We start from the raw sequence: 266,884 nt of genomic DNA, 5'->3' as shown, positions 1-266,884 counted from the left end.
AGTCCAATGGGTATATCCTCTTGCGTCCATAATGTAGAGGCCTATGGGATATTCATTGACGAGGTAAGGAAGGAGGATGGTAAATGTGATCTGCATAACATGCCAATTGACCTAATTTTGAATGCCTCCTTGTCTACATACCTACAGACACAAAAGTGAGCAGTTCAGTCATCTGCACCCAATACAGCCAGTCTTCAACATATTCTTATAGCCTACATATTCTTAACTCTTTGTTGATTGATATCCATTGAATTGTGCCCATTTTCTGTTTTAGAAAGATTTGCACAAATATGAAAAGATAGATGGTATCATCATAAAACATCAATTTCGATCATACAAGGAACAAACCTTACCTTAACTGAAAAATTTAATAATCTCCTCAATTTAAGTACCGCACCTGCTGCCAAATTCAAATGTTTCAGTTGGGCAGTTAGGTTCCTGCAAGAACCCCCACCAACTAAGGAGGTTCCTTGATGAACCACACCTCCTATGGGGTTCTTGGAAGAACCTTTTGGGGGCCATGTTCAGTGCCAAGAACCCTAAGGTTCTTCGAAGAACTTTGAGGATCTTAGTAGAACCCTTGTTGAACCCCACATTTTTAGAGTGTAGGACTTTCTGGGAGTGGTCTGAGTGGGGAGGGGTAAACTGAAAACTAGCTGGCAGAAAACTGGCAGAGAGGTTTGGAACTCTGTTTAAAAAAAATTACCGCCTGGTGATGTCACCAAGCAGGCCAAAACTCCATCCCACCACAACAGACTGAAAGTCTTTTCAAAAAGCTCTTTACACTTCAATATATATTTTTTTAACATTCACTTTGTTTCTGGAGGTTATAGCTTGCAAGTAAATAAGGACTTGCTAAAGTGCCAAAATTCAGCACATTGTCCCACTGTGCACCCTCTGTGAATTGTCGAAAGATTTTAACCTACTTAATCCCCAAATTTCTCAAATTAAAATAAAATCAAAATAAAATGCTATTTTATTTGTCACATGGTTAGTAAACTACAGATGTAGGCCAACAGTGAAATGCTTGCTTATGGGTCCTTAAGGTAAAAATGTTTTAATAATAATAATTTTGAAATGGTGACACAAGGAATAAATACACGGTAAATAACGAGTAAAAGTATCATGGCTATATAGAGGGAGTATCAGTACCGAGTCGCTGTGTTGATGGTATGAGGTAATTAGGTAGCTATGTATATAGAAAGTATTCACACCCCTTGCCTTTTTCCACATTTTGTTGTGTAACAAAGTGAAATTGATTAAATTGTAATTTTCTGTCAATGATCTCCACGAAATACTCTGTCAAAGTGGAAGAGAAATTCTAATTTGTAAAACATGAATGAAAAATTAAACACTAATACAGTGCATTCTGAAAGTACTCAGACCCCTTCCGTTTTTCCATATTTTGTTATGTTACAGCCTTATTCTAAAATGTATTAAAATAATGTTTTTCCTCATCAATCTATACACAATACCCCATAATGACAAAGTGAAAACAGGTTTTTAGAATTTTAATTAAAAATCAAATAAATACCTTATTTACGTAACTATTCATACCCTTTGCTATGAGACTCGAAATTGAGCTCAGATGCAACTCGTTTCCATTGATCATCATTGAAATGTTTCTACAACTTGATTGGAGTCCACCTGTGGTAGATTCAATTGATTGGACATGATTTGGAAAGGCACACACCTGTCAATATAAGGTCCCACAGTGGACAGTGCATGTCAGAGCAAAAACCAAGCCATGAGGTCGAAGGAATTGTCTGAGAGCTCCGAGACAAGATTGTGTCAAGGAACAGATCTGGGGAACGGTACTAAATAAATTCTGCAGCATTGATGGTCCCCAAGAACACAATGGCTTCCATCATTCTTAAGTTGAAGAAGTTGGGAACCAACAAGACTCTTCCTAGAGCTGGTGGCCGGCCAAACTGAGCAATCGGGGGAGAAGGGCCTTGGTCAGGGATGTGACCAAAAACCCAATGGTCACTCTGACAGAGCTCCAGAGTTCCTCTGTGGAGATAGGAGAACCTTCCAGAAGGACAACCATCTCTGCAGCACTCCACCAATCAGGCATTTATGGTAGAGTGGCCAGACGGAAGCCACTCCTTAGTAAATGGCACGACAGCCACCTTGGAGTTTGCCAAAAGGTACCTAAAGCACTCTCCTGAATGCCAAGCATCCCGTCTGGAGGAAACCTGGCACCATCCCTACAATAAAGCATGGTGGTGGCAGCATCATACAGTGGGGATGTTTTTCATCGGCAGGGACTGGGAGACTGGTCAGGATGGAGGGAAAGAGGAACAGAGAAAAGTACAGAGAGATCCTTGATGAAAACCTGCTCCAGAGTGCTATGTGTATGTTACACCTCGTTTACCTGCCCGCAAGAGAGCCATGCTTGAGAATGACCAGTGGGCCAGTCGCTGTGGGATTGGTTCTTCAAGCCCAGTGATCTGCCAAGCGAATCCCAATGTGAGACGTCTCACTCATATTATCATAGAACCAGGGTTACACAAGTAACTCTAAGTTATGTTATAGTGGAGAGACACTTGTAATACTCAGCCAAGTTAATGTAACCAATTTTTTTATTTTTTATTTTTTTTATTTTACCGTTATTTTACCAGGTAAGTTGACTGAGAACACGTTCTCATTTGCAGCAACGACCTGGGGAATAGTTACAGGGGAGAGGAGGGGGATGAATGAGCCAATTGTAAACTGGGGATTATTAGGTGACCGTGATGGTTGAGGGCCAGATTGGGAATTTAGGGTTAGCCGAGCGAGGATACTGGGCGATACTCAAGCCGCTTATAAATGGGATTACGTTTCGGGAAGTCCCGGTTCACCGGACACCCCCAGTCCCCTTCGGTAGCGGCCGACTCACCTGCCCATAGGTGCGCCATGTGGCCGTGGCTAACGGGGAAAAGGGATGGAGCCGGTCGGGTGCAACCCTTAGGCAAAAGGAATAGCGGGGAACCGGGCTAAGACCGAGGACACCCGCGCCGAGAGATGGGCGAGGCGGGGGGCGTGAGCCCCCATACCCTACCCACCCCACAGCAGACTTTGGTTTTCGGAGCACAGCCCCATGCCGGCGGCTGGCAACCCGTTAATGATCCTTCCGCAGGTTCACCAAGCAATGTGCTTGATGTTGCTCCATACAGCGAGAGGGATGAATTATAGTGTTTGAAATATGCAGAATCATTATAAAACAGGACAGGACCAAGCTTACCATTGGCTTTAATTAACCAAAGTTAAAATGTAGAGACAATTTGACAAAATAATGTAAACACATTAATCACAATTTATTTTACATAGTGTTCTTAAAATACTGTTCCCTTTGGTTATCACTGTCCGTTAGTAGTTAGCTTGTCCTACCTTGTGCTAAGGTTATTACGTCTGCCATATGCCCGCCTTGCTTTTAAGACGGAGGTTTGTGCAAAGCATTATCAAAGTTCACTGTCTCTTCTATATAATGTACAAAACGACTACAGTAGACAGCATTTATTTGGCCGGTTCTTGTTGTGATAGGACAGCTGCAATAACACTTCTACTAAGTCTCTGCTTTTCAACCCCATAACCATTAACACCTGTAATTAAAAAGCCATTTAATTCCTTCATATAAAAACACATAACACCGCAATACTGAGAGATTAAAATGCCACCTATCGGTAATGATTGTCTCTGTTGCTAAGCAGTTATGGGTTGATGGTTTTAAGACTCCAACCAAACAATCTGTCCATGCTAGTATGGACATTGGAACCTAGAGTTGAGCTCTTATGCACATTCTGGGTTACTTTAGTTGTTCCTGCTTCTTCCTAACCAGGTGACCAAATAGGAAAGAGGAAGGCATTTTTTATTTTATTTTTACATCACTGTCAAAGTCTCCATCTCAAATGATTCCATATTCCCTGTATAGTGTGCACTACTTTGGGCCACACAGGGTATAGGGTGTCATTTGAGTATTGTTCATCACATGTTAGTCGTTTTCATCATAAGTCACCATAATCATAACAGTAACACTGTCAACCAGCATAGTTCACATCACAGTGTGAGTGGTTGGTGTCAGTTCTTCTGTTTGGAGATTCTAAACGGACCTGGGTCGCAATTAGCACCAGAAGGTAGCTAAATAAAGCACACCCTTCTGTAAATACTTGAAAGAAAACAGGATCCAGGATCCTATTTGGATCCAGGTCTGGTACTCTGGTTCTAAGCTGGGTTCTCCGTCCGTCCCCGGTGTGTAGGCCTTGCTCTAGCCTTCTGCTGCAGCCGGTTCCTGGTGGGTTAAGTGAGGACCAGTGGCTCCTAGACTACCATGGCAGGGTATTTCCTCCCCAACATCTCCACCCTCTGCCCCACAGAACACAGCTCCACTGGCAGATAGGCAAATGCCAGGCTCCTCTGGGTGGTGTAGCTGTAGGCCCCTGATGTAGTGTTGCCAACCACCTAGGAAAGAGAAGAGAGCAATAAGCTATATGCTTTTCTATAGGATGGTTGCAGGTACTGTAGGAAAATGCTGGGTGGTGTAGAGTTTAGAAACAATTATTAAAGTGTCACTCCACAATGATACAATTATCGACAATACATATTACGCATAAAAAAACCACATTGTGGCACATCTATAATGCATACATCATCTACATTGTTGGTAACACTGTTGGTGTAAGTGTATGCCTCTTGTGTTGCCTCTTTATCACCGCGCGCACACACACAGCTCACCTTGCCGTTGAGATGGTCCCGTCGACAGCTTCCTCTTCAGACCTTTAGCTTTGATCTCCTGCAGTGCTGTCTTACCGATGAAGTCTGCAGGCTGCGGACAGGGAGAGAGATGTTTGTGTGTGTGTGTGTGTACTGTATTTAAACATAGCATTTATTAAAGAATACAGGTGTGTAGGAGACTTGGGATACTGGCTACATGGCCACAATTTCTTAACATCTAAACATAACCCACCTGGTTTGAATATGAACACCTCTACTTGAACACACAGACAGTGGCTGACTGGTGAGAGAGCAGTAGCTAGTAACAATGTCTACCTTGTTGAGATTGATGAAGTAGTCCAGACCAGCTTCCAGAGGGTTGGTGTCAAAGTTCATCTGATAAAAAAAAAAAGTCAATCTATACCGCATGAGAGTGCGTGTGTGTGTGTGTATCTCTGCGCCCCAGCCTCTGGACCCTTCTCCAGTCATACTGATGACATGGCGTAGGTACCAAAGTTGTCGATGCCCTCATCCTGTCCTGCTTCCATGATAGCCTGGTACACCGCTGCCATGTCCTTCTGAGGTAGATACAGCTCCCAGCCCAACTCACCTGAAACACACGCAGTCAGTTACACTGTACATGCTTCACATGTACTCTTAAACAGTTGTAAGCTTACACACACACACACACCTGTGTAGGAGAACCTGATAGCTCTGAGGTTGATGCCAGCCAGTTGAAGAGGTTTGCAGTGGAGTAACTTGAGGCCTGCATCGCTCATCAAAAATAAAATAGCAACATTTAATTTGACCTTTTATTTAACTAAGCAAGTCAGTTCAGAACAAATCCTTATTTACAATGACGGCCTACCCCGGCCAAAACAGGACGACTCTGGGCCAATTGTGCGCTGCCCTATGGGACTCCCAATCACGGCTGGATGTGATACAGCCTAGATTTGAACCAGGGACTGTAGTGACGCCTCTTGCACTGAGTTGCAGTGCCTTAGACAACTGCGCCACTCGGGAGCCGCTCACGTCCTCCTGAGTGACTTTCTGTAGAACGTCTCTCGTCTTTGGTCCAGCCACAGCCAACACCCCAATGTCCTCTGTCACGTTAGAGATGTCTACGTTATCCCTCCTTCTGTCTCCTATCCACCTGGGGTTAGAGAGGGATCCATAGGGTCATATGGTTATACTTACAACTTCAAGGAATAGAAACGCCTGCACAATGTCGATTCAATTAATCCACCAATCAAAGTCTTCATTAAGGACTTGATCAGTTGAATCCGGTGTTCTACTGCAGGGCTGGAGCAAAACCCTGGACCCACATGGCCCTTGGTGGAGAAGATTGGCCACCTCTGCCTGCCCTGCCGTAAGGCTGCAGTGCAGATTTCCTGACTGTCAGTGTTCTCCTGCTACCACTAGGGGGCGATATACAATACTAAGCTGTCTCGGGGTGTGTGAGAGAGCTGAATGAATAGGACATTAATTTGTTTTTAATGTGCTGTTCCCTATTGGAGCAGAGAGAGGGGGTGTTACCGTAACAGCTGCTGTGAGGAATTGGAGTACAGAGTTATACTACCAGTGTTTTCTATGTGGGTTAGAATAATGTTATATAATGGAATATTGAATAATGTTATATGGGATGGTTTGACTCTACACCTGGCCTGAGCTGCTTAGAGTATGAGGTTTTCAAATCTGTCTGTGTGTGTGTGTGTGTGTGTGTGTGTGTTACCTGAGGTCGTGCGGTTCTGATCCGGTCCTGTGATGAGGAGGAACTCTCCAGGTGCGAGCTGGGTAATGGTGACCTCAGTGTAGACTCTCCGAGTGGGGGTCGACATATGGCTGATGTTAATTAGGCCCACCTGACAGGGGAGAGAGAGGAACATAAATATACTTCCTAAGCCCAACAACCTCGAACAGGCCAGCATGTTCAAACTCAACACTGCCACCTGTTGGCAATAGCGAGATTCATGGGGACTGGGAGTCACGCAGTGAGTTGTCTATGAGACTGAATGAGTTTAGCCTGGTGTGTTGCAGTGGCACATTCAGTTTCTCTCACCTTGGGCATAGTGTTGGTGAGATACAGTAAGATGTGATATAAGAGCACAGTGAGTACTAATACAGTGAGTTGTATATAGTGTTTTCCTTACCTTGGGCATAGTGTTTTCCTTACCTTGGGCATAGTGTTTTCCTTACCTTGGACAAAGTGTTTTCCTTACCTTGGGCAAAGTGTTTTCCTTACCTTGGGCAAAGTGTTTTCCTTACCTTGGGCATAGTGTTTTCCTTACCTTGGGCAAAGTGTTTTCCTTACCTTGGGCAAAGTGTTTTCCTTACCTTGGGCAAAGTGTTTTCCTTACCTTGGGCAAAGTGTTTTCCTTACCTTGGGCAAAGTGTTTTCCTTACCTTGGGCAAAGTGTTTTCCTTACCTTGGGCAAAGTGTTTTCCTTACCTTGGGCAAAGTGTTTTCCTTACCTTGGGCAAAGTGTTTTCCTTACCTTGGGCAAAGTGTTTTCCTTACCTTGGGCAAAGTGTTTTCCTTACCTTGGGCAAAGTGTTTTCCTTACCTTGGGCATAGTGTTTTCCTTACCTTGGGCAAAGTGTTTTCCTTACCTTGGGCATAATGTTTTCCTTACCTTGGGCATAGTGTTTTCCTTACCTTGGGCAAAGTGTTTTCCTTACCTTGGGCAAAGTGTTTTCCTTACCTTGGGCAAAGTGTTTTCCTTACCTTGGGCAAAGTGTTTTCCTTACCTTGGGCAAAGTGTTTTCCTTACCTTGGGCAAAGTGTTTTCCTTACCTTGGGCAAAGTGTTTTCCTTACCTTGGGCAAAGTGTTTTCCTTACCTTGGGCAAAGTGTTTTCCTTACCTTGGGCATAGTGTTTTCCTTACCTTGGGCAAAGTGTTTTCCTTACCTTGGGCATAGTGTTTTCCTTACCTTGGGCAAAGTGTTTTCCTTACCTTGGGCAAAGTGTTTTCCTTACCTTGGGCAAAGTGTTTTCCTTACCTTGGGCAAAGTGTTTTCCTTACCTTGGGCAAAGTGTTTTCCTTACCTTGGGCATAGTGTTTTCCTTACCTTGGGCAAAGTGTTTTCCTTACCTTGGGCATAGTGTTTTCCTTACCTTGGGCAAAGTGTTTTCCTTACCTTGGGCAAAGTGTTTTCCTTACCTTGGGCAAAGTGTTTTCCTTACCTTGGGCAAAGTGTTTTCCTTACCTTGGGCATAGTGTTTTCCTTACCTTGGGCAAAGTGTTTTCCTTACCTTGGGCATAATGTTTTCCTTACCTTGGGCATAATGTTTTCCTTACCTTGGGCATAGTGTTTTCCTTACCTTGGGCAAAGTGTTTTCCTTACCTTGGGCAAAGTGTTTTCCTTACCTTGGGCATAGTGTTTTCCTTACCTTGGGCATAGTGTTTTCCTTACCTTGGGCATAGTGTTTTCCTTACCTTGGGCAAAGTGTTTTCCTTACCTTGGGCAAAGTGTTTTCCTTACCTTGGGCAAAGTGTTTTCCTTACCTTGGGCAAAGTGTTTTCCTTACCTTGGGCATAGTGTTTTCCTTACCTTGGGCAAAGTGTTTTCCTTACCTTGGGCATAATGTTTTCCTTACCTTGGGCATAATGTTTTCCTTACCTTGGGCATAGTGTTTTCCTTACCTTGGGCAAAGTGTTTTCCTTACCTTGGGCAAAGTGTTTTCCTTACCTTGGGCAAAGTGTTTTCCTTACCTTGGGCAAAGTGTTTTCCTTACCTTGGGCAAAGTGTTTTCCTTACCTTGGGCAAAGTGTTTTCCTTACCTTGGGCATAGTGTTTTCCTTACCTTGGGCAAAGTGTTTTCCTTACCTTGGGCAAAGTGTTTTCCTTACCTTGGGCAAAGTGTTTTCCTTACCTTGGGCAAAGTGTTTTCCTTACCTTGGGCATAGTGTTTTCCTTACCTTGGGCAAAGTGTTTTCCTTACCTTGGGCATACTGTTTTCCTTACCTTGGGCAAAGTGTTTTCCTTACCTTGGGCAAAGTGTTTTCCTTACCTTGGGCAAAGTGTTTTCCTTACCTTGGGCAAAGTGTTTTCCTTACCTTGGGCAAAGTCTTTTCCTTACCTTGGGCATAGTGTTTTCCTTACCTTGGGCAAAGTGTTTTCCTTACCTTGGGCATAGTGTTTTCCTTACCTTGGGCAAAGTGTTTTCCTTACCTTGGGCAAAGTGTTTTCCTTACCTTGGGCAAAGTGTTTTCCTTACCTTGGGCAAAGTGTTTTCCTTACCTTGGGCATAGTGTTTTCCTTACCTTGGGCAAAGTGTTTTCCTTACCTTGGGCATAATGTTTTCCTTACCTTGGGCATAATGTTTTCCTTACCTTGGGCATAGTGTTTTCCTTACCTTGGGCAAAGTGTTTTCCTTACCTTGGGCAAAGTGTCTTCCTTACCTTGGGCATAGTGTTTTCCTTACCTTGGGCATAGTGTTTTCCTTACCTTGGGCATAGTGTTTTCCTTACCTTGGGCATAATGTTTTCCTTACCTTGGGCATAGTGTTTTCCTTACCTTGGGCATAGTGTTTTCCTTACCTTGGGCAAAGTGTTTTCCTTACCTTGGGCAAAGTGTTTTCCTTACCTTGGGCAAAGTGTTTTCCTTACCTTGGGCAAAGTGTTTTCCTTACCTTGGGCATAGTGTTTTCCTTACCTTGGGCATAGTGTTTTCCTTACCTTGGGCAAAGTGTTTTCCTTACCTTGGGCATAGTGTTTTCCTTACCTTGGGCATAGTGTTTTCCTTACATTGGGCATAGTGTTTTCCTTACCTTGGGCATAGTGTTTTCCTTACCTTGGGCATAGTGTTTTCCTTACCTTGGGCATAGTGTTTTCCTTACCTTGGGCATAGTGTTAGCGAACAGTCTGTCCAGTTGTTTCTGGGAGTCCTTCCCTTTAACCATGAACTTGCCGAAGGGTGTAAGGTCCACGACCTCAACCTTCTCCATCACCAGGTTAGACTCCCTCCCCACTGGACCGAACCAGTTGGTACACCTGAAACTCGGCCTGGGGAGAACAGACAGACACTTGGGGGTTATTTACTTGGTTTATTTCAAATATAATGACTGAAAGTATTAACTGAGACAGCGCTTAGTTACTTCATATATTTAACAATTATATTTGAATAAGTAAGTTGACTGAAAGTGAAAACACATTCACAGTAATGACTTGAGAGGAGGTGCAGGGGAGAGGAGATGCTTACGGACTAGCGTTTCTTGATAAACTTAACGCTGTGTTATAATAAAACAGTCATACAAAGATGGCTCTAGAAAGGAGACTATTCACTGCAAGTACGTACATAATGTTACGTCACTGGGCCCTTATACGGTAGGTTTCATAGTTTTACATATGGAAAAACTGTATTTTAATATACCATGGGCATCATTTCAGAAAGAAATCCCACAGATGGTGCTAAATTCTCAGAGGCAATTAAAAGCTTAGTCAGCCACCGGTAGATGGCCAACTGAAAGCTAACCGTGAGTTGGATTGGAAAACTAGATCCTAACCCGGAGTTTGAACATGTCAATTGGAACCTAACACTGAGTTTGATCTCTCAATCACCTCCAGCTCTTAATTAAAACAAGAGTGGTTTCAGACCAACACATGATGATTACGTGGGACTGATATTATCAGACTATATAGAGTATTGAACAGTAAGTACAGAGCAGTTATTTCCCCAGGCATTACATGTGAATAAAAACAGGAAGATGTCCAGCCTTTCCCCACCCTCCATCCCAAAAAGAAAGAACACCAAGTCCTCAAACAGTCTAACATACACACAGGAACACACAGCTGCACTGGGACAAAACACACACATACAACTTTGCTACAATGTGTGTGCGTGTAGTGTCTTCACACTCAAGGATGCAGAGAGTTCCAGGCACAAAGGAGATAGTGATGTGCCAGACAGACAGCTTTGGAATGGAACATTCCTAAAGCCACACTATGCTTTCCATATGTGTACACGCCATAAAACACCTCACGGCCAACTTCCTTCACTACTGTCCACTGGCATGATGGTCCAGGAGTAGTAGTAGCAGTAGTAGTGTAACATGATGGTCCAGTAGTAGCAGTAGTAGTGTAACATGATGGTCCAGTAGTATTGTAACATGATGGTCCAGCAGCAGTAGTAGTAGTGTAACATGATGGTCCAGTAGTAGCAGTAGTAGTGTAACATGATGGTCCAGTAGTAGCAGTAGTAGTGTAACATGATGGTCCAGTAGTAGCAGTAGTAGTAGTGTACCATGATGGTCCAGTAGTAGTAGTAGTGTAACATGATGGTCCAGTAGTAGCAGTAGTAGTAGTGTACCATGATGGTCCAGTAGTAGTAGTAGTGTAACATGATGGTCCAGTAGTAGTGTAACATGATGGTCCAGCAGCAGTAGTAGTGTAACATGATGGTCCAGTAGTAGTGTAACATGATGGTCCAGTAGCAGTAGTAGTAGTGTAACATGATGGTCCAGTAGTAGTGTAACATGATGGTCCAGTAGTAGTGTAACATGATGGTCCTGTAGTAGTGTAACATGATGGTCCAGTAGTAGTAGTGTAACATGATGGTCCAGTAGTAGTGTAACATGATGGTCCAGTAGTAGTGTAACATGATGGTCCAGTAGTAGTGTAACATGATGGTCCTGTAGTAGTGTAACATGATGGTCCAGTAGTAGTAGTAGTGTAACATGATGGTCCAGTAGTAGTGTAACATGATGGTCCAGTAGTAGTGTAACATGATGGTCCAGTAGTAGTGTAACATGATGGTCCAGTAGTAGCAGTAGTAGTGTAACATGATGGTCCAGTAGTAGTGTAACATGATGTAGTAGTGTAACATGATGGTCCAGCAGTAGTAGTAGTAGTGTAACATGATGGTCCAGTAGTAGTAGTAGTGTAACATGATGGTCCAGTAGTAGTGTAACATGATGGTCCTGTAGTAGTGTAACATGATGGTTCAGCAGCAGTAGTAGTAGTGTAACATGATGGTCCAGTAGTAGTAGTAGTGTAACATGATGGTCCAGCAGCAGTAGTAGTAGTGTAACATGATGGTCCAGTAGTAGTGTAACATGATGGTCCTGTAGTAGTGTAACATGATGGTCCAGTAGTAGTGTAACATGATGGTCCTGTAGTAGTGTAACATGATGGTCCAGTAGTAGTGTAACATGATGGTCCAGCAGCAATAGTTGTAGTGTAACATGATGGTCCAGTAGTAGTGTAACATGATGGTCCAGTAGTATTGTAACATGATGGTCCAGCAGCAGTAGTAGTAGTGTAACATGATGGTCCAGTAGTAGCAGTAGTAGTGTAACATGATGGTCCAGTAGTAGCAGTAGTAGTGTAACATGATGGTCCAGTAGTAGCAGTAGTAGTAGTGTACCATGATGGTCCAGTAGTAGTAGTAGTGTAACATGATGGTCCAGTAGTAGCAGTAGTAGTAGTGTACCATGATGGTCCAGTAGTAGTAGTAGTGTAACATGATGGTCCAGTAGTAGTGTAACATGATGGTCCAGCAGCAGTAGTAGTGTAACATGATGGTCCAGCAGTAGTAGTAGTAGTGTAACATGATGGTCCAGTAGTAGTGTAACATGATGGTCCAGTAGCAGTAGTAGTAGTGTAACATGATGGTCCAGTAGTAGTGTAACATGATGGTCCAGTAGTAGTGTAACATGATGGTCCTGTAGTAGTGTAACATGATGGTCCAGTAGTAGTAGTGTAACATGATGGTCCAGTAGTAGTGTAACATGATGGTCCAGTAGTAGTGTAACATGATGGTCCAGTAGTAGTGTAACATGATGGTCCAGTAGTAGTGTAACATGATGGTCCTGTAGTAGTGTAACATGATGGTCCAGTAGTAGTAGTAGTAGTGTAACATGGTGGTCCAGTAGTAGTGTAACATGATGGTCCAGTAGTAGTGTAACATGATGGTCCAGTAGTAGTGTAACATGATGGTCCAGTAGTAGCAGTAGTAGTGTAACATGATGGTCCAGTAGTAGTGTAACATGATGTAGTAGTGTAACATGATGGTCCAGCAGTAGTAGTAGTAGTGTAACATGATGGTCCAGTAGTAGTAGTAGTAGTGTAACATGATGGTCCAGTAGTAGTGTAACATGATGGTCCTGTAGTAGTGTAACATGATGGTTCAGCAGCAGTAGTAGTAGTGTAACATGATGGTCCAGTAGTAGTAGTAGTGTAACATAATGGTCCAGCAGCAGTAGTAGTAGTGTAACATGATGGTCCAGTAGTAGTGTAACATGATGGTCCTGTAGTAGTGTAACATGATGGTCCAGTAGTAGTGTAACATGATGGTCCTGTAGTAGTGTAACATGATGGTCCAGTAGTAGTGTAACATGATGGTCCAGCAGCAATAGTTGTAGTGTAACATGATGGTCCAGTAGTAGTGTAACATGATGGTCCAGCAGCAGTAGTAGTGTAACATGATGGTCCAGCAGCAATAGTTGTAGTGTAACATGATGGTCCTGTAGTAGTGTAACATGATGGTCCAGCAGCAATAGTTGTAGTGTAACATGATGGTCCAGTAGTAGTGTAACATGATGGTCCAGTAGTAGTGTAGCATGATGGTCCAGTAGTAGTGTAACATGATGGTCCAGTAGTAGTGTAACATGATGGTCCAGTAGTAGTAGTAGTGTAACATGATGGTCCAGTAGTAGTGTAACATGATGGTCCAGTAGTAGTGTTACATGATGGTCCAGTAGTAGTGTAACATGATGGTCCAGTAGTAGTGTAACATGATGGTCCAGTAGTAGTGTAACATGATGGTCCAGCAGCAATAGTAGTAGTGTAACATGATGGTCCAGTAGTAGTGTAACATGATGGTCCAGCAGCAATAGTAGTAGTGTAACATGATGGTCCAGTAGTAGTGTAACATGATGGTCCAGTAGTAGTGTAACATGATGGTCCAGTTGTAGTGTAACATGATGGTCCAGTAGTAGTGTAACATGATGGTCCAGTAGTAGTGTAACATGATGGTCCAGTAGTAGTGTAACATGATGGTCCTGTAGTAGTGTAACATGATGGTCCAGTAGTAGTGTAACATGATGGTCCAGCAGCAATAGTAGTAGTGTAACATGATGGTCCAGTAGTAGTGTAACATGATGGTCCAGTAGTAGTGTAACATGATGGTCCAGCAGCAATAGTAGTAGTGTAACATGATGGTCCAGTAGTAGTGTAACATGATGGTCCAGTAGTAGCAGTAGTAGTGTAACATGATGGTCCAGTAGTAGTGTAACATGATGGTCCAGCAGCAATAGTAGTAGTGTAACATGATGGTCCAGTAGCAGTGTAACATGATGGTCCAGTAGTAGTGTAACATGATGGTCCAGCAGCAGTAGTAGTAGTGTAACATGATGTTCCAGTAGTAGTGTAACATGATGGTCCAGTAGTAGTGTAACATGATGGTCCAGTAGTAGTGTAACATGATGGTCCAGTAGTAGTGTAACATAATGGTCCAGTAGTAGTGTAACATGATGTAGTAGTGTAACATGATGGTCCAGCAGTAGTAGTAGTAGTGTAACATGATGGTCCAGTAGTAGTGTAACATGATGGTCCAGCAGCTGTAGTAGTGTAACATGATGGTCCAGTAGTAGCAGTAGTAGTGTAACATGATGGTCCAGTAGTAGTGTAACATGATGGTCCAGTAGCAGTAGTAGTGTAACATGATGGTCCAGTAGTAGTGTAACATGATGGTCCAGTAGTAGTAGTAGTGTAACATGATGGTCCAGTAGTAGTGTAACATGATGTAGTAGTGTAACATGATGGTCCAGCAGTAGTAGTAGTAGTAGTGTAACATGATGGTCCAGTAGTAGTGTAACATGATGGTCCATCAGTAGTAGTAGTAGTGTAACATGATGTAGCAGTAGTAGTGTAACATGATGGTCCAGCAGTAGTAGTAGTGTAACATGATGGTCCAGTAGTAGTGTAACATGATGGTCCAGTAGTAGTAGTAGTGTAACATGATGGTCCAGTAGTAGTGTAACATGATGTAGTAGTATAACATGATGGTCCAGCAGTAGTAGTAGTAGTAGTGTAACATGATGGTCCAGTAGTAGTGTAACATGATGGTCCAGTAGCAGTAGTAGTGTAACATGATGGTCCAGTAGTAGTGTAACATGATGGTCCAGTAGTAGTAGTAGTGTAACATGATGGTCCAGTAGTAGTGTAACATGATGTAGTAGTATAACATGATGGTCCAGCAGTAGTAGTAGTAGTAGTGTAACATGATGGTCCAGTAGTAGTGTAACATGATGGTCCAGCAGTAGTAGTAGTAGTGTAACATGATGGTCCAGTAGTAGTGTAACATGATGGTCCTGTAGTAGTGTAACATGATGGTCCAGTAGTAGTGTAACATGATGGTCCTGTAGTAGTGTAACATGATGGTCCAGTAGTAGTGTAACATGATGGTCCAGCAGCAATAGTTGTAGTGTAACATGATGGTCCAGTAGTAGTGTAACATGATGGTCCAGCAGCAGTAGTAGTGTAACATGATGGTCCAGCAGCAATAGTTGTAGTGTAACATGATGGTCCTGTAGTAGTGTAACATGATGGTCCAGCAGCAATAGTTGTAGTGTAACATGATGGTCCAGTAGTAGTGTAACATGATGGTCCAGTAGTAGTGTAACATGATGGTCCAGTAGTAGTGTAACATGATGGTCCAGTAGCAGTAGTAGTGTAACATGATGGTCCAGTAGTAGTAGTAGTGTAACATGATGGTCCAGTAGTAGTGTAACATGATGGTCCAGTAGTAGTGTAACATGATGGTCCAGTAGTAGTGTAACATGATGGTCCAGTAGTAGTGTAACATGATGGTCCAGTAGTAGTGTAACATGATGGTCCAGTAGTAGTGTAACATGATGGTCCAGTAGTAGCAGTAGTAGTGTAACATGATGGTCCAGTAGTAGTGTAACATGATGGTCCAGCAGCAATAGTAGTAGTGTAACATGATGGTCCAGTAGTAGTGTAACATGATGGTCCAGTAGTAGTGTAACATGATGGTCCAGTTGTAGTGTAACATGATGGTCCAGTAGTAGTGTAACATGATGGTCCAGTAGTAGTGTAACATGATGGTCCAGTAGTAGTGTAACATGATGGTCCTGTAGTAGTGTAACATGATGGTCCAGTAGTAGTGTAACATGATGGTCCAGCAGCAATAGTAGTAGTGTAACATGATGGTCCAGTAGTAGTGTAACATGATGGTCCAGTAGTAGCAGTAGTAGTGTAACATGATGGTCCAGTAGTAGTGTAACATGATGGTCCAGCAGCAATAGTTGTAGTGTAACATGATGGTCCAGTAGTAGTGTAACATGATGGTCCAGCAGCAGTAGTAGTGTAACATGATGGTCCAGCAGCAATAGTTGTAGTGTAACATGATGGTCCTGTAGTAGTGTAACATGATGGTCCAGCAGCAATAGTTGTAGTGTAACATGATGGTCCAGTAGTAGTGTAACATGATGGTCCAGTAGTAGTGTAACATGATGGTCCAGTAGCAGTAGTAGTGTAACATGATGGTCCAGTAGTAGTAGTAGTGTAACATGATGGTCCAGTAGTAGTGTAACATGATGGTCCAGTAGTAGTGTAACATGATGGTCCAGTAGTAGTGTAACATGATGGTCCAGTAGTAGTGTAACATGATGGTCCAGTAGTAGTGTAACATGATGGTCCAGTAGTAGTGTAACATGATGATCCAGTAGTAGTGTAACATGATGGTCCAGCAGCAATAGTAGTAGTGTAACATGATGGTCCAGTAGTAGTGTAACATGATGGTCCAGTAGTAGCAGTAGTAGTGTAACATGATGGTCCAGTAGTAGTGTAACATGATGGTCCAGCAGCAATAGTAGTAGTGTAACATGATGGTCCAGTAGTAGTGTAACATGATGGTCCAGTAGTAGTGTAACATGATGGTCCAGTTGTAGTGTAACATGATGGTCCAGTAGTAGTGTAACATGATGGTCCAGTAGTAGTGTAACATGATGGTCCAGTAGTAGTGTAACATGATGGTCCTGTAGTAGTGTAACATGATGGTCCAGTAGTAGTGTAACATGATGGTCCAGCAGCAATAGTAGTAGTGTAACATGATGGTCCAGTAGTAGTGTAACATGATGGTCCAGCAGCAATAGTAGTAGTGTAACATGATGGTCCAGTAGTAGTGTAACATGATGGTCCAGTAGTAGCAGTAGTAGTGTAACATGATGGTCCAGTAGTAGTGTAACATGATGGTCCAGCAGCAATAGTAGTAGTGTAACATGATGGTCCAGTAGTAGTGTAACATGATGGTCCAGTAGTAGTGTAACATGATGGTCCAGCAGCAGTAGTAGTAGTGTAACATGATGTTCCAGTAGTAGTGTAACATGATGGTCCAGTAGTAGTGTAACATGATGGTCCAGTAGTAGTGTAACATGATGGTCCAGTAGTAGTGTAACATGATGGTCCAGTAGTAGTGTAACATGATGTAGTAGTGTAACATGATGGTCCAGCAGTAGTAGTAGTAGTGTAACATGATGGTCCAGTAGTAGTGTAACATGATGGTCCAGCAGCTGTAGTAGTGTAACATGATGGTCCAGTAGTAGCAGTAGTAGTGTAACATGATGGTCCAGTAGTAGTGTAACATGATGGTCCAGTAGCAGTAGTAGTGTAACATGATGGTCCAGTAGTAGTGTAACATGATGGTCCAGTAGTAGTAGTAGTGTAACATGATGGTCCAGTAGTAGTGTAACATGATGTAGTAGTGTAACATGATGGTCCAGCAGTAGTAGTAGTAGTAGTGTAACATGATGGTCCAGTAGTAGTGTAACATGATGGTCCAGCAGTAGTAGTAGTAGTGTAACATGATGTAGTAGTGTAACATGATGGTCCAGCAGTAGTAGTAGTAGTGTAACATGATGGTCCAATAGTAGCGTAACATGATGGTCCAGTAGTAGCAGTAGTAGTAGTGTAACATGATGTAGTAGTGTAACATGATGGTCCAGTAGTAGTGTAACATGATGGTCCTGTAGTAGTGTAACATGATGGTCCAGCAGCAATAGTAGTAGTGTAACATGATGGTCCAGTAGTAGCAGTAGTAGTGTAACATGATGGTCCAGTAGTAGTGTAACATGATGGTCCAGTAGTAGTAGTAGTAGCGTAACATGATGGTCCAGTAGTAGTGTAACATGATGGTCCAGTAGTAGTGTAACATGATGGTCCAGTAGTAGTAGTAGTAGTGTAACATGATGGTCCAGCAGCAGTAGTAGTAGCGTAACATGATGGTCCAGTAGTAGTGTAACATGCTGGTCCAGCAGCAGTAGTAGTAGCGTAACATGATGGTCCAGTAGTAGTGTAACATGATGGTCCAGCAGCAGTAGTAGTAGTGTAACATGATGGTCCAGTAGTAGTGTAACATGGTGGTCCAGCAGCAGTAGTAGTAGTGTAACATGATGGTCCAGTAGTAGTAGTGTAACATGATGGTCCAGTAGTAGTGTAACATGATGGTCCAGTAGTAGTGTAACATGATGGTCCAGTAGTAGTGTAACATGATGGTCCAGTAGTAGTGTAACATGATGGTCCAGTAGTAGTGTAACATGATGGTCCAGCAGCAGTAGTAGCGTAACATGATTGTCCAGTAGTAGTGTAACATGATGGTCCAGTAGTAGCAGTAGTAGTGTAACATGATGGTCCAGTAGTAGCAGTAGTAGTAGTGTAACATGATGTAGTAATATAACATGATGGTCCAGTAGTAGTAGTAGTAGTGTAACATGATGGTCCAGTAGTAGTGTAACATGATGGTCTAGCAGCAGTAGTAGTGTAACATGATGGTCCAGTAGTAGTGTAACATGATGGTCTAGCAGCAGTAGTAGTGTAACATGATGGTCCAGTAGTAGCAGTAGTGTAACATGATGGTCCAGTAGCAGCAGTAGTGTAACATGATGGTCCAGTAGTAGTAGTAGTGTAACATGATGGTTCAGCAGTAGTAGTGTAACATGATGGTCCAGCAGTAGTAGTTGTGTAACATGATGGTTGAAATTAGGTAAACTAATTAGGCCACTAGAAGCGCTGCCTCTGGATGAGCGTTTTCCTGTTTGCTTATGGCCTTATACAGCTCGTTGAGTGCTGTCTGAGTGCCTGCATCGGTTTGTGGTGGTAAATAGACAGCTATGAAAAATATAGATAAACTCTCTTGGTAAATAGTGTGGTCTACAGCTTATCATGACATACTCTACCTCAGGCGAGGTTTATGATTTTGGGGTGGAGTGAAAGGAGTCCGCAACCTGCACTAATAAATTGGGAAACGATGCTGAACACTCAGTGGTAGTGTCATACTTGTATTGATTGACTGATTGACCGGGTATCTTACTTGTATCCTGCAATGTATCCAGGCTTATAGAACCAGTGTGGTCTTTCCCAGCCAGCATGGAAGCCCATGGAAGCCTTCCCCTTTAGTAGCTCATACACACCACTGATCCTGTGGGTCGGACGGCCCGCAAAACGCTCCTCTTTAGAGTAGCCCGCTGAGGGAGATAGAAATTAAAACATTCATTTTCAACATTCTTTAGTAAACATGCCTTTACTTCAACCAGTAAAGATATCCCATTCATTGAAAACCCACTCACCCATTGTACAAAATCCTTCTCTACTATAGGCCAGTCAGGGTAGTGAGTACTCACCTACGTTGTTGAATCCATAGGACTCTCTGGCCTTGGCACACATATAGGGTACCGTGGTCCATTTGCCGGAGCGGTTGGGGTCATCCCCTGTCACGATCCAATCACTGAGGAACCTCCCGATGCCACCGGCGTGGATCACCCCATACCTGGGACATCACACACAGTCCGACCATGTGGTAATGCCTTTGACCTTCAACCTCCCAGTCAGTCAAACGTAACAAGGCTTACCTAGTTTTTACAGCAGGGAAGATAGTAAGACCTTCAGCATGAAGAACTTTCACACTACACCATCCAGTCACATCGATTTACTTCAGCATCCACCCCTGACCCCAACCCATTGCTCAGAGCTCCCCCCAAATAAACACTGGCACACAATCCCACTCCTATGTTTACCCGAAGCCGATGGCGGTCCAGTGGTTGCGTGCGCCCTGGTGCTGTCCGACCATGGGCAGGAGGTCAGGGGTGGAGGTCATTGGTCCAGACACAATGTTGATGATGTCAGCATTCTTCAGCACAGCTACCATCTCCATGGCCATCTCAACATGGTCCATGATACGGTCCTGGTCTGACTCAAACAGCTCTTTACCAAAACATGTACCCCACACACACACACACACACACACACACACACACACACACACACACACACACACACACACACACACACACACACACACACACACACACACACACACACACACACACACACACACACACACACACACACACACACACACACACACACACACACACACACACACACACACACACACACACACAGAGGAGTACAACTGAGGTTAGGCATACAGAGAGGGAGAGTCTGTGGGACAGAGAGAAATCGAGAGCAAGATCAACAGACAGACAGACCTGGTGGTACTCCATTTGTAACCCAGGAGTCCTGCAGCACCATCTTCTCCTCTCTCTCGTAGGGTCCAAACAGCAGTCGGTCTCTCTCTCCTGTCTGAGGTAGTAGGAGCCCTCCAGGTCCCTGATCACTGGCAGCTCTGTCTTCAGGGCCTTCACCTAGGCAACACATCAAAATGTATTAAACATCTAATCAAACTTTAATAAACATCACAACACATGTTACTTTAAAATAGACACACATTCAACAATTGAATTAAATGAGTACCTCAGGCACTGTTGCTGGGACAGCACGCTGGTGATGGACAGGGATAGTGGGGTGCTCAATGCCAATCAGCTGGCCAACTTCCCGGGCCCAGATTCCTGTAGACCAATCAAAGAACAGTAATTATTTCATCGTCTGAAAAGGTGCACCTTCAGTGGGGTCAATAGAAACCAGAAACATTCAGGTTTTTTTCAGGGGAAAGGAAGAGAGCCTGTGAAGCGACTTCCGCTTTTGGATGTGCACCTTTCTGTTTACAGTCCCCACCCCAGTGAAACATATCAGATACCTAAAAATAGCACCCGTCTTTCTTCGAGATGAAGACACTACATACCAATTTTGTTGATGTCATTATTGCTAGATAAAGCTAGCTAGTATTTGGCTAGCAGCTAGCTACGGCACGTGTTTGCTTGCTCTCTGAAGTTGTTTCCATGCGGAATATAAACAAGGCAACATTCCATCTTAACTCCTCCTCCTTTTCCCCCCTCGTCATGACCAGAATGTGCGGTGTCCTGCTCAGGTGTTTATTTTACACCTTCTAGGTTAGGTTAGCATAGATGTTTTGAGGAGACCAGGAAGCAGACACCGGAGTAGGGAGAAAGACGCCAGTAGGGTGTAAACAGCCATCCCTGAACTGCCCCAGTCTCCACAACAAGGAAAGCAAAACAAGTTTAAGAACAGAGCCTCACACACCGACTCTCTCTGCCTTCTACTAACCCAGCCTTCACATCCTCAGATCAAAATAGTGCAAAGCCAGCTCGGTCCCACAGATTGTGCAATGATAATGACAGAAATGGAGCAGAAAATGGCCGTAAAATTGTAGAGTGGTAGAATCTCAGATGCAGAGTATGAAAGCCGGTAGATAGGTAGAGTAAAAACACGACTGTTATTACAGCACTATGGTGTACTCTGACACTTAGACATGGTTGTGTCTGAAATGATACCATATTCCCTAGATAGTGCACTACTTTTGGCAAAAACCATGGGGCTCTGGCCAAAAGTAGTGCCCTATATAGAGAAGAGGATACCATTTCAGATTGGCATGGTGTTAAGGGCCCGTCACATTAACACTAACACAATTATCTGTCTGTCTGTGGCTCTAACACTATGACTCCACATCTTAAGACAAAGATAGGAGACCCCCTGTTCTACCAGCTGATTCACTTTAGAGTGAACGTCGAGTCCCACTGCATAGAAGGTTATTCTTGTTTTAAACTTCATCAAAGGCTTCATCTACAAAGGATTTCATTTTCTAGGAGCTATTTCAGGTGGTCAGCTGAGATTCCAACCCTGGCTGTTGGTGATAATGTGATCTGATCTGATGTTTGGTATAACGTCAGACGACTGGGTTTTATAACAGCTCTTTCTAAGGCCTTCTTCTTTTGGGGTTTAATGGCAGCGTGCAAACCAACTTTTTTCGTTGCGTTGCCGCTTTTCTTGGGAGTATTTAACCGTCTCCCTGCTTGTTAGCTTCCCCACCAAAACACTGGCACAAACACGAATGTTCCTACTCCGGAACATTCTGAAAGAGAAGGAAACAGACCAGCCAGAGCCACTAGATCCACAGGGACATGGATACTTCCCTAAAACGGAACATTTACGCACTACAGTACCTGTGTAAGTCACAGAACTATTGCTTGACCGTGACAAGCGCAAACCCAGTCAACACATAGTACTACATAAAATGTATAGACTGTACATTTATTCATATACTATAACACAAAGATTTAAAAATAGACGCCTACACAATTTTACAAATGAAATAAAAGATTCAGTAAAATAATGTATGGCATAGCCTCTGTGTACAGTAGACTGACCACTAACCAGTATAGGAAGCCTGTTGCTATGAGCCTCTTGCCAGATCAATATTCTGATTTCCGGGGCAAAAGTCAGCTGCCCTACCCTCTACACACAGACAAACACACACACACCATTACCCCTGCTGACACTACAGCTGTTTGTCCCTACAGAGCACAGACTGGTAACGGCCTGCAGGAACCAGTTGCCGTGACAGCTGAAAAAAAATGTCACATAACCCCACTTGTTGACTTCTGCCGCTTTCTGCGGAGTTGCAACTGTTCCACACCAGACCCTGCGTCAAGTACATAAATACATGACATAAATAATTGACGTACAAGTAGGACAAAGAGTAACGGTAGAGTATGCAAGTCTGATATAATCACTCATTTTAGATACTGCTTTACAGTATATCTCTCAAATTGAACAGAGTTTTGCGGCATTATAACTTCAGCTTTGTTAAAAAATGTTTAGCTCAGAGGGATACATACTCTCTCTACCTTTTTTAAAGGTTGCCTTTCCCTACTTCTGTAGGCTATGGCCAGTTAAGGCCAGAGCAGAGCTGCTGGGGGAGTCCGAGTAGATAACACACATGTTTACCAGCACACTGTAGCAGGATACACACAAGGTCATTCACAAACACCTCCCAGGAATAACCTCCAATGAATTGACTCTGTGACCCATTTCCAATGGGGCTTTACATCTGGGCTTACCCATATCCACAGTACACCCTCCGCACCTTTAACTAACCAAATCAAATGTTTATTTGTCGCATGCACCGAATACAACACGTGTAGACCTTACAGTAAAATGCTCACTTTCAAGCCCTTAACCGACAATGCAGTTTAATGAAAAATAAGTTAAGTAAAAAAATTAAAGTAACAAATAATTAAAGAGCAGCAGTAAAATAACAGTAACTCACTCACTCCCTTTCCTCCTTATTTATGAGCACCAGTGATAGCGTGATAAGCTAAATCATTTCTAAAGGCCAGAGACTCCGATAAAGACTGTTTCTCTCTCTCTCTGTGAAACAGTACTGTCCAGTTTCTGTTCACAGTACATATAGCTCCCACTTAGGAATGAAAGGTAAACGGAATAACTGGTTTCACCCGTGGTTTGAGGAGGTCCTGTGTGAAGACCTTTCACTGGTTGTCTCAGTGGCCTGTTCTCCTTTTGGTTCCATTAGTAGGTCACGGCCCACATGGTGAAACCGATCCTTCAGGGGGAGACACATTCCTAGAACCGCAACCCCTGACCTTACTCTGGGGATTCTCATTGGTCAAGGTGCCAAACGGTGGTTTCAGGAAGAGGGAGTGTCATGTTTTGAAGGTGGGGGAGGAGAAGATAAAAAGACGGGATACAGGATTTTACTCCAGCCCTGGAAAAGCTGCTCCTGGGGACATTGATTTGTTCAATCCACTGTGTTCGAGCAGGGTTGGGGCATAAGCAACAGCCTGTACACCCAGTAGCTCTCCGTGAGCAGGCTTGGTCACCAGCGACCAAGAAGAAAGAGAGAAGAGATGGGCAGCAAAAGAGGAAACGTTTGGGATGACGAGGCCTGGCAAGTGGGGTTGGGAGAGAAGATGAGAGTAAATGAGAGGGAAGAAAAATTGAAGGGTTTAGAAAAAGGGGTAAGAGAGAGAGAGGGAGAGGAGGGCAAGCAGGGAGTTTGAAGTTGGAGGAAAGAAGAGTTGATAGAGAGGGAGGGAAGGAGCCGAGGAGAGCGTAAATGGAGGGATTAGGGTATGTGGGGGAGGTAAAGATGGGGAGGTAGAGGTGGTTGGGAGTCAAACAAGGGAATGGGGCGAGTGTGAGAGTGGAAGGAGAGAGAGATGGAATGGGGTGAGAGTAAAGAGAGGGAGCGTTGGAGAGAATGGAGTCTGTGAGGAATGCTGCAGCAGCACTTTAGGATCTGCTTCACATGGAGTTATTTCTGCAGACCACAGCTCCAGCAAATGTAAATCACATACCCTTCCCTAACCTGCATGTCAAGGGGTAAACCCCCAAATCCCACCACACTTAGGGCTCCCAAGTGGCGCAGCGGTCTAAGGCACAGCGGTCTCAGTGCTTGAGGCGTCACTACAGACACCCTGGTTCAAATCCAGGCTGTATCACAACCTGCTGTGATTGGGAGTCCCATAGGGCGGCGCACAATTGGCCCAGCGTCATCTGGGTTTGGCCGGTGTAGGCCGTCATTTGTAAATAAGAATTTGTTCTTAACTGACTTGCCTAGTGAAATAAAGGTTAAATAAACAAAATAACAACTTTACACAACTCACCCACCCACTACAGGAGAGATGAGGTTGGCCTGAGGGTTAAAGAGATATTTGTATTGTAATGAAAGATATGAACTCCCCAAGGTTATGTATAGAGAGGGAGGCTTTGCTGGAAACAACAGAAAACCAGACAGTGAGCGCTATGACGCTCCCATCATAATTATCATACCAGCATTATTCCCACATATCCAAACAATGCTCTCAGAATGTAAAAAACTCAACCGCAAACCAGTGGGCCCATTTCACAGTTTAACTCCTGGTGGAGTGATTTTAAAAGGGGTGTAGTAGCTACTGTTTACGAGCACAACCAAGGCTGTTCTGAGAGAAAGAGGCCCACAAAACCAAAACTGAACACCCAGATAGACTCTCAGACGGCAGGGTGTGTGTGTGTGTCTCTGCTAGTGCAAACAAACACAGCAACTTACACAGTCACCACACGAACCTCCACTCCTGGACCTGTATGTACTTTACTGGACCATATGGAGACGGTAGTCATTACTACATTGGTCAAACACTACAAATCTACAGTGTCTGGTGGGGTTTCAAGTTACTTTTTTAGCTCCACTATGGGATGTTTCCATTGTACCCCTGACAAAGTGGACTTAATTTCCACCCAGCAGCTATACGTGTAGCTAGCTATATGTTTCTCTCTCCATGTTGATTGTACGCCAAGTACAATGTATAGGACATAGACTGTAATGCTCTCACCTGCTGTGACTTACACGAGTTACATTTGTGAAGGACAGTGAGAGAGAGAAAGAGAAAGGGGAAGATGGAGAGAGATTTTGAGGTGAATTCTTGGACTTGGATAAACAGCAGTGGAAGGAAAAAAGGAGCCATATTTGCCAACTGAATCGTCCCAGAACTGGTATGATCCAGTTCAAACCACGTGACCCCATTTCCTCTGAACCCAGGTACCTAATAAGCCTGCCAGGCAGATTTAACTCCTCGGAATTCAGACACGAGAAAGAGAAACTAAGACCAAATAGGCTCAGTACTGGTCCAAACCAAACAAGAACTACAGCTGAACTCAACCTTAAAGCGTTTGGCTAATCAACTGCTTTTGTCTTCAGAACTGGGGGTACAAAGACCTCAACTGTGCTCCTTAGTCTGTTCTACTCTTTCCACTATAGGCTTTGATAGGCTTTGTTGGCATTGACCAAAACAGCTGAACTGAAAATAAGTTCATGACAAGAGACTGGTTTGATTGACTTGAGAGACATGGGGTTCTGCTATCCAATCCAAACTGTGGGATACGTCTCCAACAACCTGGGAGAGGCTACATGGGATGGGTATCAACTTGTTGCTGAACTGAAAATAAGTTCATGACAAGAGACTGGTTTGATTGACTTGAGAGACATGGGGTTCTGCTATCCAATCCAAACTGTGGGATACGTCTCCAACAACCTGGGAGAGGGATACATGGGATGGGTATCAACTTGTTCAGATATCAGCTTACTCAAACTTTAGAGACATTACGACTAGAAAAATGTTAATCACCTGAAGTGTGTTTGTTTGTTCAAACCTTTCGTCTGGTCATAGTTTCTCAATCACGTTTTCCAGTGAGAATTCAATGTGACCCCAGACCTGTGTATAACAGGACTGTGTTTTTGAATGGCCAAACTACTTGAGTACGATCCAAACATCACGACAACCTCTTCTATAGCCCTAAAAAAACACTATAACACAACTAATATATCTATAAGATACTAATATATCTACAAGATACATTGCTTAATGCAATGTATTGATATTCAATTGATGTAAAAATCAATAATCAATGCATGTTCTGTTGCTGAGTGGTAGGGTTCGTACAATGTTTGTTTGAACATACTGACTTGTGCGAGGAGCGATCAATCAACACTCTCTGCACAATAACCCAGTCCCTGGTTGCTCAACTTCCAACTACACCAACCCTCCTCTGGCTCTCTTTCAAAACACATTCTAGCATGAAGCTCACCCTCCCAGTCTGCCAAAGGCTCTTGTTTCTATTTTCCACGTTTGCAACAAGAGGTACATGTTGTGCGTATATGCTTGCAAGCTTGTCTTTGTGCATGTATTTGTGTCACTTTTAATCAGAGGACGGACTGGAATGGAATGAATGGAACCCATTCCAGCCATTACAATGAGCCTGTCCACCGATTTCTCCCTCCACCAGCCTCCATTGGCGTTTACATAGAGACAGATATTTTGCCTCTGACAGATATTGGACCTGTGGCGTTGACTATGGGGTTAGATCTGATGGTCCCGGGTGGGGTCTGGACGTCTCACTTTCAGTCGCTGGTGGGTGTGAGACCAGAGACCGGAGCTGGTTTGTAGATCTGGGCTCCGTACATACGGGGCCCCAGCAGCCAGTGCCATGGTCAGTGAGTAGGGGTCAATATGGCCATCTCCTGGGTTATACAGACCCATTAGCATCTGGGGGAGGTGGCGATAAAATGTTACTGTTACTCTCATGTCTATGTTCTGCACTGGTTCAAACCTGGTCTATAATCATGTTTCTATCCACAGTTTATATGAGAGTAAAGTCATACAGCAAAAAAAAATAAAAAAATCACGGCAGCTGTAATGGAAACAGGAAGTTTCAGTAGAATTTTATAAATGGAGACAGATAATTTGTTTGTTCGACATGGTGGGATCATTTTGTGTCGGTAAAATTCATTATGCGAGAAATGGTGGTGGAAACGCCTTGATGCGCAAATATTGATATAATAACCATCATATCGAAGTAAACTTGGAATCACACGATGATATGGTGTGTGGTCCTCTCACTACGACTCGGGAAACCATGCAGTTTATTCGGCTACAGATTAAATAAATTATGATGAACTTCACAGGGTGGTGAAATTGCACGGTGATCTTGATGCTCCTTTCCAATAAATATCAAAAGGTCTTATTCTGGGGACATTATGATTGATGCTTGACTGCCGTTTGACAAATAAAAATATTCTCGCTCTTATCGATAATAATGTCATCATGTAGACTAGACAACCTACCCGCACTGTATCTGCGAGCTGTTGGCTAGAGGGCAGGTGTAGGCACCTTTGGGCAGGTGTTGGCTAGAGGGCAGGTGTAGGCACCTTTGGCCAGGTGGGCAGGTGTTGGCTAGAGGGCAGGTGTAGGCACCTTTGGGCAGGTGGGCAGGTGTTGACTAGAGGGCAGGTGTTGGCTAGAGGGCAGGTGTAGGCACCTTTGGGCAGGTGGGCAGGTGTTGACTAGAGGGCAGGTGTTGGCTAGAGGGCAGGTGTAGGCACCTTTGGGCAGGTGGGCAGGTGTTGGCTAGAGGGCAGGTGTAAGCACCTTTGGGCAGGTGGGCAGGTGTTGGCTAGAGGGCAGGTGTAGGCACCTTTGGGCAGGTGTTGGCTAGAGGACAGGTGTAGGCACCTTTGGGCAGGTGTTGGCACACAAGACCAGAGTAGCACATTTGCTATTTGACGCAACAGTTTGTGACAAAACTATCAGTAGAGTTTAAAATATGATGGAAACACAATGAACTTGAGATTTTTATTCGGTACATGAAAACGAAAGCAAAAAATGTCAATTTTGTGTGCAGTACGTCATCATAAGGATTTTTATCCGCAACAAGTCCGTTTGGTGGAAACACACCACTGGTGTGCGCATATTTTCTTTATGTAGATTGTAGAATATTCAAAAGAGAATATTTCGCCAATTGGATGGAAACCTAGCTACAGACACCAGTGGAACAGAGTCAAACATGTTGTATCCATATGTTTGATGTGTTTGATACCATTCCAGACATTACAGTGAGCCCGTCCTCCTATAGCTCTTCCCACCAGCCTCCTCTGACATACACCCTTATAGGCTTTAAAGATTATACACTATGGAAGTTTAGTTGCCCTTTTGGCTCCGGAGCACCTCCAGAGGCCGGGCTGCCGGGCTGGTGGGAACCCACCGCCTAGAGACACACAGAGAAAAGGAAGGTGTGAACATACAGATACAGACTCACATTATCATCCATTGTGCCGTTCTGTGGTTAATGTGTAGTGTACGAGACTCTCATACAGATTGATGCTGTGGTAGTGGACCTTCTTCAGGTTGATACCAGGGTGGTAGTATGTGGTCAGACCAGCAAAGAACAGACCATAAACATGGATACTTAGAGGAGGAGGCATGGAAGTGTACATATGATCGCTGACTACACTTAATGGACTGTATGGACCCTGCAAGTTTGCAAAGCAATGTTTTGAAAGTGTATATTTTTTATATATACAGTTGAAGTCAGAGGTCATAAACCTTAGCCAAATACATTTAAACTCACAATTCCTGACATGTAATTCTTGTAAAAATTCCCTGTCTTAGGTCAGTTAGGATCACCACTTTATTATAAGAATGTGAAATGTCAGAATAATAGTAGAGAATGATTTATTTCAGCTTTTATTTATTTCATCACATTCCCAGTGGGTCAGAGTTTACATACACTCAATTAGTATTTGGTAGCATTGCCTTTAAATTGTTTAACTTGGGTCAAACGTTTTAGGTAGCCTTCCACAAGCTTCCCACAATAAATGGGGTAAATGTTGACCCATTCCTCCTGACAGAGCTGGTGTAATTGAGTCAGGTTTGTAGGCCTCCTTGCTCGCACACGCTTTTTCAGTTCTGCCCACAAATTTTCTATGGGATTGAGTTCAGGGCTTTGTAATGGCCACTCCAACACCTTGACTTTGTTGTCCTTAAACCATTTTGCCACAACTTTGGAAGTATGCTTGGGGTCATTGTCCATTTGGAAGACCAATTTGCAATCAAGCTTTAACTTCCTGACTGATGTCTTGAGATGTTGCTTCAATATATCCACATAATTTTCCACCCTCATGATGCCATCTATTTTGTGAAGTGCACCAGACCCTCCTGCAGCAAAGCACCCCCACAACATGATGCTGCCACCCCCGTGCTTCACGGTTGGGATGGTGTTCTTTGGCGTGCAAGCCTCCCCCTTTTTCCTCCAAACATAACGATGGTAATTATTGCCAAACAGTTCTATTTTTGTTTCATCAAACCAGAGGACATTTCTCCAAAAAGTACGATCTTTGTCCCCGTGTGCAGTTGTAAAACGTAGTCTGGCTTTTTTATGGCTGTTTTGGAGCAGTGGCTTCTTTCTTGCTGAGCGGCCTTTCAGGTTATGTCGATATAGGACTCGTTTTACTGTGGATATAGATACTTTTGTACCTGTTTCCTCTAGCATCTTCACAAGGTCCTTTGCTGTTGTTCTGGGATTCATTTGCACTTCTTGCACCAAAGTACATTCATCTCTAGGAGACAGATCGCGTCTCCTTCCTCAGCAGTATGACGGCTGCGTGGTCCCATGGTGTTTATACTTGTGTACAATTGTTTGTATAGATGAACGTGGTACCTTCAGGCGTTTGGAAATTGTTCCCAAGGATGAACCAGAATTGTGGAGGCCTACAATTTTTTCTGAGGTCTTGGCTGATTTCTTTTGATTTTCCCATGATGTCAAGCAAAGAGGCACTGAGTTTGAAGGTAGGCCTTGAAATACATCCACAGGTACACCTCCAATTGACTCAAATTATGTCAATTAGCCTATCAGAGGCTTCTAAAGCCATGACATCATTTTCTGGAATTTATCAAGCTGTTTAAAAGCACAGTCAACTTAGTGTATGTAAACTTCTGACCCACTGTAATTGTGATACAGTGAATTATAAGTGAAATAATCTGTCTGTAAACAATTGTTGGAAAAGTTACTTGTGTCATGCACGAAGTAGATGTCCTAACCGACTTGCCAAAACTATAGTTTGTTAACAAGAAATTTGTGGAGTGGTTGAAAAACGAGTTTTAATGACCGCAACCTAAGTGTATGCAAACTTCCGACTTCAACTGTATAAACACCACCGTTCAAAAGTTTGGGGTCACTTAGAAATGTCCTTGTTGTTGAAAGAAAAGGTAATTTTCTTTTGTCCATTAAAATATCATCAAATTGATCAGAAATACAGTGTAGACATTGTTAATGTTGTAAATGACAATTGTAGCTGGAAACGGCTGATTTTTAATGTAATATCTACATAGGCGTACAGAGGCCCATTATCAGCAACCATCACTCCTGTGTATCAGTGGCTCGTTGTGTTTATCTAATCCAAGTTTATCATTTTAAAAGGTTAATTGATCATTAGAAAACCCTTTTGAAATTATGTTAGCACAGCTGAAAACTGTTGTTCTAATTAAAGTAGCAATAGAACTGGCCTTCTTTAGACAAGTTGAGTATCTGGAGCATCAGCATTTGTGGGTTTGATTATAGGCTCAATTAGTGTCTAGTTTGAGAAACCGACACCTCACAAGTCCTCAACAGCAGCTTCATTAAATAGTACCCGCAAAACACCAGTCTCAACGTCAACAGTGAAGAGGCGACGCCGGGATGCTGGCCATATTTGATGACCAATTTATGCAGAAATCCAGGTAATTCCAAGGGTTCACATACTTTTTCTTGCCACTGTATATACAGTGGGGAGAACAAGTATTTGATACACTGACAATTTTGCAGGTTTTCCTACTTACAAAGCATGTAGAGGTCTGTAATTTTTATCATAGGTACACTTCAACTGTGAGAGAAGGAATCTAAAACAAAAATCCAGAAAATCACATTGTATGATTTTTAATTAATTAATTTGCATTTTATTGCATGACATAAGTATTTGATACATCAGAAAAGCAGAACTGAATATTTGGTACAGAAACCTTAGTTTGCAATTACAGAGATCATACGTTTCCTGTAGTTCTTGACCAGGTTTGCACACACTGCAGCAGGGATTTTGGCCCACTCCTCCATACAGACCTTCTCCAGATCCTTCAGGTTTCGGGGCTGTCGCTGGGCAATACGGACTTTCGGCTCCCTCCAAAGATTTTCTATTGGGTTCAGGTCTGGAGACTGGCTAGGCCACTCCAGGACCTTGAGATGCTTCTTACGGAGCCACTCCTTAGTTGCCCTGGCTGTGTGTTTCGGGTCGTTGTCATGCTGGAAGACCCAGCCACGACCCATCTTCAATGCTCTTACTGAGGGAAGGAGGTTGTTGGTCAAGATCTCGCGATACATGGCCCCATCCATCCTCCCTTCAATACGGTGCAGTCGTCCTGTCCCCTTTGCAGAAAAGCATCCCCAAAGAATGATGTTTCCACCTCCATGCTTCACGGTTGGGATGGTGTTCTTGGGGTTGTACTCATCCTTCTATTCCTCCAAACACGGCGAGTGGAGTTTAGAGCAAAAAGCTCTATTTTTGTCTCATCAGACCACATGACCTTCTCCCATTCCTCCTCTGGATCATCCAGATGGTCATTGGCAAACTTCAGACGGGCCTGGACATGCGCTGGCTTGAGCAGGGGGACCTTGCGTGCGCTGCAGGATTTTAATCCATGACGGCGTAGTGTGTTACTAATGGTTTTCTTTGAGACTGTGGTCCCAGCTCTCTTCAGGTCATTGACCAGGTCCTGCCGTGTAGTTCTGGGCTGATCCCTCACATTCCTCATGATCATTGATGCCCCACGAGGTGAGATCTTGCATGGAGCCCCAGACCGAGGGTGATTTACCGTCATCTTGAACTTCTTCCATTTTCTAATAATTGTGCCAACAGTTGTTGCCTTCTCACCAAGCTGCTTGGCTATTGTCCTGTAGCCCATCCCAGCCTTGTACAGGTCTACAATTTATCCCTGATGTCCTTACACAGCTCTCTGGTCTTGGCCATTGTGGAGAGGTTGGAGTCTGTTTGATTGAGTGTGTGGACAGGTGTCTTTTATACAGGTAACGAGTTCAAACAGGTGCAGTTAATACAGGTAATGAGTGGAGAACAGGAGGGCTTCTTAAAGAAAAACTAACAGGTCTGTGAGAGCCGGAATTCTTACTGGTTGGTAGGTGATCAAATACTTATGTCATGCAATAAAATGCAAATTAATTACTTAAAAATCATACAATGTGATTTTCTGGATTTTTGTTTTAGATTCCGTCTCTCACAGTAGAAGTGTACCTATGATAAAAATGACAGACCTCTACATGCTTTGTAAGTAGGAAAACCTGCAAAATCGGCAGTGTATCAAATACTTGTTCTCCCCACTGTATATATATTATATATTTTTTTTTTTTCTCCCAACAATACAGACAACGACATACAGACACACACAAACATCCACAACATCACCCCTGCCCAGACTCGCCTGCTCACACCCCCATCTCCAGCAGCCGCATCACTCTCTGCCACATGGCCTCAAACGTCATCATTTGTTTCTCTCCCTCCCCCACGCACTTTCAACAATGAGATATTAAAGGATTTGCCCTTTCCGTTGTGTTAATGATTTAGGATTGGTTGATTTCCAGTTTTTAAATATACGTTTTTTTCAACATGAGAAAGGTATCGTCCAACCTATCGGTTATCTCACTTATGTCTTGAGATATGAATCTTCTTTATGTTATAAAATAATCGTAATAATACACATTTCAACACCATTATCTCCATTGACTTTAACTACACTGCACAACCAAGTCGTTCAGTTCACATGTTCCTAACATAGATACCGTGCCTTCAGTAAATATTCACACCCCTGGACTTTTTCCACTTTTTGTTGTGTTACAGCCTGAATTGAAAATGGATTAAAGTGAGATTTGTCACTGGCCTAGACACAATACCCCATAATGTCAAAGTGGAATGTATTAAAAATGAAAAGCTGAAATGTCTAGTGTCAATAAGTATTCAACCCCTTTGTTATGGCAAGCCTAAATAAGTTCAGGAGTACAGATTTGGTTAACAAGTCATAATAAGTTGCATGGACTCACTCTGTGTACAATTATAGTGTTTTTAATGTGATTTTTTAAGGACTACCTCATCTCTGTATCTTACACATACAATTATCTGTAAGATCCCTCAGTCGTGCAGTGAAATTCAAACACAGATTCAACTTTAAAGACCAGGGAGGTTTCCCAATGCCTCACAAAGGGCACCTATTGGTAGATGGGTAAAAATAAAAAAGGCATACATTAAATATCCCTTTGAGCATGGTGAAGTTATTAATTACACTTTGGATGGTGTACCAATACACCCAGTGACTACAAAGACACAGGTGTCTTTCCTAATTCAGTTGCCGGAGAGGAAGGAACACGCTCAGTGATTTCACCATGAGGCTAATGGTGACTTTTTAAAACAAGTTATAGAGTTTAATGGCTGTGAAAGGAGAAAACTGAGGATGGATCAACAACATTGTAGTTACTCCACAATACTAACCTAATTGACAAGATGAAAAGAAGGAAGCCTGTACAGAATAAAAATATTCCAAAACATGCATCCTGTTTTCAACAAGGCACTAGAGTAATACTGCAAAAGATGTGGCAAAGCAATTGACTTTTTGTCCTGAATATAAAGTGTTATGTTTGGGGCAAATCCAATACAACATATTACTGAGTATAACTCTCCATATTTTCAAGAATAGTGGTGGCTGCATCATGTTATGGTCATGCTTGTAATCGTTAAGGACTGGGGAGTTTTTCAGGATTAAAAAAAAACGTCATGGAGCTAAGCACAGACAAAATTCTAGAGGAAAACCTGGTTCAGTCTGCTTTCCACCAGACACTGAGAGACTAATTCACATTTCAGCAGGACAATAACCTAAAACACAAGGCCAAAACTTCATTGGAGTTGCTTACCAAGAAGACAGTGAATGTTCCTGAGTGGCCGAGTTACAGTTTTGACTTCAATCTACTTGAAAATCTATGGTAAGTACTGAAAATGGTTGTCTAGCAATGATCAACAACCACTTTGAATAATTTAAAAAAAACATTATGGGCAAATTTTGCACAAACCAGGTGTGGAAAGGTGTGGAAAGCTGTGGAAAGCTCTTAGAAACTTACCCAGAAAGCCTTAAAGCTGTAATCACTGCCAAAGGTGCCTCTACAAAGTATTGACTCAGGAATGGGAATAGTTATGTAAATGAGATATTTCTGTATTTCATTGTCAACAAATTTAGTTAAAAATTAAAACGTGTGTAGACGGTTGATAAAAAAAAATCTGTAATCCATTTTGAATTCAGGCTGTAACACAACAAAATGTGGAATAAGTCAAGGTGTATGAATACTTTCTGAAGGCACTGGACATAGAAAGAGAAGTTAGATAAGACTACTAAGGAAGTTGGACCCCTGACATTTGAGCAGCATATTTACTATGGCATGTAGACTAACCTCTACAGCAGGGATCATCAGCTTGATTCAGCCACCGACTGATTTGTTTCTTGAGTCAGGGGTCCAGAACCTAATTACAAATCATTTGTAGACTGCAGATTGACAGCAAGAAGCCCAAACAGATACAATATTTGACTCAAATATAATTATTTCAAACCTTGCTTACATTTGTATACGATCACATAGTTTATCCCTATTATGGGTGGGAATACTGTGGAACAGATGTCCAAATTTACAATCACTTGGAGACGATTTGCTGGTGTTTTTAAGTCTTTTATGTCCACCAAATTCGCCAGTTGGAGAACCCTGCTATACAGGATGGAGTTGTTTTGAGGATTATAAAGAGGCAGAACTAGGCCATCAGATCCTCGGCAGAACCACCTAGGCCTGGTTCTTTTGACAGCAGCTGTCTTTGACAGCTACCATAACTCAGATCTTCTTACATGCCTCCATCTACTTCTTGGAAACCTCAACCGCTCCTTCTGCCGAGTGGACTATCTGATATGTCTGTAGTATCTTAGGTTCTTCCCGGTAGCTGTAAGTTGCTCTGGATAAGAGCGTCTGCTCAGTGTCTCAAATTAAAATGTAAATATCTTGAGTGTGGTCTCTCACTGCGGTCTCGCCATGTTGAATATCTCCGACCTACATTACCTTTCCCTCTAAGAGTGTGTGTAATAACACTCATGAACTTAATTCTAATGAGGAGAAATGTGAAAACTCCGTTGCCATGCTAACTGCTGTAGTAGTGGAAGAACGTCTCAGGTCGAAACGGGGCTGCAGTGGAAATGCGCCATGTGTTTTGAATCCTTTCCAAATGTTACGCAAAAGGTAAAGGTGTTGTTGCGGTTTTGCTGTGGCTGTTGTGCCATCTGCTAGGTGTCAGACCATCAATCAATATGTTTAACACCAGACTCGATCCATAAAACCCTCTGAAGCCATTTGTTGTTCCAAGGTCCGTTCTGTCTTTTCCCCATCATATGAGAAGATTAGGTTTTGAGACAGGCAAGTTGATCCTAGATCTGTTGTTGTTGACCTACAGCGTGCTAGGTGGATCCAGCGGTAAGTTCAGACTTCTCCAGCAGAACCACGTCCTTCTGTCCAGCCTTGGCCAGGTGATAGGTTATACTGACTCCCACACAGCCCCCTCCGATGATCACAGTCTCGGCCGTGTCCTTCCACATCTTCCCCAGGACCGTGTGACTGTCCCTGGGAGGAGGGAGATTTGAATCCATTTTAATCCATTTCAATACAGCTAAAGATGTGTGGAGTAGTTATGTGACTTCTAAGAAGTCGAAAATATTGTGAAGAGAATTAACCCTGTTGTGCGCAATTCTGACATGACATGACCCAGGAGGGAAATGCAACACTCCATTGGGAACAAACTGGTTGAATCAACGTTGTTTCAACAACATTTTTCTACGTATTGTGACGTGGAAAAGTGAAGCTTTGTTATATCAAGCTTTATTTATACAGCACATTTCACACATGGAAAGCAACACAATGTGTTTCACAGGAAAGTACAAAAAAAAAAAAAAAAAACGGAAATATTTACAACACAAAACATAAGAGGATAAAAACTAAAGATTGACAAAAACTGAACGACTAAAAAGCAGCCTAAGGAAAAAGCAAAGCTAAAAAGTTGTGTTTTAAGATCTTATAAATATGTCCACAGTTTTGGCCCCCCTCAGATTCTCTGTCAGTGTAACATAGACGCTGGGAGTCGAGGAGCAGGTGCAGCTGGTGAGTTTAATAATGCAATGAACATGGAACGGTACAAAAACAAGAGTAGCGTCTGGACATGAAACACATAACCAATATTGCCCGGGGAATGAAAGCAAGGGAGTGACAGATATAGGGGAGGTAATCAGTGAAGTGTTGGAGTCCAGGTGTGTCTCATGATGAGGCGGTGGTGCACGTAATGATAGTTGTCAGAGTCAGTGATTAGTAAACCAGCGACGTTGAGCACCGGAGAGGGGGAGTAGACGTGACAGGCAGGCTATTCCAGAGGCTGGGGGCATAGTAACTAAAAGCTGCCTCTCAGTTCTAGGCTTTGGGATAGTTAAAAGGCCATAGGACCTGAGGGAACTATTGAGTACATAACTTAAAGGATGTCAAGTCAAATCAAATCATTATTTAGTGGTCACATACACGTGTTTTAACAGATGTTTTTGCAGGTGTAGTGAAATGCTTGTGCTTCTAGCTCCGACAGTGCAGTAATATCTAACAGTTACACAACATATACCCAATACAGACAAATCTAGTAAAGGAATGGAATTAAGAAAATAAAAATATATGGAGGAGCAATGTCAGAGCGGCATAGAATAAGATACAGTAGAATAGTATAGGATACAGTACATACACATATGAGATGGGTATTACAAAAAATGTAAACATTATTCAAGTGACTAGTGTTCCATTTATTGTGGCCTTGGATTTCAAGTCTATGTATATACAGTCGTGGCCAAAAGTTTTGAGAATGACACAAATATACATTTTCACAAAGTCTGCTGCCTCAGTTTGTATGATGGCAATTTGAATATACTCCAGAATGTTATGAAGAGTGATCAAATGAATTGCAATTAATTGAAAAGTCCCTCTTTGCCATGCAAATGAACTGAATCACAAAAAAACATTTCCACTGCATTTTAGCTCTGCCACAAAAGGATCAAAATGACATCATGCCAGTGATTCTCTCGTTAACACAGGTGTGAGTGTTGACGAGGACAAGGCTGGAGATCACTCTGTCATGCTGACTGAGTTCGAATAACAGACTGGAAGCTTCAAAAGGAGGGTGGTGCTTGAAATCATTGTTCTTCCTCTGTCAATCATGGTTACCTGCAAGGAAACATGTGCCGTCATCGTTGCTTTGCACAAAAGGGCTTCACAGGCAAGGATATTGCTGCCAGTAAGATTGCACCTAAATCAACCATTTATCGGATCATCAAGAACTTCAAGGAGAGCGGTTCAATTGTTGTGAAGAAAGTCCAGCAAGCGCCAGGACCGTCTCCTAAAGTTGATTCAGCTGCGGGATCGGGGCACCACCAGTACAGAGCTTGCTCAGGAATGGCAGCAGGCATGTGCGAGTGCATCTGCACGCACAGTGAGGCGAAGACTTTTGGAGAATGGCCTGGTATCAAGAAGGGCAGCAAAGAAGCCACTTCTCTCCAGGAAAAACATCAGGGACAGACTGATATTCTGCAAAAGGTACAGGGATTGGACTGCTGAGGACTGGAGTAAAGTCATTTTCTCTGATGAATCCCCTTTCCGATTGTTTGGGGCATCTGGAAAAAATCTTGTCCGGAGAAGACAAGGTGAGTGCTACCATCAGTCCTGTGTCATGCCAACAGTAAAGCATCCTGAGACCATTCATGTGTGGGGTTGCTTCTCAGCCAAGGGAGTGGGCTCACAGAATTTTGCCTAAGAACACAGTCATGATTAAAGAATGGTACCAACACATCCTCAGAGAGCAACTTCTCCCAACCATCCAGGAACAGTTTGGTGACGAACAATGCCTTTTCCAGCATGATGGAGCACCTTGCCATAAGGAAAAAGTGATAACTAAGTGGCTCGGGGAACAAAACATCGATATTTTGGGTCCATGGCCAGGAAACTCCCCAGACCTTAATCCCATTGAGAACTTGTGGTCAATCCTCAAGAGGCGGGTGGACAAACAAAAACTCCAAGCATTGATTATGCAAGAATGGGCTGCCATCAGTCAGGATGTGGCCCAGAAGTTAATTGACAGCATGCCAGGGTGGATTGCAAATATTGACTCTTTGCATGAACTTCATGTAATTGTCGATAAAAGCATTTGACAATGCTTGTAATTATAATTTTGTATTCCATAGTAACATCTGACAAAAATATCTAAAGACACTGAGGCAGCAGACTTTGTGAATATTAATATTTGTGTCATTTTAAAAACGTATGGCCACGACTGTAGGCAGCAGCCTCTATGTGCTAGTGATGGCTATTTAACAGTCTGATGGCCTTGAGATAGAAGCTGTTTTCAGTCTCTCGTCCCAGCTTTGATGCACCTGTACTGACCTCACCTTCTGGATGATAGCAGGGTGAACAGGCAGTGTCTCGGGTGGTTGTTGTCCTTGATGATCTTTTTGGTCTTCCTGTGACATCGGGTGCAGTAGGTGTCCTGAAGGACAGGTAGTTTGCCCCCGGTGATGAGTTGGGCAGACTGCGCCACCCTCTGGGAAAGCCCTGCGATGGTGGGCGGTGCAGTTGCCGTACCAAGGGGTGATACAGCCCGACAGGATGCTCTCGATTGTGCATCTGTAAAAGTTTGAGGGTTTTAGGTGACAAGCCAAATTTCTTCAACCTCCTGAGGTTGAAGAGGTGCTGTTGCGCCTTCTTCACCAGACTGTCTGTGTGAGTGGACCATTTCAGTTTGTCAGTGATGTGTACGCCGAGGAACTTGAAGCTTTCTACCTTCTCCACTGTGGTCTGTTTGTGGATAGGGGAGTGCTCCCTCTGCTGTTTCCTGAAGTCCATGATCATCTTTGTTTTGTTGAAATTGAGTGAGAGGTTGTTTTCCTGGCACCACACTCCCAGAGCCCTCACCTCCTCCCTGTAGGCTGTCTCGTAATTGTTGGTAATCAAGCTTACTACTGTTGTGTCATCTGCAAACTTGATGATTGTTTTGGAGGTGTGCTTGGCCATGCAGTCATGGGTGAACAGGGAGTACAGGAGGGGACTGAGCATTCACCCTTGTGGGGCCCCAGTGTTGAGGATCAGCGGAGTGGAGGTGATGTTTCCTACCTTCCCCACCTGGGGGCGGCCTGTCAGGAAGTCCAGGACCCAGTTGCACAGGGCGGGGTTCAGTCCCAGGGCCTCGAGGTTAATGATGAGCTTGGAGGGTACTATGGTGTTGAATGCTGAGCTATAGTCAATTAACAGCATTCTTACATATGTATTGCTCTTGTCTAGATGGGATAGGGCAGTGTGATGGTGATTGCATTGTCTGTAGATCTATTGGGCGGGAAGCAAATTGAAGTGGGTCTAGGATGACAGGTAAGGTGGAGGTGATATTATCCTTTACTAGTCTCTCAAAGCTTTCTTGGGTATAGGAACAATGGTGGCCATCTTGAAGCATGTGGGGACAGCAGACTGGTGTAGGGAGAGATTGAATATGTCCGTAAACACACCAGCCATCTGGTCTGCGCATGCTCTGAGGACATGGCTAGGGATGCCGTCTGGGCCAGCAGCCTTGCGAGGGTTAAATGTAAAAAAGGGTTGCGTGGAAGAATTTAAAAAAAATGGATGCAAGGTGAGAGTTCTGACAATACAAATAAAAGATCACAAAACACATTCAGTTAACTTCCAAAATATGCATCAAACCTAACACACAAAAAAATTTAAATGTCTTACTCACATCGGCCACGGAGAAGGGGAATCCACAGTCCTTGGTAGCGGGCCGTGTCGGTGGCACTGTGTTATCCTCAAAACGGGCAAAGAAGGTGTTTAGCTTGTCTGGAAGCAAGACGTGGGTATCCGCGACATGGATGCTTTTCCTTTTGTATTCCGTGATTGTCTGTAGACCCTGCCACATTCGTCTCGTGTCTGAGCCGTTGAATTGTGACTCCACTTTGTCTCTATACTGTAATGATGGGGCGTTGAGTCAGAAGCAGGTGCAGGTTAAACATTTTAAGAAAACAACAAAACCAAGAACAGGACACTAACATATGGCAGAACGCCAATACACAAGAACAATACCAACTGGTGAGTGAACATGGGGAGAGTGACATTTAAAGGGGAGGAAATTATGAAGGTAATGGAGTCCAGGTGTGAATCATAATGTTAACATGTGCGCATAATGATGAGTGCCAGGTGTGCGTAATGATGAATCCCAGGACCGGTGGTTAGTACTCTGGCGACGTCGTATGCCGACCAGGGGGACGACCCCGAGGACGAGGAGCGGGTCGGTCCGGGCGGCGAAGGTGGAAATCACGGATGATGTTGGGGTCCAGAATGTCTTCCACCGGAACCCAACACTGCTCCTCTGGGCCATACCCCTCCCAGTCCACCAGATACTGGAGCTGACCCCCACGACGTCAGGAGTCCAATAGGGATCTAACAGCGTACGAAGGGCCCCCCTCGATGTCCAGGGAGGGTGGAGGTGTGTCGTGGGGGACAGCATCAGCTAGGGGACCAGGAACCACCGGCCTGAGAAGGGAGACATGGAAAGAGGGTGAGATACGGTAGTGAGGGGGTAATTGTGTTCTGTATGTCACCTCATTGACCCTCCGGAGAACCTTGAACGGCCCCACAAACCGGGGGCTCAGTTTCTTGCAGGGCAGGTGGAGTGGGAGGTTCCTGGTATAGAGCCAGACGCAATCCCCAGGATGGAACACTGGGGTCTCACTGCGGTGACGGTCTGCCTGTTCCTTCTGACGATGGACGCGCGCTGTAGTCTCATGTGTGCATTGTTCCACACCTCCTCCGTGCGCCGGAACCACTCATCTACCACAGGAGCCGCGGTCTGGCCTGGGGTCCACTGGGCCACGGCCGGCTGGAAACCCAAAACACACTCGAATGGACGAGTGAAGTAGAGAGTTCTGAGCATACTCTGCCCAAGGACGGAAACGTGTCCGCTCACCCTGCCGGTCCTGACAGTGACTCCTCAGGAACCTCCCCAGCTCCTCATTCATCCTCTCCACCTGCCAGTTAGACTGAGGCCAATACCCGGATGTGAGGTTAACCGTGACCCCGAGCTTCTTTAAGAAGGCCCTCCATACTCGGGATGTGAATTGGGGGCCACGGTCCGAGACGAGGTCCTCTGGAAGGCCTTAATGCCAGAAGACCTGCTGGAAGAGTGCCTCAGTGACCTGGAGCGCAGTGGGGAGACCAGGAAGACGGATTAAACGACATGACTTGGAAAATCTATCCACTACCACCAGAATGGTGGTGAAACCATCAGAAGGGGGAAGATCAGTAACAAAGTCAATGGGTAGATGGGACCGAGGTCGCTGAGGCACGGGATGCGGCTTGAGCTTCCCTGCTGGAGCATTCCGAGGGGACTTGGTTTGAGCACACACAGAACAGGAGTTGACATACCGCTCAACATCCTACACCAAGGTGGGCCACCAGTATTTCTCAGTGAGGGAATGGATGGTGCGAGAAATACCTGGATGTCCAGCGACGACAGCTGTGTGTGCCCAGGTCAGCAGCCAATCCCTGTGTGAACGTAGATGCACGCGGAAGGACACTTCCGGGGTGCGGGCTCCCTCTCTAGAGCCTGGCGAATGTCCACATCTACGTCCCAGACCACTGGACCCACGACCCACGGGAGGATGGGATTATGGATGCCCTCTGGACAGGACCCTCTCCCAAATTGTAGATATGGGACAGGGCATCGGCCTTGATGTTCTTAGAAACTGGGTGATAGGTCAGCGTGAAGTCGAACCTGGTGAAGAAGAGGTCCCACCTTGCTTGGTGCAGATTCAGTCTCCTCGCTGTCCATATGTACAAGGTTCCGATGGTCGGTGAGGATGACGAATGGTTCCTTGGCACCTTCCAGCCAGTGTCTCCACTCTTCTAATGCCAACTTCACCGCCAAGAGCTCCTGATCGCCGATGTCTTAATTACTCCCTGTGGTGGACAGTTTCTTGGAGAAAGCACAAGGATACACTTTGTGACAAAACTTCCCCCACACCTACCTCCGATGCGTCTACCTCAACCACAAATGTAGCGTGGGATCTGGGTGTTTCAGCAAGGGGGCGGTGGTGAAACACCCCTTGAGGAGACGAAAGGCCTCGTTGGCTGCTGGAGGCCAACACAACCTATGAGGCCCACCCTTGAGGAGGGAGATGAGAGGGGCAGCGACAGCGCTCGCAGTGACCAGACATCGTGCTGAGCGCCATCTTCCACTCATCCCCCTCCCGGATGCGAATGAGATTGTAGGCACTCCAAGGTCCAGTTTGGTGAAGAACCGGGCCCCATGGAGCTGCTCGATGGCTGATGGCACCAGCAGGAGAGGATACCGATACTTCGTGGTGATGTCATTGAGTCCACGTTAATCGATACAAGGACGTAATCCTCACTCCTTCTTGGCCACGAAGAAGAAACCAGCCGATGCAGGGGACGTGGACCTGTGGATGAAACCCTGTAGGAGTGCCTCTTGAATGTAGTCCTCCATGGCCTGGGTCTCAGCCACCAACAGATGGTAGATGCATCTGCGCAGAGGTGTAGCACTGAAAAAAAGGGGAATGACACAGTCCCAGGGGCGATGAGGAGGGAGACAGGTAGCGCGGGTCTTGGAGAATACCTCCCTTAGATACTGATATTCCTTTGGGATGTTGGGCTGGAGGGCAACCACAGGACTCTCAACCGATGTGGAACCACAGGGGACAGGGAAGCAGGTCTTCAAGCATTCAGGTGACCAGTCGGTGATTCTCATCCTCGACCATGAGATGGTAGGGTTATGGCGCTGAAGCCAAGGTAGGCAGAGGATGATCTTGTGAACTGGTGATGAAGAAGGGGATGTTTTCCTGGTGATTGGGCTCCACGGTGAGGGTGAGTGGTTGGGTGATGTGTGTGTGATGGTTCCGGATCCTAGAGACCGACAGTCGAGACCTTGAACCAGAAAAGGAGAGGAGAGCGGGTAGGTAGTAATATTGAGAGAGGAGGCAAGGGTCTGATCCATAAAGTTCCCCGCGCCACCGGAATCCACTAAAGCTGTAGACACAGGGCATGAGGGACGGTCAGCCAGAGTGATGGGTACTAAAAAGAGTCTAACAGGAAGAGCAGTAGATGGAATACTCACTCATGGTCCAGGGTATGTAACATCCCGTGACCGTCCCTCTGCTCTAGTGGATCCCGGATACTGAAGTAATGGACACCGCTGGCACTTGTGCCTTCCCTGGCCACAGTACATACAGAGTCCCGGCTGTATCCGTCTGAGTCGTTCCGCCGCGGTAAGGCGTGTGACCCCTACCTCCATGGGTTCCGGCTCTGATCCCGAACACTCGCCGAAGGAGGGAGAGAAGCGATGAAGATGCCGACGTTCCCAGGGGAGGTTATCCAGACAGATGGCCATCACAATGAGTGCGTCCAGGGTGATATTGTCATCTCGGCAGGCCAGTTCCATCTGGGCCTCCTTGCGCAGACCTCTTCTAAATAACGTGCTCAGCGCCGGCTCATTCCATCCACTGGAAGCTGCTACTGTCCGGAAGGTAAGCGCATACTCAGTAGGCGTCTGATTCCCCTGCTGGAGCTGAAGCAGATGCTCACCTCCCTCTCTGCCCTCCGCAGGATGATCGAAAATACATTTAAACAGAGCCATGAACCCCTCATAAGACTCAAGCTCCTCCTCTCCTCTCTCCCAGATGGCCGTAGCCCATTCCAATGCCCGCCCAGTCAGCAGAGAAATAACCGTGGTAACCGTAGACCTCTCGGTGGTGGGGGCTCCCATCTGATTTGCGAAATAGAGGGAGCACTGAAGGAGGAAGCCACGGCATTTGGATGGTGTCCCGTCATATTTCTCCAGGAAGGATAGACATCCATCGCTGACCTGAGTGGGTTGCTGGATGGGCTGGTGTGCTGACTCGTTGGGTAGACTGGCTCTAGAATATCCTCCGCTGTTGAGACGTTGTAGACTGCGGAGAACATCTTCCATGGCCGTCCCCAGTTGAGCCAGCTGATCATGGTGTTGACGAAGAAGGTCACCTTGTTCATCGATCATCTGGGAGATGTCCGGTTGTCCTGCTGCTTCCATATTTTGAGTTGGTATTCTGTAATGACGGGGCAGTGAGTCAGAAGCAGGTGCAGGTGAAACGGTTTAATAAAACAACAAAACCAAGAACACAACACTAACATAAGGCAGATCTCCACTGACCCTGATATTGTGTAATTTTGGAGCCACTTTTATTGTAAATAAGATTCCAATATGTTTCTGAACACTTCTACATTAATGTGGATGCTCTCATGTTTAAGGATAATCATGAATGAATCGAGAATAATAATGAGTGAGAAAGTTAAAGATGCACAAAGATCATGCCCCAAAAACATGCTAACCTCTTAACTCTCACCATTACAAAAAAAAGGGAGGTTAGCATTTTAGGGGATAATGATATGCATGCCTCTGACTTTCTCACTCATCATTATCCACGATTCATTCATTATTATTCGTAATCATAGTAGCATCCAAGAAATATTGCACGTAGTATTGATTTACAAAACCATTGGCAAATGTACAGAGACACTGAGTTTAGATGGATTAGATGGATAATCCATTTTAGAAGGATTACAATTAGTATGGTAACAACATTTGTATTGTAACAAAATGTGGAAAAAGGGAAGGGGTCTGAATACTTTCCGAATGCACTGTATACACATTTCTGCCGAGACACGATTTTAAGATCAGAGTGACACCAATGACTGTATATATGAATGGACAAAGCCATCGATCACGTGACACCATTCATTCCTATGTAATAGCTCAATAGCGCATTGAAGCCAAATGAAGTCGGTTAAGATGGCCTCTCATGGAGATAACATGCGCAGTTTGAGCTACTCCGGTAAGTGAAGTTGCAGGCTTGCTCAGTGCTCCCCCCTCTCAATGAGGAATTTGGTTCTTGTTTGTTGTTCATGTAGTGAAAGGGCTTTATGTCAGAAATAAGGTATTTCTGTCTTTTTATAGTTTTTTCCATTTTAGAATAAGGCTGTAAAAAAGTGATGAGGTCTGCATGCTTTTCGAATGCACTGTAGATGCAGAGAAAAATTGATTATTTAACAAGCAGGAGCAGGCGGATCTGTGTGACTGTGAGTGACATCAGTGCACACCACACCCCTCCTTCAGCTTATAAAGGCAAACGGATCACGGTATCAAACCCTCTCCAAATCTAGAGGAAGCCTGTGTTTGAGAAGGAGTGTCTTAAGTACAAGTGCAATCACCAATGATCATGGCACCAGCTGGAGCTAAGAGGGTAAGTCGAGACTTAATATGACCATCATTATGGCTGTAAAGGCATGCATGCCTATTGCGTAATGCACTTAGCCTTTTGCAGAACTATTGCAGACGTGCTAATGTATGTATTGCTTTGGTGTTAAGAGTTAAGAGTATGTTATTATAGGGATCAAAATGCTTATTTTAGTTCTAACTTCATCTGAACCCCTTGGTCTTGTTTGGCGCAATATATTCAAAAAAATCCATAGTGCATGCTTCATTGACTTTGGTTAACATAAGCTGACTTCTACTACAACTCTATTATATAACCTTAGATCAGCGTTTCCTAAACTCGGTCCTCGGGACCCCATGGGGTGCGATGTTCACCCATTGGTGTCCCCAGGACCCAGTTTGGGAAACAATGCAATTGTTTACCAGTTGCGTATTTCATTCAGGGAGCTTTTTACGCATTTATTGCGGGTGCATATTTCATACTTGTAGAATGGAGAGCTAATTATGCAATGTTTGTGCAGAACATTCTGGAGCGCCTGGATGCAGGCGAGATTGTTATTGGGGACGGAGGTTTCGTCTTCGCCCTGGAGAAGAGGGGCTATGTGAAGGCGGGTCCCTGGACTCCTGAGGCTGCCGCCGAGCACCCCGAGGCTGGTAAACGATATCTAATCTTTGACTCCCTGGACCCTGCACACCAGTCATAGGCTAGCCTACATAGCATTTAGCGAAGCCTCTCCAACTTGTCCATCAGACGCACATCTTTCAACCAGATGAAGTTGAGAGAGCGTGAAGTTGTAAATAAATACTTAGCAAAAAGCCATATGAGTGAGTGACACTTACTCTTCTCGTTTCCAGTGAGACAGCTGCACCGCGAATTCCTGCGGGCGGGGTCAAATGTCATGCAGACTTTCACCTTCTACGCCAGCGACGATAAACTGGAGAACAGGGGTAACGCTCAGCGCTTCACCGTGAGTATCCGTCTGCAGCTGTTGGGAAAACTCACCAAGAGGAATGAATGAGAATGCCAGACCCATTCTGCTGTTACAGTTTGGCCATGCATTTCTAAGCAAGATTGTTCAATGACTGAATGGGATAAAAGTTAATATAAATAATTATTCCATCTATCTGTAAATCAGGTTTCCTATACATCTCTCGAAGCCTGAATGAAGCCTGTTCTTCTGTTCAGCACTGATTTATTTCCCAACTTGGGGTAGAACCTACTTGGCAGGTTTCACAATGGTGATATAGAAGACATTGGGTGTGTTCCTCTGCCCAGGTGTTGCTGATGCTTGCCAGATCTTACAACACCTGGTTAGGTATTTTTTGTATCAGCTAATCACATCGTATGTTATAGCAATCTGTCAGTCAATCACGTGACACTGACACATTGGTTGACGCATGCAACGTCTGAGCAGGGGAACGCAACCATTGTAGGCTACCTCAAACTACATCAATAGGGTTGTACACTAATCAATATTTGATTTACACCAGGGCACACAAATCAACGAGGCCGCCTGTGACCTGGCCAGGGAGGTGGCCAATGAGGGCGACGCGATGGTGGCGGGCGGGGTCTCCCAGACCCCCTCTTACTTGAGCTGCAAGTGCGCGGACGAGGTCAAGGGCATCTTCAAGAGGCAGCTTGATGTCTTCGTCAAGAAGAACGTCGATTTCATGATTGCAGAGGTAGGAACAGCATGTTGTACGCTCATATAGTAGATCCACTTCTTGCCCACATGGCATACTGACACCATAAATCTGACCGATTCTATGTGCAAAGGATCTTCACTTGGACAATGCTGGTTTCTGTATTGCTTGGGTTGTCACTTTTTTTACACTGTGTTTGTGCAGTACTTTGAGCACGTGGAGGAGGCAGAGTGGGCTGTGCAGGTGCTGAAGACCTCGGGCAAGCCAGTATGTGCCTCTCTGTGTATCGGCCCTGACGGAGACCTCAACGGAGTCAGCCCTGGAGACTGTGCTGTCCGGCTGGTCAAAGCTGGTATGGGACTTCATTTAGCTATAGATAGAGATATATCTCTCTCTCAGCAAAAAAAGAAATGCCCCTTTTTCAGGACACTGTCTTTCAAAGATCATTCATAAAAATCCAAATAACTTCACAGATCTTCATTTTAAAGGGTTTAAACACTGTTTCCCATGCTTGTTCAAAGAACCATAAACAATTAATGAACATGCACCTGTGGAACGGTCGTTAAGACACTAACAGCTTACAGACGGCAGGCAATTAAGGTCACAGTTATGGCAACTTAGGACACTAAAGAGGCCTTTCTACTGAATCAGAAAAACACCAAAAGAAAGATGCCCAGGGTCCCTGCTCATCTGCGTGAACATGCCTTAGGCATGCTGCAAGGAGGCATGAGGACTGCAGATGTGGCCAGGGCAATAAATTGCAATTTTCGTTCTGTGAGACGCCTAAGACAGCGCAACAGGGCGGACAGCTGATCGTCCTTGCAGTGGCAGACCACGTGTAACAACACCTGCACAGGAACGGTACATCCGAACATCACACCTGTGGGACAGGTACAGGATGGCAACAACTGCCCGAGTTACACCAGGAACGCACAATCCCTCCATCAGTGCTCAGACTGTTCGCAATAGGCTGAGAGAGGCTGGACTGAGGGCTTGTAGGCCTGTTGTAAGGCAGGTCCTCACCATACATCACCGGCAACAACGTCGCCTATGGGCACAAACCCACCGTCGCTGGACCAGACAGGACTGGCATAAAGTGCTTTTCACTGACGAGTTGGGGTTTTGTCTCACCAGGGGTGATGGACGGATTCACGTTTATCGTCGAAGGAATGAGCGTTACACCGAGGCCTGTACTCTGGAGCGGGATCGATTTGGAGGTGGAGAGTCCGTCATGGTCTTGGGCGGCGTGTCACAGCATCATCGGACTGAGCTTGTTGTCATTGCAGGCAATCTCAACGCTGTGCGTTACAGGGAAGACATCCTCCTCCCTCATGTGGTACCCTTCCTGCAGGCTCATCCTGACATGACCCTCCAGCATGACAATGCCACCAGCCATACTGCTCGTTCTGTGCGTGATTTCCTGCAAGACAGGAATGTCAGTGTTCTGCCATGGTCAGCGATGAACCCGGATCTCAATCCCATTGAGCACGTCTGGGACCTGTTGGATCGGAGGGTGAGGGCCATTTCTCCCAGAAATGTCTGGCAACTTGCAGATGCTTTGTTGGAAGAGTGGGGTAACATCTCACAGCAAGAACTGGCAAAGCTGGTGCAGTCCATGAGGAGGAGATGCACTGCAGTACTTAATGCAGCTGGTGGCCACACCAGATACTGACTTGTGACATTTTTCTATTAGTCACATGTCTGTGGAACTTGTTAAGTTTGTCTCAGTTATTGAATCTTATGTTCATTCAAATATTTACACATGTTAAGTTTGCTGAACATAAACGCAGTTGACAGTGAGAGGACGTTTTTTTGTTGTTGCTGAGTTTATATGCACACTCTCTCTCTCTCTCTCTGCCAACAGGAGCCAGTATTGTGGGCATCAACTGTCACTTTGACCCCATGACCTGTGTGAAGACGGTGAAAATGATGAAGGAGGGGGTGGAGAGGGCGGGGCTGAAGGCCCACTACATGGTCCAGCCTCTGGCCTTCCACACCCCTGACTGCAACTGCCAGGGATTCATCGACCTGCCAGAGTTCCCCTTCGGTACGTACACAGATCTCCATCGCCATCTCTCTCCTGCCCACTAGGTCGTCTTTTTCTGTTTCTCTTTCCTCCTTCCTTTCTCCTAATTTCTCTTCTCTTTTCCAACTCCCTCTCTCTGACTGCATGTCTGTCTCTCCCCCAGGTCTGGAGCCCAGGATTCTGACCAGGTGGGACATGCACAAGTACGCTAGGGAAGCATTCAACGTTGGCATCCGTTTCATCGGCGGCTGCTGCGGCTTCGAGCCCTACCACATCAGGGCTGTGGCTGAGGAGCTGGCCACAGAGAGAGGCTGCCTGCCCGCTGCCTCAGAGAAGCACGGTAACTGGGGTGCTGGTCTGGAGATGCACACCAAGCCATGGGTCCGTGCCAGGTAAGGAGACCGTATACACCACACGGGTACAAATTAGTTAGATACCAGGAACCACAAAGGAGTGTCCTTATATGACTCCAGTCCAAAATTGCAAAAGTTCAGTTATTTAACTTAAATGGTTACTGTAAGACACATGAGGTTAGACATAGTACTGTACCATTTTATTACCAGCTTATTACTCCCATGTCCGGAGTATACATTTGACCTTTTACATTTTCAATCCCCCACCTCTCCCTTCCCCCTCTGTTCCTCTCTCCCCCAGGGCTCGCCGTGACTACTGGGAGAAGTTGATGCCAGCATCCGGCCGTCCCAAGTGTCCCTCCATGTCCACCCCTGACAGCTGGGGTGTCACCAAGGGCCATGCCGACCTGATGCAGCACAAAGAGGCCACCAGCCAGGAAGAGCTCAAACCCCTGTTTGAGAAGGCCAAGGCCAGCCACTGAGCACTCTTTCTGGGTTAGGAGAGGGAGGTGGAGCCCCCTGGAGGAAAACCGAAGGAGTGGCGTGCACTCTGAAGGAGTGTTGTGGTTTGATAAAGGCAGAGGGGAGAACTCCCACACATTCCCTTTTTAAAGAAGTTTACATAACAAAAATAATTAGATGGAAGTCTTATTATTCTGTTTTGATTTCTAGGACCATCTTGTGAACCAAAAGTTATTATGATTTCATTCAGATTTGCAGCATCTCTAGATGGTATAGCTCCATTGTATTCTCTTCTCTAATAATTCTAAAGTGATTATGGTAGAGATGCATCTAATTTCTAAATAACTGGATTTCAAACTTGATATGTGCCTTACTCAGACAGAATGTTACGGCAATCATCAAGCCATTGATACGTACTGTGAGTTAAACAAACAAACCAAAACGTTGCCCCCGGTGGTGCGTCCTCCAGAGTGTGCTGCTGATCTTGTGACTATTGAAACGCATAAGATTAGAAATAAAAGTGAAAGCGTGTTACCGAACCTACTGTGACCACAATGTTAAATAGCTGGTAAAGAATGTAGCATAGCCTAGTTCTGAATACATCTCGTGCCAAATAATGTCTATACCAAATGAAAGTTTTGACTTCATAACTGTAGTTTGATTCAATAAACTTCCACTTGACCTTGTATGTGATGACATTTCTTCATTGTGTGGGGTATCCTATCAACATGTTGGTGTTTTGAAACCTCAAGCTACCAAAATACTCTTACATACATAGAATACCAAGATAAAACTATTGAAAAAAGACAATCGCAGCAAAATCTGAATTGATTTATTTCCAAAACCATTATTGTAAATGTTTCTGAAATGACAAATAACCAAATAGCTTCAAAGTACAATCCAAATGAGTACGAAAAAGCTATTTCACTGTCATTCTACCCTTACAAAAAGTCCTGCAGGTTCTGCTGGATTCCTGCAAGAATTTACCTGACGCTGCAGGAATTACTTTGGCTGCATTTACACAGGCAGCCCAATTCTGATCTTTTGTCCACTAATTGGTATTTGGACCAATCACATCAGTCAGATCTTTTCACTTCAGATCTTTTTAGAGCTGATCTGATTAGTCAAAAGACCAATGAGTGAAAAAAAATCAGCGTCACATCTGCTCCTGTCACGCCCTCTACTTCTCATTCTGTGTCTCCCTAACCTGCCACCACTCCCCCAGTGCTCTCTCCCTGTGTGTGTGTGTGGAGACAGGTGTGCTAGAGGCGGCGCAGATCCCCACCAGCTGCAACCTGTTCCGTAATCAAGGCCTCTACAAATACTCAGCCCTGCCACTTCCACACTGTCAGTTTGTAGTCTCTGCTCAGTCAGTCTGCGTTATTAGCCGCTTGTTCCTGCATAGATCTAGTTATCCTGTTGTGCCTGTTTTTCCCTAGCCTGGCGCTGCTTTTCTCTCCACTACAGTTCCGGCTGATCTGACTCTGTTCCCTGTCTCCAGTGTCTGCTTCCCTGCCCTGGACCCACGCTCTACTACTTCCTTGAATTCCGCTCCAGACCTGCTTACCCTGCCCTTACTTACCCTGCCCTTACTTGCCTCAGCCTCAGTTCCTGGTTCCCTGCTACCTGGCCTGCATCACTACTCTGGACGGTTTTGACTCACTGGTTACCTCTAAAGCCAATTCATCCTTTGGCCACCTTTCCTTCCAGTTCTCTGCTGCCAATGACTTAAACGAATTGCAAAAATCACTGAAGCTGGAGACTCATATCTCCCTCCCTAATTTTAAGCATCAGCTGTCAGAGCATCTTACAGATCATTGCACCTGTACATAGCCCACCTGTAAATAGCCCATCCAACTACCTCATCCCCATATTATTATTTTTTTGCTCCTTTGCACCCCAGTATCTCTACTTGCACATTCATCTTCTGCACATCTATCACCCCAGTGTTAAATTGCTAAATTGTAATTACTTCACCACTACGGCCTATTTATTGCCCGACCTCCCTAATGTTACCTCATTTGCACACACTGTATATTCTATTGTGTTCTTGACTGTACGTTTTTTTATTCCATGTGTAACTCTGTGTTGTTGTTTGTGTTGCTTTGCTTTATCTTGGCCAGGTCTCAGTTGTAAATGACAACTTGTTCTCAACTGGCCTACCTGATTAAATAAAAATAAAATATATATAAACAAAGCAGTGAGGATCATTTAGTTGCTAATGGCATCCAGCAGTACCCCGGGTTGGCCGTCAATGAGAGGGGGCAGCACTGATCTAGCCTGCAACGTCACTTCCTAGGGTAGCTAAAAGGGCATTTATGTCCAGCGAGGAAGAGGCCAAGCGAAAGGTTTTACTCCGCCCAAAATCTGTCCACCAAAAGAAGTTTTTGTATGGAGGTCAATGAGTGTCTAATTTGGTTAACAAAAAATGTAATGGTTTATTTGCTTGGTGTGGCTTATTTGATCTAAGGTTTCGTAATGTTTAGGTTGTTACGGGTGTATTGATATACACCACCGTTCAAAAGTTTGGCGACACTTAGAAATGTCCTTGAAAGAAAAGCACATTTTCTGTCCATTAAAATAACATCAAATTGATCAGAAATACAGTGTAGACATTGTTAATGTTGTAAATGACTATTGTAGCTGGAAACGGCTGATTTTTTTATGGAATATTTGCATAGGCGTACAGAGGCCAATTATCAACAACCATCACTCCTGTGTTCCAATGGCACGTTGTGTTAGCTAATTCAAGTTTATCATTTGAAAAAGCTAATTGATCATGAGAAAACCCTTTTGCAATTATGTTAGCACAGCTGAAAACTGTTCTAATTAAAGAAGCAATAAAACTGGCCTTCTTTAGACTAGTTGAGTATCTGGAGCATCAGCATTTGTGTGTTCAATTACAGGCTCAAAATGTCCAGAAACAAAGTACTTTCTTCTGAAACTTGTCAGTCTATTCTTGTTCTGAGAAATGAAGGCTATTCCATGCAAAAAATTGCCAAAAAAACTGAAGAGCTGGTACAACGCTGTGTACTACTCCCTTCACAGAACAGCGCAAACTGGCCCTAACCAGAATAGAGTGGGAGGCCCCGGTGCACAATGGAGCAAGAAGACAAGTACATTAGGGTGTCTAGTGGAGCCGGGGTCTGGTGGCGATCTGCTTTTCGTCGATACCTGGAGGTAGTCTTGAGGAGGGCCGACCGGGCTCTCCTGCAGGTACGGCAGCGGCAGACAAACATCTGGGCAGAAGGTATGCTGACCTCTTCTTCCTGCTCAGGGAAGAGCAGGGGCTGATATCCCAGGGAACACTCAAAATGTGATAGGGCCGCGGCAGAGCAGGGAAGGGTGTTGCAAGCGTATTCGACCCACACAAGCTGCTGGCTCCAGGTGGTGGGGTTGGCAGAGATCAGGCAGCGCAGAGTATTCTCAAGGTCCTGTGGAGACATCAGGAACCATGGTAGACCACCAAAGCATTGTCGCACAAAAGCCAGGGTCCGACGGGAGCCCAGGTGGCAGGCAAGCCTGGAGGAGTGGGCCCACTTCAGGACCGTGAAGCGGACCACGTCAGGCACGAACATCCAGTTATCTGGACCCCCCCGGGGTTTGGCTGGAAACGCTGCGCCTCCTGATCCTGCTTCCCTATTCCCCATCGGAGTGCCGTCGCCAGGCATGAGGTGGGAAGGATGGTCTCAGGTTCCGGGGTGGTAATCGTGGGACTATAGCAGCGTGAGAGCGCATCCGGCTTGACATTCTTGGATCCCGGCCAGTAGGAGAGGGAGAAGTTAAACCGGGTGAACAGTAGGGCCCACCTAGCCTGCAAGTGAGGCGCAGAGATTTATTCCAGGTTATGGTGGTCGGTCCACAAAATTAATGGATGTTCCACCCCCTCCAGCCAGTGCCTCCACTCCTCCACCGTGAGAAGCTCATGATTCCCAACATCGTTGTTCCTCTCCGTGGCATTGAGGTGGTGGGAGAAGAATGGATGTAACTTGAGGCCCAGTGCAGACCGCTCGGGCAGGACACTCCGACATCCCACTCCGACATCTGAAGCATCGGCCTCCACTACAAACTGGCGGGACGGGTCAGGATGAACCAAGATGGGAGCTGTGCTGAAGCAGTGTTTGAGATCCTGGAACGCCCGGTCAGCAGCTGGGGACCACGTGAACGGAATCTTGGGAGAGGTGAGTTCAGACAGGGGGTAGCCAGGGTGCTGTAGCCCAGAAGAAAGCGACAATGAAAGTTGGCGAAACCAAGGAACCGCTGCAGCTGTACTCTGGACGTAGGCTGGGGCCAATCCACCACCGCTCTCACCTTCCCAGGATCCATCTGTATGCTCCCTGCAGCGATGATGTAACCCAGAAAGGGGATGGTGAAGAGATGGATTTCACACTTCTCTGCTCTTACAAAAAGCTGGTTATCCAGGAGGCATTGGAGAACCTGTCGGATGTGGAGCATGTTTTCTTGGGTGGAGCGGGAGAAGACAAGGATGTCATCGAGTTAGACGAACCGGTTCAACATGTCGCGGAGAACATCATTAACCAGATCCTGGTACACAGCAGGGGCGTTGGTAAGGCCAAAGGGCATGACTAGGTATTTGTAGTGGCCACTGGCCATGTTGAAGGCATTCTTCCCCGTTCCGTATCCGCACCAGATGGTAGGCGTTCCGTAGGTCCAACTTGGAGAACACGGTGGCCCCCTGGAACGGCTATAAGGCCAAGGAGATGAGAGGTAGCGGGTAGCGGTTCTTCACCGTGATGTTGTTGAGACCTCAGTAGTCGATGCATGGCGTGCGGGAGAGGGAGCCTTGCAGAAGCTGGAGTAACTTCTGGGCAACCTCTCTCCCGGACAATGGAGCATCGAAAACCTTCTTTACCTCTGCCATAAACTCCTCCAGACTGGAGCATACCAACTGTTGTTCCCATACTGCCGTAGCCCAGGCGAGAGCCCTCCCGGACAGAGGAGGACTGCAGCTTGATGATGAGGGAACACTGAGGGAACACTGAGCTAGAAACGCCCGACAGGTGCCCGACAGGTGCCCAATTCTCCATCGAAGCGGGGTGAGCAGGGTTCCCAGGAAACCGGGGTGACAGCGCTGCTAACAGCCGGATTACTGTGGGGCTGGGAGGTTACCGTCGTGGTAGGCTGCATAGTAGACAACCCACGGAATTGCTCCAGCAATGTATTCAATGCTTGGTCGTGGCATTCGGCCAAGGTCTGGAACCCTTCCATAAGATCACGAAGCAACTCCTCATGCCTTTCAATGGTGGCTCCTTGGGAGGAGAGGGCGTTGCGGAGCTGGTCCGAGTCTGCTGGGTCAGTCAGGGCCAGTGTCGAAGAAACAAAAGTTTATTTCTAATACATGGGCAGGCAAGCGACAGGCAGGGGTCAATAATGCAGTGGTCAATAATCCAGAGAGGGTGCAAAGGGTCCAGAATGGCAGGCAGTCTCAGGGTCAGGGCAGGCAGGGGTCAATAACCCAGTTAGGTGGGGCAAGGTCCAGAACGGCAGGCAGGTTCAGGGCAAGCAGAACGGTCAAAATCGGGTAGAACTAGAAAACAGGAGCAAGAAACAGGCAGGAGCAGGGGAACAAACGCTGGTAGGTTCCATGAACAAAACAAACTGGCAACAGAGAGAGAACATAGGTATAAATACACAGGGGATAATGGGAAAGACGGGTGACACCTGGAGGGGGTTGGAGACAAGCACAAGGACAGGAAAAACAGATCAGGGTGTGACAGATATAATGGATCATCTGTGGCGCTAATGAGTCTTCACATAGCAATGAATGGTGTCAAGTGATCAATGGCTTTGTCCATTCACATACAGCACATGTCAAACACATTCCATGGAGTGCAGAGTGTCTGCGGATTTTCGCTCCTGCCTTATACTTAATTTATGAATTAAGGTCAATAATTAGTAAGGAATGCCCCTCACCTGGTTGACTAGGTCTTAATTGAAAGGGAAAAACAAAAACCGGCCCTCTGTGGAATGAGTTTGACACCCCTTGGTTTACACAGGCAACTCAATTCTGATCTTTTTTTTTACTAATTTGTATTTTGACCAATCAGATCAGCTATGAAAAAGATCTGATGTCAAAAGATCTGATGTGATTGGTCAAAAGGTAAAGGAGTGTAAACGCATAGTGTGACTGCTTGGTTTAAACTTAAACAGTTTGGCTGCATACATTTTACAAGCAAAGTATGCCATCAAGTGGACAAAATGTAAATCACCTTGTAATACACTACTTTGTAATAAACTACAATCTGTAGGTGTCAGTGTTGTGCCATCTGATCTGGCCCACTTTCATCCCCAGTAGGCTACTGTTGTATCATCATAACTAATACTGACTGTATCAAACAAAGGCAAAAACAGCAAGTACAAAATAATTAATTCATGACTTACTAAATGTATTGTAGTATTTTCACCATTTATTAGGATCCCTAGGCCTCCTGGGGTCCAGACAGGAATAAAACAATTACATCAAAACAACAGCCTACATCATAAATTAAACAATACATCATTCAATACATTATTACATTATTATTCTAAAAAATGTACAATATAACATTTACAATAGTACAATATTACAATGTGTGTGTGTGCGTGTAGAAGTGTCTGTTTTAGAGTGTGTGTGCGTATGTGTGTCTCTTCCACAGTAGGTTGGCGGCACCTTAATTGGGGAGAACGGACTCGTGGTAATGGCTGGAGAGGAATTAGTGGAATCGTATCAAAATCCATTTGCTCCGTTCCGGCCATTATTATGAGCCGTTCTCCCCTCAGCAGCCTCCTGTGGTCTCTTCACAGTTCGCGTTGTGCCGTGAGATGTTGTTTTATCTGTTTCAACCTGATAACTTGATATACTTGAAGTGGAAGAGAGTTCCATGTAGTCATGGCTCTATATAGTACTGTGCAATTCCCAGAGTTGGTTCTGGACTTGGGGAATGTGAAGAGACCCATGGTGGCATGTCTCGTGGGGTATGTATGGGTGTCTGAGCCGTGTATTAGCTGTTTGAACAGACAGTTCGATGCTTTCAACAAGTCAATACCTCTCACCAAGACAAGTAGTGATGCAGTCAATCTCTCCTCTACTTTCAGCCAGGAGAGATTGACATGCATGTTATTATTAGCCCTCAGTGTAAATTTAATGGCCAGCCGTGCTGTTCTGTTCTGGCACTTGACCGTATACAGTTGTGGCCAAAAGTATTGGCACCCTTGCACTTTTTTAAAATAATGCACAATTTCTTCCAGAAAACTGTTGAAATTAAAACATATTTTGGTATCCACATGTACAGTTGAAGTCGGAAGTTTATATACACCTTAGCCAAATACATTTAAATTCAGTTTTTCACAATTCCTGACATTTAATCCTAGTAAAAATTCCCTCTCTTAGGTCAGTTAGGATCACCACTTTATTTTAAGAATGTGAATTGTCAGAATAATAGTAAAGAGAATAATTTATTTCAGCTTTTATTTCTTTCATTACATTCCTAGTTGGTCAGAAGTTTACATACACTCAATTAGTATTTGGTCACATTGCCTTTAAATTGTTTAACTTGGGTCAAACATTTCGGGTAGCGTTCCACAAGATTCCCACAATAAATTGAGTGAATTTTGGCCCATTCCTCCTCACAGAGCTGGTGTAACTGAGTCAGGTTTGTAGGCCTCCTAGAAAGCACACACTTTATCAGTTCTGCCCACAAATGTTCTATGGGATTGAGGTCAGGGCTTTGTGATGGCTACTCCAATACCTTGACTTTGTTGTCCTTAAGCCATTTTGCCACAACTTTGGAAGTATGCTTGGGGTCATTGTCCATTTGGAAGACCCATTTGCGACCAAGCATTAACTTCTCTAGGGTATGGGGCAGCATTCGGAATTTTGGATGAAATGCATGCTCAAATTAAACTGCCTGCTTCTCGGGCCCAGAAGATATGATATGCATATAACTGGTAGATTTGGATAGAAAACACTCTAAAGTTTCCAAAACTGTTAAAATAGTGTCTGTGAATATAACAGAACTGATTTGTCAGGCAAAAACCTGAGAAAAATCCATTCAGCAAGTAGTTTTTTGGGGGTTTTGTAGTTTTCTATTCAATGCCATTACAGTATCCATTTACTTAGGACTCAAATTGCAGTTTCTATGCCTTCCACTAGATGTCAACAGTCTTTAGAAATTGTTTCAGGCTTGTATTCTGAAAAATTAGGAAGTAATTTTCGCAAGGTCCTCCGTAATGCATCTTCGCAAGGTCCTTTGCTGTTGTTCTGGGATTGATTTGCACTTTTAGCACCAAAGTGCATTCATCTCTAGGAGACAGAACGAGTCTCCTTCCTGAGCGGTATGACAGCTGCGTGGTCCCATGGTGTTTATACTTGCATACTATTGTTTGTACAGATGAACATGGTACGTTCAGGCGTATGGAAATTGTTCCCAAGGATGAACCATACTTGTGGAGGTCTACAATTTTGTTTCTGAGGTCTTGGCTGATTTCTTTAGATTTTCCCATGATGTCAAGCAAAGAGGCACTGAGTTTGAAGGTAGGCCTTGAAATACATCCACAGGTACACCTCCAATTGACTCAAATGATGTCAATTGGCCTATCAGAACCTTCTAAAGCCATGACATAATTTTCTGGAATTTTCCAAGCTGTTTAAAGGCACAGTCAACTTAGTGTATGTAAACTTCTGACCCACTGGAATTGTGATACAGTGAATTATAAGTGAAATAATCCGTCTGTAAACAATTGTTGAAAAAATTACTTGTGTCATGCACAAAGTAGATGTCCTAACCGACTTGCCAAAACTATAGTTTGTTAACAAGGAATTTGTGGAGTGGTTGAAAAACGAATTTTAATGACTCCAACCTAAGTGTATGTAAACTTCCAACTTCAACTGTATGTCTTTGCTTTGCAGTTGAACAAAACAAAAACCTCTGAATAATTTACTAAATGTTAGCTTATTCCAAAAAGAAATCCTAAATTGGCCCAGACAATATTATTGGCACCTTCTAGAAGTAGTTAGAAATAATTAGATTTCAAGCAGGGGTTCACCTTTACTTTGGAATTGAATTCACCTGTGGTGAGTTGCAGGTGCCTGCAATATAAAAACCACTCATTCAACCAGTTTAAATAGAGAAAAGGACTAATTCTCCTGTTTTGTGTCACTGTGTGTACCACAATGAGCATGGAGAAATGAAAGAAAACCAGAGAATTATCTGAGGAGGTCAGACATAAGATTGTAGCCAAGCATGGACAATCTCAAGGCTACAAGTCCATCTCCAGAGACCTTGATGTTCCTGTTTCCACCGTACGTAATGTTATCAAGAAGTTTAAGGCCCATGCCACTGTAGCCAACCTCCCTGGATGTGGCCACAAGAGAACTTGATGGAAGATTTCAGCAAAGGATTGTTTCAATAGTGGAGAAAGCACCTTGATCATCTGCCACACAGATTGAAGCTGACCTTCAGACACAAGGTACGGCAGCTTCAACTCGCACCCACCGTCGCCAACTCAATGAAAGAGGGTTATATGGTAGGAGTCCCAGGAGAACCTCACTGCTTAGAGAGAGACATAATAAAGCCTGACTTGTCAAGGATCCCCCTGGTACTGCTGCTCATTCTGTTCACCAGCTCTGGAGTTCTACATCACCCATTACCACCAACCCTGGACTGTCTTGTCTCATTACGCACACCTGGTTTCCATTCCCCCTGATTAGTATATGTATATATGTGCCCTCTGTTCCCCATTGTCCTTCTTGGGCTACCTCATATCCACGGACGGAGTGGAAATGGAGGAGCAACGCGTCAGCGCAGTCAGGTCATGGCCCATCCCCAACTCCGTGAAAGCAGTCCAGCGAATCCTGGGGTTCGCCAACTATTTCCAGAGGTTCATCCGGGGCTTCAGTACAGTGGTCGCGCCTCTTACCTCCCTGCTGAGAGGAGGTCCCCAGCTGCTTCGTTGGATGGCGGAGGCAGAAAGGTCGTTGGAGACACTAAAGGCACGCTTCACCACTGCTCCCATGCTGGCACATTCCGACCCCTCACTCCCCTTCATCGTCGAGGTTTTACTGTCAGGACCTGCCGGGGGAGTAGGAGAATTTTCTACCTTGGGCTGAGTACGGGCAGAATTCCCTCTGCCACTCCTCCACCAACGTCATTCCTTTCCAGTGCGTGTAGGGGGTATCAGCCGGCCCTGGCACCTTGGCATTCGAGCCAGACCGAGGCCCCTGCCATGGACGAGTGATTTCGGGGCGCTAAGGAGACCTGGAACCCTGCTTACATTAATCTCCAGTGGGCCATGCGTCGGCACAAGGAACAGGCTGACCGCCACGGCAGTGAGGCGCCTGTTTTCTCTCCAGGCGACCGTGTCTGGCTTTCCACCCGGAACCTGCCCTTCCGCCTGCCCTGCCGGAAGCTGAGCCCACGGTTTGTGGGGCCGTTTAAAGTCCTGAGGAGTGTTAATGAGGTAACCGTTTGCAACTCCCTGCTGATTACCGCATTAAACCAACTTTTCTTGTGTCTCTCCTCAGGCCAGTGGTGCCTGGTCCCATCGCTAAGGTTGGACCCAGTGACGCCCTGCCTCCTCCTCTGGACATCGAAGGAGGTCCATCGTACTCGGTCCATAAAGTCCTGGATTCATGGCATCGGGCGGGGCGTCTCCAGTACTTCATCGACTGGGAGGGGTATGGCCCAGAGGAGCGGTGCTGAGTTCCTGCAGTGGACATCTTGGACACTTCGCTGACCATTTTCAGCGTTGGCACCCTGACCGACACGCACCGCATCCCTGTGATCGTCCCCGAGGGAGGTCTACGTCACCTGCCTTCTAGGCGTCACTGAACTGGATCATTACCACCAACTCCGGACTGTCTTGTCTCATTACGCACACCTGGTTCCCATTCCCCCTGATTAGTATGTGTATATAGGTGTCCTCTGTTCCACATTGTCCTTGTCGATTATTGTCCCATGTCCATTGGTCTTTTAAATACCTGTGCTCTGTTGTATCAGCTTTTGTGCTACGTGTTATTGTGCACTTGTTATTACGGGTCTCGTCCCGTGTATTAGTTAGAGGTTTACACTTCGCTCTTTTGTTTGGGTTACATCCCTGTGTTATATATATATATATGTGTTTGTTTTGGGCTTAGTCCCTGTCGTTTTCATGACATACTTTATTTTGGGTGGAGAAATAAAACCCCCTATTACGTATTCCTGCGCCTGTTTCCTATCATTATACAGCGTGACATGACTACAGTTTGTCAAAACACACCTGAACATGCCAAAATCCTTCTGAGAGAATGTCCTGTGGACAGATGAGACCAAATCAGAGCTTTTTAGTAAAGCACACACTCTCTATGTCTACAAAAAAACAAAATGAAGCCTTCAAAGAAAAGAACACCTTCCGTACAGTCAAACATGGACGAGGCACCAGTGATGTTTTGGAGTTGCTTTGCTGCCACTGGCACTGGGTTTCTTGAACGTGTACATGGCATCATGAAATCAGGAGAATACCAAGTCATTTTGGAGTGCTATGTCAGACCAAGTGTCAGAAAGCTGGTTCTCCGTCGAAGGTCTTCCAGCAGGACAATGACCTCAAACACACTTCAAAAAACACCCAGGAATGGTTCAAGACAAAACACTGGACTGTTCTGAAGTGGCCAGCAATGAGTCCAGATCTAAATCCCATTGAAAACTTGTGGAGGGATCTGAAAACAGCAGTTGGGAGAAGGCACCCTTCAAATCTGGGGGAACTGTAGCAGTTTGCACAAGAGGACTAGGCCAAACTGCCAGTACAGAAGCACTTGATTGCAGTTATTTTGACCAAAAGCTGTGCTACCAAATATTAAGTCTAGGGTGTCAGTAATTTTGTCAATGCCATTTCTGTTTATTTTCTGATTTAAATGGATATATTCAGTTCTGAATCAAAAACAAAGGTTCTGTAATATTAACAGTGAAATAAAGAATTATGGAGACCAAATACTTTGGTTAATCTCAACATTTTTAGGGGAAATTGTGAGTTATTTGAAAAAAGTGCAAGGGTGCCAATATTTTTGGCCATGACTGTAACTGGGCAGTAGTTCAGGTGTGATAAAACTAGGGCCTGTAAGACTTGTTTAGTTGATTGTGATGTCAAAACAGCAGAGCAGCGCTTTATCACAGACAGACCTCTCCCCATCTTAGTCACCATTGCATCAATATGTTTTGACCATTTCAGTTTACAATCGAAGGTTACACCAAGCAGTTTAGTCTCCTCAACTTGCTCAATTGCCACATTATTCATTACAAGATTTAGATTAAGTTTAGGGCTTAGCAACTGATTTGTCCCAAATACAATGCTTTTAGTTTTTTCTATATATTTAGGAGTAGCTTATTACTTTTCACCCATTCTAAAATGGACTGCAACTCTTTGTTAAGTGTTGCAGTGATTTCACTTTGTGGTAGCTGACGTGTATAATGTTGAGCCATCAGTGTACATAGATACACTGGTAATGTAGGCCTGATAATGTAGGCCCATAGGCTACATTGACTTATTATAGAGAGCAAGTGTTATCAAATCAAATGTTATTCGTCACCTGCACCGAAAAAAAAGTATATATATATATATATACTTTGTTATGACAACAAATGATTGCTTGACAGGGGATGCAACTGTTACTAATTGTGTTATTATTTATAACACATTAACAAAGGGTTCTATTAACAGAGGTTTGATTAAATGAAATAGGGATTTGTACGTTGACCTTTTTTCCTAATTCTGCGTCACCACGTCTACTGCGTGTCCCACGTGCAGATGTTTACGCTCCTCGTGCAGAACTACGTCATAGTAACTCGCAGTTGGAAGAAAAACGTTGGAAAGAGGGAAAGATGCGACATCAAAACAACAACAAATTGTCGAACCGAACAAAGGGACAGTTCCTGGACAATATCTCCCGGTTGTCTTTAGACTAACAACATATCAGACACAGTAAAAACAGTATTTCCGAAGGGGGGTTTTGTTCAGAAAACCCCCCCCCCGAATTTCACTGCACGCATCTCTCTGGCGTTTACTGCTTGTAAACAGATCCTCCTCTCTTGACGTCGATGGGAACCGTGGCTCTGCATTGATTGTCTGTAACGTTAGTCGCACAAAGGGAGCCAGCCAACGCATGTAGCAGACAGGTGAGCGAGGCAGGTGGAGCGATGACAAGCCTGGCAACTAACAATAATAATTCGACTTTTACGGCTTTCGTGGCTGTTTTGTTCATATGGATGTAACGTTAGTCGAGCAATTTAACGGGCATATCTTCTTCAACTTGACGTTTGATTTGATGAAATTCTGCGTAACGTTCAGAGGGTAGCTAATCAACTCTCCAGGCTTCTAAACAAAGCGAGCCACGGTTGTTTTTTTGTAATCTTCTCGATTAGCTAGTCTTTTTAGCCTCAACGACGAACTGTGATAAGGGGTACCGGTATTCGTTTGTGAGCTCTTTAGCTCCGTTTTTACTGGCTGGATGAGATGTCATTCATGATGGAGGATTCTGTGGAGTCGGACTGGGTGGCCGTTCGACCAAATGTTTTCGACGAAAAGGAAAGACACAAATTCGTTTTTATCGTCGCTTGGAACGAGATCGAGGGAAAGTTCGCCATAACCTGCCACAATAGAACAGTACAGAAACGGTCTGCGTTTCGGGATTCGCTCTTGGAAGACGTCGAATGCGACCTCGCATCCCCCGCCACTCTAGCGCCGGAGGCAGACAAACGCAAAACTCCACTAAAAAGTCCCACCAAAAGAAAAGATGACAACTCCGCATTGATTAAAGTTCGATCTAATGTCAAACCGAAAGGGAAAAGTCCGACAAAGAGCCCCATTCGAGAGAATACAGCCGTGGTGGGTGCCTCGTCAATGCCAGCCGAGAGTGTTATCAAAACACTTACGTTAGGGTCATGGGACATCGTGCCCTCTAAGATGACCGACATCGAGGTCTTGGAACCAGCGGATGTCTCTGGGTTGCCTCGCTCCTCGGACGATGGCGACGGAGAGGAGTCGGATAGCAGCCGAGAGGGCTTCAGCTGGGCAGGTCTGTTCGCCTTCCAGGACGTGCGGGCAGCCCACGTCCAGCTCTGCGCTGTCAACTCGGACCTGGAGCCCTGTCTGCCCCCTTTCCCCGAGGAGCAGTCAGGCATGTGGACGGTGCTATTTGGGGCCCCTGAGGTGTCTCAACGGGAGACGGACGCTCTGTGTTACCAACTACAAGTGTACCTGGGCCATGCTCTGGACACATGCGGCTGGAAGATTCTTGCCCAGGTGCTATTTACAGAGAGTGATGACACAGAAGAGTACTATGAGAGTTTGAGTGAGCTGAGACAGAAAGGATATGAGGAGGCTCTCCAGCGGGCCAAGAAACGTCTCCAAGAGGTAAATTTAACTACACACCAATCTCTCAGCACCCATGTGTTTATGGGGAATGGCTAGTCTCCAGACAAAAATAACATTGCAAGAGTAGCTACATTAATCTTCTACTGCTCAGCATGATAAACACTGAACCAGAATCTGGTTTCACAGGAGACGTAGAATATGGCGATTCTTCTTTAAGCCCAGGAAGAAGCCATTCAACTTGCCATTAACCAGCTTTTCAAGCTTAATAATGTCAAAATAAGTTTGGTACTTATTAAAAAATAGACTTTCATATAAGTGTATGAACGTCATATCAATTTCTTGTTTCTCCCGCACTACACGGAATGCAATAATATTTCATGTAAGTATACCATATAGCGTATGTTTTTACAGGGATTGTATATTTCTAGATAGGCTTTATTTTGTGTATTTTAATTCCAATGCTAGTATGGCAGGAGGTGCAGAAGAGGTGGATTTGGTGCATGCGCACTTGGTCAAAAACAATACTTATATTATTTTCTAACAAAGCATTTTTTCGGTTGCATGTAACTTTTTATTTAAACCTTTTTTGGAAGCACATACAGCTTGACACGCTGCTGAATGGCAAGTTGAACGGCTGCTTTCTGGGCTTAAAGGAGAATCGCCATGTTCAGCGTCTCCTGTAAACCCAGATTATGGTTCAGATAAACACTAGAAAATTGTTGACATTCAATTTAAAAGCAAGATAATTTATTTGAATCCATCATACCACCAGCAGACATTCTGAGTCTCACAATGAAGAATAGTTATTGTTCCACATGTAGGAAAATGTCTGGAGAAATTCCTGACACACTTTACTGTTATTATTTTGTTAATCTGGCATTACTGTACAAGGAACATGTTGATCACTTTGTTTCCCAGTCAAGCTTAAATGCACATGCAGGCCTGTACTTTGAACACACACACAAACACACACATTGTTTCCATTGGCTGATGAGGTCCAAAGTGCATGTCAGGGGCACTTGACCATGGTCTCTCCCTCTCCTCCCTCTCTTTCTCCACCTTTCCCTTTGTTTTTCTGTAAGCCTCAGAGCAACCATCTGTTGCTCTACACGCCACAGTCCCAGGCCTGTAATATGATCTGGCCCCTGCCATGACACTCCAGTTGGCTGTTTAGGGGAGGGGAGTTCATTGTTACTGTTGGATAATGGGGTAGGGAATCCTCCACACTAGAGTCATGGAGTTTCAGCAAATGTGGTTTGAGAGTGAGAATTTGAATGATAACACCAAAAAGTTCCAAACGAGGGACCAAAGAAAGGACAATCAACATTATAGTAACAAAAGCCAGCTCTTATAGGGCTGGATGGGTGAACCTCCTTTAGGGCAGGTCCTACTATCACCCTGTCTGTGTAAGTGCCAGGGGGGAAGGGTGGAAACTGTAAAAACTAACTGTGCCTCCCTCTATCTATATATATCTATCTCTCTCCCTTTATCTCTCCATCCCCTTTTCTTTGTCTTCTCATCTCTCTGTCATTGTTTGATTGTTTGAGTCAGGGACCACAGAACAGCTGGGCAGGCTAGGACAGGGCTAAGTCAGGTCATAACTAACTAACTAACAGGGATAAGAGTATATAAGAATCAATGTTATTCATAAAAACAAGCAGGCTATTGCCTTGGCTTACTCTCACACTCGGCTCTGGTTTATGAGGACTAGGTTGTTTACAGTAGGCTACATCACAGCCATCCTGTCCCGTTACAGGGTAATAAACAAATGATTCTCTTGTAATAGCTCTTTGTCTAAACCTGGACTGAATTGTGTTATATGAAGAGTAGTGATGGGGGGGATCTATACAGTTACATATCAGGATATGATTTTTTTAACCATATATGCCTATCATAACGTATCATTTTGACAAGATATTGCAAGATAATTTTTTTGCGCTAGTTGAATGTACCTGCACCAAATTCCATACTTTTTTCTTCATAGCTTGTTCTCCATCTTCTTTTTTAATAGGGAGCCAATTAGTTTTCAGCACTTTTATTTCCATGACTGATAAACTTGTTTTCCCATGCTCTCTCTTGTCCCTTTGCAGCAGACCAAAACAATCACAGTATCAAATCTCATTCCATATATCATGAGAATCGCAATACGTATGGAATTGACACCTAAGTATTAGTGATGCACCGATATGACATTTTTGGCCAATACCGATATCCAATATTTTTTAAATATATATTTTTTTAGCAGCCTTTTAAGCATTCTAGTACAGTTAAATAGTTAACACACAGACATGGACGCAGCGGTCTAAGGCACTGCATCTCAGTGCAAGAGGCCAATTTTTCTACAGTCCCTGGTTCGAATCCAGGCTCTATCACATCCAGCCGTGATTGGGAGTCCCATAGGGCGGCGCACAATTGGCCCAGCGTCGTCCGGGTCTGGCTGGGTAGACCGTCTATGTAAATAAGAATTTGTTCTTAATTGACTTGCCTAGTTAAGTAAAGGTTACACACACACCACACTGACCAAAACGTTATTTTGTTGGCATTTATGTATGTCCCCATTACCAGTAAAACATAATCAAAACCTATTTCTTTCACTTACTTGCTGTTTCGTTGTTCATTTGTTTGTTTCATTCTCAACCAGGATTTCTATGGAATGCCGCTTGGGTCTTTGCGTGTCCAAAAATATACTATTTAACACTATTTGACGTGTCAAATAAGTTTGTTGACCAATCAGGACCTGAATATGACTGCACGTCACATAATTTAACGCGTTCATAATTTTTTTTGCCTAGTATAAGAATAAGGAAAATGACTGCAGTTTCTACTGGTCATTGTTTTCAGGCTAGGTTGTATTGGTGCTAGGTAGGTACCAAGCTAAAGCTAGCTACCCCAGAAGTTGCGGTCTAACAAATGATGCTTTATTACCAAGGCGGTATTATAAACACATAGTTTGTGGCCGGTGTTTGCTTGTTTGCTGACTTTTTTGTACAGCTTTGACAGTGCTACTGTATCTTTTTTGACACGCAAAGACCCAAACGGCATTCCATAGTATGCATGTCGTGAAGCTAATAGCAGTAATGCTATTACTGTGTAACTCCGGTAGGGCAGCATCGGAAAAATAGCACTTGGTAGTGTTAACCGATGCTCGACCAGTCGACGAAAGCCAACATCACCCATGACAAAGAACGGCTGATTGTCAAGGGCAATGAATTCATTTATCTTGGCTTTAATGGATTTCGCCTTTGAGTTGTCTCGCTGACATTTTGTTACTCTTTCAAATGACTGCTTGACTTGTTGACTGCTCGATCCACACAGCAGATGTGGTTGGCTAGTTTAGGAATGCTACGTGGCGTCATTACCGTCATGTACCGTCGTTATATAGGTATGCACGTCAGCTTTGACATCGGTTTTGCACATCGGGCGTTAGCTAGACATCCGATATGTTCACCGATATGTCGTGCATCCCTACTAAGTATCGTGAGAATATTGTATCGTGAGGTCCCTGGCAATTCCCAGCCTTTTATTTGATGGAGAAACTTGGATAAGAATGATGGCAGGATGAGGATAAAAATTAGGGATGTAAATCGGTTAGCCATCAAATACATTTTTAATGCTTATCAGTCTATAGGTTAATTTGCATCATTTTGTGGAATTAAATTGGCGCGTGTGTATTTTTGTTAGTCGTCATGCGTTTTATTTATCACACTCGCACAGGATACAGACCCTAGTTTGAAGAGCGGAATAGCCTACCACCTGACAGTGCGAAAGTAGCTCCTCAAAAAGCCTGTAGGCTACTGGAGTGAAGCCCAGTCATTGCGCAACAAATAACAATTCTAAATGAAATCGCGTGTTAAAAACTTTGGTGGCCACGATTTAAAAAGTAGCTATTTTTATTTCTCAATCTCAACTCGTAAAGCGCTCCACCCATTTGCCATTCGGTTGCATAGGCTATAGCCGGCCTACCATTGACTATCAGCGCGTCACCCACCACTTTGCAACGTGAGCTTGAGGCAGTATAATTGTTTGAAACCTGAACGGTTTACTTCACTTCAAATAATGAGGCATGTCTTACCTTGCTTCCAAGTAGCCTGGCCAAAATCCAACCATAGAAATGTGGAGGCAGTTATTTTATAAAGACTTCCTCATGCCATTTCTTTCCTGTTCTATTGGTTTTCATATCAACTTTCTTTCATTGTCCAGATGCCAAAGGCACAATCCTAGTCATATTAGAAACCCATCATAGTAGTTGCTATTAGAGACCTCCTCTTTCTAAGTTTCTAACAGATGTTCAACTCTGTCAGATATGGAACTGCTCACATTAGGTGTGCAGTTTAGAGCTGTGTTTTCCTGCAAATAAAGTTATTTTGGGCCTAACCTTTTCACCCGCCTTCCCGCCTTCCAATTGTTAGGCTGGAAACATAAGCATCTCGTCATTATATATACAAATCTCTGATAGTGTTTTCTGTTGGCGAAGTCATTTTACCGGTTAATGAGGTTCAGTTAGTTGGTAGCAAAATTGACGGAAATGTGCATCCTTATAGCAATCGAGTCTATTACTGGAGACATTGTGTGATTCCCTGTTGCTGTGGTGACCTGGTTTGACTCCGTAAGGTGTTACTTCCTCAGAGAGATGGGGAGAGGGAGACACACTGTGTTTTCATATTGTAGGTACTGGCAGGTGTGTGTGGAGGTTGCTGAAAGTGACCTCACATCCTCCGCCACAAACATAATAAAAGTGAGCGTAATCGTGTGTGCCTGTGCTCGCGCATGTTTAGTTTTTTTTGCGGGGGATTCCGTGGTTTGATTTTGCTTGAGCTGTAGGGAGTGGTTCGTGGCCCAAGAGAATGCACTACACCACACCTAATAATAATTCACGACAGGCCAGACAGACATCTCACAGAGTAGGACAAAGAGAACTCCTCTCTGAATACAGTGCAGTAAAAGAGGAGGAAACAGAGAGGGAGAGGAGGCCATTGTATATTAGTAGTGTGGGTTGGTGGTGAAGGCCAAGGACAGAGAGGAGTAAGAGAGCAGCAACTCAATGGACACACAATAGCTTCCTCTGACTGAGGCTGTGGGCTATGATGAGAACGTCACAGCTGATTGAGCTCCGACCTCTGTCAGTCATTGGGTGATGATGTCATTGAGGGAAGACAGTCACTGACTGTGCAGGCCTCCATGCTGATAGTGAGAAGGCCATATGACCAGCTGGGATACGAGTCAGAGAATCACTGGGTTAACTCACTGTGTCCTTATCTCAACCTCTGCCCTGCCTGTCTGCCTGCCTGCACTATGTAAAATGATTCAGTTGTGGGATGCACTGCTTGAGAAGAGAGAGCAGCACTGTGCTAAGGATTTATGGAATAGATTGGAATAGAATGAATAGAGCAATAGTCTTGTTCAATGTCCACACACAATGTGGAAACTTGCCTTTGGCTTCATACACTTTGATCCAGATATTTGCCTAAGCATAACCATCAAAACATCAATAGCACTTGTCAAAAATAACATGGGACTTCAAAAGTAGGCTTCACCATGGAAAATTCAAAGAATGATTTATAGTCTATTAGTTTGTTACCATGAACATTATTACCAGAGGTTATCTGTTCCGAATTAAAAAAAAAAATCTACTTTTTCTGGGATTTGAAGTTTGATCCGAGTTTTGAGTCAGAGTAACATTAGTTTGTCATAGAAAGGGTTTACAGTAAGATGGACACTCCCAGTCTGTAAAAGTCATCGAGACTCCTGTAATTACGGCAAACCTCCCTCGCTCCCAGTCCTACACACCCCACTGAGTCTGAGAAGTTTTTACATCTGCACAGCCCAAGATACAGCTTCGATAGCTATCCTAAGCCTTTTCAGACCTTGTCTGTGGAGTGTTCTTGACGTGAGTGGCGTGCCTGTAGAGGGACAGCTCTGGTGGGTTGCTATGGGTTTTAGCCCTGTCGAGTCAGAGCGAATCTGTCCTATATTTCTAAAGGTATTTAATAGGGGTGTAATAGTACACGAATTCGTACCGAACCGTTCGGTACAGGGACCTCGTTTGGGCCAAAATGCATACATTAAAAAATATATATATTTACAAAATAAAAACACTAGGCTTATAGGTTATGCGTACGCTGTGTTGTATGCCTTGAGTATATCTGAGCTGGGAAAAAAACACATTTTGGGCTATTCCGTTAAAACAACTAAAGACTATGCACTAGTGTTGCACAGTATACCGAAACTTCTGAATAACTCACTTGAATAATGCTACACGGCATGTAGAAATGTTGAAAATGTTTATTATTGTTCTCAAAACAATGTCCATACAGGCTAGAACACATTACAATGCAAGAAGATACCGGTAGCTTCCAGCTTGGTAGGCTAACTATCCTTGCTAGCGCGCAGCTGAAGCTAGCATCAATTCACTATCCCTAGTACTTTGTTTGTGATAATGCAAAATATGCTGATTTCAAAGCTAATTGCCACCAAAACTTTATTAATTCACATAATCGTTCTCTCTCACATCTCTTCCAAAGATGGTCTATTGCCTTAGCAAACTGCCCCCCTCTTTCCTCGTGAATGACATCATTGCTGTTTAAAGAGAAAGTGTGCACTTGAAGAAATAAGCTACTTCTATGCATATGTTGTTGATCAGTACAATAAAATACACAGCACCTTTGGCAGCTATTAATTACAGCATCGAGTCTCCATAGGTATGACGCTACAAGCTTGGAACACCTATATTTGGGGAGTTTATCCCATTCTTCTCTGCAGATCTTCTCAAGCTCTGTCAGGTTGGATGGGGAGAGTTGCTGCACAGATATTTTCAAGTCTCTCCAGAGTTTTATCGGGTTTAAGTCCGGGCTCTGCCTGGGCCATTCAAAGACATTCAGAGACTTGTCAAAATGTGAATGAACCCTGAACATGGCTGCCATAGAATGAAAACTACCATAAAATATGTAAAAATAGGCATCTAGTTGGCACTTTGTGGTTTTTGCACTCAACTGTGTGAAGTTGGAGCTGAGCCAATCAGAGGACTTGGGCGAGAAGAAAAAATCTCTAGCGCTCCTCTCTTGCCCGCCCTCCATAGTCGTAGTACTATCAAAAATTGTGGATAAATGAATAATTTCTTGATCTGTCCTCTTGAACAAGGATATGGATAATATACATCTAGCTGGGTTTTCTATGCATCGTCAAGAACGTACAGCACCGTCAGGTAAGGTTAGGGGGGAGGGATGTGTCTCTTTGTTAACAACAGCTGGTGCGCAATCTCTAATGTTAAGGAAGTCTCTATATTTTGCTCGCCTGAGTCAGAATACCTAAAGATAAGCTACAGACCACACTATTTACCGAGAGAGTTTTCATCTATATTTTTCATAGCTGTCTAGTTATCACCACAAACCGGTGCTGCCACTTAGACCGCACTCAACGACCTGTACAGGGCCATAAGCAAAAAAGAAAATGCACATCCAGAGGCAGCGCTCCTAGTGGCCAGTGATTTTAATACAGGGAAGCTGAAATCCAGCATGTCACCTGTGCAACCAGAGGCGACAACTCTAGACCACCTTTACTCCACACACAGAAACGCATACAAAGCTCTCCCCCGCCCTCCCTTTGGGCAAATCTGACCATAACTGTATCCTCCTGATTCCTGCTTACAAGCAAAAACTCAAACAGGAGGTACCAGTGACTCTTTTAATACGGAAGTGGTCCGATAAAGGTGGAATATATTCCGGGATTCCTCCGATAACATTGAGGAGTTTACCAAATCAGTCACCTGCTTCAGTAACAAGTGCATCGACGACTTTGTTCCCCCAGTGATCGTATGTACATATCCCAACCATAAGTCATGGATTACAGGCAACATTCACACTGAGCTAAAGGCTAGAGCTGCCCCTTTTAAGGAGCGGGACACTAATCCGGACACTTATAAAAAATCACGCTACAACCTCCTACAAGCCATGAAAACAGGCAAAGCATCAATACAGGACAAAGATTGCCCAGTGACGCAAGCCTAACAGATGAGCTAAATAACTTCTATGCTTGGTTTGAGGCTAGCAACACTGAACCATGCACGAAAGCACCAGCTGTTCTCGACGGCTGTGTGATCTCGCTCTCAGCAGCTAATGTAAGACCTTAAGCAGGTTAACATTCACAAGGCTGCGGGGCCAGACGGATTACTAGGACTCGTACTCAGAGCATGCGTTGACCAGCTGGCAAGTGTCTTCACTGACATTTTCAACCTCTCCCTAACCCAGTCTGTAATATCTACATGTTTCAAGCAGACCACCATAGTTCCTGTGCCCAAGAATGCCAAGGTAACAAGTCTATATGACTATCGCCTTGTAGCACTAACATCTGTAGCCATGAAAGGCTTGTCATGGCTCACATCAACACCATCATCCCAGACACACTGGACCCACTACAATTCGCATACCGCCCCAACAGACCAACAGATGATGCTATCTCTATTGCACTCCACTGCCAATCCAACCTAGGTAAGAGGAACACCTATGTGAGAATGATGCTCATTGACTATATCTCCATGTTCAACACCATAGTGCCCTCCTTGCTCATCACTGAGCTCAGGACCCTGGGAATGAACACCCCCACTCTGCAACTGGATCCTGACGGGCCGTCTGCATGTGGTGAGGGTAAGCAAAAACACATCCGCCACGCTGACCCTCAACACGGGGGCCCCTCAGGGGTGCATGATCAGTCCCCTCCGGTACTCCCTGTTCACCCACGACTGCATGGCCACGCATGACTCCAACACCTTCACTAAGTTTGCTGATGACACAACGGTGGTAGGCCTGATCATCGATGACGATGAGACAGCCTATAGGGAGGAGATTAGTGACAACAACCGTTCCCTCAATGTCAGCAAGACAAAGGAGCTGATCGTGGACTACAGGAAACGGACGACCAAGCAAGCCCCCATCCACATTGACGGCACTGTAGTGGAGCGGTTAAAGAGCTTCAAGTTCCTCTGTGTCCGCATCACTGGGGAATTAACTTGGTCCACACACACCAACACAGTCGTAAAAAACGCATGACAACGTCTCTTCCCCCTCAGGAGGCTGACAACATCAGATCCTCAAAAAGTTCTAGAGCATCTTGACTGACTGCATCACCGCTTGGCATCCGACCGCAAGACACTACAGACTACATCAATGGGGCAGAGCTCCCTGCCATCCAGGACCTCTTTACCAGGCGGTGTCAGAGGAAGCCTGGAAAATTGTTAAAGATCCCAGCCAGCCAAGCCATTCACTCTGCTACCTCACGGAAATGTCACCGGAGCGCTAAGTCTGGGACCGAAAGGCTCCTGAATAGCTTCTACCCCCAAGCCATAGACTGCTGAATAGTTCATCAAATGGCTACCCAGAGTATTTGCATTAACCCTTTTTTGCATGAACTCTCTTGCACTGACTTTATGCACACTCACTGGACTCTACCCACATACTCACACATAAACTCAGCAAAAAAAGAAATGTCCCTTTGTCAGGACCCTGTCTTTCAAAGATAATTCGTAAAAATCAAAATAATTTCACAGATCTTTATTGTAAAGTGTTTAAACACTGTTTCCCATGCTTGTTCAATGAACCATAAACAATTAATGAACATGCATCTGTGCAACGGTTGTTAAGACACTAACAGCTTACAGGCAATTAAGGTCACAGACAACTTAGGACACTGAAGAGGCCTTTCTACTGACTCTGAAAAACTCCAAAAGAAAGATGCACAGGGTTCCTGCTTATATGCGTGAACGTGCCTTAGGCATGCTGCAAGGAGGCATGAGGACTGCAGATGTGGCCAGGGCAATAAATTGCAATGTCCGTTCTGTGAAACGCCTAAGACGGCGCTACAGGGAGACAGGACGGACAACTGATCGTCCTCGCAGTGGCAGACCATGTGTAACAACACCTGCACAGGATCGGTACATCCGAACATCACACCTGCGGGACAGGTACGGGATGGCAACAACAACTGCCCAAGTTACACCAGGAACGCACAATCCCTCCATCAGTGCTCAGACTTTCCGCAATAGGCTGAGAGAGGCTGGACTGAGGGCTTTTAGGCCTGTTGTAAGGCAGGTCCTCACCAGACATCACCAGCAACAACGTCGCCTATGGGTACAAACTCACCGTCGCTGGACTAGACAGGACTGGCAAAAAGTGCTCTTCACTGACGAGTCCTGGTTTTGTCTCACCAGGGGTGATGGTCAGATTCGCGTTAATGGTCGAAGGAATGAGCGTTACACCGAGGCTTGTACTCTGGAGCGGGATCAATTTGGAGGTGGAGGGCCTGTCATGGTCTAGGGCGGTGTGTCACAGCATCATCGGACTGATCTTGTTGTCATTGCAGGCAATCTCAACACTGTGCGTTACAGGAAAGACATCCTCCTCCCTCATGTGGTACCCTTCCTGCAGGCTCATCCTGACATGACCCTCCAGCATGACAATGCCACCAGCCATACTGCTCATTCTGTACGTGATTTCCTGCAAGACAGGAATGTCAGTGTTCTGCCATGGCCAGCAAAGAGCCCGGATCTCAATCCCATTGAGCACCTCTGGGACCTGTTGGATCGGAGGGCTAGGGCCAGGGCCATTCCCCCAGAAATATCCGGGAACTTGCAGGTGCCTTGGGGGAAGAGTGGAGTAACATCTCACAGCAAGAACTGGCAAATCTGGTGCAGTCCATGAGGAGGAGATGCACTGCACTACTTAATGCAGCTGGTGGCCACACCAGATACTGACTGTTGCTTTTGATATTGACCCCCCTTTGTTCAGGGACACATTATTCCATTTCTATTAGTCACATGTCTGTGGAACTTGTTAAGTTTATGTCTCAGTTGTTGAATCTTGTTATGTTCAGAGGTCGACCGATGTATGATTTTTCAACGCCGATACCGATTATTGGAGGACCCAAAAAAACGATACCGATTAATCGGCCGATTTAAAAAAAAAATATATATATATATAATAATAAAAAATAATAAAAAAAAATAAATGTACTTGTAATAATGACAATTACAACAATACTGAATGAACACTTATTTTAACTTAATATAATACATCAATAAAATCAATGTAGCCTCAAATAAATAATGAAATGTGTTCAATTTGGTTTAAATAATGCAAAAACAAAGTGTTGGAGAAGAAAGTAAAAGTGCAATATGTGCCATGTAAGAAAGCTAACGTTTAAGTTCCTTGCTCAGAACATGAGAACATATGAAAGCTGGTGGTTCCTTTTAACATGAGTCTTCAATATTCCCAGGTAAGAAGTTTTAGGTTGTAGTTATTATAGGAATTATAGGACTATTTCTCTCTCTACGATTTGTATTTCATATACCTTTGACTATTGGATGTTCTTATAGGGACTTTAGTATTGCCAGTGTAACAGTATAGCTTCCATCCCTCTCCTCGCCGCTACCTGGGCTCGAACCAGGAACACATCGACAACAGCCACCCTCGAAGCAGCGTTACCCATGCAGAGCAAGGGGAACAACTACTCCAAGTCTCAGAGCGAGTGACATTTGAAACGCTATTAGCGCGCACCCCGCTAACTAGCTAGCCATTTCACATCGGTTACACCAGCCTAATTTCGGGAGTTGATAGGCTTGAATACATAAACAGCAGAGCTGCTGGCAAAAAGCACGAAAGTGCTGTTTGAATGAATTCTTACGAGCCTGCTGGTGCCCACCATCGCTCAGTCAGACTGCTCTATCAAATCATAGACTTAATTATAACATAATAACACACAGAAATACGAGCCTTAGGTCATTAATATGGTTGAATCCGGAAACTATCATCTCGAAAACAAAACATTTATTCTTTCAGTGAAATACGGAACTGTTCCGTATTTTATCTAACGGGTGGCATCCATCAGTCTAAATATTCCTGTTACATTGCACAACCTTCAATGTTATGTCATAATTACGTAAAATTCTGGAGCCAGGCGGCCCAAACTGTTGCATATACCCTGACTCTGCGTGCAATGAACGCAAAAGAAGTGACACAATTTCACCTGGTTAATATTGCCTGCTAACCTGGATTTCTTTTAGCTAAATATGCAGGTTTAAAAATATATACTTCTGTGTATTGATTTTAAGAAAGGCATTGATGTTTATGGTTAGGTACACGTTGGAGCAACGGCAGTCCTTTTTCGCGAATGCGCACCGCATCGATTATATGCAACGCAGGACACACTAGATAAACTAGTAATATCATCAACCATGTGTAGTTATTATGATTGATAGATTGTTTTTTATAAGATAAGTTTAATGCTAGCTAGCAACTTACCTTGGCTTCTTACTGCATTCGCGTAACAGGCGGGCTCCTCGTGAGGCAGGTGGTTAGAGCGTTGGACTAGTTAACTGTAAGGTTGCAAGATTGAATCCCTGAGCTGACAAGGTAAAAATCTGTCGTTCTGCCCCTGAACAAGGCAGTTAACCCACCGTTCCTAGGCCGTCATTGAAAATAAGAATGTGTTCTTAACTGACTTGCCTAGTTAAATAAAGGTATAAAAATAATAAAAATCGGCGTCCAAAATTACCGATTTCCAATTGTTATGAAAACTTGAAATCGGCCCTAATTAATCGGCCATTCCAATTAATCGGTCGACCTCTAACACACACACACACACACACTTTTACACTTCACATGCGCTTCTGCTACTCTGTTTATTTTCCGTCCTGATTGCCTAGTCACTTTTACCCCTACTTACATGTACATATTACCTCAGCTGCATCGTACCCCTGCACATTGATTCGGTACCGGTACTTCTTGCATATAGTCTTGTTATTATTATCTATTGTGCTACTATTTTTACTCTGCATTGTTGGGAAATGGCTTGTATGTAAGCATTTCAAGGTAAGGTCTACACCTTTTGTATTCGGCGCATATGACATTGATTTTGATTGCTTGATCTAGCTCTGCCAACAGTAGGCTTCTAATGATGTGAGGATAGTCAGTTCACCAATGACAACAAGGCATGTTGAATGAATGGCAGTCTAGTAGCCAGACCTAACATGATGGATTGTCAGTGTGGAGATCTGAAACACGCTCATATAGGCCTAGTTCAATTGTTTTGTGTAGCCGCAGCTAACGTGTACTATAGCCTAGCCTGCCTGTTAAGTGCTGTTTTGCTGCTAGCTTCTCTCTACATGTGATTTCTCTTCACACTTTAGTTAGCTTACATGCTATTTAGATAGTAATCCAGTTTAGAACAATATTCAAGCAGGATACATACAGTGGGGAGAACAAGTATTTGATACACTGCCGATTTTGCAGGTTTTCCTACTTACAAAGCATGTAGAGGTCTGTAATTTTTATCATAGGTACACTTCAACTGTGAGAGACGGAATCTAAAACAAAAATCCAGAAAATCACATTGTATGATTTTTAAGTAATTAATTTGCATTTTATTGCATGACATAAGTATTTGATACATCAGAAAACCAGAACTTAATATTTGCTACAGAAACCTTTGTTTGCAATTACAGAGATCATACGTTTCCTGTAGTTCTTGACCAGGTTTGCACACACTGCAGCAGGGATTTTGGCCCAATCCTCCATACAGACCTTCTCCAGATCCTTCAGGTTTCGGGGCTGTCGCTAGGCAATACGGACTTTCAGCTCCCTCCAAAGATTTTCTATTGGGTTCAGGTCTGGAGACTGGCTAGGCCACTCCAGGACCTTGAGATGCTTCTTACGGAGCCACTCCTTAGTTGCCCTGGCTGTGTGTTTCGGGTCGTTGTCATGCTGGAAGACCCAGCCACGACCCATCTTCAATGCTCTTACTGAGGGAAGGAGGTGGTTGGCCAAGATCTCGCGATACATGGCCCCATCCATCCTCCCCTCAATACGGTGCAGTCGTCCTGTCCCCTTTGCAGAAAAGCATCCCCAAAGAATGATGTTTCCACCTCCATGCTTCACGGTTGGGATGGTGTTCTTGGGGTTGTACTCATCCTTCTTCTTCCTCCAAACATGGCGAGTGGAGTTTAGACCAAAAAGCTCTATTTTTGTCTCATCAGACCACATGACCTTCTCCCATTCCTCCTCTGGATCATCCAGATGGTCCTTGGCAAACTTCAGATGGGCCTGGATATGCGCTGGCTTGAGCAGGGGGACCTTGCGTGCGCTGCAGGATTTTAATCCATGGCGGCGTAGTGTGTTACTAATGGTTTTCTTTGAGACTGTGGTCCCAGCTCTCTTCAGGTCATTGACCAGGTCCTGCCGTGTAGTTCTGGGCTGATCCCTCACCTTCCTCATGATCATTGATGCCCCACGAGGTGAGATCTTGCATGGAGCCCCAGACCGAGGGTGATTGACCGTCATCTTGAACTTCTTCCATTTTCTAATAATTGCGCCAACAGTTGTTGCCTTCTCACCAAGCTGCTTGCCTATTGTCCTGTAGCCCATCCCAGCCTTGTGCAGGCTGATCCCTCACCTTCCTCATGATCATTGATGCCCCACGAGGTGAGATCTTGCATGGAGCCCCAGACCGAGGGTGATTGACCGTCATCTTGAACTTCTTCCATTTTCTAATAATTGCGCCAACAGTTGTTGCCTTCTCACCAAGCTGCTTGCCTATTGTCCTGTAGCCCATCCCAGCCTTGTGCAGGTCTACCATTTTATCCCTGATGTCCTTACACAGCTCTCTGGTCTTGGCCATTGTGGAGAGGTTGGAGTCTGTTTGATTGAGTGTGTGGACAGGTGTCTTTTATACAGGTAACGAGTTCAAACAGGTGCAGTTAATACAGGTAATGAGTGGAGAACAGGAGGGCTTCTTAAAGAAAAACTAACAGGTCTGTGAGAGCCGGAATTTTTACTGGTTGGTAGGTGATCAAATACTTACGTCATGCAATAAAATGCAAATTAATTACTTAAAAATCATACAATTGTGATTTTCTGGATTTTTGTTTTAGATTCCGTCTCTCACAGATGAAGTGTACCTATGATAAAAACTACAGACCTCTACATGCTTTGTAAGTAGGAAAACCTGCAAAATCGGCAGTGTATCAAATACTTGTTCTCCCCACTGTATGTTTTCTATGTATTGTGTTGGTCAAGTATTGTATTGTTCACTATGAAACATTAGTTAGACTCTGTTGTGCATTTATATTGCCTTTTAGTCTGAGCTGCTCCAGTAATTTCATTTTTCTGTATTGTTACAGTTTTACACCGTTTCAACTATAAAACTTGAGGTTTATGGAAAGCCTATCCCTGACTGGTTCAGTTCTTCATTGGAGTTTGGCTGGCTGTCAAATGATGGTTGCGTACACCTTAAGGAGGACAGTACAACAGTCTATAACCTACTATTCCTACTGAGACCGTTTTCTGCCAACGTCATTATCAGACAAAAAAAAGTGTATTTGCCTATGATTTGAGCAGTGTAGGTGTCGCACGCGCCGTTGTGGGGTCCGCAGGGCCTGGGGTGCTGCCGCCGTGCTGAAGTGGTACTCCTAAAAGTTCTTCAAGGTTGGCAGGTCTGTGTCCACTGTGTATTGTTAATGGGGAGTTAACATGGCTGCCATAGAATGTTGAAGTGTCATGTAAATTTATCATAATGCAGAAACCACATTGGCCCGATTCTCTGAGTGCGCATGGCTCTGCTTGCTGATGTGTTTTGCTATTTGCTGCCAGACCCATATCTATATTTTACGGTGTCCACAATCTTTGCCCAGAGTGGATGAAAACGCATTTTGGCGATTTAAATTGAACTTATGTTATAAAATACATTTTACCAAGACAAATATGATTATTCATGTTCTTAATTGTTCAGTGAGTGCAATCTGGGAGCTGTAATTGCATAGGACCCATAGCTTTCCATTGTAAGAGCATGGGATCTCCCCAAAAAATTCTGGTTTTCTTTGGATTTTGTCCTACCATATCAATTGTGTTATAGTCTCATACATTATTTTTACATTTTTACAAACTTCAAAGTGTTCTATCCAATGGTACCAATTATATGCATATCCTGGCTTCTGGGCCTGAGTAACAGGCAGTTTACTTTGGGCACGTCAGTCATGCGGAAATTCTGAAAAAAGGACCCTAGCCCTAACAAGTTTTAAGGACAACAAAGCGAAGGTATTGAAGTGGCCATCACAAAGCCCTGATCTCAATCCTATAGAACATTTGTGGGCAGAACTGAAAAAGCATGTGCGAGCAAGGACGCCTACAAACCTGACTCGGTTACACCAGCGCTGTCAGGAGGAATGGTCCAAAATTCACCCAACTTATAGTAGGCTTGTGGAAGGTACCCGAAACGTTTGACCCAAGTTAAACAATTTAAAGGCAATGCTACCAAATACTAATTGACCCACTGGGAATGTGATGAAAGAAATAAAAGCTGAAATAAATTATTCTCTACTATTATTCTGACATTTCACATTCTTAAAATAAAGTGGTGATCCTAACTGACCTAAAACAGGGAATTTTTATGAGGATTAAATGTCAGGAATTGTGAAAAACTGAGATGAAATTTACTTGGCTAAGGTTTATGTAAACTTCCGACTTCAACTGTATAAAGTGCTTTCATTTCTAAATGGCAAATCGGATGGAAAATACCCTAAAATATGATGTTACATTCTATACTGTCACCTCAGATGAAACATTTGATCTGAAATCCAAAATGCTAGAGTATAGAGCCAAATATAACATTTTAGCATCACTGTCCAAATACATACGTAGAGGAGTGTACACCCATATACAGCTAGTGAAATGATGAGTACAATACAGTGTATGTTAAAGTTACACACACACACACACACACAGCTTTGTGGAAGGTGTTGCAGCCTTGTTCCCTTACGACTGATTTTGTAATGGCGGACTCATTTTATGTAACTCATAAATAGCTGACATCTTAACTCGATAGGGAGGTGTTCTTTGAAAGAAAGGACTGGTGTTTCCCATCATAGGAAAGGTGTTTCCTGCCTGCCAGGCCTACTGGCATTACACTATAGCAAGACGAGGCAGATTTCACACGGACAGACTGAAAGAGTTCGGTTTGATAATAGGCCTAGAACGGATATCCGAGCCCCCAGCCAATCAATGCTGTATGTCGAGAAGAGATAGCCAATCCCTGTGATGATTATGTTAGCGCTGACCTGAGATCAAGTAACACAGACACACACACACACACACACACACAAACATGGTCGGGAGTGCTCCCAGGGCTGTAATTACACTCAGCCGCCTCCTGCCTTAATCACACCTGGGTCAGAGGTCACAGGAAATGATGTCACTCACCAGACAACATTTTCCATTCTTGCCCCGAAGGTTGCATTGTTCCCACTGTGACAGGATTTGGTCATTTGTGCCTATGGGCAACTTGTACCTTCCTACTAAATCAGCTCTGCTGCTACGGTAGCTCCCTCCCTCTCAGCCAGCCCACTCTTACAGTAGCTAAGGTGTTTCTCTGGAGCTCTCAGCAGCTGCAGGGGTAGACAGTCAGCTAGGGCAGGGCTGGCCTGTCTGTGGTTACCATGGAGATGCCTGGCCAAGGTAAACAGTAGGAGCAGTGTTGGAGCTGAATCGAACAGTGTCTGTCTCTAGCCTCTGGTCCCTAGAGTGGACTTGTGTCTCTCTGTGTGTGCGTGTGGCTATGGAAAGCCTGGCTAGGGTTAACAAATAAGAGCCTCTATTCATCGGATCTACAGCTCCTCCACTGTTTTCAATCCACACCAGGCAGAGCAGAAGAGTACTGCTAAGGCTATTCACTGCTTAGATAGGCTGGTTATACATTTACACATACAATGTTATCCCTGGGAGAACTTAGGGAGAGTTGTAGTGTATGAATTGAAGCGAGTGGTTCCTAGGCTAGTACATGATTCATTTGGTGGTTGTGAGGTGTGGACAATGGTTACTTTGATAGTGTTATCAGGGAAACAATGCTATAGTTGTGTGGACTCCTGGACATACAGTATGTTCTGTATCAGCAGCAGTTGCTGGTTTTCTCTCTCTAATTGATATTGAATGGATTTTTATGATATGGCCACACACCTACACACTAGGGGTGTAACGGTCCGCGTATTCTCACTGAACCGTTCAGTACGGGGAACTCGGTTCGGTCTGCACTGAACCTGAATAAAATATCTGACAATTAAAAACGCTAGGGCTATAGGCTATGCCTACGCTACATTGTATGCCTCGAGTAAAGCTGAGCGGGCTTTTTTTCCCTTCAGGCTATGCTCACGTTCTAATCTTAATGGGCTCATTTCAAACTGTCTTTTTGTGAGTCGCAGCCGGGAACTAGTTCTGTACGATGGCGAGTGATGGGATTGTAAACCAGGAGGATTCTCCACCATTGGAGATTAAAACAGTTTGGGACCATTTAGGCTTCCCTGTAGATTACAACGACAATGGACAGAGAGAGTACGTCTCCACTGGTCAATGAGAATAGCCTACGCAGCTGCCAACACCTCAAACACGTTGACATATTTCCGCCGACATCACACCAGTATTCTTACTACCGGAGCAAGATGGAAACGCAAAAAAACAACAACACAACACCGTCTCCCATCTGCATTCAAGCAGCCCCTAGCAGCTGATTCTGACCGGGCCCAAGAAATTACAGGAGCGATACATACGTATGTTTATAGCTGTGGAAATGCGCCCATTCTTGATGGTTGAGCAGAATAGGGGGTTGTAGCACCACATTATGCCCTCTCGCACCCATTTCAGTAAACAGTTAGTACCTGCTCTATATACGGTGAACAGAAAAAATAAACGCAACAATTTCAAAGATATTACTGAGTTAGTTCTAATAAGGAAATCAGTCAATTGAAGTAAATTCATTAGCCATAATCTATGGATTTCACATGACTGGGAATACAGATATGCATCGGTTTGTCACAGATGCCTTAAAACAAAAGGTAGGGGCGTTGATCAGAAAACCAGTCAGTGTCTGGTGTGAACACCATTTGCCTCATGCAGTGCGACACATCTCCTTCGCATAGAGTTGATCAGGCTGTTGATTGTGGCCTGTGGAATGTTGTCCCACTCCTCTTCAATGGCTGTGCGAAGTTGCTAGATATTGGCGGGAACTGGAACACACTGTGGTACACGTCGATCCAGGGCATCCCAAACATGCTCAATGGGTGACATGCTCAATGGGTGAGTATGTAGGCCATGGAATAACTGGGACATTTTCAGCTTCTGGGAAATGTGTATAGATCCTTGCGACATGGGGCCATGCATTATCATGCTGAAACATGAGGTGATGGCGCCGGATGAATGGCACGACAATGGACCTGAGGATCTCGTCACGGTATCTCTGTGCATTCAAATCACCATAGATAAAATGCAATTGTGTTCATTGTCCGTAGCTTATGCCTGTCCATACCATAACCTCACCGCCACCATGGGGCACTCTGTTTACAACATTGACATCAGAAAACCTCTCGTCTACACGGCGCAATACACGCTGTCTGCCATCTGCCCGGTACAGTTGAAACTGGGATTAATCTGTGAAGAGCACACTTCTTCAGCGTGCCAGTGGCCATCGAAGGTGAGCATTTGCTCACTGAGGTCAGTTACGACGCAGAACTGCAGTCAGGTCAAGATCCTAGACGACGAGCACGCAGATGAGTTTCCCTGAGACAGTTTCTGTAGAAATTCTTCAGTTGTGCAAACCCACAGTTTCATCAGCTATCTGGGTGGCTGGTCTCAGACGATCCCGCAGGTGAAGAAGCCCGATGTGGAGGGCCTGGGCTGGCGTGGTTACACGTGGTTTGCGGTTGTGAGGCTGGTTGATCACACTGCCAAATTCTGTAAAACAACGTTGGAGGTGGCTTATGGTAGAGAAATTAACTTTAAATTCTCTGACAGCAGCTCTGGTGGATATTCCTGCAGTCAGCATGGCAATTGCACACTCCCTCAACTTGAGACATCTGTGGCATTGTGTTGTGTGACAAAACTGCACATTTCAGTGGCCTTTTATTTCCCCCGCACAAGGTGCACCTGTGTAATTAATGATCATGCTGTTTAATCAGTTTCTTGATATGCCACATCTGTCAGGTGGATGGATATCTTGGCAAAGGAGAAATGCTCACTAACAGGGATGTAAACAAATGTGTGCACAAAATTTGAGAGAAATATTAAGCTTTTTGTGCATATGGAACATTTCTGGGATCTTTTATTTCAGCTCATGAAACATGGGACCAACACTTTACATGTTGCGTTTATATTTTTATTCAGTATATTTTGAAGCGCTACAGACACGCTCCTTTATTAGAGACACAGAAGTGCACATATTTTTCTCTTTGTAAGAAAACATTATAGCATAGGCCTATAAATGTCTGAGCCCTGTTTATATATGGATTTCACAGGCATTTTCCACTTGATTTTAGTGTTGTTGTTAATGAGTAATCGTGTGTTTTCATTGAAGAAAATCCAAAGTGTTAATCCTGATGGTGCTCTCACCAGGCATTATATGACTAATGATCATATATGGAGTCAGGAATACCAACACTTAGGATTTTCTTAAAGAAGCCAAAATGAACTACAGTAACTGTTGGCATTTCATTTTCCACACACACACACACACACACACACACACACACACACACACACACACACACACACACACACACACACACACACACACACACTTACACACACACACATACACTTACACATGCTCACACACATAATCATGCTTATGCACTGACTGCACAAATACTCTATCCTTTTCATTTTACTAGTACTGTAACATTTGGTAAATACGTATTGTAATTTTTTTCTCCAGCTGTTGAAAGAGCTCTTTGTTGAGGCAGCCATTATGAAATGGTCTGGAGTCTGGACTGAGACTTGGGCCACCACACACACACTCTGATCCAGTCACTCCTGTGAATCAACGCTGCTACTAGTCTCAACAATATTAGCTATTCCTGAACGTTATTAGCACCTCTCCTATAGCACCTTATTCAGAAGCACAGAAGAAACACAAGTTCTTCAAACCATGTTCCCCATTTTCCTATTTTCTTTCTTTGGTACAGGCCTAGCCGTCTAGGCCTACCCGAATCCTCCTAACCCTGTCTTGATGCTGTAACTTTTTAAAATATTTTAGTTGCTTTGATGTTTTTCTGAATTGCTAAATGATCTTGTTTTCTGTAGCTGCTGGAGAGGCACCGGGCCATGGAGAGTATGGTGGAGCTGCTGCAGGTCTATCCAGAGGAGGACGAGGCCTACGGAGAGTTACTGGAGGCTACAACACAACTCTACCACTACCTACTGCAGCCCTTCAGAGACATGAGAGAGCTGGCCATGCTGCGCAAACAGCAGATCAAGGTAACAAATCCAATCCAATTGTATTTGTCACATGCGCCGAATACGACAGGTGTAGGTAGACCTTACCGTGAAATGCTTACTTACAAGCCCTTAACTAACAATGCAGTTCAAGAAATAAAGTTGATAAAATATTGACTCAATAAACTAAAGTAAAAAAAAATCTAATCAATGAAAAAGGAACAGAATAAATGTACATAACAATAAGGAGGCTGTATACAGGTCAATGTGCGGGGGTACAGGTTAGTTCAGGTCATTTGTAAAGTGACTATGCATAGATAGTAAACAGCAAGTAGCAGCAGTATAAAAACAAGGGGGGGGGGGCTCTATGTAAATAGTCTGGGTGGCCATTTGATTAGTTGTTCAGCAGTTTTATGGCTTGGAGGTAGAAGCACTGTATACACACACACACTGTACACACACATGGGCACACACACACTGTACACACACACACAGAGACACATTAGCTGTCTCTGACTGGCAGTCTGGGCTAAGGTCAATGTTAGCGTAGCAGTGGGCCTAAAGCCCTTTGACAGACAGCAGCATACACTAATACCCAGTATTTCTTAAGTCCTATCTAATGACATTAGGGTTAGCTCCTGGTGGGTAACTGGACTAGACGGCAGAGATAGCGGGAGTGCAATGAATGTGGAAGTGCAATAAATGACAGGTGAGTTTTAAGTTGTTCCCTCTCTAATGGCTAAGCTGATTCTAGAGCTATGGTGAAGGCTAACCTCTTCCCACAATATGATGGGCAGTCGTGTGTGTATGGGGGTTGGGGGGGTAGAGGATCAGATCAGCTAGAGAGGCTTTCCCCCCTTCAGTCCGCCTGCCTCCCTGCCCAGAGCAGCTTAACCTACAGTATTAGTACAGCAGTTTGTACTCAGCCTCTAAACCAGACCAGCCTGGAATACTGCAGTCTCAGCAGACGCCTCTCCTCTCACTCTCCCCTCTCTCCTTCCCTTCTCGTTCACCCTCTGTTGTGTTAGTGAGGGTGTTGTGTGTTATTTCAGTCATCTCTTGTGAGGGTCCAGTCTGTAGCTCGTAGTCATGGCGTTGGGGGTGATTTCCCACTATTTGCCTTTTCCCCACACCACATTCCTCACCCAGCATGGATGTCTGTGGTGCTGCGTTGGTCACACACACACACACACACACACACACACACACACACACACACACACACACACACACACACACACACACACACACACACACACACACAGATTATGTTTGTGTTATTTCAGTCATCTCTCGTGAGGGTACAGTCTGTAGCTCGTATTCATGGCGTTGGGGGTGATTTTTCCCCTGTTTGCCTTTTCCCCACACCACGTTCCTCACCCATCATGGCTGTCTGTAGTGCTGCGCTGGACACCACACACACACACACACACACACACACACACACACACACACACACACACACACACACACACACACACACACACACACACACACACACACATAGATGACTGTGTGTGAGGGGAGTTTCTTCAGAACACAATGCAGCATTATGAGCTTCGGATAGGACCTGGTTCCCGGTAGATACAGATCTAGGATCAGTTTACCTTTCGAAATCTTAACACAAACCATTAGGGGGGAAACGATGAACTGATCTTGAATCGGCATCTAGGGCGTCTTAATCCTACTCTCATCATTGCTCGCTGTGTCTGGGCTCACTTATTAAGCTTTCCAACACTGTGAAACATGAAGGAGAGATCTAGTCTCTGGGCTCGTTTGATAATCCTGCCAGTATGGTCAAAGCTGCTCCACTGATCTGCTCTCCTCTAGTATGCCTGCCAGATGTCCAGAACCTGGAGCAATGATATGGCTCAGTAATCCTGCCTGCCTACTGGGTTGCAGCAGACTCTGAACACCGGAGACAGCGCTTAGTGGGCTTGCTGGTAGTCTTTTGTTAATTAAACCCCCTACAATATGAATTCAAATATCTTTGTTTGCTCACGTTGTTTGGAGGAGGAGCTAGAGTACTGTACATTCTATCCACCATATAAATCCTGAATTGTTTAATTATTTAATAGTGATGGGGGGGAAAAGTTGTTAGTTACATATCGCAATATTATTATTAAATGTTTTTGCTAGGTAGCGTTAGCTAATGCTAGTCGACTGTACCTGCGGCAAAACTTCATCCTCTAGCTTGTTCTCTATCTTTTTAAATAGTGAGCCATGTTTTCAGCACTTCTATTGCCATTGCTGATCAAAACTAATTTTCTCATGCTCTCTCTTGTCTCTCTGCAGCAGACATGGAGAGAACAATATGTTTGAAACATGAAATCGCAATATCGAATCGCAATACATAGAATCGTAAAAATCACATGTCGTATCAGCACCTAAGTATCGTGATATCGTATCATGAAGCCCCTGGCAATTCCCAGTCCTATTACTTCATGTCTGTGGTTTCCACACGCTAGTTCTTATTTGTGACGACAACAGCAAAATGTTCCCTAAGCTTTGCTATATGGTGAGCTAAGTAGATCGATCAGTCTAGGATAGTTGGTCAGTAGGTCTATTTGAGGCTATAATGGTGATTCAGCCCAACCACCTGTTGCCCTGAGGGGAAACCAACTGCTGGAAACAAAGCTGTATGCAAATTAACACAAATATCAGACGGGCCAGTCAGTTGGTTGGTCGTTTGGATGTTGGTTGTTGCTTGGTTTCTCATAAACTGATGAGTCAGTAGAACAGCCCTACATTATACAGCTGGGAGGGGGAGTGTGTCACTGAGAAAAGGGTGAGGGAGAGGAGAAAGGGGAAATATAGGGTATTTGCATGTGCTCTGCATTGTCCTTGATGTTCAAGTGTGTAAATGTTGCGAGTAAGGTGAGGCGAGAATTGTCACGTGGACAGATGAGGGTAGGCTAGGTAGTCTTTCAATAGACTACTATCAGTGCCCCAAAGGAGATGAGAGCCACCTACCTGATACAGTTATAGCCTCCTCTTACCTCCTGGGAGTGTGAAGACACACACACACACTGCACTGATGCCAATTGTCCTAGGACCTAGTGGAAGGTGTAAATGAATCCTGTCACCTCTTTGAAGGGAGGAGCTGACAATGGGTTAAGCTATACAGTGCATTCAGAAGGTATTCAGACCTCTTAACTTTTCCACATTTTGTTACGTTTCAGCCTTATTCTAGAAAGGATGAAATAAAACAGAATACTTTCCGAATGCACCGTTATTTAGCTGGTTGTACGAGTAGACGGGAGATATACCCTTATGATGAGAAGTTGGGAACAGTATCCATTTCACATGGTTCTTTTCTTTCTGGAACCTTCTGAACTAGAGATGTGAAGACTGTAGGCTTGGGCGGAATGCCATATGCCGGGGTATTTGGAAATAGCCACGGATGGTTTTTCTATACCGTTGAAACTATTTCTTTTGAAGTTTTTCAGTACGTTTCTTGACTTGTAAATACCTGCAGTCAACTTGTCCAATTTGTTAGGAGATGAAGCAAATTGCGTTCTTCATTTCACGTGTCACATTATTTTACATTATGAAGCTTACCGTAGTTCCCCAGAACAGTTGAGCCAGTCACGTGTTTGCTTGTAAATAGCACAACGGGGGAAAGCGGGAGCAGGTGAGTTCAACTGTGTGTTGACAGGGGTTGCGTTTTATGTGTTTTTTTTTCTCCATCAATAGAGTGATCAGGGTCGTGCAACTCTAGTTTTCCTTCACAGAAAATACATTCGTGCAACACATTCGTCAGAAAATAGCTACATTTTCATCGGATGACAACGGAAGTTCAAAACGATTTGGCTGGCAGCCACACAAGTAAATGAGCTTACAATGAAAATCAAGGAATTTTTTACTCCTAATGTTTTGCAAAAAATTATTCTGCCCGTTCATGAATTCTCATCCGAGTGAAGTGCAACTGAACCCAGCAAATATTACAATAAGATGCTTTTAGATCTGCATTTACAAAACCCAGCGAGATAAAAAAAAAAAAAAAAAACTGCGTGAAGAACGCAGAATTCTGCATTAACGCGACCCCCAAGTTTAACTTGCTAAGTGACTGAAAGACGGGGCATCATATAGTGTTAGCTTTCTGCGATGTTTGAGAAATCTGTACAGCTGACACTGCCATCTTGATGTCCTTTTTCACCTCGCTTTTCTCGGCCCATCTGCTCCTCCCCCTCTCTTCTCCGAGCAGAGCAGGCAGGCCTGTTGCCCTAGCGACTCCAGGCTCCACACAGACACAGCGTGTACACATGCTTCTCCAGAGCCAGTACTGTTCTTCCTTCAGACTAGCATGCGTCAAAACTTTGTTCATTTGCACCATGTCTCTCGTTCACATTCACTTGTAAATGTCCAAACTCACAAAATATTACATTCGGTAGCTCCTACCTATATATGTATAGCTTTATGAGCTGGATTGCCTGTCTTTGCAATTCATTTATTTTGATTTGTGCTCGTTAGCATATTTAGCTAGCAGACTCCAAGTGAAATTCGCTATTATTTGTGCTCATTTTGTTAGCTTTCTTGTAGATGCCCAATGGGCTTTTTTTGTGTGTTTATTTGGCTCCCTCTTGTGTACTAACCGGTAATACCGTAAATCCCGGGATGAGCGAAGGACGGTCTGACGATATGAAAATCTGGATAGACCCCAAACCGAGAACCCTGCAGTCCATGCAGGCTTTTGTTCAAGCCCATCACTAACTCACCTAATTCAAGTCATCAACCAAACATGGTCTTCAATTTCGACAACATTTACTTTCATCAGATATGTTAGAGCTGGGCTGGAACAAAAGCATGCACACACTGCGTCCCACGAGCACTGGAGTTGCCCACCCCTGGGCTGAACCCTGTCAACATGCCAAAAGGAACAGGCGAAAGAGGGAACAGATGAATAGATTAATGAAGGGATGAAGTGGATGGGTGTCCGGGACAAAGGAGAGCAGGTATAGGATGAATGATGCATTGTGGGTCAGCCCTATCTTGTGTCGGAGTGATGCAGCATGGGTATTCTGTTACAGCCAGGTTCAAAGGGCATACATTAATAAGTCATGTTGCTTCTGTAACCTATGAAATGGTGGCTAAGTACCATAGTTAGTAGGTAGAACCTAAAAGGCGTGTATGATAAAAAGTGTGTGTGTGCGCGCGTGTGGTGACGTTCCCCACTCCCGTAGATGATAGAAGGCTGTTTTAGGCGTCTGTGATAAGGACTGTGACACTGGTCTATCTCTGTAGTTATTTCAGCCTGTGACCCCCTGGCCCTGGTAACAGACCTGGCTGTTATTCCTGCCTCACTCACTCTGACACCAGCTGTCTGGAGCTGCAGATTACAGAGTGGGCTGTAGAGGAGGTGTGGAAAGATGGACAGAAGGATGGAGGTGTAGTGCAGTACTGTATGCGGAGAGAGGCAGCGTCAGTGTGTGTATAATTTAGTGGTGTAGGGTTAGGTCATGGCTGTATAGGGTGTCGCGTCTGAGATGAGACCATGACACAGCACAGCAACCAGGAAGTGACAGAAGAAAGGGGGGGGCTAACTGGACCAGGTGGCAGACTGGCCAGAGGACAACACTAAAGCTCTCTGGCATCATCACATTCACTATTCTTATATGTCATTGTTCAATTCTCAGCAACATTCTATTCCAATACTGTATTCTATTCATACTTATTTCTCACATATAGCCTTTTCACTACAAGAGCACCTAACAAGAACCAAATTCCTTAATGAGAGGGGGCAGCACTGAGCAAGCCTGCAACTTCACTTACCGGAGTAGCTCAAACTGCGCATGTTATCTCCATGAGAGGCCATCTTAACCGACTTCATTTGGCTTCAATGCGCTATTGAGCCATTACATAGGAATGAATGGTGTCACGTGATCGATGGCTTTGTCCATTCATATATACAGTCATTGGTGTCACTCTGATCTTAAAATCATGTCTCGACAGAAATGTGTATACTGTATATGCTGTATATAATTGTTTTGCAGTGGCGGCAACAATTTAGTGGCGCATATAGGGGAAACACTGAGTCAACCACAGTATCAGGGAAATGGAGAACAATGGCATACTAGAAATGGCGTATTTTACATTTTGTCAACAGCCCCTGTCAAAGACATTCCCACTGTGAAGTGATACGAGTAGTAAAAAAATAAATAATTATATATATATATATTGTTTGTTGTACTTTTACCCAATTTCATGATATCCAATTGATAGTTAGTCTTGTCCCATCGCTGCAACTCCCGTACGGACTCGGGAGAGGCGAAGGTCGAGACCATACGCCCTCCGAAACACGACCCCGCCAAGCCGCACTACTTCTTGACACACTGCTCGCTTAACCCGGAAGCCAGGCGCACCGTACCGCTGGCGACCGAAGTCAGCGTGCATGCGCCCGGGCCGCCACAAGGAGTCGCTAGAGCGCGATGGGACAAGGACATCCCAGCCGGCTAAAACACTCCCTTAACCCGGGCGACGCTGGGCCAATTGTGTGCCGCCTCATGGGTCTCCTGGGCGCGGCCCGCTGCGCCACTCGGGAGAGACTAGTAGTGTTTACAATATGTCTTTATTCCACTTAGATATGATGGACATCCTCATTGTTAGGGTGTTCCATAGAGCAGGATGTGTGACTTGTCTGCGGGGTAGGAGCTGTGCTGGGTCCAGATGTTAGTCATTCTAAATGTTATAGTTTGTGTGGCGGGCCAATATGCCCTCTCTATTGGAGAATGCAAACCTCAGTCACACAAAGTTAGACATGACCTTAGTGCTGACTGAGTTATGTCTTTCCCCTTATCTATCCTTCTCTGCCTCTAACACACACACTCTCTCTCTCTCTCTCTCTCTTTCTCTCTCTCTCTCTCTCTCTCTCTCTCTCTTCTCTCTCTCTCTCTCTCTCTCTCTCTCTCTCTCTCTCTCTCTCTCTCCTTCCTCTACCTTTATCTAACTCACTCACAGAGATTACTCTGTGTGTGAGCGATCATACATCTGTTTTGCATTGAGATATTAGGCTAACATGTAAGTGTAGTAGTGTATGTATGTGGTGGGGGGGTCCTTAGGAAGTACAATCTGTTCCAGCTGCTGCTGTCTAGTCTCAACACACCTAGAACAATGATCAGCTGTCTTACTAACTCACCCAGGGCTTATCCAGGGCTGGTTAGCTAGCTACAAAGACAGTGTAAAAGACCCAAGTCACTTCCATGTATAGGACTAAGTCTGAGAATTGAGAGACACTGGAACACTTGATTGCCATTGCCTCAGTAGGTTGGTTTAAATCAGGTCCTCTTATCCATAGAGATTGTCCCACAGCTATGAAAAGAAAACAAAGGAGGACACTAGGTTAGTAGTACAGTAAACACATCCAGGCATGTAGCTCTATGTCCCTGACTTGCACCACCTGCTGTTAGACACTGGTACAGGTCATTTGAGGTGCCCATAACAGTCTAAGCCCTGTCGGGGGAGGGAGGTTCTATTAATTTGCCTCTTAAGGATCGGACTCTTTTTAAAGAATTTTGCCTAAAATGACATACCCAAATCTAACTGCCTGTAGCTCAGGAACTGACGCAAGGATATGCATATTCTTGGTACCATTTGAAAGGAAACACTTTGAAGTTTGTGGAAATGTGAACATTTCCAAAATTTGAACGCCAGTGGCGTTCTATTAAGCTATATGGAATTGTTTTAAGAAGGTAATACCAAGATTATTTTGCTATTTGATTTAGAATTTAAGACCAATTGAAGTATATAAAAAACAAACATTTTTGGCACTAAACAGTCTCCATATATACCTCCATAAATGTTTTAAACTTGTATTGGGGGACCTTTTAGACGAGTCTTGTGAGGCCTGTGGGCGTCCTAGAGCAAAACAACCGACATGTTTGTGAGAGTCTCACCTTTGCACAGATGGGTCATAGTGTGTTGCCGAAACTATTCGGACGCTACAGACAGAAGTTGGCAGATCGGTTGTACCGACGACAGACGAGTCCCAAGACGCTTGTGGGGCTCGTGGAGCAAAACGGAGAACACCATCGTGTTAAAGATGGGAGGTGGGGATAAGCTTTGGCTTGGGTGGGATAAATGGGGGAGAACAGGGAGGGGGTGGTGGAGAGACTCAGGACAACTGAGCTTTGGAGGAATATGCAGATTTCTAATGATCATGATCATCTTTTCCTCAAAGAAGTTCATGAATTTATCACTGCTGATGTGAAAGCCATCCTCTCTTGGGGAATGCTGCTTTTTAGTTAGCTTTGCGACAGTATCAAAAATTAATTCCTCAGTTAGGTGGTTAACTGATTTTTGTACGTCCTTGGGTAGGCGGAAGGAGTCTGGAAGGGCATCTAGGAATCTTTGGGTTGTCCGATAATTTATAGCACGACTTTTGATGATCCTTGGTTTGGGTCTGAGCAGATTATTTGTTGCGATTGCAAACATAATAAAATGGTGGTCCGATAGTCCAGGGTTATAAGGAAAAACATTAAGATCCACAACATTTATTCCACGGGACAAAACTAGGTCCAGAGTACGACTGTGGCAGTGAGTAGGTCCAGAGACATGTTGGACAAAACCCACTGAGTCGATGATGGCTCCGAAAGCCTTTTGGAGTGGGTCTGTGGACTTTTCCATGTGAATATTAAAGTCACCAAAAATTTTAATATTATCTGCCATGACTACAAGGTCCGATAGGAGTTCAGGGAAGGATTTACGGCGAAAGCACACCAAACGATTATGTTAGGTCAGTACATAGCCACAGAAAAACACAGCCATTTTTCCAGCCAAAGAGAGGAGTAACAAAAAGCAGACATGGAGATAAAATGAATCACTAACCTTTGATGATCTTCATCAGATGACACTCATAGGACTTCATGTTACACAATACATGTATGTTTTGTTCTGTAAAGTTAATATTTATATCCAAAAATCTGAGTTTAGGCGGGACGCTACTGTCTCACTTGGCAAAAAGCCAGAGAAAATGCAGAGCGCCAAATTCAAATTAATTACTATAAACATTACTATAAAAATCGAACTTTCATAGATACCAAATTAAAGCTACACTGGTTGTGAATCCAGCCAACATGTCAGAATTCAAATAGGCTTTTCAGCGAAAGCAAACGATGCTATTATCTGAGTTAGCACAATTGTAAACAGAGAGATAAGCATATTTCAACGCTGTAGGCGCGACACAAAACGCAGAAATAAAAACATAATTCATGCCTTACCTTTGACGAGCTTCTGTTGTTGGCACTCAATATGTCCCATAAACATCACAAATGGTCCTTTTGTTCGATTAATTCCGTCTATATATATCCAAAATGTCCATTTATTTGGCGCGTTTTATCCAGAAAAACACCGGTTCCAACTCGTGAAACATGACTACAAAATATCTCAAAAGTTACCTGTAAACTTTGCCAAAACATTTCAAACTACTTTTGTAATACAACTTTAGGTATTTTTTTACGTAAATAATCGATAAAATTGAAGACGGGATGATCTGTGTTCAATACAGGATTAAAACGATCTGTAGCATGCTTTCTGGTCACGCGCCTCTATCTAACAGGACATTTCAAGTGACCCCGATTCAAAATGGCCGTACTTCTTCATTACACAAAGGAAAAACCCTCAACTAATTTCTGAAGACTGTTGACATCCAGTGGAAGCGGTAGGAACTGCAAGAATGTCAATTAGAAATCTGTATTCCCAATGAAAATCCATTGAAAAGAGAGTGACCTCAAAAAACAACAAATCTGAATGGTTTGTCCTCAGGGTTTCACCTGCTAAATAAGTTCTGTTATACTCACAGACATGATTCAAACAGTTTTAGAAACTTCAGTGTTTTCTATCCAAATCTACTAACAATATGCATATCTTATCTTCTGGGGATGAGTAGCTGGCAGTTGAATTTGGGTATGCTTTTCATCCAAACGTGAAAATGCTGCCCCCTATCATAGAGAAGTTAACTGACCTAAGAGAGGGAATTTTTACTCGGATTAAATGTCAGGAATTGTGAAAAACTGAGTTTAAATGTATTTGGCTAAGGTGTATGTAAACTTCCGACTTCAACTGTGTATAGGGCATCAGCCTCTAAGGTGCAGGGTTGAGTAGCCGGGTGGTACCTGTCCAGTGGTGGCTAATTAATAGTCTGATGGCCTTGAGATAGAAGCTGTTTTTACTGATAAGATTGACAGACATAGTAATAAAAAAGCCACATTTAGGGAGTCTCCAAAGAGGCAGAAAAATGTCATCTCTACAAATATTTTACCGGACAACTGGAGATTTACTGTTCTCAACTACAAAATACTATTCCTTTTTTTCTCAAAGTAAGAAAAGCTATTCAATAATTGACTTCATATGTTATTTCCAACAAATCATGAAATAGTGATATCGGATCATTCTCTGGTATCATGCTTAATTACACCAATGTAAAATACATTTAGCAACAGAATTTGGAGAATGAACAGAGCGCGTCTTCTGTACCAGAATTTGATTCAAAACTTATACGAGAAAATGTAAACCCTTACAAATGTGGACATAGAGGACAGAAAAAAGCCAACCCCCAATATAATTTGGAATGCCTTTAAGGCGCACATTAGGGGAATTATAATCTCACACTCGCCAAAAGTTAAATTTCGTTTAGTGATTTTTTTTCTCTTTCATTTTAATTTCTATCTTAAAAAGTATCCCATAAAAAGTATTTACAAGGTGAAGAAGAAGATAAAAGGTTAAACTCAAATAACTACTTAATGGTAAATAAACCTGGTAAATATCTCGCAGCTCTCACAAAATGAATAAATACTAAACCAGTTATAATTTTAAAAGATAAAGATACAGAAGCGGTAATTAGAAGCAACAATGTGATTTAATCACAATTTTATTATGAAAATGTATATAAATCAGAACTAAACAGTGGGACAGGAACTATAGCCTTGTTAGACTCTAACTCTGCAGCAACTATCGGCATACAATTTTTTTAAATTAAAAACAGATATCACCCAAGAATAAATATGAATTACTGTTCAAATTTTAGCACAGAGAAAAGCACCAGGAATGGATGGTTTTCCCGTAGAATTCTATTCAACATTTTGGACAAAGTAGCCCCCTATTTACACAAATGACAACACACGTCGCTTAATTCAGTACTTCCTAGTTCCCTGCATCAAACAGTTATATTCAAATCTGGAGAGTCCCTTGCTGATTAAAGACTCATAAGTTTAACAAATTGTGACAATAAAATTATAAATCTTATAAGCAATAGAATGGCAAAAGTCTTAAGACTTGATACATATCAATCAAATGGGGATTATTAAAAATAGACACTTACAAGAACATGTTTCAGTTTAATACAATACGCAAAACAATAAAACAATTGATTAATAATGCCCGAAAATGCTTTTGATTGTCTGGAATTGCCATTTCTATTCAACTTTCCAGCTGAAATAATACATTTGTATTGAACACGACGGGAGACAGAGAGCTGGTTTCAAGCGCAGGGAGCAGCAGCTGTTTATTGTACAGGACCACAGGAGGAGGCAGGTAGTTAGGTCCAGGGACAGGCAGAAGGTCATACACAGGGGGTCCAAAAGGGCAACAGTACAGGCAGGGAAAAGGCTAGTAATGTAGTCCGTGAGGTCAGGCAATAGGTTGATAACAGGAAATCCAATAGGCTAAAGTACAGGCAGGGAATAGGCAAAAGGTGTCGTTAGTGAGGCAGGCAAAAACTATCATATCATACTATAATCACGGGAAAACAGAGTTACAAAAGAAGTGTGTCACAAAAGAAACAATACCTCACAGTGATGGGGTGGAAAGAACTGAACGAAATAGTGTGTGATAATGACATACAGGTGTGTGAACAGGTGATTAGAATTCAGGTGATTGGGATCTATGTGTTTGAGAGTGTGAACTGGAAAGTGAGCTGTGTTCAGGGGATCTACGTGTTTGAGCGTGTTGAGTTGGAAGAAAACGTTACAACATTCAATACAAATATTGTATACATGTCCTAAAGCAAAAATATACATGAATAATACACGGAACAAAAATATAAATGCAACAGGCAACATTTTAAAAGATTTTGTTGAGTTACAGTTCATAAAAGGAAATCAATCAATTTAAATTAATTAATTAGGCCCTAATCTATGGATTGCACTTGACTGGGAATACACATATACATCTGTTGGTCACAAATACCAAAAAAAACAAAAGGTAGGGCCTTGGATCAGAAAACCAGTCAGTATCTGGTGTGACCACCATTTGCCTCATGCAGCGCGACACATCTCCTTCACATAGAGTTGATCAGGCTGTTGATTCACCTGGAAGGTTATAAAATTAACATGGAAAAATTCAAAATAATGGCAATCGGGAAAAATAATATCTCCCTATCTGCAGCATTCCTTTAAGTGGACTACAAAAAATTACTTTATTCCATTACTCAACACTATGAAAGCAGATCTAATTAAATGGAATTATCTTTCTGTAAATCTTACAGGTAGAATAAACCTCTTTTTAGAATGGCATGGCTGCCAAAGGTTTTATTTTTTATTTTCAGTAATACCAATTACCCCACCGAAGACATTCTTTAAAAAAAGTATACTCAGTTATAACAGACTTTATATGGGCAAATAAAATTCATAGATTTAAAAGGAAAGTTTTACTTCTTTCTAATTTTGGGGGTGGTTTTAACCTTCCTGTCACGCCCTGAACTTAGTATTCTTTGTTTTCTTTATGTTTTTTAGTTAGGTCAGGGTGTGACATGGGGAATGTATGTGTTTTTGTAGTGTCTAGTGTAGTTGTCTAGTTATGTCTATGGCTGCCTAGATTGGTTCTCAATTAGAGGCAGCTGTGGTTCATTGTCTCTGATTGAGAGCCATATTTAAGGCAGTCATAGGCATTGGGGTTTTGTGGGTAATTGTCTGTGTCTATGTTTTATGTTTGCACTTAGTCTTTGATAGCTTCACGTTCGTCTGTTTGTTGTTTTTGTTTCGTTGTCCTTCTTCTAATAAAGAGAAGATGTATTTTCCACACGCTGCGCCTTGGTCCTCTCTCTCTCCCATTGACGATCGTGACACTTCCAGACTTGGAATTGTATCAACTCGCCACCCAGGGCTTTTACTTGTGACATATAGTTAAATACACTAATGAGGAACAATGGGTACATATTGAAAATCTGCTGAATCTTTTTACGTGTCTATTTTCAAAGGATAACGCTAAGAACATGAACAACTTCATAGTATAACAATATGGAAGAAAATGAAACGTATTCTACAAGAACCAATATCACTTCCTAAAAACACAACCTTATGGAACTATCCTTGGATAGCTTTTCAGAATTCACTGATAAATTGTCCCACATTGAAAACTAAAGGCATAGAAACCATAAATGACTTGGTATCAGGAAATACATGTATTTCCATTACAGCTTTAAAAAGCTATTTGAGTAGAAATGTTCAAATACATCCAACTTGGAAGTGTTATATCACCAAATGTTGATTTCAAATCAGAGCAACCTTGAGGGAACCTTATTTGAGTCAGAACATTTTGTTCATATGACAGGGAAGATTATGCAAAACCTTGCAGAGAACATATCCAACTGACAATCTTTTTAGAAAAAAATATAAACTACTGGAACCAAGACTTAAAAAATAATTGATGTTGGCACAAGATGGAGGGAATGTTGGAACATAACTAACACAATTACAGTTCATGAAAATGTACGCTTAATCCAGTATAAATGAATGTATGGAATGTATTATACAAGAGACAAAATTGCAAAATTCTACAGCACTATTGCAGTCATGTCTGAAGTGTAAAACTACTAATGAGTAAATAATTCATGCCTTCTGGGAATGTTACAAAATTCCAAAGTTATGGGCGGAGTTGGAAAGATGGGTGTCAGAGGTATTGCAATGTAAATGTGCTTTTAATTCATCTGTCTGTATATTTCAAGACATGACATATGATGGTGCAGTGAGCTACCCGATGGGTTGGACAGTACTCTTCTCATCGATTACTTTTTAAAAACACTTGTACTCAAGAAATCAGCCAATCCTCTGTCGTTCACGCAATGGAAAGGTCAAATGCTTTATCTAAAAATTGAAAGAGCGTGGCGACGGAGAGAAGCAAAATTGTGCAGTTTGAGGCGTGTGGCAAAAAGGGATAACGCCACTGGATATGGTGGCTAGTGGGTCTAGGCAGTGTGATGTTTGTATGATGTATTTGTTTGTATGTGTATGTTTTTTATTGTTTATGTAAAATAAGATCTTATACAAACAAAAAGAATGGAGTTGATTTGACCTTTGCATGACCCCTGTTGACCTGGGTCAGATCTCCCTGGAGACGGAGCGTCTGGGGCCTCGTCGTGTGGAGGGGCTGAGGAGGGAGGATGAGGAGTGGACGAGGAAGGCTCACGCTGCCGTCCTCTCCATACAGGACCTCACCGTCAAGTTCTTCGAGACCACCGCCAGGGCTCAGAAAGGTAAGTTCACACACACACGCAAACTCTGTAGAGGCAAACTCCAGAGCCATGCATCATCCACAGAGCAGAGCAGCCCATAGACAGACTATTATACCGACACTCCCTCTGAGTCAGACCCTAATCTCCATGCTTTAAACTGCTTTGTCTAAACTCTTCCCCCAATCCCCAAAATCACCTTAACCCAACTATCAACTGGCTCACACTCTGGTTAAAACCTCAAACATATTTTGTCTACCTTTGGTCCTTTGTATTTAAAAAAAATTCTGTGTGTGTTCCAGCGGTTTACGAGCGGATGCGTGTGGACCAGAGGAAGTTTGGCAAGGCGGCGTGGGCTGCAGCCTTGGACCGCATGGAGCGTCTGCAGTACGCCGTCTCCAAGGAAACACTGCAGCTGATGAGGGCCAAGGAGATCTGCCTGGAGCAGAGGAAACATGGCCTGACACAGGAGGTACTACTACTACTACTACAGTACTACTACTATACTACTACTGTTATAAAAGTAATAAAGGAGATCTGACTGGAGCATAGGAAACATGGCCTGAAACAGGAGGTACTACTACTACTACAGTACTACTACTATACTACTACTGTTATAAAAGTAATAAAGGAGATCTGACTGGAGCATAGGAAACATGGCCTGAAACAGGAGGTACTACTACTACAGTACTACTACTATACTACTACTGTTATAAAAGTAATAAAGGAGATCTGACTGGAGCATAGGAAACATGGCCTGAAACAGGAGGTACTACTACTACTACTACTACTACTGTTATAAAAGTAATAAAGGAGATCTGACTGGAGCATAGGAAACATGGCCTGAAACAGGAGGTACTACTACTACTACTACTACAGTACTACTACTATACTACTACTGTTATAAAAGTAATAAAGGAGATCTGACTGGAGCATAGGAAACATGGCCTGAAACAGGAGGTACTACTACTACTACTACTACTACTACAGTACTACTACTGTTATAAAAGTAATAAAGGAGATCTGACTGGAGCATAGGAAACATGGCCTGAAACAGAAGGTACTACTACTACTACTACTACTACTACAGTACTACTACTATACTACTACTGTTATAAAAGTAATAAAGGAGATCTGACTGGAGCATAGGAAACAGCCTGAAACAGGAGGTACTACTACTACTACTACTATACTACTACTGTTATAAAAGTAATAAAGGAGATCTGACTGGAGCAGAGGAAACAGCCTGAAACAGGAGGTACTACTAATGCTATAGCACTTTACCAGACTCTCAAAGCACTTTGTATTGGGGAATCACTCCTCATCCACCGCCAATGCCACGGCAGCCATTTTACACCAGATATCTCACCGCACACCAGCTACCCTAGGTACACAATACTCTGTCTGTCTTTCTGACCATCTCTTTCTCTCTGTCTGGGTGTCTCAGATGCAAAACCTGCAGGAGGGAGAGGATGCCATGCTGCGGTTGGACCAGATGGAGGCGCTGTACTATGAGCTCCAGCTGCAGCTCTATGACATCCAGGCTGAGGTGCTGCGCTGTGAGGAACTGCTGCTCAACGCCCAGCTCACCAGTCTACGCAGACAGATCACTGGTAGACAATAATATTATACACTAGCGATACTACGGTACCAGATTTTCCTTGTCAAAAACGAAAACACGAAGCAGACTTAACTCTATGGTCCTTTATAACCTACTTCTGTAAAATATTGAGCTTGTCAAATAAACAAATGTGACTCTTTTTCCATCATTAAGACTGTTTTCTTCATGAAATTTTGTCCACTTCATGTTTTGTTTCCTTTGTTTCCTTACTTCCTAGTATCGCAATACAGATATCGTGACAACACTACTATATACCTGTTGCTGTTAATCAACACTTCTGCCTGTTATAACCACTCAGCTCCAGAGCCTCTGTAGAAAGACTGGCCTACGGTACTAAACAGTGATCCTCTATGTGTCCTCTCTCCCACAGAGCGCCAGGACGAGGTGGTGTACTATGATGCGTATGAGAGTCCTGATGCCATGCAGGGGGTGGAGGAACCCTCAGCTCCCCCTCCGCTCCTCCGAGACGAGCTTAGCCAGCTGCAGCAGAGGACCAGACAGCTAGAGGCACGCAGGGGACGCATCACCGCCAAGAAGGTCTACCTTAAGAACAAAAAGGTATTTAGCAACCAATCACACGCTTACCCCTGGACTTACTAACCAGTCAGAGCTAAGCAAGCCTACCTGACCAATCACACGCTTACCTCTGGACTTGCTAACCAATCAAAGCCATGAAAGCCTGCCCCGAGAACAAAAAGGAAGCAGAAGACCAATACTTTGTTTACGTCTTCCATCCTCCTGTAATGTGTTGGCTCTAATATGTCTTGTTTACCTAAAACCAGGAGATCTGTATCGTCAACCACAACCAGAAGATACAGCAACGCCAGGGTAGTCAGGACGACCAGACATCGCATCAAGCGCTGCAACAGGTACGTTGTCTTTCATTAGTGTTTGTGTTCGAGATTCCCTAAAAACGCACCACTTCGATACAGCTACAGTTGAAGTCGGAAGTTTACATACACTTAGGTTGGAGTCATTAAAACTCGTTTTTCAACCACTCCACAAATTTCTTGTTAACTATAGTTTTGGCAAGTCGGTTAGGACATCTACTTTGTGCATGACACAAGGCAATTTTCCCACAATTGTTTACAGACATTTCACTTATCATTCACTGTATCACAGTTCCAGTGGTCCAGAAAAATGATGTCATGGCTTTAGAAGCTTTTAATTGACATAATTTGAGCCAATTGGAGGTGTACCTGTGGATGTATTTCAAGGCCTACCTTCAAACTCAGTGCCTCTTTGCTTGACATCATGGTTAAATCAAAATAAATCAGCCAAGACCTCAGAAAAAAATTGTAGACCTCCACAAGTCTGGTTCATCCTTGGGAGCAATTTCCAAACGCCTGAAGGTACCACGTTTATCTGTACAAACAATAGCACACAAGTATGAACACCATGGGACCACACAGCCGTCATACCGCTCAGGAAGGAGACGCTTTGTGTCTCCTAGAGATGAACGTACTGTGGTGCGAAAAGTGCAAATCAATCCCAGAACAACAGCAAAGGACCTTGTGAGGATGCTGGAGGAAGCAGGTACAAAAGTATCTATATCCACAGTAAAACGAGTCCTATATCGACATAACCTGACAGGCAGCTCAGCAAGGAAGAATCCATTGCTCCAAAACCGCCATAAAAAAGCCAGACTACGTTTTGCAACTGCACATGGGGACAAAGATCATACTTTTTGGAGAAATGTCCTCTGGTCTGATGAAACAAAAATAGAACTGTTTGGCCATGATGACCATCGTTATGTTTGGAGGAAAAAGGGTGATGCTTGCAAGCCGAAGAACACTATCCCAACCGTGAAGCATGGGGGTGGCAGCATCATGTTGTGCGGGTGCTTTGCTGCAGGAGGGACTGGTGCACTTCACAAAATAGATGGCATCACGAGGGAAAATTATGTGGATATATTGAAGCAACATCTCAAGACATCAGTCAGGAAGTTAAAGCTTGGTCACAAATGGGTCTTCCAAATGGACAATGACCCCAAGCATACTTCCAAAGTTGTGGCAAAATGGCTTAAGGACAACAGAGTCAAGGTATCGGAGTGGCCATCACAAAGCCCTGACCTCAATCCTATAGAAAATGTGTGGGCAGAACTGAAAAAGCATGTGCGAGCAAGGAGGCCTACAAACCTGACTCAGTTACACCAGCTCTGTCAGGAGGAATGGTCCAAAATTCACCCAACTTATTGCGGGAAGCTTGTGGAAGGCTACCCAAAACGTTTGACCCAAGGTAAACAATTTAAAGGCAATGCTACCAAATACTAATTGAGTGTACAGTCGTGGCCAAACGTTTTGAGAATGACACAAATATTAATTTTCACCAAGTCTGCTGCCTCAGTTTGTATGATGGCAATTTGCATATACTCCAGAATGTTATGAAGGGTGATCAGATGAATTGCAAAGTCCCTCTTTGCCATGCAAATGAACTGAATCCCCCAAAAACATTTCCACTGTATTTCAGCCCTGCCACAAAAGGACCAGCTGATTCTCTCGTTAACACAGGTGTGAGTGTTGACGAGGACAAGGCTGGAGATCACTGTCATGCTGATTGAGTTCGAATAACAGACTGGAAGCTTCAAAAGTTGGGTGGTGCTTGGAATCATTGTTCTTCCTCTGTCAATCATGGTTACCTGCAAGGAAACACGTGCCGTCATCATTGCTTTGCACAAAAAGGGCTTCACAGGCAAGGATATTGCTGTCAGTAAGATTGCACCTAAATCAACCATTTATCGGATCATCAAGAACTTCAAGAAGAGCGGTTCAATTGTTGTGAAGAAGGCTTCAGGGCTCCAAAGAAAGTCCAGCAAGCGCCAGGACCGTCTCCTAAAGTTGATTCAGCTGTGGGAATGGGGCACCACCAGTACAGAGCTTGCTCAGGAATGGCAGCAGGCAGGTGTGACTGCATCTGCACGCACAGTGAGGCGAAGACTTTTGGAGGATGGCCTGGTGTCAAGAAGGGCAGCAAAGAGGCCACTTCTCTCCAGGAAAAACATTAGGGACAGACTGATATTCTGCAAAAGGTACAGGGATTGGACTGCTGAGGACTGGGGTAAAGTAATTTTCTCTGATGAATCCCCTTTCTGATTGTTTGGGACATCTGGAAAAAAGCTTGTCGGGAGAAGAAAAGGTGAGCGCTACCATCAGTCCTGTGTCATGCCAACAGTGTGTGGTTGCTTCTCAGCGAAGGGAGTGGGCTCACTCACAATTTTGCCTAAGAACACAGCCATGAATAAAGAATGGTACCAACGCATCCTCAGAGAGCAACTTCTCCCAACCATCCAGGAACAGTTTGGTGACGAACAATGCCTTTTCCAGCATGATGGAGCACCTTGCCGTGAGGCAAAAGTGATAACTAAGTGGCTCGGGGAACAAAACATCAACATTTTGGGTCCATAGCCAGGAAACTCCCCAGACCTTAATCCCATTGAAAACTGTTGGTCAATCCTCAAGTGGCAGGTGGACAAACAAAAACCCACAAATTCTGACAGACTCCAAGCATTGATTATGCAAGACTGGGCTGCCATCAGTCAGGATGTGGCCCAGAAGTTAATTGACAGCATGCCATGGCGGATTGCAGAGGTCTTGAAAAAGAAGGGTCAACACTGCAAATAATGACTCTTTGCATCAACTTCATGTAATTGTCAATAAAAGCCTTTGACACTTATGAAATGCTTGTAATTATACTTCAGTATTCCATAGTAACATCTGACAAAAATATCTAAAGACACTGAAGCAGCAAACTTTGTGGAAATTAATATTTGTGTCATTCTCTCAACTTTTGGCCACGACTGTATGTAAACTTCTGACCCAATGGGAATGTGATGAAATAAATAAAAGCTGAAATAAATAATTCTCTCTACTATTATTCTGACATTTCACATTCTTAAAATAAAGTGGTGATCCTAACTGACCTAAAACAGGGAATTTTTACTAGGATTAAATGTCAGCAATTGTGAAATACTGAGTTTAAATGTATTTGGCTAAGGTGTATGTAAACTTTTGACTTCAACTGTATGTGACTTATGTGGCAGGTTAGGAGAACTTACGTAGCAGGTTAGGATAAGTAATGTGGCAGGTTAGAATAATTAGGTTAAGGTTAGGAAATGGGGTAGGGTTAGCGAAAATGCTTTCCTAATCTTCTACGAAAAGTCACTTCTGGTCATAGCTGTATCGAAGTGGCGTGTTTTTAAGGAGTCTTGTTTGTGTTGATTCAGTATAACAGGGATGATGGTGAGTATTGTTCTTCATCCTATCTGTGTTTCTCCGTAGCGAGGGGAGGAGCAGGAGGAAGAGGAGGAGGAGGAGAGGAGTAACACCAGAATGAGTCTGGATAGATCAAGGACTCTGGACAGACTACGCAGCTTCAAACAGGTGAGGTCGCCGCTACCTCTGAAGAACACTCTAAAACTCTCATGCTGTGTTTAGACTCTGGTCATGTTGTAACTGTTGGTTCTGTCTGTTGCAGCGTTTCCCTGGTCAGGTGACTCTGAAGTCCAGCAGACTGCTTATGTCCCACGGCCACTCCTGGAAGAAAACCATCTCCTCCTCCCCCCTCTCCCCTGCGGGGAGGCCTGAGACCCTAGCTGCCAGTGTCCAGACAGACACCGCTGACCTCTCAGAGCTCTCTGCCCCTCCCTCTGATGCCTGTGGTCACCAGAGTTTCTCTCTAACCCTGCTAGGGGGTGCAACTGGGCCTCTCTCTGCCCCCTCCTCTCTAACTCCTCTCTCAGCGCTCCTGTCCTCTGCCACTCCACCACCTCCTCCTCCCCCACCCCCTCCCTCCTTAGAGGACCTCTCCAGTGAAGGAGGGGAGCGCGCTCACCCCACTAGCCCAGTTCGGCAGTCCAAGGCTGGGTCGGATTCAGAGCCTCTCCCCCTGGCTCCGTTCTCTCCACGGTTCTTTGACAGCAGTCAGCTGCAGACAGCCAGGAAGAAACTGAAGAAGACCGCCTCGCTGGACTCCTCACAGTGGAGGAGAGGTGAGTCATGACAAACATACTATTACTAACAATGTATTTTAAAGGAATATTTCTAAATGAGAAATTGACTAGATTTTTCTCTGACATTGTTCCATTCTCCCATCTCTACAGCGAGTTCCCCCATGGACGAGGTCCTGAACTCCCTCAAGCGAGGCAGCTTCCACCTGCGGAAAGCAGAGCTCCGGGTCCTAGCCCCCGATCCAGACGATGACGAGAGCAACAACATCCTGGCCCAGATCCGGCAGGGCGTTAGGCTGAGGAAGGTGCGGACGCGGCCGGACCAGCAGCGGCACCCCAAGGGCTCGTTCCCCCACTCGGCCGACGCTCTGACCCGCTCCATCCACGAAGCCCTGAGACGCATCAAGGAGGCTTCGCCTGAGTCCGAGTCTGAGGACGAGGGCCTGCCCTGCACCGACTGGGACTCTGACCTTTGATCTCAACCTGCTACTATCTACTATTTCTGGCTCCACACTGACAGACCCAGAAAGCGGAGTAGAGATGTTTCCTGATGTTTTTTTCTTCAGAAAATAGGTCAGAAGTAACTTTTTCTTACTGTTTCTTCTCGTCTTTGAAATGGACCACTAGCCTTTCCTCCTGGTTTTCTATGTTGTGCTCCTCCTGCTCTATCCGAAGTCAAGCACATTGAGAACCTTGTGATGGAAGTCACTATGGAAATGAAATTCCTTCATTCGATTCCTTCATTGTCCTGTACCAATAAGGACCCTTGTCAGTGCACCGACTAGAAAGCTAGGGTTCTGGGATCCTGTATGTAGAATGAACTATACGGTTGGAGAGTTGAACTGTAGGTTGCTGTGGTGTGTTTGTTTTACATTTGACAGGATTGAGTGTTTTCCTCAATGTTTATTCAACCCCCTGTAGAATAAGGTGTGTTATTGCTTGGCTGGAACAAAAGCTTGGCCACCCCTGGTATTGAGGTTGAGATGTCATGATGATGTTCTCTGTAAGATCGGTGCCCTTACAGCCAGCTGAAGTATCCAGCTCTACCCAGGTGTCATTCATTCCATATTCCATATACCATATTCATGAAGTGTGTTGTTTCCGGTGACATTTTTTTAAAGTGTTCTTTTACGGTCATTTTTATTTAGAAAGTAGTTTCTTTTTTTACTGCCTTGTTTTGGCTGCTATTATTTTCCAAGCGAGTCCACTAGTACCGGTTTTACCAGGAGTCGCTTCATGTTTTTATCTACGTTTGATTATTTTATCTAAGAGTTGTGTCAAAACTGAAACTATTACTATAGGAACAATCTCTGTTTACTGTAATGATTCATGCACTGAGTATGAAGGACACGATGAAGAAAGAATGCTGTACTGTTAGGAACTGAAGGACTGAGTGCACAACTGCTGTCCAAATTGTTTGGCCAGGTCAAAGGTCGTAGTACTGCATTTTTCCAGCACCATCTTCAGTGGTCTTGGAAAAACAGTCACGTATGGTGCAGAGCTGATATGATTGTCTGTCATATAGAATAGGGATCCTGTCAGCTCCATTCATCATATTTCTATCTGTGTGTTTACCTCACTGAATCCACCAGTGGTGTGGTAACTAACCTCAGTGAGTTAGTGGACTGAGCATATGGAGCTCATGCTGTGTCTTTATGGCAAGTGGTCAAAATCCAATCATGTGACTTTCTGCAGCACTCGGAGGACTCGGAGGAGGAATTAGCTTTCCAGATTTTTAGTGCAGATGGAGAGAAGTTTAGGAGTCTAGGGGCAGTCATTTTAATTATGAGATGCCCCCTTCTAGTCCTGTCATGTTCTCGGTAGACAGACAGGTTTTTACAGTATGTATATCTGTTGGGAAATCACTTGTTTTCATCATTGTATTTATGTATGTTTTCTTTTATACATGATTTGTAGCCATCTCATCTTATTTCTGTCTTCAGCTAACTCTACAGTTTGATCTATAACCTTTGCCTTGTATGACCTTATGCATGTGGCTGGCCTGGTCTGATTTGAAGAGGACTAGATAAGTGCAATATTAAACTGAAAAATGTATTATAATGTAATCAAGTGCATGCTTAAAGACATAAGTATTTATTGAGTAAACTTTGTTTTAAGAAATGGAGTTAGGATTTATAAAGCAATACCACAAAAAATGTAATGTGCTTTTTAAGATGTTTTTTTTTGCATTTGACCCGTCTTTTCCTGTCATCGCATTCCTAACTGCTTTATATATATCCCAGTTATTTTTCCCTTCAAAAATAAAACAAGTACCAAAATGTCTTCCTGTCCTGTTCTTTGACTTGGCATCACATAGCCATTAGAACTCAGCGTTTTGCCAAACCAGCCAGCCTTTTGTTGGGCCTAGCACATCCACATCAACCACAAATAGTAATTCATGAAAACACAGCCAGACGACCCCCTTTAGGCAGTAAGTGGATGTGATTTTATACAAGCAACAGGACTGGATGGGAACTTAACTGGTCTCTACAGAGAAGAATGTACAGATTAGACAACCAAAGAAACAAGAGCAACATTCAGATGAGTGAAATGGGGAAAATATTACACAACTCATTTGTTTTTATTTTACTATAAACTGAAAATTACAATTGTGTTTAAGCATGTGGCATAATCAACATTTAAAATTATTACTCAAACGTTTCTCCCCTTTCAAACTGTAGAAGTACAGATCATAAATGAAACGCTATACAGCCCAGACACCCCATTTAAGTATCCCAAAGATACTAGAACCAACAACAAGCCCTTAAAGGTCGACGTTGGGCAAAAACGGAAAAGTAATGGCTTTAAACTGATCAATGCTTAAAAACTTGGATGAATAAGATATTTGGCTAAAGAAGTGCCATTTCTTACCAATCTCTACAGCTTCCATCCAAAAACAAATCGGTCGCGGCGCACATGACACATCAAAGGCACACCCCATTTCTGTTTGAGAAAGGGGCGGAGTCTGACCACTTTTCGTGCCCAAAGTTGACCTTTAAATAGTGTTCTTCACGTATACATATAGTTATAATACATTATCACAGATTTTTGGCAATAGTAAACCCCACAAAAGTACCGTAGTTAGTTACCATTGATCCATATTTGTACCAAAGGCAACGTCAACAAAATTCACATTCTGTACAGGAAAATATTTTGGCAAAAGGAAAGAAAGTCTCTCTGCAAACCTCACCTGCTATGCACAAATTACTATAAATCCATTAGCTTTTTTAAATAGTTCAAACATATTGCCAGTCTTTTTTTCTCATACCTAAAAAAAAAAACAACAACCTTGATACCCACATATAAAAAAAAAAAAGAGTAAGTGACAAACATCTTTGTTTGATACAATTCTCATTAGAATCTGTGGTTATAATATATCTGGAATAAATAAAGAGAAAACATCATGAACCAATCAATCATTGCACTTTCAAGTCGCAACAGAAACAAGTAGAGGGGAAATAAAGAAAATAAATATCATCGTTTTGGATTCACCCAAACATACAATTCCATTTTCACAAGAGCACTATAAATTTGTTATATTAGTATTTGTAATAAAAAAGTTTATAGAAAGGAAATACTTTTGTAGTCACTGCTGACCCAAACCCCAGCTTCTGGGCTTGGAGTAGCGTTGTTTCTTTGTCTCTACTTACATTTCCCAGAAGAAGAGGAAAATACCTGAAAGTGAGACTTCAACATGTTTATTTTTCTTCTCGATGCTCCCTCTTTGTATTGCTCATTTAGTATAGAAGGTTGTCCAAGATCTGTTCTCAATCTCGGACAATATGCCAGATTCTTCTTCAATCTCCATGGTAACATTGTGATAGGAGGGAGGACGTTGGGAGCGTTTAATAAAGTGACTGGGAGGTCATCTGTCTGACCTCTGACCCTTAGTCCTAGTCCAGTGTCAGATGGGGCCTCAGAGCGAACGGCCATAGAGTCCAGTGAAACGCTGTAAAGACCAGTGAGTCTGACTATCTCCATTTCCATGACCACATCTGATCTGACTGTCCTTTTGGCTGACATTGATATCTCCATAGTAAACAGAGCAATAGTAGTACTGTAGTAATAACTGAATAAGAAACCAGTAGATGTAGAATAGTTAAAAAACAGACCTGAATGTGTGGCGTACGACAGCGAAGAGTAAACAATAATAGCAAGCAAAACATCCACCAGCGAGCGACTCTGGATGACTGAACTGAACTTTGTAGAAAATGAGCGTTTCCTTTGTCCTGTTCAAAGTCTGATGGAAGAAAACCCTGAAGCAAAATAACCCACCATATTCAACATCCTCTCCGATGGAATGCTAGCCAGACTTCGCACATTTTTGTTGTTGTTGAAAATACAGTGCATTTGGAAAGTATTCAGACCCCTTGGCTTTTTCCACATTTTGTTATGTTACAGCCTTATTCTAAAATGGATTAAATAAAAAAAATCCTCATCAATCTACACACAATAACTCATAATAAAGCGAAAAAAGAATTTAATTTTTTCAAATGTATTAAATATAAAAAACAGAATTTACATAAGTATTCAGACCCTTTGCTATGAGACTAAAAATTGACCTCAGGTGCATCCTGTTTCCATTTATCATCTTTGAGATATTTCTACAACTTGGAGTCCACCTGTGGTAAATTCAATTGATTGGACATGATTTGGAAAGACGCACACCTGTCTGTCTATATAAGGTCCCACAGTTGACAGTGCATGTCAGAGCAAAAACAAAGCCATGAGGTCAAAGGAATTGTCCGTAGAGCTCCGAGACAGGATTGTGTCGAGGCACAGATCTGGGAAAGGGTACCACAAAATGTCTGCTGCATTGAATGTCCCCAAGAACACAGTGCCTGCATTGAAGGTCCCCAAGACTTCCTAAAGCTGGCCGCCCTGCCAAACTGAGCAATCAGGGGAGGAGGGCCTTGGTCAGGGAGAACCCGATGGTCACTCTGACAGAGCTCTACAGTACCTCTGTGGAGATGGGAGAACCTTCTAGAAGGACAACCGTCTCTGCAGCACTCCACCAATCAGGCCTTTAGGGTAGAGTTGCCAGACAGAAGACTCTCCTCAGTAAAAGGCACATGACAGCGCGCTTGAAGTTTGCCAAAAGGCACCTAAAGGACTCTGACCATGAAAAACAAGATTCTCTGGTCTGATGAAACTAAGATTGAACTCTTTGGCCTGAATGCCAAGCGTCACGTCTGGAGGAAACCTGGCACCAGCCCTACGGTGAAGCATGGTGGTGGCAGCATCATTCTGTGGGGATGTTTTTCAGCGGCAGGGCCTGGGAGACTAGTCAGGATCGAAAGAAAGATGAATGGAGCAAAGTACAGAGAGATCCTTGATGAAAACCTGCTCCAGAGCGCTCAGGACCTCAGACTGGGGCGAAGGTTCACCTTCCAACAGGACAACGGCCCTAAGCACACAGCCAATACAACGCAGGAGTGGTTTCGGGACAAGTCTCTGAATGTCCTTGAGTGGTCCAGCCAGAGCCTGGACTTGAACCTGGGCTCGAAAATCTCTGGAGAGACCTGAAAGTAGCTGTGTAGTGACACTCCCCATCCAACCTGACAGAGCTTGAAAGGATCTGCAGAGAAGAATGGGAGAAACTCCCCAAATACAGGTGTGCCAAGCTTGTAGTGTCATACCCAAGAAGACTCCAGGCTGTAATCGCTGCCAAAAGGTGCTTCAACAAAGTACTGAGTAAAGGGTCTGAATACTTATGTAAATGTGATATTTCATTTTTATTTTATTTTTTGAAATTTGCTTCAATTTCTAACCTGTTTTTGCTTTATCATGATGGGGTATTGTGTGTAGATTGATGAGGGAAGAAAACGATTTAATACATTTTAGAATAAGGCTGTAATGTAACAAAATGTGGAATAAGTGAACGGGTCTGAATACTTTCCGAATGCACTGTATGTTTCCCATGCCATGTAAATGTGATATTCACTTTTTTGCAAAAAATTCTAAAACCCTGTTTTTGCTTTGTCATTATGGGGTATTGCGTGTTGATTGATGACGGGAAAAAAACAATGCATTTTAGAATAAGGCTGTAATGCAACAAAATGTGGAAAAAGTCAAGGGGTCTGAATACTTTCCAAATGTAGTGTAGATATTTGAGCAGTTTGTAGTCAGAGCGTAAATAACATTCCACAGGGAGGGAGAAGAGATGGTAGCAGGGTGTAAGCATAGCCTCAACAGGACCTCTGTGAAGTGAGTGTGAGTGTATGTGCATACAGTATACAGATGTATGCACGTTGTGAACATTAGCCTAAACTAAATCCAAGCGAGCAAGTCTATCTATTTACTATCAATGTGCATGTTTTCAGTAGAGTGTAGCATAATGTATATATGTGTAATAACAACAGTGTGAATATTTTCGTGCAGTGCCTTTGTGCACTGACTAGCAATATTCTCCCGTCACTGTGTTGTTATAATGGTGATGATGGTGTAGGAGTACTGACGCTCCACCAGGGGGCTCTGTAGTAGCACTTCTCTCCTCTAGCTGCTGCTGCCCTCAATGAGTCTGGCCAGGCTGTCTCTGAGCTCTGTCAGCTCAAAGATCTTCCCGTCCAGCAGCTCCAGCAGGGTGCGCAGACTCTTCCTGAAGGCATCTCTCTCCAGCTGACTGCCCTCCAGACGCTGCTCTATCTCCACCAGCTGAGCTTCCAACGTCTGGTTCCTCTCCTCCGTCTCCTGGGAGTGGGGGGGGGGGGGGGGGGAAGGTGTTAACATGTGCACACACACACACACATTCATAAAACACACACGAAAGGGACACCCACTCCTTACAGTGAAAACTTAACATTACGATTATAACTACTGTTCCCTGAAGGAGGGGAACGAGGTACAACATAGTATGGGGAGTCGCACTCTCGCGACTTCAGTTGAAGGATCTAAAATCACGCCTGACAAGGCCAATGAAATCTGTGCCTTGCTGGAAGCCCTGCCTTCCCCAGGTGATAAGCGTCAGGCTCGGATTCATTCCTTCAATTTTACACTGCTCTTCACCTAGCACAGGAATGGGCGGAGCGGGGCCATGAAGGTGTTGTACCTCGTTTCCCTCCTTCAGTGAACAGTATACACAGAACACGATTGCCATATTCTCAGAACATAACATACTAATGTTCGAGACACGATTCATGGGAACGTTGCAAGAACATTCATGTGTCCAGTTTTCTGAGGGTGAGGAGAATATTCCATCAACGTCCCCTGAAACAGGTCATATCTTATGTTCTGAGAACATGGCAACCATGTTCTGTGTATGTTTGGTGGGACATTGATGGAATATTTCCCTAACCCACAGAAATCTGGACACATGAATGTTCTTGCAACGTTCCCATGAAACGTGTCTAGAACATTCATGTCATAAGTTCTGAGAACATAGTAACTACGTTCTGGGTAAGTTATATTGGACATTACGGGAATGGTCTCTTGGAAATATTTATTGCACATCCCAGGAACATTCCTATGAACATTTTAGTTAATGACCTAATGGGAACTACGGGAATGTTCTCTAAAGTTGTGGGAATGTTTGTTGTTAACTGGGAAGTCCCGACACCTTTTTGAAGAAAGGAAATACCGTCTGTACCAGCCGTCCTGGATCCGACATAGAAACAACTCGGATTGCCCGCGTCTGGAGACGGGAGGATATTGCCTCCCTTAAACCGGCACTGAGGCCTTGGGAACAGTCGACGTGATGACGCCCCAGGAGCGTGAGGGGTGCGCAACAAATTGTAGCCTGTAACCCGACATCACCGTTCGCATGATCCAGAGCAACACTGTGCATGCGCGCCATTGGTCGGAGCAGACAGCAAGCCTCCTGTCAAGTACCATCTGAAGTAGCGCGACGCCATCTTGTGGGCTGGAAAAGATTGGTTATTTTTTTGTTTCGACCACCATGTGTCTGAACGTGGAGAAGGGACACTTTATTGAACCCACATGTGGGAGACGCAACACATTTGGTACCCGTGAACACTGTGGAACTTTGGGTTGACACAACTGTGTTAATGCGTCAAGGTTTGCCTGAAGCCCGGGCCAGGCTGTGTTCACGGACTCTGGAAATCAGTGACGTACCCCGATTGGCAGTGCCCCTTGATGGTACTTCTGTCACAACGAGCCTGCCGCGGTTTTAGCCGGTGACCGGCTGGCACCCAGCGCTGGACCGTACGCATTAAAAATAGACCCAGGAAAACCGCTATCATGAAGGTTATCATACACACCAGCCATAGGTACCGGCGCCTCAGCACCTTGTAACCCAGCTGGAAAAGGGACAGACAGCTTTGAAAAACGGACCCCCCTTCTGTGGTAACAGACGTAATAGAATCTAATTCCCCAGGAATGAAACCAATCGTTTATAGAACCCATAACGGTGTATCACTAAGCACCTCATAGGGACTAGTGAGCAATGAGCCAGCTATGGGGGAGGAGTGCCCCCTTGTGGACAGAGAGTAAATCCACTAACTTATTACCGTCACCCTGGGGGGATTGACATACAGTGCCCTCAGAAAGTATTCATAACGCATGGTTTATTCCACATTTTGTTGTGTTACCACCTGAATTCTAAATGGATTAAATATATGTTCTTCACACACACACAAAATCCCCATAATGGCAAAGTAAAAATAAGTTTTAGAAATGATTGCACATGTTTTGAAAATTATATACAGAAATATCTAATTTACATACAGTACCAATCAAAAGTTTGGACACACCTACTCATTCCAGGGTTTTTATTTTTACTATTTTCTACATTGTAGAATAATAGTGAAGACATCAAAGCAATGAAATAACACATATGGAATCTTGTAAGAACCAAAAAAGTGTTAAACAAATCAAAATAAGAGCTCAAGTCCAAATTATGGCAAGATCAGCTCAAATAAGCAAAGGGAAGTGACAGTCCAGCATTACTTTAAGACATGAAGGTCAGTCAATGCGGAAAATTTGCAGTCGCAAAAACCATCAAGCGCTATGATGAAACTGGCTCTCATGAGGACCGCCACAAGAAAGGAAGACCCAGAGTTACCTCTGCTGCAGAGGATAAGTTCATTAGAGTTACCAGCCTCAGAAATTGCAGCCCAAATAAAGTAAAAAACACAACTCAACATCAACTGTTCAGAGGGGACTGCGTGAATCAGGCCTTCATGATCGAATTGATGCAAAGAAACCACTACTAAAGGACACCAATAATAAGAAGAGACTTGCTTGGGCCAAGAAACACGAGCAATGGACATTAGACCGGTGGAAATCTGTCCTTTGATGAGTCCAAATTTGAAATTTTTGGTTCCAACCGCCATGTCTTTGTGAGACGCAGAGTAGGTGAATGAATGATCTCCGCATATGTGGTTCCCACCCTGAAGCATGGAGGAGGAGGTGTGATGGTGCTTAGCTGGTGACACTGTCACGGATTTACATTTGAAGTCAAAAGTTTACATACACCTTAGCCATATACATTTAAACTCAGTTTTTCACAATTCCTGACATTTAATCCTAGTAAAAATGCCCCATCTTAGGTCAGTTAGGACCACCACTTTATTTTAAGAATGTGAAATGTCAGAATAATAGTAGTGAGAATGATTTATTTCAGCTTTTATTTCTTTCATCACATTCCTAGTGGGTCAGAAGTTTACATACACTCAATTAGTATTCGGTAGCATTGCCTTTAAATTGTTTAACTTGGGTCAAACATTTCGGGGAGCCTTCCACAAGCTTCCCACAATAAGTTGGGTGAATATTGGCCCATTCCTCCTGACAGAGCTGGTGTAACTGAGTCAGGTTTGTAGGCCTCCTTGCTCGCACACAGTCATTGTCCATTTGGAAGACCCATTTGTGACCAAGCTTTAACTTCCTGACTGATGTCTTGAGATGTTGCTTCAATATATCCACATAATTTTCCTCCCTCATGATGCCATCTATTTTGTGAAGTGCACCAGTCCCTCCTTCCTCATGATGCCATCTATTTTGTGAAGTGCACCAGTCCCTCCTGCAGCAAAGCACCCCCACAACATGAGGCTGCCACCCCCATGCTTCACGGTTGGGATGATGTTCTTCGGCTTGCAACCTCCCCCTTTTCCCTCCAAACATAACGATGGGCATTATGTTCAAACAGCAAACCGTAGTCATTATGGCCAAACAGTTCTATTTTTTTCCCATCAAACCAGAGGACATTTCTCCAAAAAGTACGATCTTGTCCCCAAGTGCAGTTGCAAACCGTAGTCTGGCTTTTTTATGGTGGTTTTGGAGCAGTGGCTTCATCCTTGCTGAGCGGCCTTTCAGGCTATGTCGATATAGGACTCGTTTTACTGTATAGATACTTTTGTACCTGCTTCCTCCAGCATCTTCACAAGGTCCTTTGCTGTTGTTCTGGGAGTGATTTGCACTTCTCGCACCAAAGTACGTTCATCTCTTGGTGGTCCAATGGTGTTTATACTTGCATACTATTGTTTGTACAGATGAACGTGGTACCTTCAGGCGTTTGTTAATTGCTCCCAAGGATGAACCAGACTTGTGGAGGTCTACAATTTTTTTCTTAGGTCTTGGCTGATTTCTTTTGATTTTCCCATGATGTCAAGCAAAGAGGCACTGAGTTTGAAGGTAGGCCTTGAAATACATCCACAGGTACACCTTCAATTGACTCAAATGATGTCAATTAGCCTATCAGAAGATCCTAAAGCCATGACATAATTTTCTGGAATTTTCCAAGCTGTTTAAAGGCACAGTCAACTTAGTGTACGTAAACTTCTGACCCACTGGAATTGTGATACAGTGAATTATAAGTGAAATAATCTGTCTGTAAACAATTGTTGGAAAAATTACTTGTGTCATGCACAAAGTAGATGTCCTAACTGACTTGCCAAAACTATAGTTTGTTAACAAAACATTTGTGGAGTGTTTGAAAAACAAGTTTTAATGACTCCAACCTAAGTGTATGTAAACTTCCGACTTCAACTGAATTTATAATTCAAGGCACACTTAACCAGCATGGCTACCACAGCATTCTGCAGCGATAAGCCATCCCATCTGGTTGCAATGTTCTCAGAACATAAGATATGAATGTTCTAGGCAGGTTTCAGGAGAACATTCATGTGTTCAGTTTTCCATGGGTTAGGAGATTATTCCATCAATGTCCCACAGCTCCAAGCTGTGTAAGGGCTATTTGACCAAGAAAGAGTGAAGGAGTGCTGCATCAGATGACCTGGCCTCCACAGTCATCCGACATCAACCCAATTGAGATGGTGTGGGATGAGTTGTACCACAGAGTGAAGGAAAAGCAGCCAACAAGTGCTCAGCATATGTGGGAACTCCTTCAAGACTGTTGGAAAAGCATTCCAGGTGAAGCTGGTTGATGCTGGTTCAAGGAAAAGGGTGACCTTTGAAGAATCTAAAATGTAAAATATATTTTGATATAACACTTATTTGGTTACTACATGATTCCATATGCGTTATTTCATAGTTTTGATGTCTTCACTATTATTCTACAATGTAGAAAATAGTAATAATAAAGAAAAATCCTTGAATGAGTAAGTGTGTCCAAACTTATGACTGGTACTGTAAGTATTCACACCCCTAAGTCGATACCTGGCAGCGATTACAGCTGTGAATCTTTCTGGGTACGTTTCTAAGAGCTTTCTAAGAGCTTTCCACACCTGGATTGTGCAACCTTTGCCCATTACTCTTTTCAAAAAATGTCTAGCTCTGTCAAATTGGTTGTTGATCATTGCTAGACAACCATTTTCAGGTCTTGCAATAGATTTAAGTAGATTTAAGTCAAAACTGTAACTCTGCCACATTTACTGCCTAAGCAAGTCCAGTTTTTTTTGTTGATATTAATCTCACTGTGTCTGGTGGAAAGCAGACAACCAGGTTTTCCTCTAGGATTTTGCCTGTGCTCAGCTCCATTTCTTTTTTTATCCTGAAAAACTCCCCAGTCCTTAATGATTACAAGCATACCCATAAGATGATGCAGCCACCACTATGCTTGAAAATATTGAGAGTAGTATTCCGTAATTGGATTTGCCACGAACATAACACTTAGTTTTCAAGACAAAACGTTATTACTTTAGTACCTTGTTGCAAACAGGATGCATGTTTTAAAATATTTGTATTCTGTACAGGCTTCCTTATTTTCCCTCTGTCATTTAGGTTAGTATTGTGGAGTAAATACAATGTTGTTGGCAATCCTCAGTTTTCTCCTATCACAGCCAATAAGCTCTGTAACTGTTTTAAAGTCCCCAGTGGCCTCATGGTGAAATCCCTGACTGGGTTCCTTCCTCTTCGGCAACTGAGTTAGGAAGGACCTCTGTGGCTTTGTAGTGACGGTGTATTGATACACCATCCAAAGTGTAATTAATAACTTCACAATGCTCAAAGGGATATTCAATGTCTGCTTTTTAAAATTTGTACCCATCTAACAGTGGAATTGCTTGGGTAGCTCTCTTATTTAGTATACGTAGCTAAGGGAGGTTTTCCAATACCTCTCAAAGAAGGGTGGGTAAAAAAAACTTAAAAAAACAGACATTGAATATCCATTTGAGCATGGTGAAGTTATTAATTACACTTTGGATGGTGTATCAATACACCCAGTCAATACAAAGATACAGGCGTCCTTCCTAACTCAGCTGCCGGAGAGGAAGGAAACCGCTCAGGGATTTCACCATGAGACCAATGGGGGCTTTAAAACAGTTATAGAGTTTAATGGCTGTAATAAGAGAAAACTGAGGATCAACAACATTGTATTTACTCCACAATACTAACCTAATTGACAGAGTGAAAAGAAGGAAGCCTGTACAGAATATTTATTTTTCTCCAAAACCTGCATCCTGTCTGCAACAAGGCACTAAAGTAATACTCCCAAAAAATTTGCAAAGCAATTTACTTTTTGTCCTGAATAAAAAGTGTTATGTTTGGGGCAAATCCAACACAACACATTACTGAGTACCACTCTCCACATTTTCAAGCATAGCGGTAGCTGAATCATGTTATGGGTATGCTTGTAATCGTTAAGGGCAGGGGAGACTATCAGGATAATAAAGAAATGGAATGGAGCTAAGCACAGGCAAAATCATAGAGGAAAATCTAGTTCAGTCTGCTTTCCACCAGACAGTGGGAGATTAATTCACCTTTCAGCAGGACAAAACACATTGGAGTTGCTTACCAAGAAGACGGTGAATGTTCCCGAGTGGCCGAGTTGCAGTTTTGAGTTAAATCTACTTGAAAATACAGTCAAAGCCTATGAATACTTTCTGAAGACACTGTATGTCTGCTGCAGAGGGAGAAGAGAGAGCCATGAGAATTCTTTTTTTGATCAGTGCTAAAACAAATTGGTTTCCCATTTAAAAAGATGGAGAACAAGCTATGCTGAAGTTGTTGTGCAGGTACAGCCAACAAGCACAAAAATTATATTGCAATATTGTCAAAACTATACGATATATCGTCAAAAAGAATATCCCGATATGTAACTCTATCAATTTTTTCTCCCACTATTATCCAGGGGGTGAGCACACTCTACCGCTAAGGGACAGTTTAGTTAGTGCAACATAAGACAGTCTCGTGTTCCAAATGTTTGTTTTAGTAGCGTGAATCGTTCCTGTTCACACCGAGGTGAAGAGCAGAATAATTGAATCAATGAATCTGAGCCTCAAGCTTATCTTCTGTGGAAGACGGGGCTTCCAGCGAGGCGCAGATTTCATTGGCCTTGTCAGGTGTGATTTTAGATCCTTCAACCGAAGTCACGAGAGTGCAACTGCCCATATTATGTTGTACCGAAGTTGACTGACTGAAAGTGAACAGGTGTGTAAGGCCCAGTGCGGTGTGTTCATTAGTCTCGCCTGTAGTTTCTGTGTTAGTGATTCCTTTTGAGTCTGGAACTCATTGGCACTCTCCACTTCCTCTTTCAGCCTCTCCAGTTCCTGCAGGGAGGAAAAAGATACATTTACATGTTTCAAGTTTTATTTGTCACATGCACAAGTATAGTGGAATGCTTAACTTGCAAGCCCTTCCCAACAGTGTAGTATTCAATATCAAAATAGTTTAACAAAAAAAAACAGGAGAAATAAGAGAAAAAAGGACAATGTAAGCTATATACTGTATAGGGTCAGTGCCAGTACCAAATGTACAATGTGCAGGGATACTGGAATGGCTCAAAGACACAGGGCTTACATGTATGCGTTCTCCCTCACAAATGCAGTTTACATGCCACAAGCACATGCGCGCACACACGCCTTACCTCCTCCTTGGACTTTAATGCTGACTCCAGTTCTTCTATGGTCTGGTTGAGCTCCGTCTTCTGGGATTTGATGACGGTCATCTGACCACTCACACACTCCAGCTCTGTCACCTGAGGACATACACAGTCTGGGTAATCATACAGCTTCTTTATGTTCTTTGTGTAACCATTCTGATCCGTTTGTGTAGCCTCTCTCGATTACAGACCTGGGTTCAAATTCTATTTCTAATATCTCAATTACTTTCACATTACACTTCGAAGTAAGTATTCCGATAAGTTTTATTTGTAAAGACAAGTAGTTGAATATTGGAATGTATTTTAAAATACACTTGGAAAGTATTGGCATGCATTTAAAAAGACTCAAATACACTGACTCAAAAGCACTCGCATGCATTTAACTGAGGTATTTGAACATAATTTTTGAAAAATTAGTATTTAAAAATACTTTCAAAAAGTTCCAATACAAAGTAGCTGATTCGGGGCACATTATTTGAAAAAAACTCAACAACACAGAAAATAAGTATTTAAATAACAGATAATCAAATACACATGTATTGAAAACCAGGTCTGCTCTCTTACCCGTATATAAACTCAGTCTTACCCGTTTGTGTAGCCTCTCTTACTAGTTTGTATAGTTTATTTATCTTAGCCATTTATGTATTCTCTCTCTATTACGCCTTTATAAAGTTAGTCAGTCTTACGCGTGTATGTAGTCTCTCTGCCTCCTCCTGGTAAGCAGCCAGTTGTTGTTTCCACTGTTTGACATTGGCTGTGGACTCCAGCAGAGCTGCTGTCAGCTTGGCATTGTTGCCCTTCAGGGCTGCCAGCTCTGCCTCCCAGTGCTTGTTTATACTGGACGAACTGGAGACAGACAGACAGCCAATCATAAACTTCAGAAGTGTTTAGGTGACCATGAGCGGAGACCAAGATCCAGGCTATTTAGACCAGGACAAGACCAAGACTGCTTTTTTGTAGTCTTGAGTGGTCTTAAGACCACAAGATTAACACTCCATCTCTGATAAAACGTCATAATTGTCTTCCTGAAGAATAAAAATGCTATCATTTGACTCTTGGGTAGAATACTAAACCATTCCAGTAGCAATGTACAAATTATACACGTTCAACTTCATGTTCATCAGCATTACCAAGCTCAGAGGGCAGAGGTGACATAAGGGGAACCACGTATAGTGAATATGGAGAGCTGGGGGGACCAAATGCATTTCCATTCATTTAGTAATTCATAATTAAAATCAGAGCCACACAGTGTTTTAACGTAATGCTTTACTGCTGTCCAGGGGCTCTGGGACCACATGAATAAGAGATGGATAAATAGACACATCCAAGGCCTGGCCGGGCGAACCGCACGCACGCACGTACGCACGCACGCACGCACAGTGCTGCTGCTGTGCCAATTTCATTTTAAACCATCACTCTAAAGAGAGGTCCCAGTGGACAGTTAAACCCCCCCCCATTACCAGGCTGAACATGGGAGCACTGTGGAGTACTGCGTCTGTTCAGCGTGTAACAGAGGAAGATGAGGGAGTTTTAAATGAGGGAATTAGAAGACAGTTAGCTTAACATTTCCACAGAACTGAATGTGTTCATTTCTTCAGCCTTCGTCCACTGTCCGAACATGCGTTGCCCACTAAGGTGCACTCTCTTTGGGCTTGCCACCCTACTCCTGCCCCCGGTTTTAGAGCCTGGTTCTTACCTGTGAGAGAAGGGCAGTTGGTTCTGAGACGGCTCGGCACGGGGCTCGGGGAGGTACTGCGGCGTTTCGGGGGTGGTGCCCCTCTCGTCATCAGTGCCGTTGATGCTCTCCGGGGTCAAAGGTGACTGCAGGTCGCCGGTGGCTGACTCCTGGAATGACGTAAACCAGAAGGTTAAAAGGAACAAAAATACCCATAAACTGTTGTTGTATGTTCTCGTGTGCTGGGTAAAGAAAAGACTGATGTAATGTGGAGAGAATACCTGCAAAACTGATTTATACTCCACAGAAAGTGATGTTACATTTAGTTTTTTTTCAAGTGAGTTTTTGTTTTTTCTCAAGTGAGTAGGCCTATGTGTTTTTAAGTGAGCCTGAAACATCACTTTATGGGAGTATAAATATCTGACATTGGGAGATAGGAAAGTTCATCTGAGACTGAGAAGGGGTTAATTAATCTGGGTGTTAATCTGAAATTAGGATGGGAGAGAGCGAGAGGGGTTGTTAATCCACGGCGGAGGGCAGGGTTCTCCCCAAAGAGTGGAACAGTGCCATTCAACACCTTGTTCAATTCCGGTTTAAATATATACTGTACATCAATTTTTCGAAGATACTGCTGCGACAACATTCTGGGGAGACCCCCTGAAGGGGTGGGCTGGAGTGTGTTAGCCTGGGGTTGGGTGGTAGTTGGAGGTGTCAACGCTGGACTGGGGTAGGAGGCGACGCAGGAGGGTTATCTGAGACTGGGGTCAGATGACAATGATTTTGATTTCATTTTACCTTCTTTCTTACAGGTACTTTGGGAGGTACTTTGGGAAGTACTGGGAGCACATTCTTTTTTACTGCAGCGACCTGGGAAAGAGTTGCGGGGGAGAAGAGATGAGTTGAATGAGCCAATTGAAAGCTGGGGGTGGTTAGGTGACCAGGTTGGGAGTTTAGCCAGGAAACTGGAGTGAACACACTACTCTTGCCATGGGAGTGGTGACCACGAACACTCCCATTAGGAATCAGTTTAACGTCTCATCCAAGGGACTTTACGCTTTTGCAGGGTGGTGTTTCCAATCACTTCCTATGATACTTAAATCATTTGAGGTCCATTCACTCCCATTGTTTTCCGGTAAAAAAAATATGTAAGGAAAGGGTTATCCTGGTCCAAAGACTCCATGAGGATGGGGTTAGGATTAGGGGTGTGTGTTGTTGGGATTACCTGAGAAGGGGTGCTGGTGAGTTCCATCTTCTCCTGGGATTTCTCCTTGGCTAACCGAGCTGCCTCTTTAAACTCAGCAAACTTCTCTGCGAACTGTGAAAGAACCACAAAGACACAGACAAAACTGACTAGACCAGTCTGTGTGTTTGTGATGTGTGTGTCTGTACGCACAGGCGTGTTTGTGAGCTCAAGCTTGCGTATGTGTCTCCCTGTCCCAGTCTGTGATCCCCCACATGGTTCAAGATGTCCACCATAGAGAGAAACAGTAATGGCGTCATTTTGTAGGCACTAACTCCGCCAAGGTTCGTTGGACAAAGCCTATGGGGAAATGAATGGCGTTTCTGTAGGATTTTGGGATAAACTCAGAAAATAAGGTCTGTGGTAAACACAGGCTTAGGAGATCTTATACGTTTTGTTCTATGAGATCATCTTCATCAGTGCAACCTTTTGTGAATTTTGAAGCATTTATGTAATGAAAAAATAAGCACATAAAGGCTTCATAATTCATAAAGGTCATGTTAACTGACTGATATCGCACAGAACAAAACGTAGAAGATCTCCTAAACCTGTGTTAATCTCAGAACTTTTTTTGGCGTTTATCCTAAAACCCTATTCTTTCCTCATTCATTTTCCCCATAGGGAAGGCTGAACGAACCAGAGGTAACTCATTTCCTGGTTTTAGGACTAGATGCTGGCGAGCTCTATTGTCCCTGTATCCAAGCAAACAAAGGTAACCTGCCTAAATGACTAATCGCCCAGTAGCACTCACTTATGTCATCATGAAGTGATTTGATCCCACCTGGACAAGAGGAATACCTATGTGAGAATACAGTTCATCAACTACAGTTCAGCTTTCAACACCATAGTCCCCTCCAAGCTCATCGCTGAACTCCACTCTCTGCAACTGGATCCTGGACTTCCTGACACGCAGACCCCAGGCAGTGAGCATAGGCAACAACAACCTCCCCCATGGTGACTTTCAACATGGGGGCCCCCAGGGGTGTGTGCTCAGCCCCCTCCTGTACTCCCTGTACACCCATGACTGCGTGGCCACGCATGACTCAAACCATCATTAAGTTTGCTGACGACACAACAGTGCCTCGGAACAACAGGCTCCGAGACAGCTTCTACCACCTGGCCATCAGAATGCAAACCAGCTAACCCTATCGGTCTCTCAGTCTGCACCTTAGTGACTATCTGCACTGACTCTCCACACATCCAACCCTTACACACAAGCACACACACACACATAACCACCCACAAGACCACAAACAGTTGCTCTAGTAGATGAGTGGTAAGTTGAGCCATTTTTTACATTCAGCATCACTCCGTCAAGGGAAATATAGTAAGGATATAACGGTTTCAAATGTTTAGGATATGACTGCGTCGGTCCCAAACCGATCCAAATGTAGCATGCGCCGATCAGAAAATGTATTCAAACGTTACAAATCGCAGATTCACTAACATGGTTTTGCTCATATTACTTTCTCTCTACCTTCCAAAAAAATACCTCACCTTTTGTGACATCTTCAGTGTCAAACTAAGCATGTAACTGTGTTGACAGTCAATGATCAACAATTAATTTTGCCTGCCGAACAACCCTAGGGAATATCAGTAGCCTAGTCAAACTGATGTAGTCGACCTGTTCCTGATCTTGCACAACTGCGCGGCACCTTCAGCATTCAAATGCTAAAATGTCTTGCGCAATATTAGGCTTCATTAGATGAGTGACAACCCATGTAATTTTCTAGGTTATTGTTATCTATGCACTGTTGAAAATGGTGCTTTACCGGTATAAAAAGTGAGCTAACGGAGACAACTCTCATCTGGCTATACATGCTGAACAATAGATTTTATTTTGATTGTTCCGGTTTACCATCAGTAATAGTTTTGCTTTAAACTATCAGTGCATATGGTCATTTTTAGATATACGTACACGTTACAGTTGATGATTTCATAACGAGGAATCACTTTGTGAGGCGCACTGCATGTAGTGATGTGCAGTTCGCAAACGATACGTTCTTTTTGAACTACTATTTTTACTGACTCGAGAGTCATGATTCGTTTTTCTCAGTGACTTGTTCATTTTAGTTGTTCATTTGACCCGCTGGCTGCAATGAGTACTATAGCACAGGTATTCTCAAACTGGGGTACGCTCAATGCCGTCGGGGTACGCCAAATAAAAATGCGATTTACATTTTTTATAAATAAAAATATCAAACAGTCACTTTATATTTTCCAACAGGGCTATACATTTGGGTGAGTTTTTCCCCCCGCCTGAGTAGCCTAGTTTCACTGCCAAAAATTAAATTAAACCATCTAGTGTTCAGCGAAATAACAACACAATGTCAAATACAGGTAGCCTAGTCAAATAATTAACATCCAATCACATTACTCTCTCGCGGGAATTCCACTAACGGTCCATATGTAGCCAAACGTAGCTGCTGCTCATTCCGTTTGCTCGAAAATTGATTAATGGTTAAAAAAGTAAGGCCCGCATCCATAGAGACATGTACCAGCTCTACTGGTAGTACTGCTACTACCAGCAGTACTACACCTGCACCTGTCAACGACACAAGTTGTTCTGCTTCCACGAGCACATCCAATGCTAGCATCAGTAATTCTACATTTGTTGTTAGCCCAGCTAGCATGGACACTGACAGTTGTGAATCTGATGCAGCCAAAGAGCTACTGCACCTTACCCGGGAAAGCCCTGAACAACAGACAGGGATGTTGGACCATCGAAGAGGTGCAAATATGATGAGAACTACATTGATTTGGGGTTCATTTATATTGGGGGTAGTGCCTTTCCTCAGCCAGTGTGTTATATGTGCAAAAGTACCATCTCACAACTCGATGAAACCTTACCTCTTGTGCAGACATTTAGAAGAAAAAAACATGCCCGTTTGGAAAATAAGCCACAGGAGTTTTTTGAGTGAGAAATAAGACGACATTCGAGTAGTAAGACATGTATAAAAGCAACAGATATCATTAATAAGAAGGGGCTAGAACTTCTTATATGGTGAGCTACCGAGTGGCTAGGACAGGCAAGCCCCATACTATTGTGGAGGACTTAATTCTTCCTGCTGCTCTGGATATGGCTGGGACAATGCTGGGGGGAAAGGCCCAAAAAACTATACAGACAATGACTTCATCAAACAACACTGTTTCACAACGCATCAGTGACATGGCAGGAGATGTTTTGAAACAATTACTGCTTCGTATACAAGCCAGTGAATTCTATGTGTTATAGCTGGATGAGTCAACAGACGTGGCGGGCCTGGCACAGCTCCTGGTATATGTCCGTTGCGTTTATGAGTGTTCAATTAAGGAAGACATCCTCTACTGGAAACCAGGAAAACAGAGGATATTTTTAAAGTACTGGACAGCTTTGTGACATCAAATGGACTTTGGTGGTCAAGATGTGTTGGTATCTGTACTGATTGCGCAAAAGCCATGACAGTGAGACATAGTGGAGTGGTAATGCGCGTGCAAGCAGTTGCTCCCGACGCCACTTGGGTACACTGCAGCATCCACCGAGTCTCTTACTGCCAAGGGAATGCCTGACAGCTTGAAAGACGTTTTAGGCACTACTTTGTTCAAGAAAGGCCCCTGAACTCACGTGTATTTTCTGCACTATGCAATGATATGGGCAGCGACCATGTAACGCTTTTACAACATACAGAAGTGCTCCCAGAATCTACCTGCCTAGAAGGCAGATTGCGGACAGAACGCAGGTATGTAGACCACCTCAAGATAAAAACGTAATATTCAATATCGGTAAGTTAGACTAAATATGAGCACTACACAATCTGGTGGGTAATAACCTTCAATCTAAAAACAACACAAAACAAATCATAAGACTAGAGAAATTTATCGAAAAATATTCCAAAAACAAGCAACACCCAAACATGACGGAGAGTAAGACAGGGGAACCCATTTCAAAACAAAAACGTGACTCTTCTACAGACACAGACGTTTTAATCTTTTCACTACCCGGAATGGTAAAGGTCGAAACCGATCTGTTAAAAATCAATAAATGACAAACTGGGCATACTTGAACTAGTCGGTAAGGATATTAAAGAGTTGAAGGCAAGCCTCGAGATGAGTGACAAAAAAGCTGTGACATTGGAGAAAGACACAAACAAGCTAAAAGGGACAGTCAATAAGATTGAAACTGAAGTTAATGACCTTAAAAAGCAAATAATGACACACAATTCTAGCCCTGTTATGGATTGCAATAATACAAAAAATACATATAGCTTTTCAATCTATCTTCAAATATAACTAATTGGAACACAAAAGCACTAATTCAACATGGTGGAGATAATAACATCAGACAGAAGGCACAGTATGTGGGTATGTGTGGATGTATTGAGATGGATGGTGTGGTGTGTGTTTTTTGGTGTTTAGGAAAGTGTGGCATTGAGTGAGTGAGAAAGGAAATGGTTGCATATCCCAGAACCAATATTTCTGTGAGCAGGGGTTGTGAGAGAGCTTTCAATTTTGTGCAGATGAGGGATATACATTTTATAATGAATTATACTTATTTATGTATTGTCCTATCATGGTGGAACAGCATTTTAAAATAAATTATACATCTAATTTACAGTGGGGAGAACAAGTATTTGATACACTGCCGATTTTGCAGGTTTTCCTACTTACAAAGCATGTAGAGGTCTGTAATTTTTATCATAGGTACACTTCAACTGTGAGAGACGTAATCTAAAACAAAAATCCAGAAAATCACATTGTATGATTTTTAAGTAATTAATTTGCATTTTATTGCATGACATAAGTATTTGATCACTTACCAACCAGTAAGAATTCCGGCTCTCACAGACCTGTTCGTTTTTCTTTAAGAAGCCCTCCTGTTCTCCACTCATTATCTGTATTAACTGCACCTGTTTGAACTCGTTACCTGTATAAAAGACACCTGTCCACACACTCAAGCAAACAGACTCCAACCTCTCCACAATGGCCAAGACCAGAGAGCTGTGTAGGGACATCAAGGATAAAATTGTAGACCTGCACAAGGCTGGGATGGGCTACAGGACAATAGGGAAGCAGCTTGGTGAGAAGGCAACAACTGTTGGCGCAATTATTAGAAAATGGAAGAAGTTCAAGATGATGGTCAATCACCCTCGGTCTGGTGCTCCATGCAAGATCTCACCTCGTGGGGCATCAATGATCATGAGGGAGGTGAGGGATCAGCCCAGAACTACACGGCAGGACCTGGTCAATGACCTGAAGAGAGCTGGGACCACAGTCTCAAAGAAAACCATTAGTAACACACTACGCCGTCATGGATTAAAATCCTGCAGCGCACGCAAGGTCCCCCTGCTCAAGCCAGCGCATGTCCAGGCCCGTCTGAAGTTTGCCAATGACCATCTGGATGATCCAGAGGAGGAATGGGAGAAGGTCATGTGGTCTGATGAGACAAAAATAGAGCTTTTTGGTCTAAACTCCACTCGCGGTGTTTGGAGGAAGAAGAAGGATGAGTACAACCCCAAGAACACCATCCCAACCGTGAAGCATGGAGGTGGAAACATCATTCTTTGAGGATGCTTTTCTGCAAAGGGGACAGGACGACTACACCGTATTGAGGGGAGGATGGATGGGGCCATGTATCGCAAGATCTTGGCCAACAGCCTCCTTCCCTCAGTAAGAGCATTGAAGATGGGTCGTGGCTGGGTCTTCCAGCATGACAACGACCCAAAACACACAGCCAGGGCAACTAAGGAGTGGCTCCGTAAGAAGCATCTCAAGGTCCTGGAGTGGCCTAGCCAGTCTCCAGACCTGAACCCAATAGAAAATCTTTGGAGGGAGCTGAAAGTCCGTATTGCCCAGCGACAGCCCCGAAACCTGAAGGATCTGGAGAAGGTCTGTATGGAGGAGTGGGCCAAAATCCCTGCTGCAGTGTGTGCAAACCTGGTCAAGAACTACAGGAAACGTATGATCTCTGTAATTGCAAACAAAGGTTTCTGTACCAAATATTAAGTTCTGCTTTTCTGATGTATCAAATACTTATGTCATGCAATAAAATGCAAATTAATTACTTAAAAATCATACAATGTGATTTTCTGGATTTTTGTTTTAGATGACGTCTCTCACAGTTGAAGTGTACATATGATAAAAATTACAGACCTCTACATGCTTTGTAAGTAGGACAACCTGAAAAATCGGCAGTGTATCAAATACTTGTTCTCCCCACTGTATTTATTGTCCTATCATGGGGAACTACATTTTTAAAATAAATTATACATCTAACGTCCTATATTGATGGAACGGTCCACAACCCTATACACCCACCTGAACAACCCAGACACTAAGAAGTCCCTATCTATTTTATGGGCCTGCTGTATGCGGCCTGTATGCAGCCAAAATGTGGTCAGAGACCTTCTAGAGCAGCACCACCCCCTCAAGATTATGAGCCTGCCTGGCAGGGTTGGTCCTGCAAAGCCAGAGCCCCCTGATGGGAGAGCATAATATACAAGGAAATTCTCAACGCTGCTAATGAGAAACTTGATGACCTTGTACCTAGCCGGTGGGGATTCCGGTGGGGTGCACCCACCCAGGTAGTGGCAGTGCTGGCAACACTAGCTGCAGTAACCCATGGGGAGGGGGTCACACTCAGACATTCAGAGAGGGAGGATATTATTGTGGCCATGGCGGCACAAAATCAAAGGTCTGACTGCACGGAGATGCTTGAGAATATGGTCACTACGGGGTACCATGTTGTGGGGGTTTCAGGGGAAGGGGGTATATCTGACCTCCATCATCTAGGACGTGACAATGGTTAAGCAAATCTCCCCATTTCTGCCCATTTTTCTGCTCAGTTTTGCAGGCCTTCTCATACAGCTGCGACTATATATGCATTCGTAAATCAAGACCTTTCTTGAGTTGGGCTCTTGGATGGTGCAACTGTTGAGAATCTGAGTCTGTGGTTGTTGTGGGGGAAAGGGGTTGAGTGTGTATGAGTGTGTATCCCACAACTGTTGCGAGGGAGTAAAAGATGTTACGGACAATATAGGATGAATCACAATAATTGTTTGCTAAAATAATAATTGCTTGCCATAATGTAATTTTGGTAATGGTGAGACTGGTGAGAGGTAAAAATCCTTTGCATAATCTGCCTACATTACTACAAATATTAATTGCTAATTATGGAAAATAAGAAACAGTTTTTTTTTTTAATCTATATTTTTTTTAAATGGCTATACATAATACAAATCGAGGTGAGGGCGATGGAAATGCATTTGATCTGCTTCTGTTCTGTGGGTGGCAGTGTGTGCTCTTTTCGAAGAGTGGGTCCCGGTCTCTCCGGGGCCAAGCGATCCGGGGGTGGTCCACTGGGCATTGGGATAACAACCGAACTCGGGGTGAGGAGTGGTTTTAACGGGTGGAATAGTGAGGACCAATTGGAGGTTTACTTAGTAGCAATGCAAATATCATGGTACAGCTACATAGATACTCAATCATCATGTTACTTTTTAATGGTACGTTTACAAACATATATTATGATAAATAGAATTGAAACTTGTGTCTTATTATGGTAATTGGTGAAATAAGTATAGCCAGTTATAATAGTAATGGCTTAGCAGATAATAAAAAAAAGATGATCAGTATTTACCTGGCAAAAAGAGAAGGAATATAATATCTATTGTTTACAGGAAAAATTTTGATTAAGTTTTGTGGAAAAGGGACTGGGCGGGAGAAATATATTTCTCCCATGGGCAAAGAAATTCAAAAGGGGTGATGATATTAATTAACAGTAATTTTGATCCAAATGTGTAAATTGTCCAAACAGACCATAATTTGCAAATAAATTCATAAAAATTCCTACAATGTGATTTTCTGGAATTGTTTTTCTCATTTTGTCTGTCATAGTTGAAGTGTACATATGATGAAAATTACAGGCCTCTCTCATCTTTTTAAGTGGGAGAACTTGCACAATTGGTGGCTGACTAAATACTTTTTTGCCCCACTGTACATGGCGGAGGCTTAATCAAGCTAGTCGTCTTGATTACTTTCTTATGTCATTCTCTCTGGTACCAAAAGTTTAAAAGGTGTTAATAAGGGACAGAATGAGGTCAGATCCTCACATAATTGGCATATATATTACACTTACAAAATTTCCACGTGGGCGAGGATATTGTAAACGTAATCAAAGCCTACTGGATGATAACTTGTTTTTTTAACTAGGATAGAATAATTTATAACTGACTTTTTCCAACATAACATAGGTACAGCAGATCCCCTTATTGTATGGAACACTTTTAAATGTGCTTTTAGAGGCCATGCAATTCAGTACTCATCTATAAAACAAAAGCAATTTAGGTCAAAATTAACCATATTAACAAAGGAATTTGAAGGAATAACAGTACAGTTAGGTAGCAAATAAAACTGTACCATAGAGGCACAGAATAAGTTAGAGGAAAAACAAAAGGAAATGGAGGAATGTATTCAAGAAAGATCCAGTATAATATATTATAAAATTAAAGTGAACTGGATGGAATATGGGGAAAAATGCACCAAATTCCTTTTCAATCTTCAACATAGAAATGCTACCAAAAAAACATGTATTGAAACTTGTTACAAATGATGGAGTCACGCATGATTCACCAAGCGATATTTTGAAAGAGGAAGAAAAGTACTTGAAGAATATGTTTTCATTTCAGTTGCCTCCATCTCCACTAACCGAAGCTAATTGTGTGGATTTTTTCCCTTTTAATAATGTAAAATTAACATCTGTACAGAAAGACTCATGTGAAGGCCAAATTACAGAGGAGGAACTTTTGATGCAATTAAAGCCTTTAAGGCTGGGAAAACTCCAGAGCTGGATGGCATACAAGTGGAAGTATACCAAACTTTTTTTGATATACGCAGAGGACCATTATTAGCATGTTTTAACCACTCCTATATAAATGGTAGATTAACGGACATGCAACAAGAAGGTCTGATTTCATTATTACTGAAACAGGATCCAAGTGGTATATATAAAGATCCAGTCTATTAAAAAAATTGGAGGCCTCTTACACTTCAGTGTTGTGATGCAAAAATTCTTCTAGCTAAATGCTTGGCGCATAGAATTTAAAAGGTATTGTCCGATATTATTCATCCTAATCAGACAGTTTTTTTTACATGGACGATACATTGGAGATAATAAAAGACAAGTACTGGAAACCATAGAATACTATAAAATATCGGGGAAACCAGGCATGGTTTTCATAGCTGATTTTGAAAATGCTTTTGATAAAGCACGACTGGAGTTTAAATATAAATGCCTGGAATATTTTGATTTTGTAGAATCTCTTATAAAAAATGGGTTAAAGTTATGTATAGTATCCCTAGTTGTAAAATAGTAAATAATGGCTACATCTCAGAAAGTTTTAAACTGTCAAGAGGAGTAAAACAAGGTTGTCCACTATAAGCATATCTATTTATTATTGCCATCGAAATGTTAGCTGTTAAAATTAGATCCAACAATAATATTAAGGGATTAGAAATCCAGGGCTTAAAAACAAAAGGTTTCATTTTACGCTGATGATTCATGTTGTTTTCTTTTAAAACCACAATTAGAATCCCTCCACAGCATCAGAGGATCTAGATACTTTTTTTAACCTCTCTGGATTAAAACCAAATTATGATAAGTGTACTATATCACGTATTGGGTCACAAAAAAATGCAACTGTTACATTAACGTGTAGTTTACCAATAAAATGGTCTGACAGGGATGTGGACATACTCGATATACATATCCCGAAAGAAAGAAATTCTCACTCCAATAAATTGTAATAGAAAGTTATCAAAAATAGATAAGATCTTGCTACAATGGAAAGGAAAATACCTGTCTATTTGTGGAAAAATCACCCTGATTAACTCTTTAGTCATATCACAGTTTAGCTATTTGCTTATGGTTTTGCCTACACTCAGTGACCTGCTTTTTAAATTATATGAACAAAAAATATTCAATTTTATTTTGGATGGCAAGCCAGACAAAATTAAAAGGCCCTATTTATATAACGAATATGAATTCGGAGGGCAGAAATAATAAAATATTAAAGCATTAGACCTCTCACTAAAAGGCATCAGTCATACAAAAGTCATACTTAAATCGGAAATGGTTCTCTAGTAAATTAGTAAGAATGTCTCACCCCATGTTCAATAATGGCCTTTTTCCAGATTACAACCGCTCACTTTCAGTTATCTGAAAATGAAATCTGAAAAATATCGTTATTTTTTTAAACAAGCCTTAGAAAGTTGGTTGCAATTTCAGTTTAATCCACCTGAAAAGACAGAACAAATAATACAACAAATATTGTGGTTAAACTCAAATATACTAATTGATAAAAAAAACACTTTTCAATAAAAAAAGGTATATTCTTTGTAAATAATATCATAAATAGGACTGGTGGAGGTATGTCACACATAGAGCTAACACAGACATATGGAAATGTCTGCTCTACCAAAAATTACAACCAACTAATTGCAGCATTACCACGAAAATGGAAGAGACAAGTAGAAAGGGGAAAAAGTAAGGAACTTGTCTGTCGGCCCTGCATTAAAGACCAAAAATGGTTAAAGAAAATTGTGATAAATAAAAATATACCAATTTCGTTTAAGGACCAAAAAATTGACCGCTGTGCCATATAAGTTGCAAATTAGTTGGGAAGAGATTTTTTATGTACCCATTCCATGGCACATGGTTTATGAATTGACATGCAAAACGACGCTGGATTCAAAACTTAGAATTTTTCTATTTAAATTATTATTAAATTCTTGCAACCAATAAAATGTTATATATATGGAGGATACAATCTTCCCAGCTCTGCAGATTTTGCTGTGAGAAGGCAGAGTCATTAGATCATTTATTTTGGTACTGTCCATATGTTGCTCGTTTTTGGTCACAGGTCCAGGAATGCCTGAAGAATTGCAACATTTACCTAGAACTAACGCTGCAGATAGCAATACTGGGTGATTTGAAAAGTTGATCAATCTTATATTTTTTTTTGCAAAACTGTTTATCTTTAATTTACAACCTGTATAAGCGATGAGAATAGAAAGGTTCAGTATTTTTGTGAAGCATCACAGCACAGTAAAATATATGGCAAATAGAAATCCAAAATGGTTGGTGTTAAGAGATAGATGGGAGGGGTTGAATACAGCTGAAGGGTGGGAATAATAACAACAAGATAACCAATGTAAAACATACAGGGTCTGTAAAATGTTTATAGGTTCAGAAATGTTGTGAAATAGCACAGTTACAAATAAAAATCAAACTGGATGGCCATCAGAAATAGAGGAAGGCCAGGACTAAAAACAAACTAAATGTAACTATTGTAAAATAGATTGTGTCTGTAAAATGTCTATAGTATGTATAAACGGAAGGTAGAAGCCTAAGTATTATTGTTTATTAGTTTACTCCAATTAGGGGAGGGGTGGTAGGTTTTGTGGGGAATAATATAGGTATATTCAACAACAAAAAAGTGTGGTATGTATGTATGTGTGTATGAATGTTTATGTATATGCACCACCGTTCAAACGTTTGGGATCACTTAGAAATGTTCTTGTTTTTGAAAGAAAAGCACATTTTTGGTCCATTAAAATAACATCAAATTGATCAGAAATACAGTGTAGACATTGTTAATGTTGTAAATGACTATTGTATCTGGAAACGGCTGATTTTTTATGGAATATCTACATAGGGGTGCAGAGGCCCATTACCAGCATTCATCACTCCTGTGTTCCAACGGCACGTTGTGTTACCTAATCCAAGTTTAATAATTTAAAAAAGTCTAATTGACTTTTGCAATAATTTAAGCACAGCTGAAACCTGTTGTGCTGATTAAAGACGCAATAAAACTGGCCTTCTATAGACTAGTTGAGTATCTGGAGCATCAGCATTTGTGGGTTCGATTGCAGGCTCAAAATGGCCAGAAACAAAGAACTTTCTTCTGAAACTCGTCAGTCTATTCTTGTTCTGAGAAATTAAGGCTATTCCGTGAGAGAAATTTCCAAGAAACTGAATATCTCATACAACGCTATGCATATACACACAGCGTTGTATGAGATATATATATATATATATATATATATATTTACCCCAATAATATATGGGGGATTGGAAATGATACAGACAATTACATTGATGGAAGCAACAATCTATCCGCAATATTAAAGCTGATCCACCCTCTGAAAAAATTAAATACAGAGGTGCGCTGGTTACCAAGGGGCAAAGTATTGAAACGTTTTTTTTTATTAAATTGAGAGACGAGCTTAAACTTTTCTTTACTGACCACCATTTTCACTTGTCTGACCGCTTGCACGATGAAGAGTTTCTCACACGTCTTGGTGATGTTTTTTCTCGCCTAAATGATCTGAATCTAGGATTACAGGTACTCTCCGCAACTACATTCAATGTGTGGGACAAAATTGAGGCTCTGATTAAGAAGTTGGAGCTCTTCTCGGTCTGCAGTAACAAGTACAACACACAGGTCTTTCCATCATTGTATAGCGAAGCACCTGAGTGAGTTGAGTGCACAATTACGCAGGTACTTTCCCAAAACGGATGACACAAACTGGATTTGTTATCCTTTTCATGCCCTGCCTCTAGTCCACTTACCGATATCTGAACAAGCAGCTCTGTGAAAATAGCCACTGCCAGATTTCTGGATTGGGCTGCGCTCAGAGAATCCTGCCTTGGCAAATCTCGCTGTTAAGACACGGATGCCCTTTGCAACCACGTACCTATGTGAGAGTGGATTCTTGGCACTCACTAACATGAAAACTAAATACAGGCACAGACTGTGGGTGGAAAATGATTTAAGACAGACTCTCTCCAATACAACCCAACATTGCAGAGTTATGTGCATCCCTTCAAGCACAACCTTCTCATTAACCTGTGGTGAGCTATTCACAATTTCCGATGAACAAATAAGGTTTTATATGTAAGATGGTTAAATAAAAGAGCAACATTATTGATTATTTTTATTATTATTTGTGCCGTGGTCCTATAAGAGCTCTTTGTCACTTCCCACCAGCCGGGTTGTGACAAAAACGCACACTTATTAAAACATAAGAATGAGTGTATCGTACAGTGTGTGTGTGTGTGTCAAATCCACGTTTATTTGTCACGTGCGCCGAATACAGTGAAATGCTTACTTACAGGCTCTAACCAATAGTGCAAAAAAAGGTATTAGGTGAACAATAGGTAGGTAAAGAAATAAAACAACAGTAAAAAGACAGGCTATATACAGTAGTGAGGCTATAAAAGTAGCGAGGCTACATACACCGGTTAGTCAGGCTGATTGAGGTAGTATGTACATGTAGATATGGTTAAAGTGTGTGGCAGGCTTACAATGATGGCAAAAAACAACATTTGAGAGTGCGCCGATCCTGGTGCTAGAGGGGGTACGCAGCTGGAGGTTGAATGTTTGAAGGGGTACGGAGGGGTATGTTTGAAGGGGGACTATAAAAAGTTTGGGAACCTCTGCTGTAGCAGGATTGATACATGCTACTCTGGCTCAGCGGCTCCAGAGACGCGCTCCAACCACCAACAGGCTGTCATATATGACATATATACATATAGACACAGCTTTGTAGAACCAAAACATACACAGCCTCGGCTAAACAAACTCTAAAACGAATCGTTTGGGGTGCTGCAGTTCGCAAAATAATATTGTACTTAACACCCTCACGGCAGTCAAGCAATGCATTCCGCCATGAGTCGCTCACAATCTAGTCCGGTTGTGGCCACAACTAGACCTCGTTTAAAATGTATCAAGAAATAATTGTATTTGTATGCCTAGCAATCAAGAAATGTACATTGTTTAAAGCACACTTTTACAAGTCTTAGTCTCAAATGACCGCTCCAATAAGCCCCATATGGTGAACAACGTGAACAAGCGGCTTGTAGAATCATGACACTTTCAAGTTTTCAGTTAATCGTTGGCCGGTAGAGGGTCCTGCATGCTCTGGGCATTACTGACACAACATAGTGAAATGAGTCAAAAGATTTGTTCTTTTGTCTGAACGAGTCGAAAAGATTTGAGTCAGTAAAAAGAGACGGAAAAAAGAAGCGCACTAAAAACTCCCAAACAGTCAAAACCATTCGATTTTGAGATGGGGGTGAAATCCCAAAATTGTCAAAGCTAATTTGTAAACAATAAATATTGATACATTACTAGCTCAAACACTTAATCTGCAAAAAATGACAAGTTAATTAGTGGGTGATTTCAGCACCAAACTGGGGGGACAAAAAACATAGGCTACAATGCCTGCCCCCCCCCCTAATCTGATAGTGGTAGTGGTGGCATGGTAGATGCCTAGTCTCCCCTTTGGCTCAGATCAGGTGCCTAAATTGTATAAAGCATAGACATACATAATTTACGGTGGGGGGTATCAAGCACATGAAGTGAGACGGTGGATGGTGGTTGGAAGAGCGTGCTTGTTTGAAATGGAAAAGTGTTGTGGTAGCTTTTGATGAAGAACAACATCAAGACGAAGCAGCTGCTTTATAAGTGGGAGGCATTGTTGAGCACTACATCCTAAGGGGTTCGTGCTGATTGTACGAAGATTGTGACAGCCGATTAAATGGCGTCCCTTGAGAAGGCAAGAACAAGATGTATATCAGGAGAAGTGCAGTATTATCATAAGGAGACGTATACTTGGAATACGGAGGAGGAATGGAGGGAAAAAGACAGGCAGAGGAGGTTTAAGAGAGAGAGGGAAGAAGAGGGTGATAATTGTTTGTGTTTCTGCTGGTCTGAGGTAGAAGGCGCTCTAGGTTAAACAAATGGGGACAAGAAATGTGAATTGTTTTGCTCTCAAGAAGAGGGTGCCATTGAAAGGAGTGATTACTGGGATAGCGGTAAATGTAAAAGTTGGCCAAATGAAAGGGAAGATTCCCGGTGTTTGTGATGCTCGTCGTTTGGTGAGACACAGACAAGGTGGCATGAGTTGGTGGAACAGAAGAGTTGTTGTCTGCTATTTTGAGTTTTGATTCTTTGCCCGACAAAGTGATGTTAGGATATATAAGTTGTCCTGTACGAGCTTTTGTGCCGAATATATTACATTGTTACAGGTGTCAAGCTTCTGGGCATGTAGCAGCAGTGTGTATGAGGGAGGTTCCTAGGTGTGAGAAGTGTGCAGAAGCGCATAAGACAAAGGAACGTGTAGCATTGGGGAAGGTAGTGGTATGTGCCATTAGCTCAACCATTGGCTCAACTTAACCCATGGCCATTGGCTGAACTTACCCCAAGTGAAACATTTTGACTATATTAGCCCACACAGCTAGAAGGACGCACTTTAAGGACCTCATAATGAAGCATATGGAATGCCAACTGATGTATAAAATATTCTTAAAATGATGATCTACTTTGGTTTAGATACAAGCATAGATATAGAAAGGTTTTGGACCTAACTTGCTTACCACTTTTCCCAAGAGGTTTCTTCCCTCACAGACTCCATGAAATGACCTCTTCCTAAATATTTGGTCAAATTATTCATTTTGTGTATAGTTTCCTAGAAACAAGGGTGGCTCAACTTACCCCACTATCCCCTATATTGTAATTACAGTACTTGACATGGTGAATGTGCTACCTATTCTGTATATCATATTGTGTACATATCAGGCTATTACTTTGCATAATACCTCTTCTATTACTTATTTTTTATTTGAATTGACTATTATTGATATTGATTATTGCTGATTGTAATGCAATTCTGAGGGAGCTAGCACACAAGCATTTTGCTGCACCTTTTATACCTGCTGTAAACTGTGCACATGACAAATAAAATGTGTGCTAGCTGTGTGTGTGTGTGTGTGTGTGTGTGTGTGTGTGTGTGTGTGTGTGTGTGTGTGTGTGTGTGTGTGTGTGTGTGTGTGTGTGTGTGTGTGTGTGTGTGTGTGTGTGTGTGTGTGTGTGTGTGTGTGTGTACCTTGAGCAGGTTGTTCTCTGAGGAGAAGCCCAGACCGTAGACGGTGTTGGCTCGGCTGTCGGCCCACTGGCCAAACTTCTGGGAGGTCTTGGTGAAGGTCATGTTGGGGGTGATGGTGCTGTTGATGATTGCCTGGGAAAGGAAGAAGAGTTCTATGAGTCACAAAAGCAATGCTGATCATTTTATGTAGAAGCCCATTTGTCTAAGATGAGTGGGCTTGTATTCTGGATGGTTGCCTACAGCAACAGTAACGACTGAATATGAATTAGCTATCTGTGTCAGATGGAAAGTCTGCCTGTCTGTCTGTGTGTGTCTGTGTGTGTGTGTGTGTGTGTGTGTGTGTGTGTGTGTGTGTGTGTGTGTGTGTGTGTGTGTGTGTGTGTGTGTGTGTGTGTGTGTGTGTGTGTGTGTGTGTGTGTGTGTGTGTGTGTGTGTGTGTGTGTGTTACATCCCCATTGAAGAGGGGAGAGGGGTGAGGGAGGTGGGTGAGGGAGAGGGCGAGGGTGGGAAGTGTAGGGTCAAATTTACCATTGAAGATGCTTCACTCCACTCTGCCTTACGCCTACAGATTTTAGATAGCTTCTTAGCTAGCTGTAAAAAGCTTTAGTGTTATTAGCCTTAGCCTATTTAGCTAGCTCAAATCAGCTAATCTGCCACTGCCACGATGGCGATCAGAAATTGCCTTCGCCAAAGTATCCAAACAAACCCAAGGGAGGAGGGAACACCTGGCTACACTGTCAGTGGTTTTTAAAACTTGTGACAACATTGTGAAGTTGACATCGAATGCACATGTTCTTACAACACAGCAGTAAGACTCGAGGCTAAAGGACTTCTGAAGTCGGTGACGGAACCCTGGCTTTAAGTTTACAGCCACCATGGTGCACAGAATCCTCAGTATTCTTGATTCTCCAAACAAATGACTCCAGGCAAAACCAACAGATCTTTACACTGGAGTCAAAGTGGTCCGCAGTGCATTGGAGAGCATTGAGAAGCTGAGGTGTGACAGCGAGTTCCAAGCCATTTGGGCACAGTGCAGTGCCAAGTGGCACTGACGCACCACCAGCTCCAAGCAAACGATGACGCTATGCAAGTACAAATCTCCAGCAATGTGTGTTGGACAGTACAGTAGGCCAGCAGGACAGAGGAGAAGAGACTGAGTGTAAAAGACTGTTCTTCAGCACGTTGGATACCGTCATTGGTGAAATGTCCGAATGATTCAGCGAAAGCAACAGCAAACTGGTGGAGGCCTTGTGTGCCCTTGACCCAGAGAGCCATGACTTTCTAGATGTGAAAAAAGTGAAACCACTGCTGGATCTAAGCAAAACTGATTTGGTGGAAGCTGAGTTTAGTATCGCTTGCCAGTTTTTGCAGACTGAAATCGCTCACTCCTGCTCCAATGAGGAGAAATGGACCCCACTTGATATTCTGCAACGATTCTCTGGGCCACAGCTACATGCGAGAACTCACTTTTCCACATTGACAAATGTGTTCAGTCAGTATAGAAGAAGCATGCTTCACCCGAGGAAAGCTCAACTAATCCAACTGGCATTTGAGGGGGATCTTACAAGAAGATTTCAGGGAGAATGGAATGATCGATTACTCAGGAAGTTCCAGAGCTTCAAGGAGGCTGCAACTCTTCTGAAAAGGTAAGAAACAATCTAGACTGAACAAAAACGTAAAAACGCAACAAATTCAAAGATTTTACTGAGTTACAGTTCATACGGAGGACATCAGTCAATTGAAATAAATTCATTAGGCCCTAATCTATGGATTTCACATGACTGGGAATACAGATATGCATCTGTTGGTAACAAATATCTTTAAAAAAGGTAGAGGCGTGGATCAGAAAACCAGTCAGTATCTGGTGTGACCATTTGCCTCATGAAACGCAACACATCTCCTTCTCATAGAGTTGACCTGGATGTTGATTGTAGCTTGTAGAATGTTGTCCCACTCCTCTTCAATGGCTGTGCGAATTTGCTGTATATTGGCGGAACTGGAACAAGCTGTCGTACACGTCGATCCAGAGCATCCCAAACATGCTCAATGGGTGACATGTCTGGTGAGTATGCAGGCCATGGAAGAACTGGGACATTTTCAGCTTCCAGGAATTGTGTACAGATCCTTGCAACATGCGGCTGTGCATTATCATGTTGAAACACGAAGTGATGGCAGCGGATGAATGGCACGACAATGGGCCTCAGGATCTCGTCACGGTACCTCTATGCATTCAAACTGCCATCAATTAAATGCAATTGTGTTCGTTGTCTGTAGCTTATGCCTGCCCATAGCATAACTCTACTGCCACCATGGGGCACTCTGTTCACAACGTTGATATCAGCAAACCGCTCGCCCACACAACGCCACACACTCTATCTGCCCAGTACAGTTGAGACCGGAATTCATCTGTGAAGAGCAAACATCTCCAGCGTGTCAGTGGCCATCGAAGGTGAGCACTTGCCCACTGAAGTCGGTGACGAAGTGCAGTCAGGTCATGACGAGCATGCAGATGAGCTTCCCCGAGACGGTTTCTGACAGTTTGTGCAGAAATTAATTGGTAGTGCAAACCCACAGTTTCATCAGCTGTTCGGGTGGCTGGTCTCAGATGATCCCGCAGGTAAAGAAGCTGGATGTGGATGGATTGTCTTGGCAAAGGAGAAATGCTCACTAACAGGAGAGAGTGAGAGAAAAAAGCTTTTTGTGCTTATGGAACATTTTGGGGATCTTTTATTTCAGCTCACGAAACATGGGACCAACACTTTACATGTTGCGTTTATATTTTTGTTCTATGTAGCTGGTTGGTTTTTATAGAGATCTAGGTGGTATAGCCAGGGTACGGAATGGCAAAATGACTTCCTTAGCCAAATGATACCCCTGGGTATAGCTACATATCGGGTTGGTTCACCATAGAAATAGATACATTCTATGATGGTTTTCTTGTTAACAAGTTTTTGTGGTTGTAAATAGAACTGCACGTATTGGAAGCGTGTTTTTGATAGGCTGGCATTATTCGAAGCCAAACTGCTACTAGTGTTTTTGTTGGCGTGCATGAATATGTAGGCTAGAGGTCGACCGATTAATCGGAATGGCCGATTTTCATAACAATCGGAAATCGGTAATTTTGGACTACGATTTTGCAGATTTTTTTTACATTTATTTTTTTGTTATATATATTTTTGAACACGTTTATTTAACTAGGCAAGTCAGTTAGAACACATTCTTATTTTCAATGACGGCCTAGGAACGGTGGCTTAACTGCCTTGTTCAGGGGCAGAACGACAGATTTTTACCTTGTCGGCTCAGGGATTCAATCTTGCAACCTTACGGTTAACTAGTCCAACGCTCTAACCACCTGCCTCACGAGGAGCCCGCCTGTTACGCAAATGCAGTAAGAAGCCAAGGTAAGTTGCTAGCTAGCATTAAACTTATCTTATAAAAAACAATCAATCAATCATAATCACTAGTTATAACTACACATGGTTGATGATATTACTAGTTTATCTAGCGTGTCCTGCGTTGCATATAATCGATGCAGTGCGCATTCGCGAAAAAGGACTGTCCAACGTGTACCTAACCATAAAACATCAATGCCTTTCTTAAAATCAATACACAGAAGTACATATTTTTAAACCTGCATATTTAGCTAAAAGAAATCCAGGTTAGCAGGCAATATTAACCAGGTGAAATTGTGTCACTTCTCTTGCGTTCATTGCACGCAGAGTCAGGGTATACAGTGGGGAGAACAAGTATTTGATACACTGCCGATTTTGCAGGTTTTCCTACTTACAAAGCATGTAGAGGTCTGTCATTTTTATCATAGGTACACTTCAACTGTGAGAGACGGAATCTAAAACAAAAATCCAGAAAATCACATTGTATGATTTTTAAGTAATTAATTTGCATTTTATTGCATGACATAAGTATTTGATCACCTACCAACCAGTAAGAATTCCGGCTCTCACAGACCTGTTAGTTTTTCTTTAAGAAGCCCTCCTGTTCTCCACTCATTACCTGTATTAACTGCACCTGTTTGAACTCGTTACCTGTATAAAAGACACCTGTCCACATCCATCCTCCAATCAATACAGTACAGTCCAACCTCTCCACAATGGCCAAGACCAGAGAGCATGTGTAAGGACATCAGGGATAAATTGTACGACCATGCTACAAGGCTGGGATGGGCTACAGGACAATAGCCAAGCAGCTTGGTGAGAAGGCAACAACTGTTGGCACAATTATTAGAAAATGGAAGAAGTTCAAGATGACGGCTCAATCAGACCACATCGGTCTGGGGCTCCATGCAAGATCTCACCTCGTGGGGCATCAATGATCATGAGGAATGTGAGGGATCAGCCCAGAACTACACGGCAGGACCTGGTCAATGACGCTGAAGAGAGCTGGGACCACAGTCTCAAAGAAAACCATTAGTAACACACTACGCCGTCATGGATTAAAATCCTGCAGCGCAGCTGTCAAGGTCCCCCTGCTCAAGCCAGCGCATGTCCAGGCCCGTCTGAAGTTTGCCAATGACCATCTGGATGATCCAGAGGAGGAATGGGAGAAGGTCATGTGGTCTGATGAGACAAAAATAGAGCTTTTTGCTCTAAACTCCACTCGCCGTGTTTGGAGGAATAGAAGGATGAGTACAACCCCAAGAACACCATCCCGACCGTGAAGCATGGAGGTGGAAACATCATTCTTTGGGGATGCTTTTCTGCAAAGGGGACAGGACGACTGCACCGTATTGAAGGGAGGATGGATGGGGCCATGTATCGCGAGATCTTGACCAACAACCTCCTTCCCTCAGTAAGAGCATTGAAGATGGGTCGTGGCTGGGTCTGTCCAGCATGACAACGACCCGAAACACACAGCCAGGGCAACTAAGGAGTGGCTCCGTAAGAAGCATCTCAAGGTCCCTGGAGTGGCCTTAGCACAGCTCTCCAGACCTGAACCCAATAGAAAATCTTTGGAGGGAGCCGAAAGTCCGTATTGCCCAGCGACAGCCCCGAAACCTGAAGGATCTGGAGAAGTGTCTTGTATGGAGGTAGTGGGTCCAAAATCCCTGCTGCAGTGTGTGCAATACCTGGTCAATGAACTACAGGAGAACAGTATGATCTCTGTAATTGACAAACTAACAGGTTTCTGTGAGCCAAATATTCAGTTCTGCTTTTCTGATGTATCAAATACTTATGTCATGCAATAAAATGCAAATTAATTACTTAAAAATCATACAATGTGATTTTCTGGATTTTTGTTTTAGATTCCTTCTCTCACAGTTGAAGTGTACGTATGATAAAAATTACAGACCTCTACATGCTTTGTAAGTAGGAAAACCTGCAAAATTGTCAGTGTATCAAATACTTGTTCTCTCCACTGTATGCAACAGTTTGGGCCGCCTGGCTCATTGCAAACTAATTTGCCAGAATTTTACGTAATTATGACATAACATTGAAGGTTGTGCAATGTAACAGGAATATTTAGACTGATGGATGCCACCCGTTAGATAAAATACGGAACGGTTCCGTATTTCACTGAAAGAATAAATGTTTTGTTTTCGAGATGATAGTTTCCGGATTCGACCATATTAATGACCTAAGGCTCGTATTTCTGTGTGTTATTATGTTATAATTAAGTCTATGATTTGATAGAGCAGTCTGACTGAGCGATGGTGGGCACCAGCAGGCTCGTAAGCGTTCATTCAAACAGCACTGTCGTGCGTTTTGCCAGCAGCTCTGCTGTTTATGAATTCAAGCCCATCAACTCCCGAGATTAGGCTGGTGTAACCGATGTGAAATGGCTAGCTAGTTAGCAGGGTGCGCGCTAATAGCGTTTCAAACGTCAGTCGCTCTGAGACTTGGAGTAGTTGTTCCCCTTGCTCTGCATGGGTAAACGCTGCTTCGAGGGTGGCTGTTGTCGATGTGTTCCTGGTTCGAGCCCAGGTAGCGGCGAGGAGAGGGATGGAAGCTATACTGTTACACTGGCAATACTAAAGTGCCTATAAGAACATCCAATAGTCAAAGGTATATGAAATACAAATCGTATAGAGAGAAATAGTCCTATAATTCCTATAATAACTACAACCTAAAACTTCTTACCTGGGAATATTGAAGACTCATGTTAAAAGGAACCACCAGCTTTCATATGTTCTCATGTTCTGAGCAAGGAACTTAAACGTTAGCTTTCTTACATGGCACATATTACACTTTTACTTTCTTCTCCAACACTTTGTTTTTGCATTATTTAAAGCAAATTGAACATGTTTCATTATTTATTTGAGGCTAAATTGATTTTATTGATGTATTATATTAAGTTAAAATAAGTGTTCATTCAGTATTGTTGTAATTGTCATTATTACAAATACATTTTATTTTATTATTATTATTATTTTTTTTTTTTAAATCGTCCGATTAATCGGTATCGGCTTTTTTTGGTCCTCCAATAATCTGTCGACCTCTAATGTAGGCTACTACTTTCAGCATTTAGTTTGCATTATTTTGGTAAGGCAGCTGTGTGTACGGCTGCATTCAAATAGGGTAATTCACCTATTACAAACAGCCTATCCATCTTGTATCCTATGTTCATTACTAACGGCCTCGCTTTAATGTGTAGGGCGCTGTCCATCGTGCTGATACAGCGCAGCAGAGATAGGCTACAGATTTGGCGCCAACCCATCACATCAAAAAGCACTAAATGGTCTCAGAGTCTCTGCATGTGAACATTATGTTTATTGTGGTATAGCATGATATAAGCAGAATTCGATATAATTCCAATGCAGGAAAGACAATTTCAACTGGCCCTTGAGAACCAGGCCTGGCGCCAGGATAAAGAGACTACTGTATGTACTTTCTACGGAAAGTTGTGTGTGTGTGAAGTTCTGTGTTTGTCTATGCGTGTCTTACAGTGGGCTGTGTTGATGTTAATGATGAGTGTATCCTAGAGCGGCAGGCAGGTAGCCAGCGCCACAGTGCAGCCCACCCTCTCCCTGCTGTTTCAAGCTTAACACAGCACAACGCAGTAACGGTAACCCCACAGTCGAGTTCACCCACTCGCTAGCTAGCTACATTAGCTCCACAGCACCAAGGGTCACATACACAGCAGTGGAGAGAGAAGCAGAGGACTGTGTGTGTGTGTGTGTGTGTGTGTGTGTGTGTGTGTGTGTGTGTGTGTGTGTGTGTGTGTGTGTGTGTGTGTGTGTGTGTGTGTGTGTGTGTGTGTGTGTGTGTGTGTGTGTGTGTGTGTGTGTGTGTGTGTGGAGAGCATTACATAACCGTTGCGGTGCTGAAATAGTTCCTCCTCCCCTGCACCCCTCTGAAGACAAAAATAATCGTTGTTATGACGTACAGAACATAACAGGCCACAACGCCCCCACGCCATTACCAACCACGGGCTCTGCTGCTACTGCTGCTGCTACCGTTGGCCATGGAAACACACACACACACACTGGTGGGAAATGTAGGGTGTGTGTGTGTTGAGTGAGACTGCAGCTCAATTTCTGGTTCTGTCCGTGTCTGTGGGCGAGGGGACGATTACATGTTTGTGAGGGGGAAGAGGGAGTACAGTACACAAGCACATGTTTCACGTAAATCAATCCATGATTGATTCTAACTGATCCATAGTTCTACCAGCCCAGAGCCGGAGGTAGTACCAGCCCAGCCAGCCTGGTGCCACCTCTAATTTGCTCCCCATAAAATCACCTTTGCTGAGAGGGGAACCACGTGCAACCTCTAATATCTTCCCCTTCCTTTTACAACTCTAACACACACACCTTGGAGCCGTCGAGGCTGATGATGCGGTAGACGTTGCGCGTGCTGTCGTAGAAGTAGGAGACTGTGACGGCGTGTTTACTGGTGGGGACCCAGTTCTTCTTGGTGGTGGGGTCGATCTGGAAGACATGGGCCCTCGTACTGAAGATAGGCTGCTCTCTGCAGAGGAGAGAGAGAGAGGGAGAGAGAGTCTGCATATACACAGGAATTAAACTCACCACCCTGAGCCATGCGAAACAAAAGTGCTGGGAGTGTGCGAGGGCTGAGGTAGGAGTGTGGAGTGTGTGTGTGATAGGTGAGAGACACACACACAGCCTCCAGAGATCTCGACAAACATCCATTATTCACACTCTCCTGCAGCGCACTGCACTGGCCATGACTGGGAGGGGAAAACACACACACACACACTTCAGTTCCAGTATGGATATGCAATCTCTTCAATCCAGATGGACCGCAATTAACATTAGCAAGGAGTTTTAATACCAGCAGGAGAAAGACAAACATTACCTAGCCACAGACAGAAATCATTTACTAGAAACGAATGGACGTTACGTTTAAGTTAATCAAATTGACTTGCTGGGTACATTAAGGTAGTAAAACAGGAGCAACAGGGATAAATGATGTTCCACTAGTCTATTCATTGCAGCTAATGTGCCTCTGCTAAGATTATAGAGGAGAGGGTCATTAAAGCTGCCTGATGGAAATTATTCAATGTTAAAGTGCCTCTTTTTACTTTGATATAATGTACAGGTAAGTAGCATTAATATTCAACCCATAGAAGCGGACTGGATTGTTGGTCTCCGTGTGGTACTTAGAGGATGAGAGAGAAGCAGAGGAAAGGCTGTGCAACCACAGCACAACAGCAGAACCTGAGACAGAGCTGCATTTCCTGACAAAATGTCACAAAATATAAAACAATTAGTTTCATCTCCCCAAATTTCAAACACTTATTCAAGGTTTCAAAGACCTCTCTGATGAGGATAGGCTACCCGTCCTGTCGAGGGAGGACACAGAGAGCTGTGGGTTGGCAGAGCACTACATTGCTGCCTGCCATAAGATGAGGGACAGTGTCTGACAGACCAATCAACCTGCACATGTCCTCTATGGTTATTGTTATATGTCTGGTTATTTTGACCCTTGGTTATTGTTGTTACTGTTGTCCCATTGACAATTTTGATTCTTATTATTTTAATACTGTAAATATCCAAAGTAAGCTTTGGCAATCTGGTCATTGTTACGTCATGCCAATAAAGCCAATTGAATAGACAGAGAGAGGGGAAACTGCTGAGTGAGAGGGAGAAAGAGTGAGTACTGGGTGAATTCTATTATCTCTATTGTCCCCCTCTATGAGAGAGGGAGACAGACAGAGAGAGAGAGAGACAGGAAGACAGACAAACAGAGAGAGAGGGAGACAGAGACAGAGACGTCAAGAGCAGATGAGCTCCCACATTTTTTTTGCATGTAAAAAAAAAAGAAGACAGACAGACAAACTTGGATTTTTTGGCAGGGACATATACAGGATTCTACCGTAAACAACAACCTTCACTCCAAATCAAAACAAAATCAAAACAAAATGACCTAGAATGTTTCAACACAGCCAAGGATTATTATTCCCAAACTATACATCAAATGCTCTGTCAAACAAACAGAAACCTGAAAAACACCATCCAACCTGGAACTGAGTGAGTAATGCTTAGTCCAAAACTATTTTTCACTTTCAACAGCCAAGAAGAAAAATACATTACAATGATATATTTTACTTTAGAAGGACTGAATGCTAAGGCTACCAAGCTACCAAGAACTACAACTTAAATTAGCACTGACGTGTGAAACGAGAGGTGTCAAAGCCCTTGAGCCCAACAATGGCAGGAGAGCCCCAACCAAATGGAGAGGCTCCAGATGCACCCTCCCACTGTTCAGAGGTAATTAAAATACATTACCCTCGTATGTAAAGAATAATAAGACAAGAAAAGAGTACAAAATGAAGCTCCATATGGAAAATCAAGAAACACTTTTTGCTATTATAAAAATGGGAACATAAGCAACCTTATCTTCCATACAGACCATCCCCTGGCATGGCACAAGTGCTATATTAACACACTACCCCTCTGTTAAGAAGGAGGATGTTACCAATGGGTGGAAACTCAGGATACTAGACAACGAGGACTCAGTCAGCTAATATAAATCTCTATAAGTCTGGAACAGTATTGGTACAGGGCAACCACAAACAGTTTCAGCTGGACTTTCCCCTAATCAAAGAAATAGCTCAGCAGGAGAAGCTCTCTCTTGAGAAAAATACCCCGACCCCGAGCGGGTCAGACCAGACCTCTGCGTTACATAACCCCACAGACGAGCATCCCAAAGCGGAAAGTCAACCTCCAATCACAGAGTACTACTCCCTCATTGAAATGCGGGATAAATTCACCCAGCTGGAGGTAAGGCAGGTGGAGCTGGAACAGCAGGTGATTACACTCCAGTCAGCACAGACCCAGACAACAGTCCAGCACAACAACACCCCCTTAACTAGACCTGGAGAGCTGGAGGTGGAGAGAGACATATCTGCACTCTGGACAGTGGTGAGACACCATCAACGGGAGAAAGAGCAGGAGAAGAACAGAGCACTAGAGGAGAGGATCAGACTGCTGGAGGAGAGCTTGAGGGGGATGGCATGTGACAGAGAACAACCCATTAGAGAGGTGGCCACCCCCGCAGAGAAGACGGCAGAACAGCCCACCTCAGCTCCCGACAAAAGTCTCAACACCACAGCAGAACAGTCCAACCCAGACCACGTCGACAACACAGTGGGACAGACAAATGAAGAACCCCAAGCCCCAGGGGATCCCACCCGGATCCCACCCCCTCTGAGCACCCACCCTGTCAGCCACCCTGATAGCCCTCCTGACAACCCCCCACACCCACTGAGGATATACACAAGACACAGATTGTGCTCCTTATGGACTCAAACGGAAAATATATACAAGAGTGTCTAAACTCCGGTGTCCAAACACCCAGCGTGCCCTAGACCTTCTGTCTGAGGACCAACTAGGGTCACCCAGGCACATAATAATACACACAGGCACAAACAACCTGAGAGCACAGCAGGAAAGGATGGCCACAGCACTCAAGGGAGTGATTGAAAAAGCTTCTTCCACTTTCCCCAACGCACAAGTGGTTATATCCACCCTGCTACCACGAAAATACTTCCACCCTGCTACCAAACAGCAGGTAAAATGCAAGTATTTCCCATGACTGTGCCTCAAAACCAAAGGTTTACCTGGCCCACCACTTCACCCTGGACTTGAACAGCCTCTATGACCAGGTCCACCTATACAAGGCAGCAGTGCCCACCTTCGCCCGGACCCTAAAGGACATCGCTCTCAAACGCAGCCCCAACACTTCACACAGGAGCAACAGATTAGACACCACCCCCAGACCAGCAAGACACTCTCCCAGACCTGCGGGACCCCCCCCCGGACCTACACATAGAGGGCCCACGCCGAGAGGACCTACACATCCAGACCACACCACCACCAGCCAATATACCACCCCATTTAGGCCCTCTCAGATAAGACCTATGCCTCTCCTGCCCCCCCCCCCCCCCCCCACTCCAGCAGAGGGCCTCAACATGGAAGTCACATAAATGCCCTGGCCGTGAGCAGGCAAACAGGCCCAACCCCCACTCTTACACTAGCCCAAGCCAATGGCATGTACCAGATGCTCCAGATGCTCAGCAGGCTCTGCTCACTTACTGGCCTTAGGCCAAACCACATGACCAACAACATTGGACACTTTATGGAACACAAAGCCTTCACTATCTCATCCTAGAATATCCAAGGCCTGAGGTCATCTGCCTTTAGCCTAAAGAGCAGGAACCTGGACTTCACCAAAGAAAAATACAGACATTGTCATCCTACAAGAAACACGGTATAGAGGAGACGGACCCACTGGTTGCCCTCTCGGTTACAGAGAGCTGGTAGTCCCATCCATCAAACTGCCAGGTGTGAAACAGGGAAGGGACTCAAGGGGTATGGTAATTTGGTATAGAGCAGACCTAACTCACTCAATTAAATTAATCAAAACAGGAACATTTTACATTTGGCTAGAAATTCAAAAGGAAATTATCTAACAGAGAAAAATGTCCTCCTGTGTGCTACTTATTTTTATTTATTTATTTATTTTACCGTTATTTTACCAGGTAAGTTGACTGAGAACACGTTCTCATTTGCAGCAACGACCTGGGGAATAGTTACAGGGGAGAGGAGGGGGATGAATGAGCCAATTGTAAACTGGGGATTATTAGGTGACCGTGATGGTTGAGGGCCAGATTGGGAATTTAGCCAGGACACCGGGGTTAACACCCCTACTCTTACGATAAGTGCCATGGGATCTTTAATGACCTCAGAGAGTCAGGACACCCGTTTAACGTCCCATCCGAAAGACGGCACCCTACACAGAGCAGTGTCCCCAATCACTGCCCTGGGGCATTGGGATCTTTGTTTAGACCAGAGGAAAGAGTGCCTCCTACTGGCCCTCCAACACCACTTCCAGCAGCACCTGGTCTCCCATCCAGGGACTGACCAGGACCAACCCTGCTTAGCTTCAGAAGCAAGCCAGCAGTGGTATGCAGGGTGGTATGCTGCTCCCCCAACTAGCATCCCCATACCTTAAGTAAGACAGCTTCTCCATCCTGAAGGGGGAAATCAATAATTTCCAGGCCCAGGGACATGTACTAGTCTGTGGCGACCTAAATGCCAGAACCGCACACGAACCTGACTTATACTCTCAGCACACAGGAGGACAAACACCTGCCTGAAGGTGACAGCATTCCCTCCCCATATGCCCCTCTAGGCACAACTATGACAACATAACCAACAAAAACTGGTCACAACTCCTGCAGCGCTGTCGCACGCTGTGTATGTACAGTTGAAGTCGGAAGTTTAGGTTGGAGTCATTAAAACTTGTTTTAAACCACTCCACAAATTTCTTGTTAACAAACTATAGTTTTGGCAAGTCGGTTAGGACATCTACTTTGTGCATGACAAAAGAAAATTTCCAACAATTGTTTACAGACAGATTATTTCACTGTATCACAATTCCAGTGGGTCAGAATTCCAGAAAATTATGTCATGGCTTTAGAAGCTTCTGATAGGCCAATTGACATCATTTGAGTCAATTGGAGGTGTACCTGTGGATGTATTTCAAGGCCTACCGTCAAACTCAGTGCCACTTTGCTTGACATCATGGGAAAATCAAAAGAAATCAGCCAAAACCTAAGAAAAAAAATTGTAGACCTCCACAAGTCTGGTTCATCCTTGGGTGGCAATTTCCAAACGCCTGAATGTACCACGTTCATCTGTACAAACAATAGTACGCAAGTATAAACACCATGGTACCACGCAGCCGTCATACCGCTCAGGAAGGAGATCCGCTCCAAAACCGCCATAAAAAAGCCAGACAACGGTTTGCAACTGCAAATGGGGACAAAGATCGTACTTTTTGGAGAAATGTCCTCTGGTCTGATGAAACAAAAATAGTACAGTTTGGCCATAATGACCATCATTATGTTTGTGGAAAAGGGGGGAGGCTTGCAAGCCGAAGAACACCATCCCGACCGTGAAGCGCGGGGGTGGCAAGATCATGCTGTGGGGGTGCTTTGCTGCAGGAGGGACTGATGCACTTCACAAAATAGATGGCATCATGAGGCAGGAAAATGATGTGGATATATTGAAGCAACATCTCAAGACATCAGTCAGGAAGTTAAAGGTTGGTGTAAATGGTTCTTCCAAATGGACAATGACCCCAAGCATGGTTCCAAAGTTGTGGCAAAATGGCTTAAGGACAACAAAGTCAAGGTATTTGAGTGGCCATCACAAAGCCCTGACCTCAGTCATATAGAAAATGTGTGGGCAGAACAGAAAAAGTGTGTGCGAGCAAGGAGGCCTACAAACCTGACTCGGTTACAGCAGCTCTGTCAGGAGGAATGGGCCAAAATTCACCCAACTTATTGTGGGAAGCTTGTGGAAGACTACCCGAAACATTTGACCCAAGTTAAACAATTTAAAGGCAATGCTACCAAATACTAATTGAGTGTATGTAAACTTCTGACCCACTAGGAATATGATGAAAGAAATAAAAGTTGAAATAAATCATTCTCTATTATTATTCTGACATTTCACATTCTTAAAATAAAGTGGTGATCCTAACTGACCTAAGACAGGGAATATTTACTCAGATTAAATGTAAGGAATGGTGAAAAACAGAATTTAATGTATTTGGCTAAAGTGTATGTAAACCTCCGACTTCAACTGTAGTCAATGATAGGCTTCGAGGGGACTCTTATGGTAGGTAAACCCATAGCTCATCTCTTGGCAGTAGTACTGTCGACTACTTTATCACTGACCTCAACCCAGAGTCTCTCAGAGCATTCACAGTCAGCCTACTGACACCCTTATCAGATCACAGCAAAATCACAGTCTACTTGAACAGAGCAATACTCAATCATGAGGCATCAAAGCCAAAGGAACTGAGTAATATTAAGAAACGCTATAGATGGAAGGAATGTAGTGTGGAAACCTGTCAAAAAACAATTAGGCAAAAACAAATTCAATACCTTTTAGATAACTTCCTGTACAAAACGTTCCACTGTAATAGTGAAGGTGTAAACTTGGCAGTAGAAAACCTAAACAGTATATTTGACCTCTCAGCTTCCCTTTCAAATCTAAAAATTTCCAACAGAACTCAGAAGAAAATTAACAACAATGACAAATGGTTTGATGAAGAATACAAAAACCTAAGAAAGAAATTGAGAAACCTGTCCAACCAAAAACTGAGAGACCCAGAAAACCTGAGTCTACGACTTCACTAAGGTGAATCACTAAAACAATACAGAAATACACTACGGAAAAAGGAAAAGCACTTCAGAAATCAGCTCAATGTAATTGAAGAATCCATAGACTCTAACCACTTCTGGGAAAATTGGAAAACACTAAACAAACAACACGAAGAATTATCTATCCAAAATGGAGATGCATGGGTAAACCACTTATCCAATCTTTTTGGCTCTATGACATCAAACAAACAGCAAAAACATATACAAATCTTAGAATCAACTATTAAAAAGACTACCAGAACCCACTGGATTCTCCAATTACCTTTAATGAACTACAGGACAAAATAAAAACCCTCCAACCCAAAAAGGCCTGTGGTGTTGATGGTATCCTCAATGAAATTATAAAATATACAAATAACAAATTCCAATTTGCTATACTTAAACTCTTTAACATCATCCATAGCTCTGGCATCTTCCCCAATATTTGGAACCAAGGACTGATCACCCCAATCTGAAAAAATGGAGACAAATTTGACCTCAATAACTACCGTGGGATATGCGTCAACAGCAACCTTGGGAAAATCCTCTGCATTATCATTAACAGCAGACTTGTACATTTCCTCAGTTAAAACAATGTACTGAGCAAATGTCAATTTGGCTTTTACCAAATTATCGTACGGCAGACCACATAGTCACCCTGCACACCCTAATTGACAAACAAACAAACCAAAACAAAGGCAAAGTCTTCTCATGCTTTGTTGATTTCAAAAAAGCCTTCGACTCAATATGGCATGAGGGTCTAATATACAAATGGATGGAAAGTGGTGTTGGGGGAAAGACATACAACATTATAAAATGTCTTTCCACAAAACCGTAGGGTGAGACAGGGATGCAGCTTAAGCCCCACCCTCTTCAACATACACACACACATATACATATACATATATATATATATATATCAACGAATTGGCAAGGGCACTAGAACAGGCTGCAGCCTCACCCTACTCACCCTACTAGAATCTAAAGTCAAATGTCTACTGATGATCTGGTGCTTCTGTCCCCAACCAAGGAGGGCCTACAGTAGCACCTAGATCTTCTGCACAGATTCTGCCAGATCTGGGCCCTGCCAGTTCATCTCAGAAAGAGCAAAATAATGGTGTTCCAAAAAAGGTCCAGTCACCAGCACCACAAATACAAATTCCATCTAGACACTGTTGCCCTAGAGCACACCAAAAAAAACAATACATAACTTGGCCTAAACATCAGCACCACAGGTAACTTCCACAAAGCTGTGAACGATCTGAGAGACAAGGCAAGAAGGGGCTTCTATGTCATCAAAAGGAACATCAAATTCAACAGGTCTGGGGTCCGCTCACCAACCAAGAATTCATAAAATGGGACAAACACCAAATTGAGAGACTGCATGCAGAATTATGAAAAAATATCCTCTGTGTACAACATAAAACACCAAATAATGTATGCAGAGCAGAATTAGGCCGATGCCCGATAATGATCAAAATCCAGAAAAGAGACGTTATATTCTACAACCACCTAAAAGGAAGTGATTCCCAAACCTTCCATAACAAGCCATCACCTACAGAGAGATAGATGGCATCTATCTGGAGACAAGTCCCCTGAGCAACCTGGTCCTGGGGCTTTGTTCAAACACAAACAGGACAGCAACACAATTAGACCCAACCAAATCATGAGAAAACAAAAAGATAATTACTTGACACATTGGAAAGAATTAACATAAAAACAGAGCAAACTAGAATGCTATTTGGCCCAAAACAGAGAGTACACTGTGGCAGAATACCTGACCACTGTGACTGACCCAATCTTAAGGAAAGCTTTGACTATGTACAGACTCAGTGAGCATAACCTTGCTATTGAGAAAGGCCATCGTAGGCAGACCTGGCTCTCAAGAGAAGACAGGCTATGTGCACACTGCCCACAAAAGCAGGTGGAAACTGAGCTGCACTTCCTAACCTCCTGCCAAATGTATGACCATATTAGAGACACATATTTCCCTCAGATTACACAGATCCAAAGAATTTGAAAACAAACCCAATTTTGATAAACTCCCATATCTACTGGGTGAAATACCACAGTGTGCCATCACAGCAGCAAGATTTGTGACCTGTTGCCACATGAAAAGGGCAACCAGTGAAGAACAAACACCATTGTAAATACAACCCATATTTATGTTTATATACACTGCTCAAAAAAATAAAGGGAACACTTAAACAACACAATGTAACTCCAAGTCAGTCACACTTCTGTGAAATCAAACTGTCCACTTAGGAAGCAACACTGATTGACAATAAATTCCACATGCTGTTGTGCAAATGGAATAGACAAAAGGTGGAAATTATAGGCAATTAGCAAGACACCCCCAATAAAGGAGTGATTCTACAGGTGGTGACCACAGACCACTTCTCAGTTCCTATGCTTCCTGGCTGATGTTTTGGTCACTTTTGAATGCTGGCGGTGCTCTCACTCTAGTGGTAGCATGACACGGAGTCTACAACCCACACAAGTGGCTCAGATAGTGCAGCTCATCCAGGATGGCACATCAATGCGAGCTGTGGCAAGAAGGTTTGCTGTGTCTGTCAGCGTAGTGGCCAGAGCATGGAGGCGCTACCAGGAGACAGGCCAGTACATCAGGAGACGTGGAGGAGGCCGTAGGAGGGCAACAACCCAGCAGCAGGACCGCTACCTCCGCCTTTGTGCAAGGAGGAGCACTGCCAGAGCCCTGCAAAATGACCTCTAGCAGGCCACAAATGTGCATTTGTTTTGTACGTTAACTATTTGCACATTGTTACAACACTGTACATAGCCATAATATGACATTTGAAATGTCTTTATTCTTTTGGAACTTCTGTGAGTGTAATGCTTACTGCTCATTTTATATTGTTTATTTCACTTTTGTTTATTATATATTTCACTTGCTTTGGCAATGTAAACATACAGTGCATTTGGAAAGTATTCAGACCCCTTCACTTTTTCCACATTTTGTTATGTTACAGCCGTATTCTAAAATTGATTAAAATAATGTTTTTCCTCATCAATTTACATACGTATTCAGATCCTTTGCTATGACACTCAAAATTGAGCTCAGGTGCATCCGGTTTCCATTGATCATCTTTGAGATGTTTATACAACTTGATTGGAGTCCACCTCTGGTAAATTCAATTGATTGGACATGATTTGAAAAAAGGCACACACCTGTCTATATAAGGTCCAACAGTTGACGGTGCATGTCAGAGCAAAAACCAAGCCATGACGTCGAAGGAAATGTCCGTAGAGCTCCAAGACAGGATGTGTGGAGTCAAAGATCTGGGAAAGGGTACCAAAATATTTCTGCAGCATTGAAGGTCACCAAGAACACAGAGGCCGGCATCATTATTAAAATGGAAGAAGTTTGGAACCACCAAGACTCTTGCTAGAACTGGCCGCCCTGCCAAACTGAGCAATCGAGGGTGAAGGACCTTGGTCAGGGAGGTGACCAATAACCCGATGGTCACTCTGACAGGGCTCCAGAGTTCCTCTGTGGAGATGTGAGAACCTTCCAGAAGGATAACCATCTCTGCAGCACTCCACCAATCAGGCCTTTATGGTAGAGTGACCAGACGGAAGCCACCCCTCAGTAAAATGCACACAAACTCCCTCTTGGAGTTTGCCAAAAGGCACCTAAAGGACTCTCAGACCATGAGAAACAACATTCTCTGGGTCTGATGAAACCAAGATTGAACTCTTTGGCCTGAATACCAAGCATCATGTCTGGAGGAAACCCGGCACCACTCATCACCTGGCCAATACCATCCCTATGCTGCAGCATCATGCTGTGGGGATGTTTTTCAGCGGCAGGGACTGGGAGACTAGTCAGGATCGAGGGAAAGATGAGCGGAGCAAAGTACAGATAGATCCTGGATGAAAACCTGCTCCAGAATGCTCAGGACCTCAGACTGGGGCAAAGGTTCACCTTCCAACAGGACAACGGCCCTAAGCACACAGCCAAGACAACGCAGGAGTGGTTTCGGGACAAGTCCCTGAATGTCCTTGAGTGGCCCAGCCAGAGCCCGGACTTGAGCCCGATCTAACATCTCTGGAGAGACCTGAAAATAGCTGTGCTGTGATGCTCCCCATCCAACCTGACAGAGCTTGAAAGGATCTGCAGAGAAGAATGGGAGAAACTCCCTAAATACAGGTGGGCCAAGCTTGTAGCATCATACCCAAGAAGACTCGAGGCTGTCATCGCTGCCAAAGGTGCTTCAACAAAGTACTGAGTAAAGGGTCTGAATACTTATGTAAATGTGATATTTCATTTTTATTTTATTTTTTGAAATTTGCTTCAATTTCTAACCTGTTTTTGCTTTATCATGATGGGGTATTGTGTGTAGATTGATGAGGGAAGAAAACGATTTAATACATTTTAGAATAAGGCTGTAATGTAACAAAATGTGGAATAAGTGAACGGGTCTGAATACTTTCCGAATGCACTGTATGTTTCCCATGCCAATAAAGTCCTTTGAATTGGGGGGAAGAGAGAGAGAGAAATAAGATGGAGAGAAGTGGGTCTATCTTGAACCGTCTTGCCTGTGTGTGTGTTGGGTTTTACTATCCTTGTGGGGACCAGAAGTCCTCAAAATGACAGTAAAACAAGCAGAATTCAGACATTTCGCTAAAGGCTTTTTTAGGCTTAAGAGCTAGGTTTAGGTTTATGGTTACAATTATGGTTAGGTTTAGGAGTTAGGGTTAAGTTAATATTTAGGGGTTTGGGGTTAGGTTACGGGAAAATAGGATTTTGAATGGGAATCAATTGTTAGGTCCCCACAAGGACAGTAAAACGAACTTGTGTGTGTGTGTGTGTGTGTGTGGGTGGTGGTGATAAGATAAGGCAGAAATTCTGCAGTTTTAAAAGCAACCGAAGTGAAGGCAGATATGCTAATTTCTCTCCACTTTTAAAAAGACAGATGAACAGCGAGAGCCCACACACAGACACACATCACTCCTCCATCACCACACCTCCTACTACACCACACACAGGAGATAGGGGGAAATATGACAAATGTAAGGTATGACAGCTGAGCACTGATTCTGCCATAGCTAAAAGTAAGGTGGAGCTTTTACACAGAAAAAGGACAATACAGAATACAAGAATAAAGGCCATTACCGTTCTGTTTGTGATCGACTTGGTTTGAATCTGGGTCTCCTATGCACCACAGGACCGTGTTAGCCCGCTGAGCTAAAGCCTAGGCATTAGGCCTGGGACCTAATGCAAGTCTTCAGGACTCAGGTAAGATTACTCATCATGCGAGCATGGTTCACAAAACCACCTCTGTTACATATTTCCCAAGTGAATGAGTGAATGTGGTTATGCCAACAGTCCAGCAGGGGGCAGATGTCCATATGAGTAAAGCTGAAGTAACAGTAACGTGATATAACAGAAGAAGTGACCTGGGAGTACCTGGGCCCACATACACAGATCAGACAACTGGCCAGACCCTGTGGCCCTGGCCCGCATCCAAACATAAAATACACTACATATACAAAAGTATGTGGACACCCCTTCAAATAAGTGGATTCGGCTATTTCAGCCACACCTGTTGCTGACCGGTGTATAAAATCCAGTACACAACCATGTAATCTCCATAAACAAACATTGGCAGTAGAATGGCCTTACTGAAGAGCTCAGTGACTTTCAATGTGACACCGTCATAGGACGCCACCTTTCCAACAAGTCATTTGGTCAAATTTCTGCCCTGCTAGAGCTGCCCCGGTCAACTGTATGTGCTGTTATTGTGAAGTGGAAACGTCTAGGAGCAACAACGGCTCAGCCGCGAAGTGGTAAGCCACACAAGCTCACAGAACGGGGCAGCCGAGTGCTGAAGCGTGTAAAAATCGTATGTCCTTAGTTGCAACACTCACTACCGAGTTCCAAACTGCCTCTAGAAGCAACGTCAGCACAAGAACTGTCCGTCAGGAACTTTATGAAATGGGTTTCCATGGCCGAGCAGCCGCACACAAGCCTAAGATCACCATGCGCAATGCCAAGCGTCGGCTGGACGCTTGGCATTGGTGTAAAGCTCGCCGCCAACTTGGGAGCAGTGGAAACACGTTCTCTGGAGTGGTGAATCACACTTCACCATCTGGCAGTCCAACGGACTAATCTGGGTTTGGCGGATGCCAGGAGAACGCTACCTGCCCCAATGCATAGTGCCAACTGTAAAGCTTGGTGGAGGAGGAATAATGGTCTGGGGCTGTTTTTCATGGTTCAGGCTAGGCCCCTTAGTTCCAGTGAAGGGAAATCTTAACGCTACAGCATACAATGACATTCTAGACAATTCTGTGCTTTCAACTTTGTGGCAACTGTTTGGGGAAGGCGCTTTCCTGTTTCAGCACGACAATGCCCCAGTACACAAAGCGAGGTCCATACAGAAATTGTTTGTCAAGATCGCTGTGGAACGACCTTGACTGGACTGCACAGAGCCCTGACCTTAACCCCATCGAACACCATTGGGATAAACTGGACCACAGACAGCAAGCCAGGCCTAATTGCCCAACATCAGTGTCCGACCTCACTAATTGCTCGTGGCTGAATGGAAGCAAGTCCCCATAGTAATGTTCCAACATTTAGTGGCAAGTTGGCTGGATATCTTTTGGGAAGTGGACCATTCTTGATACACACGGGAAACTGTTGAGCATGAAAAACCCAGCAGCGGTGCAGTTCTTGACACAATCAAACCGGTGAGCCAGGCACCTACTATCATACCCCGTTCAAAGGAACTTCAATCTTTTTTCTTGCCCATTTACCCTCTGAATGGCACACATTCTATGTCTCAATTGTCTCAAGGATTAAAAATCCTTCTTTAACCTGTCTCTTCGTATTCATCTACACCAGGGATCATCAGCTAGATTCAGCCAGAGAGGGGGAAGGGGATTGGGAAGAGATTTCCTAAATTAAAAATCACTGATTTCCTGGTGTTTAAAAAATGGCTAAAAATGAAAATTGTCTACACTGATTGAAGTGGATTTAACACGTGACATCGATAAGGGGTCATAGCTTTCACCTGGATTCACCTGGTCAGTCTATGTCATGGAAAGAGCAGGTGTTCCTAATGCTTTGTATACTCAGTGTATATTAAGAGCATGATGAAGAGTGAGATGGAGGAACAGAGAGAGCTAGAAGAAAAGAGAGATGAAAAGAGAGCAAGTGTTCATTTCAGATAATGCGACTGCACTCTTCGAGACCCCCGTGTAAAACTGAACTAGTAAAAAAAACTAAAATCCTCTGGACATGAAAGAACACATTGTTCTCATAATTGGTTCTGTTAGGAGATGTAGAGGCCTTACTTGGTTTTTTTATGGATCGCATTTCATCATGGCAGCAAATTGCACCTCAATCACGAGCCATTTGAATGTATTCTCCTCGATAAGAGAGAGCAGTGAGAAGCAGGAGCCCCCGTTAAGAAAGCACGAACATAGTACCAACTTACACACACACACACACGAATGAAGCCTTTTTGGTTGAATGAAGGGAAAAACACCAAGACATGGTGTTGTTGTTTCTAATGATAACTTTGTTTTGAGGTAAAACAAACACGGTTGAAAAACAACAACCCAGTGGATATTATCACTGTGTTGACGATCAAACAGGAGAGCTTCTCTACGGGGACTACACGGTTGTCATGTGCGTATGACAGGCCAACGCCTGAACTCTGCTGGCTAGTTTGCCAGCATACTAAAACAGGAAAGCGCCAGGCTTGTGTCTGTCTGTCCTTTGGGACATGACGTCATGTCCCTGCATCCTTTGGTTACCGTCTTGGTTACCCGCTGATGATGATCACAACGTGCAAAGCATAATGACTTCCTCTTCCTGGTGTAGTATTAGTCATCCCTACCAAATCAGATCAACTCAAACCGTTTACCAAATCTGCCAGTCTTAACTGTAGGCTACTCGGCAGGTAGCCTAGTGGTTAGAGCGATCTAATCCCCGAGCTAACATGATAAAAATCTGTCCTTCTGACCCTGAGCGAGGCAGTTAACCCACTGTTCCCCGGGCGCCGAAGACGTAGATGTCGATTAAGGCAGCCCCCGGCAACTATCTGATTCAGAGGTTGAGTTAAATGTGGAAGACACATTTCAGTTGAATGCATTCAGTTGTACAACTGACTAGGTATCCCCCTTTTCCCTTTCTCCTCACGTTAGCCTTGACTGTAGCGGCAACGCCATGATTCTTCTTGTAGAGCCGCTTACATTAAAACAAACTATTGAGAACAGACTTTGTAACGGCTACCAAGACTTTCTGCTTTTCACCCCCTACCTACATGTACATATTACCTCAATCTCCCCAACTACCTCATAACCCAGTACACTAACCTGGTACCGGTACTCCTTGTATATAGCCTCGTTATTGTTATTGGGTTTCTTTATTTGTTCATTTTCATACTTTTTAACTGCATTGTTGGGGAAGGGCTCGTAAGTAAGCATTTCCCAGTAAAGTCTACACTTGTATTCAGCGCATGTGACAAATACAATTTGATAGTGTCAGACAATCTGAGGGACTGGTGCAGATCCACAGACCAGAGGTTGAGAAGCAGTCAAGAGCAAAAGCTTGAGACACGTTCGGGTTGTGGTTTTGATCTATAGTCCTCTCTAATGAAAACTGACATAAAAAATATATATACTTGGCATTGAAAAAAAACCTTGGTTGGACTAAGTTGACTGAACCATGAGTGAGAGGGCCCCTGGGGAGCAGCCCTGGCCTGGCCAGAGTGAGCTCTTCCTGGGCTTGTAAGCCTCAGGGTCTCTCCTCCCCTCTGGAACTTTCACACAGCTCAGCCTCACCGTCCAAGCCAGCAGTCACTCAACAAAGACAAAGACTATTATAGCTCAGATTTTTCTGTCCTCCGCAATAAACCCCCACAAATGAAGCCTCCAGTATGGCAGCCAGGCGTTGTGCCTTTAAAACGGGTCTCATTTCATAGAGATTCGGTCCTTAGATGACTATCTGCTGGGTGAGAAGAGAAGACTGCAGGGGAAAGCCCAATTAATTGCTCGGCGGTGGCTCAGAGCTGGTCTCATTCTCACGGCATACCAGGGTTCTTCTGTAGGACAGCGTGAATGTTCGCCTCCCTGTTTTAACTAGTTAATTAAGTTAACAGAGTGGAGTGGTGGGGGTTTGGCAGCTGTCATTTAACACAGACTGGTGTAATCAGAGTGGTGATATGTGATGGGAGGGTGGACTGTTAACTGTACTTTATGACTCACACATCAGACTGCAGAGAATAGCTACTGTAGAGTCAGGCTATGTATGGAAGGTTCGTGAGCAGTAATGTAGAGCCAATGGAAATATAATATTGACGTGTTATACTGGGTACGATCTCATGGCCTTCATTATAGTTTTCCCATCACCATGTCTCTCTGTTGTCCTTAATGTTTCAACTCACTGAACACTCAAAGTCCACAACTTGTTTTCATACAGAGACTAAACATACTGGCATCAATTGCCATTACACTCACTTCCTCCTGAAGCAAACTCTCCCTGTTATCTATCCATCAGTGCCCAGGTGTGTGTGTTTTTGTGTGAGGGCCTCTAGTCCCTGCCACAATGGACAGTTTTGTGGCATGCAAAGCTCAATGACGAGAGCTGTACCAGAGGAATCCGACCACAGACGATGTTATCAAATCAGCAGTTCTCCACTTAACACTGTTTAGAATCAGTTTCACACTCAACCGTCATAGAGCCGAATGTCCAGGAAACATCATTCACTCACTGGCTATTTTCTGAAGTTGCGTTCAGAAATCCAGGTCATATTTATAAAAGTCATATGGCACATATGAACAGGATTACTAGATCATATTAAATGTGCTTCCTGAGATGTTGAAACATTTCTCTAAGGAAATTGCGAGATCTGATAATCTGCACTAGGCAGTGCGACTGTGTTAAAGACAGGTTGCAACTCCACCAATCACTCGTAAAAAAAAAAAATCCCTGCTTGCCTGCATTACAAATGTAGCTGCTGCCTGGTTGCCAAGGCAACACCCACATGACTCAGGGCCGGTCAGGAGCTGCGAGCATCCTCCAACCCCCTCTCTCCCTCCCACATGCTCTCTAAGCCAATCACAAGGCAGCATGTCCCATACACGATAAACCCACTCACAGAGGGAGAGTACGGGGGCTTTGCTTGGCGCAGCCTGCGGATTAAAATACCCATATGATAGGCTAAGGCCTGGCCTGTGGATACACAGGCTGAAGATATTGACACAACCTCTGGTTTAAAATACCCATATGCTAAGGCCTGCTTTGTGATCTGTGTGGTTCTGGTGACACACACATATGGCGGGTAGTTTGTGGTTTGTGTGGACTCTTCTGATCCCTCTCTCTCTCCCCCCCCCCCCCCCCCCCAGAGTCTCTCTCGCTTTCCTAGTCTCTCTCTTCATCTCTCCTGTCGTTTGCTCAGGGTCAGTGGAATATTGACAGCTGAATCCCAGTGAAGATGTCTGGCTTTCCTCCAATAATGCCGCATTTCCATGGAGACTTACCCCCACACCAGCGTGTCGCCAGTGTTTTTCTGTTAATGTAAACTCCAGTGTAATTGTGTTTCTATTAGGAGTGTGACGCTAAGACCTCGGGGAGAGCAGAATCAACAACCTCTGCAGCATCAAGACAGTTGCTTTATCAGAAGGTGTTAAAAGTTCAGTTAGCCATTGTTATGTAAATAGTAGCTGAAAAGTACCAGTGGCCTGGCTTTGGCCCCAGGTGAAATCCGGTCCGCCGGGGCCATGGCCCAGCGAGACACGGGTGCCGGCCAACATAGATGGAAAGAGAAAGGTCTGAGTCTTTGGGTAAAACACTGGGGCCTGTACTGAAATGTGGCGCTCTCGCTCTTAATTCCAATACCTGTAGCGAGTGTTGGACCTCTGGGGACACTGCCATGGGTAGTAGTCAGGAGGGATCTGAGGTTTCCTTCTTAATAGCTTCACAGTGCAATCTCTTCCTGTTTCGTCAATGAAACTGTACTTTATGCTTTTAAAAGTGCACCATTCGGCATCCTCAGCTTCAGACTGGCATTAGCCATGGGTAAGATGATTGACACAGGGCAGGAGCCAGGAAGGGCCTTGGCTAGGCCTAGCGTAGCTGTGGTAAGTCTGGTTGTGATGTCTGTTTTCAGTAAGGACACAGTGGGGTTTTCAAAACAAAGTGCTCCTGACTCTGACCATCCACTTAGTGTCTGACAGTAACTGCCTTGTCCAACACTGGCACCCTGTACAATGAGATGATTTGGAGATAATTTCTACTGAGTCTGAGGACAGGGGAGAAGGTTTTAAAAGGCAGGACAGGCAGCACTGACATACTTCTGCACGTATGAACAACATAATAAGGTTTGGGTTAAAGTTGTTGAACCAGATAAGGGCAGGGCAGACAATGTGAATTAGTTCCGTTGATGATGGAGGAATCATAGTTTGAGGAATCATTCGTGGAACACTTTTACCTTCCAGAATAGTTAGAAAGTTATGCCAATTTTATTTATTTTTATAAAAAGTAGAACACTCGTCACCTCACTATTTCAATACAACTACTGTATACTAATTATTGTTAATCCAATATATCTGACTGTTTATGACACCTCCTGAGAGTACTTTAGGCTGCTGAAGTGCCAAGTTTCAGGCTGGTTTACATTCATTCATTCATTCATTCATTCATTATGCAGAACTGAAGCCTTGCACTAAAACGCTGTAGCAGCCAACTCTCTGACAGGCCTAATTTAAGAAAAGGGCACACTTTTAAGAAAGACACATTATTTGCCTTTTTTGTTGTTGTCAGAAACCAATTCCTGACTAGATTATAGAGACTAGAAGCTCAAGGTTTGTTAGGCTCTTTATGGGTTAGTCACAGTTCACCCTAAAATCCCAGTTGGTCATATAAAGTCGAATTTAGTCTCTATTTAACCCAGTCTGTTGTGTAGCTATAGGCATATGCATCAGGCAAGACCCATCGGCTAGGGTTAAGGCTACATAAGATAACAGGAGCCTCTGCGATGGGTATTCCATATTCCCATGATTAGTCTGAACTGTAATTTAACTTAATGACATCGGTGTTATTTTCTGGTATCAGTACAGTGCCTTCAGAAAGTACTGACTTATTCCTCATTTCTTGTGTTACAGCCTGAATTCAAAATGGATTAAATCAAAAAATAATCTCACCCATCTGCACACAATAGATACCCCATAATGACAGTGAAAAAAAGGTTTTGGGGAAATGTTTGTAAATGTATTGAAAATAAAATACAGAAATATCTCATTTACATAAGTATTCACACCGCTGAGTCAATACATGTTAGAATCACCACCTGGATTGTACAATAGTTGCACATTCTTTTCAAAATTCTTCAAGCTCTGTTAAAGTTGATTGTTGATTATTGCTAAACAGCCATTCTCAAGTCTTGCCATAGATTTTTAAGCCGATTTAAGTCAAAACTGTAACTAGGCCACTCAGGAACATTTAATGTCGTCTTGGTAAGCAACTAAAGTGTTTATTTGGCCATGCGTTTAAGATTATTGTCTCCCAGTGTCTGTTGGGAAGCAGACTGAACCAGGTTTTCCTCTAGGATTTTGCCCATGCTTAGCTCTATTCCGCTTATTTTTTACAAAACTCCCTAGTTCTTGCCGATGACAAGCATACCCATAACATGATGCAGCCACCACCTTGCTTGATAAGTGGTACTGATATGTTGGATTTGTCCCAAACATAATGCTTTGCATTCAGGACATAAAGCTCATATATTTGCCACAATTATTGTAGTTTTACTTTAGTGCCTTATTGCAAACAGGATGGATGTCATCTTTGTACCTTTGGCTAAGGTGTATGTAAACTTCTGACTTCAACTGTATTGACTCAAGACGTTTCAGCTTTAATAAATTTGTACACATTTCTAAAAACATAATTCCAATTGGGCATTATGGGGTATTGTGTGGAGGCCAGTGAAAGACAATTTCAATTTAATCCATTTTCAATTCAGGCTGTAACACAACAAATTGTGGAAAAAGTCAAGGAGTGTGAATACTTTCTGAAAGCACTGTATACAGTGGTTTGGGCTTAGTGGGACTATCATTTGTTTTTCAACAGGACAATGACCCAACACACCTCCAGGCTGTGTAAGGGCTATTTGACCAAGAAGGAGAGTGATGGAGTGCTGCATCAGATGACCTGGCCTCCACAATCCCCCGACATCAACCAAATTGAGATGGTTTGGGAGTCGTACCGCAGAGTGAAGGAAAAGCAGCCAACAAGTGCTCAGCATATGTGGGTAATCCTTCAAAACTGTTGGAAAAGCATTCCAGGTGAAGCTGGTTGAGAGAATGACAAGCATGTGCAAAGCTGTCATCAAGGTAAAGGGTGGCTATTTGAAGAATCTCAAATATATTTGGATTTGTTTAACACTTTTTTGGTTACTACATGGTTCCATTAGTGTTATTTCATTGTTTTGATGTCTTCACTATTATTCTACAATGTAGAACATAGTAAAAACAAAGAAAAACCCTTGAATAAGTAGGTGCTCTAAAACTTTTGACCGGTAGTGTATGTTCAGAAAGTATATTATGTCCGAGTATGAGCCTCATTCTACAGTAGTTCTTAGCTTTTGCTTAGCCACTGGAACAAATATTAGACAAATGTATGAATGAATGTACCAACTTCAATGGAGACAGTGATAACCCATTACAAGGCCATCACTCCAGTCGTGGATAAGATGATCATTTCCCAATGATACCACATAGATCTATTATTATCTGCCTCGAACAAGCTCTATTTTGGTGGCCTCTGGTACATTATATGGCCTTGATTCCACCTGAAATACACAGCTAAATTACTGAATACTTTAACAACTTTACCTCCCAGATTGGTCAAATTAGTTGTGGTATTGAAAATGTAAGAAATCAGTATGTAAATATGTACATATTTACATGCAAGATAGGAATTGCCACAATGTTTGTTATTCAAATTATGTATTTTATTGGCTCTGCTGCTGTGGACACTTAGGGTAAGGAAACCAATAAACCTTTGGGTGAATTATCCCTTTAACAGTTTGGCCTGTCAATCAATCAATGTGGGTGGAATTGTCAGGGGAGGCGGCAGGATGTTTGTGAGTCACACAGTTGGTAGGGTTTCAGACCTGTCAATCAATGTGGGTGAGACTGAGGAAAGGTGGTAGATTGTGACTGCATCACTAAACTAAATAGTCTACTCTATCAATTGCGTTTACTGTGGCAACAACTTAAGCAAATATACTGTGCAGTAGTAGCCTTCCAGTATGCAAATTAGGGAGCCAAATGAACGGCTCTCTTGATCAAAAAGAGCTGTTCGTTCACGAACTACGAATCACTAGGCTACACCAACGAGTCACTTTAGAGGTCACTGGCAAATATCGACATGGGCTTCGAATCCTAGGAAAATACAAACAAGATCTTTGGTTTACTTGTCCCGATGTGATACCATGGACATATAACTACTGTGTAACATTTATGAATAGCAAAGGGATATAGGAGATTGACTTTATTCAGTCAGTTCGACACCTTTTATAAACTAGTCAACACAAGCTGTTCCGTCGTCAAATCGACTCCGTGGCTGGCTATAGGCCTAGGAAAACGCTAAAGAAAATACATGAATGTGCCACAAAACAAGAATTAAGTGGATTTCAACTCATCGTTACCACTTACATGGGACATGTAAGTTCACTCACAGGAGACGATGAAAAAGCATCATGTTCTCCCTCATCCGTGAAAAGAAATTTGACTGCAGTCAAACACAGGGCACAAACAAACCCACATGTACCGAGAGGCGGGAAAGACAGCAGACTGACAGTGTTTCCCGTGTGGCTCAGTTGGTAGAGCATGGCGCTTGCAACGCCAGGGTTGTGGGTTCATTCCCCACGGGGGGACCAGGATGAATATGTATGAACTTTCCAATTTGTAAGTCGCTCTGGATAAGAGCGTCTGCTAAATGACTTAAATGTAAAATGTTTCCCTGTCATCGCTTTGTGATTTACAGGCACCTGTCCTATCAATAGATCACTAGACGATAATAACGTTCATTCTCGCAGGGAAAGGCCATACAGACTTTGACTAGCAAATTTAAACTTTTAAATTGAAAGAAGCCTAGTTAAATTTATGAAGTGGAACAGTAGCTGGCTGACAATGAGCCTGTTAACCGCTGTTTAGCCGATAGCCGGCACTTATGGGAAAACACTGCTCAAATGTATTGAATTAAAACCCATAACACAAAGCCATATGGCTGTTGATAATCTTAGAAAACTAGAAAAAAAGGAAGCAGGAGCCTATTCACCAGGACTAACCTCTGTTTGATCAATTGTTCAGTGGGCATTTGGAAGCTATAGGGAAATACCACTGCAAAGGAATTATGCAGGGCAACTTTAAAAATGTATGCTAAACACAAAAAAAACATTGATTTCAAAGTTTAAAAGGCCAATTGCCCCTTAAAACCAACTCCTCTGGTTTTAAACGGCGTATGTGGCATCAATGAGTCAGAAACGTTATAGTGTCAAAATTGACTACAAAGTGTAAATAGGATAATTTGTCATAGTCAGTCTCGTCCCAAACAGAGTTTTGTACGTGAGTTTGTCACTACTTACTGGAGGGGTGGGTGTGGATTATTTACATACTCATTTTTTCCAACGATGCCCAATTTCCCAGAGACAACATGTTGTGGTCCGCCCCCAGCTGCCATGTGGACATTTGTCGTCAAGTCTGCATATGGGTGCAACGCACGCACATTTCACTCAGCAAATACGAGTGAAAAAGGGCTTCCATAAAGTTTGTGCAAACTTCCTATCCATTTCAACAATATTGCCAGAAATGGATTGTCAACCGTCAAACCACTGGTGTTGGTGAGTACGTTAGCTAAGTAGATAGCTGGTACTAGCTAGCTAGTAGCTACTTTTAGTTATTTGATAATATTAGCGAGCCAGGCTAGCTATGAGAAGATCAATAACAACGGCGTCCAGTGGGGTCTTCTTGGAACAAACTGTCTGGAGGGAGAAAAATGGCAGAAGTGGATGTTATGTTTGAATCAGATGGTGTGTCGAGTGGAGATGAGTGAAGAATTGGATTACCTTGGCGAATGCAAAAGGAAACAAGAAGAAATCCAAGCCTAGTTCTGATTATTTTTTTGTTCTGAGTAAGGGTTTTGTGTATCTATTGGAACAGAAGGAGCGTACTCTGCGCTTCAAGACGATATAGGATAGGAATGTGTAGTGTTCTCTCTGGGGTGGTCATAGAAGTAAAAGCAAAGGATATACACTAAATGACCAAAAGTATTTCGACAAGTATTCCTGCTCGTCAAATATCTCATTCCAAAATAATGGGCATTAATATGGAGTTGGTCCCCCCTTTGCTGCTATAACAGCCTCCACTCTTCTGGAAAGGCTTTTCACTAGATGTTGGAACATTGCTGCGTGGACTTGCCTCCATTCAGCCACAAGAGCATTAGTGAGGTCGGGCACTGATGTTGGGCGATTAGGCCTGGCTCGCTGTCGACGTTCCAATTTACACCAAAGGTGTTCGATGGGGTTGAGGTTAGGGCTCTGAGCAGGCCAGTCAAGTTCTTCCACCCCAATCAAGACAAACCATTTCTGTATAGAGCTCGCTTTGTGCACGGGGGCAATGTCGTGTTGAAACCAGAAAGGGCCTTCCCCAAACAGTTGCCACAAAGTTGGAAGTACAGAATCGTATAGAACGTCATTGTATGCTGTAGTGTTAAGATTGCCCTTCACTGGAATTAAGGAGCCTAAACCATGAAGAACAGCCCCAGACCATTATTCCTCCTCCACCAAACTTTACAGTTGGCACTATGCATTCGGGCAGGTAGCATTTTTCTGGCATCCAAACCCAGATTCATCCGTCAGACTGCCCGATGGTGAAGCGTGATTAATCACTCCAGAGAACAGGCCTAGAGTCCAATGGCGCCGAGTTTTACACCACTCCAGCCGATGCTTGGCATTGCACATGATGATCTTAGGCTTGTATGCGGCAGCGCGGTCAAGGAAACCCATTTCATGAAGCTCCCAACAAACCGTTATTGTGCTGACGTTGCTTCCAGAGGCAGTTTGGAACTTTAGTGTATTGAGTGTTGCAACAGAGGACAGACACACACATATATATTTTTTTAACATTTGGTTTCCATGTGTTTGATGCCATTTCATTTGCTCTGTTCTGGACATTATTATGAGCTATCCTCCCCTCAGCAGCCTCCACTGATGTAGACGGGAGGGGTATCGATTGCCAGCTGAGCCTAAATGCTGCAATTGTGAAGTGTCCTGTTAGGCTGAAGGAGACGGAGGTGGTAAGAATAAGGGCTGTCCAGCATGTCTCTTATGCGGAGGCGGTGAGAAGAAAGGAGTGAAGTTGAATAAATAATGGTAGGAGGAGTAGAGACACCAGATAATATTCCTTGCCAACAGAGGGATCCTGACATGTTGCATGTGAAGAAAGTGGACTTTGTATTAGATCCCGACCGATAATCGGCATGGCCGATTTAATTAGGGCTGATTTAAAGTTTTCATAACAATCGGTAATCGGCATTTTTGGACGCCGATTACATTGCATTCCACGAGGAAACTGCGTGGCAGGCTGACCACCTGTTACGTGAGTGCAAGTTGCTAGCTAGCATTAAACTTAACTTTTAAAAACAATCAATCTTCACATAATCACTAGTTAACTACACATGGTTGATGATATTACTAGGTTAATTAGCTTGTCCTGCATTGCATATATAAATGCGGTGCCTGTTAATTTATCATCGAATCACAGCCTACTTCGCCAAACGGATGATTTCACAAAAGCGCATTCGCGAAAGAAGCACAATCGTTGCACGAATGTACCTAACCATAAACATCAATGCCTTTCTTCAAAATCAATACACAGAAGTATATATTTTTAAACCTGCATATTTAGTTAAAAGAAATTCACGTTAGCAGGCAATATTAACTAGGGAAATTGTGTCGCTTCTCTTGCGTTCATTGCACGCAGAGTCAGGGTATATGGAACAGTTTGGGCCGCCTGGCTCGTTGCAAACTAATTTGCCAGAATTTTACATAATTATGACATAACATTGAAGGTTGTGCAATGTAACAGCAATATTTAGACTTAGGGTTGCCGCCCGTTTGATAAAATACGGAACCGTTCTGTATTTCACTGAAAGAATAAACGTTTTGTTTTTGAAATTATAGTTTCCGGATTTGACCATATTAATGACCAACGGCTCGTATTTCTGTGTTTATTATATTATAATTAAGTCTATGATTTGATAGAGCAGTCTGACTGAGCGGTGGTAGGCGGCAGCAGGCTTGCTTCACAGCGCTGTTTATGACTTCAAGCCTATCAACTCCCGAGATTAGTAATGCCAGCCTAAAGTGCCTATTAGAACATCCAATAGTCAAAGGTATATGAAATACAAATGGTATAGAGAGAAATAGTCAACGCGTCATAATTCCTATAATAACTACAACCTAAAACTTCTTAACTTGGAATATTGAAGAACTGGGAATATTGAACCCTCAGCTTTCATATGTTCTCATGTTCTGAGCAAGGAACTTAAACATTAGCTTTTTTACATGGCACATATTGCACTTTTACTTTCTTCTCCAACACTTTGTTTTTGCATTATTTAAACCAAATTGAGCATGTTTCATTATTTATTTGAGACTAAATAGATTTTATTTATGTATTATATTAAGTTAAAATAAGTGTTCATTATTAATTCAATATTGTTGTAATTGTCATTACAAAAAATAAATGAATAAAAATATTTTTTTTAAGTAAAAATAATAATAATAATAATAATTCGGCCAATTAATCTGTATCGGCTTTTTTTGTTCCTCCAATAATCGGTATCAGTGTTGAAAAATCATAAATCGGTCGACCTCTACTTTGTAGCGTTTATTGCATTGGTTATCAACCGCACAGAGCAAACAGAGGAAATCAGAGAAAATAGGCATTGTGCGGTTAAATGCGGTGGTTTGCGCTTTCAGTTTTACGTGAATGCTGACATCTATCTACGGTTTCTGGTTAGGGTAGGTTTTAATAGTCACAGTGGGTACAATATCTCCTATACACCTCCTGATAAACTCAGTCACCGTATCAGTATATTTATCAATGTTAGGCTACCCAGAACATTTCCCAGTCCACGTGATCAAAGCAATCTTGAATCATGGATTCCGAATGGTCAGACCGGCGTTGAATAGTCCTTAGCACAGGTACTTCCTGTTTGAGTTTCTGCCTATAGGAAGGGAGGAGCAAAATGGAGTCGTGGTCAGTTTTGTCAAAAGGAGGGCAAGGGGGAAGGGGGCCTTGTAGGCATCCCGGAAGTTGGAGTAGCAGTGGTCGAGTGTTTTAGCAGCGCGAGTACTACAGTCAATGTGTTGATAGAACTTTTTTTCTAATTTGAACTGTGACTGAAGGAGTGGGATGTTTTATTTTTATATGATGTCGGGTTCTCTTCCCGCAATATCGCGTACAGCGAGTGGCGGCAATACACCAATAAGTGTAGTCTGCCATAAAAACCTTAAAGAAGAAGATGAAGGCTAGCTATGACACCACAGACGAAAGGGGAATGACATTGTAGCTATCTGAATACATCAAGCTAACATGTAATGTGGTGTATGTAGCATGTCAGAGGAAGATGTGCATAGCTCAAGTTAACTAGCTACCTTGTTAACAGCCAACTGTAGCAGCAAATAGCAAAACGTATCAGCAAGCATTCAGCAACGTGCACAGCTGGTTGCATAGTAACAGTGTCAGCGTGACCGGCTTGAATCTATTCTGTAGTTAGTCCCTTCAATAGCATATACATTACTTCCAAACTACAGAAAGTAATTTTTTTGCTGTTGATTGACTTATGATATTTTATATCATTCACAGGCTATGTAAAACAAAACTGGTGGATTTGTTCAGCAGGGTTGTGGGAATCCCCTTACCACATCATAGCTGTTACAGAAGGATGAGGCAGTGGCAAGTCACCAGTCCCGCTTCAGGGTAATGGAGGACACTTGAATCAGGTTGATCACATTTGACCTGGTCAATGGTCAAAATACCATCTGTCCTGGAATTCACCAAACCACCATTTATAATGTAATCAGTACTGTGTGTATTTTGTATGTTGTAAGGAGGTGCCCCCTTCCACTGCGTCAATGGATTACTGCTGGGCCCAGGGAGTAATGCCAACCAGTCAGTGCCATGCTGGCACGTGCCCCTTGTGAATTAGCTGTGAATCAGGATCTCTGATTGGCTACGTTCAACAGTGTATTCACTGTTGGCTTCCATGACTGTATGGTGACAGTCTTTCTCTCTCCCTCCCTCTGTGATATAGGAGCTGAAGTCGGGGCTCCTTCATATGCAGTATCTGAGACGAGAGGGACCTGGAGCTGATCTATGCTGCCGTGCCCATCAGGAGTTGGCAAACACCTCAGAAGGGACACAAGTTGATGATTACTAATAAGACAGCACATCACAAGTAATATCACCCTTTCAATAAGTGTCACTCATCAACACTTCCTCGTTTTTCTACAGATGGGCAGAAGAGATTAGGGCTGGGCGATATGGCCAAAATATATCACAATATTTCACTTTTTTTTTTTTTAAGTATGACAATATTTAACATTTTTGAATACAAGTTCTGAAAAGCTTTATGAGTAGTTCATGACCCTAGGGTGGCAATGGGGCTTTGTCCATTATGATTGTTTTATACCGTTCAATCCAACATCAAACAAAAATCATTTTCAGCATTTTCCACACTGTGCCATGTAGGGCTGCATGTAAATTGGTGAACTCTTGGAATCATGGAAATATGATTATTCCAATTCCATACAATGAACAAAAATACAGACGCAACAACTTCAAAGATTTTACTGAGTTACAGTTCATATAAGGATATCAGTCAATTTAAATAAATTAGTTAGGCACTAATCTATGGATTTCACATGACTGGGAATACAGACGTGCATCTGTTGGTCACAGATACCTTCTAAAAGAAATGGTAGGGAAGTGGATCAGAAAACCAGTCATTATGTGGTGTGACCACCATTTGCCTCACGCAGCATGACATCTCCTTCGCATAAAGTTGATCAGGCTGTTGATTGTGGCCTGTGGAATGTTGTCCCACTCTTCAATGGCTGTGCAAAGTTGCTGGTTGTTGCCGGGAACTGGAACGCGCCATCTTACACGTTGACTCAGAGCATCCCAAACATGCTCAGTGGATGATATGTCTGGTGAGTATGCAGGACATCTAAGAACTGGGACATTTTCAGCATCCAGGAATTGTGTACAAATCATGGGGCCATGCATTATCATGCTGAAACATGAGGTGATGGCTGTGGATGAATGGCACGACAATGGGCCTCAGGAGCTCGTCAAGGTATCTCTGTGCATTCAAATTTGCGTTTTACCGACGGCATTAGGTTTGTTGTCCGTAGCCTATACCTGCCCATACCATAACCTCACTTCCACCATCGTGCACTCTGTTCACAACATTGACATCAGCAAACCACTCGCCAACACAACACCATACACGCCGTCTACCATCTGCCCGGTATAGTTGAAACCTGGATTCATCCATGAAGAGCACACTTCTCCAGCGTGCCAGTTGTCATTGAAGGTGAGCATTTTCCCACTGAAGTCAGTTACAAGCCGAACTGCAGTCAGGTCAAGACCCTGGCGAGAACGACGAGCACGCAGACGAGCTTCCCTAAGACTGAATCGGACAGTTTGTGCAGAAATTCTTCGGTTGTTTAAACCCACCGTTTCATCAGCTGTCCGATGGCTGGTCTCAGATGATCCCGCAGGTAAAGAAGCCGGATGTGGAGGTCCTGGGCTGGCATGGTTACACATGGTCTGTGGTTGTGAGACCGGTTAGACATACTGCCAAATTCTCTATAACGCTGTTAGAGGTGGCTTATGGTAGAGAAATTAACATAAAATTAACTGGAAACAGCTCTGGTGGACATTCCTGCTGTCAGCATGCCAATTGCACGCTCCCACAAAACATGAGCCATCTGTGGTATTGTGTTGTGTGACAAAACGGTACATTTTAAAGTGGCCTTTTATTGTCCCCAGCACAAGGTGCACCTGTGTAATGATCATGCTGTTCAATCAGCTTCTTGATATTCCACACCTGTCAGGTAGATGGATTATCTTGGCAAAGGAGAAATGCTCACTAATAGGGATGTAAACAAATTTGTGCACAAGATTTTATTTCAGCTCATGAAACATTTTACAACACTTTACATATTATGTTTATATTTTTGTTCAGTGTATATTATTCTATATTATTATGAGGTATTGTGTGTAGATGGTTGAGAGAGAAAAATCTAAGTTAATACATTTTTAATTCAGGCCTTAACTGCATTTTGTTCAGGAATAAGTCAAGATGAATGAATACATTCTGAAGGCACCAAGTCATAATTATGAGATCCATTTAGGCAATCTGTATCAAGTGTCCAATGTGCACTTTCTAGCGTAACCATATATCCTTTAGTCAATCAAAATAGCCTCCAACACTCTACTCAGCAAATTGATGTAGTCTATCACAGTGCCACCCGTTTTGTCACCAAAGCCCCATATACTACCCACCACTGCAACCTGTATGCTCTCATTGGCTGGCCCTCACTTCATATTCGTCTCCAAATTCACTGGCTCCAGGTCATCTATAAGTCTTTGCTAGGTAAAGCCCTGCCTTATCTCAGCTCACTGGTCACCATAGCAGCACCCACCCGTAGCACGCGCTCCAGCAGGTATATTTCACTGGTCATCCCCAAAGCAAACTCCTCCTGTGGCCGCCTTTCCTTCTTGAACGAATTGCAAAAATCACTGAAGCTGGAGTCTTATATCTCCCTCACTAACTTTAAGCATCAGCTGTCAGAGCAGTTTACTGATCATTGCACCTGTACACAGCCCATCTGTAAATAGCCCACCCAACTACCTCATCCCCATAGTTATTTATTTTTGATCCTTTGCACCCCAGTATCTCTCCTTGCACATTCATCTTCTGCAAATCTATCACTCCAGTGTTTAATTGCTAAATTGTAATTATTTCGCCACTATGGCCTATTTATTGCTTTTACCACCCTAATCTTACTACATTTGCACACACTGTATATAGATTTTTCTATTGTGTTATTGACTGTACGTAATCACACATTGTTTGTGTGCATGTGAGAGAGAGGGAGCGAGAGAGTTTGTGGTGACATTGTTTTGTTGATGCGAGTTGGTGCCTGTTTGATGACATCTGGTTGACATCAGATTTAATTATTCAATTAAATCCATTAAAGGGGCAATCTGGGATTGGTACATACATTTTTGGACTTAATTTAATATATAACTATTGATTCTTGAAGAATGCAACTTTAAAAAATGGCTCATGAGCAATGGTCTTACCCCATCAGAAACTAAAATACAGTATATGTTTGTTTTAGTACATTGTTTGTAATGACTGACTATCTCATAACTCGTAGTCCGAATTGTTTTGGGGATGTCGAAAACAAGCTTCCATATTCATATTTCTGTTTGACTTGAAATAAAACCCATTACCTCTGCCATATTTTTTAAATTATATTAAATAGTTTAACAATCTCTAATAAATACTTTTTAAATTTGCCTGCCAAATCGATATGCTCCTATGAACTTCATATGTTGGGTCCTTTTACATGTAAATGACCTAAAGCACAGGCCATGGGCTGATGGTCAGGCTGTCAACGCAAAGGCAAGCCAACTTCAGGTAAATCATGACGCCAAACGGCGTATTGTTGCTGTCAACCTTCTACCCCCACTTATATATCCTGAAACAAACCAGGCTTCCTAGAAATCATAACACACCCATGAATACAATTCTTGTCAGGGAAGATTAGTACAGACTAAATGGCACTAAAATGCGCGATACGTACCCCATTTTGCTTGGTTGTTAAATCGAAGGGAAGGGATTCAGTCCGTGGGCGCAGGGCTCCAAAGGCGGAGTGAACAATCTAGGTAATGTGTTTTTCCTCTCCAATAAGCAGCTCTTCACAGCGCTGTTGACGTCTGTGGCTTGACAGGAGATTCTAGATAGTCAGTGCGGTTCCCTTCACGCCGACATGTCTTGCTAGTCTGTTCTACGCTATAGGGTGTTGGTTCAAAGTTCCCCAAACAAACGTGTCGGTGGATTCATGATGACCGAAACCATCGGTGTTGACGTTGGCGAAATTAAACGCACTCTTCAATCATGCTCAATGGGAAGCTAAAGCACGGAGGATATAGCAGCTAAGCTAACGTTGGCTACCGAGGCGCACATACATGACTAACGTTTCTAAATTACAAAGTAGCGCGAGCTCCTTTTACACTTAAAAAGGCAGGAAAAATAGGGACCGCTTGCATTGATATTGGCAGCACACCATCTTCTCGTCTGCGAAAAAAAATGCTTGAAATATCCACTTGGTTCTAGACGGATTTGGGTATTACTATTACAGCTCTGCACGGCGGTCCTCTCCGTTGACTTGCATTTCGCTACTCTCCAAAGATGATACCGCTCTCAAAATGTGACCAGCTGCGTGCACCGCAGTTATCCTCAGGCGAGAAAAATGCTTAACATTCATTCTTGCTTCTCACTTTGAAAGGCCCGACTGTTCAACGTTCCAAAATGTAATGTTACTCGTTGCTCAATCCCTGGCGTCGTAAGTGCCATCAAAATTCCTCTAACAGCTATCCTACTACAGTTTATCAAAATGCATAAATCTGCGGCAATAATAAACTCATTTTAGCTACAGGGGAAAATATCAATTTTTATGTCGAATAGGTTTCATCTCCCATCTGTTTTCGCGGAAAGACTTGGTACATTCTCATGGCTCCATAGTCTCCTCTAGTCAGACCAAACCAGCTACCGGCATCTTCAACGACTGGTCAAATAAGGCCGAATATGAAATGCTATGCTGAATTAAGTTCAAATAAGAAAAATAGCCAATTCGTTGATTTTATTCATCAGACAGGGATTTTAAATGTCAAATCACGGCCAGTCTTTGCTCCATCGAACGCCTCCCTTTTTCTCCAGCCGTCTGTGTAGCGTCTGATCTCTCCAATCATCCCATTCATCACCTCTCTCAACCCATCCTCCCGTTCTGTTCACTGAAAGCATGAAATTGGCCCTACGTGATCACGCCGCCCCTCCGCACAACGTCACCGTATCCTTAGAAATCTGACGCAATAAAATAGTTCCGTCATTTCCGCTTAGCAACTGAGGAAAAGTTCGTATTATACCTCAGTGGTAGCAACCTGCAGTTTATTATGGGTCCTATAATAAACCTGCAATAAACATGTAATGCAATATTACGTTAACGTTTTTCATTGCGGTATGTTTTGTGACCATGGATTGGATGAGAAATCGGACCTACATTATATGTATATGACCTTTCCAAAGCATCCACTAATTCAGCACACTGCACAGATCTCTTAGATTATCTATTAGAATTCTACATGAATGATTCACCCAGAGGTCGATTTTATAGATAGCCACCATATTACTACGCTACAACTTTTTTGTTTTTGTAATAGGACATATTTAGTTACCCTATATACATTATAAGCATACACAGAATGATAATCGATGCAATGTATACATCATTGACTTGTTCCAGTTAGATTATTGTGCAATTGATGGTGGACACCTTGTGGACATTGGATGTCAGTGGCAAATGTGGCCACTACAGTGTGACTATTTACTGTTATTGAACTCAGGTTCCCACCCTTCAGCTTGTTTTCTTTTCAACCAGACAACAGTGGCATATTGGCCTTCAGTTTTGACTTATGTTAAGGGCATGTTGTATGCTTGCCATTCTCTCTTTGGCATCAAGAGGATCCTTCTTGCATGCAATATGGCATGTCTGTTATCAGATGTGTTATCAGTGTTATCAGATTACTAAATCTAATTATCAAACACTGTTACCGAACCTGGCTGTTATCAAATTGTTCTGGGCTGTTCATTGCTTCAAATAAATCACAGATTTTGGGGGTGCCCTTGTGCTAATGGAATTTCACTGAAACATAACATTCTCCTGCCCTGTCCCTTAAATCCTCACCTCACATCTGAATTACCACCTGAGAAGAGAGTGAGCAGGGAACATGGCTATATACAGGTAATTGACAATATATTGGAAACACTTCTGTAAATGAGGAATACAAAGTATATTGAAAGCAGGTGCTTCCACACAGGTGTGGTTCCTGAGTTAATTAAGCAATTAACATCCCATAATGCTTAGGGTGATATATAAAAGTGCTAGGCCGGCCATTATTTTGGCTGCCATGGCAATGCCCCCATAGGATTACAATTTCCCCATCCACAGGACACGAGTGGTCACTGAATGGTTTGATGAGCATGAAAACGATGTAAAGCATATGCCACGGCCGTCTCAGTCACCAGATCTCAATCCAACTGAACACTTATGGGAGATTCTGGTGTGGCGCCACCATCAACAAAACACCAAATTATAGAATTCTCGTGGAAGAATGGTGTCACATCCCTCCGATAGAGTTCCCGACACTTGTAGAATATATGACAAGGTGCATTGAAGCTGTTCTGGCGGCTCGCGGTGACCCAATTCCCTATTAAAACACTTTATGTTGGTGTTTGTTTAACTTTGGCAGTTACCTGTTTATATGTACACCAATGTTCAAACGTTTGGGGTCACTTAGAAATGTCCTTGTTTTTGAAAGAAAAGCAAATTTTTTGTCCATTAAAATAACATCAAATTGATCAGAAATACAGTGTATTGATGGTGCAGCTAGAACCGTTTGAGGATCTGAGGACCCATGCCAAATCTTTTCAGTCTCCTGAGGGGGAATAGGTTTTGTCGTGCCCGCGTCACGACTGTCATGGCACACCAAGAAACTTGAAGCTCTCAACCTGCTCCACTACAGCCCCGTCGATGAGAATGGGGGCATGCTCGTTCCTCTTTTTCCTGTAGTCCACAATCATCTCCTTTGTCTTGATCCCGTTGAGGGAGAGGTTGTTGTCCTGGCACCACATGGCCATGTCTCTGATCTCCTCCCTATAGGCTGTCTCGTTGTTGTCGGTGATCAGGCCTACCACTGTTGTGTCATCGGCAAATTTAATGGTGTTGGAGTCATGCCTGGCCGTGCAGTCATGAGTGAACAGGGAGTACAGGAGGGGGCTGAGCATGCACCCCTGAGGGGCCCCGGTGTTGAGGATCAGCGTGGCGGATGTGTTGTTACCTACCCTTACCACCTGGGGGCGGCCCGTCTGGAAGTCCAGGATCCAGTTGCAGAGGGAGGTGTTTAGTCCCAGGGTCCTTAGCTTATTGATGAGTTTTGAGGGCACTATGGTGTTGAACGCTGAGCTGTAGTCAATGAATAGCATTCTCACCTAGGTGTTCCTTTTGTCCAGGTGGGAAAGGGCAGTGTGGAGTGCAATGGAGACTGCATCATCTGTGGATCTATTGGGGTGGTATTCAAATTGGAGTGGGTCTAGGGTTTCTGGGATGATGGTGTTGATGTGAGCCATGACCAGCCTTTCAAAGCACTTCATGGCTACAGACGTGAGTGCTAGGGGTCGGTAGTCATTTAGGCAGGTTACCTTAGTGTTCTTGGGCACAGGGACTATGGTGGTCTGCTTAAAACATGTTGGTATTACAGACTCGGACAGGGAGAGGTTGAAAATGTCAGTGAAGACACTTGCTAGTTGGTCAGCGCATGCTCACAGTACACGTCCTGGTAATCCGCCTGGCCCTGAGGCCTTGTGAATGTTGACCTGTCTAAAGGTATTACTCGCAGCGGATGCGGAGAGCGTGATCACACAGTCTTCCGTTACAGCTGGTGCTCTCATGCATGTTTCAGTGTTATTTGCCTCGAAGCGAGCATAGAAGTAGTTTAGCTCGTCCGGTATGCTCATGTCACTCGGCTGTGCTTCTCTTTGTAGCTCTCGGCTATGCTTCCCTTTGTAGTCTGTAATGGTTTGCAGGCCCTGCCACATCCGACAAGCGTCAGACCCGGTGTAGTACGACTCGATCTCAGTCCTGTATTGACGCTTTGCCTGTTTGATGGTTCGTTGGAGGACATAGCGGGATTTCTTGAAGCTTCCGGGTTAGAGTCCCGCTCCTTGAAAGCGGCAGCTCTAGCCTTTAGCTCAGTGAGGATGCTGCCTGTAATCCATGGGTTCTGGTTGGGGTATGTACATACGGTCACTGTGGGGATGATGTCATCGATGCACTTATTGATGGAGCCAATGACAGATGTGTTGTACTCCTCAATGCCATTGGAGGAGTCCCGGAACATATTCCAGTCTGTGCTAGCAAAACAGTCCTGTAGCTTAGCATCTGCTTCATCTGACCACTTTTTTATTCATCTAGTCACTGGTGCTTCCTGCTTAAATATTTGCTTGTAAGCAGGAATCAGGAGGATACAATTATGGTCAGATTTGCCAAATGGAGGGCGAGGGAGAGCTTTGTATGCATCTGCGTGTGTGGAGTATAGGTGCTCCAGAGTTATTTTACCTCTGGTTGCCCATTTAACATGCTGATAGAAATTTGGTAAAACAGATTTAAGTTTCCCTGCATTAAAGTCCCCGGCCACTAGGAGCGTCGCCTCTGGGTGAGTGTTTTCTTGTTTGCTTATGGTGGAATACAGCTCATTCAATGCTGTCTTAGTGCCAGCCTCCGACTGTGGTGGTATGTAAACATGACTAATGATTACACCCTAAATCAGCTAGATACAGGCAAGAGTGTGCAAGGCGGTATTGAATGTGTCACTGTCTGTCACCTCAAATATTTATCTCGAACCTGTGTGCACCTACGTTGTAAACTTTCATTCAGTCTAGGTTGTAGCAACCTCATGATGGGAATAGGGAAAATGTGAGTATCATGTAGTAGCCTAACCCTATTACTGTTACATTGAACTGGGAGAATGGAATATGAATGACAGTCATCCAATATGCTGTAACTGAAATAAGGCCATGCTCATAAAAAAAAATGTCTTCCCTCATCTTAAACAGCACCGACCACCACTGCTACACAGACCTGTATGAAGAGGCGGGAGGCAGAAAGGAAGGAGTGAAGGATGAAGACACAGAGAGTATGACCTCTGAATGGTCTTTCCACAGCAGACACTCAGACCGGAAGGCCAGGGGGTACCTGGAGAAGTTTGTCCTGAAGGATGAGACTCCCGTGGTGGAGCTGGAAGGGTAACCAGCTGTAGAGGAAGGCTTCAGAACTTGGGCCCAGGAATCATATGCGCTGGACAGCTTTTTCTCACACCCTGAGTCTGAGCATGACATGACAGATTTCTTCCTGACGAACGCCAGGTTCTCTCCATCCGATGATCGGTACATTCCATCACTGGATAAAGAAAAGAACAATGCAGAACGTGTGAAGGAGGATAAACATGTCAAGGCAGACGATAACGTTTTAGAGACAGTGCAGGAAGCGCCTCAGCCCCAAGTGGTGGAAGAAGGGAAAACCACAGAATTGGGAGCGAGACACAGGGCATCGTCACAGATATAAAATGACCCAGAGTCTTCCTCTGAGGTGACTGGTGGGGGGAGTGTCACTGAGCCCCCCACAGACCCAAACCTCTCACACAAGCATGATGCTCCCACAGAGGAACTACAAACCCTCCCGTTTCCTCTGAGTGACAGCGGAACCCAGCAGATAACCAATCAGGAAGCTCCAAAGCCAGTAGCCCTGCTTAGAAGGATGCCAGTTGCACCTCTCAAGACCTCTCTGAATCTAGCGCCAATGGCTCAAGCCCATACCCCAGTCGAGATCCTGGAGGAGGGAGTAGGGGATGGAGGGAAGGAAGAGAGGGAGGAGTGGAAAGCCAAGGCATCACCAGTTGACGGCTCATCCTCATTTTACCAATCCCAGATTGCACTGCTATCAAGTATAGCTACTGACCCACCAATTGAAGAAGGGAAAGAAAAGCCACTAAACAATGAACCAGTAAAAGTAGAGAACAAAAATACTTAATTGGCTGAGGGAAACACAGAACCACATCAGGCTGAGGAGAGTGACAGCCCCAAACCAGATACTGACCCAGTATTGACAGGAGAGGAGACTAAAACAGAACCTGAGAAAGGAGAGACTGAACCAGAGAAAGGATAGACAGAACCAGCTGAGTCAGCTAAGCCAGAGGTTGAACCAGAGAAAGGAGGGGGCAGCAGTGAGACTGCATCAGCTACAGTACAACAGGAGCTAGCCAGACCTCTCCTCCTGCTACTGCCCTAATGCCTGAACCAGTCAAAGATAGCAGAAGATGCATCCTCCTTTAGCCTTGTTTAGTGTCGCACCCTGATCTGGTTCACCTGTCCTTGTGATTGTCTCCATCCCTCCAGGTGTCGCTTATTATCCCCAGTGTATATATCCCTGTGTTTCCTGTCTCTCTGTGCCAGTTCGTCTTGTTTGCCAAGTCAACCAGCGGTTTTCCTTGCTCCTATTTTTACCAGTCTCTGTTTGTTTCTAGTCCTCCTGGTTTCGACTCTTGCCTGTCCTGACTCTGAACCCGCCTGCCTGACCACTCTGCCTGTTCTGACTACCAGCCTGCCTATCCCCTTGTACTGTTTTGGACTCGGATCTGGTTTCTGACCCCTGCCTGGCCTGACCTCGAGACTGCCTATCGTCTGGTTCTGTTTTGACTCTGACCTGGTTTATGAATTCTCGTCTGTCCCCGACCCGCCTTTGCCTACTCCATTTGTTATAATAAATATCGGAGCTCTACCATCTGCCTCCTGTGTCTGCATTTGGGTCTCGCCTTGTGCCCTTATAGTTTAGGTGAAAAATACAATATCCTTTTAGTCTTCTTGGCATTATGCCACAGCAATTTGGAATGGAGAGGTCAAATTATGAATTGACGCAAAAATGACAGAATGTCACCTTTTTTTCTGGATATTTTTATGCATAAGTGTTTGTTTTAGCATTTTAAATCAATGGCACCTTTCTGGGCCCCTTTTTTGGCCAGATAAAGCCTACTCCTGGACATAAAAGCTGGACATCCAAAGCCTACTCCTGGACATCCATCTTTTAATGGAGATTCTCCATTGAGCAGTAATTGTTAGGTTATTACCATTTTATCATGTAATGTCTAAGTAAATACCTGATCATTTCTGTACTGTAAAATAAAGTGCTAGCTGTATTCCTCTCCTTTTGTGCCTAAGAGAGGAATACACCCGCTGGTCCAGATCATCCAATCCCCTCTGTGTTGATGGATGGTAGTTGGTTGAGATATGGCTTTGTGTGTGTGTTTGAGAAATAGGAGCAGTGATGTGCAGTGAGGTCAGTGGCTGGGTAACCACTAGCTAAAAAGTTCACCATACAACAGATATCGCCAACAACCAGAGTGACATAAACTATGAACTGAAATTGACAAACAATTTTCACCAAATGCAAATACCAATGTAGCCAAGATACACAAGCGATAGCCTCCAAAGGCGGCTTATTTCATATCATTCGACAAAATGACACACTACTTAATAGGAAGGGTGTGTGTGTGTGTGTGTGTGTGTGTGTGTGTGTGTGTGTGTGTGTGTGATCTAAATTCCACCCCTTGCCTCTACTTATAAATAATTGTCAATGGCGTTGAGCATGACAACCCCCATCTTGACACTGTGTCGCTGTAATACCTCAGACACACCGATAGGATTGTCAAACGTTTGCCTGTCGACAGTACTTAGCACCTCTGAACAGTGTCAGCAGTCAATCTCTTTTGTGTTCACACAAAGACCTTAAAATAGACCAAAGCCCCATAAATACTCCATAGATTCCAAGCAAACTGCACTAATTTTGCTTTTTTTTTAGAAAGCACTTGTTGATACTAGCCAGAACTACCTAGCAAGATGACGAAGATTTCCAATTTTGGAATGGCAGTGTCAGCCAATCAGCTCCTTTGTTGTTCAACCATTCCATAATGACTGCAGTGGCTACTGTTGTGGCAGTTCACTTAAAAACTAGCAATCATTCAATCTTCTCGTGTAACAGTTGAGATAATGTGACAATTCTGAGTACAACGCATTTCTCTTTGGATTGAGTTATGTTTCCTGAGCCATACTTCATGTCGGCTCCCCCGGTGTCTTAATCTACACAGGGAGCCTGTCCGACCCTAGTGCAGCTGTCTGCGACCGGGTCGGATCTGCTGGCTACATGTTGCTAAGTTCAGTGGGAGGCTGGGAGTTTGTGTTTTCTTGACCAAAGCTTGTTATCATAGTTCAATATTTAGGATCGGCTAGCCACAGGAGGATATTCATTCTCAACACAAAATATTCTCACACTCAGAGTTTTCAAACTGTACTATCTGTCTTTGCTATTCTGCTGCTTCTAACAAGATGAGATTTGAAAGGATTCCCTTCGCAAGACAAGGGGTAGACTATTACTCAAATACTACAGTACAAAGGAGGTTTTGAAAACTCTGTGACAATACTGTATCCTTGTCTCATTTCCGTTATCTGCACACTGATTTCAAATCAAATCACATTTTATTGGTCACATACACATATTTAGCAGATGTTATTGCGGGTGTAGTGAAATGCTTGTGTTCCTAGCTCAAACAGTGCAGTAGTATCTAACAATTTACAAGAAAGGAATTAAGAAATATATAAATATTAGGACAAGCAATGTCAGAGTGGCATTGAATAGAATACAGTATATACATATGAAATTAGTAAAACAGTATGTAAACACTATGTGACTAGTGTTCCATTATTAAAATGACCAGTGATTCCATGTCTATGTACGTACATAGGGCAGCAGCCTCCAAGGTGCAGGGTTGAGTAACCGGGTGGTAGCCGGCTAGTGACAGTGACTAAGTTCAGGGCAGGGTACTGGATGGAGGCCAGCTAGTGTTAGCTATTTAACAGTCTGGCTGCAGTGTGCCGACACAGCAGAATGCTGATCCTGTACCCAGGACCAGATGCTTCGAACCTGGAGGAGCTAGTCCAGAACCAAGTCCTGCAACAGGAAGACCGGAACCAGGGAGACCAGGATGTGAGGGCAGTGGGACACAACATCATCATCATCATCGATGGCACCTGGAGCCAGGCCAAATACATTTTCCTCAGAAACACCATTCTCCACCAGCCCAAACAGGTGGAATTGCTACAGTCCAATAGGGCACAATGTATTTAGTACAATGTAACCAGGGTACATTACACTGGGGTGTATTGATTAAGTACAATGAAACCAATGTAATAGTCCCAAAAGTGCAAACTACAAGCTAAATCAAGCGCTTTCAAGTATATAAACTCAGCAAAAAAAGAAACGTCCTCTCACTGTCAACTGCGTTTATTTTCAGCAAACTTAACATGTGTAAATATTTGTATGAACATAACAACATTCAACAACTGAGACATGAACTGAACAAGTTCCACAGACATGTGACTAACAGCTATGGAATAATGTGTCCCTGAACAAAGGGGGGGTCAAAATCAAAAGTAACAGTCAGTATCTGGTGTGGCCACCAGCTGCATTAAGTACTGCAGTTCATCTCCTCATGGACTGCACCAGATTTGCCAGTTCTTGCTGTGAGATGTTACCCAACTCTTCCACGAAGGCACCTGCAAGTTCCCGGACATTTCTGTCTGGCCCTAGCCCTCACCCTCCGATCCAACAGGTCCCAGACGTGCTCAATGGGATTGAGATCCGGGCTCTTCGCTGGCCATGGCAGAACACTGACATTCCTGTCTTGCAGGAAATCACGCACAGAACAAGCAGTATGGCTGGTGGCATTGTCATGCTGGAGGGTCATGTCAAGATGAGCCTGCAGAAAGGGTCCCACATGAGGGAGGAGGATGTCTTCCCTGTAACACATAGTGTTGAGATTGCCTGCAATGACAACAAGCTCAAGCTGATGATGCTGTGACACACCGCCCCAGACCATGACGGACTCTCCACCTCCACCTCGATCCCGCTCCAGAGTACAGGCCTCGGTGTAACGCTCATTCCTTCGATTATAAACGCGAATCCGATCATCACCCCTGGTGAGACAAAACCGCGACTCGTCAGTGAAGAGCACTTTTTGCCAGTACTGTCTGGTCAAGCGACGGTGGGTGACGTTGTTGCTGGTGATGTCTGGTGAGGACCTGTCTTACAACAGGCCTACAAGCCCTCAGTCCAGCCTCTCTTAGCCTATTGCGGACAGTCTGAGCACTGATGGAGGGATTGTGCGTTCCTGGTGTAACTCGGGCAGTTGTTGTTACCATCCTGTACCTGTCCCGCAGGTGTGATGTTCGGATGTACCGATCCTGTGCAGGTGTTGTTACATGTGGTCTGCCACTGTGAGGACGATCAGCTGTCCTTCCTGTCTCCCTGTAGCGCTGTCTTAGGCGTCTCGCAGTACGGACATTGCAATTTATTGCCCTGGCCACATCTGCAGTCCTCATGCCTCCTTGCAGCATGCCTAAGGCACGTTCATGCAGATGAGCAGGGACCCTGGGCATCTTTCTTTTGGTGTTTTTCAGAGTCAGTAGAAAGGCCTCTTTAGTGTCCTAAGTTTTCATAACTGTGACCTTAATTGCCTACTGTCTGTAAGCTGTTAGTGTCTTAACGACCGTTCCACATGTGCATGTTCATTAATAGTTTATGGTTCATTGAACAAGCATGGGAAACAGTGCAAACCCTTTACAATGAAGATCTGTGAAGTTATTTGGATTTTTACGAATTATCTTTGAAAGACAGTGTCCTGAAAAAGAAACGTTTCTTTTTTTGCTGAGTTTATATTTGACCGTGGTCTGATTATTTGTAGTGTTGAAATGGAGTCTGCTGTGTTGAGTATTTCAGGTACAGTTGAACAATAGTGAGCAGACCAGCCAGTATGTTATTCATTCTCAGCCCTCTAACATCTGTCTGTCCACCCTGGAGTGTGCTGCTGTCACCCTGTCCATGCTAGAGAGGAATTAAGCTATACCAGAAGGTGGGTACACTGTGTACAAGTCATTAAGAACACTTGCTCTTTCAATGAATAATTTCCATGACATAGACTGACCAGGTGAATCCAGGTGAAAGCTATGATCCCTTATTGATGTCACTTGTTAAATACACTTCAATCAGTATAGATGAAGGGGAGGAGACAGGTTAAGGAAGGATTTCTAAGTCTTGAGACAATTGAGACATATATATAACAAACTGAAGTGCCTTTGATCGAGGTATGGTAGTAAGTGCCAGGCTCGCTGGTTTATGTCAAGAACTGCAACGCTGCTGGGTTTTTCACACTCAATAGTTTCCTGTGTGTATCAAGAATGGTCTACCACTCAAAGGACATCCAGTGCATTGGAGTCAACATGGGCCAGCATCCCCGTGGCACATAGAGTCCATTCCCCGACGAATTGAGGCTGTTCTGAGGGCAGCCTTAACCTTCTGCGCACAGACCCACACCATGATGCCGGAGGGCCCTTTACAACAACCTTCCTGAACAGGGCCAGGTCCAGGATGTGTTAACCTGTGCTCCTGTCACTGTATGTGACTTGTCATTTCCTCTTCCTGTCTCCGTTGCATCCGCAGCTCCTCCAGGTTCTGTTGAAGCCTCTGCAGGCTCTGTGCTCCTTCCAGCTGCAGCAAGGGGCCCAGGTCCACCACAGCTGCCCTAGATGAGGGACTACTAGGTTGTGTCTGAAAGGAATGGACACCCTGGCCTATCCCTCATGTAGTTCACTACTTTTGACCTGAATGCAATTTCATTTAATTTCTTCCACTTTTCCCAGATGTTTGTGCAGTACACTGCCATTCAGGCTCCCTCAAGGATTTAAAGCTGCAATATGTACGTTTTTGGGCGACCTTACAAAATTCACATAGAAATGTGAGTTATAGATCTGTCATTTTCATTTAAAGCACGTCCCAGAAGCAGTATATCTGTTCTATGTGTGTTGTGTCTATGCTTCCCGTTCTTAAGTTTTACTTTGGGTTTTGTACACCAGCTTCAAACAGCTGAAAATACAATATTTGTGGTTATGGAAAATATATTTCATGGTGGGTTAAATGGTACAATGATTCTATACACTATACTTGCTTGTTTTGTCACATAAACTGAAATTAGGCAAACTATTAGAATTTTAACAACCAGGAAATTGAGAAGTGATTTCTGCATAGTTCACCTTTAAAACAATTGGATCAGAGTGCATGGTGTAGCTACCATAGAAGATATAACTGTTTTATATCTATGCTGGCTACCTCCATATTTCCAATCCAATGTGTGGTTATTTTAAATGATGTCTTATTTGTTTTTATACATGTTGAAATAAATTATGAATAAGAAAAGTGACCGATGTCCTATTTGATTATGTAAAACATTGTGATGGAATGCTGCATGTGAACTAAAGGACATACAGTATTTGACATAATCTGAATCTGAATGAAAAAAGAGTTAGATGCACTATTGTAAAGTGGTTGTTCCACTGGATATCATAAGGTGAATGCACCAATTTGTAAGTCGCTCTGGATAAGAGCGTCTGCTAAATGACTTAAATGTAAATAATCCATCCACCCGAGACTGGCGAGGTTAACGCATCCGAAAGCCCGCGGGCAAAACTGATGTTTTAACAGAAAAAGGAAGAATGTTGTGTCGCGCCGCTGGTGTAGTGGTATCATGCAAGATTCCCATTCTTGCGATCCGGGTTCGATTCCCGGGCGGCGCAAGTAGTTTGGTACATTTTATCCCAATTTTGTCCTACATTTTGGATGCACATAAAACCAAATGTAAACCATGCCATCTGTAGCACAAATATGATTTTGGCCATTCTGCCAGTGCTTTCAACGAAGCCACAGTGCGCATGCGAAGCCGTATATCCGCTCTCTTTCTCCGCCATCTTATGTCGCCTTTCCATTGTTCATTGAAGTTAGCAGGGGTGGCGGAGCTATTTACTGCGCATTAAAACATTTTCGCGATATTGTTTAGTTGACATCAGCAAAATACGGGAAAGGAGCAAGAATCCAAGGGTTCGATCTCACACCTCGTCGGAAAATATGATGGACGACGAACAACCCAAGACCCTGTATGTATGAATAGCGGCAAGCTAACTAGCCGACTGACCGTTTATTTTAAGTATCATCATGTAGCGGTGCATGTATCAATTGCATTTTCATAATATGTGATCCGTAATAGTCATGTCAGTCAGTTCTCCACCCTCCTGTTTTCTAGTTGTGAGCCAGCCGCACTGGCTAACTTAGCTAGTTAACATGTCAGACGTGTCCATTTTTTAGACAAAGCAAAGGCTGTAACGTTATTTTGTTGCGAACACTGTTGCCACTGCACAATAATTTCGAAAGCCACCTTTTAAATCTCAACATTTATTGATATTGCGATGTTCTTATTAGCTTATACTACGGGAGTTAACTGTTAATTATTGTATATTTTGGTAATAGCAGCTATTCGAGAGAGACTAGCATGCTGCTAACTATCTTGCTTACTAACTAACGTTAACTCTTGTTTGCAGCATGCCGGGCCTCTAGTTTCAGTATTATGCGAAGCAATGCTGTTGTCATCAGTCTGATACCTGTCCACACCGGTGACCATACTCTACAATATCTGTGAAATCATAACCTACCTGCTAACGTTGGCTAGCTAGCTACAATTTAACTAGCGACATTGCTCGGCGTACACCAATGACCAATAATCAGACATCTGTGTTATGTTAACCAATGTTCGCTAACTTGCCGTCCATACCGCTACAAATCTGAGATTCAAATTGGGTTTGTCAGCTAACATTTGTATGTCGCAGTTTCGGTGTTGTTACTACAACACTGCCATGTATGATAGCTAATGCACATAGCTATTAGCTAGTTAAGGAACATAATAAATGTAATGCAATGTGAAAGCGTGGCCTAGTCTTGTCGGATGCCGAGTTTCAGTTTCTGGGGCCTAGGCGCCTAACGTTACTAGCTCAAGGAAATTCTAACCGTGAATGTTACTGTATCAATCAATGCATGTTGCTTTTTCTCGCAGAAGACATAAACTGTGACGGTCACGAAATCTCAGGTGTGACAATGTTACAAATAATATGTACAGTAGCTGTAAAAGACGGTCGGGTGTTTACTGTTTCCAAACAGCCCAGCTAACTTTACTTCACTGTTGTTTTTCTTCTTTGTATGGCGCATCCCTGTCTTGGTTTCAGTATCACATCAGTTGGCTTCTTCATGTGGCCACTGGATATACCGTGCCTTGCTTGGGCTGGTATCCATTTTAAGACGTGAACTCCCAATATCCCAAATGCGTAAATCCGTTTGAAATCAATAACTTTTTGACAACATCCACTTTGATTTAAACAACAATTTACATACATGTTTGCCCGTAGAATACGTTTTCAGAAAGTGGATTTTTGGACTTGTGTGCCAAAACGTTCAGGAGATAAAGGTGCTCAAAGTTGACACTTTGCTTACCCCACCATACCATGAGACATCTATGGAAGCCTGTTCCCACAACCCCCAAAAATGTATCAAATGTATTATGAGATATTAATTCGATATACTTACTGTTTTAGTGCAATGTGCCAAATGCCTGTATTGCAAGAAACACTTTTTTTGAGTTCTATTTTTGGTCTTCGCTCCTTCTGTGCTGTGTGCACTGTGCACCTTCACACACAGAGACCAAGCCCCTCCACCTGTCACTCACAACTAACGACAAAAGATAACTTCTTCCTCTCTGACAACAAGCAATTTAAACTCGCTATTTGTGTTTGAGATTTGGTCCAACAGAATCAGTTATATGCGCACCGAAACACTTAGATACATTATTTGACTGTAATAGACGAGAACTGAATGTTTATAACGATGCTCTTTTTATGTATTAACTCCCAAAACGTAGAATAGAGCAGACCCTACTAAAACTAGAGTAACAATGAACATAATTGTGGAAAATGTATGCTCAGTTCTTTTGCTCGAGGCATTGCAGTACCATGTACCACCGGCAGCATTTTCGCCACAGACTTATGTGCTAGCTGTCTAGTCTGCAATGAGCATAAAAATACATATTTATATAAAGAATTGTGAACTAGTTTTCATTCTGAGAAATAAGTATCTTAACTTTTTTGGGTTACTACATGATTCCATATGTGTTATTTCATAGTTTTGATGTCTTCACTATTCTACAATGTAGAAAATAGTAAAACTAAAGAAACACTTGAATGAGTAGGTGTCCAAACTTTAAGTATTCAGACGCTTTGCTATGAGATTCAATTGAGCTCTGGTGCATCCTGTTTCCATTGATCATCCTTGAGACGTTTCTACAACTTGATTGGAGTCCACCTGTGCTAAATTCAATTGATTGGAAATCATTTGGAATGGCACACCTGTTTTATATAAGGTTGACCGTGCATGTCAGAGCAAAAACCAAGTCACAAGGTCAAAGTAATTTTCCGTAGAGCTCCGAGACAGGATTGTGTCGAGGCACAGATCTGGGGAAGGGTACTAAAACATTTCTGCAGCATTAAGGTCCCCAAGAACACAGTGGCCTCCATCATTCTTAAATGGAAGAAGTTTGGAACTTCCAAGACTCTTCCTAGAGCTGGCCGCCCGGCCAAACTGAGCCGTCGGGGGAGAAAGGCCTTAGTCAGGGAATTGACCAAGAACCCGAGTGGCCAGACGGAAGACACTCCTCATTAAAGGGCACATGAAACCCTGCTTGGAGTTTGCCAAAAGGTACCTCAAGGACTCTCAGACCACGAGAAACAAGATTCTCTGGTCTGATGTCACCAAGATTGAACTATTTGGCCTGAATGCCAAGAGTCACGTCTGTAGCAAACGTGGCACCGTCCCTACGGTGAAGCGTGGTGGCAGCATTATGCTGTGTGGATTTTTTTCAGTGGCAGGGACTGGGACACCTAGTCAGGATCAAGGCAAAGATGAGCGGAACTAAGTACAGATAAATCCTTGATGAAAACCCTTTACAGAGCGCTCAGGACCTCCGACTGGGTGCGAAGGTTCATCTTCCAACAGGACAACGACCCTAAGCACACAGCCAAGACAACGCAGTGACTTTGGGACAAATCTCTGAATGTTCTCGAGTGACCCAGACTTGAACCCGATCGAACATCTCTGGAGAGACCTTAAGATAGCTGTGCAGCAAAGCTCCCCATCCAACCTGACAGAGCTTGAGATCAGCACAGAAGAATTGGAGAAAGTTCTCAAATACAGGTGTGCCAAGCTTGTAGCATCATACCCAAGGAGACTCGATGCAGTAATCGCTGCCATAGGTGCTTCAAAGTACTGAGTAAAGGGTATGAATACTTACGGAAATGTGATATTTCAGTTTTTTTTTTAATACATTAAAATATTCTGCAAACCATTTTTTTCCTAGTCATTATGGGGTTTGTGTGTAGATTGAGGGACAAAAACAATTTAATCCATTTTAGAACAAGGCTGTAACGTAATGTGGAAAAGGTCTAGGGGTCTGAATACTTTCCAAATGCACTGGTATATGGTGAATCGCCCCTAAGTTTGGGAGAGAGAAAAAAGAAGATTTTTAGGCCATATCATCCAGCCCTAATGGTAGGTCATAATTGAGATACTAAGTCACTATTATGAGATATGCATGTCTGGATCATGGACATTGATTCAAACAATTACAAAGCATTCCCCTGCTACTTTATTTGGTTAACAGCTGAGGAATGGGGCGGGAGAAATGTAGCCGTTCTCAAATACATAGACGCAAGGACTCTAAATTTGATAGTTTTAACCATGGTTTGAAGCTATACAGTGTCCGTTTGTAAAAGGGCGATCTGGGATTGGTACATACATTTTTGGACTTTTTAAGTTGTTCATATAGACCTTGAGTGTAACTTAGGGGGCTGGGAGCAACAGTCTTACCCCATCAGAACCTCATGAACCAGGGCTCTACACTGATGTTTTTTACAAGGTGTTGAAAAGTTGGTAGGTGCGCACAAATATTTAGGAGCACAATGAAAAATATTTGAGGTAATGATGCTAGAGTCCTTCGTTTTTCTAAGCACACTGGTGCTCCTAAATTACAATTCCCGGACGCACGGCAAAATATTTAGGCGCATATGCGAGTAAAATGGTTGCACTCTAGAGCACTCAAATTTTATTGGCCACATACACCTGGTTAGCAGATGTTATTGCGAGTGTAGCGAAATGCTTGTGCTTCTAGTTCCGACAGTGCAGCAATATCTAACAAGTAATGTCTCACAATTCCACAACCACTGCCTAATACACACAAATCTAAGTAAAGGGAAGGAATAAGAATATGTAAATGTATGGATGGGCCATGAGATGCAATAGATAAAATACAGTATATACATCTGGGATGGGTATTGCAGATATGTAAACATCATTAATAAAGTGACTAGTGATCCATTTGTTAGTGGCCAAATGGATCACAAGTCACCTTCTTAATGCCAGTTTAATAATATTGTTTACATATCTTGCACAATCAGCAAATTCATATTTGTATATGTTGTAGTGTAGCTTAGAGACATATTTCACATCTGAAATTTTAGTGTTTTTGTGTTGTGCCCGTCATCGGTTGAGACAATACGATCTTGAATACAGTGGGTCATTTCAATCATAGAAATAGAATTCATAGAATGTACCCTTCAGACCACTGCAATTTAGCTGATACACAATTTAATTGTTATTGAAATTAACTTGTAAGTACTACCACAAAGATGACTGTCAGTCCACCCACCTTCGAATGTCAACTTAGAATATACATTACCATTTATCTGTGTTCATATGATTTCAATGGGCTTCCTATAGAAGATTGACAGTATAATTTAACAGATATTCCGATTTCAAGTCAACATTCTCTGACGTGTGGACCTCCAACCATCTTTGTGGTACCGTATTTGACATTTTAAATTTTTGATCAGTTAAAACATGACACCCACCCTGTATTCAAGAGCATGTTCTGTCTCAACCGATGGTGTGCAAATCACAAAAACTTCAATGTAAAATTGGGTCTAAGCTACAAATATGAATATATTTGAAAAATTATGAGTTTACAAGTTTTTAGATACTCCAGGTTAAATTACAATTTTTATTAAACATTGTTTTCCAGAAATTATAAAATTGTTTGTAAGCTTTTAAATGATACTAATCTCAACCGTTTATCTTTTCCAGTGATGAAGACATGGATGTTTCACTGTATGGTGGTGTATGCAACATTGTCAACTTTGAGCACCTTTATCTCTTGAATACTTTGGCATTCAGGTCCCAAAAAGTCACTTTCTGAGCACTTCTACAATCAGCAAATATGTGTGCAAGGTTTTGTTCAAAATGGATGCTGCCAAAAGTAATTGAATTCAAATGGATTTACCCGATGAAAAACTGAATCAGTCAATTCAACCACCTCCTAATGGTTAGCTGTGAGGTAGAATACTGTGCTTTAAAGGAACAGTTCACCCCCAAAATAACAAACGATTCCAGACGGTTTCATACCTCAGTAACATTGTGAATGGTGGTGAACCATCCCTTTAAATCCAGATCTTCTGAACCACACTTCCTTGTCTATTTATTGTCTGCTAAGTGGAGCATCTATTTGTCTTCTATCTGCTGAGCTGAGCCCAGGGTGTCCATGCTGATGTGTTGTCACTGTGCTGCAGGTATGTGGGGAACCTGTCCCGGGATGTGACCGAAGCCCTCATCATGCAGCTGTTCGGCCAGATCGGACCCTGCAAGAGCTGTAAAATGATAGTAGATGTGAGTCACTATCAACCGTCCTATTGTCTAGGAATGAACCTTCTCCAATCAGATTCCCCTATGATTCTGCTCAGAATGACTTAACACTGCGCCTTGTTCAGTTAGAACAAACCCGAAGAAAATGCAAAAAATAATAATATTAGCATTGTGACTCGTTGAGGGGATTACCTCTGCTTTAAAAAAAAAAGTCTCTAGTTTTGTGCCAACCAAACGTTGACCATGACTAGGGGCCTATTCAGTGATCTGCAGCACATAGAACATTGCATAAATGTAATGTGTAGAGCCTATAGAAAAACATACATGACCACACAATTCCCTGTTGAACATGACAGAGGGGAATGTCTGTCCTATGCAATACTGCTTTATCTGGAACACCACAGAATGAGCCCCAGGACGGATTAGCCCAATAGGACAACAGCGTTGACCAATATTAACCAGGTGCCTGTTTAAGAACACATTGTACTGTTGTGAGTCTTACCTCTGCGATTGATTCATATTGGGATTCTGAGTCTGTCACGCGAAATAGAAGAAAGACGTAATGATGATGAATGATCACGGATTTGAGTTATATAGGCTAGCTAGAGCTGCCCATGGTTTACATTGCAAGGCGGGAGACTCAACTAGGCCTACCTTTTACAATGGTAGGATGAAATTCCCAGTTCTGACGTTAAAGTCCCTGTTCTTGTCCCCCTCCAGACGGCAGGTAATGACCCCTACTGCTTTGTGGAGTTCTACGAACACAGGCACGCTGCCGCGTCGCTCGCAGCCATGAACGGTCGTAAAATAATGGGTCAGGTAAGCTATCGTATCTACAGGGTGAGTCGGCTTGGGGAGGTTTGGCCAAAAGACAGGAGGAAGGAGTTGAAGCCAAGTTCAAATCAGCCCCTATCCCCAGACACTTGACTTGATGCAGGTCTGGAAAGGTCGGATGTGTGCGAGCATTATGGCAGACCTATGAGAAGTGTCTAGGGGTAGCGAATTAGGCCCATTGACTAGGTATCACATTGCATCATGGGTATCACACTGCGTCATGTTGTCCGTTCAACCCCAACAGTTTACATTAAACATCAGTAAGTAGGACATGAATGGAAAGGGTCTCCTGATTGGTCAATAATACCACAACACCAGAAGAAAGTTTTGTAGGGTACTTAGGTTCGGTCTGAATGGGTGGTAGCATGTTTTCCAACGATAGGGTACTATGTTCTTCATCCCAAAATCTAGCTTTCTCCATTCCTGGTCTGGTTTTAGATAATACTACATATTCCGTAGATGGCGTTCTATATACATTAGGAACACACTGCAGGCCCCAATCTTGAATTAGTGGGGAAGTTTGACACTGTGTAATTTGACTGAATTAGAGGGTGCCATTTGTTTGGGTTTGAAGCCTGCCGATGTCTCACTGGAAGTAAAACGTCTTGTTCCTTTGGCCTGGGGGGAAATGCTGAACGAACGAGCGTGGAGGAGGGATTGCACTTTAATTCAAACACTGTATGAAACACCTGTTGATAAGATGTTATGGATACCCCAACAAAATGTATGGTTATTTAACTACAAAATGTAGCTTCCTAGTGTGTTTTTTTTTTTTACGGATTCTGTGCCGTTCCGCTGACCCTGCCGTCCTAGATTGGGTGTCTAGATAATAGGTTCTTCTCATCCTCTGTCCGTACGTTCCGTGGTCTGAGTTCTCGCTTAATCCTACTGGTGGACAAAGCCTCTGGACGTTGCCCATGTAAACGGGTTCACGCTCAGAGGAGAAGACTTGTCATAGCCAATTGGTATTGGCAGCACGTCCCATGACTTTAAACCTGGTTGGGTTGTGAAATCTTTCTAAGTAGTGTCCCCCCATTTAACCCGTTTCAAATAACACTCCTCTACTTCTACACTGCCACCCTTTATTATTATTATTATTGTGTACAATGTGTTCTTTTGCAAATTCCTTTGCATAAAGAATCCAAATAATAACTATACTATATCTCTAAAGACACATTCAGTTGAAAATATTTTATCCTCAACAGGTAATGAAGGACCATTTGAGGAGTAATACAAGTTCGTAAAATTCACTTGTTTGTAAGTCCCTTGTTATTTGGACCTTTTTTTTTACTTCCTAGACGTTTTGTTCCAAATTTGATTGATTAGACAGTGAGACTGAATTGTGACATAGTCTGAGTGTGAGCAGGCTTTCCCTCTATCATTGTGTGACTACAACAAGCCCTCTGATCGGCAAACAGACGGACACGTGTGCTGTCCAAGTAAGGCTCGCTTTTCACCCCTCTTTCCGTCTCTTTCTCTCTCTCTTTTTCTTTCTCTTTCTCTTTCTTTTCTTCAGGAGGTCAAAGTGAACTGGGCCACAACCCCTAGCAGCCAGAAGAAAGACACAAGCAGTGAGCAATATCTCCCTTAATACTTTGACACGGGGGGGGGTAGGCTAGACTGTGCATTCAGAGCACATTTATGTTATCCGAGAATATTCCAAGAATTGTTAGCATTAGTGCCTAAGATGAGTTGGCTATATAAAAAAACGTATTATACATATGATTCTGTGTTCAGATCACTTCCACGTTTTCGTCGGAGACCTCAGTCCTGAAATCACCACGGATGACATCAGAGCTGCTTTTGCCCCCTTTGGGAGGATATCGTGAGTGTTCTCTCTGCTTCTCCTTACCCAAGTTATTATCTCAGTTATGCTTATTCAAAACACTACGAAGATTGTGACTATTGATTGAACAGAAGAGAACAACCTGTACTCACAGCATTCATCTGTCAAATATGTTCTCTACAGATCTTTTTCGCGTATCTCTCAAGAAGCAAGTATTCACAACACTTCTTAGAATCCTACTTATCAAGTGCTTTTCAGCAACGTGAGGCGATACCTCCCTGGACAGAAACCCAGGGAGACGGTGGCAAGGGAAAACTCCCTAGAAACACTGCTCCATAGGATTGATTCCGTGGCCAGAGGCCATAACTTGCTATAGTCTTGCTAACAGTAGTATTTCTGTCTGTTCGTAGTGATGCCCGGGTGGTGAAAGACATGGCGACTGGCAAATCTAAAGGCTATGGCTTTGTGTCCTTCTTCAACAAATGGGTGAGTGTCCCCCACCACCCTCAGCTTACTGCTCACTCTTGGGTTTGTGGCTTGTAAGAAATCATTAGCGTCGGCGCAAAGAGTGTGAGCCTCCAATCCTTTGTTGTCTCCCCCCCCCCTCAGACAACAGCCATCAATGTTTAGCCAAGCATATACCACTCTGTAGTTCATTTGCTACTTTGGTGTAGATAAGGTTTAGACTCTAGGTTATACCTTGATTACTACCACCATGCTTTATAAAGTCTGTGGATATTGGAACTGACTGAGTGTGTGTGTGTGTGTAGGATGCAGAGAATGCCATCCAACAGATGGGAGGTCAGTGGTTGGGAGGACGGCAGATCAGGACCAACTGGGCCACCAGGAAGCCCCCTGCGCCCAAAGCCACCTACGAGAGTGAGTTAGACACACACACCTCTCACTGCTCCAAAGAATGACTTGCACACACCTGCTGGCATTGGATACAAAAAAAGAGTGTCTATCTATTGTCATTCAAGTTTTAAACGACTCTTCTATTCCTCCCCCCTGTGGAGCAGCGAACACAAAGCACCTGTCGTTTGAGGAGGTAGTGAACCAGTCCAGCCCCAGCAACTGTACCGTCTACTGTGGAGGAGTCACTGCAGGGCTTACAGGTATATAACTACCTCAGGGTTTCCTTTAGGAAAATGGACAACGTGACCAGAAAGGTTTGCCAAAAGGGGAAACTATTCGAAACGGCGCACCTCATGCACGCGGTATGTGACCGAGATGAAAATCTAAAGATGCAACAAACTAGGATGGGTTGCTAATATGACTAGGATTGTGCTTTTGGACAATGAAAGAAAGTTGATTATAGAACTGGAGAAAATTGGCGAATGAAGAAGTCTTTCATAGGGAGCGCGTGGCAAAAAGGCCTAACTGGTTATTGAGTTGCAGCCGCCAGCGAAAAGCAATTTATTTTAATTTTTATGTGTGGCGGTAACGTGTCTTGAGTATAATTGAAAATGTTGAGACAAGAAGGGGAGGGGTTTGTGGCGAATATAGCCTATAGGCATCTCTCTCCAATATGCATGCGCTCTGCTCTCCTGACTACACTCTGCTGTTTCCCGCCAATTCTTGTGCATTTGTTTCTTGTGAATTGTTTGCCCTTTGTTTGTTTATTTTGATCAATTCCCCATTTACATTCACTGTATGACCAAAAGAATGTGGACACGCCTTCAAATTAGTGGATTCGACTATTTCAGCCACACCTGTTGCTGAGAGGTGTGTAAATTCGAGCACACCGCCATGCAATCTCCATAGACAAAATAATGGCAGAAGAATGGCCCATACTGAAGAGCTCAGTGACTTTCAATGTGGCACCGTCATAGAATGCCACCTTTCCAACTAGTCAGTTTGTCAAATTCCAGCCCTGCAAGAGCTGCCCGGTCAACTGTAAGTGCTGTTATTGTGAAGTGGAAACGTCTAGGAGCAACAACGGCTCAGCCGCGAAGTGGTAGGCCACACAAGCTCACAGAACGGGACCGCTGAAGCACGTAGCGTGTAAAGATCCTCTGTAACACTCACTACTGAGTTCCAAACTGCCTCTGGAAGCAACGTCAGCACGAGAACTGTTCATCGGAAGCTTCGTGAAATGGGTTTCCATGGCTGAGCAGCCGCACACAAGCCTAAGATCGCCATGCGCAACGCAAGCGTTGGCTGGAATGGCGTAATGCTTGCCGCCAACTCGAGAGCAGTGGAAACACGTTCTCTGGAGTGATCACCATCTGGCAGTCCAACGGAAGAACTGGGTTTGGCGGATGCCAGGAGAATGCAACCTGCCCCAATGCATGTGCCAACTGTAAAGTTTGGTGGAGGAGGAATAATGTTGTGGGGCTGTTTTTCATGGTTCGGGCTAGGCCCCTTAGTTCCAGTGAAAGGAAATCTTAACGCTACAGCATACAATGACATTCTAAACTATTCTAACTACAGTATAACGAGTAGCGCCTCTCTCTCGCTACAGTATAGCTAGTAGCCACCCTCTCCTCGCTACAGTATAGCTAGTAGCCACCCTCTCTCCTCGCTACAGTATAGCTAGTAGCCACCCTCTCTCCTCGCTACAGTATAGCTAGTAGCCCCCCTCTCTCCTCGCTACAATATAACGAGTAGCGCCTCTCTCTCGCTACAGTATAGCTAGTAGCCACCCTCTCCTCGCTACAGTATAGCTAGTAGCCCCCCTCTCTCCTCGCTACAGTATAGCTAGTAGCCCCCCTCTCTCCTCGCTACAGTATAGCTAGTAGCCCCCCTCTCTCCTCGCTACAGTATAGCTAGTAGCCACCCTCTCTCCTCGCTACAGTATAGCTAGTAGCCCCCCTCTCTCCTCGCTACAGTATAGCTAGTAGCCACCCTCTCTCCTCGCTACAGTATAGCTAGTAGCCACCCTCTCTCCTCGCTACAGTATAACGAGTAGCGCATCTCTCTCGCTACAGTATAGCTAGTAGCCACCCTCTCTCCTCGCTACAGTATAGCTAGTAGCCACCCTCTCCTCGCTACAGTATAACGAGTAGCGCATCTCTCTCGCTACAGTATAGCTAGTAGCCACCCTCTCTCCTCGCTACAGTATAGCTAGTAGCCCCCCTCTCTCCTCGCTACAATATAACGAGTAGCGCCTCTCTCTCGCTACAGTATAGCTAGTAGCCACCCTCTCCTCGCTACAGTATAGCTAGTAGCCCCCCTCTCTCCTCGCTACAGTATAGCTAGTAGCCACCCTCTCTCCTCGCTACAGTATAACGAGTAGCGCATCTCTCTCGCTACAGTATAGCTAGTAGCCACCCTCTCTCCTCGCTACAGTATAGCTAGTAGCCACCCTCTCCTCGCTACAGTATAACGAGTAGCGCATCTCTCTCGCTACAGTATAGCTAGTAGCCACCCTCTCCTTGCTACAGTATAGCTAGTAGCCACCCTCTCTCCTCGCTACAGTATAGCTAGTAGCCACCCTCTCTCCTCGCTACAGTATAGCTAGTAGCCACCCTCTCTCCTCGCTACAGTATAGCTAGTAGCCACCCTCTCTCCTCGCTACAGTATAGCTAGTAGCCACCCTCTCTCCTCGCTACAGTATAACGAGTAGCGCATCTCTCTCGCTACAGTATAGCTAGTAGCCACCCCCTCTCCTCGCTACAGTATAGCTAGTAGCCACCCTCTCCTCGCTACAGTATAACGAGTAGCGCATCTCTCTCGCTACAGTATAGCTAGTAGCCACCCTCTCCTCGCTACAGTATAACGGGTAGCGCATCTCTCTCGCTACAGTATAGCTAGTAGCCACCCTCTCCTCGCTACAGTATAGCTAGTAGCCACCCTCTCTCCTTGCTACAGTATAGCTAGTAGCCACCCTCTCTCCTCGCTACAGTATAGCTAGTAGCCCCCCTCTCTCCTTGCAACAGTATCACTGTGATTGTGTTAATATAGGACTGATAGGTGTATATAACCTTCCTCTATTTCCCCTCCTTAGAACAACTGATGAGGCAGACCTTCACCCCCTTCGGTCAGATCATGGAGATCAGAGTTTTCCCAGACAAAGGCTACTCGTTTGTGAGGTAAGACCACAGACTCAGAGAGTGTGTTTTGAGATCGAGCCATATTGCAGTTGGACTGCAGTCATTGCCATTTGACTACTCACTCTGACCCCGTCTCACCCATGTCCCCCTCGCACGTCTCTACCTGGTCTAGGTTCAACTCCCACGAGGGAGCGGCCCACGCCATAGTGTCAGTGAACGGGACGTCCATAGAGGGTCACGTGGTGAAGTGTTACTGGGGGAAGGAGACCACAGACATGGTCAGCCCCATGCAACAGGTACAGGTGCCTCAGCTAACACCGCAGGTAACATCTCCCTTTCTCATACAACATCCATTACTGTCTATTACATATCTGTATATTGTATGTTATAACACATGTAAGTATATATATATACAGTTGACGTTTACATACACCTTAGCCAAATACATTTAAACTCAGTTTTTCACAATTCCTGACATTTAATCGTAGTAAAAATTCCCTGTCTTAGGTCAGTTAGAATCACCACTTTATTTTAAGAGTGTGAAATGTCAGAATAATAGTAGAGTATTATTTCTTTCAGCTTTTATTTCTTTCATCACATTCCCAGTGGGTCAGAAGTTTACAAACACTCAATTAGCATTTGGTAGCATTGCCTTTAAATTGTTTAACTTTTGTCAAATGTTTCGGGTAGCCTTTCACAAGCTTCCCACAATAAGTTGGGTGAATTTTGGCCCATTCCTCCTGACAGAGCTGGTGTAACTGAGTCAGGTTTGTAGGCCTCCTTGCTCGCACAAGCTTTTTCAGTTCTGCCCACAACTTTTCTATAGGATTGAGGTCAGTGCTTTGTGAATGCCGCTCCAATACCTTGACTTTGTTGTCCTTAAGCCATTTTGCCACAACTTTGGAAGTATGCTTGGGGTCATTGTCCATTTGGAAGACCCATTTGCGACCAAGCTTTAACTTCCTGACTGATGTCTTGAGATGTTGCTTCAATATATCCACATAATTGTCCTCCCTCATGATGCCATCTATTTTGTGAAGTGCACCAGTTCCTCCTGCAGCAAAGCACCCCCACAGCATGATGTTGCCACTCCCGTGCTTCACGGTTGGGATGGTGTTCTTCGGCTTGCAAGCCTCCCCCTTTTTCCTCCAAACATAACAATGGTCATTATTGCCAAACAGTTCTATTTTTGTTTCGTCAGACCAGAGGACATTTCTCCAAAAAGTACGATCTTTGTCCCCATGTACAGTTGCAAACCGTAGTCTGGCTTTTGTATGGTGGTTTTGGAGCAGTGGCTTCTTCCTTGCTGAGCGGCCTTTCAGGTTATGTCGATATAGGACTCGTTTTATAGTGTATATAGATTATTTTGTACCTGTTTCCTCAGTATCTTCACAAGGTCCTTTGCTGTTCTGGGATTAATTTGCACTTTTCACACCAAAGTACGTTCATCTCTAGGAGACAGAACGCATCTCCTTCCTGAGCAGTATGACGGCTGTGTGGTTCCATGGTGTTTATACTTGCGTACTATTGTTTGTACAGATGAACGTGGTACCTTCAGGCGTTTGGAAATTGTTCCCAAGGATGAATCAGACTTGTGGAGGTCTACAGTTTTTTTCTGGGGTCTTGGCTGATTTCTTTTGATTTTCCCATGATGTCAAGCAAAGAGGCACTGAGTTTGACGGTAGGCCTTGAAATACATCCACAGGTACACCTCCAATTGATTCAAATGATGTCAATTGGCCTATCAGAAGCTCCTAAAGCCATGACATAATTTTCTGGAATTTTCCAAGCTGTTTAAGGCACAGTCAACTTAGTGTATGTAAACTTCTTACCCACTGGAATTCTGATAGTGAATTATAAGTTTAATCTGTCTGTAAACAATTGTTGGAAAAATTACTTGTCATGCACAAAGTAGATGTCCTAACCAACTTGCCTAAACTGTTTGTTGTCAAGAAATTTGTGGTGGTTGAAGAACGAGTTTTAATGACTCCAACCTAAGTGTATGTAAACTTCCGACTTCAACTGTGTGTGTGTGTGTGTGTGTGTAGTTCAAAGTGGGCTTGCTAAGGGAAACCGAAGAACATAGTTAATCTCTAAGCGTTGTCTCCACAGCAGAACAAAATTGGCTTTGCAGCGCAGCCCTACGGCCAGTATGCCCAGTGGTACGGTAACGCCCAGCAGATTGGCCAATACGTGCCCAACGGGTGGCAGGTGCCGACCTACGGAGTCTACGGACAGGCCTGGAACCAGCAGGGCTTCAAGTGGGTACTCATGAACTACTGAAGAGGAGAAAAAAAGTGTTGGAATGAAATGCAGCCCCGATGTCAGGATGAGACTAGTATAAAATGACAGCGGCCCTTAAAGATCAGTCTTGTTGTTGTTCAAGTGTCTTCTTTCTCTCCATCCTTAACCTGTCCTCTGACCTATTGTCTGTGTGCAGTCATTTACAGGCGGGTGCAGGGTGGACGGGCGTTGGAGCGGTCAGTAATGGCGGCGTGGTGGAGCCTGGACAGGGAGTCAACGGGGCGGTACTGGCCAACCAGTCCGTCATGGGTTCCGCTGGCTACCACACCCACTGATCAGCGCCGGCCCGGCAGCCCAGCGTCGGCCTCCTACCCTCCACCACCACCACAGGGATCCTACACACGGGGCGGACATGTTCCCCGTCTTTTACAACACGATTTAAGAACTCTATGGCGGGAGTGGGGATGCGTGATTCCACCTCTTCCTGTCCAGTCCCCTAATCCTGGTTTTTACATGTAAGTTTAAAGGAGGAGGATATAAGGCTTGTGTGTCATCCATCGGAGGTGGAGCGTTTCCCAGTCCTGGGATATAAGATACATGCATATAGATATATGCACACAAACACACACCCATGTCCACACACAGACACACACATACCCTACAAAGGTCTTTGGCCCCGTGTCAGATTGATTGACTCAAGAATCAGAAAGGACTATGCCATTTTTAATTAAAAAGTACTATTAAATAAATAAAATACACGATAAAAAAAATAATAAACTGCGACGACTTTTGGATTTGCTTTTTCTTGTTGGTTTGTTTCAGAACAATTTCAACTGCTGATATCGTTTAAGAAACGACGCTTTGCCTGTTTCTGTTTGGGGGCTGTCATTTTAAAGAAATGTTTATAGCAATGACACCAATGAATCATGTGAAATGTAAGAACCTTTTTTGTTATTTGTTTATAAAAAAAAACTTTTTTTTTATCAAATGGATGTCAACTGTGGATTTTTTTTTATTTATGATAAAGTAGTAAATAGTAAAAAAGAAAAAAAAAAACGGATCAGAATTTTGAACTGGTTCCCCCTATGGAGTTGTTTTAATAATAACTTTGGTTGAGACCCCTTGTTTTGCCTTATTTTGAGTTAATTTCATTTTAACCAACCTATTATCATAAACGGCTCTTAAGGTCAGATTTTTTCAGACCTTGTGTTTTGAGGCGGTGTTTTGTGGGGGATATGTTGATGCTACAACGTGTTCTTGCTTTGTCCCATTAAAATGCTGATACGTATAAACACTGCTTGTGGGAACTGTTCATATTTCTATCTCTTCACTGTTCTCGTTACTGTATTTTAAAAGGCTTGATGTGACCGGGGTTCAGTCTTGCAATGAAATGTTTATTTTGTTTACAATGAGCTTACATACTTGTAATATGCAGTTCCAGTGTAATATGCAGTTCCAATGATTTTGAAATCAGAACACGTTGTGTTAGTAGCAGAAACTGGAATAATTGAACAGTCATTGAGCCAATATAAGAGTAGGCCTACCTACAGTACAGACATTTTTGACACAAGCTGTTGAGCATGAATTTATGAACTACGGGTATAAACAAACAAAATACACTGAACAAAAATATAAATGCAACAATTACAAAGATTCTACTGAGTTCCAGTTCATCTAAGAAAACCAGTCAAATGAAAAATGTATTGGGTCATAATCTATGGATTTCACATGACTGAGAATACATCTGTTGGTCACGGATACCATAAAAAAAAAAAGGTAGGGGCGTTGATCAGATAACCAGTCAGTATTTGCCTCATGCAGTGTGACACATCTCCTTTGCATAGAGTTGATCAGGCTGTTGATTGTGGACTGTTGTCCCATTCTATAATGGCTTTGTGATGTTGGCGGGAACTGGAACAATCTGTCATACATGTCGATCCAGAGCATCCCAAACATGCTCAATGGGTGACATGTCTGGTGAGTATGCAGGCCATGGAAGAACTGGTTCATTTTCAGGGTCCAGGAATTGTACAGATCCTTGCGACGTGGGACCGTGCATTACCATGCTGAAACATGAGGCGATGGCGCGACAATGGACCTCAGGATCTCGTCTTGCCCACCTGTCGCCACGCCTAGGGTTAAAGGACAGGCCAGGGCCGCTGTTCTGACCAACACCCTCTCCAAATAGGTTTCCAATTCCGTCACTCCCTGTTTCCTGTTTAAGCAATCCATGGGGGTGCCATGCGCAGACCACCCCTCTCCCGCTGGAGTTTCATTATGGAGGCTGGCTACTGAGTCCCCGGGACCCCTGGTCCAGAGGGTGAACAAAAATAATCTGGTGGTGAAATGTAACAGCAGACCAAGTCATCCTCTGGGGCTGCTGCACCTGACTGCAGGTGTTGGGGGGAAGGGGAGAGGCAGAGCGGGGGCTGTGTTTGTGTGCCTGTCAGGAGAGTGTCAGAGGGGGTATGGCGGGCGGGAAGGGGGACCCATGGAGACTTCCCAGGATGGGGATGGGGAGGTGAGAGGGTCCTCAGGTGTCATACCCGGCTCCACCTCTCGGCCTGGTCCTGGCTCTGCAGCTCCATACTTCCGCCTCCACTTCCGTGTCTGTGCCTTTGCCAACGATGAGTAACTGGCCTCAGAGTTCACAGGTTTCCTCAACTACATCTCCAAGGGTCCCTAGGAGCGGGATTGGTGTGTGTGTGTGATCTTGGCACTTTGTGTAATACGTCTTATGGTGTATGTGCAATGCAGTGTATGTAAGAGAGTGAATTGCCTCCCTGTCATTTGTACTGTAGGTGTACAATGGAATGGTGACTGCACAGTTCTTTGTGTCTCCAACCCATCTCAGCTGCCTGAACCAATCACCGCTCACAAAACTAAGAGACGCCGTCTGGAAGAGCACGTCATTGATGAGTTGCCCTGCCAATCACACCGTTCATCAAATAGAAGGCAGAATGCCTCATCGAAATAGGACCTGTATGTTCTTTTGAGAGCTGCCTGAGCACATTTCTTCTCTCTCAATCTGTCCTCTCTTTCTTCTTTGTGACTGTCTCTTTCATCTACTCCTTTCTGTATCTCCTTTCTTCCTCCCTGTCCCCTCTCCTCCCTCCATCCCCAGCTCCCCCAGCTGTATGTCCTGTAGGGGTAGGAGTGGGGAGTAGGGGTAGGGGTAGGAGTGGGGAGTAGGGGTAGGGGTAGGAGTGGGGGCCAGAGGAGACCTCCTGGTACTGATGCTCCTGTTTCTACTGGACTCAAGGAGCCAGGTGCTGCCTGTCTCCCTACTGTCTTTTCTCTTTCTCTCTGTCTCTCGCCCACTGTCTATTTCCTGTCCATCTGCCTTTCTCTCTGTCTCTGTCCTGTCCATCTGTCTTTCTCTCTCGCCCACTGTCTCTGTCCTGTCCATCTGTCTTTCTCTCTGTCTCTGTCCTGTCCATCTGTCTTTCTCTCAGTCTCTGTCCTGTCCATCTGTCTTTCTCTCTGTCTCTGTCCTGTCCATCTGTCTTTCTCTCTGTCTCTCGCCCACTGTCTCTGACCTGTCCATCTGTCTTTCTCTGTCTCTCGCCCACTGTCTCTGTCCTGTCCATCTGTCTTTCTCTCTGTCTCTCGCCCACTCTCTCTGTCCTGTCCATCTGTCTTTCTCTCTCTCTCGCCCACTGTCTCTGTCCTGTCTATCTGTCTTTCTCTCTGTCTCTCGCCCACTGTCCCTGTCCTATCCATCTGTCTTTCTGTCTCTCGCCCACTGTCTCTGTCCTGTCCTGTCCATCTGTCTTTCTCTCTGTCTCTCGCCCACTGTCTCTGTCCTGTCCTGTACATCTGTCTTTCTCTCTGTCTCTCGCCCACTGTCTCTGTCCTGTCCATCTGTCTTTCTCTCTCGCCCACTGTCTCTGTCCTGTCCATCTGTCTTTCTCTCTGTCTCTCGCCCACTGTCTCTGTCCTGTCCATCTGTCTTTCTCTCTGTCTCTCACTCACTGTCTCTGTCCTGTCCATCTGTCTTTCTCTCTGTCTCTCACTACCTTTCTCACTGCATTTATGCCCCTTACGAGTATCTAATTAACCACAGCTTCTTGAGCATTAAAACGTTTTATTATATTACTCTATCTCTTTAAATATGCCGAGTGTGTGTGTGTGTGTGTGTGTGTGTGTCAGGGAGCAGCCAGCCTGTGGATGAGAGCCTGGTGACCCTGGGCTTCCAGCAGTGGCTAGGCAGCGTTACAGAGAGGATCCACCAGACCATGCATTACCAGTTTGACAGTAACACACACACACACACCGCCCTCCGCCCCTCTGTTTGTTTAATTGATGATGACGATGCAGATGTTGTTGGCTCCGGGGAAGCCGGAGGCTCTGGTGTTCCATGTACCGCAGGTGTTCTTCAACTCCCTGCAGCACCGTCTGTCCCTGGGATCCAAGAAGAGACAGCTGCCCAACACTACCTCAGGTAAACCTTAACCAGAACCCTAACCCTAACCCAGCCCTAACGCAACTACAGCTCCACAAATGAGCCTACTATAAACCTAACATTGCCAGGCTTTGCTCACATTGTTCTGAAAGCCTGGGGAACTTGGATGGAAGCTAGTTGAAGCATTGCCACCTATCAAACCAATAAAATATTTTTTTACCGACTTGTAACAAACTAGCTAGCATAAGATAAAAAAATATTACGCAGCGTAGGCTACTAAGTCTTTACCCAACCCGTTAGGAAAAGAGGCACAGACAAGACATGGAAATGTCATTTCTACTCAGAGCCAATCAAATGTGAGCGTTAACCTTTAGGTTAAGTTACACGGTAAACAAATATTTTTGTTTTCTTTGGTCAGCGTTTTTGAGGAATGATGATCTGCCTCCCCAAAGTACACCTGGCACATCGCCAACCTGATGCAGGTCATATGTATCTTTGACACCCCAGAAGCATGTAGCCTAGCGGTTTAGCGTGTTGAGCCAGTAACCGAAAGGTTACTGGTTTGAGTCCCAGAGCTGACTAGGTGAAAAAAAAGATCTGCCGATGTGCAAAAGTGAAAGTCTCTCTGGATCAGAGCGCCTGCTAAAATGTAAAAGGTCTCTCTCACTCTCTCTCATATGTCTCTCTCCCATCCCTCTTTGAGCTCTCTTTTATTTCATCTACTTACAAAGTTCTCGAACTGCTTAAGTCAGTGTGTTGAAGAGCTTTTCTTGGACTGTGCCCAAGAAAGCGAAGGTAACCTGCCTAAATGACAACCACACCGTAGCACTCACGTTGGTATACATGAAGTGCTTTGAAAGGCTGGTCATGGCTCACATCAACACCATCATCCCAGGAACCCTAGATCCACTCCAATTCGCATACAACAGATCCACAGATGACGCAATCTCAATCGCACTCCACACTGCGCTTTCCCACCTGGACAAAAATGCTGTTCATTGACTACAGCTCAGCGTTCAACACCATAGTGTCCACAAAGCTCATCACTAAGCTAAGGACCCTGGGACTAAACACCTCCCTCTGTAACTGGATCCTGGACTTCTTGACTGGCTGCCCCCAGGTGGTAAGGGTAGGCAAAAACACATCTGCCACGCTGATCCGCAACACGGGGGCCCACAGGTGTGCATGCTTAGTCGCCTCCTGTACTCCTTGTTCACCTACGACTGCGTGGCCAAGCATGACTCCAACACCATCATTAAGTTTGCTGACGACACAATGGTTGTAGGTCTGTGAGAAAGACAAAGGAGCTGATCGTGGACTACAGGAGAAGGCGAGCCAAACATGCCCCCATTCACATCGACGGGGCTGTAGTGGAGCGTGTCGAGAGTTTCAAGTCTCTTGGTGTCCACATCACCAACAAACTATCATGGTACAAATACACCAAGAAAGTTTTTTTTTTTTTTTTTTTTAACCCTCAGGAGTCTGAAAAGATTTGGCATGGGTGCCCAGATCCTCAAAAGTTCTACAGCTGCACCATCGGGAGCATCCTGACTGGTTGCATCACCGTCTGCTATGGCAACTGCTCGGCATCCGACTGTAAGGCTCTACAGAGGGTAGTGCATACGGCCCAGTACATCATATACTGCCTTCTGAAAGTATTCAGACACCTTGACGTTTTCCACATTTTGTTACGTTACAGCCTTATTCTATAATGGATTAAATCAATAAATATCCTCTGCAATCTACACACAATACCCCATAATAACAAAGCAAAAACATGTTTTTAGAAATGTTGGCAAATGTATAAAAAATGTAAAACAAAATGACCTTATTTACATAAGTATTCAAACCCTTGGCTATGAGACTCGAAATTGAGCTCAGTTGCATCCTGTTTCCATTGATCATCCTTGAGATGTTTCTACAACTTGGAGTCCACCTGTTGTAAATTCAATTGAATGCACATGATTTGGTAAGGCACACACCTGTCTATATAAAGGTCCCACAGTTGACAGTGCACGTAAGAACAAAAACCAAGCCATGAGGTCGAAGGAATCGTCCTTAGAGCTCCGAGACAGGAGTGTGTCGAAGCACAGATCTGGGGAAGGGTACCAAAATGTTTCTGCAGCATTGAAGGTCCCCAAAAACACAGTGGCCTCCATCATTCATAATTGGAAGAAGTTTGGAACCACCAAGACTCTTCCTAGAGCTGGGTGCCTGGCCAAACTGAGCAGTCGGGGAGAAGGGCCTTGGTCAGGGAGGTGACCAATAACCCGATGGTCACTCTGACAGGGCTCCAGAGTTGCTCTGTGGAGATGGTAGAACCTTCCAGAAGGACAACCATCTCTGCAGCACTCCACCAATCAGGCATTTATGTTAGAGTGGCCAGACGGAAGCCACTCCTCAGTAAAAGGCACATGAAAGCCCGCTTGGAGTTTGCCGAAAGTCACCTAAAGACTCTCTGGTCTGATGAAACCAAGATTAAACCCTTTGGCCTGAATGCCAAGAGTCACATCTGGAGGAAACCTGGCACCATCCCTACAGTGAAGCATCATGCTGTGGGAATGTTTTTCAGCGGCAGGGACAGGGACACTAGTCAGAATCGAGGCAAATATGAACGGAGAAAAGTACAGAGATCCTTGATGAAAACCCGCTCCAGAGCACTCAGGACCTCAGACTGGGGCGAAGGTTCACCTTCCAACAGGACAAACACCCTAAGCACACAGCCAAGACAATGCAGGAGTGGCTTCTGGACAAGATTCTGAATGTCCTTGAGTGACCCAGACAGAGCCCAAACTTGAACCCGGTCGAACATCTCTGGAGAGACTTGAAAATAGCTGTGCAGCAAAGCTCCCCATCCAACCTGACAGAGCTTGAGAGGATCTGCAGGGAAGAATGGGAGAAACTCCCCAAATACAGGCGTGCCAAGCTTGTCGCATCATACCCAAGAAGACTCGATGCTGTAATCGCTGCCAAAGGTTCTTCAACAAAGTACTGAGTAAAGGGTCTGAATACTTATGTAAATTTGGCATTTCAGTTTTATATTAAATAAATAAATGTGCAAAAATGTCTACACCTGTTTTTGCTTTGTCATTATGGGGTATTGTGTGTTTAAAATAAATCAATTTTAGAATAAGGCTGTAATTTAACAAAATGTGGAAAAAGTCAAGAGGTCTGAATACTTTTCGAATGCACTGTGTATACCAGGCGGTGTCAGAGGAAGGCCCCAAAAAATGTCAATGAGTCCAGTTACCCAAGTCATAGACTGTTCTCTCTGCTACCGCACGGCAAGCGGTACCGGAGCTCCAAGTCTAGGTCCAAAAGGCTCCTTAACAGCTTCTAACCCCAAGCCATAAGACTGCTGAACAATAAATCAAACCCAGACTATTTGCATTGACAAATGGCCACCCCCTTTGTTTTGACACTGCTGCTACTCGCTGTTTATTATCCATGCATAGTAACTTTACCCCTACCTGCATGTACAAATTACCTCGACTAACCTGTACCCCCGCACATTGACTCGGTAACCACTGTAAATAGCCTCATTGTTGTTATTTTATTGTGTTACTTTTTTAATATTTTTTTTATTATATGTATATAATTTTTTACTTTTATTTTATTTGGTAAATATTATTTTATCTATATCTTCTTAACTGCATTGTTGGTTAAGGGCTTGTAAGTAAGCATTTCACAGTAAGATCTACAGTTGAAGTCGGAAGTTTACATACACTTAGGTTGGAGTCATTAAAACTCGTTTTTCAACCACTACACAAATTTCTTGTTAACAAACTATAGTTTTGGCAAGTCATTTTTCCAACAATTGTTTACAGACAGATTATTTCCAGTGGGTCAGACGTTTACATACACTAAGTTGACTGTGCCTTTAAACAGCTTGGAAAATTCCAGAAAAATGATGTCATGGCTTTAGAAGCTTCTGATAGGCCAATTGACATCATTTGAGTCAATTGGAGGTGTACCTGTGGATGTATTTCAAGGCCTACCATCAAACGCAGTGCCTCTGTGCTTGACATCATGGGAAAATCAAAAGAAATCAGCCAAGACCTCAGAAAAAAAATTGTAGACCTCCACAAGTCTGGTTCATCCTTGGGAGCAATTTCCAAACGCCTGAAGGTACCACGTTCATCTGTACAAACAATAGTACGCAAGTATAAACACCATGGGACCACGCAGCCGTCATACCGCTCAGGAAGGAGACGCGTTCTGTCTCCTAGAGATGAACGTACTTTAGTGTGAAAAGTGCAAATCAATCCCAGAACAACAGCAAAGGACCTTGTGAAGTTGCTAGAGGAAACAGGTACAAAAGTATCTATATCCACAGTAAAACGAGTCCTGTATCGACGTAACCTGAAAGGCCGCTCAACAAGGAAGAAGCCACTGCTCCAAAACCGCCATAAAAAAGCCAGACTACGTTTTGCAACTGCAAATGGGGACAAAGATCGTACTGGTCTGATGAAACAAAAATAGAACTGTTTGGCCATAATGACCATCGTTATGTTTGGAGGAAAAAGGGGGAAGCTTGCAAGCCGAAGAACACCATCCCAACCGTGAAGCACGGGTGTGGCAGCATTATGTTGTGGGGGTGCTTTGCTGCAGGAGGGACTGGTGCACTTCACAAAATAGATGGCATCATGAGGGAGGACAATTATGTGGATATATTGAAGCAACATCTCAAGACATCAGTCAGGAAGTTAAAGCTTGGTCGCAAATGGATCTTCCAAATGGAAAATGACCCCAAGCATACTTCCAAAGTTGTGGCAAAATGGCTTAAGGACAACAAAGTCAAGGTATTGGAGTGGCCATCACAAAGCCCTGACCTCAATTCTATAGAAAATATGTGGGCAGAACTGAAAAAGTGTGTGCGAGCAAGGAGGCCTACAAACCAAACCTGACTCAGTTACACCAGCTCTGTCAGGAGGAATGGGCTAAAATTCACCCAACTTATTGTGGAAAGCTTGTGGAAGGCTATCCGAAACATTTGAGCCAAGTTAAACAATTTAAAGGCAATGCTACAAAATACTTATTGAGTGTTTGTAAACTTTTGACCCGCTGGGAATGTAATGAAAGAAAAGCTGAAATAAATAATTCTCTCTACTATTATCCTGACATTTCACATTCTTAAAATAAAGTGGTGATTCTAACTGACCTAAGACAGGGAATGTTAACTAGGATTAAATGTCAGGAATTGTGAAAAACTGAGTTTAAATGTACACTGCTCAAAAAGAAAGGGAACACTTAAACAACACAATGTAACTCTAAATCAATCACACTTATGTGAAATCAAACTGTCCACTTAGGAAGCAACACTGATTGACAATACATTTCACATGCTGTTGTGCAAATGGAATAGACAACAGGTGGAAATTATAGGCAATTAGCAAGACACCCCCAATAAAGGAGTGGTTCTGCAGGTGGTGACCACAGACCACTTCTCAGTTCCTATGCTTCCTGGCTGATGTTTTGGTCACTTTTGAATGCTGGCGGTGCTTTCACTCTAGTGGTAGCATGAGACGGAGTCTACAACCCACACAAGTGGCTCAGGTAGTGCAGCTCATCCAGGATGGCACATCAATGCGAGTTTATTTTATTTATTTATCCGTTATTTTACCAGGTAAGTTGACTGAGAACACGTTCTCATTTGCAGCAACGACCTGGGGAATAGTTACAGGGGAGAGGAGGGGGATGAATGAGCCAATTGTAAACTGGGGATTATTAGGTGACCGTGATGGTTGAGGGCCAGATTGGGAATTTAGCCAGGACACCGGGGTTAACACCCCTACTCTTACGATAAGTGCCATGGGATCTTTAATGACCTCAGAGAGTCAGGACACCCGTTTAACGTCCCATCCGAAAGACGGCACCCTACACAGAGCAGTGTCCCCAATCACTGCCCTGGGGAATTGGGATCTTTGTTTAGACCAGAGGAAAGAGTGCCTCCTAATGGCCCTCCAACACCACTTCCAGCAGCATCTGGTCTCCCATCCAGGGACTGACCAGGACCAACCCTGCTTAGCTTCAGAAGCAAGCCAGCAGTGGTATGCAGGGTGGTATGCTGCTGTGAGTTGTGGCAAGAAGGTTTGCTGTGTCTGTCAGCGTAGTGTCCAGAGCATGGAGGCGCTACCAGGAGACAGGCCAGTACATCAGGAGACGTGGAGGAGGCCGTAGGAGGGCAACAACCCAGCAGCAGGACCGCTACCTCCGCCTTTGTGCAAGGGAGAGCAGGAGGAGCACTGCCAGAGCCCTACAAAATGACCTCCAGCAGGCCACAAATGTGCATGTGTCTGCTCAAACGGTCAGAAACAGACTCCATGAGGGTGGTATGAGGGCCCGACATCCACAGGTGGGGGTTGTGCTTACAGCCCAACACCGTGCAGGACGTTTGGCATTTGCCAGAGAACACCAAGATTGGCAAATTCGCCACTGGCGCCCTGTGCTCTTCAAAGATAAAAGCAGGTTCACACTGAGCATGTGTGACAGACGTGACAGAGTCTGGAGACGCCGTGGAGAACGTTCTGCTGCCTGCAACATCCTCCAGCATGACCGGTTTGGCGGTGGGTCAGTCATGGTGTGGGGTGGCATTTCTTTGGGGGGCCGCACAGCCCTCCATGTGCTCGCCAGAGGTAGCCTGACTGCCATTAGGTACCGAGATGAGATCCTCAGACCCCTTGTGAGACCATATGCTGGTGCAGTTGGCCCTGGGTTCCTCCTAATGCAAGACAATGCTAGACCTCATATGGCTGGAGTGTGTCAGCAGTTCCTGCAAGAGGAAGGCATTGATGCTATGGACTGGCCCGCCCGTTCCCCAGACCTGAATCCAATTGAGCACATCTGGGACATCATGTCTCGCTCCATCCACCAACGCCACGTTGCACCACAGACTGTCCAGAAGTTGGCGGATGCTTTAGTCCAGGTCTGGGAGGAGATTCCTCAGGAGACCATCCGCCACCTCATCAGGAGCATGCCCAGGCGTTGTAGGGAGGTCATACAGGCACGTGGAGGCCACACACACTACTGAGCCTCATTTTGACTTGTTTTAAGGACATTACATCAAAGTTGGATCAGCCTGTAGTGTGGTTTTCCACTTTAATTTTGAGTGTGACTCCAAATCCAGACCTCCATGGGTTGATAAATTTGATTTCCATTGATCATTTTTGTGTGATTTTGTTGTCAGCACATTCAACTATGTAAAGAAAAAAAGTATTTAATAAGAATATTTCATTCATTCAGATCTAGGATGTGTTATTTTAGTGTTCCCTTTATTTTTTTGAGCAGTGTATTTGGCTAAGGTGTATGTAAACTTCCAACTTCAACTGTGCCTACACCTGTTGTATCTGGCGCATGTGACAATTTTCTTTTGATTTGATTATGTTTTGGTTTCTATCCCTCACTCTATCTCATCATGTATCCCTCTCTTTCTCTGTCCTCTGGCTGTGTAGCTGACCCTGGAGTTGAACCAGAGTTTTGTGAAGAACAATGATGGTTCTTATTCTCCGTTCCGCTGTCTCGAACCCCCCACCCCACTGAGGGCAGATCCCGTGCAGCAGTAGAATCCCCCCAGGGACACCCCAGGGACAAAATCACCCCAGGGACAAATTTGGTCCACGGGTCACCAGTTGGGGAACCCTGGTGCCTGATGTATGTGTGAGCTGGGCTAGTGAGTGTGTGATGTCATATGAACTGATTTCTTGCCACAGGACGGTGTACATGTACAGAGGATCAGAAGGACCCAGACATCCTGCCTCGCTGTCGCGTCGGAGAGCTCCGGCATCGCTTCCAGTATGAGCACCAGCACGGAAGACAGACGGAATACTGCGACGGAACGCCGGGACAAACCAGAGGGGGGGAGGGCAGAGAGGAGTCGTTACAAGTCATCATAAGGCTCCTCCCAACCCAAACCGACTGTAGAAACACTGCAGTTCACTGTCCCGTGAGATGTCACACTGGAGGATCTGTTAGTTAAAAGTTATGGAGTTATGGAAGTCTACAGGACTGTTTTATATCAGTGGTTGTTCAATCTTCCCCCATGTTACTCCATGTCCCTTCCAATGCAGCTACCATGGATTTGTGTTCATGTACGCTATTACGCGACTTCTGTGTATCAAATCAAATCGCAGGTGCTTGATAACATTAGCTACTGGTTGATTGCAGCTCACTCTGTATAGAGCTATAGAATCTGAATGGCATATCAAATCATTGGGATAAATCAACATGTATTTGAGGCTTATGTGTGTCTGAAGGGTTGTAAATGAATGACATCTGATTACCGTGTGTGTGTGTGTGTGTGTGTGTGTGTGTGTGTGTGTGTGTGTGTGTGTGTGTGTGTGTGTGTGTGTGTGTGTGTGTGTGTGTGTGTGTGTGTGTGTGTGTGTGTGTGTAATGAATAAGAACTTTCTGGTGTGTAGTTTCCCTTTTACACTGACGTGATTCAATGTCAAATATAATATTTATGTTTGTTGCCCGTACTTACAAAAAATGGAATGTGAGACCCAAGTCTGTTACTGCTATTTCTGTTCCATAGCACTCCTCCCTCCCCTTCTCTAGATCACTTATTTTGCTGTTAAAAAAAAAGAGGGTGCACACTTATTGTATCCTAGATGTTGCTTGTTTTTCAGCCAAAGTGTTGAGGTTACAGTTTTCGTCCACCAGGTGGCGACATTAGCTAACAGTTTCACTCCAGTGTTTCCACAAACTAGACTCGTGGCTACATAGGAGATAAATTAGGTTTAGCTTTATAGAAACGTAACTGTCCATTATTTAGCCATGGCTCCATCCCCTGAAGAACAGACAGCTCACTTTAATTACACACTCCTTCTCAGGATATTATCGTATCTTGGTCTTTCTACACTGAACAAAAATATAAACGCAACATGTAAAGTGTTGGCCCCATGTTTCATGAGCTGAAATAAAAGATCCCAGAGATGTCCCATACGCACAAAAAAATGTATTTCTCTCAAATGTTGCACACAAATCTGTTTACATCCCTGTAAGTGAGCATTTCTCCTTTGCCAAGATAATCCATTCACCTGTCAAGTGTCGCATGTCAAGAAGCTGATTAAACAATATGATCATTACACAGGTACACCTTGTGCTGGGGACAATAAAAGGCCATTCTAAAATGTGCAGTTTTGACCCACAACACAATGCCACATACTATATGCCTGAAGTTTTGAGGGAGTGTGCAATTGGCATGCTAAGTGCAGGAATTTCCACCAGAGTTGTTGCCAGATAATTAAATATTAATTTATCTACCATGAGCCGCCTCCACCCTCTTTTTAGAGATTTTGGCAGTACGTCCAGCTGGCCTCACAACCCACAGACCACGCCACCCGAGGACCTCCATACCCGGGTTCTTCACTTCTGGGATCGATCATCTGAGGAGTATTTCTGTCTGTAATGAAGCCCATGTGCGGGGTAAAACTCATTCTGATTGCCTGGACCTGGCTCCCGCATGGGTGGGCCTTCCCATTGCTGCGCCCTTGCCCAGTCATGAAATCCATAGATTAGGGCCTAATTTATTTATTTCAATTGACTAGTTTCCTTATATGAATTGTAACTAAGTAAAATCTTTGACATTTTTGCATTTATATTTTTGTTTAGTATATAAACTAGGGTACCAGTGAGCATTTATTGTTTGGACTGTTACAAAGTCATGAATAATAATGAGCCTTTTTTTTCACGTGAATACATTAAGATATAAAGGGCAAACATAGATACATTCAATATAATTCATGACTGGAATCAAAACCTATGTTTAAACCTTTTCTCATGCTAGGAGTCTTCACAGATTTGGCAAGAATCGTGTTACATAAAACACTACCTTACATTTATGATATTGCATGAGATTGCAAAACCGTATGCTTCTAACAGAAAGAGTAACTTTAACAAGATGAATCAAACAAAAGTCGACACTGTCGTCAACGAGGTTCTTCAATAATTATGCATAGTACTTGTTTGATGTGCATTTGATGTTTAGCTGTTTCGTTATGTGGGGAAATGATCGTGCAACATCAGCTGATTTAGGAAAGGGTTTTCTGAATGACGGTCAAGTGATGAAGAGCTGGTGTGATGCTGCATGTGATTGAGCAACAGACAAAGTGCGGGAATTCATGTGGATCTGGAGAATTGTCTATGTTACAGAGGTCAAGATATTTAGCCTATGTCGTGGACAACCATTATGTCAGAATTCCTTATTTTCAGAGTAAAAATGGAGCAAACGGGAATGTGAAAATTGCTTTATTTTTTTTATATTTTTTTATAGAAATACAACAAATAATAAATTGTTTGTTTTTCCTTTTTGCATAAAAAAACAAAAATAATAATTTGATATTTCGATTTACACATGTGGGTTAAATGTGGAATGCCTGTCATTGGTTAAGTGCACAGGCAACACTTCCTGTCCTTTCAAAGTAGGAGTTCACCCTTCTAACTCCATTCTATGAATCTTTGATCTATTAATTAATTGATTAATAGCTGCCCATACTGTGTCACAGTGCCAAGATAAAGTAACATCTCTTCATTTCTGCATTAGATTTAGCTTGTATTGACTTATCAATGAACTGCTATTACTGTAAATGGTTAGCTGACTGATATATCCTAGCTACCTAGCTAACCACTGGTAATCTTATTCAATAGAGCCATACAGCCCAAACAACTAGACTAGAGATATGTCCCTAGCTATAGTTAGTCAGTGGTTGCACATCTAACTCACTGGAATGAAGTAAGGGTGTGAATATTAGACATGTAAATATATCATTTGACTGTTAACAGCAGGTCTTCAGCGACCCAGAACTGTCGGATCATCTGACACAGTGCTGTGGGTGTGTCCAGGTTACACCTGTGCAAATCCATGTGTGTATAGCAATGGAATGAAACATCCGACCAATGGCTCGAGTCGAGCTGTAGTTCCACCCCACACCTGGAGGGTTGTGGGGTCCTGTCCGGAAGCAACCCCTAGCCCCTAGACACTTGTGGAGATCTGAAAGGATTGGACAGGTGTAAGCAATACCACCAAAATTCCACCAAGCCTATCAGAGGTTAAGGTGGAGCTCTCACCATTTCACCACCCATCAATCCCTCTCAGATCTACGCAAGTGTCTAGATTCTGGGCAGTAGAGGCTAGGGGTTGTTTCTGGGCAGGCTATGGGTATTATGGTAGCGCAGTCAGTCAGTCTGGCTCTGTCTGAACATTTTCAATGGCCAGTGCAGTTAAAAACATGATTTTTGCTGTTTTTTAAAATTATATATCCACTCACACACTATGAGGTACGGCCGGGACAATATTAGTATCGCAATGTTTTTTTCATGGCAAAAATTAAAACTATTTGGTCCTTTTAAAACCTGCTGTATGTGAAATATTGTGTGCTATAGTTTGGAAAATAAATAAATGTGACTCTTGATGACAACATAATGATGTTTGTTTCCAACAAACTGTTTTCCCAAAGAAGTTCAATTTGCTGAGTGTTTTGTTTCAAAACTGGTATCGTCCCGGCCCTACTATGAGGTCGAAATAACACTGAAATTGTGAAAATTATGATAATGCCCTTTTTGTGTAAGAAATAAATGCCTGGAATTTCAGCCTGTTCAGGTGTTCATGACATCACAATGTGATCTGTTAATAATAGACCAATGACTGTTCATCTGGGTAAGGGGGTGGGCTCTAAACCATCCTATCAGCCAATCAGGGCTGTGTATGTAAATATCATCAAATTTGTTCCCTAACGCCCACACAATCAGACTGAGCATTCAAAGGGCCAATAGGAGACTCACCTTGTTATCCAATGAGCTTTGAGAAGGAGGCGAGGAGAGAGGACATGAGGAATCAAGGAAATGCAATTGAAATTCTCCCCTTGTTTCCCCAATTCCTTACCTCCCTCTCAAAGCACATTGGGGGAGAGGAGTGAAGGTTCCTCCCCTCAGGCTACAATGCACTTTCAAGGAGAGGCGAGGAGTGGAGGAAACAAGGACAGAGGAAGCAAGAATCTGACGGCTAGTTTTCAGACACACACACACACACACACACACACACACACACACACACACACACACACACACACACACACACACACACACACACACACACACACACACACACACACACACACACACACACACACACACAAACAATGCTTGAAGAGTTGACTGATTATAATGATTGAATTATTGGTTATTAATATTGTCAATGATTTTGAAAAACAGAACACATTGTATTATATTTTTGTATCAACTATTAAAACATATAGAAATGATGTTGTTTATCTTTTTCATTCTTCAGGAAAGTTTAGCATGGCTATGAATAACAGAGAAGTTGACTAAAGCACAAAAAGACCTGGCACCTTGGCATGACAAAGACACATGTGGTGTCCATGCTTCTTGTGACATTTTGAATGACATGTAGATGTTTTGTTGCTGCTATACTTTTATTCCTGTAACTACACATGTGAGGCTACAAGAAAATCATATTTAAATGTATATCAAGCCATTTTGAAATGTTGTACCTGATGTCACACATTGGCCCCTTCATTCATAGAAAGACCCATCTACAGAAACTACAACCACACACAGTCACAAAATAATATCAACATTTGCATAAACTAACCAAATCAGCTAATGCTCCTTAGAGAACCCTATGACAAATTAGTACTGTACAGTGCAGGATGAGGACATTAGTGTGTGTGGGTGTCAGAAGATCAATGGCCCTATTCGTCCTCCCTCTCAGACCCCCAGGACACAACCTCCACAGGTGTTTCAAGTTTTATTAGTCGTATGTACAGGATACACATGGTATGAATGTATATGTGTGTGGATGAGTGTATATCTGTGTGGGTGTGTGCGGAGTGTCAGAGCAGGTGGTCAGTCCAGTTCAAGTGTTCAGAAGTCTGATGGCTTGTAGATAGAAATTGTCTCTGAGCCTGGTTGGTATCAGACCTCATGCTCCAATACTGTCTACCCGATGATAAGGGAGAGAACAGCTCTTGGCTGGGGTGTGTGGGTTCCTTGATGATGCTGTGGGCCTTCCTCGTGCACCATTTCGAGTACATGTCCTGGATGGGTGGGAGCGCGGTTGTCTTCACCACCTGCTGGAGGGCATTGCGGTCGTGGATGGAGCAATTCCGTCACCGGGCCGTGATGCAACCGGTCAGGACGCTCTCGACGGTGCAGCGGTAGTATTTGGATTCAGGGTAGCGTGACAAATTTCTTCCGCCACCTCAGGAAGTAAAGACGCTCTTGTGCCCTCTTGACAAGAGGTGTTGTTGGTCCATGTCAAGTCCTCGATGATGTGGACACAGAGGAACTTCAAACTGCACTGTCCCGTTGATGTGGATCGGGACATGTTCCCTCCTCGGCTTCCTGAAGTCAACAATCAATTCCTTTATTTTGTAGTGCAGAGTGTTAAATGTGTGCGTGTGACACTGACAGGCACAGAAATAAACTAAGGGAGAGAAGAGAGACATCTTGTTTGACATGAGCATGAAAGCAAGCTTGAAAGTTGGAGGAGGAGGAAGGAGAGGGCTTGAAAGTTGGAGGAGGAGGAGGAAGGAGAGGGCTTGAAAGAGGTCGACGACAGCTTCAATTGCCATTCCCAGAGAGAGAGAGAGAGAGAGAGAGAGAGAGAGAGAGAGAGAGAGAGAGAGAGAGAGAGAGAGAGAGAGAGAGAGAGAGAGAGAGAGAGAGAGAGAGAGAGAGAGAGAGAGAGAGAGAGAGAGAGAGAGAGAGAGAGAAAGAAAGAAAGAAAGAAAGAAAGAAAGAAAGAAAGAAAGAAAGAAAGAAAGAAAGAAAGAAAGAAAGAGAGAGAGAGAGGAAGGGAAAGTCGAGTTATAAAGAACATTGGTAGATTCAAATCTCAGGGTCACAAAGTGATTATTTTCAGAGTGTGTGTGTGTGCACTAGTGTGTATGTCCCATGATGATTGAATGGTGAGAAGTAGCCAGGAGCCAGCTCCCTGTGACAGTGTGTGTGTGGATGCGTGTGTGTATGCATATGTGTGTGTCTGTGTCTCCGTGTCCGTCAACACCAGACTAAAGACATACACTGAGACGACAGCTCTCTCTCTTAGCCTTGTCATTCTGAATTAGAGAGAAAACAAGAGTGTGAGCCAAGGCTATATAGTAAGCGGCTAAGAGTAAAAAAACTAAATATAATCCAAAAGGTACTCGCATTCAAACCATAAAGGAAGAACTTTCAGATGGTATAGAATATATATTATTTAATACATGCTTGACTTGTAAAGTTCTGGTGCAACGTGTGACAAGTGTTACACTTCTTCTGGACACTCCCTATAGGCCCTTCAGCTTAGTCCAATCCATGAGGTGGAGTGAGCTAGTGCACACATCAGACAGAGGAGTATTGAGACTATTGAGACTCACCTGCAGTCAAATTGAAGAACACTGAGACAATGAAGAGATCAGCAGATGTCAAGCAGCACTTCTCAGATGAGTCAATGGACCACTTAGCTACTAACCTCTGAGGTCTGACTGCCAATCTTTAAACCAGCCGACCAACCCATTCACATACCAATCGCCTGCCAATAGCTTCTACTCTCTCTCTCTCTCTCTCTCTCTTTCTCTCTCTCTCTCTCTCTCTCTCTCTCTCTCTCTCTCTCTCTCTCTCTCTCTCTCTCTCTCTCTCTCTCTCTCTCGCTCTCGCTCTCGCTCTCTCTCTCTCTCTCTCTTTAATGTTAGGGGTGAAGGAGGGTTGCGGTGGGTTCATTGGAGACAGTTTAGGTTATTGTCCTGTTGAAAGGTGAATTTGTCTCCCATTGTCTGTTGGAAAGCATACCGAACCAGGTTTTCCTCTAGGATTTTGCTTGTGATTAGTTCTATTGCGTTTCTTTTTATCCCAAAAACCTCCCTAGCCCTTGCCGATGACAAGCATACCCATAACCTGATGCAGCCACCACCATGCTTGAAAATATGATGAGTGGTACTCAGTGATGTGTTGGATTTGTCCCAAACATAACGCTTTGTGTTCAGGATATATAAGTTAATTTCTTTGCCACATTTTCTGCAGTTTTACTTTAGTGCCTTATTGCAAACAGGATGCATGTTTTGGATTTAAAAAAATTATCTACAGGATTCCTTCTTTTTACTCTATCATTTAGGTTAGCATTGTGGAGTAACTAAAATGTTGTTGATCCATCCTCAGTTTTCTCCTACAGCCACTGTAAACTCTGTACGTCTTTTAAAGTCACCATTGGCCTTGTGAAATCCCTGAGCAGTGTCCTTCCTCTCCAGCAACTATGTTAGGAAGGATGTCTGTACCTCTATAGTGATTGGGTGTATTGATACACCATCCAAAGTGTAATTAATAACTTCACTATGCTCAAAGGGATATTCAACGTCTACTTTTTTTTACCCATCTACCAATAGGTGCTCTTCTTTACGAGGCATTGGAAAACCTCCCTGGTGTTTGTGGTTGAATCTGTGTTTGAGGGTTCTTACAGATAATTGTATGTGTGGGGTACAGAGATGTGGTCATCCTTTAAAAATCATGTTAAACACTATTATTGCCCGCAACTTATTATGTAACTTGTTTAGCAGACGTCTACTCCTGAACTTAGGCTTGCCATGACAAAGGGGTTGAATACTTGACTCAAGACATTTCAGCTTTTCATTTTTTAATTCATTTGTAAAAGATTCTAAGAACATAATTCCACATGATGGGGCATTGTGTGTAGGCCCGTGAAATTATTAACATTTTTAATTCAGGCTGCAACACAACAAAATGCAGAAAAAGTCAAGCAGTGTGACAATATGCCATTCAGCAGACACTTTTATCCAAAGCAACTTGCTTGCATACATTTTACGTACGGGTGGGCCTAGGAAGTGAACCCACTACCCTTGCGTTACAAGTGTCATGCTTTACCAACTGAGCTACAGTGGATCACAAAGAACTAAGGCAAAAAGAAAGGTAAAAAATAATGATATTCAATCATTTATTTGGTTGCGGTGTACTATCATAAGGACCAGTAGTATCCCAGTGAGCTTCACATCAGAGCCAGTTCTTCTCCTGTAATATTTTCTCATTCATCCCTCTCAGGTGTTTAGTCCAGTGTACAGTAGCAGCCTATAGAAGGTCATGAAGCCATGCTTTGTCTCATTCTGTTCAGCCAAGCTAATTTACTAATAGCGTTTAAGTGAATCACATCATAAATTAAGACAATGAAAAGCCTCCGCCTGGAAATGATGTCAGCAGGAACACGTTGGTGTTTAATTGTACTGGAGGTCGGGAGGTTAAAGACATTCATAAAAGGTGCGCACACACACACACACACACACACACACACACACACACACACACACACACACACACACACACACACACACACACACACACACACACACACACACACACACACACACACACACACACACACACACACACACACACACACACACACACACACACACACACACACACACACACATACATACATACACAGTGCAGTGTTGAGTGGCTGGGCTGAGTGGGGCCGTCAGCAAATCCATCAGAGAGTAGGGCAGAGTAGTCGGTAGCCTGAGGATACATGGGCCAATTAGGGTCATAAATAATAATGGGATTGACTGACTGAGAGAGACTGGCAGGATGACTAATGAGCTTCGCTCTCTGCTCATTTACATGTCTGTGTGGAGATCATCAGACCGCTTTAACGTCAACTATATTTCCAATGCAGTTATTAGAGAAAATGAACTTGTACTTGAATCAATACTAACCCTAACTGTTGTCCTCCTAGTTCACCCTCTATCCACTCTCCTCCGTGTCAACACAGGGAACACAACATGTACAAAGATTAAACGATTTATTTATTTTATTTTATTTATTTAACCTTTATTTAACCAGGTAGGCAAATTGAGAACACGTTCTCATTTACAATTGCGACCTGGCCAAGATAAAGCAAAGCAGTTCGACACATACAACAACACATAGTTACACATGGAGTAAAACAAACATATAGTCAATGATACAGTGAAAAAAAATAAGTCTATATACAATGTGAGCAAGTGAGGTGAGATAAGGGAGGTGAAGGCAAACAAATATATGTATAAATAAATAAAAATATAAAAAGGCCATGGTGGCGAAGTAAATACAACACAGCAAGTAAAATAAAAACTAAAAACACTGGAATGGTTGGTTTGCAGTGGAAGAAAGCGCAAAGTAGAGACAGAAATAATGGGGTGCAAAGGAGCAAAATAAATAAATAAATACAGTAGGTAAAGAGGTAGTTGTTTGGGCTAAATTATAGATGGGCTATGTACAGGTGCAGTAATCTATGAGCTGCTCTGACAGCTGGTGCTTAAAGCTAGTGAGGGAGAGAAGTGTTTCCAGTTTCAGAGATTTTTGTAGTTCGTTCCAGTCATTGGCAGCAGAGAACTGGAAGGAGAGGCGGCCAAAGGAAGAATTGGTTTTGGGGGTGACCAGAGAGATAAACCTGCTGGAGCGCGTGCTACAGGTAGGTGTTGCTATGGTGACCAGCGAGCTGAGATAAGGGGGGACTTTACCTAGCAGGGTCTTGTAGATGACCTGGAACCAGTGGGTTTGGCGACGAGTATGAAGCGAGGGCCAGCCAACGAGAGTGTACAGGTCGCAGTGGTGGGTAGTATATGGGGCTTTGGTGACAAAACGGATGGCACTGTGATAGACTGCATCCAATTTATTGAGTAGGGTTTTGGAGGCTATTTTGTAAATGACATCACCGAAGTCGAGGATTGGTAGGATGGTCAGTTTTACAAGGGTATGTTTGGCAGCATGAGTGAAGGATGCTTTGTTGCGGAATAGGAAGCCAATTCTAGATTTAACTTTGGATTGGAGATGTTTGATGTGAGTCTGGAAGGAGAGTTTACAGTCTAACCAGACACCTAGGTATTTGTAGTTGTCCACATATTCTAAGTCAGAGCCGTCCAGAGTAGTGATGTTGGACAGGCGGGCAGGTGCAGGCAGCGATCGGTTGAAGAGCATGCATTTAGTTTTACTTGTATTTAAGAGCAATTGGAGGCCACGGAAGGAGAGTTGTATGGCATTGAAGCTAGCCTGGAGGGTTGTTAACACGGTGTCAAAAGAAGGGCCAGAAGTATACAGAATAGTGTCGTCTGCGTAGAGGTGGATCAGAGAATCACCAGCAGCAAGAGCGACATCATTGATGTATACAGAGAAGAGAGTCGGTCCAAGAATTGAACCCTGTGGCACCCCCATGGAGACTGCCAGAGGCCCGGACAACAGACCCTCCGATTTGACACACTGAACTCGATCAGAGAAGTAGTTGGTGAACCAGGCGAGGCAATCATTAGAGAAACCAAGGCTGTCGAGTCTGCCGATGAGGATGTGGTGATTGACAGAGTCAAAAGCCTTGGCCAGGTCAATGAATACGGCTGCACAGTATTGTTTCCTATCGATGGCGGTTAAGATATCGTTTATGATCTTGAGCGTGGCTGAGGTGCACCCATGACCAGCTCTGAAACCAGATTGCATAGTGGAGAAGGTATGGTGGGATTCGAAATGGTCGGTAATCTGTTTGTTGACTTGGCTTTCGAAGACCTTAGAAAGGCAGGGTAGGATAGATATAGGTCTGTAGCTGTTAGGGTCAAGAGTGTCCCCCCCTTTGAAGAGGGGGATAACCGCAGCTGCTTTCCAATCTTTGGGAATCTCAGACGACACGAAAGAGAGGTTGAAAAGGCTAGTAATAGGGGTGGCAACAATTTCAGCAGATAGTTTTAGAAAGAAAGGGTCCAGATTATCTAGCCCGGCTGATTTGTAAGGGTCCAGATTTTGCAGCTCTTTTAGAACATCAGCTGACTGTATTTGGGAGAAAGAGAAATGGGGAAGGCTTGGGCGAGTAGCAGAGGGGAGGGCAGTGCTGTTGTCCGGGGTAGGGGTAGCCAGGTGGAAAGCATGGCCAGCCGTAGAAAAATGCTTATTGAAATTCTCAATTATAGTGGATTTGTCGGTGGTGACAGTGTTTCCTATCTTCAGAGCAGTTGGAAGCTGGGAGGAGGTGTTCTTATTCTCCATGGACTTTACAGTGTCCCAGAACTTTTTTGAATTTGTGTTGCAGGAAGCAAATTTCTGCTTGAAAAAGCTAGCCTTGGCTTTTCTAACTGCCTGTGTATACTGGTTTCTAGCTTCCCTGAAAAGTTGCATATCACGGGGGCTGTTCGATGCTAATGCAGAACGCCATAGGATGTTTTTCTGTTGGTTAAGGGCAGTCAGGTCAGGAGAGAACCAAGGGCTATATCTGTTCCTGGTTCTAAATTTCTTGAATGGGGCATGCTTATTCAAGATGGTGAGGAAGGCATTTTAAAAAAATGTCCAGGCATCCTCTACTGACGGGATGAGATCAATATCCTTCCAGGATACCTCGGCCAGGTCGATTAGAAAGGCCTGCTCGCTGAAGTGTTTCAGGGAGCGTTTGACAGTGATGAGTGGAGGTCGTTTGACCGCTGACCCATTACGGATGCAGGCAATGAGGCAGTGATCGCTGAGATCTTGGTTGAAAACAGCAGAGGTGTATTTGGAGGGCAAGTTTGTTAGGATGATATCTATGAGGGTACCCGTGTTTACGGAATTGGGGTGGTACCTGGTAGGTTCATTGATAATTTGTGTGAGATTGAGGGCATCAAGCTTAGATTGTAGGGTGGCTGGGGTGTTAAGCATGTTAAAATTTAGGTCGCCTAGCAGCACGAGCTCTGAAGATAGATGGGGGGCAATCAGTTCACATATAGTGTCCAGAGCACAGCTGGGGGCAGAGGGTGGTCTATAGCAGGCGGCAACGGTGAGAGACTTGTTTTTAGAGAGGTGGATTTTTAAAAGTAGAAGTTCAAATTGTTTGGGAACAGACCTGGATAGTAAAACAGAACTCTGCAGGCAATCTTTGCAATAGATTGCAACACCACCCCCTTTGGCCGTTCTATCTTGTCTGAAAATCTTGTAGTTGGGGATGAAAATGTCAGAATTTTTGGTGGTCTTTCTAAGCCAGGATTCAGACACGGCTAAAACATCCGGGTTGGCAGAGTGTGCTAAAGCAGTGAACAAAACAAACTTAGGGAGGAGGCTTCTAATGTTAACATGCATGAAGCCAAGGCTATTACGGTTACAGAAGTCATCAAAAGAGAGCGCCTGGGGAATAGGAGTGGAGCTAGGTACTGCAGGGCCTGGATTCACCTCTACATCACCAGAGGAACAGAGGAGGAGTAGGATAAGGGTACGGCTAAAAGCTATGAGAATTGGTCGTCTAGAACTTCTAGAGCAGAGAGTAAAAGGAAGTTTCTGGGGGCGATAAAATAGCTTAAAGGAATAATGTACAGACAAAGGTATGGTAGGATGTGAATACAGTGGAGGTAAACCTAGGTATTGAGTGATGATGAGAGAGATATTGTCTCTAGAAACATCATTGAAACCAGGTGATGTCATCGCATATGTGGGTGGTGGAACTGTGAGGTTGGATATGGTATAGTGAGCAGGGCTAGAGGCTCTACAGTGAAATAAGCCAATAAACACTAACCAGAACAGCAATGGACAAGGCATATTTACATTAAGGAGAGGCATGCTTAATCGAGTGATCAATAAGGGTCCAGTGAGTAGAGGTTGGTTGGGGTCACGGCGATCCAGACAGCTGGCCGGGTAGATGGCTATCGGTAGCGAGATAGCATAGTATGGAAGTCTATTTGTAGATACCTCGTGCGTTTCCGTCGGTAGGTTAGTGGGGTTCCGTGTGGTAGAGGGGATCAATCCAAATTGGCAAAATAGATATAGTGACCCAAGAAAAAAAAAGAAAAAAATAAATAATAATAATAATAATAATAATAATTGTCCGATATACTTATTCAGATAGCAGCCGGTAAGACAGCTAACGGTTAGCGGGCCCCAGATGAGCGTTCAGGTAACGTCGGGACGGAGGTGCCAGTTGGATAACTCCCTCGGGCAGATAACGTCGGCAGTCAGTCGTGAAGGCCCGGCGGGGCTCCGTATCTGCAGCAACAACAAAACAAAACAAAAAACGGGTCCGGATAGGTGACTGTAGCCCAGGAATGGCTGATGGAACTCCTCAGCTGGCTAGCTCCGGAATGATTTGAGTTTGCTCCGGGATCGACGTAAGCCAATAGTCACACGGTTTGCAGCTAGCTAGCTGCAAATGTCCAGAGCCTGCGGCTGAAATCCGGGGAAACTGAGAGAAAAAAAAAGTCCCGGAATGCTCCGGTCCGAGTCGCGTTGCACAAAAGTGCCGGTAGATTATCGAGCTAAAGGAATAGCTGATGACCACAAAACGTGGGCAGCTGAGACACCAACGCTAGCCAGCAGACCGGCTAATTTCTGGGCAGCTACAGATTAGCTTCTGGCTAGCTATCGGATAGCTTCTGGTTAGCTTTCTGGCTAGCTTCTGAATTAGCCCCTGGCTAGCTTCCACGGTGGATTTTCAGATTTGAGGTAAATAATACTTTTTTGTAATTGGTGAAGCGGGTTGCAGGAAAGCTTTTGCAGGAAAGCTTTTGTAGTTGAGTTCTTGGATAATAAAATATATAAAAGATATGCGAAGAAAGGTGTAAATATATATATATACAGGACACGACAATACGAAACAGAAATGACGTCTGAACTGCTAAGCCATCTTGGAATCTAGCGATCCCTTTAGTACTTGTCTCAAGTCACTTTTATACAACCCACCACTCCAGGTTAGGCTGGAGTGACATGGGTCATTTTATCCCAGACCTGTGTTAGGGGCCACTGCCACCAGGGGTGTAGAGAACAAAGGGGTGCGGTGAGCTGACGTGTGTCCCCATGCAGAGCAGACCAGAGCAGTGCTGATCAGCCTCATGGTTAACGGTGTTACGGCAGATTTCATTACCACCTCCAGACTGCTCTCATTAAATAAACATCCCTGTGTCACATCCCTCTGCTAGACAGAGAGGGAGGGAGGGAGGGAGAGTGGGAGAGTAGGAGGGAGGGAGGGAGGGAGGGAGGGAGGGAGGGAGGGAGGGAGGGAGGGAGTAGGAGGGAGGGAGAGAGAGAGAGAGAGAGAGAGGGAGAGTGGGAGGGAGAGAGAGAGGGAGAGTGGGAGAGTAGGAGGGAGGGATGGAAAGATAGAGGGAGAGTGGGAGGGAGAGTAGGAGGGAGGGAGAGTGGGAGAGTAGGAGAGAGAGAGGGATAGTGGGAGGGAGAGTGGGAAGGAGGGAGAGAGAGAGGGAGAGTGGGAGGGAGAGAGAGAGAGAGAGGGGGAGAGTGGGAGGGAGGGAGGGAGAGAGAGGGGGAGAATGGGAGAGTGGGAGGGAGGGAGAGAGAGAGGGAGGGAGGGAGAGATAAACTGTTCTGTGATAACTGTAATACTCCTGACCGGAGATACAATGACAGATATAATGTCCACTCCCTCATAACCCCCCCAATCTCTCCCTCTCTTTCTTTTTTCTATTCTACCTGTCTCATCTCTGTCCTCTATACATCTTCTCCGTTGCATTCTCTCTCTAGAGTGTTACCTATTTTCTCTCTCTCTCCCTCCCTTGTCTCTCTTTGCCTGGCACCCCTCCTCCCCTTTCTCTCAGACCCTGTTTTGACCTTGTCTGGATTGCCCTCCTCCTCCACTCCACTCCTTGTCCTCTCCTCCCCCTCTCGTTCCCTCTCTCCTCTCCTCCACTGAGTAATCTGTGCCGTGGCCCTCCCTCCATCCATCAGAGGAGTCTCATTGTTGTGACGTCTAGTTAATTCTGGCCTCGTGATTTATCAAATTCTTATTACCGCTCGCTGAAAGCCTCATTCATTGTCCTGATGTATGGTAATGATAGTCCCAGTGTCGCTGCTGGAATCTCAACAAACCTCTTCTTTTCTCTCTCTCTCTCTCTCTCTCTCTCTCTCTCTCTCTCTCTCTCTCTCTCTCTCTCTCTCTCTCTCTCTCTCTCTCTCTCTCTCTCTCTCTCTCTCTCTCTCTCTCTCTCTCTCTCTCTCTCTCTCTCTCTCTCTCTCTCTCTCTCTCTCTCTCTCTCTCTCTCTCATTATTATTCTCGCTTTTTGTTGTTATTGAGGCAACTTTTATGGAGTCTTTCTTTCTTTCTTTCTATCTTTCTTTCTGTCTTTTTCTTTCTTTCTTTCTTTCTTTCTTTCTTTCTTTCTTTGTCGCCACGGCACCTCTCTCTCTCGCTCCTTCCTCCTCCCCTCTCTCTCTCTCTCTCTCTCTCTCTCCCCCTGCCTCTGTCAGTGTGGATGAAGGACAAGTGTTGGAGCAGAGGTGATCAACCGTTAGCTTGACCCCCCCCCATACACACACACACACACACACACACACACACACACACACACACACACACACACACACACACACACACACACACACACACACACACACACACACACACACACACACACACACACACACACACACACACACACACACACACACACGCCCATACATCTCCCTCCAGCAGACAAGCTCCTGTAGAGTGAGGGGTTTGATGCTGCCATACTCATGCATCTTGTGTCACCTTCTCCTTAATGAGCCTGTCTGGGCTCAAGCCCTCCTCTCTCTTCCTGCTCATCCATTCTTTTTTTCTCTCTACTCATCCTTCGTTTGTTTGGCCACCTCTATCTGTCTTGCCCAGCCAAGACTGAGCTGGTCTGGGCTTTCAGCCCCTTCCTCTCTCCCTCTCTCCCCCTCTCTCTTTTGAATCATTCCTCCTTCACTCTCTTTAACGAGCTTGTCTACGGTCTCCCCTTTCCTCTCTCCTCTCTCCCCTTTGAATCATTCCTCCTTCACTCTCTTTAACGAGCTTGTCAAGGGTCTGCCCCTCCTCTCCTCCTCTTTACTCTCTCTTTACATCTGGCCACCTCTCATATCTGGCCACCTCTATGCCTCTCTTTTTTGTTGATGGTGAAATAGAGGCGCTAGACAGAGGAGAGAGATTACTGTGTGACTGGTGTCATATAATGTTCACTTAGAGAGAGAGAGAGAGAACGAGAGAGAGAGAGAACAGACAGGAGCCTGATAGTGACTTGGTTAAGGTATATGTTATATATGGTATATATCTTCTGTCTGGGCTGCTAGAGGTCACCTCACCTGTCCCACAGGAGCTGATGCATGGTGGCTGCGTGGGATCACAGCCCTAACTACTCATCAACCCCACTGAGGTGTGTGTGTGTGCATGTGACTATACCCACTCTCTCTGAGATTGTTCTTCAAATAGCAAAAAAAAAAATAATAATTGGTCTCTGAAAGTAATATATGTTATATTTCTGCATTATCACAGTAAATACACTAATATCATACATATTATACTTCCTCCTCTCCTGGAATAGCCTATTTAAAGTGGGAATACAGCTAATGAAAAGTTTGAAAAGATACACTTCTCTTCTGGTTTATAACATTGTTTCTTATTGTGTCCCCCTTCTGGCCACAGTCCTCTACACCCAGTCTGATCTCTCTACACCCTTCCTCCCACTTCCTCCTTTTCTCCCTCTCTCCCTCCGTCCGTCTGCTGGGCCATTCTTCATTGTTATTATTGGATTTCAGATAGGCCGGAAGGGGCATACATCACTTCTCCTCTCATCCCTCCCTCCCACCCTCCTTCACCCCCCCTTCACACTCATGCTTTCATTCATCTTTTTCTTTTTTTAACAACTCCCTCTCTTTGGCCATTAATAAAGATGAGCTGACTGCACTGTCAGCCCCTGCCCCCATCTCTCTCTCTCTCTCTCTCTCTCTCTCTCTCTCTCTCTCTCTCTCTCTCTCTCTCTCTCTCTCTCTCTCTCTCTCTCTCTCTCTCTCTCTCTCTCTCTCTCTCTCTCTCTCTCTCTCTCTCTCTCTCTCTCTCTCTCTCTCCTCCCTTTCTCATTCTCGCTCTCCAATTCATCGACCATCTCTTCAGCTCCTTTTTCCCCTCCATCACGTCCCTTCATCTCTTTATCTCCTCTCTTCTTTCCAGCCTGTCCCCTCTTCATCTTTCTTCTTCTTTTCTCTTCCAGCCTCTCCTTCCTCTGTCTCCATCTCCCTCCTCTCCCCCCCATCTCCCCCCTTTCTCTCCTCACTCTCTTTTTTCCTCTCGTCCTGACAGACCATTCTATCATGTGGCAGGGTCTGGACACTGGCCTCCCTCTGCCTCCCTCGTTCATCAGACCTTTGAAAAGCAGAAATCACTCTCTTCTCTCCTCCACTGGCTCCTGCCACTTATTGCTCTATCCATCACGCCTGGCACATGATCAATACCAGCACGTTCCCTCCTCCTCCCTGTCTCCCTCCCTCTTACTCTTTCTGTCCCACCTTCTCTCACCTCATCTTCCCATTTTCTGCACCGGATGTACTGTAGTGATGTGGCTGGATATTCATTTTTAGATTTACCCCTAAATCAAACGATTAGTCAATCAATAACTTGATATCCCTTATAATTAAATGACCAGGTCATCTCTTTCCCATCCCTGTATCTTTGAAAGGAGAATCACTGACTGCTTTTACCAAGAGGCCCAGGCTTTTATGGTAGAACAACCAGAGGGCTGCTGGTTCTCACTAGAGAGAACATGAATTTTAAGCCCGAGTTATATCTATGTCCGCTACATTCAGGCCCTACCCTACCGAGGCCCGATTGACAAATTTAAAACCCGGACCTGCCTGAAACTTGAAATAACTTCCTCAGTTCGTAAATCCATTAGCTCCATTGGCTGTCTGTCTGTCACTTGATCCCTGCGCGCAGGCAGCTCGCTCTGCATGCACCCTGCTCATGGCGCTCTGAGTCTGAGTATCCACAGCAATGGCTCCGCTTGGGCTGCTCTGCTCAATGACGAGACATGAGAGAGCAGTGAGTGTTAGCTACTTTTCGTCACTCTAAACTCCGACAAAACTCAAGGAACATTATTGTTTCCTGTGACATAATCTCCCCTGTCTTCATATTTGACGTGGTTGAAGCACTTCTGACACCATGTTATGATCTTCAGATACAGTCAGATACGACTGTACTGTACAGCAGAGAACCAGCAAATGGCTCAAAATGTTAGTGATCAATTTAGTGATTCCCGAGCCATGCCCGTACCCTTGTTATTGTTGAATAAAGAGGCTCTATCCGGCCCTAACCCGATGTATAATGTCGGGGCAAGTCTGGCTCGGGTCGGGTAGCAGAGCTCTACATCAAACATCACATTGGCTGTTCCCCTCTTTCACTACATTAGCCAGCTTAACAGGAACTAACCCATTGCGCAACAGATATATTAGGCTTATTAGTCATTAGCATCCTTCCCCTTAGCATCTCCAGTTGACAGAGGAAGACCAGGTTATAAGAGAGGTTAACAGTGAGTATAATCGTGCTGAGCACCAGCTCCAGTGTGTAAATCCGATTTGTTAAAAATAGCCAGGGAGTCGTTAGGCAGCCCAGCCATGCCTCCCAGACTCTAATGTTTTTCTAACCTCGTTAGCAATAGCTAATCCTTTCTCTCCGCGCCACCATTACACTCTTTCACAGGCTCTGGGCTATGAATGGAATTAGATTGGGTGTATTGAGCAAACTAACCGTAGATTGCACCCTCGCTGCACTCACTAGTGTAGGTGGCCACAGTTACTATATACTAGCTGGCTAACTAGTTTTAAAACAAGGGTTTTAAACTCTACAGGCTTTTGTTCCAGCGGATCCTATTTACCAAGGGGAATTACAGCACAGGGGACACACACAGACTCTCAGACACTACACATGAATACATCACCCCCAGCATGGGCAGCCTGGCATTGCACCAGCCAGTCGGGTCACAGCTGGGCGCGGGGGCTCACAATGTGACATGACCCCTGTGGCACGGTGGAGTGCAGTACAACAAATCCCAACATGACACCAGACAGACAGGAGGGCTGCCAGAAGCTCAATTATCAGGCATCAGAATGCAGCTGGCATGTGTGTATGTGTATGTGTGTGTTTGGCACAGCGAGGTGCAGAGCACAGGTGTATTTGACAAGCTGAAATGAGGACCATTCATATTCTGCTGCATCAGTGGACCCGAGTCAATATTTCCCTATAGAGCCTCTCTCAGCCTCCAGACTTGCAGGATCAATAGACAGGCTAGTATTTGAACAGCCGACAGACAGAAAGGTAAAGGGGGATGAGACAGAGAGGGTAAAGGGAGATGAGACAGAGAGGGTAAAGGGGGATGAGACAGAGAGGGTAAAGGGGGATGAGACAGAGAGGGTAAAGGGGGATGAGACAGAGAGGGTAAAGGGGGATGAGACAGAGAGGGTAAAGGGGGATGAGACAGAGAGGGTAAAGGGGGATGAGACAGAGAGGGTAAAGGGGGATGAGACAGAGAGGGTAAAGGGGGATGAGACAGAGAGGGTAAAGGGGGATGAGACAGAGAGGGTAAAGGGGGATGAGACAGAGAGGGTAAAGGGGGATGAGACAGAGGGTAAAGGGGGATGAGACAGAGAGGGTGAAGGGGGATGAGACAGAGAGGGTGAAGGGGGATGAGACAGAGAGGGTAAAGGGGGATGAGACAGAGAGGGTAAAGAGGTGAGAAAGAGAAAGAAAGTGCATTTTTACAAAAGGAAGAAACACAATTTTCAGGGAATAGAAAATTCAGAAGAGTCTCTCAGATTAATGAATTTTCATAATGTGCATCATTAAAGATAATGCATATTTTTCTCCCTGATACGGCACTATTTAAAACATTAACTGAACCCGATCATTAATACAGCGTAGCCAGAGAGAAGGATATAAAGAGTAGACAAGTAGGTATTAAAAAAAGTGAGGAGAGCTGGGAGGGGGAGGACAGGAAAGGAGAGAACGAGGGGGAGGGAGAGAAAGAGAGATAGATGTCTCCTCTGTCATCCTGTCACAGCACTACTCCCCCTTGCTGTCCATCACCTGTCAGAGGAAGAGTGACGAGCGACAGCTCCCTGACACACGTACACACGCACACACACACATGTACACACAAAAACACGCAAGCACACACAGAGGAGATCAGGTGGAGGGAAGGAGATGCCAGGTCCTGTCGCCCACGACAACTCTGATCTGTCAGCTGACACATCCCTCTCAAGCAGGGGATGAGGAGGAGTGATAGAGAGGAGAGAGAGAGTTAAGAAGCGGTATGAGAGGGTGTGGAAAAGGGACAGGATGAAAGAAATGCATAGAGTAAGATAGAGATAAACACAGAGAGAAAGAAACACACAGAGAGATAGAGAAACAGAGAGAGAGAAACACAGAGAGAGCGAGAAACACACAGAGAGAGAGAAACAAAGAGAGAAACACAGAGAGAGAAACACAGAGAGAGCAAGAAACATATACCGTTGAAGTCGGAAGTTTACATACATCTTAGCCAAATACATTTAAACTCAGTTTTTCACAATTCCTGACATTTAATCCTAATAAAAAAATCCCCTGTCTTAGGTCAGTTAGGATCACCACTTTATTTTAAGAATGTGAAATGTCAGAATAATAGTAGAGAGATGATTTACTTCAACTTTTCTTTATTTCATCACATTCCCAGTGGGTCAGAAGTTTACATACACTCAATTAGTATTTGGTAGCGAATTGGGGTGAATTTTGGGCCATTCCTCCTGACAGAGCTGGTGTAACTGAGTCAGGTTTGTAGGCCTCCCTCTCCCAGATCGAGGGAGATTATCAGTGGTCTTGTATGTCTTCCATTTCCTAATAATTGCTCCCACAGTTGATTTCTTCAAACCAAGCTGCTTACCTATTGCAGATTCAGTCTTCCCAGCCTGGTGCAGGTCTACAATTTTGTTTCTGGTGTCCTTTGACAGCTCTTTGGTCTTGGCCATAGTGGAGTTTGGAGTGTGACTGTTTGAGGTTGTGGACAGGTGTCTTTTATACTGATAACAAGTTCAAACAGGTGCCATTAATACAGGTAACGAGTGGAGGACAGAGGAGCCTCTTAAAGAAGAAGTTACAGGTCTGTGAGAGCCAGAAATCTTGCTTGTTTGTAGGTGACCAAATACCTATTTTCCACGATAATTTGCAAATAAATTCATAAAAAATCCTACAATGTGATTTTCTGGATTTTGTTTTCTCATTTTGTCTGTCAGAGTTGAAGTGTACCTATGATGAAAATTACAGGCCTCTCATCTTTTTAAGTGTGAGAACTTGCACAATTGGTGGCTGACTAAATACTTTTTTGCCCCAATGTATATCCAAATAATTTCCCCCCCTCATGATGCCATCTATTTTGTGAAGTGCACCAGTCCCTCCTGCAGCAAAGCACCCCCACAACATGATGCTGCCACCCCCGTGCTTCACGGTTGGGATTGTGTTCTTCGGCTTACAAGCCTCCCCCTTTTTCCTCCAAACATAACGATGGTCATTATGGCCAAACAGTTTCATCAGACCAGAGGACATTTCTTCAAAAAGTACAATCTTTGTCCCCATGTGCAGTTGCAAACCGTAGTCTGTCTTTTTTATGGCGGTTTTGGAGCAGTGGCTTCTTCCTTTCTGAGTGGCATTTCAGGTTATGTCGATATAGGACTCGTTTTACTGTGGATATAGATACTTTTGTACCAGTTTCCTCTAGCATCTTCACAAGGTCCTTTGCTGTTGTTCTGGGATTGATTTGCACTTGTTGCACACCAAAGTACATTCATCTCTAGGAGACAGAACGCGTCTCCTTCCTGAGCGGTATGACGGCTGTGTGGTGCCATGGTGTTTATACTTGCGTACTATTGTTTGTACAGATGAACGTGGTACCTTCAGGCATTTGGAAATTGCTCCCAAAGATGTGGAGGTCTACAATTTGGCTGATTTCTTTTGATTTTGGCTGATTTCTTGGCTGATTTCTTTTGATTTTCCCATGATGTCAAGCAAAGAGGCACTGAGTTTGAAGGTAGGCCTTAAAATACATCCACAGGTACACCTCAAATTGACTCAAATTATGTCAATTAGCCTATCAGAAGCTTCTAAAGACATGACATAATTTTGGGGAATTTTACCGAGTCCTCTCTAGCCACTTTGAACAACATGAACTTGCATTGACACTGGCTTCTCACAAGGGAATGACTGAAGCGTGTCGTAACGGTATTGTTTATTGTTGTTCTTAAAATGCTATATTGCACCAAATTTGCGTGACCCCATGTTCCATAGCGTTGTCATAGAAAATATTTATGTTGTTTCCAATTACCAATCAGCATCTTCAGAGACACAGAGAGGCACATTTAATGAAACTAACGCATTTGGCACTGTTCAACTTCATATCATTGGCACAAAACGTGCGTCTGGCTTGCATAGCACAGGTGGTGGTTGCCTAAATTAACTGTAGTAGGCGAGCATACGATTGGTGGATTAATAACCCAGCCTATGAATTAACTTGTAATTTAGACATCTCTGTCTTCACTGTTCCCTTCTTGCACATTTCATGGATCTCCGCTGGCATATCTGATTAAAAGACACTGTTTTACAATGAAGGTCTACGGTAGCCTCAGCAGCAGTCTGTAGGGTAGCACCATGGTGTAGCCGGTGGACAGCTAGCTTCTGTACTCCACTTGGTACATTGCCTTCAATACAAAACCTAGGAGGTTCATGGTTCTCACCCCCTTCCATAGATTTACACAGTAATTATGACAACTTCCGGAGGACGTCCTCCAACCTATCAGAGCTCTTGCAGCATGAACTGACATGTTGTCCACCCAATCAATGGATCAGATAATTAATCTAGTACTGAAAGCATAAGTTACAGCTAGCTAGCACTGCAGTGCATAAAATGTGGTGAGTATTTGACTTAAAGAGAGAGAAAGACAATAGTTGAACAGTTTTGAACAAATACATTTCTTCCAAAATTAAGGAGAAGCAAGAGAGAGAGAGAAGTAGCTATATTTGGTTGTGTTTTTTTTAAAGTTTCACTTTCACTTAGCTAGCTGAATGCAGCTAGCTAGTTTAACCTACTCCAACACCTGGCTCAAACAGAGGGATGCTATGTTAGCTAGCTGGCTATGGTTATCCAACACTGGAACTTTTCCAAGTCAAGGTAAGCTTTTCGTTTCATTAATTTATTGCCACCGGGTGTAACAGCTACACTGCTTTCTGACTGTACACTGTACTGCATGATTGTAGCGGGTTTACTAATGCATTAGTTCTAGTAGCTATGTTGACTATGAGGTGACAACGATGTAAGCTGTGTGTAACGTTAGCTGTTAGCAGTCATGATATGAAGGTTTGGCTAGGACAGACAGCTGATGTGTTGTGCACTGAAGTCCACAAGCGAAGGGAAAAGGTGAGTGGAGGAGAGCGCGTAGATAGCTGCGAGAAGGAATTTTATATATACAACAAGCAAAGTGATCACGCTGTTTTTATATGGCTGCTATGAAAGTGGACTGTGCTTTAGTGTGATCAAGGTTGTCTTCATTCCGCCAATTCTGTTGAAAAACTTTTTTAAATGGAAGCAAACGGAATGAAACGGGGATAAACATACATGAATTTGTTCAATAGAAACGGTGTGCAAGGCAGTATCGAATGTGTCACTGTATGTCACCTTGATTACTCAAAATTCTCTCGACTTGTGCATCTACGTTGTAAACTTTTATTCATAGGCTAGGTTGTAGCAACCTCATGATGGGTATAGGGAAAATGTGTGTATCATGTAGTAGCCTAAACCTATCAATGCTACATTGAGCTGGGTGAATGGAATATGCTGCAATAGAAGTAAGGCCATGATCATAAAAAAATAAATACATTTTAACTGTGCCGACCGCCACTGGATGTGTCTCAATCCACTGCATCTGCACACTTACACATCAGAGGTGAAAGGTGGCAGAGCTAAAGGGATGTTAGTGAGACCGTGAGACATCCCGAAAATCGGTCTTCTCACAAAAACGTGTGAACGGTTTGACCTAGGAACTATTACGAACGATTGGACCTAGAAACTATTATGACCACTCTATGGAAAGGGGGGGACTCTCAAAAACACTATGGTCATCTCCATGTTTCTCTATGACACCCACAAGTGTCAGTGGACTCATATGAAGGTAACCGGGACCGGTTATAAAAATTGTATGGAAGTATAGTGCATCCGGAAGGTATTCAGACCCCTTGACTTTTTCCACATTTTCTTACATTAGATCCTTATTCTAAAATGGATGAAATAAAAACATGTCCTCATCAATCTACACACAACACTACATAATGACAAAGTGAAAATAGGTTTGCAAATGTATTCAAAATAAAAAACAGAAATACCTTATTTACAAAAGTATTCAGACCGTTTGCTATGAGACTTGAAATTGAGCTCATGTGCATCTTGTTTCCATTGATCATCCTTGAGATGTTTCTTCAACTTGATTGATTGGAGTCCACCTGTGGTAAATGTCATTAATTGGACATGATTTGGAAAGACAGACAGCTGTCTATATAAAGGTCCCACAGTTGATAGTGCATGTTAGAGCAAAAACCAAGTCATGAGGTCGAAGGAATTGTCCGTAGAGCGCCGAGACAGGATTGTGCCGAGGCACAGATCTGGGAAGGGGACCAAAAACATTTATCCAGCATTGAAGGTCTGCAAGAACATAGTGGCCTCCATCATTCTTAAATGAAAGAAGTTTGGAACCAGTAAGACTCTTCCTAGAGCTGGCAGCCCGGCCAAACTGAGCAATCAGTGGAGAAGGGCCTAAGTCAGGGAGGTGACCAAGAACCCGATGACCACTCTGACAGAGCTCCAGAGTTAGTCTGTGGAGATGGGAGAACCTTCCAGAAGGAAAACCATCTCTGCAGCACTCCACCAATCAGGCCTTTATGGTAGAGTGGCCAGAAGTGTCACGCCCTGACCTTAGAGATCCTTTGTATTCTTTATTTTGGTTAGGTCAGGGTGTGACTAGGGTGGGCAATCTATGTGTTCTATTTCTTTGTTGGCCTGGTATGGTTCCCAATCAGAGGCAGCTGTCTATCGTTGTCTCTGATTGGGGATCATACTTATGCAGCCTGTTTTCCACCTGAGTTTGTGGGAATTCTTGGACCGTTTGAGCGAGGAGTGGTTGGCAGTGTAGAGGGACGAAAGAGTTTGGAGGGGTTGGAGTCTGGAGCAAGAGTCGCTTTGAGGAGAGTGTGACCCTTCAGGCACCATGCTTTGCGGTTACACGTACTGTGTCTACGGTAAACATCCACAGCCCGGTGTGCTCTGTGCCAGCTCCCCGCATTTGCTGTGCTAGGGTGGGCATTCAGCCAGGACGGATTGTGCCGGCTCAGCGCTCCTGGTCTCCAGTACGCCTCCACGGCCCAGTATATCCTGCGCCAGCTCTACGCAGGGTATCTCCAGTGCGCCTGCACAGCCCAGTGCGTCCTGTGTCAGCGCCCCGCACTTGCCGGGCTAAAGTGAGCATTCAGCCAGGACGGGTTGTGCCAGCTCTACGCTCCAGACCTCCAGTGCGCCTCCACGGTCCAGTATATCCTGTGCCAGCTCCACGCACCAGGCCTCCAGTGCGTCTCTCCAGCCCGGTGCGTCCTGTGCCAGCTCTACGCACCCGGCCTCCAGTGACGATCCATGGCCCGAAGCCTCCAGTGATGATCCATGGCCCGAAGCCTCCAATGATGATCCATGGCCCGGAGCCTGCAGTGATGATCCATGGCACGAAGCCTGCAGTGATGATCCATGGCACGAAGCCTCCAGTGATGATCCGCGGTCCGGAGTCTCCAGCGACGGTCTGCAGTCCAGAGTCTACAGCGATGGTCTGCAGTCTAGATCATCCGGCAGGGGTTCCCAGTCCGGAGCCTCCGGCGACTGTTCCCAGTCCGGAGCCTCCGGCGTAGGTCCCCAGTCCGGAGCCTCCGGCGACGGTCCCCAATCCGGAGCTACGGCGATGGTGCCTGGTCCGGTTCCTCCGGCGACGATCCACGGTCCGGTTCCTCCGGCGACGATCCACGGTCCGGTTCTTCCGGCGACGATCCACTTGTCCGGTTCCTCCGGCGACGATCCATGGTCCGGTTCCTCCGGCGACGATCCAGGGTCCGGAGCCTCCGGTGACTATCCCCGCACCAGAGTCGCCACTGAAGACGGCGGATCCGCGAGCGGAGTCTACGTCCCGCACCGGAGCCGCCACCGAGGCTAGATGCCCACCCGGACCCTCCCCTACAGAGTCAGGTTTTGCGGCCGGAGACCGCACCTTTGGGGGGTCTCTGATTGGGGATCATACTTAGGCAGCCTGTTTTCCACCTGAGTTTGTGGGATCTTGTTTTTGTACAGTTACTGTGTAGCCTGCAGAACGTTACGTTCGTAAATTATTTTGGTGTTCATCAAAATAAAGAAAGATGTACGCTTACGACGCTGCACCTTGGTCTTCATCTAACGATGGACGTAACAAGAAGGAAGCCACTCCTCAGTAAAAGGCACATGACAGCCCGCTTGGAGTTTGCCAAAAGGCACCTTAGAAACAAGATTCTCTGGTCTGATGAAACCAAGATTGAACTCTTTGTTTTGAATGCCAAGCGTCACATATGGAGGAAACCTGGCACCATCCCTACGGTGAAGCATGGTAGTGGCAGCATCATGCTGTGGGGATGTTTTTCAGCGCAGGTATTGGAGGGCTAGTCAGGATCGAGGGAAAGATGAATGGAGCAAAGTGCAGAGAGATCCTTAATGAATACCTGCGCCAGACTGCTCAGGACCTCAGATGGGGCAAAGGTTCACCTTCCAACAGGACAACGACTCTAAGTACACAGTCAAGACAATTCAGGAGTGGCTTCGGGACAAGTCTCTGAATGTCCTTGAGTGGCCCAGCCAGTGCCCAGACTTGAACCCGATTGAACATCTTTGAAGAGACCTGAAAATAACTGTTTAGCGATGCTCCCCATCCAACCTGAACTTGAGACGACCTGCAGAGAAAAATGGGAAAAACTACCCAAATACAGGTGTGCCAAGCTTGTAGCGTCATACCCAAGAAGACCCGAGTCTGTAATCGCTGCCAAACGTGCTTCTACAAAGTACAGAGTAAAGGTTTGAATAGTTATGTAAATGTGTTATTTCAGGTTTTTTTATTTTATACATTTGCGAAAAATGTCTAAAACCTATTTTTGTTTCATCATTATGTGGTATTGTGTGTAGATTGATGAGGGAAAAAACAATTTAATAATTTTTGAATAAGGCTGTAACGTAAAATGTGGAAAAAGTGAAGTGGTCTTGTCACTTGTGATTTGAGGTGGGCATTCTATGTTTTCTATGTCTTTGTTTTTGGCCGAGTGTAGTTCCCAATCAGAGGCAGCTGTCTATCGTTGTCTCTGATTGGGAATCATACTTAGACAGCCTTTTTCCCACCTGTGTTTTGTGGGTAGTTATTTTCTGTTTAGTGTCTGCACCTGACAGAACTGTTTCGTTTTTTCACTTTGTTATTTTGTTCGAGTGTTTTTTGAGTAATAAAGAATCATGAACACTTACCACGCTGCGTTTTGGTCCATGCCTTCCGACGAGAGACGTTACAGGTCTGAATACATTCCGAATGCACTGTTTGGAGGTAGTTTTGTGCCTACTCAAAAAAGGGCTTAAATATGTGGGGGAAAAAGTACAATATTTCCTGACCTTTCTTATATCTCCTAGATATAGGACAAACACTTAAAACCCTTGTTTCTTATGATTGATCTTTTCACTGTCTTTTTTGCCATTTATGAATGTGTTATTCAGTGCATTTCTCTGTGCTATAGTAGTAAAAGCCAATTTCAATATTTTATCAAACATCAAAAAAATGTATACCTAAAGGGGTTCTACATTTCCAAATCAAATAGCTAAATGATCCATAGTATGACCATCTTAAAACAATTTCATATGTCAGTTTAGAACCCCCCAACCCCCAGAACTATTATTTCATATACAACCATGGCTAAGGTTACACGCAGGCAGACACACACACATTCCTGATAGATAGACAAATAGAGATTGGAGTGAGCGAGAGTGTCACGACTTCCGCCGAAGTCGGTCCCTCTCCTTGTTCGGGCGGCTTTCGGCGGTCGACGTCACCGGCTTTCTAGCCATCGCCGATCCACTTTTCATTTTCCATTTGTTTTGTCTTTGTTTTCTACACACCTGGTTTCTATTCCCCAATTACATGTTCATTATTTAACCCTCTGTTTCCCCCATGTTTGTGTGCGTGTTTGTATATAATGTTCAGGTCATTACTTGTTGGCTGGTATTGTTTGCCGGGTTCGTTATTACGCCCGTTATTTACGAGTGACCGGTAATTTCACGCACCTTTAGTATTTGTTTTATACTGGTGCTGTTCGTAGAATAAATTACCTTGTACACTCATCTCTGCTCTCCTGCGCCTGATTCCATGCACCAGTTACCCACAGCCTGACAGAGAGAGAGAGAGCTATGAAACAGAGAAATCCGAAAGACAAAGAGAGAGAGTGGACACTACAATGGCAAACAGATCTTTTAAATCTCTCTAACTTATTATGGATGGCCTTCCTACAAATCTAGAACATCCCTGCACTGTCAGAAATGGAACATGTCCACATTGTGTTGATGTGTACATTTCTTTGGCTTGGTGTTGATATTTTACAGTGTGACGACTATGTGAGTGGGAGGTCTGTAGCTGTCGACGCTAACATTACCAGAGACAGAAGAGTTACTTAAGTGATAATGGCCGAGAAGCCAGTGTTTGGAGGATATATTGGCATGGGTGTTGTTAGGCCCGAGACAATATATCCTCATTATTTTGATTAATTTATTCCTACTATTTCATCCTTCCACAAGATATAGTCCCGACACAAATCTAGGGTTGCTAGTCGTTCAGTCTTTTTGTTCTGTATCTATGGATGCAACCCAGTCGTTCGTTCTAAATGTTCCATTGCCATACTGGCTGGCAATGTTCTTATCCCTTGCTTGCTTGCTAACCAACTACGGCTAACTTACAGTCACAACAAAATTGCAGCCAGAATAACAGCAAAATTGCAGCATTTGCATTTGTTTAAGCTGTTTTCTAGTGACATTTATTTGGATAAATCCATAACAATGATCTAATGAGGTGCGATTTCGCCTGGCGTAGAAAATGTACTCTCTTGTCAGGACACTGTTGTTCAGAGACGCTAGCCAACAACACAGCTACAGTAACACAATCACTTCAAACTGATGCTGGAAAGAATCCAAAATTAGCTGCGTTTCATTTGACCTTTTTTCAATTGACCTTTTTTTGTATATATCCATAAAAATGATGCCAGCTGATTCATGATTTCGACTGGCAGAGAAACGCTGCCTGTCTGTCTAGTCCCGACTCCCAACAAGTTCATTACAATGGGACAGCATGAGATCCAATTTCAACATTGAAACAATGTTACAAATGTCGGAGAGACAGACAGCAAGGTTTATACAAATCTCTGCTGTTGAAAACAAAATGTTACTCTAAAAGAAATGTGAGACAATGTCTAGATGCCTTTTAGATTGGAGATCAAGTTTATAAATTGCCTAGCTGGACTGATGAGACAGTGGATTGTGCAGTCAGATGGAACAGAGTAAATAGGCATTTTAACATCATAGATTTAGCCAGTGCCAATTTGTTGAATAGACACCGGCTGAAATGCGGTTTTAACCAATCAGCATTCAGGATTAGACACACTCGTTGTATAAATACCTATAAGCCACACCATCATCACTGTCATCAGCACCATATAATCTTACTACACTACTCAGCTGTCCAAGTCATAAACTAACTGTCAACCAAAACACGTACTTAGCCACAGAGCTTTTCACAAATATTTACTGCCATATTGGTGAAATGTTTTGGTTTCTTTGATGGTTTCTCATCTCTGTGTGTTCGGTCCACTCCCCAACATAATCGATTATGAAGCTGCTGGTATCATAAATTAATGAAGAATGAAGGGAGATTCAAAGGAATGTTGAAAATATAATGATATAATAATGGTTACGTTACTATGTCTCTCCTCTTTGTTGTTGTGTGGTCCTGGAGAAATAGTGAAGTTATATCCCTGAATATTTTTGAGAGTGTTATAGAAGCGCACACACACACACACACACACACACACACACACACACACACACACACACACACACACACACACACACACACACACACACACACACACACACACACACACACACACACACACACACACACACACACACACACACTGTCGCTCTCTCCTCACGTTAGTCCTTCTGACAGGCAAGTGCTGATTTATGAGTCCAATTCCCTCAAACAGACACAGCCAGCAGTCACTATAGTGTGTGTGTGTGTGTGTGTGTGTGTGTGTGTGTGTGTGTGTCGTTATCTCTCTGTGTGTGTGTTTGTGTGTACGTGTTGTACTCCCCAAATGATTGATTATCCTGTCTGTGGTATTTTTGAAATGTAATCTCTTTTAACAGCATGAAGAGTCTGAGGTGGCCTTAGAAAAAAACAAACCCCCTTGGTCTGTGTGTGTGTGTGTGTGTGGGTGTATGTGCATAACCAACTGGGCTTGAACCTGGGTCGTCTACACCCCACAATACCAATACTATTTTAGCCTGTTGAGCTAAAGCCTCACACTCGGGGGGGGGGGGGGGGGGGGGGTTAGCACAAGTCTTCAGGTCACAGGAGAAGCTACACATCACGCAAGCTGTGTTCAACAACCTACCTACATTACACGGGTTAGAGACATATTGAATTCCAAATGTGTAGTGACCCACAACTTTAGCTGCTTGCCATTGCATTATACCCAGCCCTGGCCCTGGCCCTGGTCCTGGCCCTGGCGCTAGCATTAGCTAGCATTGTTTCCAGGCCCAAACCTATAACCCCAGCCTCTTCATATCCCTACTGTGCCTGCATGTCTGTGTCCTATCTTGCCAGAGCAGAACTGCCTCGTCATTTATCATCAGGATTCATAAACCGTTATTCATGTTTATAGCAGGTGTTGTGACACGTTTATTAAAGCGTTATGTCAGCTTAACGAAATGTTATGATCATGGCACTGATACATGGAGGGGATGGGGTGTGTTGGGTTGAAGCCTCTCTCTACAGTGTTTTATTATTCAGTTACTGGAAGACTCTCACAAATAAAAAGAGAAGAGCTTCTGGCAGACAGAGAGAACTCCCCCCTCCTGTTAAAGAACGCCGGCCATCAAATCACAGTCATTAAACTCTCAGGGCCTTTATAGTACGTGTGCGCGCACACACACACACACACACACACACACACACACACACACACACACACACACACACACACACACACACACACACACACACACACACACACACACACACACACACACACACACACACACCGTTTCCATGTTCTTCAGGGCTTTTAAAGGAAAATCACTATTCGCAATTTGCTAGCTGCCATAAACGTTGTGTTCCAGATAGTGGTTGTGGGTCCAACACCACAGCAACCCCACCAACATCCCTCTTTATGGCATGTTGTAAAGCTGTTGGCACGGGGACAGGGACAATAACTTTTTATCCGGCTGCCAATTTAAGGATGGAGATTAAGGTTGTGAGTTAGATTCATAGCCAGGTCTCGGTCAAAGTGCCTGATGAGAATAACACAGTGTAGGAAATACATGTACAGTGCCTTCAAATACCTTTTGTTTTGTATTTCACTCCCTTTTTCTTCCCAATTTTTGATCTCTTCTCATCGCTGCATCTCCCCAATGGGCTCGGGAGAGGTGAAGGTGGAGTCATGCATCCACCGAAACATGACCCGCCTAACCGCGCTCCTTAACACCAGCTAGCTTACTGGAAGCCAGCCACGCCAACGTGTCGGAGGAAATAACGTTCAACCGGCGACTGGGTAGGCCTGCCACAAGGAGTCGCTAGAGCGCGATGAGCCAAGTAAAGCCCCACCAGCAAAACTCTCCACCAACCCGGATGACACAAGGCCAATTGTGCACCGTCCTATGGGACACCTAGCCACGGCTGGTTGTGGCACAGCCCGGCTAGAACTCGGGTCTGTAGTAACGGCATTTAGCACTGCGATGCTGCGCCACTTGGGAGGACCCGTCACTGAATTTAAAATTGATAAAACTCAGATTATGTGTCAATGTCCTACACACATAATACCCCATAATGTAAATGTGGAATTTTGTTTGTCGAAATTTTGTGAAATGAATAAAAAATGAAGAGCTGAAATATCTTGAGTCAATAAATATTCAAACCCTTTCTCATGGCAAGCCTAAATAAGTTCAGGAGTGAAAATGTGCTTAAATTAAATCAAATCAAATTGTATTTGTCACATACAACAGATGTAGACCTTACAGTGAAATGCTTACTTACAAGACCTTAACCAACAATGCAGTTTTAAGAAAATACCCCCCAATAATAATAATAATTAAAAAAGTAAGAGATAAGAACAACAAATGATTAAAGAGCAGCAGTAAATAGCGGGGCTACATACAGGGGGTACCAGTACAGAGCCAATGTCAATGTGCGGGGGCACTGGTGTCGAGGTAATTGAGGTAATGTGTACATGTAGGTAGAGTTATTACAGTTACTATGCATAGATAATAACAGAGATTGCGTGAGTGGGGGGGGCAATGCAAATAGTCTGGGAAGCCATTTGATTAGCTGTTCAGGAGTCTTATGTCTTGGGGGTAGAAGCTATTTAGGAGCCTCTTGGACCTAGACTTGGCGCTCCGGTACCGCTTGCCGTGTGGTAGCAGAGATAACAGTCTACGGCTGGAGTCTTTGACAATTTTTATGGCCTTCCTCTGACAATGCCTGGTATAGAGGTCCTGGATGGCAGGAAGCTTGTCCACAGTGATGTACTGGAACGGAGTACCTTGTGATGTACTGGAACGGAGTGCCTCTGTAGTGGCTTGCGGTCGGGGCCCGAGCAGTTGCCATACCAGGCAGTGATGCAACCCGCCAGGATGCTCTCGATGGTGCAGCTGTAAAACCTTTGAGGATCTGAAGACCCATGCCAACTTTCCTGAGGAGGAAATTAACCTCGTCTTGGACAAGGTTAATTTGTTGGTGAATTGAATGCCAAGGAACTTGAAGCTCTCAACCTGCTCCACTACAACGCTGTCAATGTGAAGTGGGGGCGTGCTTGGTCCTCCTTTTCCTGTAGTCCATAATAATCTCCTTTGTCCTGATCATGTTGAGGGAGAGGTTGTTCTCCTTGCACCACATGGTCAGGTCTCTGACCTCTCTATAGGCTGTTTCATCCTTGTCGATGATCAGGCATACCAGTGTTGTGTCATCAGCTGACTTAATGATGGTGTTGGAGTCGTGCCTGGCCGTGCAGTAATGAGTGAACAGGGAGTACAGGAGGGGCCTGAGCACGCACCTGTACCTGTACGCTTGCCGTGTGGTAGCATCTGCTACCACACGGCAAGCGGTACCGGAGCAGTGTTGAGGATCAGCGTGGCGGATGAGTTGTTACCTACCCTTACCACCTGGGGGCGGCTCGTCAGGAAGTCCAGGATCCAGTTGCAGAGGGAGGTGTTTTGTCCCAGGGTCCTTAGCTTAGTGATGAGCTTTGAGGGCACTATGGTGTTGAACGCTGAACTTTAGTCAATGAATAGCATTCTCACATAGGTGTTCCTTTTGTCCAGGTGTGAAAGGGCAGTGTGGAGTGCAATAGAGATTGCATCATCTGTGGATTTGTTGGGGCGGTATGCAAATTGGAGTGGGTCTAGGGTTTCTGGGATAATGGTGTTGATGTGAGCCATGACCAGCCTTTCAAAGCATTTCATGACTACAGATGTGAGTGCTACAGGTCGGTAGTCATTTAGGCAGGTTACCTTAGTTTTTTGGGGCACAGGGACTATGGTGGTCTGCTTGAAACATGTTGGTATTACAAACTCAGACAGGGAGAGGTTGAAAATGTCAGTGAAGACACTTGCCAGTGTGTCAGCGCATGCTCTGAGTACACGTCCTGGTAATCCGTCTGGCCCTGCGGCCTTGTGAATGTTGACCTGTTTGAAGGTCTTACTCACATCGGCTGCGGAGAGCGTGATCACACAGTCATCCGGAACAGCTGAAGCTCTCATTCATGTTTCAGTGTTACTTGCCTCGAAGCGAGCATATAAGTTATTTGGTATGGTAGGCTCATGCCACTGGGCAGCTCTCAGCTGTGCTTCCCTTTGTAGTTTGTAATGGGTTTGCAAGCCCTGCCACATCCGACGAGCGTCGGAGACGGTGTAGGACGATTCGATCTTAGTCCTGTATTGATGCTTTGCCTGTTTGATGGTTCATCGGAGGTCATAGTAGGATTTCTTATTTAACTAGGCAGGTCAGTTATTCTTATTTAACTAGGCAGGTCAGTTAAAACTTCTTTTGGATCAAATCCCTTTAGCGGGATCAATTTGACAACATCCGGTGAAATGGCAGAGCGCCAAATTCAAATTAAATTACTATAAATATTAAACTTTCATGAAATCACACATGCAATACACCAAATTAAAGCTACACTTGCTGTTAATCCAGCCGCAGTGTCAGATTTCAAAAAGGCTTTACGGCAAAAGCAAACCATGCTATTATCTGAGGACAGCACCCCATCAAACAAAGACATCATAATTTAACCCGCCAGGCGCAACACAAAACTCCGAAATAAAGATATAATTCATGCCTTACCTTTGACGAGCTTCTTCTGTTGGCACTCCAATATGTCCCATAAACATCACAAATGGTCCTTTTGTTCGATTAATTCCGTCGTTAAATATCCAAAATGTCCATTTATTTGGCACGCACCAAATCATTAGAGTGCACCTGGAGTGACACAGGAAAATAACAGGGCTACTTCTTCATTTCTCTGAAGAAAAACATCAACCAATTTCAAAAGACTGTTGACATCTAGTGGAAGCTATAGGAACTGCAAGAATATTTATATTAAAACAGCCTTGCCAATGGAACCAATGGAATACAGATTGACCTCAAAAAAATGTTTCCCTGGATGGAATGTGCTCGGGGTTTCGCCTGCCAAATCAGTTCTGTTATAATCACAGACTTTATTCAAACAGTTTTAGAAACTTTAGAGTGTTTTCTATCCGAATCTACCATTTACATGCATATCTAAGCTTCTGGGCCTGAGTAGCAGGCAGTTTACTTTGGGCACACTTTTCATCCGGACGTGAAAATAGCACCCGAAAGCCATAAGAAGTTTTAAGAACAAATTATTATTTTCAATGACGGCCTAGGAACAGTGGGTTAACTGCCTTGTTCAGGGGCAGAACGACATATTTTTACCTTGTCAGCTCAGGGATTCGATCTTGCAACCTTTCGGTTACTAGTCCAACACTAACCACTAGGCTACCTGCCACCCCGTTTCCTTCTCCAGCGAATCACGGGGATCTGGGCCTGGTCGGGTGTCTGTAGTAGTATATCCCTCCCGTCCGACTTGAAGAAGAACTCTTCGTCCAGTTTGAGGTGAGAAATCGCAGTTCTGATGTCCAGAAGCTTTTTTCGGTCATAAGAGACGGTAGCAGCAACATTATGATCAAAACAAGTTATGAACAACGCGAAAAATCAAACAAAAATGCATGGTTGGTTAAGAGCCAATAAGACGGCAGCCCTCCCCGGCAGCCCTCCCCTCCGGCGCCATCATCAAACTTAACAAATCATATAATAAGTTCCATGAATTTTCAGCTCACTAATAGTGGTTAGCATGATTTCTTTTATGACTACCCCATCTCTATACCCCACGTATACAATTATCTGTAAGGTCCCTCAATCGAGTAGTGAATTTCAAGCACAGATTCAAGCACAAAGACCAGGGAGGTTTTTCAATGCCTCGCAAAGGGCACCTGTAGATGTGTAAAAATAACAATAATAAAAAAATATATATATCCCTTTGAGCATTTTGAAGTTATTAATTAGGCTTTGGATGGTGTATCAATACACCTAGTCACTACAAAGATACAGAGCCTTCGGAAAGTATTCAGGTCCCTTGAATTTTTCCAAATTTTGTTACGTTACAGCCTTATTCTAAAATGTATTAAATGTTTTTTTCCCCCTCATCAATCTACACGCAATACCCCATAATGTGTCATGCCCTGGCCTTAGTATTCTTTGTTTTCTTAATTATTTTAGTTAGGTCAGGGTGTGACATGGGGAATGTATGTGTTTTTTGTAGTGTCTAGGGTGGTTGTAAGGTTTAGGGGGTTTATTAGAGTAGTTGGGTTTATGTTTAGTATAGAAGTCTAGCTGTGTCTATGGTTGAGTGTAGGTATCTAGGAAAGTCTATGGTTGCCTGAATTGGGTCTCAATTAGAGACAGCTGGTTATTGTTGTCTCTGATTGGGAGCCATATTTAAGGCAACCATAGGCTTTAGCTGTTTGTGGGGAATTGTCTATGTCAATGTTCTATGTTGCATGTGTGCACTAGTTCGTTATAGCTTCACGATCGTTTGTTGTTTTTGTTAGTTTGTTAATAACCTTTTGTCAATAGGGGGAGCTGTTAGCATTATTTTTTTTTTTACATTTCCAAATTAAACTGCCTCGTACTCAATTCTTGATCGTACAATATGCATATTATTGTTATTATTGGATAGAAAACAGTCTATAGTTTCTATAGGAGTTGAAATTTTGTCTCTGAGTGGTACAGAACAATTTCTACAGCACTTTTCATGACAGGGTTCAGATTTCAGAAATTTTTACCTCTGATCTGGGGTCTGTTTATAAGGCCACAGTGAATGCTATGAAGAAACCGACACTACCTACGTCTTCCTCTGGGTGTCTGTACGTCATCACGTTTTCAATGAACTCTATGGGACGTTCACAGCCATTATAAATGACAAAAATGTACAGAGACCCCTCTTTCTCAACGTGCGCCTCAAGCGTGAAGGCCATCGGACCTGCCTCGTTCCAAATCGTTTTCTAACCAGCAGTATTTCTCCGGTCATGTTTTCAGTCGTTATAGTTGTTAAAAACATCATAAGGTAGTGAATTTTAACCGTTTTATAGCAATTTATATCCGTTTAGTGCGATTCTGAGGAATTTATTTGTCGTGCACTTTCTAGCTTTGGGAACGTTTCGCGGTCTCGGTCGTTGTTAGTGGACATTTCGAAGGACAGAGGACATCTATCGACCAAAAGACGTTTATAACATAGAAAGGATACATTGCCCAAGAATATGATGGAAGATCAGCTCAAAGTAAGCAATATTTAATATGATAAACCGTGTTTCTGTCGAAATATTTTAAACGCATACATCGCCATTTTGTTTGGTATAGCTTCACTTGGCCAACCCTGTATTGAAAAGTAAGGATAATTTTAAAAATGTAAATCAGCGGTTGCATTAAGAACTAATTTGTCTTTCGATTCCTGTCAACCCTGTATTTTTTAGTCAAGTATATGATTAGCTTTTAATTAAACTAGATCACTCTGATAGATGACGTCAGACATATTGAGGCTTGATTTCCTAGTATTTTCATTGTGTAACCACGGTTTTGTATGGCTAAATATGCACCTTTTCGAACAAACTGTATATGTATGTTGTAAAATGATGTTACAGGAGTGTCATCGGAAGAATTCTGAGAAGGTTAGTGAAAAAATTAATATCTTTTGGCGGTGGTTACGTTATAGCGCTCTTTGGCTGGAATCGATGCTCTGGTAACGTTGGAACATGTAGTATGCTAACTTATCGATTTATTGTGTTTTCGCTGAAAAACGCTTAGAAAATCTGAAATATGGTCTGAAATCACAAGAACTGGGTCTTTCCATTGCTATGCTTTGTCTATTTTTATGAAATGTTTTATGATGAGTAAATTGGTCATACACGTTGCTCTATCTAGTAATTCTAGTGGATTTGTGATGGTCGGTGCAATTGTAAACTGTGATTTCTACCTGAAATATGCACTTTTTTCTAACAAAAACTATCCTATACCATGAATATGTTATCAGACTGTCATCTGATGGTTTTTTTTATAGGTTATTGGCTATCAATATCTTAGTTGAGCCGAATTGGTGATAGCACCTGAAGGAGTAAGAAACTGATGGAGTTAGAATAGTGGTGTATTTTGCTAACGTGTTTAGCTAATAGATTTACATATTTTGTCTTCCCTGTAAAACATTTTAAAAATCTGAAATGGTGGCTTTATTCACAAGATCTGTATCTTTCATCTGGTGTCTTGGACTTGTGATTTAATGATATTTAGATGCTACTATCTACTTCTGAAGCTATGCTATCTATGCTAATCAGTGTGTGGGGGGTGGGGGGTGCTCCCGGATCCGGGTTTCTGAGGCAGTAAAAGTTAAAGTGTTTCGTGTCGTGTTCTTTCATCTTCTTTAATAAAGAGAAGATGTATCATTATCACGCTGCGCCTTGGTCCGTCTCTCCACACGATCGTGACAGAATTACCCACCAATGCGGGATCAAGCAGCGTGAAAAGCGGCAACAGGAGCAGCGCAAGGAGGAATGGAAATGGGAGCATAATATGGACTACACTACGTGGGAGGAGATCGACAGATGGGCGATTGACCCAGGGCGAGTGCCGGAGCCAGCCTGGGATTCTCTGGCGCAGTGTGAGGAGGGATACCGGCGAATGGAGGCAGCACGACGACGCGGTAGGAAGCCTGTGAGTCAGCCCAAAAAAATTATTGGGGGGGGCTTAGAGGTAGTGGGCCGAGGGCAGGTAGGAGACCTGCGCCCACTTCCCAGGCTAACCGTGGAGAGCGGGAGTACGGGCGAACACCGTGTTACGCAGTAGAGCGCACGGTGTCTCCTGTACGTGTTCATAGCCCGGTGCGGGTTATTCTACCTCCCCGCACTGGTAGGGCTAGATTGGGCATTGAGCCAGGTGTCATGAAGCCGGCTCAACGCGTCTGGTCTCCAGTGCGTCTCCTCGGGCCGGCATACATGGCACCAGCCTTACGCATGGTGTCCCCGGTTCGCCTACATAGCCCGGTGCGGGTTATTCCACCTCCCCGCACGGGTAGGGCGACGGGGAGCATTCAACCAGGTAAGGTTGGGCAGGCTCGGTGCTCAAGGGAACCAGTACGCCTGCACGGTCCGGTATTTCCGGCGCCACCTCCCCGCCCCAGTCCAGTTCCACCAGTGCCTACACCACGCACCAGGCTTCCAGTGTGTCTCCAGAGCCCTGTTCCTCCTCCACGCACTCGTCCTATGGTGCGTGTCTCCATCCCGGTACCACCAATTCCGGCACCACGCACCAAGCCTCCTGTGCGTCTCCAGAGTCCTGTGCATCCTGTTGCTGCTCCCCGCATTAGCCCTGAGATGCGTGTCCCCAGCCCGGTACCACCAGTCCCGGCACCACGCACTAGGCCTAATGTGCGTCCCCAGGGTCCAGTATGCCCTGTTCCTTCTCCCCGCACTAGCCTGAAGGTGCGTGTCCTTAGCCCGTTGCCTCCAGTTCCGGCACCACGCACCAGGCCTACAGTGCGCCTATTCCGGCCAGAGCCATCCGTCTGCCCAGTGCCATCTGAGCCATCCGTCTCCCCAGCGCCATCTGAGCCATCCGTCTCCCCAGCGCCATCTGAGCCATCCGTCTCCCCAGCGCCATCTGAGCCATCCGTCTCCCCAGCGCCATCTGAGCCATCCGTCTCCCCAGCGCCATCTGAGCCATCCGTCTCCCCAGCGCCATCTGAGCCATCCGTCTCCCCAGCGCCATCTGAGCCATCCGTCTCCCCAGCGCCGTCTGAGCCATCCGTCTGTCCCGAGCCATTAGAGCCGCCCGTCTGTCCCGAGCCGTCAGAGCCGTTAGTCAGTCAGGAGCCGCTAGAGCCATTCGTCAGTCAGGATCTGCCAGAGCCGCCAACCAGACAGGATCTGCCAGAGCCGCCAACCAGACAGGATCTGCCAGAGCCGCCAACCAGACAGGATCTGCCAGAGCCGCCAACCAGACAGGATCTGCCAGAGCCGCCAACCAGACAGGATCTGCCAGAGCCGCCAACCAGACAGGATCTGCCAGAGCCGCCAGCCAGACAGGATCTGCCAGAGCCGTCAGCCAGCCATGAGCGTCCAGAGCCGTCAGCCAGCCATGAGCGTCCAGAGCCGTCAGCCAGCCATGAGCAGCCAGATCCGTCAGCCAGCCATGAGCAGCCAGATCCGTCAGCCAGCCATGAGCAGCCAGATCCGTCAGCCAGCCATGAGCAGCCAGATCCGTCAGCCAGCCATGAGCCGTCCAGCCAGGATCCGCCAGAGCCGTCCAGCCAAGATCCGCCAGAGCAGTCATCCAGCCAGGATCCGTCCCTCAGTCCGGAGCTGCCGTCCCTCAGTCCGGAGCTGCCCCTTATCCTGGTGCTGCCCCTTATCCTGGTGCTGCCCCTTATCCTGGTGCTGCCCCTTATCCCGGTGCTGCCCCTTATCCCGGTGCTGCCCCTTAGTCCGGTGCTGCCCCTTAGTCCGGTGCTGCCCCTTAGTCCGGTGCTGCCCCTTAATCCAGTGGGGTTAATGTGGAGGGTGGCCATTTGGAGGAGGCTACGTAAGCGGGTAGTGACTATGGTGGGGTGGGGACCACGACCAGTGCCGGAGCCGCCGCCGTGGACGGACGCCCACCCAGACCCTCCCCTAGACTATGTGCTGGTGCGCCCGGAGTTCGCACCTTAAGGGGGGGGTTATGTCATGCCCTGGCCTTAGTATTCTTTGTTTTCTTAATTATTTTAGTTAGGTCAGGGTGTGACATGGGGAATGTATGTGTTTTTTGTAGTGTCTAGGGTGGTTGTAAGGTTTAGGGGGTTTATTAGAGTAGTTTATTAGAGGGTTTATGTTTAGTATAGAAGTCTAGCTGTGTCTATGGTTGAGTGTAGGTATCTAGGAAAGTCTATGGTTGCCTGAATTGGGTCTCAATTAGAGACAGCTGGTTATTGTTGTCTCTGATTGGGAGCCATATTTAAGGCAACCATAGGCTTTAGCTGTTTGTGGGGAATTGTCTATGTCAATGTTCTATGTTGCATGTGTGCACTAGTTCGTTATAGCTTCACGATCGTTTGTTGTTTTTGTTAGTTTGTTAAAGTGTTTCGTGTCGTGTTCTTTCATCTTCTTTAATAAAGAGAAGATGTATCATTATCACGCTGCGCCTTGGTCCGTCTCTCCACACGATCGTGACATAATGACACAGCAAAAACAGGTTTTTAGAAATTGTTGCTAATTTATAAAAAAATATGAAATATCATATTTACATAAGTTTTCAGACCCTTTACTCAGTACTTTGTTGAAGCACATTTTGCAGCAATTACAGCCTCAAGTCTTCTCGGGTATGACTCTACAAGCTTGGCACACCTGTTTTGGGGGAGTTTCTCCCATTCTTCTCTGCAGATCCTCTCATGCTCTGTCAGGTTGGATGGGGAGCATCGCTGCACAGCTATTTTCAGGTCTCTCCAGAGATGTTGGATCGGGTTCAAGTCCGGGCTCTGGCTGGGCCTCTTAAGGATATTCAGAGACTTGTCCTGAAGCCACTCCTGCATTGTTTTGCTGTGTGCTTAGGGTCGTTGTCCTGTTGGAAGGTGAACCTTCGCCCCAGTATGAGGTCCTAAATGCTCTGGAGCAGGTTTTCATCAATGATCTCTCTGTACTTTGCTCCGTTCATCTTTCCCTCCATCCTGACTAGTCTCCCAGTCCCTGCCGCTGAAAGACATCCAAACAACATGATGCTGCCTCCACCGCGCTTCATCGTAGGGATGGTGCCAGGTTTCCTCCAGACGTGACACTTCGCATCAGGCCAAAGAATTCAACTCCAAGCGAGCTGTCATGTACCTTTTTACTGAGGATTGGCTTCCATATGGCCGCTCTATCATAAAGGCCTGATTGGTGGAGTGCTGCAGAGATGGCTGTCATTCTGGAAGGTTTTCCCATCTCCACAGAGGAACTCTAGAGCTCTGTCAGTGACCATCGGGTTCTTGGTTACCTCCCTGACCAATGCTCTTCTCCCTCAATCAAGGCTCTTCTCCATCGATTGCTCAGTTTTCTGGGCGGGCAGCTCTAGGAAGAGTCTTGGTGGTTCCAAATTTCTTCCATTTAAGAATGATGGAGGCCACTGTGTTCTTGGGGACCTTCAATGCAGTAGACATCTTTTGGTACCCTTCCCCAGATCTTTGCCTCGACACAATCCACACTCCTACGGACAATTCCTTAGACCTCATGACTTGGTTTTTGCTCTAACTTGCACTGTCAACTGTGTGACCTTATATAGACAGGTTTGTGCCTTTCCAAATCATGTCCAATCAATTAAATTTACCACAGGTTGACTCTAATCAAGTTGTAGAATCATCTCAAGGATGATCAATCAGGATGCACCTGAGCTCAATTTCGAGTCTCATAGCAAAGGCTCTGAATACTTATGTAAATAAGATTTTTTTTTTCTCGCTTTGTCATTATGGGGTATTGTGTGTAGATTGCTGAGATTGAAAAAAAAATCAATTTTAGAATAAGGTTGTAATGTAACAAAATGTGGAAAAAGTCAAGGGGTCTGAATGCTTTCCGAAGGCACTGTACATGTGTCCTTCCTAACTCAGTTGCCTGGAGAGGAAGGAACCTGCTCAGGGATTTCACAATGAAGCCGATGGTGATAATAATTGGCGCAAATCCGACACAACACATCACTGAGTACCACTCTTCATATTTTCAAGCATGGTGGTGGCTGCATCATGTTATGGGTATGCTTGTCATCGGCAAGGACCAGGGATGATTTTTAATGATAAAAATAAACTGAATAGAGCTAAGCACAGGCAAAATCCTAGAGGAAAACCTGCTTCAGTCTTCAGCAGGACAATAAACTAAAACACAAGGACATATCTACACTGGAGTTGCCTACCAAGACGACATTTAATTTAATTTTACCTTTATTTGCCAGGTTAATTGACTGAGAACACTTTCTCATTTACATCAACGACCTGGGGAACAGTTACAGTAGAAAAGGAATGTTCTTGAGTGGTCTGGTTACAGTTATGACTTAAATTGGCTTGAAAAGCTATGGCAAGACTTGAAAATGGTTGTCTAGGATTGATCAACAACCAACTTAAAAGAGCTTGAAGAATTTTAAAAAGAATAATGGGAAAATATTGTAAAATCCAGGTATGCAAAGCTCTTGGAGACTTACCCCAAAAGACTCACGGCTGTAATCACTGCCAAAGGTGTTTTTAACATGTATTGTCTCAGGGGGTGAATACTTATCTAATGAAGATATATTAGTGTTTTACTTTTCATATTTCAGATCATTGACCAAAAATGTCAAAAAAATCTATTTTAATCTCACTTTGTAACACAACCTAATGTGGAAAAGGTCAAGGGTTGTGAATACTTTCTGAAGGCACTGAATACTAGCTCTGTTTAATTAAACACACTCAGTGGAATGGAGGGCTGTGTGTGTGTGTGTGTGTGTGTGTGTGTGTCAACCCCCCCTGCCCCCTCCCCTCCATCTCCCTCTGCACACAAGCACTTTCCAAACAAAGCTGATCTGGCAGGTTTATTGATAGGGTAATCTAGGCCTGATTAATGACCCCGCAATCAGAACTAACCTACTATAAATCAGACCTAGATCAATACACACTGCTCTGCTCTATTCTGCTCTGCTCTGCTCTGCTTTACTGTACTCTGCTCTACCGTACTCTGTTATGCTCTATTGATTTAGATTCAATATTCTGCTCGCTCTATACATCCTGTTTAATAGTGATCTATAGGTATGACTTGGTACTGTGTGCAAGTGGAGGCTCCTCAGAGGAAGACCATCCTCCTCAGAGAATGTAGTAAAAATGTAAATTGATAAACATTTAAAAAGTTCTCCTTTTTAGATAAAACTACACAAAAAATATACACGTCACCAAATAATGTATTAAACCACACTGTTCTGCAATGAAGGTATACAGTAGCCCCAGCAGCACTCTGTAGGGTAGCACCAAGGTGTAGCCAGAGGACAGCTAGCTTCCGTCCTCCTCACTAACTTCAATACAAAACCTAGGAGGCTGGTTCTCACCCCCTTTCATAGACTTACACAGTAATTATGAAAACTTCTGGACGACGTCCTCCAACCTATCAGAGCTCTTGCAGCATGAACTGACATGTTGTCCACCCAATCAAAGGATCAGAGAAGTAATGTATTACTGAAAGCATAAGTTACAGCTAGCTAGCAGTGCAGTTCATAACATGTGGTGAGATCTGTAGTTGACCGAAAGAGATAAAAAGACAATAGATTAACAGTTTTGAAAAAATGTATTTCTTAGAAAATGAAGGAAAAGAAAGAGAGAGAGAGAGATTTTATATATACAGTGGGGAGAACAAGTATTTGATACACTGCCGATTTTGCAGGTTTTCCTACTTACAAAGCATGTAGAGGTCTGTCATTTTTATCATAGGTACACTTCAACTGTGAGAGACGGAATCTAAAACAAAAATCCAGAAAATCACATTGTATGATTTTTAAGTAATTAATTTGCATTTTATTGCATGACATAAGTATTTGATCACCTACCAACCAGTAAGAATTCCGGCTCTCACAGACCTGTTAGTTTTTCTTTAAGAAGCCCTCCTGTTCTCCACTCATTACCTGTATTAACTGCACCTGTTTGAACTCGTTACCTGTATAAAAGACACCTGTCCACACACTCAATCAAACAGACTCCAACCTCTCCACAATGGCCAAGACCAGAGAGCTGTGTAAGGACATCAGGGATAAATTGTAGACCTGTACAAGGCTGGGATGGGCTACAGGACAATAGCCAAGCAGCTTGGTGAGAAGGCAACAACTGTTGGCACAATTATTAGAAAATGGAAGAAGTTCAAGATGACGGTCAATCACCCTCGGTCTGGGGCTCCATGCAAGATCTCACCTCGTGGGGCATCAATGATCATGAGGAATGTGAGGGATCAGCCCAGAACTACACGGCAGGACCTGGTCAATGACCTGAAGAGAGCTGGGACCACAGTCTCAAAGAAAACCATTAGTAACACACTACGCCGTCATGGATTAAAATCCTGCAGCGCACGCAAGGTCCCCCTGCTCAAGCCAGCGCATGTCCAGGCCCGTCTGAAGTTTGCCAATGACCATCTGGATGATCCAGAGGAGGAATGGGAGAAGGTCATGTGGTCTGATGAGACAAAAATAGAGCTTTTTGCTCTAAACTCCACTCGCCGTGTTTGGAGGAATAGAAGGATGAGTACAACCCCAAGAACACCATCCCAACCGTGAAGCATGGAGGTGGAAACATCATTCTTTGGGGATGCTTTTCTGCAAAGGGGACAGGACGACTGCACCGTATTGAGGGGAGGATGGATGGGGCCATGTATCGCGAGATCTTGACCAACAACCTCCTTCCCTCAGTAAGAGCATTGAAGATGGGTCGTGGCTGGGTCTTCCAGCATGACAACGACCCGAAACACACAGCCAGGGCAACTAAGGAGTGGCTCCGTAAGAAGCATCTCAAGGTCCTGGAGTGGCCTAGCCAGTCTCCAGACCTGAACCCAATAGAAAATCTTTGGAGGGAGCCGAAAGTCCGTATTGCCCAGCGACAGCCCCGAAACCTGAAGGATCTGGAGAAGGTCTGTATGGAGGAGTGGGCCAAAATCCCTGCTGCAGTGTGTGCAAACCTGGTCAAGAACTACAGGAAACGTATGATCTCTGTAATTGCAAACTAAGGTTTCTGTACCAAATATTCAGTTCTGCTTTTCTGATGTATCAAATACTTATGTCATGCAATAAAATGCAAATTAATTACTTAAAAATCATACAATGTGATTTTCTGGATTTTTGTTTTAGATTCCGTCTCTCACAGTTGAAGTGTACCTATGATAAAAATTACAGACCTCTACATGCTTTGTAAGTAGGAAAACCTGCAAAATTGTCAGTGTATCAAATACTTGTTCTCCCCACTGTATATTTTTTTGTTTAACTTATTTAACTAGCAAATGCAGCTAGCTAGTTTAGTCTACTCAAAACACCCTTCTCAAACAGAGGGATGCTATGTTAGCTAGCTGGCTATGATATTCCAACACAACACTTGAACTCTTCCAAGTCAAGGTAAGCTTTTGGTTTTATTAATTTATTGCCACCTGCTAAATGGCTTAGTGACTATACACTGTAACGTTACTGAATGATTGTAGCGGGTTTACTAACACATTAGTTCTATTAGCTATGTTGACTAGGACATTACTTTAGCAAATATGGTGACAACAATGTAGGCTGTGTGTAGCAGTTATGATATGGTTTGGTTTGGAAAGGTTTTTCGCCTGGTCACCATATAGCTGAGGTGTTGTGCATTGAAGTCCACAAACAAAGGGAAAAGGTGAGAGGGGGAGAGCGCATAGATGCCATAAGGAATAGAACATGGCTGCTGTGAAAGTGAGCTGTGTTTATGTGTGATCAGGGGTGTATTCATTCTGCCGATTCTGTTGAAAAAAGTTTCTTAAACGGAAGCAAATGGAACGAAACGGGGATAAACATACCTGAATTTGTCCAATAGAAACTCTCGTGTGCAGCTGTTGGACTAATGATTACGCTCTAGATCAGCTAGATGCAGGCAAGGTAAGGCGGTATTGAATGTGTCACTGTCTTTCACCTCAAATTCTTCTCTCTATCTGTGTGCACCTATGTTGTAATCTTTCATTCATAGGCTAGGTTGTAGCAACCCCATGATGGGTATAGGGACAATTTGAGTGTCACGTAGTAGCCTAAACCTATTGATGTTACAATGAACTGGGTGAATGGAATATGATTGAAAGTCATCCAATATGCTGTAATAGAAATAAGGCCATCCTCATTAAAATAAGTGTCCTCCCTCAACAATCTTCCAACACGTTGTACCAAACTCAAAAATCAAGAAAAATAACAAAAACATAGCATCACTTAATGCACCCAACTGAATCAAACATGCCTAAGGCTGAGCCATGCTTCTGGCTGCCACTCAAACTGAGACAGCACCCTCACGGATAATGCTACCAGTAACAAGAACCACACTGCTTACACAACCTATGGTAGCCTGACGCCATCACTATCACACTATCACCAAAAGCGGCAACAGTGACACGTCAAAGGATGCGAGTGTGACAAGTTTGGGATGCTGAGTGAACAGTGACCGTACGCACCAGTGCACTCCATTGTAGGAGAGCACTCTTTATGTAAAACACATAGGTCTGATGGAAATTCACACACAGCATGTTGTTAAAGAATAAGCAGCCCATTAACTCTGGCATACTAAGCCAGTAGGTCCCAATCACAAGAATACAAAAACACAACAGTTAGGCTCAGCATTTCCCACTCGAAACGTACAACCATTACTTCCCGTTGCAAACATATTTTTCACGTTCAGCACACAAAGTAACCGTTGATCTAAAGTTGAAATGCAACAATGTTTCACACACAAGTTATTTTCAAAGAGACGGCTGACAACAGCAAGCGAGCTGCAATAAAAAACACAGTTCCACTCATCAGATGAGAGGCAGCTATAACTCCGAGGTGGACGGTGACGTCCCGCTCGTTCAACTTCCGAATACGGTTCAACAGCCACCTGAGGGCTCCACCTGGCGGGGCTGTCCAGGTGTGCTATACAGTTCGTCTTGGAGCCCTTGAAGTCAAACGAGCTGGACTTTTGTCTGTGTCAGACATGGATGCCGGATGTTGAACGGGATGCCAGGGCGTCTCCGTCAGGGATAGCCACTGCTCAACTGGAATGCGGAAGTGCAACCAGATCTGGACGTATTTTGTAGTGATTATTATTATGCCTGTACATTTTATAATAAATGCTTTTTTTCTAACAGGCTTATATGTTATTTTGGACATTGTTTAAGACATTCGTTGAGATTAAACTTGTCTGTTATTGTTGCAAACACAATTATTTTGGGTGTAGCAGTCGGGCTAGCTAGCATGCTAGATAACTATCATAATGGGTGTGGTAAGCTACCTGATTCAGCTTGCTAGCGTCGTCAGCCAGATTAGCATCTAAATTCAAATTATTTTGAGTGTAATAGAGTGGTGAGGAGGAGGACTAGGAGCTCCGCGGACCTTTCGTGACCGTAAGTAATTTAGCCATTCATTGTAGCCTTTGCACTCTGTAAAGTTGCTATTTTTTCAAGTTTTCTCATTACTCATGACATTAATAAAGTCCAATTTAATCAACAAATACGATAATCAGTTTAAAAAAGGTTAAAGTCCAGGTCGCAGATAATGGACCTTATCAGGTATGTATGTAGTTGGTGCTGTATGTACAGTATATTAATAATGTTTACATATCTTGCATTACTCATCTCATGAATATACTGTATTTTATACCATCTATTGCATCTTGCCTGTGCCGCTCAGTCATTGCTAATCCATATATTTATATTTACATATTCTTATGCCATTCCTTTACTTAGACTTGTGTGTATTTGGTAGTTGTTGTGGAATTGTTAGATTACTTTGGGTGGGTTGTCTATGTGTTGTTTTCTATGTTGGGGTTTTGTGTGTTCGGCCTGGTATGATTCTCAATCAGAGGCAGTTGTCAATCGTTGTCCCTGATTGAGAATCATACTTAGGCAGCCGGGGTTTCACGTGTTTTTTGTGGGTGTTTGTCTACCGTGTTAGTGTTTTCACCACACGGTACTGTTTCGGTTTTCTGCACTTCGTTTATTGTTTTGTATTTCAGTGTTCAGTTTCGGTTTTAATAAATCATCATGAGCACGAACCACTCTGCATATTGGTCCGATCCTTCTCGCCTCTCCTCGTCCGATGAGGAGGACGAAATAGACAATCGTTACAGATATGGCTGCACTGTCGGAACTAGAAGCATAAGCATTTCGCAACACTCGCAATAACATCTGCTAACCATGTGTATGTGTAACGCTTCTCGTGGGCTGAAGGAAGAGTGGACCA

General features: G+C 43.8%; 4 protein-coding genes, 1 long non-coding RNA gene, 1 other non-coding gene and 2 pseudogenes across 10 annotated transcripts; 6 read left to right on the top strand and 2 right to left on the bottom strand.

Annotated features, from left to right (window-relative positions):
• Nucleotides 1-3,215: 3,215 nt before the first annotated feature.
• On the bottom strand, nucleotides 3,216-26,990 carry LOC139551692 (dimethylglycine dehydrogenase, mitochondrial-like; annotated as a pseudogene).
• Nucleotides 26,991-45,511: 18,521 nt separating this feature from the next.
• Nucleotides 45,512-50,796, top strand: LOC139552152 (betaine--homocysteine S-methyltransferase 1). The gene is made up of 8 exons (XM_071363590.1): nucleotides 45,512-45,653; nucleotides 46,147-46,279; nucleotides 46,481-46,593; nucleotides 47,117-47,308; nucleotides 47,474-47,621; nucleotides 49,134-49,316; nucleotides 49,459-49,687; nucleotides 49,950-50,796. Exons 1-8 carry the CDS (start codon nucleotides 45,624-45,626, stop codon nucleotides 50,128-50,130), a joined length of 1,209 nt encoding a protein of 402 aa, XP_071219691.1. The 5' UTR covers nucleotides 45,512-45,623; the 3' UTR covers nucleotides 50,131-50,796.
• Nucleotides 50,797-62,896: 12,100 nt separating this feature from the next.
• On the top strand, nucleotides 62,897-108,978 carry LOC139552148 (junction-mediating and -regulatory protein-like). 2 transcript variants are annotated; one of them, XM_071363585.1, is made up of 10 exons: nucleotides 62,897-64,492; nucleotides 85,558-85,731; nucleotides 100,003-100,153; nucleotides 100,432-100,601; nucleotides 101,577-101,742; nucleotides 102,121-102,308; nucleotides 102,533-102,619; nucleotides 106,028-106,129; nucleotides 106,224-106,737; nucleotides 106,849-108,978. In XM_071363585.1, exons 1-10 carry the CDS (start codon nucleotides 63,593-63,595, stop codon nucleotides 107,169-107,171), a joined length of 2,775 nt encoding a protein of 924 aa, XP_071219686.1. In that variant the 5' UTR covers nucleotides 62,897-63,592; the 3' UTR covers nucleotides 107,172-108,978. The 2 variants fall into 2 exon arrangements, with proteins under 2 accessions (XP_071219686.1, XP_071219687.1); XM_071363586.1 differs by having other exon boundaries at nucleotides 62,898-63,255.
• A 279-nt stretch (nucleotides 108,979-109,257) lies between these two features.
• Nucleotides 109,258-179,534, bottom strand: LOC139552149 (homer protein homolog 1-like). Of its 3 annotated transcripts, XM_071363587.1 has the most exons (10): nucleotides 178,314-179,534; nucleotides 147,533-147,689; nucleotides 139,768-139,899; nucleotides 123,826-123,918; nucleotides 123,399-123,470; nucleotides 122,625-122,773; nucleotides 121,615-121,774; nucleotides 120,914-121,024; nucleotides 120,516-120,596; nucleotides 109,258-113,385 (listed from the first exon to the last, which is right to left on the bottom strand). In XM_071363587.1, exons 1-10 carry the CDS (start codon nucleotides 178,316-178,318, stop codon nucleotides 113,191-113,193), a joined length of 1,155 nt encoding a protein of 384 aa, XP_071219688.1. In that variant the 5' UTR covers nucleotides 178,319-179,534; the 3' UTR covers nucleotides 109,258-113,190. The 3 variants fall into 3 exon arrangements, with proteins under 3 accessions (XP_071219688.1, XP_071219689.1, XP_071219690.1); XM_071363588.1 differs by lacking the exon at nucleotides 123,399-123,470 and having other exon boundaries at nucleotides 178,314-179,532; XM_071363589.1 differs by lacking the exons at nucleotides 109,258-113,385; nucleotides 120,516-120,596; nucleotides 120,914-121,024; nucleotides 121,615-121,774; nucleotides 123,399-123,470 and having other exon boundaries at nucleotides 122,621-122,773; nucleotides 178,314-179,532.
• On the top strand, nucleotides 170,066-185,121 carry LOC139552151 (uncharacterized). The gene is made up of 3 exons (XR_011670388.1): nucleotides 170,066-170,267; nucleotides 174,746-174,889; nucleotides 183,401-185,121. It is a non-coding gene; the product is annotated as an uncharacterized lncRNA (long non-coding RNA).
• A 5,828-nt stretch (nucleotides 185,122-190,949) lies between these two features.
• Nucleotides 190,950-191,020, top strand: trnag-ccc (transfer RNA glycine (anticodon CCC)). Its single transcript has one exon. It is a non-coding gene; the product is annotated as a tRNA-Gly (tRNA).
• A 156-nt stretch (nucleotides 191,021-191,176) lies between these two features.
• On the top strand, nucleotides 191,177-207,163 carry LOC139552147 (cytotoxic granule associated RNA binding protein TIA1-like). Of its 2 annotated transcripts, none has more exons than XM_071363583.1 (12): nucleotides 191,177-191,377; nucleotides 196,940-197,036; nucleotides 197,733-197,831; nucleotides 199,363-199,417; nucleotides 199,584-199,671; nucleotides 200,043-200,118; nucleotides 200,403-200,511; nucleotides 200,652-200,747; nucleotides 203,582-203,666; nucleotides 203,800-203,950; nucleotides 205,740-205,888; nucleotides 206,068-207,163. In XM_071363583.1, the coding sequence occupies exons 1-12, from the start codon at nucleotides 191,349-191,351 to the stop codon at nucleotides 206,204-206,206; spliced, it is 1,173 nt and encodes a 390-aa protein (XP_071219684.1). In that variant the 5' UTR covers nucleotides 191,177-191,348; the 3' UTR covers nucleotides 206,207-207,163. The 2 variants fall into 2 exon arrangements, with proteins under 2 accessions (XP_071219684.1, XP_071219685.1); XM_071363584.1 differs by having other exon boundaries at nucleotides 191,200-191,377; nucleotides 205,743-205,888.
• Nucleotides 207,164-208,101: 938 nt separating this feature from the next.
• On the top strand, nucleotides 208,102-244,270 carry LOC139551691 (uncharacterized protein C2orf42-like; annotated as a pseudogene).
• The last annotated feature ends 22,614 nt before the right edge of the window (nucleotides 244,271-266,884 follow it).

Source organism: Salvelinus alpinus, chromosome 24 (assembly GCF_045679555.1).
Source record: "Salvelinus alpinus chromosome 24, SLU_Salpinus.1, whole genome shotgun sequence".
Classification (NCBI taxonomy): Eukaryota; Metazoa; Chordata; class Actinopteri; order Salmoniformes; family Salmonidae; genus Salvelinus; species Salvelinus alpinus.
The sequence above is the reverse complement of the archived record's forward strand: the minus strand, read 5'-3'. Positions and strand labels throughout refer to the sequence as shown.

What these genes read in the sequence shown, in the direction of transcription:
- LOC139552149 (XM_071363587.1), bottom strand. An exon ending in AAGTACCTGTAAGAAAGAAG is followed by an intron (nt 122,774 to 123,398) that starts GTAAAATGAAAT and finishes ACGTCATTCCAG; the next exon opens with GAGTCAGCCACCGGCGACCT. An exon ending in CAGAGAGACTACATACACGC is followed by an intron (nt 121,025 to 121,614) that starts GTAAGACTGACT and finishes GTATGTCCTCAG; the next exon opens with GTGACAGAGCTGGAGTGTGT.
- LOC139552152 (XM_071363590.1), top strand. Translation starts at nt 45,624, where the DNA reads ATGATCATGGCACCAGCTGGAGCTAAGAGG. An exon ending in CACCAGCTGGAGCTAAGAGG is followed by an intron (nt 45,654 to 46,146) that starts GTAAGTCGAGAC and finishes ATGTTTGTGCAG; the next exon opens with AACATTCTGGAGCGCCTGGA. An exon ending in TGTCCGGCTGGTCAAAGCTG is followed by an intron (nt 47,622 to 49,133) that starts GTATGGGACTTC and finishes CTCTGCCAACAG; the next exon opens with GAGCCAGTATTGTGGGCATC.
- LOC139552147 (XM_071363583.1), top strand. Translation starts at nt 191,349, where the DNA reads ATGATGGACGACGAACAACCCAAGACCCT. An exon ending in GTCGTAAAATAATGGGTCAG is followed by an intron (nt 197,832 to 199,362) that starts GTAAGCTATCGT and finishes TCTTTTCTTCAG; the next exon opens with GAGGTCAAAGTGAACTGGGC. An exon ending in TGTCCTTCTTCAACAAATGG is followed by an intron (nt 200,119 to 200,402) that starts GTGAGTGTCCCC and finishes GTGTGTGTGTAG; the next exon opens with GATGCAGAGAATGCCATCCA.
- LOC139552148 (XM_071363585.1), top strand. Translation starts at nt 63,593, where the DNA reads ATGTCATTCATGATGGAGGATTCTGTGGAGTCGGACTGGGTGGCCGTT. An exon ending in AACATGGCCTGACACAGGAG is followed by an intron (nt 100,602 to 101,576) that starts GTACTACTACTA and finishes TGGGTGTCTCAG; the next exon opens with ATGCAAAACCTGCAGGAGGG. An exon ending in GACTACGCAGCTTCAAACAG is followed by an intron (nt 106,130 to 106,223) that starts GTGAGGTCGCCG and finishes TGTCTGTTGCAG; the next exon opens with CGTTTCCCTGGTCAGGTGAC.